Genomic DNA, 235054 nt, shown 5'->3' on the forward strand with positions numbered 1-235054 from the left:
AATCGCGCTGTTAAGACACGGATGCCCTTTGCAACCATGTACCTATGTGAGACTGGATTCTTGGCTCTCACTAGCATGAAAACTAAATACAGGCACAGACTGTGTGGAAAATGATTTAAGACGGAGACTCTCTCCAATACAACCCAACATTGCAGAGTTATGTGCATCCTTTCAAGCACACCCTTCTCACTAACCTGTGGTGAGTTATTTATGAGCAAATAAGGTTTAATATTTAAGATGGTTAAATAAAGAACAAAATTATTGATTATTATGATAGTATTATTTGTGCCCTGGTCCTATAAGAGCTCTTTCTCACTTCGCACGAGCCGGGTTGTGACAAAAACTCACACTCATTCTTATATTTAATAAATGTATCGTATAGTGTGTGTGTGTGGCACAATGATGGCTAAAAACAACATTTGAGAGTGTGCTGACCCTGGTGCTAGAGGGGGTACGTAGCTGGAGGATGAATGATTGAAGGGGTACGGGCCTATGAAAAGTTTGGGAACCACTGCTTTAGCCAATATGGTGACAGCGATGTAGGCTGTGTGTAGTGGTATTGATATGGTTTGGCTTGGAAAGGTTTTTTCAGATGATTTGTTGTGCATTGAAGTCCACAAACAAAGGGAAAAGGTGAGAGGAGAAGAGTGCATAGATGTGAGAAGGAAAACAACGTGGCTGCTACGAAAGTGAACTGTGTTTACGCTTGATCAGGGGTGTATTCATTCCGCCGATTCTGTTAAAAAAAGTTTCTTAAACGGAAGCAAACGGAATGGAACTGAGATAAACATACCTGAATTTGTCCTATAGAAACTCTCGTTTGCAACTGTTGGACTAACGATTAACCCTAGATCACCAAGATGCAGGCAAGAGTGTGCAAGGCGATATTGAATGTGTCACTGTCTGTCCATGTGTCACGTCAAATTTTTCTCTCGACCTTTGTGCACCTACGTTGTAAACTTTCATTCATAGGCTATGTTGTAGCAACCTCATGATGGGCATAGGGAAAATTCGAATATCATGTAGTAGCCTAAACCTATCGATGTTACACTGAACTGGGTGAATGGAATATGAATGACAGTTATCCAATATGCTGTAATAGAAATAAGGCCATGCTCATGAAAAGAAAACTGACTCCCTCATCATGAAAGGCCCCGACCGCCATTGTACTGTATACAATGTTTGTAACGGTTGTCGTCGGTGGAAGGAGAGGACCAAAGCGCAGCGTGGTTAGTGTTCATCTTATTTAATAAATCCAAAACTGAACACTTCAAATACAAAACAACAAAGTGAAAACCGAAACAGTTCTGTCTGGTGCAGACACACAAAGACTGAAAATAACCACCCACAAAACCCAACAGAAAACAGGCTACCTAAATATGGTTCCCAATCAGGGACAACGATTGACAGCTGCCTCTGATTGAGAACCATATCAGGCCAAACACAGAAAACCAACACAGAAATAGAAAACATAGATTACCCACCCAACTCATGCCCTGACCACACTAAAACAAAGAAAATACAAAAGAACTATGGTCAGAACGTGACAATGTTACAATTACGCAAGCTTTTGGCGGGTTTTCCCCTTAGAATGATCAGCATTTATACATTGCTTATATGCAAATAAAAGTGAAGGAAAATACATTTTTTAGGTACAGTGACACAAAGATATGAGCATTTCTGTCATTTAATATATAATAATCAGCTATGCATACAAAAAAAGACAATTGTTCCCTTTCCCCTCTATGTTGCGATAGGTGGAGGAAAAGAAAAACCTAAAGATAATGAGACCCCCCCAACTCCTCCCTCCCAGGGTTGTACTACCCCCGCCCACCCCCCACCCCCTCTCCATCCCTAGAAGGTGCTTCCTCCCTATCTTCCCTATCTCCCTCCTGGATCTAACTACTGTACCAGTGCCCATCTAGTGACCTCCAGGTGTGATAAAACATTATAATATGATGACCTGTGTCACATTCATATCAAATTGTTAATCTAACTCTATGCTGTTTGGTTGTAATGCCACATAGCACACCTTTTTAACACAAATGTAAACAACCTTGCAGACAACAGTGTGTGTAGGGGTGATGGGAGAGAGATGTAGAGAAGATGTTAAAGTATCTACATTTGGAGGCCAGTCCATAGCCTACTTTGTTTCTTATTCAGAGGAAAGGGAACGGTGCATTGAATGAATGAATAAATGAAACAACTAATGAATGAATAACTGAAGGTCACCAAGCAATCAGTCGTCGTGTTAACAGTGAGTAGCCAGCCACAGATATTTTGAGCCACACAGCTATAGTTTAGAGGTTAGTGAATGTGTGATGGAGATTGTCTATACTGAAACTGCATTGAGGTTGTGTGTAGTCTACAGATAGTAATTGAATTTATAGAAGCCATGCAAGTAGCCTATGAAGTCTATTGGAGACTTTATGTTGAGTGAATGATAGGCTGCTAGCGGTGTGATAACTAGTCTAATGTAGGCTACGGATTAAGCTAGATAGTTGATATGTCTGTTTCATGCAGCTTCCCACGTGCAGATTTTGTAGTTTTTTGCAAAAGTGTGGCATAGAAATGGTATATTATTGGTCCATGGTACCCATATGTTTTTTTTCATGGGAAATGGCAAGGATCTTGGTTGGGAAATCTCGGGATACCGGCTACGGTATTGTGGAATAAAGTACAATATATAAAGTTGAGGCTAGGGTTAGGGTTGAGCTAGGATGTGGACAGGAAGCTACGGTTTCAGCTGTAAGTGTAATGTATTACCAATCTATGGTTAGGGTATTAAGGTATGGGTTAGGGCAGGGGTGTCAAATTTATTCCACGGAGGGCCAAGGGTCTGCAGATTTTAGTTTTTTCCTTTCCGACCTAGACAACCAGGTGAGGGGAGTTCGTTACTGATAAGGGAATTTATATGTTTAAAGTAATAATAAGAGAATCTGAATGACTTTAAGAGTAATGACTAAAGTATTTCACACTAATAGTTACAGAAGCTTAGACAATGTGTTTAGACATAATACTAGAATATTGTGAGACAGTGGGAACATTGTGTTTGTGTGTGATAAAGAGGAACTGACAACAGACATGTTTTGGTACTGTGAGACCAAGGACAGGAGATAAAGTTCCTCCACCCAGGGAGGAGCAGATGCGCTTGTAGACTTGTAGGTGCTTGTAGGAGTTATAGAAAAGGCTATGCGCATTATATGACTTTTAGAGCTCTCATGAATAAACTACGAACCTTTTGCAGAATCTGAGTCTTTGCCTAATTCTTATTAACCCTAGCTTTACAACCTAGGCGGAATTGGTCAAAGCTATAGTGATTGTTATCATCATTGGAATTGAAAATTCTCATGACAGTTACTAATCAATGACCTTAATTCATCAATCAAATACAAGGGAGGAGTGAAAACCCACAGACACTCGGCTCTCCGTGGAATGAGATTGACACGTGGATTAGGGTTAGGATTAGGGTTTCCTCTGTAAATGCAATGTATTACCAATCTAGGGTTAGGGTTAGGTTTAGGATTGAGCTGGGATATGGACATAAAGCTAGGGTTAGGTTTGAGGTTAAACCCTAAACCTGGACATGAGACATTTCCAGTTAGGTAAGATCCCAGACTGGTTAGCCTGAGCCCCTCTCACCATTAGGCCTATGCTTACCACTTTTGACAGAATCATAAATAGCATCAGGCAGTGTTATTTCAAAAGCCCAACAAATGAGTTCGTCAATGGCTCAACATAGGCTGTAAATCTCCTGGTAGGCTTGCCGACCTACCAACAGTGGTCCTCACACTCTCCATTAGTGGTCACACAGAGGATGACAACTTCTACCACCGTCTTAATGTGAGGAAATGGAATGTGAATGTGTGACCACAGGGAAGCACTGGTGTTCAGTGAACTTGTGCACATCGCTTCATTAGAGCTATGTTTACAGATGTGTTACATCAGAGAATCACAGGACCAGCATGTCACCTAACAGAATGTACTGTGGTCTCATGTGGTTATGACGTGTTAAATCTCAAAGGACTACTTCGATTTTGAGTATGATATTTGGCCATGCCAAAGGGTCATAGGCTGGGATGGGCCACATTCTTTTCAACCACTGTTCAAACTCATGAAAAGTAAAATGTAATCAGCATACTAGCCATCACTGTCTTGAGATTTTGTCAGTTAAGAAATAAAGTCTACTGACATTTTGAGACACAGAGATTTTTAAAGACATCTTAAGAATTTAGGAGATATATTTTCCCAGACCTGTCTTAAGTTGTCTCAAGATGTATTCACAAATATGTCTTAAGACGCATCAAAGCATATTCTATATCTGCTTTGTTGTTTTATATAAAAGTGCTCAGAGGAAAATCAAGTGTCTTGAGAAAAGTTTGCTGATAAAGTGCCTACCAAGAGGAAAACATTTTCTGTCAAAGCAATGGAGCGTTCCTGTGCTATGGACTGCAGAAATTGCTTTTTTAATATATTCCCGAGTGAGTCTTTTTGTCAGCCAGTGTTTGTGTCCTGAAGGCCTCCTGAGTTCATCTAGCCTGTCAGATCTCCTGCCCCTCACCTGCCCCTCAACCCCAACCACCATGCACTCTGTCTGTTTGCCTCTCTTCACCTACAGAACACCAACACAAGCACACACGCACACCCACACACACACACACACACACACACACACACACACACACACACACACACACACACACACACACACACACACACACACACACACACACACACACACATTCTCTCTCTCTCTCTCTCTCTCTCTCTCTCTCTCTCTCTCTCTCTCTTTGTCGCACACACATTCAGCATGTCCTATATTAAATAAAATGTTCTAGGCAGTCTTTTAGCACGTTTCTCTCCCCCCACCTTTTTTAATTGTCAGTCTCTTTGAAACATTTGTCATTGGTGCCACTTTTACTCTCCTCCAACTCCCCCCCATCCATCTATTTTTCTGACCCCTTATCCAAGTGCAGGAGGTTCTCCATACTGTTAGTAATGAATGGCCCATAGCTTTTCAAAGCACGGGGCAGCCTTGCCTTTGATGCTTAGAGCAGAGGAGTGAATGGCAGAGCAGGACAATGGTGAGGAAGCCTGAGAGAACAGAGCATGTATGGCCACCTGAGAGGCCTTGGTTTGCCCTGCTGGCTGCCGCCCACTCTGCACAGACCCCATGTGTCTGCCAAAATTAAAGTGATTGACAGCAGGTTGAAGGGAGAGTCCCCTCTGGGCCTGTTCTGAGTCCAGTAGAGTCATGCAGACCTAGGATACCCAAGCCTGACTCAGGTCAGTCCAGGCCTCCCCAGGTCATTCACCAGCACAGAAGAGGACATCAGAGCAGCGTTGCATGAGGGATTTTCTGCATTAGCATTCTGGACTGTGGGCTATATGGACAGGTGTATTGGAATGAGTTGAGGATTGGAATTTGATGCATTTTCTGAAGAGCAATGAAGGTTGTCATGGATTCAGGGCATCATTGTGTATGTTTAAAAGTAGGCTACTTATTCTTAGTACTAGCTTTTATTTTCATCATCCCAATTCAAGAGTTTCTCTATACCACTTCTGACCATTGTGAAATACTATTTATTATATGTACAAAATATTTGCTAAAAAGAGATATGGAAAATACAATGTGTCTATCGAGGGGTTAAATCCTAACAACAGTGGAATTGGCAGCCCCAGTTCCTGATTGTGATACTGTTGATCCCCATATGGGCTTACTGTATGATCAGACTGCAAGAACATCTCTCTCTAATACACTGCCCTGATGTCTTGACTGAACATTGTGTGAGATTGCTTTAAACTGTAAGCTACTCTTTTCATGGAAAAAAGATCTAAAATTAATCAGTTGGGTTGTTTTCCCTCCTTAAGGCTGAGATAAGAAGGTTGTGGAGGGGCAGGAAAACATAAGAGGCTTTGGCAGGGCCTTTATTAAACGGCTCTGACATCTACCTGCTCTGTTAAATAACAGGCAATTCCAACACTTCTGACACTCAAAACAACAAACAAAAATAGGCCCACCCCCCCTAAAAATACAAGCTGTTCTAAACAAACATTTGATTGCAGCAGACTAGAAAACATATTTTTGTAGGAATATATAACACATTGCTTGCTTAAAATATAGTGGGAAGATCAATTGATTTGTTAGTCCAATGTTTTTATTAAGGTTGCTATCCTTCTCAAATGTCAATGTTCTGGTTGTTATTATCCTGTGATGTCGTGTCTGAGGGAGCCTGCTGGCTTTGATAGGGGCGCCTCAATAGTCATCCCTATCCCTGTTATTGGAGGACACCCCACTGCATGTGCTCCAGTGTTGAGACTTGGGCCAGTTCTTGCTGTGATGGTCAATTGCGAATCTTTCATTTGGTTACCGTTATCATTTCAATATCCTAACCTGATTGAAGCTTAAAAACCAAAGCAGCTCAGATCGTGCCGGCATAAATCTCCAGGCCTATTAATACGTCTGGGTGTCCTCTCCCTCGCAAAATTGTTGCATCGCGGCTGGATTTATACTGATTTGTACTGATTAAATTTATAATATCCCGAGGGTCCTCACGTGTTAGATTGGATGCTGAGTTACAACGTTTTGGCCTTTGCTGTCGGTTATTCCTATATCAGGGAGCGGACGTGGTGGGCCTCTAAAGAAACAAAGCCTACGCTCTCACAATTAGGTCAGAAACGCAGTCTCAGGAAGAACATTACCACGTAGGGCCTCTCTCGTTTGTCTGACTGTGCCCTACACACCCTGACAAGAATGATCTGGAGAAATAGTGTTTTGAGTTTAACCACAGTGTATGCAAGGATGAGAAGTCTTTCATTTGCTCAATGCCGCAGCTCTTCATTCCTCAAATTATCCCCAAGCACTTGATATGAAAAGGAATCAGAGTGGACCATTCCGACCCGAGTTAAGCGCGCGTAAATGGAACGTAATTCCCATTTTATGCACTTTTCTCTCTACGCTTATTCTGACCTTGAATTTAAGCATGAGAAAAGCATGCTATTCGCCCACACTATTCGTCGAGGGTGGAGATCAAAGCAATTGACGCGGTGGTAGATTTGTGTCTAAAGATACACTGTATTCGGACCTTGACTTAATTCCCATATATTGTAATTCCACCATCTTTACGCGTGCGGAAACCATAAATAAGGTCGAGTGAACCTGCCGATTCCAAGTGGGAAAAGCATCTGCTTTATTTTATCCGATAGAAATAACAGCATTCTCCATGCACTGTCATTTATAAATGGATAAAAACTATTGATAAGAGCTAGGTAAATTAGTCATCCGTTTTGGAGAAGGTGATTGTAAATACACATAGCAATTGTTTTAGGTGATTGTTCCTTATGATCCATGGAGACTTATGTTGAACCAGTCATATGGAAGCAAACTGAAGCATATCAGCATTTCACTTTTTCCACAGAGAAGATTATGAAAAGCTGGCCTTATAATTTGGGATGAAATGTGGAGACCCGGGCTATAGCCTGTAGCCATGCGCAAATGACAGTATAGCAACAAACCTACCAAGTTGATTTATGATTTCTACAATGTTTTAATTATATGCACGGACTTTTCACTGTATTTTTTATTTTACAATTTGCATCATGTTAAATATTAGCCACGTCTGTAACCCCTGACAGTTATACCCACATATATTTGTCACTGACATTAGTGCTAGTTTCCTTACATTTTGCACCATTCCATTCCATCCTTAGTTGACCTTTTTTTCGTCTATCACCTTTGTGTGGTTGTTCCTCAGGATCGCTAGCAATAGTTGATCTTATTAGACTAATATTACAAGTTGTGCAATCATTTTGGATATGTAGCCTATTGTACACTGCTGATTGATTGAACAATTGATTGAACAATGGAATATGGCAACTTTCAGGATGAATCAAACCACTTTATTTTTGATTCATCAATATATTTTGTGCATAAAGGCTCTCTAAAGCTGCTTTTTTGAAAATATATAAGATCAGAGTATTTTTAAATCAACCAATTGGTGCTGAAAAGGAGATGAATATGCTGTAATGACATGCTTTCTGTAATTGATCCCTAATATTCAGGGACAGAATTCCCAAAAGCATCTTAAAGGAAAACTCCACCCCAAAACTATATTTTGTTATTTGTTTGATTAGTCCATTGTTGAGATATCAATCAAGTTTTCAAGATATATAACTTTCAAAATACAGAAATACACCTGGTATTATGCATTTAGTATTGAATGAAAACTCCACAAGAACATTTGTTGGCCAGGAAGTGGGAGGTTTTCAGCAGTTGAATTAAATGTATTCAGTGCGCGCAAGGGAATCAGCCTGCAAAGCTCTTTATGCACCTGCATAAGGTAAGTCTGAATACCAACTACTAAGAAGTGTGTAGGAAAAGCGTGCGTAGGAAAGGCCGACATTTCCTAAGCCTGAATCAAGCCCATGGACTTTATAATTGTTAATTCACATGCTGGATGAATCTCAGAATATGTTTGTGTAAGCCTATGGCTAAAATGAAACTGTACACATGGCTTATTACAGTATAAGGATTAGCTACATGAGCTACCTTTCATGATAAGTCATAGGCCTACATAGCAGCAGTGGCGGACTTACCATTAGGCAACTCAGGCAATTGCCTTGGGCCTCACATCATCAGGGGTCTCGCATAATTGAATTTAATAATACATAATTTCTCTCTTATCTTGCCCTTCTCCTCCACTCAAGGCCCTCCTCCGCTGGTGAGTAACCTCCGATGTGCACTATTTAGCGGTTGTGACCGTATTCAGTTGTGACAAACAGAGCGGTTTCTGTTTTCTTCATCTGAATTTGGCTCTAGCTTTTGAACGGTTCTAGCGATTATAAAGCTGAGGGCTGGATTCATTGAAGTTCAGCGTTATAGTGTTGAAATTTAAAGGCAATGACCATCTCCAAAATCTGGCTTACCTACTACTTACTTAAACTGCACACTGTGTAGTAATTGTAGGCTCATCTTACTGAGAATGCATCATCTAATGTGCAATTGTGTTGATTCCAGCCATTCGTTAATTTGGGTACAGCACGTCCCCTCAGCTGATTATCAGCTGTTGTCAGTGTCCTAATCCCAAATGGACCCCTAGACCAGTTGTGTAAAGTACTTAAGTAAAAATACTTTAAAGTACTACACAATTAGTTTTTTGTGGGTATCTATACTTTACTTTACTATTAATATTTTTGAGTACTTTTTAAAATAATGTACTTCTTACTCCATTCATTTTCTTTGACACCCAAAAGTACTCGTTACATTTTGAATGCTTAGCAGGTCAGGAAAATAGTCCAATTCACGCACTTATCAACCAAACATCCCTGGTCATCCCTACTGTCTCTGATCTGGTAGACACACTAAACACACATGCTTCGTTTGTAAATTATGTCTGAGTGTTGGCTTTCTGTAAATTTTAAAAACAAGAAATGGTGCCATCTGGTTTGCTTAACATAAGGAATTTGAAATTATTCATATTTTTTATTTGACTTTTGATACTTAAGTATATTTTAAACCAAATACGTTTAGACTTTTTTACTGGGTGACTTTTATTTTTACTTTAATCATTTCTATTAAGTATGACAGTTGGGTATTTTTTCCACCACTGCCCTAGACCCGACGCCCTATGCACTTGTGGAGAGCTGTTAATAATTAATATGGTAAATAGCTCCATCTTGCCCTTTGATTAGGTGAGTTTTTGCCATATTACTTATACCAATCAAATTCTCTCAGATCTCCACAAGTGCATAGGTTGTAGGGTTTAGTGGTCCATTTTGTATTGGGCCAGACACACCTAGGCCTCGAAATACGATTATTTTTCTCAATAGTGTGCAGCGAATTCTACTAGTTGAAAAGCCGAAATGAGTATGACATCCTAGCATTTAAAGCATGCTATATTTTAGAAATTTCACACACTACAGTACATTCAGAAAGTATTCACACCCCTTGACTTTTTCCACATTTTGTTGTGTTACAGCCTGAATTTAAAATGGATTAAATTTAGATTTTGTGTCTCTGGCCTAAACACAATACCCCATAACGTCCAAGTGGAATTATGTTTTTAGAATTTTTTAGAAATTAATAAAAAAACGAAAAGCTTAAATGTCTTGAGTCAATAAGTATTCAAAGCCTTTGTTATGGCAAGCCTAAATGAGTTCAGGAGTAAAAATGTGCTTAACAAGTCACATAAGTTGCATGGACTTACTCTGTGTAAAATAATAGTGTTTAACATAATTTTTTAATGACTACCTCATCTTTGTACCCCACACATACAATTATCTGTAAGGTCCTTCAGTCGAGCTATGAATTTTAAACACTGGTTCAACCACAAAGACCAGGTAGGTTTTCCAATGCCTCGCAAAGAATCGCACCTGTTGTTAGATGGGGAAAAAATAAAAGCAGACATTGAATATCCCTTTGAGCATGATGAAGTTATTAATTACACTTTAGATGGTGTTTTAATACATCCAGTCCATACAAAGATACAGGCTTCCTTCCTAACTCAGTTGCTGGAGAGGAAGGAACCGCTCAGGGATTTCACCATGAGGCCAATGGTGACTTTAAAACAGTTACAGAGTTTAGTGGTTGTGATAGGAGAAAATTGAGGATGGATAATCAACATTGTAGTTACTCCACAATAATAAACAAAATTATAGAGTGAAAAGAAGGAAGCTTGGTACAGAATAAAAATATTCCAAAATATGCATCCTGTTTGCAATAAAACTGCAAAAGAATGTGGCAAAGAAATGAACTTGATGTCCCAAATATAAAGCATAATGTTTGGGGCAAACCCAACCCAACACATCACTGAGTACCACTATTCATATTTTCAAGCATGGTGGAGGCTGCATCATTTTATGAACATGCTTGTCATCAGCAAGGACTAGGGAGTAATTTTTAGGAGAAAAAGAAACAGAATAGAGCTAAGCATAGGCAAAGTCCTAGGGGGAAACCTGTTTCAGTGTGCTTTCCATCAGACACTGGGACACAAATTGACCTTTCAGTAGGACAACAACCTAAAACACAAGGTCAAATATGCAATGGAGTTGCTTACCAAGCAAAAGCTGTCATTACGGCAAAGGGTAGTTACTTTGAAGAATATAAAATATAAAAAATATTTTTATGCGTTTCACACTTTTTTGGTTACTACGTACATGATTCCATATGTATCATTTCATAGTTTTGATGTCCCCCGACCCACCCCTGTCTCAGTCTCCAATATCTATGCTGCAATAGTCTATGTGCCAGGGTGCTAGGGTCAGTCTGTTATATCTGGTGTAATTCTCCTGTAATTCTCCTCCTTTATCTGGTGTCCTGTGTGAATTTAAGTATGCTCACTCTAATTCTCTCTCCCTCTCCCTCCCCTCCCGGGGACCTGAGCCCTGGGACCATGCCTCAGGACTACCTGGCCTGATGACTCCTGGCTGTCCCCAGTCAACCTGGTTGTGCTACTGCTCCAGTTTCAACTGTTCTGCCTGTGGCTAGGGAACCCTGACCTGTTCACCGGAGGTGCTACCTTGTCCCGGACCTGCTGTATTTGACTCTCTCTCTCTCTCTACCACACTTGCTGTCTCAACCTCTGAATGCTCGGCTATAAAAAGGCAACGGACATTTACTCCTGAGGTACTGACCTGTTGCACCATCTACAACCACTGATTATTATTTGATTTATTTATTTTACATTTGATTGATTGAACGATGAGCGTGCTAGGACGGGCGTAGTACATCTAACTATTTGTTCAGACAGAATTCAGAACATGGGCCGTTCTTACAGTATTCTCCCTGTACACCAAATCAGAACCGTAGGATAAATAAAAGGGGCATAAGAAGACAATGAAAGCTCTTACAATATTCAATGATTACATTTATCTAAAACAGGCTAGAGGCAACATGTGCTCCATCAAGTCAGAACAGTAGGCTAAGTTATGACGGTGAAAGGGACCAAATTATTAGGGTGAGACACATGAGCTACTAACAGCTTACTGGACACTTAGTATTACACTTAGTATTACTTTCTTAGCTACAATATACATATCTTCCTGGCATATTACATAATTTATGCAGCAGCATACAATACATTTTTGGATTCACCTTGTTGTGCTGTGCTTACTTGAACAGGAAGGTGGCGCAGCGGTCCTTGTGGGCAAATTTTGTGTGATTTGGGTGGGCATTCTATGTTTTCTATTTCTTTGCTTTTGGCCTAGTGTGGTTCCCAATCATAGGCAGCTGTCTATCGTTGTCTAAAAAGACAACATGAGGGGGGATGAAAAGGAAAATAATTAGGAAGAGAGAAGATATTTTTTGATATTTTTTGATGTTTTTTTTTCAACTCTTAATGATCGGCTATGAAAAGCCAACAGATTTATTCCTGATTATTATTTGACCATGCTTGTCATTTATGAACATTTTGAAAATCTTGGCTCTCTCTAATTTTCTCCTTCTCTCTTTCTTTCTCTTGGAGGACCTGAGCCCTGGGACCATACGTCGGGACTGCCGGGCGTGGTGGCTCCTTGCTGTCCCCAGTCTGCCTGGCCTTGCTGCTGTTCCGGTTTCAGCTGTTCTGCCTGCGGTTATGGAACCGCCACCTGTCCCAGACCTGTTGTTTTTCAACTCTTAATGATCGGCTATGAAAAGCCAACTGAAAATTATCCATAATTATTATTTGACCATGCTTGTCACTTATGAGCATTTTTGAACATCTTGTCATAGTTCTGTTATAATCACCACCCGGCACAGCCAGAAGAGGACTGGCCACCCCTCATAGCCTGGTTCCTCTCTAGGTTTCTTCCTAGGTTTTGGCCTTTCTAGGGAGTTTTTCCTAGCCACCGTGCTTCTTCACCTGCATTCTAGCTGTTTGGGGTTTTAGGCCGGGTCTCTGTACAGCACTTCGAGATATTAGCTGATGTACGAAGGGCTATATAAAATAAACTTGATGGTTGTCTCTGATTGGGAATCATACTTAGGCAGCCTTTTTCCCACATAATGTTGTGGGTAATTATTTATTTTCTGTGTGTGGTTGTGTGCGCCACGGTTGCGTCACGTTTGTTTCTGTTTACCTGTTCTTTTTGTGAAGGTTTCACTACAATTAAAAGAAATGTGGAATTACATGCACGCTGCGCCTTGGCTCATCTATGACAGGGAGTTTGAAGACAGTGAACGTGACACATTCACTGGATTTATGGTGCTTTCAAGACAACTGAGAACTCTGAAAAAAACAAGGTCGAATGATGACGTCAGTGATCTTCAGCTCAGAGCTCTAGAAAGAGGCCTGAGTTCCCGACTTGGAATTCCAAGTTGGATGACCGTTCAAAACGTATTTTCGGAGTTGGACCTGTCTTGAACTCAATAAAGTCTGAGATTTCCCAGTTCCGAGTTTCCAGTTGTTTTGAATGCCGCTGAAGTCATGCTGGATTGACAGCATGGCCAATGTATTCAACCTTTTCTGGCCCATGGTGTTGAATGTTTATACTTTTAAGTTTGGAAAACAAAACCTTAAACCCAGACTTGGACCACAACTTGTGTCCAATGGCCGATGAGCAACGATACATTTTATCTAGAACTTCTCTTCATATGACTTCATATAACGTGATTTGACGTAATTTTATCTGTGGCCAATAACCTTGAATCTTCTTGGATGGGCACTCCTAATGTAACTCTAATGTCAGCACCCGAGCTCAGCACCCGAGATTTTGCGGTGACGTTGTGTCCCCATGAGTGACAGAACACTGATCCAATCGTGGCACAACTAGAGAACATTACCAACCCCTACAGTACGCTCCGTATTTTCCGCTGCCTGCCCCACAACTACAGAAAGCACTGAGCTAGGCTGAAACACCTGCATTTTGGAGCTGCCTTACTCAAAAAAGCAAAAAATAGACCATGTTTGTATGCAGCTTTACTAACTCAATGATTTTTTGTTTTACATTGTTTGCAAACTGAAATGGGACACGTATTAATGCCAAAACAACATGCCCTGAATGACGGGTTGCCACTGGTCTGCTCAATCGGAAATAACCTTTTACATTTTGATTGTGCAAAAGACTCCAAGGAACACGTACATGTCTTCTTTTCCCCCCTACGATGGTCACAAGTTGCGCAGGACACATTAGAAGGGACTGTGACAAGACTAAATGTCACATTAGTCACATTGTCACATTAAAAACAGTGCATCTCTTTTTTTCTACACATACAATTATTAAATGATGATTTTCCCTGATAATACGCCTTTCCCATATTCAGTTATTTGACATATTTTGTACAACTAATTTCTACTCTCAATTCCCTGCAATGACAAAATATGTTTTCACCCTTTCATCCAGACCAAAAGCTTGTTCTTGAGTAAGACACATGACTTGCTTGTTTTTTGTTTTGAATCACCTCATTCCCACAACACTGGGTCTAAATCTTGTTTTTGTCAATTTTCTAAGAAGGATTTGTTGTTTGCCCTTCTTCTCTGAAATAATTAAAAATATCTATCTTCTTTTAATTTGTGGCTTTATTAAATTTAATCCCCTTGACTTTACTGATATCTGTCATCTTGGCCCTGATTACTTTTTTTTTTGCAGAATAATTTTAATCTGGTGGAGATCTGGCAAAGTCCATATCATCTTTGGCCATTCTTCCAATCTTCTTCTGGGCTGTAATATAAACTCTGAAGATGAGTGATGCTTTAATCCAACACACTAATCTCAGACTCTTTTCTTGGGACATTACTGTGACAGGAAGGGGGGTAGACAAGGGGTTACAAGGGCAGGGTTTTTAAAATATGTTTTTTAATATGTATTGTGCATTCAGGTTCAGGGAATCTGTTAACCTCATCAGTTTGAATATGTTTTTCTTTACATAACTCTCCACATAACTCTTTACATTAACTCTTTACATTCATTTGTATGGGCAGATTAGTTACATTTCCTATATGTAATGTTACTATTGAAGTGTCACTGCAATTTCCAGGACTTCACAAGATAACAACAATAACAACAAAGACACATGAAAAAGCAGTATGTTTGTACAGACAGTTGTATTTTTATTTTGTTGGCCCCAGTTCTGTAGCCTGGGTGCCAGTCTGTTTCTGCTCTCTTGTCAACTGCTTAGGAAATTGGTTTGACAATGACAATGGAGAAGGCAAAAGCACAAACAGATCTGGGACCAGGCTACTAGTTTTGTAGCCTCCCATAAGGCAGAAGCACAATGATTCCAGCAGTAACTTTACACAGAGAACAAAAACACTTTTTGTGAGGATACCTGGGACATACAGTAACTGCACACGGGGCAATGTACAGTGTGTGTATATAGAAAACAACATCAGCGGCAGAGAAAAGACTGGCATACATCATCTCTCACAATCCAGATAAAAAAGTGTGGAAACATCTCCTGGAATGGCTGAAGTATAGGGGACACAGAAGAAAGTCTCTTTTCCCTTTGTGATTTCATATTTTTGTGCTGATTGCTATTATACCGTGAGCTCTAAAGTATTGGGACAAATGTGTGGTTGTTTTGGCTCTGTACTCCAGCGCTTTGGATTTGAAATGATACAATTACTTGTAAATAAGAATATAGTATGTTTCTTAACACTTCTACATTAATGTGGATGCTACCATGATTACGGCTAATCCTGAATTAATCGTGAATAATGATGAGTGGGAAAGTTACACACAAATATCATATCCCCCCAAAATGCTAACCTCCCCTGTTAGTCTAATGGTGAGAGGATAGCATGTCTTGGGGTATTATGTGTGTCTAACTTTCTCACTCATCATTATTCACGATTCATTCAGGATTATCCATAATCATGATAGCAGCCACATTAATGTAGAAGTGTTTAGAAACATATTCTATTCTTGTTTACAATAAAATACAATTCATGATTTACCATTAATTTCTATTGGGAATGCAATGATCTGAAATACAACCAAAACCAACAACAACTGCATCCAATACATTTGTAGTCAAAAGCTTGATGTAGTCATTGCGTGCTATGAATATGGGACCAAATATTTTTTACTACTTTAATACACATACATAGTCCCCCCATTTCTTTTGTATGTGTATTAAAGTAGTAAAAAATACAAAAAGTACTGTAATTTCTAAACGGTTCACACGATATGGAGGAAAATACCCTCAAATGAAAGCTGACAGTCTGCACTTTGACCTCCCTGTCATTGGATAGTTCCAAAGTTCTGGAGTACAGAGCCAAAACATCAAAACATTTGTCACTGTCCAAATACTTTTGGAGCTCACTGTTACTAAAATATATATATTTTTTAATTGTTATTATTTTTTAAACATACAATGATCAATAAATACATCCACAAGATATAACAACGAAACAATGAAAATATTGCATTTAAAAAAAACAACGACATTGTTTAAAAAGGGGGCTAAATGTTTTACCAGTGAGGGAACATTTTTGTAGTAGTACTGAATTCAGTCGACAAAAGTCAATTCTACATTGATGTTGTTAAGAGAGGATGGATGGCTACGTTTTATAATGTATTGTAACCTAGATACAAACAGGTAGTCTGTCTGACTGTGGTTTGGTTCCCTTTAGGCAGTAGACATTCACTCTGAGAGGAATAAGAACAATAGGAGGTCCTACTCTCCTCCTCACAATGATGTAGCATTACTGTTTTCACAGTACGTTAACAAAGCGCCTCAACAGGTTTGCATTCAACACACCAAGCATTACCCCTAATCATTCAACACACCAAGCATTACCCCTAATCATTCAACACACCAAGCATTACCCCTAATCATTCAACACACCAAGCATTACCCCTAATCATTCAACACACCAAGCATTACCCCTAATCATTCAACACACCAAGCATTACCCCTAATCATTCAACACACCAAACATTACCCCTAATCATTCAACACACCAAGCATTACCCCTAATCATTCAACACACCAAGCATTACCCCTAATCATTCAACACACCAAGCATTACCCCTAATCATTGTACTCAACACCACATACACATGGTTCTCCATATTGCTTAGAAACATTCAGGAGTGAATTTAGGAGAATGAGCCAGAAATCTCAGCTAACTTTTTTCATAAAACACCTACACTTTAGTTAAACAATTAAATATATTTCATAATTATAATGACTAATATCATTTTAATTTCTGTATTCAGTTATTAATTTGTATTTTTGTTCCTTTGTGGGTATTTCTATCTGACAGAGAAAAATAACACAGTTGGTAGGTACAGTACATGCATTGATTCACAGGTTAAGACGGATGCGAATGGCTCCTTCATCCCGTGATGTTGCTCTAGACATCATCATCGTCTTCATCACTGTCCTTCATGGATATACCCGCCATCCCTCCTTCCCTCACCGATGCTGTGGCCTCTTCCAGGGTCAGTCTGTTCCTCACCGTGTCATACATCTTACTGTTCAGCGTGGAGTCCAGGACGCCCTGCAGCCGGAAGTCACGGTACTTTTTCTGGAAGAACAAACCCCCAAGATAATAAAAACACTGGTCAGGGTTGGGACTAGCACACAGAGGAAGCATTCTCGTCAGTTGCTAAGGCAAGAGAGGACATGAAGCCAGGAATGCACTGCAGTGTTTGGGTACATCTCAATTGTCTAGGGTGGCCTCCTTTCCTCATCTCCTTTCCTCCATCTGAATCATTAAAGAATTAGACAGGTGACAGCAGACAGGTGTTACAATGCATTCACCTAACCTGTGTTTTCATATCAGTAAAAATGCAGCGGACACAATGAGAAGAGGACACTTAATTGTTCACAATATTTTAGACCTTTAGCAAATTACCCATGAGTAGCATTTTCCCAAAAGACACGTGTACTAAATCATCAATACAGAAGGCACTAAAAACTATATGTTGCATGTCAGGTCAGATCCCATGCATGCATGTACTGATCAGCCCTCGCCAGTCACTACTGCATGTATAGGTAGAAAGTCTCTCAGAGAACAGAAATAAATGTGTGACGTGATGTTATGCTGGTAGGACTTGTTACTGCTCACACTGAAATATTAATACAGGGCAGAGAACCAATTGTTGTCAGTACTAGGCTTTATATATCAACCCAAGAGAAGGTAGCTCACAACTCATTTAATAAGGGTCACAGATTAAAATGAGAAATGTTGGAATTCTACACTACTTGATTGTAATATCTATCGATCTACAGTATATATATTACTTTGAATTCATGACAAATTGGTTTGGGAGGCCCTGGTTGCTGAGCCTGTCTTACCTTGGCTACTCTGATTAGGATCTTGAGCTGGTAGACATGGAGCTGCAGGTCCATCCGGTCAGTTAGCCACGTACCCAGGAGGTTCATGGTGCTGGTGTACCATTGCTGCAACACAAAAACACAGCATTCTCCAGCAAAAAACACACACACACACACACACGTGCACACACAGACAACCAGAATACAGAAAAAGAGCAGAACCAGCATTTCATCGGAATTTACACGCTCACTCCTTCAGGCCCTCTGTCTTTCTCCTCTCATGCTCTCTCCATCTCAACAACTCCCTCTCTGTCTCTTTCACTCACTCATTCCCCTCTGACTGACTCCCTCTCGCTGTCTCCCTCTCTCAGCTGAGGGGAGAGTAAACTGGAAGAACTTCTTCTATAACCGGAGCAGCAGCTAGTCGGAGAAGCTAGCCGAGAGGCTCCAGATGTTTGTGGGCTGAGGGCTGAGTCCTGTTTGAAGTCTAATTGATTGGTAATGATCAGAGCAGGCTGATGCTAATCAGAGTGGACCAGTGCTCAACAGTCAGAGAGAAGCGAGGAGGAGGGGGACATATCTGGGGTGACTGAGTTTGTGTTGCTGAAATTCACTCTGTCAACGAAAGGCCTTCTGCACTGTCCTTTTTACACATGTACAAAAAAAAATGAGAATTTTTTTTCAGTCCACACGGAAAATGTTCTATCAGGGCGCTCAATAGAAAGTAGGTATCAGTAGCTACTTAACATTTCAAGTGAACATACCCCAGTAGTGACAACAGTATACACATCTTCAGTTCCCGCTCCACGAGGTGACGATGTAGCTACTCCTTGGAGTTGTGCTAGGGTAAGTAAGAGTACAACATAAAGGCCTGAATCACTGTGGTGACCTGCTGTGTGTGTATCACTGTGGTGACCTGCTGTGTGTGTATCACTGTGGTGACCTGCTGCGTGTGTATCACTGTGGTGACCTGCTGCGTGTGTATCACTGTGGCAGCTTCCTCTCTGCCGCTCTGTGCCTGTGAAGGTATCGCCATGGCAGCAGGGCTGTGATCTCGGCCCAAGCACGATCCCCCATCTAGAGGCCAGGCCTGGAGTGACTGCTCTCTCTCTCTCTCTCCCTCCCTCACTCTCATCTTTTCCCTCTGCCGGTCTTCCATCTCTCCCTGTCAGCCTTAGCCTCCACATGCTCTCCTCTCTTTATCTTTGCTCAACTCTCTCACTCACTTTCATAACCTCTGAATAGGGTTATTTCATCACTCCCCCCACCCATTATTACTTGAACCCATTATTTCACTCTTCTGTCACATTCTCCTTCCCAGTCTCAGTTCTGATAACCTTCAGTCATCTTCTAGAGAACACTGGTCATTTATGATCAAATATGACATTTCATATCAAACAGAAGCGTCTAAGAGTTTCTCTTAAGTTGACCACATTCCACAGTGAAGCAGCAATGAGGAGTAGTGTGATATATATGTGTGGGTGTGTGTGCTCAAGGGAAACTTGGAGACAGACGGACTCTGATGCCAGGCTTGTGAAATGAACAGTGATGGCACTCTTGCTTTGTTCAACTATGAACAGACTAACAAACCCTAACCAATTTCTCAGAGCAGATGAACACACCCAGGCACTCACTTTTTTTAGGCTCGATTGGGATCAGCAGGAGGCTAGCAATAGCTGACAGCCAAAACACATGTAATATGGCTCTGAATAAATAATGTCAAAACCCAACAGGGACAAAATCTGTGACATTCTAACGAGTTCTGATATTAGGGATTGGATAATGGAGGTTTTGGGGGGTTGTGCGTCTTTGTGTGTGTTTGTGTGTGTGTTCGTGTGCGTACGGGTAGGAGTTCCACCGCTTCATCACACACATACATACATGAACATCTGCAGGACCCATCCCCCTTGGAGTGACGAGCTGGGAGGCAGTGAGACCTCCTGCCCCCTGCAACACCAACCTCCTCCCCATGCCCCTTCACCACCACCACCACACACAACACCCGGCCTTGAACCTGGTGTTCACACTCATATCTGACATGTTACAGGAAGCCATAACGCCTGGCAGGGGGGCAACCAACAGAATTCAGTGCAAATCTGCACACCCCTCCCCTTGTATTCCAATGCATACACACATACACCCGTCCCACAAATACACACACATGAATACATTCACATACGTGCGCATACACACATGCATATACAAACACCCTCCCTTTGCTTTCACACACCTCATGGGTCCTCACCCCTCCTTTGCGAGGCTGGGACAGAGGACTGGTAAGAGGTCGGCTTAGGCCTTTGTGCTGGGCCCCCAAAAATCACAAAAAAGCAGGAATGCTGGAGGAGAGGCAGGGCCCTCCATGGGGGGTACAGGGGGATTACAAGCAACCTGCGACTCTGCCTCTTTCTGCCCTTGCTGGTGGTAATGTGTGTGTGTGTGTGTGTGTGTGTGTGTGTGTGTCAGTGCTACATACCAGATTGGATCTGGTCTGAATGGGCTGGGACCTTGTACTAGGAGTGAGTGTACTGTATGTGTGTGTGTCAGTGCTCCACAGATTGGGCCTGGTTGGTGCGAGGCTGGGGTGTGTGGTAGGTGTCCTGCTGGAACCCAGCTGTGTCTGCAATTAGCGGGAGGCATGGAATGATGATTGTTGCTGCGACAATGCTAATGCAAAGCGACAGGCTTAGTTCTAAAGGAGAGGGGAGGTCGCTGTGTTTCAGAGAGACATAATGCACCAATACTTTTTCCTTCTTCCTCACACACACACACACACACACACACACACACACACACACACACACACACACACACACACACACACACACACACACACACACACACACACACACACACACACACACACACACACACACACACACACACACACACACACACACCTCAAAATGAAAACCAAACATTCTTAAAAAATCCATTAAAGCGTGGTAGGGCCGATCGAAGGCACAACCTTTCTCCAGCACTCCTGGCCAGGATGTCTAGTGCAGGGCTTTGTTAGTGGTTAAAAAGAGCTGTCCACACTGGTCTAGCTGGCAGCTCGGGCCGCTAAATTAGGCCCCCCAGCGGGCGGCTGAGGGGAGGACCCGTGGGTTGAGAAGTCTTTAAATCTGACTACAAGACATTATGCACTTACGACAAAGGGGCAGAGTAATCCTACCTGCTTGCTTTTCACCGCTGCTGCCTGCCTGTTATTGTCTGCTTTATAGCTCATGAGAGGAGGCCCATTGATGACGGAACTCAATTACCATAGTAACCCACACCGGTGACCCCCAGGTCCCCTCGCGCCCCCCCCCATTAGGGCTAAGCTGACCCCAGGGGTAGTCAGTCCTTTCACAGGAAGCTGACGGCCCTAACCATGCCCCTCCACGCTGGGAGAGCACCGCCACTGCTGTAGCCCTCAGATCCTGCCAGCGCCCTGCGCTCTGCTCTAACCGCTCTCCTTTCTACTCCTCTAAACCTCGGGGAGCACAGTGCTCTGAATGGCAGAATTGAAATAAAGTTTCAGGCTCAGCAAGCTTATGGGCTTCAAACTGTTCTGATTGTGCCGCCTATACAAAGGAGAGCCCAGCCAACAATTCATACGCTTCAGCGCAACCTTAAGTGGAACAAAAATCCTCTGTGTGTGCCCAACCACTACTAGATCGCTATGATAATCAGTCTTTCTTTAAAATAAAATTGAAATAAATCAGGTTAACAATAAATGTTCTTTGCATATCTAACACAAGGCTAACATAAATGTTTATATCAAATGAAAGCAAGCGAGAGGGACTCAATCGTTTCTGAACTGTTTTCTGTTGAAATCTGAGTCTCTCACAAAAGCACCAGTCACATCACACTAGTGAGTGTCAGTTGAACTGATTACAGTGTCCAAATAAGAGAGTAATTTACAAAAACATGGTTCAAAAAAGAGAGAAAGAGCTTGTTGTGAGGAACGAAACGGTTGGAATTATGGACTACGCAGCGTCATTGAGTAAACACACAATAAAGGACAGAAAAGCTCAGTGGAGAAAAAACAGAGCCACGGTCTGAGCAAAGTGAGCCATTCTCCTCACAAAAGGCCGCTTAGAGGCGGATTGAGGGGCTCAGAATGACGGGTAAAACACTTGTGGGCTTCAGACTCTATAGGGGGAGCGAAATGGAATAAGCCAGCAAGCACTTGAGGATCCCGCCGAGCACCTGAATGGGAAGGAGGGACGGGGGGTCGGAGAGGGGGTGCAGAAGGTGAATGGCCTGCCTTTCGGGACCAATTTGTCTCTTTTCACCATTTTCCCCTGCCTCTCCGCTGACAGATGTACAAAGAGGGACCCGCACTGAGCCTCTCATCCACACGCACCCGCAAGCAGCTGTCACTTTTGTCAGACAAGTTAATCAAACAAATGCCACCATACCTCCCTTTAGATAAAGAGGGAGAAAGAGAGGGAAACAAAGAAAGAAAGACACAGAGAGAGAGAGAGAGAAAGAAAGAAAGAAAGAAAGAGAAAATGGTGTGTGTATGTAATGTATGTGTGATCAACCAACCCGTTCACCCCCCTTCACCGAACAGTGGGACTTGTCCCACTCAACATAAAAGACAGCTTCATTTAACTTCCATTTCCCTCATCTTATGTTATTCATCCATTCCTGCCCTCATTTGGATTTGACCACTGACATGGACCTCTGGCCCTCTGGGGTAAGTCAGAAGGGATTTATGCCAGAGTCTGAGATCACAGTGAGGGTAGATGGATGGAAACAAAATGCTCCCTCAGTAATTATAAAGAGTCTAAGCTGCTTACAGGCTTCATTAAAGGGAAGCGAAACCTTTTGACATATTTTCAACAGTCACAGTGAATCAATATACTACCTGTTTGTTATCCTTAGTCTTTTTTTATTCTACCCTACCATTGTTCAGATTCATCATCCATTCTAGAGACTCTTTTCACTATTGGTGTATATAAACATAATGAGATCATAGGTTTACATGGGAAAAACACATCATTGTGGTCCTCTGTGGCTGAGTTGGTAGAGCACGGCACTTGCAATGACAAGATTGCAGGTTCAATTCCCGCTGGGAACAGCCAATATTAAAACGTATGCACGTGAATAAAAGCGCCTGCTAAATAGCAGATATTATTATATTATTACATATCTGTTTTTTATATCTTAAGAATAGCCTGCGTTATGTTAACATGCCCTCATCCCCCTAAGCCATAAACACATTTCTTCAACCATATTTGTGACAATGTAGAGTTTCCAAGAGTAAATTTTGCTTTTGTTTTAATTGTAAACATGTTTGCTTCTCTTTTTGTTGATGTAATTTGATATGAAGTTAATCCAACTGATAAAGATCAACAGCACTAAACAAAACATTTCAATAGATAAAATATAGCATGTCATGAATATAGTATAGTATTCAATAAGGCCAACACAGTATTTCATTTGTAAAAGTGAAAAAACAAATTCTCCAACATTAAACACTGGATGGTGAACAACAACAGCAGATAAATCATGGTAGCTCTTTATAATAAATCCACCTAATAAAGTATTTATAAGGGATTAGTAAATAGTTTATTCATAATTTATAATTCATTACTCTATTCATAAGATGTTTAATATAATGCTTTTTTGTCTGAGAGTTACCTTTTTCGTAGAGTTCGCAAACCGGAACTCCCATTTCTAACAAGAACTCAAATGTTAAATAGTTGAATAGTTCTGGGTTGACCGAGATTAGACTACTCTAAAGAAGGACTGCAATCCACACTTTGGTTTTGGTAGAAAAGTCACTGCCATGAAATGCTTATGTTAGCATTTTCAGACTAAAAACTTTATTTTATTGCAACAGTGTGACTGCTTTGGAATAAAATTTTCAATATATTTTCTTAAGCATCCAATGTATTGTGACTTTATTGTTTAACCATTGATGTGTTTTAGGGGCCATTTTGAGACCTTAAATAGCATCAGGTACTGCTGGAATGTCTATCAATGGCATGTCAATCTTCTGTGAGAAATTACATTTGTCATTGAAAACATTTATAAAGTATTTATAAAGTATACAGTGCATTCGGAAAGTATTCAGACCCCTTGACTTTTTCCACATTTTGTTACGTTACAACCTTATTCAACCGTTTTCTCAATCTACACATTACCCAATAATGACAAAGCAAAACAGGTTTGGAAAATTTTGTCAATTTAAAAAAAAAATTAAACGGAAATATTACATTTACATAAGTATTCAGACCCTTTACTCAGTACTTTGTTAAAGCACCTTTGGTAGTGATCACAGCCATGGGTCTTCTTGGGTATTATAAGGTAAGACCCAATTGCAGACTGTGTGAAGTAACAATGTTTATTGTAACAATGGGGCAAGCAGACGACAGGTCAAGGCAGGCAGCGGTCAGTAATCCAGAGTAGAGGCCAAGGTACAGGAAGGCAGGCAGGCTCAGGGTCAGGGACAGGCAGAGTCGTCAGGAGGTGGGTGTGGGGGGGGGGGGGGGGGGGTACAGGGTCAGGCAGAGTCGTCAGGTGGGTGGGTGGGGTACAGGGTCAGGCAGAGTCGTCAGGTGGGTGGGTGGGGGGGGGGTACAGGGTCAGGGACAGGCAGAGTCGTCAGGTGGGGGGGAGGGGGGGTACTGGGTCAGGACAGGCAGAGTCATCAGGTGGGGGGGAGGGGGGGGGGTACAGGGTCAGGGACAGGCAGAGTCGTCAGGTGGGGGGGGGGGGGGGGTGTACAGGGTCAGGGACAGGCAGAGTCGTCAGGTGGGGGGGGGGGGGGGGGGTACAGGGTCAGGGACAGGCAGAGTCGTCAGGTGGGGGGGGGGGGGGGGTACTGGGTCAGGACAGGCAGAGTCGTCAGGTGGGGGGGAGGGGGGGGGTACAGGGTCAGGGACAGGCAGAGTCGTCAGGTGGGGGGGGGGGGGGGGTGTACAGGGTCAGGGACAGGCAGAGTCGTCAGGTGGGGGGGGGGGGGGTACAGGGTCAGGGACAGGCAGAGTCGTCAGGTGGGGGGGGGGGGGGGGGGTACTGGGTCAGGACAGGCAGAGTCGTCAGGTGGGGGGGAGGGGGGGGGTACAGGGTCAGGGACAGGCAGAGTCGTCAGGTGGGGGGGGGGGGGGGTGTACAGGGTCAGGACAGGCAAGGGTCAAAAACCAGGAGGACGAGAAAAAGAGAGACTAGGGAAAACCGGAGCTGAGACAAAATGCGGGAAGGCTTGAACAAACAAGACCAGCTGGCACAGACAGACAGAAAAAACAGGTATACATACCCAGAGGATAAGTGGGGAAGATGGCCGACACCTGGAGGGGGTGGAGACAAGCACAAGGACAGGTGAAACACATCAGGGCGTGACAGGTATGACACTACAAGCTTGGCACACCTGTATTTGGGGAGTTTCTCCCATTCCTCTCTGCAGATCCTCTCAAGCTCTGTCAGGTTGGATGAGGAGCATTGCTGCACAGCTATTTTCAGGTCTCTCCAGAGATGTTCGATCAGGTTCAAGTCCGGGCTCTGACTGGGCCACTCAAGGACATTCAGAATTGTCCCGAAGCCTCTCCTGCGTAGTCTTGGCTGTGTGCTTAGAGTCATTGTCCTGTTGGAAGGTGAACCTTCACCCAATCTGAGGTCCTGAGCATTCTGGAGCAGGTTTTCATCAAGGATCTCTCTGTACTTTGCTCAGTTCATCTTTCCCTCGATCCTGACCCGTCTCCAAGTCCCTGCCGCTGAAGAACATCCACACAGCACTGTAGGGATGGTGCCAGGTTTCCTCCAGATGTGACACATGGCATTCAGGCCGAAGAGTTCAATGTTGGTTTCATCAGACCAGAGAATCTTGTTTCTCATGGTATGAGTGTCCTTTAGGTGGCTTTTGGCAAACTCCAAGCAGGCTGTCATGTGCCTTTTACTGAGGAGTGACTTCCGTCTGGCCACTCTACCATAAAGGCTTGATTGGTGGAGTGCTGCAGAGATGGTTGTCCTTCTGGAAGGTTCTCCCATCTCCTCAGAGGAACTCTGGAGCTCAGTCAGAGTGACCATCGGGTTCTTCGTTACCTCCCTGACAAAGGTCCTTCTCCCCCAATTGCTCAGTTTGGCCGGGGGGCAGCTCAAGAAAATGTCTTGTTGGTTCCAAACTTCTTCCATTTAAGAATGATGGAGGCCACTCTGTTCTTGGGGACCTTTAATCCTGCAGAAAAGTTTTGGTACCCTTCCCTAGATCCTTGCCTCGACACAATCCTATCTCGGAGCTCTAAGGACAATTCCTTCAACCTCAAGGCTTAGTTTTTGCTCTGACATGCACTGTCAACTGTGGGACCTTATAGCAAATCAAATAACATTTTATTGGTCACATACACATGGTTAGCAGATGTTAATGCGAGGGTAGCGAAATGCTTGTGCTTCTAGTTCCAACGGTGCAGTAATATCTAACAAGTAATCTAACAATTCCCCACCAACTACCTAATACACACAAATCTAAAGGGGTGAATGAAAATATATACATATACATATATGGATGAGCGATGGCCAAACGACATAGGCAAGGTGCAATAGATGGTATAAAATACAGTATATACATGTGATATGAGTAAAGTAAGATATGTAAACATTATTAAAGTGGCATTATTTAAAGTGGCATTGTTTAAAGTGACTAGTGATACATTTATTAAAGTGTCCAGTGATTGGGTCTCAGTGTAGGCAGCAGCCTCTCTGAGTTAGTGATGGCTATTTAACAGTCTGATGGCCTTGAGCTAGAAGCGTTTTTTTCAATCTCACAGTCCCAGCTTTGATGCACCTGTACTGACCTCTACTTCTGGATGATGGTGGTGTGAACAGGCAGTGGCTCGGGTGGTTGTTGTCCTTGATGATCTTTTTGGCCTTCCTGTGACAACGGGTGTTGCAGGTGTCATGGAGGGCAGGTAGTTTTCCCCCGGGAATGCGTTGTGCAGACCGTACCAACCTCTGGAGAGCCTTGCGGTTGAGGGTGGTGCAGTTGCCGTACCAGGCGGTGATACAGCCCGACAGGATGCTCTTGATTGTGCACCTGTAAAAATTAGTCAGGGTTTTGGGTGACAGGCCAGATTTCTTCAGCCTCCTGAGGTTGAAGAGGCGCTGTTGTGCCTTCTTCACTACACTGTCTGTGTGGGTGAACCATTTCAGTTTGTCTGTGACGTGTACGCCCAGGAACTTAAAAATTTCCATCCTCTCCACTGCTGTCCCTTCGATGTGGATAGGGGGGTGCTCCCTCTGCTGTTTCCTGAAGTCCACGATCATCTCCTTTGTTTTTTGTTGACGTTGAGTGAGAGGTTGTTTTCCTGACACCACACTCCGAGTGCCCTCACCTCCTCCCTGTAGGCTGTCTCGTCGTTGTTGGTTATCAAGTCCAACTGTTGTGTCGTCTTCAAACTTGATGATTGAGTTGGAGGCGTGCGTGGCCACGCAGTTGTGGGTGAACAGGGAGTACAGGAGAGAGCTGAGCACACTAATAATTAATTACTTAAAAATCATACAATACAGTGATTTTCTGGATTTTTGTTTTAGATTCCGTCTCTCACAGTTGAAGTGTAACCATGATAAAAATTACAGACCTCTACATGCTTTGTAAGTAGGAAAACCTGCAAAATCGGCAGTGTATCAAATTTTTGTTCTCCCCACTGTAGGTATTATTTTTGTCCAGATGGGATAGGGCAGTGTGCAGTGTGATGGCGATTGCGTCATCTGTGGACCTGTTGGGGCGGTATGCAAACTGAAGTGGGTCAGGGTGGCCGGTAAGGTGGCGGTGATATGATCCTTGACTAGCCTCTCAAAGCATTTCAGGATGACAGAAGTGAGTGCTATGGGGCGGTAGTCATTTAGTTCAGTTGTCTTTGCCTTCTTGGGTACAGGAACAATGGTAGCCATCTTGAAGCATGTGGGGACAACAGACTGGGATAGGGAGCGATTAAATATGTCTGTAAACACACCAGCCAGCTGGTCTGCGCATGCTCTGAGTACACAGCTAGGGATGCCTTCTGGGCCAGCAGCCTTGCGAGGGTTAACATGTTTAAATGTTTTACTCACATCAGCCACTGAGAAGGAGAGGGGGGACCGCAGACTTTGTTAGTGAGCCGAAACAGTGGCACTGTATTATCCTCAAAGCGGGTAAAAAATGTAGTTTGTCTGGAAGCGTGACGTCGGTATCCGTGAGGTGGCTGTTTTTGTAGTCTGTGATTTCCTGGAGACCCTGCCACATACGTCTAGTGTCTGAGGCGTTGAATTGCGACTCCACCTTGTCCCTGTACCGGCATTTCTCTTGTTTGATTGCCTTGGGGTGGGAATAACTACACTGTTTATATTCAGCCATATCTCCAGACCTCTTTCCATGGTTAAATGCGGTGGATCGCGCTTTCAGTTTTACGCGAATGCCGCCATCCATGCACGGTTTCTGGTTAGGGTAGGTTTTAAATGGTTACAGTGGCTACGACGTATCCAATGCACTTATTTATAAACGCACTCACCGAGTCAGCATATAGATCAATATTGTCCTCTGAGGCTGATTGTAACATATTCCTGTCCGCGTAATCAAAACAATCTTGAAGTGTGGCTTCCGATTCATCAGACCAGCGTTGAATGGTTCTCATCACTGGTACATCCTGTTTGAGTTTCTGCCTAGCAGTGGTCAAGATAATTAGCCATACGTGTCGTGCAATCAATATGCTGACAAAATTTAGGTAGCATTGTTCTCAAATTTGCTTTGTTAAAATCCCCAGCTACAATAAATGCAGCCTCCGGATACAGTTTCCAGTTTACATAGAGTGCAGTAAAGTTCCTTGAGGGCCGTCTTGGTGTTCGCTTGAGGGGGGTTGTACACAGCTGTGACTATAACTGACAAGAATTCTCTTGGTAGGTAGAATGGCCGACATTTGATTGTAAGGAATTCTAGGTTGGGTGAACAGAAGGACTTGAGTTCCTGTATGTTGCTATGATTACACCAAGAGTTGTTAATCATAAAGCATACACCCCCGCCCTTCCTCTTCCCAGAGAGGTGTTTATCTCTGTCGGCGCGATGCATGGAGAAGCCCGGTGGATCAACCGATTCCGACAACATATCCCGAGAGTGCCATGTTTCCGTGAAACAGAAAATGTTACAATCTCTGATGTTTCTCTGGAAGGCAACCCTTGTCTCGAATTTCGTCTACCTTGTTGTCAAGAGACTGGACATTGGTGAGTAGTATACTCGGGAGCGGTAAGCGATGTGCCCGTTTATGAAGCCTGACCAGAAGACCGCTCCGTCTGCTCATTCTCCATCAACGTTGTTTGCGGTCAGCTGCTGGGATTAGATCCATTGTCCTGGGTGGTCCGAAGAGAGGATCTGCTTCGGGAAAGTTGTATTCCTGGTCGTAATGTTGTTAAGTTGACGTTGCTCTTATATCCAATAGTTCTTCCCAGCTGTATGTAATAAGACTTAAGATTTCCTGGGGTAACAATGTAAGAAATAATACATATAAAAACTAAATACTGCATAGTTTCCTAAGAACGCGAAGTGAAGCAACCAGCGAGGCGACCATCTCCGTCGGCGCCATTAAACAGGTGTATGCTTTTCCAAATCATCTCGATTCAACTGAATTTACCACAGGCGGACTCCAATAAAGTTGAAGAAACATCTCAACGTTGATCAATAGAAACAGGATGCATCGGAGCTCAATTTCGAGTCTCATAGCAAATGGTCTGAATACTTATGTACATAAGGTATCTGTTTTTATTTTTAATCAATTTGCAAACATTTCTAAAAACCTGTTTTGCTTTGTCATTATGGGGTATTGTGTTTAGATTGATGAGGAACAAAAATTTATTTAATCAATTTTAGAATAAGGCTGTAACAAAATGTGTAAAAAGTCAGTGGTCTGAATACTTTCAGAATACACTGTAAATAGTCGACACTTTAAATGGGGCCACGCAAAAAGACTTAACTAATGATTAATAATTGGTTTATAAGGAACTATATTAAACATCTTATGAATGATCTTATGAATAATTATGAAATACTTTAATAGGTGTTAATAACTGTACAAATGTAAAAGTAATGATAAAACAATTATGAATCGACTATTTACTAATCCATTATAAATGCTTTATTACGTGGAGTTATTATAAAGTGCTACCAAGTGTACTTTCTTTTCACACTTCATGTCTAAATATACAAACAGGCATGTCTGTCCGAGAAATTATATTTTACAACTTTACATTAATAGTAAAAATAAATACATAAATAAGACATTGTATAGCTAACGTTGAAATTAAGTAATCTCTCCAACATTGAAACAACTCACGGTTCTCACCCTAGGTCTCATTAAAACCTTCCTTCCTTCCTTCTTTCCCTCCATTCAGCTATCCTTTATCTGGCCCTGGCTCTCCTCTCTGTCTGCCTGACCCACCCTGCCACAGTTTACTTTGCATGCTGCACAAGAAGCTCAAGTTGATTAAACTGTTCACTTGGCTCTGCTCTGCGCTTGGCCAGAGCCTGTAAAGTGGTCAAGTGTTCGGGACAGTGAAGTGGTATTGCATCAGGTCTGTCAGTTATCCTTACCATCATCATCATCATCATTATCTTCACAAGCACAAACCAGCAGCAACAGAAACAGTAGGAAGCAGCAGCGCAATCCTCAATCCCAATCTCAATCTAACCCCTCCCGCCCTCCCCTCCGCTGCCCCCGCCAGCCATAAACTAGTTTGCTGCGTGGCGATTAAAGCGTTTTAACTTAGTCATAAAGTGCAATCTCGCAGATCTGATAACTACCAAGGTCAACGGAAATACTTCAAATCAATCAATGAGCTGGGCCCTAATCTCCAGGAGGCAGATTAAGTGTATAATTGACCTGTGTAATCTGTGTAGCTGTGGTTGGCCAGTGAACAGCTAGACATAGCGCCCACCACAGGCAGCTCTCTCTCTGTTCCCTGGTGCTGGAGGCTGGAGGCCCACACCAGGCAGCTAGTGTATCAGTGCAGCGCTGGATTTGGCCCCGGCTAAAGAGATGTATTTTTTAATCAATGATCTCTGCATTAAGTCGATGAGCCCTTACGTTAAGCACAGCTGTTTTAATCTTCATCTCTTCAGCTGTTCTTTCAAGATCTACCAGAAAGAGTAGTAGTAGGAGGAGGAAAACAAACTCGCTCTCATCCCGCTCCATCTCTCCCTCTCCCCCTTCCCCTCCCCATTTCCCTGCCCCTGAATTGAACAAATTTAGCCATCTGACTGCGAGTTTCATCTCTTTATCGCTGCATACAATTTGGTGCTGCTAAGGCAGCTTGGAAAAATCTGTCCTCTGTAAAACCTACAGCACATCACAAAAGCCATCTGTACTTTGGGAACAGTTCTGCAAGATTAATCATTACTGTTGAATAATACCCGCATCACTCTCCCCACACACAAAAACCAACTCACATAGACACACACACACACGTGAGGACGCACAAACACACACACACACACACACACACACACACACACACACACACGTGTCCAAGCCTCAATTTTCACAAACTAAATTGTATTATTAAAGCAATCACAGAAAGATTGGATTGGGGTACGCAAAAATGTCATGAATCAAATAGTATTTTTCTCACTGAATGCAATAACAATGAACCCTCTTGGCATTTTTACATTGCGCTATAGAGCTGTGCCTAGACAGCAATCTTTACTGACAGAGAAGAGGTCAAATCCTCAAATAATGTTATGTTTTACAAACCCCCTGTCTGCTCTCCAATCTATGTCACAACATAGGCATTATTCACTTTCTAATATGTCTCCTATCCTAATTCATTTCTTGGGCGTTGTTGTTTTCTTAACACACTAATGTATACCCATATGGTCAGTCTGATGTCAAACGGCACCCTGGGCTAAAGGCAGTGCTGCTGACACATATTTCAATAAAGTGAATCATATCCATGTAATCTCCTTAGGCTGCATTTACACAGGCAGCCAAATTCTGATATTTTTTCTAGTAATTGGTCTTTTGACCAATCAGATCAGCTCTGAAAAAGATCTGATGTGAAAAGATTTGATGTGATTGGTCAAAAGACCAATTAGTGGAAAAAAATATCAGAACTGGGCTGCCTGTCTAAACACAACCTTATTGTGGCGGATATGACATCTAATGATGTCTTGGAGAAATCCATGTCTCCACTCTAATTAACTCTGAGGCGACATAAGGTATGCCTTCCGATCAACTGGCCCCCGCGTGCGCACGCACGCACTCACGCACACAAACACACCTAAACCCTTGACTAAATGTCATCAAGACCCAAGGGATTAGGGTAGGGGGAACAATTGAAAACAGAAATTTTCCCAGAGGAACGTTTTATGGAGTTACTCCTCAGCCATTGCTCAGGTCTAAGGCTGAGGGTGGGTATTAGGATGGATCCTTAGGAAGGGCCCTAGTCACACCCCTCACACTAAAATCTGACACTAACCGGGTACTCAACTCAACTAATATTTGGCCACACAAATTTCCTAGATGGCAAAGGTTCGAATGGGTATTGTCATTTATTGGCATAGTAACAAACCCCCACCTTGCAATCTATGCAACCCCAAACTGTTCACACTGTTCACACCCATCTTGTTGGTGGAGATTTTTGTTGTTGTTTTGTTTTTAAGGTCATTTCCCGCAATTCTCCACATTTTGCCATGAAGCTGAGAGGGAACACCAGTGGCCTGGGCACATAACTACAAAATGTTGTTAGCCTATCTTACCTATCTAGCTAAAATGGGCTAGTAGTTAATCAACTAGCCATTTCTGACAGGTTATAAATAGCTCTCTAAGGTCTGTCAGTGAATGACATAAGAGGAAAACTGCCCATGTACTACAACATTTTGAAATTGCAACTTGTGCATTCTACAATTACAACTCTCAACAGCATTAAGTTGAAAGCCAGACTGAGTCCCCCTCCCCCAAAAATATTGTTTTAATTTATTTTAATTGTATTTTTAAGTTGGGACCCATGGTTCGTATTGACCCCGTTCTGGGTCCGGATCAGTATGGCTTTCCCCCTGTTGAGTATGGTTGCTCTATAGGGCTAAGACATGCCCACCACGCATCTGATTGGTCTGTTGGCTCCTTCTAAAGGAGCTATTCTAATGGATACCAATCCTACTAACAAAACGTGGGGACACAAATCATTACCGGTCAAAGGAAGATCAAAAGACAGAAGAGAGAATTTAGAATTTGGTTTTGGTCTGCATGTGTGAAATGTACATAATGGATATTCATTTGCAGGCATTGTGTGATTTCAAAAGTAATCCCCTTATGATCAGCAGTACACAGAGTAATGATAATGTTCAGGCCAAAAGGTCAACATCCTCATCTATTAAATTGCTTCTATTATGATCAAATAGAATTCAAATCTTGTCTCCTGATAATCTTCACAGCCATCTATTATGGGATGCCATCAAAACACCTCAAATGAAACTCAATTTCATATGAAAATGGATATCCTAGATGGGCAGGGGGGAAAAAAAGAGTTGATTTCTTGAAGGGAAAAAAATATCCCAGTAAAAAAGTATTTAGCCAACATAAAGGCATTTTGTTTACACTTAACTTTACAGTTGGCTGTTCACTTGTTTTTTTGTTTTTTTTCTGATAAATAACATTGCAAAATGGTAATAACTTCATGATTACCTTAACATTTTTAATAATTCATCACAACAAGAACCACTACATAGTGGGCAGGGGTGTAAGTGGGTCGCGGGATGGGAAATACATTTTCGGGATATAACAATTATTTCAGCGTAAACTTAAATGACTAAAACCAAATAGAAAGTATGTAGAAAAGATCATGGATTTATACATTTTTCAATAATCCTCCATTTATTTTTTTTATAATGTTTGCACATAAGAACACATTAGCTTAAAAAAGGCTAAATGTTATCTCAGCTCCATGGCAAAATGTATAAAATTGCACCATTTTCTTTCAGCTCCATGGCAGGATGTGTGGAATTACACCATTTTCTTTCAGCTCCATGGCAGGATGTGTGGAATTACACCATTTTCTTTCAGCTCCATGGCAGGATGTGTGGAATTACACCATTTTCTTTCAGCTCCATGGCAGGATGTGTGGAATTACACAAGATTAGCTTTGAAACTACATCATTTCGCTCAGCTGACAAGATTATATTTTTTACTTATTATTTGGTCTGTATGTTTTTTTCCCGCTTAACTCTTATGGTGGGTCGAGACTCAAAAGACACCTGAATTAGTGGGTCACAAAGCAAAAAAGTTTGGGAACCCCTGACATAGCATTTGGCATCAGTCAGAATTATTTGAAGTAAGCACCAGAAAGTAGTAATGTTACCCTATGAAATATTTAAAAGAAATAGCATCTGAAGCAAGACTAACGTAAAGCATTACGATTCTGTCTGACAGGATCCAAATGTAGTTTACAGACAACAGTGCATGCTACTGTGTCATTTGTAATAGAATAAATGATTATCCCTGGAATTAAAAGAACAAAACAAATAAACAATCAAGTCTAAGTGGTATGATCCCCATGTGCTTTGGATCCTTCTATACAGTGTGATCGGGGGTGTCGGTGAAGGTAGATTTTTTTTGTCTAAGAAGCAGTACGTTTTTAAGTGATCTGATCCTAGTTTGAGGGAGCCTCACCCTTTGACCCTCGTTTTGACAGCTTAAGAATGTGGAGATGTTGCAAAACCTGACTGTAATACTCACAATATTAAACTATTCCAAGTGCTATGTAGAGTAATTCAAACAATAGTCTCTGTTTTGGCAGCATCCCTTCATTTGAGTGCTGTCAAAATATGTCCTTCAGTGTTGTTTGCATGCCAAGGAGGTTGTTGAGGGAGGGGTGCTTGAATCCTGGAGAGAGCTGAGTGCATGATTGTATTTTAAAATGTTTAAATTTGATTTAAACTTTATTTAACTTGGCAAGTCAGTTGAGAACAAATTCTCATTTACAATGACGGCCTACCCCGGCCAAACCCTAACCCGGATGACGCTGGGACGCTTGTGCGCCGCTCTATGGGACTCACAATCACGGCCGGATGTGACACAGTCTGGAATCGAAACAGGGTCTGTAGTGACGCCATTAGCACTGAGATGCAGTGCCTTAGACCGCCGACCCACTTGGGAGCATGTATGTACTGTATGTACAGTGCATTCGGAAAATATTCAGATCCCTTGACTTTTTTCACATTTTGTTACATTACAGCCTTATTATAAAATGTATGAAATAGTCTTTCCCCTTAATCAATCTACACAAAATAATCCATAATGACAAAGAAAAAACAGCTTTTTATACATTTTAACAAATTTATAAAAAATGTAAAACTGATATGACATTTACATAAGTATTCATAACTTTTACTCAGTACTTTGTTGAAGCACCTTTGGCAACGATCACAGCTTCAAATCTTCTTGGGTATGACACTACAAGCTTGGCACACCTGTATTTGGGGAGTTTTTTTCATTCCTCTCTGCAGATCCTCTCAAGCTCTGTCAGGTTGGATGAGGAGTGTTGCTGCACAGATATTTTCAGGTCTCTCCAGAGATGTTCAATCGGATTCAAGTCCGAGCTCTGAGTGGGCCACTCAAGGACATTCAGAGACTTGTTCCGAAGCCACTCCTGCATTGTCTTGGCTGGTGCTTAGTGTCGTTGCCTTTTGGAAGGTGAATCTTCTCCCCAGTTTGAGGTCCTGAGCACTCTGGAGCAGGATCATTAAGGATCTCTCTGTGCTTTGCTCTGTTCATCTTTGCCTCGATCCTGACTAGTCTCGCAGTCCCTGCCGCTGAAAAACATCCACACAGCATGATGCTGCCACCACCATGCTTCACTGTAGGAATGGTGCCAGGTTTCCTCCAGATGTGACGCTAGGCATTCAGGCCAAAGAGTTCAATCTTGATTTCATCAGACCAGAGAATCTTGTTTCTCATGGTCTGAGAGTCTTTGGGTGGCTTTTGGCAGACTCCAAGTGGGCTGCCATGTGCCTTTTACAGACAGGTGTGTGCCTTTCCAAATCATGTCCAATCAATTGAATTTACCACAGGTGGACTCCAATCAAGTTGTAGAAACATCTCAAGGATGATCAATGGAAACAGGATGCACCTGAGCTCAATTTTGATTCTCATAGCAAAGGGTTTGAATACTTATGTAAATAAGGTATCTGTTCTTTACTTTTAATACAGGTAAAAATGTCTAAAAACCTGTTTTCGCTTTGTCATTATGGGGTATTGTGTGTAGATTGCTGAGGGGGAAAAAGTATTTAAACCATTGTTGAATAAGGCTGTAACGTAACAAAACATGTAAAAAGTCAAGGGGTCTGAAAACTTTATGAATGCACTGTATGTATGTATGTATGTATGTATGTATGTATGTATGTATGTATGTATGTATGTATGTATGTATGTATGTACATATGTATGTACAGTATGTATGTATAGTATGTATGTATGTGTGTATCTGGTGAATTTACAGGGAGATGGGCCATGTTAGTAGATGTACACAGGAAGATTATTTGACTCTGAATCATGCCACTGGGCATAATGTGTTGAAACAAATTTGACATGAGAGATAAGTTTCATTTCAAAATATATAGCTAAGCGAGAATGGGGGGGAAACAGAAACAGAAGAAAATGTGTTTGGAAAGGTTTAGAAAGTCAAGCTGAAATAAATGTTGAAAGGCATTGTGGTTCAAGTGAGAAAAAGAAAGAGTTGGAAGGAAAAGGAAAATACACAGAAAAACCAAGGGCGTTTTTATGCTTTTTTTTTTATCACTGAGCCTAAACACACAGAAACAGCAGCAGAGAAGTATCACGCCTTGGTCATGTTGAGCGGAGCGACAAGAAAAGGACAACAGCAATGGAGTCCTGCAGTGCAGCAGGACACCTTCATACGCCACAGTACTGCCAGAGGGAGAACAGATAGAGAGTGACATACAGAGAGAGAGAGAGATTGAGGCTTCTGCTATAATCAGAGAAGAAATGCTCTTCTGAGAGAAGAGGATACAAGGCAAACAGCAGGTCAAAGCAGCAAGAGAAACAAACATGGCGAAGAGACACGTTCACTCAGAGAAGACAGATAAGAGAGAAGCCAGGTCATGCCAGAAGGCCTTCAGGGAAGCAACACACGCACACATGCACACACAGGTGCAATCTGAGGTGCTCCCTTGAAAAGAGCAGTGGACAAATTGGTCAACATGCATCACAAAGGATTATTTAGATAAGAAATAGCTTGGAACATCATCTAGGTTAAGACAGTGTTCTCTTTTCTCATTTCTCCCTCAACTTAATTCACTCTCTAATACTCACACATATTTCTCTCTGTCCCTTTCTTTCGTTACTTCATTCTTTCTATTTCTCCCTCAACTTAATTCACTCTCTAATACTCACACATATTTCTCTCTGTTCCTTTCTTTCATTATTTAATTCTTTCTATCTTCTCTCATTACAATAAGACCAGGGTCAGAGGCCCTCCTTCCTGGTTGTCTCTACTATGAGGAAGAATATTTATTGGACACAGTTTCAAATGTCTTGCATACAGTCCAACGTAGGGAACTGATCAGCAGTGATGGGGAACTGGTCAGCATAACCCGACCTACGAACCCTAACCTTTTGATCTGATTATTAATGTTCCTACAAATCAATTAGTGGAGGAACACAATGTATTCTAACGGCTGAAGACAGAATCTAGACAGGGGGATGTAAAGACGGTATTAAGTCATCTTATAGAAAGGCATTGTATTGTGGGGTCTTTAATTGATTAACTCTTGTTTGCTGACTCACAGAGAGAGAGAGAACACTGCTTAAAATAATCCTCCTCAAGGTGTTGCATGTCTCAAACAAACAGACATGAAAAGACGCAGAACACTACAGTAGAATAGACACAGGGTAGAGCATAGTCTATTCAGACTGGAGGGAAGGTTTGGAAGTAAAGGAAGGAGGATATATAGATAGATAGATACATAGAGAGAGATAGAGAGAGATAGAGATAGAGAGAGCTACTTGTACAGCTGTGGAAGAGAAGGCAGAAAGCTGTTCAAAATGTGACTTATCCCTCAGAGCAGACTGTTTAATCACATTTTGGAGAGCCTCCCCCTGTAAGGGAGGAGAAGGCATTGGTTACTTACATCAAATAACCTTTCTATGTAAACCTCCTCATTGACCTTATCCCGCAGCATGTCCTGAGAATGGCGCACAAAGGTCACGTAACCGTCGGCAACATCCATCCCAGGCTTCTGCAGGACACCACATAGAGACAGAGAGAGGGAGATGAGAAAAAGAGAGGGAAAAGGAGTAATTAGCCAAAGAAAAACAGATACATTGTCTCACCAAGGCACTGAACTCTGTTGACTCCATAATAAACAGGGTGACCAGCAAAGTGACATAAGTTATTATCAACTGTTATGTCATGTCAAGCTTCAAGACATGCATATGAAAAACAGACAGGTATTAAAATAAACATTACACTAAAGTGTTATCAAATTGTCCTTTTCATCTCAGAGAAACCAGAGTTCATGGTTGACATTTCTGGAGGTGTTTCATTTGCAGTGCGTATAGACCCAGAGATATGGGATATTGTCACTGAACTTCCTATTAGAGATGTGTACTTGGCCCAGAATCATCCGTAACAGTCTGGGAATGTGCAAAGTGAACAGAGGAGCCAGGAACACATGGTCAGGCTGCTGAACAGATTGTTAGGAGGGCTGCCATTTCTCATACCAGCTCAAATATTCACACAGGACAATGAGTTTGCAAATAAGACACTCAATTTGTGTGTGTGTTTATGTGTGTGCGTGTGTTTATGTGTGTGTGTGTTAACGTATGTGCGTGTTTATGTGTGTGTGTGTGTGTGCCTTTCCCACTCCCGCATCTTCTCCGGTATATGAAACGCATCCTCCCATGCCAGTGGACGAGGTAATATGAATTTGTAATTATCAGCCACTGTAACCTGAATTGAGTTTGTTAACACATCCCTGAGTGGTTCCAAAGGGTGCAAATTAGTATGTTTCGCCACTGTAATTGTATTTTGTGCATTAAACAAACCATTACCATGCAGAAGCTAGGGCTTTGGGCCCGCGGACATAAGAGGCCTAATCACAGATTCACCCACAAGGCATTTATTTAAAAAGTGCCTTGTTGACATGTGGATCGATTGGCAGTGAAGTGATACTCCTCTGAGGTGCTGTTTAAAGCAGAACACAGCTAGCGTTCTGCCCCAGAGGCAGAATCCTGGTGTGCTTTTGTTACACAACACAACAGAGACTCACAATGTGTGCCACATGGCAGGCCTAGCCAGCTGATTCTGCCCATAACCATATGAATGGAAACCAAACAAATAAACAAGACAACCATCTGGACATGTCCTGAGACTCTATGGAAAACCACGGCAAGATACGTGTGCATGCACATAAATAAATAGAAGAATGACTCACATGCACGCACACACACACTTGGACAGGGATAAGAGAAACACAATAACTGATAACAACACTATTTTCACTTACAGGTACATCCACATACTTTGAGGCAGCTTTCACCTTGAAATGAGACAGAGAGAGATTAGGTGAAACGGAAAGACTTGAGAGTCCAACTGTGCAACTTCCTTTCATTACAAAAGCTGTTTCATGTGAGTGTAGCTTCAGTGTGTGACTGCAGTATGCTCATTAAGTCAGTCATGCCAGGAAATGTAGTTGCAAAGTGTACTCAGAAGTTAATTAGACTTCTATAACAATGTTCAGGAAACCTACGAAAACCTGTTCCTGCAGTGGGAGTGTTATCATGAGAAAACGGAGGGAAAAGCTGTACATTATTTGAACAAGACTATTCCTACCCTATGATGAATAAAATAATTACAATATCAGGGTCCAGTTATATATGCAGTGTACACTGAGAAAGAGGGGAACGAGAGAAGGAGTGCATTCTTACTGTGAAAGAGAGGAAGGAGGAGAAGAGAGTGCCCTCGTCGTATCTGGACAGTTTGGCTAGGACACTATCTAGAATGACCACAAACTGACAGACAGGGAGTTGTGTTACTGGCAAGTCCAACACATTGAAAACAACATTCATGTCATATCACTTTCAGATATGAGTAAGACAGTAACAGCACCTTGGCTACCAGTAAGGTGATCATCTCCTTCACAGTCTCCTCTATGAGAGCGTCAATTTGGGAATGGTACTGTCTCTGTAAGGAAAGAGACATGTTAGTGACAATGTCAAGTCCAGCACCCCTACCTTCCCTCCCCTTCTGTTTGTTGCTACCAGGTCTCACAGTAGGCCAATATGCTAAATCAGTAGTGTGACAGCATTCTTATGTCTCCACGTGAGCCATGTAAAAGACCTCCGACTAATTCATTCTGCTCTGGTAATTGGTACCTGTCACAAGATTGTGCGGATATGAAAACTCTCACATCTACCCCATGTATATTCAGTAGCATCTACACATATGTTAATGAAATGAAAACAAAAAGTGTTGGAAGACTGGAATGACGGCTAATTATACACTACTCAAAAAAATAAAGGGAACACTTAAACAACACAATGTAACTCCAAGTCAATCACACTTCTGTGAAATCAAACTGTCCACTTAGGAAGCAACACTGATTGACAATAAATTTCACATGCTGTTGTTCAAATGGAATAGACAAAAGGTGGAAATTATAGGCAATTAGCAAGACACCCCCCAAAACAGGAGTGATTCTGCAGGTGGTGACCACAGACCACTTCTCAGTTCCTATGCTTCCTGGCTGATGTTTTGGTCACTTTTGAATGCTGGCGGTGCTCTCACTCTAGTGGTAGCACGAGACGGAGTCTACAACCCACACAAGTGGCTCAGGTAGTGCAGTTCATCCAGGATGGCACATCAATGCGAACTGTGGCAAAAAGGTTTGCTGTGTCTGTCAGCGTAGTGTCCAGAGCATGCAGGCGCTACCAGGAGATAGGCCAGTACATCAGGAGACGTGGAGGAGACCGTAGGAGGGCAACAACCCAGCAGCATGACCGCTACCTCCGCCTTTGTACAAGGAGGTGCACTGCCAGAGCCCTGCAAAATGACCTCCAGCAGGCCACAAATGTGCATGTGTCTGCTCAAACGGTCAGAAACAGACTCCACGAGGGTGGTATGAGGGCCCGACGTCCACAGGTGGGGGTTGTGCTTACAGCCCAACACAGTGCAGGACGTTTGGCATTTGCCAGAGAACACCAAGATTGGCAAATTCGCCACTGGCGCCCTGTGCTCTTCACAGATGAAAGCAGGTTCACACTGAGCACATGAGCACATGTGACAGACGTGACAGAGTCTGGAGACGCCGTGGAGAACGTTCTGCTGCCTGCAACATCCTCCAGCATGACCGGTTTGGCGATGGGTCAGTCATGGTGTGGGGTGGCATTTCTTTGTGGGGCCGCACAGCCCTACATGTGCTCGCCGGAGGTAGCCTGACTGCCATTAGGTACCGAGATGAGATCCTCAGACCCCTTGTGAGACCATATGCTGACACATGCACATTTGTGGCCTGTTGGAGGTCATTTTGCAGGGCTCTGGCAGTGCACCTCCTTGCACTAAGGCGGAGGTAGCGGTCCTGCTGCTGGGTTGTTGCCCTCCTACGGCCTTCTCCACGTCTCCTGATGTACTGGCCTGTCTCCTGGTAGCGCCTGCATGCTCTGGACACTACGCTGACAGACACAACAAACCTTTTTGCCACAGTTCGCATTGATGTGCCATCCTGGATGAACTGCACTACCTGAGCCACTTGTGTGGGTTGTAGACTCCGTCTCATGCTACCACTAGAGTGAGAACACCGCCAGCATTCAAAAGTGACCAAAACATCAGCCAGGAAGCATAGGAACTGAGAAGTGGTCTGTGGTCACCACCTGCAGAATCACTCCTGTTTTGGGGGGTGTCTTGCTAATTGCCTATAATTTCCACCTTTTGTCTATTCCATTTGCACAACAGCATGTGAAATTTATTGTCAATCAGTGTTGCTTCCTAAGTGGACAGTTTGATTTCACAGAAGTGTGATTGACTTGGAGTTACATTGTGTTGTTTAAGTGTTCCCTTTATTTTTTTGAGCAGTGTACATTTGGGAACCAGGGGTGAGATTTCAATTGAATTATTAGCCACGTTTAACCAATCTCTAACAAACTTTCACAGGATAGAGAAAATACATGAAAAATAGGAGACAAATCAATCGCAGTAAGTGCCATTGAAACTATTGCAAGTGAAAACCTTGACAGAAATGCTTATACAGTAGGTACTACAACATGTATTGTATAAGCACACCATTACATAATATCTGCATATAGAAAGAAATAGCAACATAGAAATGTTGATCCTAAGTGAGCTGGAGCTCCTGAATCCATGCAATTAAGAGAATACACATCTAGCAAACAGTTGGTGAGCACAAAAGGATTTTCCCAAAGTGCCTTGGTACTGATCCGCGGTAGATAACTGATCTGTATATCCAGTTCCGCATGCTCTGTGATATATCAGAGAAATCACTATTTGACATCAATAGAATCATAAACATTATATTCCCTCTGGAATATAATAGGTGAAAACTTTACACTGATTCAAACACTGTGTAAATATGCATGTTGGTGTGAGGCTGTGGAGGTGGACTGATATAAGATGGTATTGTATGTCTGATAGAAGACCAGTTAAAGAAGTAGGTAGGGGCCTACTGTACCTCCTGTCCCAGCTCCATGGCACACAGCTTGGCTGACTGGGCCTTTGCATCCACCATCACGTTGAACATGGTGCAGATGGACTGAGGCACCCGGAAGTCTGTGGTCCGACTGCTCTTCTGAAGCTTGGCTTCAAAGGCCACCCGCGTCCTGGAGACAAGGAGAAAGGTTGCAAAACTATACACATACCCACAATGTGTGTGTGTAATTGTGTGTAAGCAAGTGTCTCATTCAGGTCCATCCCCTCACCGTTTGATGCAGGACTCGATCATATCGCTGGACATGAGTTTCAGCCTGCTCTCCAGGTGTTTACCAAACTCCTCCTCAGGCCAGTGCAGGTCTCTGATGAAGGTCTGTAGAGCGTCCAGCTTCCAGAACAGGTCCTCTGACGTCCCCGAGCCGTTACTGGACAGGAATCACAGGGCAAAGGTTATAGCACTGGTACCTAACAGGGGTACACATGGGGGGTAAAAGACTACATCAAGGGTCAAAGAGGATGGGGCAAATCCAGGTCTCAGAATTCCATTTCTTTGGGTTATTTTTAACATTTACTTATGGGTTAAAAAACTTTGAATGAAAAACACTTTATTGTCGACCTGTTCCCGGCCAATGTGGTTCTATGAATTGCGTTCTCCAAGGTACCAATCAGTGTATGGTAAAAAAATAAACAGACATGAATATGTATTTGACCAATCAATAATCACAGTGAGTTGAGTGGTTATTAGAACAAGGGAAAGAGTAGGGGTCCATGCACACTGTAGGTTGGTCAGTTAGTTAGTGGACTCTGGAAAAACACTATGAAGGGTGGGGTTGCTTTCCGATGCTGTGCAAGAGACTGTGTCCCACTCCCTGTCCCCTTCCCCTAAACCGTTTAAATACAGAGAACAGCTCTCTCCAGCCACACAGGGGCCTCATCACAGCTAGTACCCATAGGTAAAAGCTCCAACACAGGGTAAACAGGGATCTGTCCTCCCTTCCACAGACTGGAGGTCAGAGGGATATGATGGAAAGAAACACACAACACTTTTAAACGCTGGCTTTGGTCTGACCTCTTAATAATGGTGTATCATTTTGCATGATTCCATTCTGTTGTTTTTTAATCAGCTTAAAAATGTATTTGTGTCTTTCCACCATTCAGTTCAAACACATGCCGTAGGAGAAAAATTAAAAGCCGTTGATGGTTCTCCATTTCGAAACACTGCCTACTTTAACCACACTCCCCATGCTAGGGCCTTGGCATGAAAATGGCTACCGGTAGAACAACAATACTGGGGAAACTGGGGCCCTGGCAACATAACATCAGATCACTGGGACAACTGGGGCCCTGGCAACATAACATCAGATCACTGGGACAACTGGGGCCCTGGCAACATAACATCAGATCACTGGGACAACTGGGGCCCTGGCAACATAACATCAGATCACTGGGACAACTGGGGCCCTGGCAACATAACATCAGATCACTGGGACAACTGGGGCCCTGGCAACAGAACATCAGATCACTGGGACAACTGGGGCCCTGGCAACATAACATCAGATCACTGGGACACCTGGGGCCCTGGCAACATAACATCAGATCACTGGGACAACTGGGGCCCTGGCAACAGAACATCAGATCACTGGGACAACTAGGGCCCTGGCAACATAACATCAGATCACTGGGACAACTGGGGCCCTGGCAACAGAACATCAGATCACTGGGACAACTGGGGCCCTGGCAACATAACATCAGATCACTGGGACAACTGGGGCCCTGGCAACATAACATCAGATCACTGGGACAACTAGGGCCCTGGCAACAGAACATCAGATCACTGGGACAACTGGGGCGCTGGCAACAGAACATCAGATCACTGGGACAACTGGGGCCCTGGCAACAGAACATCAGATCACTGGGACAACTGGGGCCCTGGAAACATAACATCAGATCACTGGGACAACTAGGGCCCTGGCAACAGAACATCAGATCACTGGGACAACTGGGGCCCTGGCAACATAACAACAGATTACTGGGACAACTGGGGCCCTGGCAACATAACATCAGATCACTGGGACAACTGGGGCCCTGGCAACATAACATCAGATCACTGGGACAACTAGGGCCCTGGCAACAGAACATCAGATCACTGGGACAACTGGGGCCCTGGCAACAGAACATCAGATCACTGGGACAACTAGGGCCCTGGCAACATAACATCAGATCACTGGGACAACTGGGGCCCTGGCAACATAACAACAGATCACTAGGACAACTGGGGCCCTGGCAACAGAACATCAGATCACTGGGACAACTGGGGCCCTGGCAACAGAACATCAGATCACTGGGACAACTGGGGCCCTGGCAACAGAACATCAGATCACTGGGACAACTGGGGCCCTGGCAACAGAACATCAGATCACTGGCAGTGTTTAACTACATATTTTAGAATTGGCTAAGCCTGTTTTTTCCTAATTATCAACCATGTGCTTGTGTAAATGTGGTATTTGAGAGTTTTCCTTTGAGGTGAGTTTGATCTTTCTGGCTTATTTACAGGATAGTAAACCTGCGTCTAGATTAGGACTATCTTTGACAGAAAATATATTCCTTTAATAACGATGGAGGTGAAAGGTGGTTGCGATTAGTTTTACTTCAGAGGCAACTTTTACTTTAGGACGAGACTTCCGCTTCATCTCATTCATGCTCATTTACAAGGTATCAAACCGGGTACTTGGAATCCAAAACTTGACGACAGCCAGGGTCTCAGTCTGTTCTCACACACACACACACACGAACACACAGACTTTTAGTAGTAGGTGCTGAAGATGTTTCACTCTGGTTTGGGAAGTGGGATAGATAATGTATCAGGTGTAGCTCAAGTTGCAGGATAAGTGCTTTTAATCATCATATCTAAACATGCTGTAGATTTGCAATTATCTTTACGCTTTCTCCCACCAGGTCCACCTGGAGGAGCGCTCAGAGCTAACAGGTAGACATGGAGTTTTACAACTGACAGAATCACTAATGAAATGGGAAATGTCATATTCCATCGATAACAAAGGGGGATCATTATCATGTGGTGAATGAGTTAAGATGCTCTGTATTAGAGTAGGAGTGTATCTGAGAGGCTCATGCCTCAGTAAAGACACACCCCAGGAGACCAAGGGCTGATCAAAGCTCTCCAACTTCTGCAAGTTAGGCATGTTTGGTTTTATAAACTATTGTATGAATAAAATGCGATATATTAAATTTGATTAATTGACTACAATGTTTACCACAGTCAAATTGTATTGTAACCTATAGTGGAGTAGCTGCCATGAGATAACTACAGTGGGGCAAAAAAGTATTTAGTCAGCCACCAATTGTGCAAGTTCTCAATACTTATTTTCCACCATAATTTGCAAATAAATTCATTAAAAATCCTAGAATGTGATTTTCTGGATTTTTTTTCTCATTTTGTCTGTCATAGTTGAAGTGTACCTGTGATGAAAATTACAGGCCTCTCTCATCTTTTTAAGTGGGAGAACTTTCACAATTGGTGGCTGACTAAATACTTTTTTGCCCCACTGTATACTGAACAAAAATAAAAAATGCAACATGTAAAGTGTTGGTCCCATATGAGTTGAAATAAAATATTGCAGAAATGTTCCGTACGCAAATGTTCCGTACGGGACAATAAAAGGCAACTCTAAAATGTGCAGTTTGTCACACAACTCAATGCCACAGATGTTAAGTTTTGAGGGAGCGTGCAATTGGCATGCTGACTGCAGCAATGCCCACCAGAGCTGTTGCCAGAGAATTACATGTTAATTTCTCTACCATAAGCCGTCTCCAACGTCGTTTTAGGGAATTTGGCAGCACGTCCAACCGGCCTCACAACCGCAGACCACATGTATGGTGTTGTTTGGGCGAGTTCTTAGCTGCTGTCAACATTGTGAACCGAGTGCCCCATGGTGGGGGTGGGGTTATGGTATGGACAGTCATAAGCTACGGATAACGAACACAATTGCATTTTATAGATGGCAATTTGAATGCACAAAAATACCATGACGAGAACCTGAGGCCCATTGTGAGACCCATTTTCTTTTAAGGTATCTGTGATCAAAAGATGCATATCTGTATTCCCTGTCATGTGAAATCCATAGATTAGTGCCTAAGGAATATATTCAAATGACTGATTTCCTCATATGAACTGTAACTCGCTAAAATCAATGAAATTGTTGCAAAATCCCTTAGGCCAGAGCTGACCCCATCGAAATGAAGACTGTTGGATATTGCTGTCCATCTTCAGAAGTTCAGCCAGACAGCCAGCGTCCCAGAGGACATGTGATATGTTCATGCCAAGAACATATCATGTGCATGTTTCATGTTTCAGGCTCCAACAGAGACTCAATACACACTGAGTCACATGTGGTTGCAATCCAGTTGGGTGTAGAAAAGCTAGGCATTGTTGGGAAGCTAACTGGCGGTAGATTTGTTAGTTTGGGCATTTGGAGGTTGACATTTGGTGATTCAAATCAGGCAGATTACTTGTTAGGCTCTTGTGTAGCAACAAACAGAACAGAAAAAAATGTCCTGTAACAGTGGTAATGTGGATGTGTTTTAAAAGGGAAAGTGAAACAAACTAGATAAAAGCAATGCCAAGGAAAACAAATCAAATTGGTGAGGAAATTAGCACAAAAAAAAGCAAATTAGCACTAAAATATCTGTTATTGAAATTAAATAAGTAAGGGTATCTTTCCATTGAATTGAAGAGGCAAATCTAATGGTGACAAATAATGTGTAAAGTGTGTCCTATCACCATTGAAGAGACTAATGACAAAAGATAGTTGACTTTTGACAACTCAACATATGGTGACAACAAACAGCAATGTCATTCATACAAGGGGTACCATATGAACACTCCAGGGCAGGGTTTTTCACTATCAATTAAGACCTAGACAACCAGGTGAGGGGAGTTCTTTACTAATTAGTGACCTTAATTCATCAATCAAGTACAAGGGAGGAGCGAAGACACGCAGACTGTCGGGCCTTCATGGAATGAGTTTGGCACATGCTCTAGGGAAAAACTCAAGAAACATGTTTCCAACAATATCTTCAGATGCTCTTACCTGCAATGTGGACAAATAGAAATAGATAGTAAATAATTGTGTTAATACTTATTAATATATTTTTACACAATTGCCCACAAGTAGACATACTTCATGTGTGGATATCAACATATTTCATGTACAAATATATGGTACACATGATTACCAAATCATTAGCAGAATATTTATGTTAACATGAACAGGAAAGCTTGAAAACATTGACAGTAATTCAAGTTTGAAAACTGAAGATATTAGCATCTACCTATACAGTATGTCTATACTGCATTATGACTAGCCTGGGTATCAGTCGATTTCTACTATAGCCAACTTGAATGCAGAAACAGTAGCATCCGGGCTATGTAACCATTTCAATGGGGTGTTGATATTAGGGGTGTCCTTACTTGACAGGCTCCCAGGACTCTCTCTCAAAGCCCCTGTGGATGGACTGGGCGATTGATGACTCCATGAGGTCCACATATCGCACCACCAGTGGGGCATATAGGTCCTGCAGGTGTTTGTGGAACTGCCCATTGCACAGGTTATCTGAGACAGGACAGAGCATATAGGTCAGATGAAGTCATTCATTCAAATGTAACACCATTGGAACAGTCACCTCCAAAGCGATAGGCACCCTTGATAATAATGAGCAAAAAATACTTGTCTAAAATAAATAATACAAATACTGAGTTATCTTGTATGCAATTTATTTTATTTATAATTAGATTATTTTATACTACTAAAATTGGTTCAAGTCTGGAAACTGAAATGGCCATTACAAAATGTTGATTTTGTGGTCAATAATACATTTTTGGGGGGGATTTTGATGTGAGCTTGGGGTCATTGTCTTGCTGGAAGATCCACTTGCGGCCATGTGTCAGCCTCCTGGCAGAGGCAACCAGTGTTACGACTAAAATGTCCAGGTACTTGGAAGAGTTCATGACGCCGTTGACCTTAACAAGGGCCCCAGAAGCAGTGGAAGCAAAACAGCAAAGATCCACCACCATATTTTACAGTAGGCATGAGGTTCTTTTCTGCATATGCTTCCTACTTTCTATGCCAAACCCACCACTTGTGTGGTCGGCTAAAGAGCTCTATTTTCGTGTCATCTGACCATAGCACCCGGTTCCAATCCAAGTGCCAATTCTGTTTAGCAAACTCCAGGTGTTTACATTTATTGGTTGCTCTCAATAAAGGCTTTTTTGATGACATCCCTTCCAAATAGCCTATTGGCATGGAGGTGGCATCTAATTGTAGTTTTGGTGACCCCAAGATTCGACCAAGTTCTGTAATTCTCCAACTGTAGCCCTTGGACTTTTCTTTGAATCCTGAACCATATTTCTCATTGTGTGTGGGGACAAGATACTCTTGGGTCCTCTACTAAGCAAGTTGACCACTGTTCCAGTGATGTTAAACTTCTTAAATGCTGCTTGAATAGTGGTGTAAGTGGTATATTTTGTTTTTCAGTAGTTTTTATACCATTGCCTTATCTATGAAAGTCAACCATTTGTCTATTCATTTGTGAGTTCTTTGCCTTTCCCCATGATGGTTGACATATGGATTTTATATGTGTGTTACCTAATTGTTACCTAACTGTTATACCCCAGTGAAACAGAAAGCCATTACAGGCCACAATTTTGTTCGATTTTATTTAGAAGAATCATTAGATGTGCCAATAATTTTGACACATCTCTTTCTCCAAGCAATTTTATTAGCACAAAACAATATAATTGTCCTTATTTTTTAAAATAAAATATAGCTTAGTATTTGTAATTTATTTTAAACAGTCTTTTTTGCTCAACTTTATCAAGGGTACCAATCATTTTGGAGGTGACTGTAACAGCTCTGGGAGAATGAATTGAAAATGCATCTCTCCTTCCTGTCTTCCTTGGAGTGATTGCTGATCTGAAATGACTGGCCAGATGAAAGCTATGAGATAGAACCCTGGATTTTACCTTTTGAATCCTATCAGAAGGAAGCTAACTCTTCGCTATAAGCTACCATACCAGATTTTCTCTCTTTTATATATCTGATGGCTATATATATATATATATATTAGACCAGGCAAGTTTCCTCTAGATTCAACTGGTAAAAAGGCAACGCTAACATAGACCAAGGGAGATAAAATGGAGGCCAGTGTGTGTTTTCCTCTTTATCCCTTTGAGCGCTCACTCTCCCTCTGTGTGTGTGTGTGTGTGCGCGCGCGTGTATAGAAGTCAAGGTCGATGATACACAGTAGGTGCAATGTTTATTTTGTTCCCTGATTGTCGCTCTCCAATTAGCCACTTGAGTGGCTGCTGTACACTTCGATGTATTTGTCCAGGAGTGAGGATGCAGGGCTCGCCCTACTCCCAGCCACCACTGTTTTAGACCTCATTAACTGCTTGAATGGCGTCCGACTTTGGCGCCTATCTGGTGCTAAGGCTATTTCATGACACATAAGCTAGCTGCTTCAGGGAGACAAAACAAATGACCTTCCATGTAACATTCCCCTGTGGTATGGTTTGGTAGTATTGGGATGCTGCTCTGTGTGTGTACTGTGTTATTGTGCTCCTGTAAACCACTGGAGAAGCCTAAGGGAGATGGATGGTTGATATCATGGTGGCAGGTTTACATTTCCAACTATACTGTCAAAGTCATGGAAATCAGAATTACTAGTATTACATGGGATTAGTCCATCTGTGTATGCTACAGTACATCAACCATACTGTATGCAAAGTGTACACTATGAAATCTAATATATCATGACGTGTTGATGTGCAGGAAACACTTTGAAGTTTGTGGAAATGAATTCAGGAGAATATAACATATTAGATCTGGTAAAAGATAATACAAAGAAAAACATGCATTTTTTTGTACCATATTTAAAATGCAAGAGAAAGGCCATAATGTATTATTCCAGCCCAGGTGCAATTTAGATTTTGGCCACTAGATGGAAGCAGTGTATGTGCAAAGTTTTTGACTGATCCAATGAACCACTGCATATCTATTCAACATGTTGTATCAAGTCTGCCCAAATGTACCTAATTGGTTTATTAATACATTCTCAAGTTCAGAATTGTGCACTCTCCTCAAACAATAGCATGGTACACTTTCGCTGTAATAGCTACTGTAAATTGGACAGTGCAGTTAGATTAACAAGAATTTAAGCTTTTTGCCCATATCAGATATGTCTATGTCCTGGGATTTTATTTTGTTACTTACAATCGCATGCTAATCACATTAGCCTACGTTAGCTCAACCGTCCCGCGGGGGGGGGGACACTGATCCCGTAGAGGATAAATGTCAATTTATCATTCATCAAAATACCATTAATTTCACCCTTCTTTTTGGCTTGTCTCCAGATTTTCTTGTTGCTTTGATCATTGCAATGTAAATAACCAATCAGCTGTTTCAAAAAAATGTCCAACTATGAATGTGGCCAATTGTGCAGCAGTAACAAGTGAGCATAACAAGCTGTTCCAGTCCAAGTCCATTAAGCCACTGCAGGTGAACAACAGACTACATTACATTCTTCCAGAGTCCTGGCTGACAAACTAGAATGAGACATTCCCTTGGGACAATTAGCCCAGTGCAGGTTCACTTCACAAAGGCAGTGGTAAGTGTTTCTCTTCTGACTCATGCTTCCAGAACCCTGGACAGCGCTCCTACGGCAACTGCAGTTCATTAATTTTATTTGTCACATGCACCAAATAATTACAGGGCCCACAGCAACCATTTCAATGTTAGTTTCAGCTCTTAGTAAGAAGCTCCCACAGTGCTGCATTGTCCTCGCAATTACCTTCATCCGTTTCATTATACTGGAGTTAAATGCAGAAAGGATCATGCAGTGTGAAAGTAACATTAGATCGTAACATATTCTCCTCAATTTGGATCTCAACACTAGGTTTTAGTTTCTCCAGTTCGCCAAAATCAACCACATTGAATATTCAATAAAAACCCAGTACTATGTGTCATGAATGCTCCAGACTGTGTGCTGCATGTGCTGCCTTATGCTGTATGTGCTGTATGTGCTGTATGGTTCTGGAGTGCTAAACGCTGTGTGTGTTTGTTCATAATGTAGCCCTGGTTCAGGGCCTGGGCCGGGGTTGGAGGCACTCACAGTCGGTCCTCAGGAAGTCATTGAGCAACTGGAAGAGAGGGAAGCTGTCCCAGCTGTCAGGGGGCTGAACCTCCAGTGCCGCATCCATGTCCACTGCATAAAGAGACAAGAAGGTCTCTGCATGTTCCACCATCAGGTCTGACCACCACGCAAATGCCTAGAGAGAGAGGAGTGAAGGAGAGAGCGAGAGAGAGAAAACAGAGAGATGGAGAGAGAGAGTGTAGAATGAAAGAGGAGAGAGGAATACATAGAAAAAGAGAAAGGAGAGAAGGGGGTATGAAAGAGATACACGGAAGAGAGAAGGAGAGGAATGTGTAGATAAAGTTTGATGAAAAACACATAGAGGGTGAAAGAGGGGAAAAGGGAGGCAGGTGGAGAAATAGACAAAGATAGAGAGACAAACAAATGGAGGATAAGAGTATGCAACTATAATACAAGCCTCAAAGTGTCATTCTCTAGAGAGGAAAGGAAGATAATGTTACTCCACCGACCTATATAAGGGCTCTTTTCTTCTCTCATTTTCACAATAAGAGTCAAGTTGTCACCTCTGAGGCATCACACAGAGATCTCTGGGGGACACTTTACAGCTTTGAGCACAGTGTTTCAGTTCTGCACTCGAGCACGGCTAAACGTGCGCTGTTCTGTTGGCCCACAGAGCGAAACACAGAGAACTGCATAGATACGGCTCCTTGACTAAGTCATTCATACAGAGCTGCTCTGAGCCTCCCCATAGGATAGACAGAATCAGTGGAGTGACAGAGTCTGGAACAGGCTGGTCTCATGCAGGTTAACACTCATCCTCCCATGCTCCCCCTCTCCCTGCCCGTTGTCCTCTGGGCCAGTGGAGGACTTGGCCATCAGCCATTCACATCGTCACACCTCTGTGATGTGAATGCTCCCATGGGCGTCATGCACTCTGGCATGGGACGGTTGCCATGACAGCGCCAGCAGCAACCAGCAACAGACTCAGGGTCAAAATGGAGAGGCTTATAACAATAAATAAAACTGTCATTACAGGCCTCAAGCAGTGGGAGGATTCATCTACTGATTCTTCACATTGGCTGCTGAATTGGGTAACGGTTAGGGTTCGGTTTAATTTCCATACGTCAATTTATGAACTGTATTCGCCATGGCCTACACTATACACAGAAACGTTACTAGATTTGCCAAATTACTTGAATAATAATGTAATTGACTCAAACTGACTGGTACATGGATGAGGTGACTGAGGGTACTGGGTTGAGAAGAAGTGGAAGATGTCTATTTCTGGTTATGCTGGTCTACTGACAGTGTTGGTGTTAATTTCCGATGGGAAAATTTACACAACAATGCATTTTGAGAAATGCAAGAGGGGACAGACGGGTCGGGTCACATTACCTAAGACAAATGGCATGCTTTTTCCATTGAGAGTAATCAGGTCTACAATGGAGGAGGATCAGCTTGTTGGGTGGAGGTGACTGGATCACCTCTCTTACCTGTCACAGCTTTCCCCAAACACACAGCACCACAGAGCAGGCCTTTCACTGACAGGATGGGACCAGAGTTGGCTGTGGCAGTTGGGGTGGACAGATAAAACTGCACCAGACCGGGAGGGGTGGGGGCGATGTGATGTGGTCGGGGGGGATTTCAGTGGGAGGGATTGAGTATGATAGACAGGGACACTGCCACAGTGCTTGTTGAGGTTTGCTTTATCACCAAATGCAACCCTTTGGGCTGCACAAGCACAACTCTCCAGGATAGGCTGAAAACAATTATAAGGGAAGAAGTTGGGGTACAAGGCTATTACTAGGAAGAGAGATGGGAACAGTTAAGATCATCCCTGGGCATTTGGCATCTTCAGTACATCACATAATATGGGAGGTGGAGAGTGGCAGGGGTTAGGCGTCATGGCAGGTGGGGGGTGACTGGGGTTAGGCGTCATGGCAGGTGAGGGGGGGGCAGGGGTTAGGGGTCATGTTATCAGGATTTGAGGATCCATCACATACCTCTTTGCCCTGTCCGAACATTCCCCGCAAACAAAACAAACAATAAGAGAACAGGAAGGGCTTTTAAGTCAGGTATACTTCTGCAGAGTTCACATCCCTGTGCTTACTCTTTCCATCGAATGCTTAGTTGGCAGGACATATGTGATGATGACAGTGAAAGAAAGACATGATCCAAACCAATGGAGAAAAAACAAATGGTAGTTTAATTGACAAACTATACTCAAGAGCTAAAGGTCTGTTAAGAAATATGTCAACATTCTCTTTGTGAGTAAACATAATATGCATGAGGAAGACCATGCACTTGACCTAGCCTTCACATAATCAATAGACACATTTGGTGTTTAAAAATGGGTCACTGAGGTCTGTAAATTCTCTTCATGTTTCCAGAAAGAGTACAAATGCAGTGTGAACAACAGGATGATAGTCTGAATCATCATCACAACCAACCTACACTACACTGCTCTACACAACACTACACTACACTACTCTACACAACACTACACTGCTCTACACTACACTACACTGCTCTACACTGCTCTACCAGTACCATGCAACTTCTGTTGGGGACACCCTTTACAGGAAGAACAACTTGTGACATCACCACAAAAACCTTTATAGCACCTAGGCTAGGATATGATTCAATAGGGTTAATTAAAGCCCTGTTGGGTATTCTCTTCTAGGAGGCTTGTACAGGAAACATAGTGACCAAATCAGAAGTCCCCCGGTCAAACTGTGCATTGCTCATCGTTGTCATCCCAAACGATGCCCGGTGCACATGAAATGGAGGAGTGAGAAGTGATACAACCTTTTTGACCTTTAAACCCACACCTTGACCCCTTACCGTGCAGGCCATTGCAGTCTGGCTAGCATGCACTAGTGAGATATGGAGGTAAAAAAAACTGATGTAAATACTGTACCGACTGTGACTGTAGCCTGTTAAACAGAGTCAGAGACAGAATAAATGCCCCATGGTTCACTGTAGTTCTTAACTCTCTGTTCTGATAATAACTGACCTTGGATTTATGTATGTGGGCTGTACTCACCTCTGCGTGATGCTCCTCATTCTGTTGGAGGACCTCGATGACCAGCTCGGCCAGACGTATGGTGTCCTCCAGCTTTTTGGCAGGGGTGACTAAGCGCCCTACATTCTCTGAAGCACAAAGGTCACAGGTCAATATGGAGGGAGATACATGGCTGTTAAACTTCCCCTCAACATCTGATCAACCTCATGCTAAAGTTGTGCTGTTGTGTAAGTCTCCTAGGGCAACACTGTAATACAACCATCTCTAGAACAATGCAGGTATAATGAGACAAATGAAAACAGGGAAAACAACAGACATGTTCCACAGTTATCATGCAAAATGTGCAGAACGTTGGGCATTCAACGGTTCGGTATGTGCTGACAGTTCGATATGTGCTGACATATACACTTTGAATGTTTCTTATGTGAGACGCTCAAGTTTAACATGTGATATGCAAAACGACACTCCCTGAAGTCTGGTAATTTCCCCCTGCTAAGTAGGATAGCTGTGACAACCAGGATAAATATAACCACTAAGAAAGTGTAGAGTGCAAGTATTGGCAGGTTTTTACATCAACTCCATTTTGAAGAACAAAATACACAATGAAAGTCTGCTGTTCACATTAGAGGTCTTCACAGATCCACCTGTACCCGGATACCAGAGACACGAGTGGGTCCTGTTCCAGAATTTAAATAATGTCACGGGTCTGAGTGTCACAGGTCTCAGATGTGTGTAATCTTAACTGACTTGTCCGGAAGGGCCTGTACAAATCCGAATGCGACTGCTGCAGTAGAGAGAGAGAAAGAGAGAGAGAGACATTTTATCATGTATGCCGCTGCTCTTACTTTTCACGAGAGTGTATCGATGAGCTTGTTGTTGGCCAATCATAAGTCATCAAAGCGGCAATAGGCTACAGTCATAGAGCCTCCGTGTGGGGCAAAAGTTAGGAGATACTGTATCTAAATCAATGGAAGCTGGAATTAAAATGACGTAATTAAAAGTTAAAGGACAAGGATAGGCTACAACGACCAAGAGCCAACAGGTAGGCTGCTACTTAATATTCTGAATGGAGTTGTTATTTGTAACTGTAGGATGAGAAAGCACATGCACTGAAGCTTTAATTAACCTAGTTAGCTAATGTTAGCTAGCTTAACTAGCTTCTCCCAGTTTGATGCAGTCAAGACAGGTACTACGTAATCATATTTGATGATAAATAACCTAGCTATGGCAGTTATTAGTCCACTATCGACTTGGTTGGTTGCGGTCTCGTCTCTCCCGCCCTCATCCCTGTGTTACTCTCTCACAGTACGGCCCCTCCCCCGCCTGCGAGAGCAACACCTCTCTCTCCCTCTCACGCTTTATCAGCTCCGGTTAATAAAATAGCTTAAAAAAAATAAATTTTCTGCTGCTTCCCTCACTCTGATCCGACTGGGTCTGGATCCGACCAGGTCTATACGAAACATATCTACCGGTAGTTGTCTTTGGCTCGATTCGGGTCTCTCCTCTAAAATACATTTATTTATGCATATCAGGCCCGGGTGGGAAAGCCCCCAGGTCCAAATATTGGACCCGTGAAGACCTCTAGTTCACATACTTTACTCAATTGATACTAATTCAGTCTACAGCGATCATGTTACGAAACACAACGAAGGGACAAATCACAACCATCTCAACTGACCAATGAGGTTGTGATGAAGCTACACATAAATGTATGCTTTTGAAATAAAGAAAAGAATAATGAATATGGTGAAGAGATGGTATTTGTGAGAGAGAGAGAGTCAGCATAGGTAACTGGAGAACTGCGTAGGAGCCTATACAATAACATATTGGGTGCTCGTTCAGACTTCAGGGCATCTGAGGGTCAAACATCTTTACATATGCCTGATCTCTTCTTAATGAATCAGTCTGACAGACTTTTCACAACAACACTGACTTACTTGACTTATTTTCCATTTCTCTGTCCCTCTTTACAGTCCCAGTAAAATGGAGAGATTAATGTGACAATGTGGACTTCTACACTTGAAGAAATGAGGCAAAGACCATGTCCTCTCCTCGCTGCTTCTGCTCTTTGTCCAGCACACACATCTGTCATTGTGCTAGTCAGGCTCTGTAGTAGCAGGGGTTTAATTGGCAGTGTACAGAAGTACAGCTCTGTGACGCACACACACTGGCAGAGCACTTTAAGCCCAGTGGTGTCTGTGGACTGGACTGTGGCCAGAGGATTGCCTCTGACTGTGTTGAAATTATGGTCTGGTCACCAGTATGGATGGAGGGTTTAAAAGAATGCCCGCAAACACAAAGGGCATTTCTTCCATTGGTCAATGAAGGGGCATGGGTGCTGGAGTGATACAGGTGAGGTGAGGGGCAAGGCCAAACATCTAGATCTTCTATAACAGAAACTCAGTATTGCCACATTCTACAGTATAAGGGATGTCCGCTTCTTTTTTAGTCAGTGACTGATTTAGACCCGGGAAACCAGGTGTAAGTGCTGTCTAATCAGTGACATTTAATGATCAATTACATCTCACACAGTGACACCAGCAAAACTGTGAACCTGAAACAGTTAATAATGACGATGACTATGTGCTATCATGATCTATGATATCATCTTGCTTCACTTATTTCCAATATATCAAAATTGCCATTGATATAACATTATGGTCATATGGGAAATATCAGCCAGAATATCCAAACCATTTCATCCGTCATATATTGTAACCAAACTTTGATATGAGGTTTTTCTTCAAAACGATTGCATTTTAGTACATTGGAGATGTTCATGCACTTTCTGCAGAGGATGTGATACTTTCATTGCACAACTTATGAATTCAAATACATGAATTCAAACACATAATAACTGCTATCTTACATGTATTGAAGCTTGCCATAACGTTGTGCTACCTCTGCAGGTTTCAAGAGAGTGAGTGAGATACTCAATGGCAATGGTCTGAATGGTCTTAAAATTGATCTCTCCGTTCATTTGTTTGCTAATTCTCTCCATCTTCCCTTTTCCTCCCTTCCTCACTCCCTCACTTCTTTTCTTCCCCTCCTTGACATAATACATTTTTTTAGGAAAGAGGAAACATCATTGCAGGAAAGAGGAAGCATTTTAAGAGAATTCAGAGGAGGCCCATTGGTGGAGCTACTACACAGATGAGTGGTCTTAACAGGAGGGCTAGAGAGGGGACTTGATAGTTTTTATTTATTTTTTTTATTTTTTTATTTTACCGTTATTTTACCAGGTAAGTTGACTGAGAACACGTTCTCATTTGCAGCAACGACCTGGGGAATAGTTACAGGGGAGAGGAGGGGGATGAATGAGCCAATTGTAAACTGGGGATTATTAGGTGACCATGATGGTTTGAAGGCCAGATTGGGAATTTAGCCAGGACACCGGGGTTAACACCCCTACTCTTACGATAAGTGCCATGGGATCTTTAATGACCTCAGAGAGTCAGGACACCCGTTTAACGTCCCATCCGAAAGACGGCACCCTACACAGGGCAGTGTCCCCAATCACTGCCCTGGGGCATTGGGATATTTTTTAGACCAGAGGAAAGAGTGCCTCCTACTGGCCCTCCAACACCACTTCCAGCAGCATCTGGTCTCCCATCCAGGGCCTGACCAGGACCAACCCTGCTTAGCTTCAGAAGCAAGCCAGTAGTGGTATGCAGGGTGGTTTGCTGCTGGGTTGCTGCTGCTGTTAGGGTTACCAGGGTTACCAGGGTTACCACAGTCACCCACTGGGGACGGCTGCATCTCCATCACTGGAATGCAGTGCAGGTACAGGGGAAAATACAGGACAGGGGTGTGGAGACATAACTCTATCACAACATTCCTGTAACCTTCCCAGGCCGTGCATCAGGAAGGCTGTGAGATGTTATGTTGCTATGGCTCTAACTGGGTTAGGATATGCTCATATATAGGATGGTGTCACCTGGATCCTGATCCTTCTTATCTTTCTGAGTTTTCTCCGCTAGGAGAGAGCAGGAGATAGGGAGAGCAGAGAAGAAGAGAGAGGGAAGGTGGGAGGGAGAGAAAGAGCGAGAGAGGAGTGGATAGTCAGTAATGAAAGCATAAGAGCAGGATAGAGTGGAAGTCTGGAAAACAAGTGGTTGAGCAACACCTTTCACCCAAGGGATCTCCTCTCCAGATCTGATGTTAACCAGTAGTCAGACATAGACACACATATAGCTTCAAACAGTAAAACATATACAGACAGTGGTCCAAACGACCCCCCCCCCACACACACCAAAAAACATAAACACTCCAGGACATACAGCAATATATGACAACATACATTATTAATGCTTCAGTTGGAACACATGCAGAGACTAAAATGTAGACATATTACATCCTGTCTACCTTACGATTGCCACTTCCTGTTCCTGTTGTCTTACCACTCTGGTCCCCAGTGTGAAATGATACAAACAGGGAAAGTCATGACAATGTTCCCTATAGTACAGTAGCTGTATGGTGTACCTGTATCATGTACTGTACCAGTGAGACATGGTTCAACAGGACTGAGGGGGGTTTACACAGAAGCAAAGTAAAAATGCATTCAATTCGCAGACAGGCATGGTAACAGAATAAAAAGCTGACAGATACAGTAGATAAGATCTCTCATGATTGTCACAGACCGTTGGAGTCTTGGTCCTGGCTTGACCTGCTAGGACCTAACAGACAGGCACAGACCATGGGACTGGATCTCTCACGGGTGGCTTTCACAGACAGAAGCAACAGATCAAAAGGAAAAGTACTAAAGAGAAGCAAGAGCGAGAGCGTGAGAGAGATAGTTTAAGAGGGCAGCAAGGAATGGTGATAAGAGGGGATTGGGAAGTGTGAACGGAGAGATGTTGAAAATAGAAAAACATGGTTGAGGAAAGGGGGAGGAGGAGGAACGGGTCGAGGAGGGTGGAGCAGGATGAAGAAGGTACTCACGAATGGTTAAATCCATCACTTGAGACGCCAAGCAGAAGACAGGATGCTCATACATTTCTCTCTTTTTCCCTACAAGAGAGGATCGGGGCATGCAAGAGGCTGGGGTCAGAGGAGGAGAGGTCAGAGCTCTAAGGGTAGCTGAATGTGGGGGTTAGGGGTACCCACAGGTTCCTCTGTGGAGATGGTGGTGGTGGAGGGCGGGGTTTGGTGGCTGGGGAGAAGGTTTGGGATGGGCCCGAAGTGCCGAATGTGGAGGAGAGGGGTGGGTGGACAAAGGGTGTGTGGGCTGGCGGTCGCCTTTGGACACACTTTTGTTTAACCATTCGTCATGCCAAATGGTATTAAGGTGGGAGACATTTCTATCAAGTTTGAGTTTTTCCCGATCAAGGCAACAAACAAGCAAATGTTTATGAGAAACAGGATTTTTCTGCAGTATTTCCACTCCAAGATACTAAGGGGCATCTCCTTCAGTATCTTCGGCACCCTCAGGTATTTCTTTATAGAAACTGACCTTAATAGAGAAGAGCTGAATTTGAGACTAGATATTTCCAGTAAAATAGTATCGGTGAGGGTAGTCAAAGCTACACACACATAGAAATATATTCCAACACATCATTTAGTTTGTAAGCCAGTTCTGTATGCCTAGTAAAGAAATCCTGGGACATGCAACAGACAGATACTGGGTTGCTGCAGAGGGCAATCCCAGCATGCCTTGTGTATTGGCCTTCCTGACTTGTGTTCACACTACAAGGGGCTTGGAGTGAAGCAGCAAAGCCAATAGACAAGGAGGAGGAAAGCAGAGGGGGGAAGATGAACAGAAGATGATGGTTATTTCAGAACAAAGGAGAGGAAACAAGGAAAGGAGAAATTGTTGCTTCAGAGCATCACCCCACCTTGAAGCCGCAACGGTGTGCAAGAGGAGCGGGCCAGTGGGTTGACTGGCCCAGAGAGAAGCTGAGACACACAGGAGTCAGCATAAAGATGGCAGATTCACGGGGAGTTGAATGCATTTTTACTTACTATACACATCTCTACTGTGCAAGTTTATTTAGGGAGCTATATCAATGTAAATTACACCTGTAAATGAAAAGAGAGTTAAAACTTTAAAAGCCACTGCGCCACCAGAGTCTCTGGGTTCGCCCCCAGGCTCTGTCGCAGCCGGCCGCGACCGGGAGGTCCGTGGGGCGACGCACAATTGGGCTAGCATCGTCCGGGTTAGGGAGGGTTTGGCCGGCAGGGATTTCCTTGTCTCATCGCGCTCCAGCGACTCCTGTGGCGGGCTGGGCGCAGTGCGCGCTAACCAAGGGGGCCAGGTGCACGGTGTTTCCTCCGACACATTGGTGCGGCTGGCTTCCGGGTTGGAGGCGCGCTGTGTTAAAGAAGCAGTGCGGCTTGGTTGGGTTGTGCCTCGGAGGACGCATGGCTTTCGACCTTCGTCTCTCCCGAGCCCGTACGGGAGTTGTAGCGATGAGACAAGATAGTAATTACTAGCGATTGGATACCACGAAAATTGGGGAGAAAAGGGGATAAAAAAATAAAATTAAAAAAAAATTTTTTTTTTTTTTAAAAGCCCATCTAAAAGTAATAGCAGCCACATTAGGGGAAGATGGAGTATTTTTTTTTGCTGTTTACTGCAGCTGGGGACAGAACAGTTATATTAATTCAAAGGCGCCAATATTACTTATCACATTGTGAAAATGATGTATGAAATCTCTGCTTCGAGTTATCTACTGTATTTTTAATACAATATAAATACAACATCTTATTTCCATTATTTGATTGTATTTCAATGTTTGACTTTCCTCTTAAAATGTCCCTGAGATCAGCTCTAAATGGAGAGTTCTCCCAAAACACAAAAAATATATTTAACCATTGCCTTCCAATTTCTAGTGCCAGTGCTAAAGAGGATCTTTATATTTTTTGGAAATCCAAACTGTTGTCAGATGCCCTTCAATCTCACTTTATACACAGAAGATAAACCAAAAAAATCAGGCTGTTTATCGGTCTTTCTGTGACCGCAGATAACTTTGGAACGAAGTTGACTACAAATACACAGTGCCGTAGCCTTCGCAATTGGACAAGCAAATGATAAAAAGGATGCTTCAAATGAAAACTGAGATGACTGCATTAAAAAATACAGTAGGCCTGTTGGCTACATAGGCCTATATACAATATTTAAATCATATTGAAATCAATTTCATGTTCAGTCAATTGAGTTCAATTTGTAGGCTACACTGTCCAATTTTTGCCTCAAAATTTGTGTAACAACATGTGCGCAATGATGTGACAAATGAATCTGTAATTTAGTGCATTATTATAGGTAAGCATTAGAATAAGCTGCCTCAATATTTGCAGCCATAATGTGACAATATCTCTCAGCTAGGAGCGGATCCGTCGTCAGTATTGTGGAATAATTATAATGTTAAGGTAAGATTTGAATGGAGAAAGCTGATCAGAGAACAGTGCTGGCTTTCTTTTGATCCTATCAGTATCGACACATGCTCCAACATTGTACTTAGCGATGCGTGGTATTTTGGGAAACTCATATTACATCAGGAATGATGCATCATTAAAATACTTGTAAGCCTAAATCCCATTGCTATCGGGAAAGTCCTGATGTTTAAGAAGTCATGTCGTTTGTGTGCAACAGATGACCTGCAGGGGGCAATGTGGTAAAGCACTAGAGGGCATGATGTCTGTAGTATCTCACAACTGCTGTCTGATTGTGTCTTTTCCCGACGTACTGTAGGCCACTGTGCAACAACAACGTGTGTTAATCCCTATAGATATCAACGCTATTGTGGTAACAATGCTAGAAGGGAGACAAAAATGTTGACAGATCATAAATAGTACGGTACAGCACTGTGTGTGAAAGAGTGTAAGACACGGTGTGATGCTGCATTGTGTGTGTGTGTGTGGAGGGGTGTCAGTGTGTAAGTGGTCATCTACCTTCTACTTTGGCGTATTCTGAGAGGCGCTGGTAGTTGATCAAGGCTGCCTGCTCCAGACATTTACGGATGACTGTCTTCACCTCCTCCTGGGGCACAGGGGTGACGATATCCTTCATCAGCACCTGGGACAGAACAGAAGACATTGTAGAAGAGAAAAATGTCACCTTTTTTTACCACCTTTTTCTCCCCAATTTCGTGGTATCCAATTGTTAGTAGTTACTGTCTTGTCTCATCGCTGCAACTCCCGTACGGACTCGGGAGAGGCAAAGGTCGAGAGCCATGCGTCCTCCGAAACACAACCCAACCAAGCCGCACTGCTTCTTAACACAGCGCGCATCCAACCCGGAAGCCAGCCGCACCAATGTGTCGGAGGAAGCACCATACACCTAGCGACCTGGTCAGCGTGCACTGCGCCCGGCCCGCCACACGAGTCACTAGTGCGCGATGAGACAAGGATATCCCTGCCGGTCAAACCCTCCCTAACCCGGACAAAGCTAGGCCAATTGTGCGCTGCCCCATGGGCCTCCCGGTCGCGACAGAGCCTGGGCTCGAACCCAGGCTCTGCGATGCAGTGCCTTAGAGCACTGCGCCACCCGGGAGGCCCGAAAAAACACATTTTTGTGGCTGTACCACCAGGGCCAGCTCCAGGCATAAGCGATTGCCAGTGGTGGAAAAAAGTACTCAATTGTCATACTTGAGTAGAAGTAAAGAGACCTTAACAGAAATTGAAAAAAGGGAAAGTTACGCAGTAAAATACTACCCAGTAAAATACTACTTGAGTAAAAGTCTAAAAGTATCTGGTTTTAAATGTACTTTTAAGTACAGTGGTAGAAAAAGTACTCAATTGTCATACTTGGGTAAAAGTACAAAGTAAAAGTAATGCTATACATCAAATTCCTTATATTAAGCAAACCAGACGGCACGATTTTCAGATTTTTAATTATGAACAGACAGGGGCACACTCCAACACTCAGACATCATTAACAAACACAATATTTGTGTTTCGTGAGTCCGCCAGATCAGAGGCAGTAGGGATGACAAAGTGTTATATTGATAGGTAATTCTGTCCTGCTTGAGCATTCTAAATGTAAAAAGTACATATTTTCTTTAGGAATGTAGTGGAGTAAAAGTAAAAGTTGTCAAAAATATAAATAGTAAAGTAAATTTCAGATACCCCCCAAAACTACTTAGCATTATTACTTATGTACTTTACACCACTGCCTATCGCTTAGGGCCCCAGGCCACTAGGGGGCCACCAACCCAATTTTTGGGGGATTTTGTTAGCCACTCTCACTCAGATATCATTAACATGGCTTAAGTCATGCAAAATGAATAGAATTGCATGAAAAATGTTATACAATTGCAACATTTTCTCTCCGCCCCATGGCAAAATGTGTAGAATGGCAGAAAACTTGCTGTAAAAGTGCAACATAAAACATTTTGGAACAGTCATGGTCTCAATTTATTGTTCAGAGTTAGGATTGTAGAATCAAATCAAATTTTATTTGTCACATGAGCCGAATACGAAAGGTGTAGACCTTACCGTGAAATTATTTCTTAGGAGCCCTTAACCAACAATGCAGTTCAAGAAATAGAGTTAAGAAAATGAAAAAATCTAATCAAATCAAAAAGTAAAATGTAATTACAATAACGAGGCTATATACAGCGGGTACCGGTACCGAGTCAGGGGTACGGGTTAGTCGAGGTAATTTGTAAAGTGACAATGCATAGATAATAAACAGCGTGTAGCAGCAGTGTAAAAACAAGGGGGGGTCAATATAAATAGACGGGTGTACATTTGATTAATTGTTCAGCAGTCTTACGGCTTGGGGGCAGAAGCTGTTCAGGATACTTTTGTTTCTAGACTTCGCACTCCGGTACCGCTTGCCGTGCAGTAGCAGAGAGAACAGTCTATGACTTGGGTAACTGGAGTCTTTGACACTATTTTGGGACTAGTATATATGTCCTGAATGTCAGAAAGCTTGGCTCCAGTGATGTACTGGGTTGTACGCACTACCCTCTGTAGCGCCTTACGGTCAGAGGCCGAGCAGTTGCCATACCAGGCGGTGATGCAACTGGTCAGGATGCTCTCGATGGTGCAGCTGTAGAACCTTTTGAGGATCTGGGGAACCATGCCAAATCTTTTCAGTCTCCTGAGGGGGAAAAGGTGTTGTCGTGCCCTCTTCACCACTGTCTTGGTGTGTTTAGACCATGATAGTTCGTTGGGGATGTGGACACAGGAAAAGGAGGACAGAGCAGGCTCCCATTCTCATCGACGGGGCTGTAGTGGAGCAGGTTGAAAGCAAGTTCCTTGGTGTAGACATAACCAAAAAACTATCATGGTCCAAGCACACCATGACAGTGGTGAAGAGGGCACGACAAAGCCTATTCCCCCTCAGGAGACTGAAAAGATTTGGCATGGGTCCTCAGATCCTCAAAAAGTTGTACAGCTGCACCATCGAGAGCATGCTGACTGGTTGCATCACTGCCTGGTATGGCAACTGCTCGGTCTCCGACCACAATGCACTACAGAGGGTAGTGCACACTGTCCAGTACATCACTGGGGCCAAGCTTCCTGCCATCCAGCACCTCTCTACCAGGCGGTGTCAGAGGAAGGCCCTAAAAATTGTCAAAGACTCCAGCCACCCTAGTCATAGACTGTTCTCTTTGCTACCTCATGGCAAGCGGTACCGGAGAGCCAAGTCTAGGTCCAAAATACTTCTTAACAGGCTCTACCCCAAAGCCATAATACTCCTGAACAGCTAATCAAATGGCCACCCAGACTATTCACATTGCCCCCACACTTTAACGCTGCTGCTACTTTCTGTGTATTATCTATGCATCGTCACTTTAACTCTGCCTAAATGTACATATTACCTCAATTACCTTGACTAACCGGTAACCCCTGTATATAGCCTCGCTATTGTTATTTTACTGCTTCTTTAATTATTTGTTACTGTTATTATTGTTTATCTATTTTTTACTTAATTCTTATTTTTTCTTAAAACTGCATTGTTGGTTAAGGGTTGTAAGTTAGATTTTCACTGTAAGGTCTACATTTGGCAAGACAGCTGTGCACGGCTAGATCTCACTGTAGTAGGCTGTACCTATGTTTTGGTTATTTGAATCTCCATTCGCCATTTGTTTACTGTTAATGTAACTAGCCTGAATATACATTGTGTCATGTCTTTATCGATCTGATATTTTGTTTACTAGGCTTACTACTTGGTACCGCTGTTTTGTTCTGTTCCATTCGTTCGCATTCACAGTTGTGTCCGTATTCTTAGCCGAACTGCTATTCAGTATTTTTGTTTGCATGTATGAATAACTAGGCCACTACTTTCAGCATTTAGTTTGCATTATTTTGGAAAGACAGCTGTGTCCAGCTGCATTCACATAGGCTGTTTATAATAGGTGAATTGTCCTATCTATCTTGTAGCCTATATTCATTACCAAAACGGCCTAGCTGTAGGGCGCTGTGCATTGTGCTGCAAAGAGGCTACAGATTTCAAAAGCACTCAATGAGTCTCGGCATTTTAACTTTATGTTTATTGTGGTATAGCGTGATTATATAAACTGAATTCAATATAATTCCAAAGCAAGAACCTCCCAAAAATGTGTCCCCTCGCCGATTTCAACTGTCCCCTTAGTCACTTCATCCTGGCGTCAGGTCTGGGAGGAGGGGGTCGGGGCTCAACCAAATCTCACTTAGGCCCCACAAAAGACTAGAACTGGCCCTACAGTATGTACCACAAACGGGAAAAAGATGGGAGTGCGCTTGTTGACCCTTCACTTCTAGAGAACAGGAGACAAACATCTGTTTAACCAAGTAGCCTATATTATAAACAACATAATATAGAAATCAAATAGACAACTATCCATACAATCTGGCCAATTTGGATGGAACATTTGAAATATTATTCCGTTTTTTTGTCCCATAGCCTAAAGTATGTGTCCATGGTTAATAGAACATAAGGTAAGGCTAAAAAAGGATGCATAATAACATACCCTCTCAAGCAGGGACAAAGTGGCTTTCAGGGCCCCCTCCGGTCGACCAAATGGAAAACAGTACCTGTGAAAGAAATCCAGTTTTATTTATGTAGGGTTTCTATGAAGGTACAGTGCATTCGGAAAGTATTCAGACCCCTTCAGTTTTTCCATTTCTTTTTACGTTAGAGCCCTGTTCTAAAATGGATTAAAACATCCCCCCCCCCCCCCCCCCCCCCCCCCCTCAGTACTTTGTTGAAGCACCTTTGGCAGCGATTACAGCCTCAAGTCTACTTGGGTATGACGCTACAAGCTTGGCACACCTGTATTTGGGGAGTTTCTCCCATTTTTCTCTGCAGATCCTCTCAAGCTCTGTCAAGTTGGATGGGAAGTGTTGATGCACAGCTATTTTCAGATCTCTCCAGAGATGTTCAAGTCCGGGCTCTGGCTGGGCCACTCAAGGACATTCAGAGACTTGTCCCGAAGCCAGCCTTCCGTTGTCTTGGCTGTGTGCTTACGGTTGTTGTCCTGTTGAAAGGTGAACCTTCACCTCCAGTTTAAAGTCCTGAGCACTCTGGAGCAGGTTTCCATCAAGGATCTCAGTACTATGCTCCATTCATCTTTCCCTTGATCCTGACTAGTCTCCTAGTCCCTACCGCTGAAAAACATACCCACAGCATGATGCTGCCACCACCATGTTTCACTGTAGGGATGGTATTGGCCAGGTGATGAGCGGTGCCTGGTTTCCTCCAGACGTGATGCTTGGCATTCAGGCCAAAGAGTTCAATCTTGGTTTCATTAGACCAGATAATCTTGTTTCTCATAGTCAGAGTGCTTTGGGTGCCTTTTGGCAAACTCCAAGTGGGCTGTCATGTGCTTTTACTGAGGAGTGGCATCCGTCTGGCCACTCTACCATAAAGGGCAAATTGGTGGAGTGCTGCAGAGATTGCCGTCCTTCTGGAAGGTTCTCCCATCTCCACAGAGGAACTCTGGAGCTCTGTCAGAGTGACCATCGGGTTCTTGGTCACCTCCCTGACCAATGCCTTCCTCCCCTGATTGCTCAGTTTGGCCGGTCGGCCAGCTCTAGGAAGAGTCTTGGTGGTTCCAAACTTCTTCCATTTAAGAATGATGGAGGCCACTGTGTTTTTGGGGACCTTCAATGCTGCAGAAATGTTTTGGTACGGACAATTCCTTCGACCTACTGGCTTGGTCGACCTAATGCACTGTCAACTGTGGGACCTTATATAGACAGGTGTTTGCCTTTCCAAATCATGTCCAATCAATTGAATTTACCACAGGTGGACTCCAAGTTGTAGAAACATCAAGGATGATCAATGGAAACAGGATGCACCTGAGCTCAATTTCGAATCTCATAGAAAAGGGTCTGAATACTTATGTAAATACTTTATATATATATATATTTGCAAGAATTTAAATAACCTGCTTTTGCTTTGTCATTATAGGGTTTTGTGTTTAGATTGATGAGTATTTTTAAACATGTTATCAATTTTAGAACAAGGCTGTAAATAGTGAAGGGGTCTGAATACTTTCTGAATGCACTGTATTCCTTCATCATAAGACCATTATTTATCCTCAAGGAGTTCTATAATTTATAAATGACTAGCTTGTTCTTGAGATCATAATGTAAGTAACATATAGCAGAGCACAGTGATTGGCATATGTCATGATCTATAATCTGTGATCTGATGAGTCCCATAGGCATGTCTGTGCCAGGGTCAGTTACAGACTTGGCAGTGAGTACAGTACACACCTGAAGTGTGTGATCTGGTTCTCCAGCAGAACACGCAGCCTCTCCTTGATATCCTCAAAGCGCTCCTTCTCCTCCACAGTCACCGTCCCTATCCCGTCAGGCCTGAGGGATATACAGTACCATAGAGTTTATATGGTTGGAGCATGGGGCAGGAAACACCAAGGTTGTGGGTTTCATTCCCACATCGTCCACATATTGTACAATGTATATACATTATGTATTAATTGGAAGGTCCCTTTGGACAATTTTTTGGGCTAAATGTTATTTTAGAATTATCATAATATCCCAAATCAGAGTAGACAGGATTGCCACCACTGACATGTAACCACAGGGGTCACACACAAGGGTCAAATGGTCACTGGAGGTCTAACTGAGAATTTCACCTAACATACAGTACTACACATGTAGTATGTAGTTATATGTCCACAGCAGAGACTACAGTACAAATCCAGCGTATGTGTGGTGTATTCTACAGGTAAGAGCCAGCCAGCTATCTGGGAGAGTGGGGCCACTGATATGAGAGGATGGTTACAGAGAGGGGTGGGGGGGCATCCCCCTGTCCCCCACAAACCCCCATGCCAAGCTGTGCCCCCCCATCGTGTCTGACAGGAGGAGTATCCCTCCCCACCTCCCTCCTCCTTTCTCACTGTCCTTCACTGAGATGACATCCTGGGCCCGGTGACAACAAGCATGTCACGTCTCCTGCTCCTCAAGCCGCTGTCACAGCGACCAGTGCCTCCTCTGTCACATGCACTCACGTTCCCCTGTGCTCACGTTCCCCCATCCTCAGCCGTGTCACTAACTATAAGGAGATAGGCCCCTCACCCATGCTCCCTCTATGTGTGTGTGTTTCAGGCTATGATTGTCAGTGTGTGTTTTTGTGTGTGTCTTCATCTGAGGCATGTCATAAGCAATAAAAAGCCCAAGCTTTTAATAACATGGTATGTGATGTGAAAACTCAGAAAACAAATTTGATAATTTCACACTAATTATGCTTCGCCTTATTTTGTTCTCCTACATGGCATTCATAATGTTTTCATAACCTCTATTGTCATGCCTACATGGAAATGAGTCGTCATTTGTCACAGAGCGATCAGAGAAACTAATAATATCAGAGGAACACCACATCAGAGGTCTCTGCTTATTTCAAAAGTACGTGACTGGAGCTGAATTACAGCCAAATCACAAATTGACTCGTACATCCAATTTAAAAAGATAAAGGCCATATTTAACTGGTATTTTAACATTCAAACACCACATTTCCAAAGCATTACCTAAACTAACTGGAGGGGGAATTAAATCAACTCCAACCCTTAAAAATACTATTTACTCTTAATTTACTCCCAGGCTACTGTACTCCCTATAATATTCAGTTCATGCCCTGTGGCTATAAGGCTATTAGGTTGTGGGTGGGTGAGGGGAGTATGGGGGGGTCAGGGTAGTGAAGGGGGTCTTGGCCAGAGAGGGGTTTCTCTCGCGGGCAGCACAGGGCTGTCATGGTCATGGGGACTGGAGGCGGGCTGGCTGTGGCCTGGGCTCGGACAGTGGCAGGAGACACTCGCCCGTCACCCATGATGACCTGTCATCCTGTCATCCCTGACCTTCAGGCATGCCGGCTGGAGAGCTCCCACTACAGTACACTACACCCCCCTCCTTCCCTTTTTTCTCTCTCTCATCCTTCTTTACCTCTCCCTCTATTCCTGAACCTCTCTCTCTTTTCCTCTCATTTTCCTCACTCGCTCTCCACCCCCATCCCCATCCTCCTGTCTTGGAGCTACTCCCGTCTCCCTGTCTAGCCTGATCATAACAGGACTCAAACAGACAGCCCACCTCAGCTCGATCACTGTCTGTTACAGGATGGGGGGAGGGGTGGAGGGAGGGGTAGATTGGGTAGGAGGAGTGTCAGATTGGGGCAGACTAGTAGACTGACAGACAGCTGCCCATGACCTTCGCACCTCAACACTGTAGTGACACTCGCTTGTTCATGTTGACTAGAGATCTAGCCATTGTTACGACATACAAAAGTCTGGGCAGATGTACACAAACACACACGTACAAACAAACTTACATATGTATGCAAGTACACATGCAAACACAGACATTATATTATTTAAAAAACACTTGCAATACTCATTAATTATTTCAATATTTCAACTACAGTATTTAATCTTGTTAAAAACAAACACTCATGTCACAAAGGTCGAATGGGAGTCACAGTGGCTCTATAAGTGAGGAGGAATACACATTCACATGTTCGTCAGAACTTCCTATTTTCTAGTTGTGATGTCAGAAAAACAACTTTGTTTAATTCAAAACTGGATTTGTTGTCATCTTTTGGTTGAAAAGGTCAAAGTCAGTGGTGAAACGTCACAATTTCAACTTGACGGGTCATTCAAGTAAACTTTCTAGACGGAACTAGGAATTTCTGATAACTCCAATAGCATGTGAAAGTGGGAGAAGCACCACAGACTCGTACCTTCTGGGCCAAGAGGCAGCCTGGGACTTGGAGTACTTTTTTCCCCTAAACTCCATGATTTTGAGTTCCCTCTTGGAGGGGGTGGGGGTCTCTGGGGTGGGGGGGTAAAGGTAGCTTTGAAGCTCTGCCTCGGTTACGGGCCAGTTTAGCAACTCAGACCATCTCTGACTACAGGTTACATGAGGGAGAGGCAGGGGTGATGTTATGAGAGCAAGCAAGGAAAAACAGAGAAGAGAAAAGTAATGGCAAACAAAAATAATAGACAATGAGAAACAATTCATTGACAACAGAAGAACAGACAACTAAGAAAGAAGAACAATTTAATAATATACACAAATCCCAACTGAACATGAGAGACTTAAAATCATAAGTGACTGAAAAAAGTGATTGAAAAAAAGAATATTAGAGAAAGTAAGCTTTGACTGATGCAACAAACATGGGATGTTGGGTGGAATACACACTGGGTTAGTCTTCTCTGAATAAAATTGATTCTTTATAGAAGGTTAGTGGTAGAGTGGCTTCTCTGAACAGGGATTCTTGGTTTGCTTTCATACGCATAACATGACATAACATTCATACGAATAACATTTATGACACACACAAAGACAGAGAGAGACAGAGAGAAAGAAAGAAAAGAGGGGAGATAGCATAGAAGGAGAGCTGTACGTCAGTTTTCTGTACCTGTTGCCGTGGACGTGTGAGGCACAGAAAGCAAAGCTGTAGTGTAGCAGGGTGGGGTCAATCATAGCCCCGTTCTCTGCCCGCTCCAGCAGGTCGCCCAGGTAACACAGGTGTCTGTGACACCCCCGCACACCATTACGAGCACAGTACTCATCCATGACAAACACCTGGCCTGGACTGAGCCAGCCCTGCAAAATTGACAAAGGAGGGGATGTTCAATGATAGAATGACTTACATGGGATCACATCCCAAAGCAAAAGAATGAGCGAACCACTAGACTTAACTTTCCTCACCAAACAGGAGTAGGAGTCATTGAGCCTGTGGTCCAAGGTGAGACACTGCACCATCTCAAATAGGGAAGAGTGGTCGAAACTACAAGGGTTGGCTGAGATGAACTCATCCATGCCGTGTTTCTGTGCCCGGTCCGCGTCTGTGTCCGTCCACCCCAGAGAGAGAGAGAGAGACAGCCAGCACACATGGAGGGAGAAATAGGATCCAGAGAGGAGTTAGATATATCAGAGGATGTGAATTGAGAAGTAGTGAGAGGGTGAGAGAGTGCCACTAAAGCAGTGGGAGGGCCCTATTCTATCAAAACCGTTAAGCAGATTTACATGAGACACAAATACTGTATATACACAGTACCAGTCAAAAGTTTAGACACACCTACTCATTCAAAGGTTTTTCTTTATTTTTACTATTTTCTGCATTGTAGAATTATAGTGAAGACATCAAAACTAAGACATAACACATATGGATTAAAAGTGTGAAACAAATCAAAATATATTTTACATTTGAGATTCTTCAAACTAGCCACCCTTTGCCTTGATGACAGCTTTGCACACTCTTGGCATTCTCTCAACCAGTTTCATGAGGAATGCTTTTCCAACAGTCTTGAAGGAGTTCCCACATATGCTGAGGACTTGTTGGCTGCTTTTCCTTCACTCTGCGGTCAAACACATCCCAAACCATCTCAATTGGGTTGAGGTTGGGTGATTATGGAAGCCAAGTCATCTGATGCAGCACTCCATCACTTTCCTTGGTCAAATAGCCATTACACAGTCTGGAGGTATGTTTTGGGTCATTGTCTTGATGAAAAACAAATGATAGTCCCACTAAGCCCAAACCAGATGGGATGATGTATCGCTGCAAAATGCTGTTGTAGCCATGCTGCTTAAGTGTGCCTTGAATTCTAAATAAATCACAGACAGTGTCAACAGCAAAGCACCCCCACACCATCACATGTCCTCCTCCATGCGTCACAGTGAGAACCACACATGTTGTGATCATCCGTTCACCTGCTCTGTGCCTCACAAAGACAGGGCAGTTGGAACCAAAAATCTCACAATCTCACAAAAATCTACACTCCTTGAAAGCGGCAGCTCTAGCGTTTAGCTCTGTGCGGATGCTGCCTGTAATCCATGATTTCTGAAACTGAAAAACATGACTACAAACTGAAAAACATGACTAGAAAAATAATCTAATGGTGACACCTAGTTGCTCATTTACAAAAGGGTATGTACGGCCACTGTGGGGACGACGTCATCGATGCACTTATTGATGAAGCCAATGACAGATGTGGTGTACTCCTCAATGCCATTGGAGGAATCCCGGAACATATTCCACTGTGCTAGTAAAACAGTCCTGTAGCTTAGCATCTGCTTCATCTGATCACTTTTTTATTGATACAGTCACGGGTGCTTCCTGGTTTAATTTTTGCTTGTAAGCAGGAATCAGGAGGCTAGAATTATGGTCAGATTTACCAAATGGAGGGTGAGGGAGAGCTTTGTATGCATGTCTGCGTGTGGAGTATAGAGGTGGTCCAGAGTTCTTTTCCCTCTGGTTGCACATTTAACATGTTGAAAGAAATGAGGTAAAATGGATTTAAGTTTCCCTGCAATAAAGTCCCCGGCTACTAGGAGCGCCGCCTCTGGGTGAGTGTTTTCTTATTTGCTTATGGCGGAATACAGCTCATTAAATGCTATCTTAGTGCCAGCCTCTGACTGTGGTGGTATGTAAACTGATACAAAGGATATAGATGCGAACTCTCCCGGTAGGTAATGTGGTCTGCAGCTTATCATGAGAAACTCAACCTCAGGTGAGCAATAGCTCGAGACTTTCTTAGATATCGTGCACCAGCTGTTTACAAAACTACATAGACCGCCGCCCTTGTCTTACCAAACTCCGCTGTTCTATCCTGCCGGTACATTGTATAACCAGCCAGCTGTATGTTGATATTGTCGTCGTTCAGACAATACTCTGTGAAGCATAAGATGCTACAGTTTTTAATGTCTGGTTGCTAGTTTAATCTTCCCAATAACTCGTCCATTTTATTGTCCAAAGATTGCATGTTTGCGAGCAGAATTGAGCGGAGTGGGGGTTTATTCGATCGCCTCCTACTCGTCAGAAGGCAGCCCACCCTCCGGCCTTTTTCTCAGCCTCCTCTTCACGCAGATCACTGGGGTCGGGGCCTGTTCCCGAGGGAGCCCTATATCCTCCGCCTCGGGCTTGTCAGAGTCGTGAAAGAAGAAAAAGGATTATGCTAGTCCGTGGTGAGTAATCGCAGTCCTGATGTCTAGAAGTTATTTTCGGTCATAAGAGACGGTAGCGGAAACATTATGTACAAAAATAAGTCACAAACAAAGCAGATAAACAAGCAAAAAAACACAATAGGTTGGTGGACTGTCATTTCTCTTTTCTCATTTGAGCTGTTCTTGCCATAACATAGACTTGGTCTTTTACCAAATAGGGCTATCTTCTGTATACCACCCTACCTTGTCACAACCCAACTGATTGGCTCAAACGTATTAAGAAGGAAAGAAATTCCACACATTTTTAACAAGGCACACCTGTTATTTGAAATGCATTCCAGGTGACCACCTCATTGAGCTGGTTGAGAGAATGCCAAAAGTGTGCAAAGCTGTCATCAAGTCAAAGGGTGGCAACTTTGAAGAATCTCAAACACAAAATATATTTTGATTTGTTTAGCACTTTTTGGGTTATTACATGATTCCATATGTGTTATTTCATAGTTTTATTCTCCAATGTAGAAAATAGTAAAAATAAATAAAAAACCTTGAATGAGTAGGTGTGTCCAAACTGTTGACTGGTACTGTATATATATATGTATTTATTTAATTCTTTACTGTACACATCAATGGCTTATGGGTGAAACTATACAGATACTCACAGGCCAATAATAATGTTGAATTTGTTATTAGCCTGCACACCTGGTTAGCAGTTTAGATTGAATAGGGCTCTTGTACAGTACGCTTCTTCTGGGGTGGGTAGATGTGAGTAGGAATAGATGCAAGTTGCAGCATAACCAATGCAGACGGATCATTCCTGTGGTCATGCATGACTGGTTCTGTTCTGTCTCAGGGTTTCTTCTGCATAGAAGACTCGTGGGCGGGCTACCTAAGTTTTTATTCGGCCACCTATGTCCAAACATTTGGAAAAACGTTTGCAGTGCAAACTTAAACGACTAAAACCAAAATATAATGTACGTAGAAAAGATAAATGGACTTATATATATCTTTATAAGAACATCTTTGAAAACCAACAATCACCTAAATAAAAGCTAGATAGTCAGGGAGAATAAAAAATGTTTTAAAATGATGCAGGAGTATTTTTGTCATGGCAAAGTGCCCGCATTGATTTTGTTATGTTTGAATCACTCAGATAGCATAAGCCATGGAAAAATGTGTAGAATTGCAAAAAATATGCTTGAAAACTGCACATTCTTTCTCAACCTCATTGCAAAATGTGTACAATTGCAGGAAATTAGCTTTAAAACAGCAACATTCTGTCACTGCAGCCTCTATGATTTTGGCCACGCAATTGGCCATGCCCTCACCACATACACCAACTAAATCCCATTTTGATCCAGAAAAAACCCTTCTGTCAATCTCACTATTACAACGTTGGTCCAGTTTCCCTTGATAAAGGCTAAAGTTAATGTCTGTGGGGTCTCTCTCTCTCTACATAACAGTGTATGTTCTCCCCGCAAATCTCAGGTCCCCTATGTGATCCTTCAACCTGAGCATATATAAACTCTCTGAAAGCAGCCTTTCTGATTGCATTCTCACATGATTGAGTGCAACCTCAGAGGAGCGCTAGCTAGACCCATCTCCTTTCCCCTCCCTTCCTCCCCCTCCTCTGCTCAGCTTGTGGGCACATGAACCCTGGGGTCTCCCTAATTAAATGCCCCCCAGTGCCAGTAAAACAGGACCTGGGACAGAGGAACCCCCTGCCCAAGCACCCCTTTGTTCAGAGAGGGGGCTAAATACATTTGACAACACATTTTCACTTTACTTCCCAGTGAGTGGGTTGAGGCATTACATCAGGGTCTGGCTAGAATTGGAAGGCTGCCTGTTAATCCTTGCTCCGGCCATCTACCTCTATTTTTATTCTAATGGCCCATTTTAGCCAGGGCTTAGGGACTGCTCTGAAGGCCACAGGTCCGCAGGTCACAGCTATTCTAAGCAGCAGTCTAGATAAATAGCCTATGCAGCTGCCCCTCCCGAGACAAGGCTTTACATGTCAAGAGACAACACCACTTATTGAGCATTAACAACAGTTTGAACATAGTGAAACAAATTAGTTTTTGCCGCAACGTGGATACACACACAATCTTATTTTGACACTTAAAATGTGTTCAGACACACTGATATACAAAAATATATAAAATGTTTTGGGATCATTTTCTGAAATTCTAAATCACAAAGAAGCTGAATGTGACATACACATAAAATCATGAAGAATAAATTACTTTGACTATAGAATTAAAAAAATTAAATATCAAACACAGAGAATATAATAACACAGTATTACTTTTGTTTTCTCCCATTGACCTCAACCTCACTGTTGAGTGAAACCCAATGTGGCGCCCTTCCAGCTGTCAATCACCCAGGGAACAAAGCCTGTGCTGCTATGATGCTTATGATCCCCAACTCCCAAATCCAAAAGGTGACTTTGTGTCCTTCTCTGTGACTGGTGGCCTGTCACGTCTATTTGACATTCCAGCGGTGGAGTGGACATGGGGGCACTGGACAGTAACAGACAATGACACTAGTCACTCCCGTCTGTCTAGGCAGGGGAAGGACAGACATGACAATGATTGATGGATGCTACTCATTTATAGATCCCTGCACTCACTAGGAGAGTTGAGAGCAGAACATTTGGGGCTATTTAGTACATTACTTCTTTTTTTGAAGGATTTGACCCCCCCCCCCCCCCCCCCCACAACATGGACATCCACAGTCCAGCCCTCACTGAGAGCAGAGTGAAGGGTACATGGTGATAACTGGATCTGGTTTAGGGCTGACCTGGACCTGAAGACACTAACCAACACTTTGGTTCTCCCTTTCTCAATCAGTCTATCCATCCTAAACATTTCAGTTCAATGAACAGTGATGGTTGAAGATCTTATTACGCTCATCTAGTTTTTCTATACAGGTTCATGTTTTTACACATTCGTAAGTTGACAATACTTTATATTCCCATGCACTGTATGATTCATAGAGCACTTCTTAGAGCATACCAATATTAGTGTGTTGAAGGAGAGGAGTAGTACATTCCTGGGGAAAATCTCAATACCCAACAACACTACGATCTGTCTCAGTCTTAACAATAGGGTACAGAAAACAGTCTGTTTTCACCAATAATTGGGATAACTTCACCCTGGTAAATGTTCTTGTCAGGCATCCAAAGAAAGAAAAGGCAAACAGATATGATAGTAGTGTTAGAGCAAGTTTTAATCCAAGGTCCGTCTGTAAGTAGTGGAGAAGACTGGAGTAGCATATGACAGAGGGAATTGCATGACATCATGAACTACTTGTTAGCATTCAGAATACTCCAGGTACATATTTACCAGCTCATATTTAGCAACAAGAAAAAAAAAAAAAAAGAAAGGCAGAAATTGAGCTCTCTTCAGAAAAGCATGGATATTCCACTGTAAATAACACCTGTGAACAGATTTTGACTTTTTACGCAATTTGGAACAAACATATCAAACTGTATAATGTCTATCAAGTGTGTAACCCAATTGCATTGGTTTTGAATATCTTTTAAATTAAATATTGTGATGCTGTTGTGCAAATGGAATAGACAACAGGTGGAAATTATAGGCAATTAGCAAGACACCCCCAATAAAGGAGTGGTTCTGCAGGTGGTGACCACAGACCACTTCTCAGTTCCTATGCTTCCTGGCTGATGTTTTGGTCACTTTTGAATGCTGGCGGTGCTTTCACTCTAGTGGTAGCATGAGACGGAGTCTACAACCCACACAAGTGGCTCAGGTAGTGCAGCTCATCCAGGATGGCACATCAATGCGAGCTGTGGCAAGAAGGTTTGCTGTGTCTGTCAGCGTAGTGTCCAGAGCATGGAGGCGCTACCAGGAGACAGGCCAGTACATCAGGAGACGTGGAGGAGGCCGTAGGAGGGCAACAACCCAGCAGCAGGACCGCTACCTCCGCCTTTGTGCAAGGAGGATTAGGAGGAGCACTGCCAGAGGCCTGCAAAATGACCTCCAGCAGGCACAAATGTGCATATGTCTGCTCAAACGGTCAGAAACAGACTCCATGAGGGTGCTATGAGGGCCCGACGTCCACAGGTGGGGGTTGTGCTTACAGCCCAACACCGTGCAGGACGTTTGGCATTTGCCAGAGAACACCAAGATTGGCAAATTCGCCACTGGCGCCCTGTGCTCTTCACAGATGAAAGCAGGTTCACACGCACATGTGACAGACGTGACAGAGTCTGGAGACGCCGTGGAGAACGTTCTGCTGCCTGCAACATCCTCCAGCATGACCGGTTTGGCGGTGGGCCAGTCATGGTGTGGGGTGGCATTTCTTTGGTAGCCTGACTGCCATTAGGTACCGAGATGAGATCCTCAGACCCCTTGTGAGACCATATGCTGGTGCGGTTGGCCCTGGGTTCTTTCTAATGCAAGACAATGCTAGCCCTCATGTGGCTGGAGTGTGTCAGCAGTTCCTGCAAGAGGAAGGCATTGATGCTATGGACTGGCCCGCCCGTTCCCCAGACCTGAATCCAATTGAGCACATCTGGGACATGTCTCGCTCCATCCACCAACGCCACGTTGCACCACAGACTGTCCAGGCGTTGGCGGATGCTTTAGTCCAGGTCTGGGAGGAGATCCCTCAGGAGACCATCCGCCACCTCATCAGGAGCATGCCCAGGCGTTGTAGGGAGGTCATACAGGCACGTGGAGGCCACACACACTACTGAGCCTCATTTTGACTTGTTTTAAGGACATTACATCAAAGTTGGATCAGCCTGTAGTGTGGTTTTCCACTTTAATTTTGAGTGTGACTCCAAATCCAGACCTCCATGGGTTGATAAATTTGATTTCCATTGATAAATATTTGTGTGATTTTGTAGTAAGCACATTCAATTATGTAAAGAAAAAAGTATTTAATAAGAATGTTTCATTCATTCAGATCTAGGATGTGTTATTTTAGTGTTCCCTTTATTTTTTTGAGCAGTGTATATATATATATATATATATATATATATATATATATATATATATATATATATATATATACATATACACACACACACACACGGCAAAAAAAATTTTCTCCCTTTTTCAGGACCCTGTCTTCAAAGATAATTTGTAAAAATCCAAATAACTTCACAGATCTTCATTGTAAAGGGTTTAAACACTCTTTCCCATGCTTGTTCAATGAACCATAAACAATTAATGAACATGCACCTGTGGAACGGTCGTTAAGACACTAAAAGCTTACAGACGGAAGGCAATTAAGGTCACAGTTATGAAAACTTAGGACACTAAGAGGTCTTTCTACTGACTCTGAACACCACCAAAAGAAAGATGCCCAGGGTCCCTGCTCATCTGTGTGAATGTGCCTTAGCCATGCTGCAAGGAGGCATGAGGACTGCAGATGTGGCCAGGGCAATAAATTGCAATGTCCGTACTGTGAGACGCCTAAGACAGCGCTACAGGGAGACAGGACGAACAGCTGATCGTCCTCGCAGTGGCAGACCACGTGTAACAACACCTGCATAGGATTGGTACATCAGAACATCACACCTGCGGGACAGATACAGGATGGCAACAACAACTGCCTGAGTTACACCAGGAACGCACTATCCCTCCATCAGTGCTCAGACTATCCGCAATAGGCTGACAGAGGCTGCACTGAGGGCTTGTGGGCCTATTGTAAGGCAGGTCCTCACCAGACATCACCGGCAACAACCGCGCCTATGGGCACAAACCCACCGTGGCTGGACCAAACAGGACTGGCAAAAAGTGCTCTTCACTGACAAGTTGCAGTTTTGTCTCACCAGGGGTGATGGTTGGATTTGCGTTAATCGTTGAAGGAAAGAGCGTTACACTGAGGCCTATACTCTGGAGCGGGATCGATTTGGAGGTGGAGGGTCCGTCATGGTCTGGGGCGGTGTGTCACAGCATCATCGGACTGAGCTTGTTGTCATTGGAGGCAATCTCAACGCTGTGCGTTACAGGGAAGACATCCTCCTCCCTCATTTGGAACCCTTCCTGCAGGGTCATCCTGACATGACCCTCCAGCATGGCAATGCCACCAGCCATACTGCTCGTTCTGTGCGTGATTTCCTGCAAGACAGCAATGTCAGTGTTCTGCCATAGCCAGCGAAGAGAACGGATCTCAATCCCATTGAGCACGTCTGGGAGCTGTTGGATCGGAGGGTGAGGGCTAGGGCCATTCCCCCCAGAAATGTCCGGGAACTTGCAGGTGGCTTGGTGGAAGAGTGGGGTAACATCTCACAGCATGAATTGGCAAATCTGGTGCAGTCCATGAGGAGGAGATGCACTGCAGTACTTAATGCAGCTGGTGGCCACACCAGATACTGACTGTTACTTTTGATTTGGGCCCCCCCTTTGTTCAAGGACACATTATTCCATTTCTGTTAGTCATATGTCTGTGGAACTTATTCAGTTTATGTCTCAGTTGTTGAATCTTGTTATGTTCATACAAATATTTACACGTTAAGTTTGCTGAAAATAAACGCAGTTGACAGTAAGAGGACGTTTCCTTTTTTGCTGAGTTGATACACACACACACACACACACACACACACACACACACACACACACACACACACACACACACACACACACACACACACACACACACACACACACACTTACTATTTTCTACATTGAAGAATAATAGTGAAGACATCAAAACTATGAAATAACACATATGGAATCAAGTAATAACCAAAAAAGTGTAAAACAAATCATAATATATTTTATATTTAAGATTCTTCAAATAGCCACCCTTTGCTTTAATGACAGCTTTGCACACTGTTGGCAAGTTCAACCAGCTTCACCTGGAATGCTTTCCCAACAGTCTTGAAGGAGTTCTCACATATGCTGAGTGCTTTTCCTTCACTCTGCGGTCCGACTCATCCCAAACATCTACATTTGGTTGAGGACAGGCGATTGTGGAGACCAGGCCATCTGATGCAGCACTCCATCACTCTACTAAATTACTACATGATTCCATGTGTTATTTCATAGTTTTGATGTCTTCACTATTATTCTACAATGTATAAAATAATACAAATAAAAACCCTTGAATCAGTAGGTGTTCTAAAACTTTTGACCAGTAGTGTGTCTATATGTATGTATATACACACTACTGTTCAAAAGTTTGGGGTCACTTTTTCTGCCCATTAAAATAACATTAAATTGATCAGAAATACAGTGTAGACACTTAATGTTGTAAATGACTATTGTAGCTGGAAACGGCAGATTTTTTAAATGGAACATCTACATAGCGTACAGAGGCCCATTATCAGCAACCATCACTCCTGTGTTCCAATGGCACGTTGTGTTAGCTAATTCAAGTTTATAATTTTAAAAAGGCTAATTGATCATTAGAAAACCCTTTTGCAATTGTTAGCACAGCTGAAAACAGTTGTCCCGATTAAAGAAGCAATACAACTGGCCATCTTTAGACTAGTTGAGTATCTGGAGCATCAGCATTTGTGGGTTCGATTACAGGCTCAAAATGGCCAGAAACAAAGACCTTTCTTCTGAAACTCGTCGGTCTATTCTTGTTCTGAGAAATGAAGGCTATTCCATGTGAGAAATTGCCAAGAAACTAAAGATCTCGTACAATGCTGTGTACTATTCACAGAACAGAACAGCGCAAACTGGCTCTAACCAAAGTTAAAAAATCCCTGAAGCTGGAGTCTCATACCTAGTTTTGAGCACCGGCTGTCAGAGCAGCTCACAGATCACTGCACCTGTACATAGCCCATCTGTAAATAGCCCATCCAACTACCTCATCCCCATACTGTAATTCTTTTGATTTATTTTGCTCCTTTGCACCCCAGTATCTCTACTTGCACACTCATCTTCTGCATATTTATCACTCCAGTGTTTAATTGCTATATTGTAATTATTTAGACACTATGGCCTTTTCATTGCCTTACCTCCCTTATCCTACCTCATTTGCACACACTGCATATAGACTTTTTCTATTCTATTATTGACTGTATGTTTGTTTATTCCATGTGTAACTCTGTGTTGTTTGTGTCGCACTGCTTTGCTTCATCTTGGCCAGGTCGCAGTTGTAAATGAGAACTTGTTCTCAACTAGCCTACCTGGTTAAATAAAGGTGAAATATATATATATATATATATTTTAATCGTGCCATTGGAACACAGGAGTGATGGTTGCTGATAATGGGCCTCTGTACACCTATGTCGATATTCCATTTTACAAAACAATCTACCGTTTCCAGCTACAAGTTTCCACCAAACTTGAACGGTAGTGTGTGTGTGTGTGTGTGTGTGTGTGTGTGTGGGTGTGTGTGCGTGCGTGCATGCATGTGTATATATATATATATATATATATATATATATATATATATATAAAAATATATATATATATACACATATATATAAATAACTTTATTTAGCATACCAATAATATTATCTTCATTTGAAACCCAAAAACATATAGTAAGTGTTTAAAAAAAAATTGACCTTGGTTTTTCTCCCAAGAGTTAGCCTATGTGGTGTTACACTATACAGTGAACATATGCAGGTGTGAACTAGCAAGTAGTTATTTGGTAACATTTCACTGATTGCTTCCCAAAATAATTGTGCATAGACCACACTGTTTAATTCATGACATGGCACTTTTAACATGGTAATTACCAGCGGCTGAGAGACACAGAGGCCTCCAGTAGTTGTCAAAAACAACCACTTCACTGAATTCACTTATGTCCTCAATTCTACTGCAATTATGTGAAACATCACTATCGATAAACCATTGTAGTTTATGTTGTGGGTTTTAGCCTTGTTTCTGCCTAAACCCTTTGTCACTATATTGGTAATTAAAACTGTTGGAAAATATGATTTGATGTTGGCAGTGATATTTAGTATTATTGGTATTTGAAATATAGAGTATGATTTGAAAATACAAGTTGGTGTTTGGAAATTGACCTTTTTCTAAGAGGGGCGTTAATGTTCAGTGAAGTTGCTGAGAGAGAGAGATAAGAAAAGAGAAGAGAAGAGAGAGAGAGGCAAATATGCAGATTGTTTATCCAAAGCAAACCAAACAAAATCAGAGTTACATGCATCCTAGTCTGGTAAGGATGAATGTGAATCCTAAAAGAATCAAACAGAATCAAAATAAATGCTTTCTAGAGTGGTCTAGGACAGAGATAAGATAAAGACTTGAATAGAGGGAGAGACTGAACAAAATAAGAGGAGGAAGACAGGGAGGAGAGTACATTGCTTTGGTCAGATAATCAGTGTGGATTATCTGAGCTGCGCCAGCAACAGGGAAGCACTTACCCTTGATTCCAGCTACGAGATAGCGGGGTAAGAAGGACCAACCCAGAGAGACTTAAAGATAGAGAGCAGACACAGAGATCTGACCTACAGCAGCTGGGCTAGGGACCAGGGACACACACAAAGCGAGAGAGAGGCAGAGACAGAGACCAAGACAGAGAGAAAGAAAGTGAGGGAAATAGCTCATTACACTGGTAAACAACTGATATAACGGGACACAGGGGAAGAGAAACAGTAATAAAAAAAGACGAAAGGCTCAACTAAAGAGATTAATATAGATATATAGTGAAACTAATAGATACAGATAGAGAAGAGAGCTCATGTGATAACAAATATGGAATAGGAGACAGAGAGTGCTGATGAAAAAGAACATTTAGTGAAAAATGAAAAAAAAGTTAGGGAGAAGTGTTCTCTCTCCTCCATATTGATGTAGACACTGCGCTGTGGTTGCTTCGGGTTACATGAAATACATTGTTACACACACACACACATCCATATGTAGAATAAGTACTCACCATAATGGCGCGTATCATCTATTTAAGTTATAATGCCCTCGACTTTGTCTCGGGCCTAACAACAACCATGCCAATATATCCTCCAAACACTGGCTTCGAGGGCATTATCACTTTTATACAACGGATTACCAACATATTCAAATAATGATAGACAATTATAATAATTTTTTACTATATTTTGATTAATTTATTCATACTATTTCATTCTCCCACGAGATACAGCCCGGACACAAATTTAAGGTTGCTACACAAGTGACTGGTCATTCATTCGGTTCGGTTGCCAGAAACGCGACCCAGTCATTAAGTCTTTTTGTTATGTATCTATGGACGTGACCCAGTCATTCATTCGAAATGTTCCATTGCCATACTGGCTGGCAACGTTCTTATCACTTATTTGCTAGTTAGACAACTACGGCTAACTTACAGTCACGTCAAACAGTGCAGCCTGAATAACAGCAAAGTAGCTGCATTTGCGTTCGTTTAAGCTGTTCTCTAGTGACATTTATTTGGATACATCCATAACAATGAGCTAACAATTTCGCCTGGCATAGAAAATGTGCTCTCTATTCAGGACACTGCTGTTCAGAGGAGCTAGCCAACAACACAGCTAACACAATCACTTTATACTGAAGCTGAAAAAGACTGCAAACTAGCTGCATTTCATTTCATTTGACCTGTTTTCTATTGGCATTTCTTTGTATATATCCATAAAAATTATGCCAGCTTATTCATGATTTCGACTGGCAGAGAAATGCCGTCTGCCTGTCTGTCTTGTCCCGACTGCTGACACGTTCATTACTATGGGACAGCTGGAGATCGAATTTCAATATTGAAACAATGTTGCAAATATCGGAGAGACAGACAGCAATGTTTGTATAAATTATCCGCTGTTGGAAACCAAATTCTAGTGAGACAGTGGATTGTGCAGTGAGATAGAATAGAGTAAATAGGCACTTCAACATCATAGCTTTAGCCGGTGGTAACTTGTGGAATAGACACCGGCTGGAATGCGATTTTAACCAATTGGCATCCAGGATAAAACCCACCCATTGTAGAATTTAAAATACACACTTGTGTCATGTGAAGAGAAAAAATTACAACAAAACAGGTCACCCCAAAAAGAAGCCCAATGAAATCTGTATCTCGATAGATATAGAGTTAGGTTAGACATAACAGCAGTGTATATTGGGGTAGCAGTTTTCTGGGTACTGTAGTTCTTCGTGAAGCTGAAACAGTGAGAGCTACCGTGAGTGTGGTGGGCCTCGTGGGCACAACAGGGGCCGACACTTACAGAACTGGGAGATGGGTGCGTCTAGCTGGGGTGCAGAGCCGGCTCTGTTGTTGAGTTTCTGGACCTGGGTGGGGGGGATGGGCTTGTGGGACTGGCCCGTGGCCCGGTACATGGCCTGGACCCACAGGATACGGTCCTGCTCGTCATCACTGGCAAAGATCACAGTGTCGCCCTCCTTCACTGCGTTGAAGAAGGTCCTCCCACCTTCCAGACCTAAGGAATAAATCACTGTTAGTGTTTGTAGGGCTAGTGCTACTGGTACATACCAGTGACATATATTTAGGACCTGGTAGTCATTTACATTTTAGTCATTTAGCATACGGTTTTATCTAAAGTGACTTACACTATGTGCCTTCATCTTAAGATAGGTAGGTGAGACAACCACAGTAGCACAAGTACTATTGTAACAAGTAGTGATTCGTGGCAGAAAAGGTATCTGACTTATATTTGCACATTCTAAATTCCCAAGAGAACAAATGGTTGGTGGTTATTAATGTAGGACACAAATACTTTATTTGCACTGTAAAGCTAGATTGTGATTATCTTACCTGCCTGAGGGTCATGTGCATGTTTTGTGTGTAGGGCTGTCAGAGTTAATCTGTCACACCCAGATCTGCTTCACCTGTTTTTGTGCTTGTCTCCACCCCCACCAAGTGTCTCCCATCTCCCCTCATTATCCCCTATGTATATATAACTGCATTTTCTCTTTGTCTGTTGCCAGTTCGTCTTGTCTCGTCAAGTCCTACGAGCGTGTTCCCGTGTTTCCTGTGCTATAGTTTTGTTTTTCCTAAGATGGCGCTGACGGAGATGGCAGCATCACGACTAGATCTTAGAAAACTTTGCAGTATTTTGTTTTTTTATGTTTTATTTTTTACATTATTAGCTCAGGAAATGTTTTGTGCCATTACTGTACAGCCGGGAAGAACTATTGGATATTAGAGCGGCGGTAACTCACCAGAACTATCAGTATTACAATCAGGAATATGACTTCCCTGGAGCAGATCCTTTGTTCACTCTTCCCAGACAAAATGAACTTATTCCAGAGGCCGACCCAAAACATTGTAGGCGGAGGAGAGGCACTCGAGGCGGCCTGCTGGTTCGACTTAGGAAGCGCGCACACCGCCCACCGCTTCTGAGTATATTACTCACTAATGTTCAGTCTTTGGATAATAAAGTTGATGAGCTTAGAGCAAGGATTTCTTTCCAGAGAGACATCAGGGCCTGTAACATACTTTGTTTCACGGAAACATGTCTCTGTCGGAGTCAGTAAAGCCAGTAGGATTCTCAGTACATTGCGCAGACAGGAATAAATATCTCTGGGAAGCAGAAGGGTGGGGGGGTGTATTTCATGATTAGCGACTCATGGTGTAATTCTAGGAACATAGAGGAACTCAAGTCATTTTGTCCACCCGACCTAGAATATCTCACAATTGTGTTGGCCTAAAGGTGAAAATTACCCACTACTATGTTTAACAGCAGAGAAAACCCACTAAATTATATTTTTTCAACTTGAAATTAGATTACTTTCCCAAGAGTGACCCCAACATTAGAAAAAGCGAAACATCGCCTTTCTTCATATTTCCATGAAAGCTGTACACCACCAGGGTACAAAGATTGTCTTAGGGTCATTTTTGACCAGACAGTTATAAAATCATTTACACACACACACACCCTCTTTGTTCAAGGACACATTATTCAATTTCTGTTAGTCATATGTCTGTGGAACTTATTCAGTTTGTCTCAGTTGTTGAATCTTGTTATGTTCATACAAATATTTACACGTTACGTTTGCTGAAAATAAATGCAGTTGACAGTGAAAGGACGTTTCTTTGTTTGTTGAGTTCACACACACACACACAGAGAGAGAGAGAGAGAAAATAATTAGATCATGTGTGCTACTGATTGAACTCAGCCAGCAGCTCCTGAAGAGGAAGATCACCATGGTTGGCACAGTTAGAAAGAACAAGCCTGAGCTCCCCCTGCCCTCCTTGCAACAAGAGGGAGAGAGGCCTTCTCATCAAAGTTTACCTTCACCACCACCACTCTAGTTTCTTACCTCACAAAGAGGAAGAAGAATGTGGTCCTCCTGAGCACACTGTACAAAACGGCTGAGATCAGTGATTGTGAGGATAGGAAGCCAGCCATCTTCCTGGACTACAACCACAACAAAGGAGGTGTGGACAACCTGGACAAGGTGATTGGAACTTACATCTGCAGGAGGAAGACTGCCGGCTGGCCCCCGGTCATCTTTCATAACATCATTGATGTGTCCTCTTACAATGCCTTTGTGATATGGAACAAGATCAACCCTACCTGGATGCCTGACAAGCGGAACAAGAGGAGGGTGTTCCAGGCGCAGCTGGGAAAGGCACTTGTAACCCCACACATTCAAAGAAGGGATCGCCTCCCCCGCACAGCAGCCTATGCAGCGCTTGTGAAAGCTGTTCAGGGGGCTGAATCTTGCCCTGATCCACCTGAGGCTGAAGCTAGGGCAGGCAAGAGGAGGAGATGCCAATTCTTCCCCCCAAAGGACTGTAAAACAAATACTATGTGCTGCACATGTGAGAAATACATCTGAAAAGTCCATTCACACACACTTGCATACTGTCCTACATGTGCAATTTAGAGTTGATTGATTTATGTTCTTCACGTTTTTGTTTTGTATCTATTATCTTATTTTATTCTTATATATTGTTGTTTTTTATATACCTTGTTAGTGGGTGCAATGGTTAAAAAAATGGGAGAAGACTAGTATTTTGTAGTTGAATTCCTCATTGTACAGTATATAAGAATATATCACTATGTTGCCAAAAAAGTTAAAGACTTATTGTTTCCCTTCATTAAAATGCATTCAAAACTACTTTCTACACATTTCTGCTACTTTCTTGGCTATCTATACAAGTGCTATCTCTTGCTACAAAATGTATGTTTACACCTATGCAGTACCTTTAGCAATAATAATAATAATAAACCTCAACTTTAGCAAAGAAAACAATTATGACAGGTGTGTTGTAATAAAAACAACTAGTGTCCACTGATTAAATGCAGTCTTTCTGTATTGTGAAGAGGGAAAACCCAGATATTCACAAAGTTTCTGATGAATGACAGGTTGTTTCTTCATGCAAAATAGATTTGGGGTTTAAAATTCAATTAAGCTGTTTTATTTTAGGGGTTTAGTGAAGGCGGGTATTTTGTCCCCTCACACCAAACGCGATCACGACACGCAGGTTAAAATATCAAAACAAACTCTGAACCAATTATATTAATTTGGGACAGGTCGAAAAGCATTAAACATTTATGGCAATTTAGATAGCTGGCTTGCACTTGCTAGCTAATTTGTCCTATTTAGCTAGCTTGCTGTTGATAGCTAATTTGTCCTGGGATATAAACATTGAGTTGTTATTTTACCTGAAATGCACAAGGTCCTCTACTCCACCAAATAATCCACACATAAAACGGTCAACCGAATCGTTTCTAGTCATTGCTCATCCTTCCAGGCTCTTTCTTCTCTTAACTTTATATTGTGATTGGCAACTTTCATAAATTAGGTGCATTACCGCCACTGACCTCGTTCATCTTCAGTCACCCACGTGGGTATAACCAATGAAGAGATGGCACCTGCTACTATAAACCAATGAGGAGATGGGAGAGGCAGAACTTGCAGCGCGATCTGCGTCAGAAAGAGAACTGACTTATATTTTAGCCCTTGGCAACGCAGACACTCGTTGGTGCGCGCTAGCAGTGTGGGTGCAACAATTGATTAATATATATTTCAAAATTTATTTTGCAACGCTTGCGCACGCGACGCGAGCGGTGTAGTCAGCCTGTTAGGACATGGGGAATATACAGAATGTTATGACTACACAAGGGTATTATATTATCTCCAAGAGAATTCTCCTCCGTCATCGCCACGGCCGTTTACATCCCACTTCCAGCCAAAACCTCGACGGCCCTCAACGAACTTCACTGTACTTTATGCAAACTGGAAACCACATATCCTTAAGCTGAATTTATTGTAGCTGGGGATTTTAAGAAAGCAAATCTGAGGACTAGGCTGCCGAAATTCTATCAACATATTGACTGTCCTACTCGCACTACTAAGACTCTTGACCATTGCTATTCAAACTTCTGGGATGCTACAAGGCCCTCTCCCTGCCCACCCTTCGGCAGATCAGATCACGACGCCATCTTGCTCCTGCCATCCTATAGGCAGAAACTCAAACAGGAAGTGCCTGTGCTTTGTACTATTCAATGCAGGTCTGACCAATCAAAATCCACTCTTCAGGATTGTTTTGATCACGTGGACTGGGATATGTTCCGGATAGCTTGCGAAAATAATCTAGACACATACACGGAAATGGTGACTGAGTTCATAAGGGAGTGTATAGGAGATGTAGTACCCACTGTGACTATTAAAACCTACCCTAACCAGAAACCATGGATAGATGGTAGCATTCGTGTGAAACTGAAAGCGCGAACCACTGCATTTAACAATGGCAAGGCGACTGGTAATATGGCAGAATATAAACGGTGTAGTTATTCACTCCACAAGGCAATCAAATAAGCTAAACGTCAGTATAGAGATAAAGTGGAGTAGCAATTCAACGGCTCAGACACGAGACGTATGTGTTAGGGACTACAGACAATCATGGACTACTAAAGGAAAATCAGCCACGTCGCCGAGACCACATCTTGCTTCCGGACAGGCTAAACACATTCTTCTCACGCTTTGAGAATAACACAGTGCCACTGACGCGGCCCGCTACCAAGGACTGTGGGCTCTCCTTCTCCGTGGCCGATGTGAGTAAAACATTTAAACGTGTTAACCCTGCAAGGTTGCCCGTCCAGACAACATCCCTAGCTGCGTCCTCACAGCATGTGCAGACCAGCTGGCTGGTGTGTTTTCGGGCATATTCAATCTCTTCCTATCCCAGTCTGCTGTCCCCACATGCTTCAGGATGGCTACCATTGCACCTGTACCCAATAAGGAAAAGGTAACAGAACTTAGTGACTATAGCCCCATAGCACTCCCCTCTGTCATCATGAAGTGCTTTGCGAGACTAGTCAAGGATCATATCACCTCTACCTTACCTGCCACCCTAGACCCACTTCAATTTGCTTACCGCGCCAATAGATCCACAGACGATGCAATCATCATCACTCTGTACACTGACCTATCCTATCTGGACAGGAGGAATACCTATGTAAGAATTTTATTTATTGACTATAGTTCAGCATTCAACACCATAGTACCCTCCAAGCTCATCATTACGCTCGAGGCCCTGGGTCTTAACCTTGCCCTGTGCAACTGGGTCCTGGACTTCCTGATGGGCCTCCCCCAGGTTGTGAAGGTAGGAAACATCACCTCCACTCCGCTGATCCTCAACAATGGGTCACCACAAGTGTGTGTGCTGAGCCCCCTCCCGTACTCCCTGTTCACCCATGACTGCGTGGCCAAGCACGCCTCCAACTCAATCATCAAGTTTGCAGACGACAAAACAGTAGTAGGCTTGATTACCAACAGCGACGAGACAGCCTACAGGGAGGAGGTGAGGGCTCTGGGAGTGTCGTGCCTGGATTTTTATTTATTTATTTATTTTATTTCACCTTTATTTAACCAGGTAGGCTAGTTGAGAACAAGTTCTCATTGGCAACTGCGACCTGGCCAAGATAAAGCATAGCAGTGTGAACAGACAACAACACAGAGTTACACATGGAGTAAACAATAAACAAGTCAATAACATGGTAGAAAAAAAAGAGAATCTATATACAATGTGTGCAAAAGGCATGAGGTAGGCAATAAATCGAATAATTACAATTTAGCAGATTAACACTGGAGTGATAAATCATCAGATGATCATGTGCAAGAAGAGATACTGGTGTGCAAAAGAGCAGAAAAGTAAATAAATAAAAGCAGTATGGGGGTGAGGTAGGTAAATTGGGTGGGTAGTTTACAGATGGACTATGTACAGCTGCAGCGATCGGTTAGCTGCTCGGATAGCAGATTTTTAAAGTTGTTGAGGGAGATAAAAGTCTCCAACTTCAGAGATTTTTGCAATTCGTTCCAGTCGCAGGCAGCAGAGAACTGGAAGGAAAGGCGTCCAAATGAGGTTTTGGCTTTAGGGATGATCAGTGAGATACACCTGCTGGAGCGCGTGCTACGGGTGGGTGTAGCCATCGTGACCAGTGAACTGAGATAAGGCGGCACTTTACCTAGCATAGCCTTGTAGATGACCTGGAGCCAGTGGGTCTGACGACGAACATGTAGCGAGGGCCAGCCGACTAGGGCATACAGGTCGCAGTGGTGGGTCGTATAAGGTGCTTTAGTAACAAAACGGATGGCACTGTGATAAACTGCATCCAGTTTGCTGAGTAGAGTATTGGAAGCTATTTTGTAGATGACATCGCCGAAGTCGAGGATCGGTAGGATAGTCAGTTTTACTAGGGTAAGTTTGGCGGCGTGAGTGAAGGAGGCTTTGTTCCGGAATAGAAAGCCGACTCTAGATTTGATTTTGGATTGGAGATGTTTGATATGAGTCTGGAAGGAGAGTTTGCAGTCTAGCCAGACACCTAGGTACTTATAGATGTCCACATATTCTAGGTCGGAACCGTCCAGGGTGGTGATGCTAGTCGGGCGTGCGGGTGAAGGCAGCGAACGGTTGAAAAGCATGCATTTGGTTTTACTAGCGTTTAAGAGCAGTTGGAGGCCACGGAAGGAGTGTTGTATGGCATTGAAGCTCGTTTGGAGGTTAGATAGCACAGTGTCCAGGGAAGGGCCGGAAGTATACAGAATGGTGTCGTCTGCGTAGAGGTGGATCAGGGAATCGCCCGCAGCAAGAGCAACATCATTGATGTATACAGAGAAAAGAGTCGGCCCGAGAATTGAACCCTGTGGTACCCCCATAGAGACTGCCAGAGGACCGGACAACATGCCCTCCGATTTGACACACTGAACTCTGTCTGCAAAGTAGTTGGTGAACCAGGCAAGGCAGTCATTAGAAAAACCGAGGCTATTGAGTCTGCCGATAAGAATATGGTGATTGACAGAGTCGAAAGCCTTGGCCAGGTCGATGAAGACGGCTGCACAGTAATGTCTTTTATCGATGGCGGTTATGATATTGTTTAGTACCTTGAGCGTGGCTGAGGTGCACCCGTGACCGGCTCGGAAACCGGATTGCACAGCGGAGAAGGTACGGTGGGATTCGAGATGGTCAGTGATCTGTTTGTTGACTTGGCTTTCGAAGACCTTAGCTAGGCAGGGCAGGATGGATATAGGTCTGTAACAGTTTGGGTCCAGGGTGTCTCCCCCTTTGAAGAGGGGGATGACAGCGGCAGCTTTCCAATCCTTGGGGATCTCAGATGATACGAAGGAGAGGTTGAACAGGCTGGTAATAGGGGGTGCGACAATGGCGGCGGACAGTTTCAGAAATAGGGGGTCCAGATTGTCAAGCCCAGCTGATTTGTATGGGTCCAGGTTTTCCAGCTCTTTCAGAACATCTGCTATCTGGATATGGGTAAAGGAGAAGCTGGGGAGGCTTGGGCGAGTAGCAGCGGGGGTGGCGGGGCTGTTGGCCAAGGTTGGAGTCGCCAGGTGGAAGGCATGGCCAGCCATTGAGAAATGTTTGTTGAAGTTTTCGATTATCACGGACTTATCAGTGGTGACCGTGTTATCTAGCCTCAGTGCAGTGGGCAGCTGGGAGGAGGTGCTCTTGTTTTCCATGGACTTTACAGTATCCCAGAACTTTTTGGAGTTAGAGCTACAGGATGCAAATTTCTGCTTGAAAAAGCTGGCCTTTGCGTTCCTGACTGACTGCGTGTATTGGTTCCTGACTTCCCTGAACAGTTGCATATCGCGGGGGCTCTTCGATGCTATTGCAGTTCGCCACAGGATGTTTTTGTGCTGGTCGAGGGCAGTCAGGTCTGGAGTGAACCAAGGGCTATATCTGTTCTTGGTTCTGCATTTTTTGAACGGAGCATGCTTGTCTAATATGGTGAGGAAGTAACTTTTAAAGAATGACCAGGCATCCTCGACTGACGGGATGAGGTCAATATCCTTCCAGGGTACCCGGGCCAGGTCGATTAGAAAGGCCTGCTCGCAGGAGTGTTTTAGGGAGCGTTTGACAGTGATGAGGGGTGGTCGTTTGACCGTGGACCCATGGCGGATACAGGCAATGAGGCAGTGATCGCTGAGATCTTGATTGAAGACAGCAGAGGTGTATTTGGAGGGCAAGTTGGTCAGGATAATGTCTATTAGGGCGCCCATGCTTACGGATTTAGGGTTCTACCTGGTGGGTTCCTTGATGATTTGTGTGAGATTGAGGGCATCAAGCTTAGATTGTAGGACTGCCGGGGTGTTAACCTCTACCGAGTACCTACCCCGGATTCGGGAGCACCCCCCACCCCCCCCCCCCCCCCACACTGATTAGCATAGCTAGCATAGCGTCACAATTAAATAGTAGCATCTAAATATCATTAAATCACAAGTCCAAGACACCAGATGAAAGATACAGATCTTGTGAATAAAGCCACCATTTCAGATTTTTAAAATGTTTTACAGGGAAGACAAAATATGTAAATCTATTAGCTAACCACGTTAGCAAAAGACACAATTTTTTTACTCCAACAGTTTTTTCCTGCGTCAGTAGCTATCACTAATTCGACTAAATAAAAATATATATAGCCACTAACAGAGGAACAACTTCATAAGATGACAGTCTGATAACAAATTTATGGTATATCTTCTTATGGCTGCAGGGTGAATATTGAAAAAACTGGAAAATATGCGCACATTTTCAAACGGCCTCTTAAGAAATTTTTGATCTTCCAATATGCATATATTTACTATTATTGGATAGAAAACAGTCTATAGTTTCTAAAAACGTTTGAATTATTTCTCTAAGTTGAACAGAACTATTTTTACAGCCCATTTCCTATCCAGAATTGAGATTTCTAAAATGCTATGTCTCTCTTTAAGACCTTGTCTATACAAGGTCATGTCACTTAGGACCGTAGAAACACGTCACACGCCTTCATCTGGGTGTAATGCGGAAGTGAGAGAAGAAAGGAGTCGAATATCTCTTTCAGGGGCTGAACACCACAACTTCTTGTGAGACCTACGCAGTTTAATTTTTTTTCCGGGCGCGAGGCAGAACCTGGACTCGGCTCCTGGAATACGCTCGTTAAAGGTGAATATGACCTCTGCCTACGATATTATTTGATACATGTCACAAAATCATCCTAAAGTATGTTTTTTCAATATACTTTAATTATATTATTGCAATTTATTCTGGACTTTAGATGTGATGCGACGGAAGAATTTTTTGAAGAAAGACAGATTAGCGCCGCACGGCCATTGTGCTTGCTAACCAAAGAGGGAAATATTTCGTTCTGGAACCCAACTAAAGACTGTACTGGACAATGGACCCTGTTACAACATTCTGATGGAATATCAACAAAGATAAGGACCCAATTTGGGATGCTTTTTCATATATCTGTCGAACTGTGCTATGCTAGCGCTTGACTAGAATCAATGCTGCCGTATGCTAGCTAATGTTGTAAGCTAATATAACGATATATTGTGTTTTCGCTGTAAAACACTTCAAAAATCGGAAATATTGGCTCTATTCACACGATATTTGTCTTTCATTAGCTATCCACCATATGTTTTTCTGAAATGTTTTATGAAATGTTTTATGAGGTGTAATTAGTAGTTGACGTTGGTGTCTGTATTTTCTCTGGCTACTCCCGTGTGATTTCAGACTGTAGCTATGCTGTAGCAATGATGGGAGCAGTAATGTAAAACTGATTTATAGCTAAAATATGCACATTTTATGAACAAAACATAGATTTATTGTGTAACATGTTATAGGACTGTCATCTGAGGTAGTTTTTTCTATGTTCTTTAGGTTGGTTCTAGGTTATTTAGGTTGGCTTGTGCATGCTACTTGAATCATAATTCATACATCATAATCATAATCATACGTGTCTGTCCACTTTTTTATTTGGTGGTGAGCTAACATAAATATATGTGGTGTTTTCTCTGTAAAACATTTTAAAAAATCGGACATGTTGGCTGGATTGACAAGATGTTTATCTTTCAAATGCTGTATTGGACTTGTTAATGTGTGAAAGTTAAATATTTAAAAAAAAAATAGATTTTGAATTTCGCGCCCTGCAGCTGTTGTCATATTTGTACCGACGTCGGGCTTGCAGCCCAAACAGGATAACATAGTTTTTTTTTTTTTTAAATGTGCATTTTTCAGGTATAAATCACAGTTCTACATTGCAGCTGCAATCTGAAATAGTGCCGACTCAGCCAGAACAATTACAGAGACCAACGTCATATAACTAATTACTTGTCTTAAAACATTTCAGAAAACCAGCTGGGCGCACCCGACCAGTTCACATGCACGACAGATATATGAAATAACATCGTAAATTGGGTCTTACTATTGCTGATCTTTCATCAGAATGTTAATCAAGGTGTCCTTAGTCCTGATGAGTCGTTCAATCCATTCATAATGGCAACTTTCCCTCTTCATTTGGCATAGGTACTGGTCGACTGGCACGGTTCTGTCCAAAGTAAATAACTCACAGAACGGAACACGGCAAAACTCCCGAAAAAATTCAAATAATCTGATTAAACTATATTGAAAAAACATACATTAAGATGATATGGTCACATGTATCAAACAAACTTCGAGACCGAGATAGTTTTCATCCGTAACGGCAGCAAAACTGTAGACAATCGCACTTCCAAAACGCGCGATTCAGAGAACCGGAAGTTGTCGGTCACGCCAAAGAAATAGGTCTTATTTCACGTCAGTACAAGATAAACAAAAAATTTCTCCTCTGACGTCCTCTTGACACCCAGAGGAAGACGAATGAAGTGTGTTTCGGGTCATAGGTGGCGTGACCATATATAGGCAGAGCGTTGAAGCGAGCATACACATCTTGCATTCTTCTTTTTGGTCAGGGAAAGTGCTGTCAAATGACTACTGTTTCACTCAGAGACAAAATTGAAACGGTTTTAGAAACTATAGATTGTTTTCTATCCAATGGTATTAATTATATGCATATAGTAAGAGCAATAATTGAATAAGAGGCAGTTTAATCTGTAGAGGAAATGATGCTAATGCGAAAACAGCACCCCCTGTATTCTCAAGAAGTTAAGCATATCCCAGTTTAGGTCACCTAACAGAACAAACTCTGAAGCTAGATGGGGAGCGATCAATTCACAGATGGTGTCCAGGGCACAGCTGGGAGCTGAGGGGGGTCGGTAGCAGGCGGCAACAGTGAGAGACTTTTTTCTGGAGAGATTAATTTTTAAAATTAGAAGTTCGAACTGTTTGGGCATAGACTTGGAAAGTATGACAGAACTTTGCAGGCTATCTCTGCAGTAGATTGCAACTCCTCCCCCTTTGGCAGTTCTATCTTGACGGAAAGTGTTATAGTTGGGTATGGAAATCTCAGAGTTTTTGGTGGCCTTCCTAAGCCAGGATTCAGACACGGCAAGGACATCAGGGTTGGCAGAGTGTGCTAAAGCGGTGAGTAAGGCAAACTTAGGGAGGAGGCTTCTGATGTTGACATGCATGAGGCCAAGGCTTTTTGGATCACAGAAGTCAACAAATGAGGGTGACTGGGGACATATAATTATATTTGATTAGTCCTCCCAGTTCTGACCTTTCTGCCTGTCCTGACCCTGATCTTGCCTGCCATCCTGTACCTGCCTGAATCTGATTTGGATTACGACTCTTTACCTGCCTTGATTTACCATTTGCCAGTCCTTTGTACTATAATAAACTCTGAGACTCATACTGTCTGCCTTCTGTGTCTGCATTTGGGTCTTAGCCTGAGCCTTGATATAATCAGTTAACTCAAGCTAACGTTTTGTAATTTTAGTACACCATTTTTTGGTTATCGTGATTAATCGCATTGTCTGAAAGCGGTCAAAATAGACTAAAAACATCCAAAATACATAATCAAAAACAACAGTGACATCAAAACAATTTGACATTGAGGTTAAATAAAGTGTCCTTTGTCAAATTAAATGATTTTGCTAACTGTTACTTGGGACAAAATCAATCAATATTCTTGTAATGTGTGTTGTCTAAAAAAAATCTTATATTACAGCTCAAATTCAGCAAATTCTGAATTAGCGATTCATTGTGATTAATCACAACAATCCATTGGTTAACCCGATTGCATTAAAAAAAATAGTTTGACAGGCCCAGTTGTGTGTTACCTGGCTGAGGGTCGGTGTAGTCTACAGTGTAGCCGTCCAGTGTGAGCAGCTCCACAGGCTCTGCCTTCTTCTCTCTGTAGCTGCACATGGCAAAGGTGTACTGGCTCACCTGCACCACAAAGAGAGGGGACAGATGGCTACTATTAGTTACTGTACATTTTGTTCATAGTACTACTCCAGCTGCCATTTACCTGGTACTTCTCACAATAATGCATAATACCAATGAGTACAGGGACCCCAGAAATGTTATAGAATTGGTAAACTGCTTAGTAATTACTATGTAAATACAATTGTAGTATACCAGGTAAATAACGAAGAGAGCATAATATCTTATCAGTTGTCCTTAACCCCATTGTGCTTCAACTCTCACAGATGACACATTTTCACTAACCCAGGCATTGGACCACTTGTTCGTGATAACCAACCGGGATAAATGGGTTAATGAGCCAATCACCAGGCATAAATGGTGACCAGATGCTGGTCAAGATAGGCATATGGGAAAACAATCTGTGTATGTGTGTGTATATGCATTAGTGAACGTGTGTGTGAGAGGGAGTATGGGAGGGGTAAGTGACAGCTGTGTTGCCCACTCTTGAACCTCTTGTCAGTAATGTGTGTGAGTGTGAGTGGGTATACAAGGATAATCACATTATAATTAGATGAATGAAGTGGCCAAGCCAGGGGAAGAGGGGCTGGTTCAAGCTTGGTTCATGGCTGGTGGAGAGACTGTGACAATGTACAGTGCCTTCAGAAAGTATTCATACCCCCTTGACTTATTCCATATTTTGTTGTGTTAGACGGAATTCTAAATGGATTTTTAAAAAACATCTCACCCATCTACATACAATACCCGATAATGACAAAGTAAAAACATGTTTTAGAAATGTTAGCAAATTTATTGAAAATGAAATACAGAAACATCTCATTTACATACAAGTAAGTATTCACACCCCTGAGTGAGTATATGTTAGATTCACCTTTGTCAATGATTACAAATGTGAGTCTTCTGGGTAAGTCTCTAAGAGCTTTGCACACTCGGATTGTACAATATTTTCCCAATATTATTTTCTAAATTCTTCAAGCTCTGTCAAATTGGTTGTTGAACATTGCTAGACAGCCATTTTTAGGTCTTGCCATAGATTTTCAAGTAGATTTAAGTCAAAACTGTAACTGGGCCACTCAGGAACATTCACTGTCTTCTTGGTAAGCAACTCCAGTGTCGATTTGGCCTTGTGTTTTAGGTTATTGTCCTGCTGAAAGGTGAATTCCTCTCCCAGTGTCTGTTGGAAAGCAGACTGAGACAGGCTTTCCTCTAGGATGTTGCCTGTGCTTAGCTCCATTCTGTTTCTTTTTTATCCTGAAAAACTACCCAGTCCTTAACAATTCCAAGCATACCCATAACATGATGCAGCCACCACTATGTTTTTGCCCCAAACATAACACTTTGTATTCAGGATCTTGACTATGTATAGTTGCCCGTGAGCACTATAGTAGCTTCGCGTTTCGTTTTGCGATTTATTGTTTTCTTTGAGTCTCACTACCTAATAAAGAGGATGGAACCATACCACACTGCATCTTGGTCCACTCATTATAACGATCGTGACATCCATCTTCAGTTTTCTCCTATCACAGCCATTAAACTCTGCAACTGGCCTCATGGTGATACACCATCCAAAGTAATACATTTTTTTATATATAATTTTTTACATTTAACCTTTATTTAACTAGGCAAGTCAATTAATAACAAATTCTTACTTACAATGACGGCCTACCCCAACGTGTAAGTAATAACGTTACCATTCTTGAAAGGATATTCAATACCTGCTTTTTAAAAATGTTACCCATCTACCAATAGGTGCCCTTCTATGTGAGGCATTGGAAAACCTCCCTGGTATTTACGGTTGAATCTGTGTTTGAAATTCACTGCTCGACTGAGGGACCTTACAGATAATTGTATGTGTGGCGTACATAGATGAGGTAGTCATTTAAAAATAATGTTAAACACTATTATTGCACACAGAGTGAGTACTTGCAACTTATGTGACTTGTTAAGCAAATTTTTACTCCTAAACTTATTTAGGCTTGCCATAACAAAGGGATTGAATACTTATTGACTCAATACATTTCAGCTTTTCATTTATTAGTTAATTTGTAAACATTTCTCAAAACATAATTCCACTTTGATATTATGTGGTATTGTGTGTAGGCCAGTGACAAACAAATCTAAATTTAATAAAGGTTTAATTCAGGCTGTAACACAACAAAATGTGGAAAAAGTCGAGGGGTGTGAATACTTTCTGAAGGCACTGTATGTTTCCATGAACAGCAACATGGTGCGAGTGTGCATGTGTGCTTTAAAAGTAACTCACAACGATGAGAGAGAGAAGAGAGTGAGTGTTTATGTTCTTGTGAGTGTACAGTATGCATCTATCCAGCGCTGATTCAGTGATATTCTGGATTATTATGTTATTCTGCTACAGACAGGGAGAGAGAGAGAGGTGGAGAGAGGGGATCAGAGAGTAAGGAGGTGGGTGGTCAGGGTGCTGTTGCTGGGGCCGTTGCCAGGGCGGGGTTATGGCCCTGACTCTGTCACTCAGCGTGGACAGACGAGTGACACCCTGTCACAAGAGATGGGAGCCTGACTGCTAGGTGCCAGTCATGCCACGGCAACCCGCGGATCCCGGCCAATCCTGCGCCATTGTCACCTCTGCTGCAAGTGGCAGCTCTCACTGGCTGCAGCCTGCCTCTGTATGACAACAGAGATTCACTGTCAGGGCACTGATGAGGCCCTGGGTGGAGCTCGCTGGGCCGCTGGGACACTACCCAGCTTCACGGTGCCCACTTGCCTTCGGGACGTCACTGGGGCACATCAGAACTCCCCCTCTCCTTCCTACCCCCTCGCCTGTCTCTCTCTCTCTCCTACCACTTCCCTGTTACATCCCCTTGCCTGTTAAAGTTTGGGCCTGTCTAGGCCAGGCGAGATAGATACAGGGATAGACACAGAGATAGACACAGGGATAGACACAGAGATAGACACAGAGATAGACACAGAGACCGACAGACACAGAGCAGGAGGCAGAGAGAGACTATTGGCTCAGAGTTTGGCTGACCTGCTGTCGAACTGACCGTTAAATTATTCTAAAAGACTTGGTTCCCTGATTACCCTACATACTTTGCTCTTATAACTGTGTTATTGTTGAGAGTCTATAAATTGGATTGTTTGATGGGTGGGGCTGGAGGGCAGACCAGAGATGTGATCAATGTGGTTGTTTGTCAGGGAGGGGATCACTGGCTATGAAAGTTGTCATAATCAACTGCCTAATAACTTTACTCCAGAGCTAGTGCACAGCAGCAGAGAGAGAGAGAGAGGGAGAGAAAAGAGCACAAGAGAGAGGGTAAGTGAACAGAGAGGTGAAAAAGAAAAGAGAGAGTGAAAGAAGGAGGGAGGGAGAAATACTAAGAGTGCAGAGGGGAGCTGAGTGAGAGAGTGGCTGCTGCCAGCTGTGTTGGAGGGCAGCCTCCAGACTGCTGAATAATTACACTTCACTTTGCATTAAAAAAAATTGGTTTATGGCTCCAATCTGTTCTGTTGAGCAGGGACATGGCAGGGCATTCAACTATCCAGCTAGCACTACAGGCAGGATTAACTCTGTCTGACCAGGGTGAGGGTAGGAGGAGGGAGTGGCAAGAGTTGGGGTTGGGGAGGAAGCCAATAAGTGTGATCCTTCGACTTTCACAGGTTTAGTGGCATTTTTGCTTCTCGTGATGGGATGGTTCAGCGGAGCGACGGCTTTGATAGCGATGCTTTCCACTTTCACTGGGTATGAAAGATGAGAGATGGGACTTATCACATAGGAATGGGGGTTACATGGCATGAACCATCATGACAGCCACCTGGTGGGATGTTCAACCCTGACTCGTTCTTGTTTTCTGGCACATCTAGCGTGTTTACATAGTGTCTTAGTTATGACAGATGCACACCTGTAGAACACTGTTGATGACTTGTTGTTGGCGTGTTGCTGCCATGTTTCATGGGTGATGCCAGCGTCCATCACCCAGTCCTGTAAATTATCTACTCACGCCATGTAATTAACAACTCATGAATAATTCAACAGGAAACTAATCTCTGAAATAAATACCCCCCAGTGTAAGCTGTGCTATTTATGAGTATCATGGAAAATGTCAATCAAACGGCATTTAGCATGCGTGTGTGTGTGTGTGTGTGTACCAGACCTGGGTTCAATTGCTAATTACTTTCACATGCATTTCGAAGTAAGTATTCAGAATCATTTTTTTAATGAAAAGACAAGTAGTTGGAAACTCATGGAAAGTATTGGCATGTATTTGAAAATACTAAAATACCCTGACTCAAATACACTCCCATGCATTTAACCCAGGTATTTGAAAATAGTATTTGAAAATACTGTCAAATAGTAGGCTATTTATATAAAAAATTTAGAAAATACTTTCAAATACTTCCAATAAAAGTAGTTGATTCGGGCCACTCAAACACAGAATATAATAATCAAATACACATCTGGTGTGCACACCACATTTGGCATGCAGCTGATGTGAACTTGCTGTTCATGAAGTTATTTCACAGGAGGAGGGTTGAACCTCACAGAGTGCTGATTGGGAATCTCATCCACAGTAATTAACACAGCTAACTCATAACAAACACAAACATTTTGTTTCTCACTTCAATTATTAATTTATATTTCATATGCAGTACCAGTCAAATGTTTGGACACACCTCCTTATTTAAGGGTTTTTCTTTATTTTTTACTATTTTCTACATTGTAGAATAATAGTGAAGACATCAAACTATGAAATAACACATATTTCATCACAACATCAATCTCCAAACATACAAATACATTTGAGTCCAACATAACACCAATAGATTATTGAATACTTACACGCGACTTAACATAATAAACAAAAGCAAGAAAATGTTTTACAAATCAAATTATACACAAACATAGGACATGCATGATGTCTATCTCTCTATGACACATACTGACACACAACAGTCACACAAAAACACACACTTCATCTCACTGTCATGAACAAACAAGCATCCTTTCTCTCCAAGAAACACACCCACACACACAGTGGCAGTCTATTGACCAGTATTTGTCACATGCTGTATGTATAGCTGGGAGCAAGTGAGAGGAGCATTCCGTGGGCCCTTTTAGCTGCGAGTGCTAGGCCAGCCAGCGTACACTCTGGTTTGTCAATCGCCTGTCAACTCCTCGCCCTGAGACATATCCTCCCGAACACAGAGGAGACTGCATAATGCTCCAAATGATGCCCCAAAAATGGCTGCTACAGCTACAAAGCTTCTGACAAGAAGCTGAAGACACATACTACAGCTTGACAGTTAAAACACATAACATATCACTTATTGGGCTAGTGCTGACCATGGTTATTTAGTTGTAAGTATTTTGTTCTTACCTGCACCAAGACATAGAATCTCTTCTTCCATCTCTTCCACACATTTTTACCAATAGCCCACAGGTACCTAAGTAAACAAAAGCAATGGTTTAACAACTGTCCTTTCTACAGAGGCTGCTTTACAATATTCCATTTTGTGTTGCATCATTTTGTCCTGGAGAAGTGGCATGCTAAAAAAGCATTTGTTTGTGTTACAATTAAGCAATAAGGCCCGGGGGGGGGGGGGGGTTACAGTATATGGCCAATATACAGTGGGGTGAACAAGCATTTGACACAATGCCGATTTTGCAGGTTTTCCTACTTACAAAGCATGTAGAGGTCTATATTTTTTTTATCATAGGTACAATTCAACTGTGTGAGATGGAATCTAAAACAACAATCCAAAAAATCACATTGTATGATTTAAGTAATTCATTTGCATTTGCATGACATAAGTATTTGATACATCAGAAAAGCAGAACTTAATATTTGGTACAGAAACCTTACCTTACATTACAGAGATCATACGTTTCCTGTAGTTCTTGACCAGGTTTGCACACACTGCAGCAGGTATTTTGGCCCACTCCTCCATAAAGACCTTCTCCAGAGCCTTCAGCTTTCGGGGCTGTCGCTGGGCAATACGGACTTTCAGCTCCCTCCAAAGATTTTCTATTGGGTTCAGGTCTGGAGACTGGCTAGGCCACTCCAGGACCTTGAAATGCTTCTTACGGAGCCACTCCTTAGTTGCCCAGGCTGTGTGTTTTGGGTCGTTGTCATGCTGGAAGACCCAGCCACGACCCATCTTAAATGCTCTTACTGAGGGAAGGAGTTTGTTGGCCAAGATCTCACGATACATGGCCCCATTCATCCTCCCCTCAATACGGTGCAGTCGTCCTGTCTTCTTTGCAGAAAAGCATCCCCTAAGAATGATGTTTCCACCTCCATGCTTCACGGTTGGGATGGTGTTCTTGGGGTTGTACTCATCCTTCTTCTTCCTCCAAACACGGCGAGTGGAGTTTAGACCAAAAAGATCTATTTTTGTCTCATCAGACCACATGACCTTCTCTGGATCATCCAGATGGTCATTGGCAAACTTCAGACGGGCCTGGACATGTGCTGGCTTGAGCAGGGGGACCTTGCGTGCGCTGCAGGATTTTAATCCATGACGGCGTAGTGTGTATCTAATGGTTTTCTTTGAGACTGTGGTCCCAGCTCTCTTCAGGTCATTGACCAGGTCCTGCCGTGTAGTTCTGGGCTGATCCCTCACCTTCCTCATGATCATTGATGCCCCACGAGGTGAGATCTTGCATGGAGCCCCAGACCGAGGGTGATTGACCGTCATCTTGAACTTCTTCCATTTTCTAATAATTGCGCCAACAGCTGTTGCCTTCTCACCAAGCTGCTTGCCTATTGTCCTGTAGCCCATCCCAGCCTTGTGCAGGTCTACAATTTTATCCCTGATTTCCTTACACAGCTCTCTGGTCTTGGCCATTGTGGAGAGGTTGGCGTCTGTTTGATTGAGTGTGTGGACAGGTGTCTTTTATTCAGGTAACGAGTTCAAACAGGTGCAGTTAATATAGGTAATGAGTGGAGAACAGGAGGGCTTCTTAAAGAAAAACGAACAGGTCTGTGAGAGCCGGAATTCTTACTGGTTGGTAGGTTATCAAATACTTATGTCATGCAATAAAATGCAAATTAATTACTTAAAAATCATACAATGTGATTTTCTGGATTTTTGTTTTAGATTCCGTCTCTCACAGTTGAAGTGTACCTATGATAAAAATTACAGACCTCTACATGCTTTGTAAGTAGGAAAACCTGCAAAATCGTCAGTGTATCAAATACTTGTTCTCCCCACTGTACCATGGCTAAGGACTGTTCTTATGCACGACGCAACGCGGAGTGCCTTGATACAGACCTTAGCCATAGTATATTGGCAATATGCCACAAATACCCGAGGTGCCTTATTGCTATTATAAACTGGTTACCAACGTAATTAGAGCAGTAAAAATAAATGTTGTCATACTCATGGTACATGGTCTGATATAGCATGGCTGTCAGCCAATCAGCATTCAGGGCTTGAACCATCCAGTTTATGATGATAAATATACAAAACATTATGAACACCTGTTCTTTCCATGACATAGACTGACCAGGTGAATCCAGGTAAAATCTACGATCCCTTATTGATGTCACTTGTTTAATCCACTTCAATCAGTGTACAGTCCTGGCCAAAAGTTTTGAGAATGGCACAAATATACATTTTCACAAAGTCTGCTGCCTCAGTTTGTATGATGGCAATTTGCATATACTCAAGAATGTTATGAAGAGTGATCAGATGAATTGCAATTAATTGCAAAGTCCCTCTTTGCCATGCAAATTAACTGAATCCCCCAAAAAACATGTCCACTGCATTTCAGCCCTGCCACAAAAGTACAAGCTGACATCATGTCAGTGACTCTCTCATTAACACAGGTGTGAGTGTTGACGAGGACAAGGCTGGAGATCACTCTGTCATGCTGATTGAGTTTGAATAACAGACTGGAAGCTTCAAAAAGGAGGGTGGTGCTTTGTTCTCATTGTTCTTCCTCTGTCAAATATGGTTACCTGCAAGGAAACACGTGCTGTCATTATTGCTTTGCACAAAAAGAGTTTCACAGGCAAGGATATTGCTGCCAGTAAGATTGCACCTAAATCAACCATTTATCGGATCATCAAGAACTTCAAGGAGAGCAGGTTAATTGTTGTGAAGAAGGCTTCAGGGCGCCCAAGAAAGTCCAGCAAGCGCCAGGACCGTCTCCTAAAGTTGATTCAGCTGCGGGATCGGGGCACCACCAGTACAGAGCTTGCTCAGGAATGGCAGCAGGCAGGTGTGAGTGCATCTGCACGCACAGTGAGGCGAAGACTTTTGAAGGATGGCCTGGTGTCAAGAAGGGCAGCAAAGAAGCCACTTCTCACCAGGAAAAATATCAGGGACAGACTGATATTCTGCAAAAGGTACAGGGATTGGACTGCTGAGGACTGGGGTAAAGTCATTTTCTCTGATGAATCCCCTTTATGGTTGTTTGGGGCATCCGGAAAAAAGCTTGTCTGGAGAAGACAATGTGAGCGCTACCATCAGTCCTGTGTCATGCCAACAGTAAAGCATCCTGAGACCATTCATGTGTGGGGTTGCTTTTCAGCCAAGGGAGTGGGCTCGCTCACAATTTTGCCTAAGAACACAGCCATGAATAAAGAATGGTACCAACACATCCTATGAGAGCAACTTCTCCCAACCATCCAGGAACAGTTTGGTGACGAACAATGCCTTTTCCAGCATGATGGAGCACCTTGCCATAAGGCAAAGTTGATAACTAAGTGGCTCGGGGAACAAAACATTGATATTTTGGGTCCATGGCCAGGAAACTCCCCAGACCTTAATCCCATTGAGAACTTGTGGTCAATCATCAAGAGGCGGGTGGACAAACAAAAACCCACAAGACAAAAACCCACAAATTCTGACAAACTCCAAGCATTGATTATGCAAGAATGGGCTGCCATCAATCAGGATGTGGCCCAGAAGTTAATTGACAGCATGCCAGGGTGGATTGCAGAGGTCTTGAAAAAGAAGGGTCAACACTGCAAGTATTGACTCTTTGCATCAACTTCATGCAATTGTCAATAAAAGCCTTTGACACTTATGGTATGCTTGTAATTATACTTCAGTATTCCATAGTAACACCTGACAAAATATCTAATGACACTGAGGCAGCAGACTTTGTGAAAATGTATATTTGTGTCATTCTCAAAACTTTTGGCCACGACTGTAGATGAAGGGGAGGAGACAGGTTAAAGACATTTTTTTAAGCCTTGAGACAATTGAGACATGGATTGTGTATGTGTGCCATGCTGGGTTTTTCACGCTCAACAGTTTCCTGTGTGTATCAAGAATGATCCATCACCCAAAGGACCTCCAGCCAACTGGACACAACTGTGGGAAGCATTGTAGTCAACATGGGCCAGCATCCCTGTGGAACGCTTCGACACCTTCATATGAAACATAAACCTTCATATGAAACACCAATGGTATTCACCAAGTGTGTGGTTTATATATAGGATAATGTTTAACAGCTCTGCCATTCAATTATTTTATTTAAAAATCTTATTTCATTAATTGTACATGTGGTAAGGTCACACGGAGGGCCAGAGATGATTACAGACACCTGTGATAATCTGAAATACCCAAAAGGGCCACTAGATGTCTTGTAATAGATTACATAAAATTCTTGAAAGATACCAAAATTCTGGTAGTTTGCTGGTAAACTTTGAAAGTTTCCAGTAATATACCCTCCCTTTGCTACCCTACTTGTGCTATGGTAAAATGTCTCTACTGACCTCTAATGGTTAAAAGTTGTTACTGCTACCTTTTAATATGGCAAGGGTTTTAGCGCTAGAGCTACCTTGTTGGTTCATGGTTTTAAAGTGGGAAAATAACTGTTTTCTGATATTTACTTAATTCAGAGAAGAACATGGTTTGTGGATGGGAGTGCCATAAATTCTCCTGACACATCCAGAACTCCAGCCAGTATGAGCCAGTGGACGTCCCTACATGTGGGTATGATCACTGCACTCTGGTTTGTTGAGTGCTATCAGTCTTGAGTTTGCGGAAGTCCAGAATGAGTTGTGTTGTTTCTTGTTGTGTTATGAAGAGATCAGAGCATGAAGGAGGAGGGCTTTGGAAAAGAACATCTGAGGGTGAGGACCCCAGTTCTGCCTGCATCTGCCCGCTCTTCCCCCTGGTCGGGCTAGGGGTGCCCTGGCTCGCCTTCCTCTGCCTGTGTACCCTCCTGTTTAGTTTAGGGGCGTCAGTGCTTGTCGCTCTGAATAAACTAGTGCCCAAGGAGCAGCGGGCAAGGGGGCTGCCAGCAGCCTGCCAGGCAGAGGCTGGTACAGGGAGGTAAGGGCCCCAATGCAGGCTACTGTAGGGCCACCCCAAGAGCAGATCAGGCCCCACAGGCCCTGTACAGGAAGCATATGGAGGAGTGAGTGAGGGAGACAGGCGGAGCGCCTCAAAGCCCAGACACTGGGTAGCACTTAGGCTTCCCCATAGAGCAGGACGTGCACACGTACAAACACAGACACACATACACACATACACACACAATGGAGGAGACCGGAGGAGGGAGGAAGGGAGGAATGTGACGTTAACATGTCCTTATGTCTGTGAGTTGGTGCTGTCGCATCACTTCTATCACTAGCCATCAAGCTAATCACAATCATTATTTGCTATTTGATCTGGGATGAGGAGGGTGCCAAGACATTTGACTTGATATCCATTCATGACAGTCAGAGTTCTTACTCTTTTTCAATGTTCTCTAACTCAATCAATACCAGCAGGCAACATTTGAGTGGTTCTGACCTGGTTTTAAACCACTCCTGAATTGTGTGTTTGGCCTACAGACTTCCTTTGCTATGAATCCGCCCATAGCAGCCATGCACCTGTGCAGTCTACAGAGGATGTGATATTGAGGAGTTTGTGAGACAAGACACAATACCGAAAACGGTTCTTCTCATGAAAATGTCTCTAAAGTCTGAACAGTTTAAGCTATAAACTATTATGAAAAGCTGAGACTCTATCCTGAAAAGCATAGACCGTCACGAACGTGCACGTGTTGTCTGTTTTGCTCTACGAGGCTCACACGCCGCACAGGATACTGTATTCTCGACATAGCTCATCCTTGTGACATTAGTCTATAAAACTCATGAATGTAACTTATGTCAAATTGTTTTTCATTTTACTTGTAGCAGGGAAAAGAAAATGGTAAAACACTTCACTGTGAGGCAAAATATGATGGCTGGACAAACGGATACATCAAATTTGTGACAAAACCAGGCCGATTTGAACTGATTGGGCTTTAACATGGTAATGTCTTACATGTTTGTAGACACTTTGTTTATGCAGTGTTCCCCCTATATTGCTACCGCTGCAAGAGATATGATTTCCTAGAGGAAACACTGTAATGCCGAGCCCAGGCAATGGAACCTGTACAGAGATGTTTCCATTTCACTCAAAATGAATGACGACTGTTTTAAATTGCTGGGGTGAAAGCAGTGAATTACTGAAAGAGAGTACTTTATTATGTAGGCTTGATAAATGCAGTAGCACAATATTTGAAAAAATCTAAAATTGTCAGATGTCAAAGTGCCAATTACACAGTAAAGTTCAATGTATGTTGAAGATAATAGTTTAAAGGTCAAGATAAAGTAAAGGTTGCCTGTTTTGGTCAGTCGATCGTCTCTGTTCTGGAAGTGTGTTATGCAGTAATGATCAGCACCACTAGATGGCAGCAAACCATTGTTTGATCTAGAGTTTCAGTGCAAAGTAACTTACCCACAGTGCTTCATGTTTTGTGGCTTGTCCATGCGGATGGCCAGTTTGATCTTCAGGTCACTGTCAGGACAGCCTTTGGACACGGACATCTTGTGCAGTTCTGACTGTTTGGGACTGTTGGGGGTCGGATGGAGCACAACCTGGAAGCACAATGGCACATCCAGTATACCTATTATACAAGTCAAGTCAAGTCATAGATAAACCACACAGTCATGTAAGGTTGTATCAATGTATATGTCTATGTATATGTATGATAGTATCAATGTATACACCATATTCATGTCAAAGTAGCAACTGTTTGGAAAAACGAGTTTGCTGCCAACTATGCCTATCTCTGGCTCCAGTCGTGTAGGCTCTTACCCTGCCCAGCTCTTTGTCCTCCAGGGCCAGTACTCCTGTGCTCTCAGTAAACAGCTTCACCTTTACGGCTGGCAGGGGGTGTGTGGTGGTGAAGTCCCCCTGGGTCCCCCAGCTGGAACACACACAAGACCATGGGGAGAGACAAGGGTTAAATAGTGACATGATATGTTTGACATGGAAAATGGTGTCTTGCTGCTCTGTTACAGATCATTTATTAATCACACATTTAATCTTTTCACAGAAGAGGGAGAAGAGAATTTAAATGTTTAAATCAACTTTATTGGATCAAGACCCTACACTACAGTAGTGAGGAGAGAGCAAGAGCAAGCGAGAGAGTGAGTGTGTGTGTGTGTATGACAAACCCGGTGTATTCAGAAGACACATTCTGAGGAAGAGATAGCACAGGGAAACCTTGACAGCACATGCACTATTACATAATTCCTAGATCACTCAGCATGCCTTTGGGATGCATCACAACCATCTGTGAACTAGCTCCAAGCTGTGAGGTGTTTCTGTGCGTGTCATTTCGCACTGATGGGCTGTATCTCCTTTCTATGTGGTCTTACAGTATATCTGTGAAGAATATCCCAAATTTTACACTTAAGTCCTGTACTTACGGCAGTTACCATCTATGAAGCATTTCCCTGATGTGATGGATCCACAGTGTGAGTATTCCTTTGTAACGTTTAACTACTATACAAGAGAATAAGTCTGTAAGCGGTATATACAGTAAGTGGTATCTCTGGCACACCCAAATGAAGCAGGAGATGCAGGGTGTTTGAAAGGGGATGCTATTATAGAATGTTGTGAAAACAGTTGATTATATGATTCAAGTGCATTGTGCCACAGGGCTATTGTTGGTAGAGAGCATATACTGTACCTATGTAACCAGCAATAACGTTATCTAACGTCATTAGCTAAGTTACACCAGAGAGGTTATTATATTCCAGTATCTCTGGATATACTCACCAACATCAGTCGTTGCACACCAAGCTAGCATTACTGTTGCAGCCTTAGGGACCAACGAACTCCAACCACCTATTCCGCATACCAGGGTCCTTCGGCAGGGCATGCAAACCATAGAAACTTTGACAGTGCAGGCATTGTCAATCTGTATAAAGGGTTTTCAGTCTGCCGTCCTTTGAACACGTTGGGGCGATGAAACAACGGAGCCACATTAAAATGAAGGTAATTGAAGTGGACAGAGGGGCGTGGAGCAAAAGGGGGCCTGATTTATTGACATAACTGTAATCCAAACCCAACCTTCATTTACTCGTTTTGAAGCACTGAGGTTCCAAAATTATTTTAGTCAAGACTGACTTTAATACCAAAATTATGCTATTTACACTTTGTAGACAATTTTGACACTAGAATAAATGTTTGACGCATATCGATGCCACATAGGCCGTTTCCAAAGAGATTAGTTGCTTTTTAGGGGCAGTCACTCTTTAAATGACCAAGGATAAGCAACCTAAGGGTGGGTTGCACCAACATGGATTAACTCTTAAACAGAGTTAAATCAAGGTGTGTCTAATAATCTTGTTCCACCAAATTTTAAACCGAGTTTAAATTAATCCTAGTTAAATTAAATCCTTCCTCTAATCGAAGTTTAGTTTTCACTTTAAACCTAGATTATTTTGAAACCTGTTGCTCAATAAAAAGAAAATATATAAATTTAGATTGGAGATTCATTCTAAACTGCCACTTGAGGGGGTTGAACTGATAAAATGGCAGCATATCTACTGTGGAGAGACCAAAATGACAGAGTTTCTCAGAGAATAATTAGAGACAGGTTAAATCCTGTTGAATTTTATGATAATGCTGAATTTTTCAAGAAGATACCGCTTCTCCAAGGACTCTTATGCAACTGGAACAAAGGTTGGACCAACCATTAAGCATGGGAGTGATAGGAACGCGGCTGTACCCCCACTACTTCAGCTCCTGGTGGCCCTACGGTTCTACGCAACTGGATATTTTCCAGATGGTATATGGGGACATTTTTGAACTACACAAATCAGCCATATGCAGGATTGTAGTCAATGTCCTGTGCTATTACCAGTCTGAAGAATCAGTACATAAGGTTCAATCCTACAGAGAAAACAACAGCTGGGTTTTATAGGAGAGCTAGATTCCCAGGTGTGCAAGGGTCAGTAAAGAGCTATTGTCACGCCCTGACCAGAGTTTGCTTTGTATGTTTTATGTTTTGGTTGGTCAGGGTGTGATCTGTGTGGGCATTCTATGTTGTTTGTCTGGTTTGTCTATTTCTGTGTTTGGCCTGATATGGTTCTCAATCAGAGACAGGTGTTTTGCGTTGTCTCTGATTGGGAACCATATTTAGGTAGCCTGTTTTGTATTGTGAGTTGTGGGTTATTGTCTATGTCATTACGTTGGTTGCTTGTGTCTGCACTTTCGTTTTATAGCGTCACGTTCGTTTTGTTGTTTTGTAAGTTTGTTTAGTTGTTTTTGTCTTCGTTAAATAAATCAAGTATGTATTCATTGGTCCGATCCTTACTCCTCCTCAGACAAGGAGGATTACGATGTTCGTGACAGCAATTCCGTAATCGGAAAGGTTACTGCTCCATCAACATGCAGGCTGTCTGATGACAAAGGTCAGTTCACCAACATCGTAGCTAGATAGCCAGGATCCACCCTTGACAGCAGAATCTTTGACAATAGTCATCTGTGTGCAATTCTGGAAAGGGGGGCATATGAAGGCCACCTACTAGGTGACGTGGGTACCTTAGCACTCCCATTTTTGGAGTGTGGAGTGTGGAAAAGAGATTCCCGTGCCTACAGAGCCACTCAGGAAACCACCGCACACGATAAACAATTCAAGCTTCTGCAAAGGACCACAGAAAACACACCTCTTTTAACAGGGACACCATCATGAAATAATAAGACACATCTGAGTCCAATAAAAGTTTTTAGGGCGGTCTCTGCCCACCCCCTACAACCACCACATAGTTGTTTGAAGTCTCTAACAAGACCCGGATCCAGGATGTCCCGGGCAGGCATCCACGCCCACTCCTCGGGACCATAGCCCTCCCAGTCCACCAGGTACTGCAGGGTCCCTCGGACCCGACGAGCCTCAAACAGACGCCGGACCGTGTAGGCCGGGCGGCCATACACAAGTCGAAGGGACGGAGGAGCAGGTGTGGGGGAGAGAATGGACTGGTCCTTACCAGCTTGAGACGGGCGACATGAAAGGACGGACAGACCCTCATGGACCTGGGAAGCTGGAGACGATAGGTGACCAAGTCGATGCGACTCAGGATATTGAATGGTCCTATGTAGCGAGGAGCAAGCTTCCGCGAGTCCACCTTTAAGGGAAGATCACGTGTGGACAGCCACAACCATTGACCCGGTTTGAGGAGCCGAAGAGGTCTCCGGTGCCGGTTTGCCTAATGTTTGTGTCTGGCAGAGGAGGATCACGCTCTGATCCAGGTGCGGCGACATCGTCGAATAAATGCCTTGGCTGATGGCACCCCCCCGTTCAGGAAACAGGGAGGGAGGAACTTCTCCAGCTCATGGTTGGGCCGCTCAGTTTGCCCATTCGACTGAGGTTGGAACCCAAGGAGAGACTCACCGATGCCCCCAAGAGGGAACAGAGGCCTTCCAATACTGTGTGACAAACTGGGGCCCACGATCTGAGACAATGTCCTGGGGAAGTCTGTGTAGTCGAAAGACATGGATAATCATGAGATCAGCGGTCTCCTTCGCTGAAGGCAACTTGGAGAACCGATCGACGATAACCAGGATAGTGGTAAGCCCTTGAGATGGAGGTAACCCTGTGATAAAGTCTACAGACAGATGAGACCAGGGCCGGCTGGGGATGGGCAGAAGTGGGAACAACCCGGCCGGTCGCTGACGTGAATACTTGCTTTGGGCACAGATGGAACAGGCCCGCAACAAAGGATCTCACATCCTCCATCATGTTGGGCCACCAGAAATTCCGCCTCAGAAACTCCAGTGTCAAATTAACCCCTGGATGCCCAGTTAATTTAGAGGAGTGTCCCCATTGTAGTACTCGGGACCAGGCTGATCGCGGAACGTAAAGTCTGTTAGTGGGTCCCCTGCCGGGGTCAGGTTCTCGGGTCTGGGCTTGTCGGACCATGGTCTCAATACTGCATATCACAGAGGCCACAAAGCTGGGGATGATGGACTCTGGGTCCCTCTCCTCGTTAGAGACATCATGTTGGCGTGACAGGGCGTCTGCCTTCTGATTCTTCTGGATCCCGGGTGAAAGACTAGTGTGAAAACGAACCTGTTAAAAAACAGAGCCGACCTAGCCTGGCGAGCATTCAACCTCTTGGCTTTTGGAAAGGAGACCACCCGTTCTTATGGTCTGTCCAGATCACAAAAGGATGAGGTGCCCTGTCCAACCTGTGTCTCCACCCCTCAAGAGCCCACTTAACTGCCAAGAGCTCCCGGTTGCCTACATCGTAGTTGCGTTCCGCTGGCAAGAACCGCTTGGAGAGAAAGGCTTATGGATGCAGTTTTGTCCTTCTCGTTCCGCTGTGAAAGGGCCTCCACTGCTCTGAGGCATGCACCTCCACCACAAAGAGATGAGTCGGATCAGGATGAACGAGGATGGTCCAGAGAAGAAAAGTCCCTTCAGCTACCATGAATGCCCTGTCAGCCTCGTGGGTACAGCAAAATTAGGTCTGGGACTTGCGGGTTAGGACTATGAGAGGCGCTGCGACCGCACAAAGGTTGACTATAAAACACTTAAATTTGCAAACCCAAGGAACTGCTGGTCCTGCTTGAGTGCGGTTGGACGGGGCCAGTCAGCAACCGACTCAATCTTTACGTGGTCCATTTGGATGCCTGCCTTCTTGTGACCCAGGAAGGAAACCTGGGATACGTGGAACTCATACTTCTCTATCTTGACATATAGTTGACTCTGCAGGAAGCGTCTCAGGACTTGGCAGACATGCAGTATGTGTTCCGGAAGGGTTTTGGAGAAGATCAAGATGTCGTCGAGTGAAACAAAGACAAACCAATTCAACATATTCCTCGGGTGTCAGTGATCAATGCTTGAAAGTGCCGGTGAGTTCGATAATCCGAAGGGCATAACTAAATACTCAGTGGCCACTCGGGGTGTTAATAGCAGTATTCCACTCATCTCCTTCCCTGATTCTCACCAGATTGGAAGCAATGCGGAGGTCCTGTCTGGTGAAGAATTGGGCCCCTAGGAGCAACTCCAATGTGGAGAACATCAGGGGTAGGGGGGTAACGATTCTTGATCGTTCAGGATCAGCCCTCTGTAGTTGATGCAGGAACACAGCCCCCCATCCTTCTTACCCATGAATAAGAAATCTGCACCAGCAAAGGATGTAGAGGGGCAAATGAAACCTGCCTCCAGTGACTCCCGGATGTAATTGTCCATGACCGCTGCTTCAGATAGAGTACAGACGATCCTGGGGAGGTGTGGTGCCGGGTAGGAGTTCTATGGCACAGTCGTAAAGATGATGAGGGGGAAGGGTGGCAGCCTGCCTCTTACTGAAGGCCTCTCGGAGGTCGAAATAATCGGGAGGGAAAGCGGAAAAGTCTTGATCTTCAAGGAATGTAGGAGGACACAGCGAGGCTCTTGGTGGGGGTCTTAGACATTTTGTCTGGCAGTCCTTACCCCAGTCTAGTAGGTATCCTGTGTACCAGGAAACTAGTGGGTTATGTGGCGCTAGTCAGGGGTACCCTAGGATAAGGTGGTTCTCGGGAGCAGGGATCAGCAGAAAACAGAGTCTCAGAGTGGTTCACCCCCACCTGACCGGAGCCAATGGGGCGTCCATCGAGAGCTTGAATCTGCAGAGGGATGGGACATTTCACGCAGGGGATCTGTAACTCTGGCAAAGTCTTGATCAATGAAATTATCCACGGCCCCAGAGTCCACAAAGGCTTGAATCTGGTGCTGATGTTTGTCCCAGTGGAGAGTTGCGGATAGTAACAGACGGTGACTGGGTAGCTGGGAGGTAACTGCACAGCTTGTCAGGGTCTCCCCCAGGCCTGGCGAGCCCTGACGTTTCCCGTCAGCTCTGGGCAAGTAGCACGGAGATGGCCGAGACCTACGCCGTAGAGGCAGCAGCCTTCGTGCATTCGCCTGTCACACTCCTGTGGCATGAGATGTGTGCAACCCAGCTACATGGGATCCTTCATGCTATGCTCGGTGGGCTTCGAGTGCTCAGGAAACCAGAATGCTGGAGTGGTGTCAAGAGGGCGCTGTCACACCCGTTTCCGGATACCTTTGTTGCCAGCGTTATCAGGGACCCAGTTCCCGAGCGGCCAGTTCATCTTTGATGGAGTTAGACAGACCCTGGTGGAAAGCGGTAACCAGTGCCTCTGTATTCCGCCCACTCTCGGCGGCGAGGGTGCGGAAGACTTGTCGCAGCTCGGCAGTGAAGGCTACTATGGATCTCAAAGATGGTGGCTGCTGTTCCAACACCACTGTTGCCCACGCCAGGGCCTTGCCCGAGAAAAGAGAGATAATGTAAGCGGTCATAGCCCAATCGGTGTGGAACGAGGAGGACTGTAGCTCGAACATCAGAGAACACTGAATGAGTAAGCCCTTGCATCCTCCTGGGTGGCCGTCATACCGCTCGGGGGCTGGGATCTTGGGTTCCCGGAGGAACCACGACAATGTCTGTAGCACTGAGCGATGAGACCTGGACATTGGTTCCTTCTGGGTTGGGGGCGTGCTGTGGTGGGAGGAACTCAGCAAGTGCCCGAAGGGTCCCGGAGATTTGGGAGAGCTGTTCTTGCTGCCGTCCTAACAGTGCTCCTTGTTGGGCTACCACATTACGGATCTGGGTGATCTCTGCTGGGTCCATGTTGTGGCAGAAGCTTACTGTGACATGGTAAGGTTGGACCCAGGTGCAGAGAAGAGACCAGATGAGGAATCAGTGGTTAAGGATAAACATAATACTTTACTGAGATACGGTAGCCGCAAGACCACAGTACACTTGAAAAAAACAACAAACATGAAGTCTCGAAAACTCACTCAGGAAACGAATGCACAGGGTAAGCAATTCAAGCTTCCCCAAAGGACCACAGAAAACACACCTCTTAACAGGGACACAATAAAGTCCAATAAAAGTATCTGGTGCCAGGAGGAACCATGACAACAGGTAGGGCTCCGCACGAAGATGGACACTACACTGACAATCATTATTGCAGTGGCAGTTTTGTATAACTTTGGCAGGAGACTGAGGAGGACCTACCTGAGGAGAATGAAGAAGATACCCAGGTGCAACATGCTGCCAATGCAAATGGGAATTCTGTGAGGAGAACCTTGATTGAGAACCATTTTGCAGCCTAAAGTGTGTATAATCTAACATTGGTAACATGTAAAAAGCAATATTATATAGATAGACATGTACAATTCCTAATTAGGAACCTTCCTAATCTGTATTAAATTCTATTACTGAAATGTTGTTATTCTCAATATCATACAGGGTGTTACTGGAAGCACCAGAACACAAGTGTTGGGACAAGACTGGAGGACACCAAATTGCTTGTTTTAATAAAAAATTGCTTAAATAAACAAAAATATCTGCATTCTTTACACAGTGGGCATTTGTTTCCCTGAAGGAGTTTGTTTCTGAATTTTCTGTAACCTTTTGTAAATTCATGACCTCAATCTGCAGTACTGTAGATTTTTCTCTCTCTCCAGCTCCAAAACATCAATATGAACTTGGTTCATGTCAGTTCTGCGGCGTTTGCTTGGCCTGTCTGGTGTTTTTGCTGCTGGCGCAAGATCCAGGCACTGCCGTTTCTCCACGGCACAGTGGTTTATAAACCAGCTAGCTACATTAGCTAACTTTAGCTAACAAATTCGTTTTCTGTCAAGTACTGGCAAATTACAGATGTTATTTACTTTAAGCAGAGCAGCTCATAGATCACTGCACCTGTACATAGCCCAACTGTATTTAGCCCATCCAACTACCTCATCCCCATACTGTTATCTATTTAATTTATTTTGCTCCTTTGCACCCCAGTATCTCTACTTGTACACTCATCTTCTGCACATCTATCACTCCAGTCTCTAATTGTTACATTGTAATTATTTCTCCACTATGGCCTATTTATTTCCTTACCTCCGTTATCCTACCTCATTTGCACACACTGTATATATACTTTTTCTATTGTATTATTGTTTGTTTATCCCATGTGTAACTATGTTGTTGTTTGTGTCGCACTGCTTTGCTCCATCTTGGCCAGGTCGCAGTTGTAAATGAGAACTTGTTCTCAACTAGCCTACCTGATTAAATAAAGGTGAAATAAAAATAAATAAATTCAAATCAGCCAACCCATGAGAACCTTTCACAAGGGAGTTGCAGTAGTTCTACCATTACATTGTTATTATTTTATCAAGGAACAGCAACTTCGTGGCCTAAATTGTCAAGTAGGCTAGATACAGTTGAAGTCGGAATTAGGTTAGGTTGGAGTCATTAAAACTAGTTTTTCAACCACTCCACAAATGTATTGTTAACAAACTATAGTTTTGGCAAGTCGATTAGGACATCTACTTTGTGCATGACAAGTCATTTTTCCAATAATTGCTTACAGACAGATTATTTCACTTATAATTCACTGTATCACATTCCAGTGGGTCAGAAGTTTACATACACTAAGTTGACAGCGCCTTTAAACAGCTTCCAGAAAATGTCATGGCTTTAGAAACTTCTGATAGGCGAATTAACATAATCTGAGTCGATTGGAGGTGTACTTGTGGGTGTATTTCCAGGCCTACCTTCAAACTCAGTGCCTCTTTTCTTGACATCATGGGAAAATCAAAAGAAAACAGCCAAGACCTCAGAAAAAAAATTGGCGACCACGAGTCTGGTTCATCCTTGGGAGCAATTTCCAAATGCCTGAAGGTACCACGTTCATCTGTACAAACAATAGTACGCAAGTATAAACACCATGGGACCACACAGCCGTCATACCGCTCAGGAAGGAGACGCGTTCTGTCTCCTAGAGATGAACGTACTTTGGTGCAAAAAGTGCAAATCAATCCCATAACAACAGCAAAGGACCTTGTGAAGATGCTGGAGGAAACAGGTACAAAAGTATCTATATCCACAGTAAAACAAGTCCTTTATCGACATAATCTGAAAGGCTGCTCAGCAAGGAAGAAGACACTGCTACAAAACCGCAATACAAAAGCCGACTACTGTTTGCAACTGACCATGGGGACAAAGATTGTACTTTTTGGAGAAATGTCCTCTGGTCTCATGAAGCAAAAATATAATTGTTTGGCCATAATGACCATCTTTATGTTTGGAGGAAAAAGGGGGAGGCTTGGAAGCCGAAGAATACCATCCCAACCGTGAAGCACGGTGGTGGCGGGATCATTTTGTAGGGGTGCTTTGCTGCAAGAGGGACTGGTGCACTTCACAAATTAGATTGCATCATGAGAAAGAAAAATTATGTGGATATATTGAAGCAACATCTCAAGACATCAGTCAGGAAGTTAAAGCTTGGTCGCAAATGGGTCTTACAAATGGACAATATTTTATTTACCTTTATTTAACTAGGCAAGTCAGTTAAGAACAAATTCTTATTTTCAATGACGGCCTAGGAACAGTGGGTTAACTGCCTGTTCAGGGGCAGAACGACAGATTTGTACCTTGTCAGCTCGGGGATTTGAACTTGCAACCTTTCGGTTACTAGTCCAACGCTCTAACCACTAGGCTACCCTGCCGCCCCAATAACCCCAAGCATACTTCCAAAGTTGTGGCAAAATGGCTTAAGGACAACAAAGTCAAGGTATTGGAGTGGCTATCACAAAGCCCTGACCTCAATCCTATAGAAAATGTGTGGACAGAACTGAAAAAGCGTGTGCGAGCAAGGAGGCCTACAAACCTGACTCAGTTACACCAGCTCTGTCAGGAGGAATGGGTCTAAATTCACCCAATTTATTGTGGGAAGCTTGTGGAAGGCTACCCGAAAAGTTTGACCCAAGTTAAACAATTTCAAGGCAATGCTACCAAATACGAATTGAGTGTGTCAACTTCTGACCCACTGGGAATGTTGAAATAAAACCTTCTCTCTACTATTATTCTGAAATGTCACATTCTTAAAATAAAGTGGTGATCCTAACTGACCTAAGACAGGGATTTTTTACTAGGAATATATGTCAGGAATTGTGAAAAACTGAGTTTACATGTATTTGGCTAAGGTGTATGTAAACTTCCGACTTCAACTCTACTTCATTTCAACTCACGAAATGCTTCATATATTGGTGTAACATGTCACAAATCATAGTTTAAAACCGCTAATCATAGATTTACTGATAAAGACTTAAAATTATGTGGTGCAACACATTCCTGATGAATTATAAACCTAGTTTCACAAAACCTAGATCAGCTTTAATCCTAGGTTATTTTAAACCATGTTGGTGCAACCCACCCTTTGACTCTGGATGGTTCAGCTGAGATGGAAAATGACAATCATTGAACAGAGTTGGTGTCCAATTAATCATACTTCATTCCACCATACCACATACTAAAACAATTAAACACACAAAGTCGGTCACCATTCAAGCAATTAATGAAGTCTAAAACATTGGTGGCTGGGAGAGAGGTGAGCCCTGCACCCTCACTCCTGGACAAATACATTAACGTGTACAGCTGCGGCTCAAGTGGCTAATTAGAGAGCGGCAATCAGGGAAGAATAAATAAACATTGCACCTACTGTGTATCATTGACCTTGACTTCTATAAAGACACACACATACCCTTGTAAAAACAGTAGACTTGTCTTTAGAAGGTTGTTGACTTTTCCTCTGTAATCTAGTTGGGTTTTCCTCTAATCGAGTTGGGTTGTTCTCTGTAATCTAGTTGGGTTTTCCTCTAATCGAGTTGGGTTGTTCTCTGTAATCTAGTTGGGTTTTCCTCTAATCGAGTTGGGTTGTTCTCTGTAATCTAGTTGGGCTTTCCTCTAATCGAGTTGGGTTGTTCTCTGTAATCTAGTTGGGTTTTTCTCTAATCGAGTTGGGTTGTTCTCTGTAATCTAGTTGGGTTTTCCTCTAATCGAGTTGGGTTGTTCTCTGTAATCTAGTTGGGTTTTCCTCTAATCGAGTTGGGTTGTTCTCTGTAATCTAGTTGGGTTTTCCTCTAATCGAGTTGGGTTGTTCTCTGTAATCTAGTTGGGTTTTCCTCTAATCGAGTTGGGTTGTTCTCTGTAATCTAGTTGGGCTTTCCTCTAATCGAGTTGGGTTGTGCTCTGTAATCTATACTGAACAAAAATATAAACGCAACATGCAACAATTTCACAGAAAATCTATAAATTTAAATAAATTCATTAGGCCATAATCTATGGATTTCACATGACTGGGCAGGGGCGCGGCGATGGGTGGGCCTTGGAGGGCATAGACCCACCCACTTGGGAGCCAGGCCCAGCCAATCAGAATGAGTTTTTCCCCACAAACAGGCTTTATTACAGACAGAAATACTCCTCAGTTTCATCAGCCGTCCGGGTGGCTGGTCTCAGACGATCCCGCAGGTGAAGAAGCAGGATGTGGAGGTCCTGGTCTGGCGTGGTTACACGTGGCCTACGGTTGTGAGGCCGGTTGGACGTACTACCAAATTCTCTAAAACGACGTTGGAGGCAGTTTATGGTCGAGAAATTAACATTCAATTCTCTGGCAACAGCTCTGGTGGACATTCCTGCAGTCAGCATGCCAATTGCACGCCTACTCAAACTTAAGGCATCTGTGCCATTGTGTTTGTTTGACAAAACTGCACATTTTAGAGTGGCCTTTTAGTGTCCCCAGTACAAGGTGCACCTGTGTAATTATCATGCTGTTTAATCAGCTTCTTGATATGCCACACCTGTCCGGTGTATGGATTATTTTGGCAAAGGAGAAATGCTCACTAACAGGGATGTAAACAAATTTGTGCACAAAATTTGAGAGAAATACGGATCTTATATTTCAGATCATGAAACATAGGACCAACACTTTATGTTGCGTTTATATTTTTGTTCATTATAGTTGGGTTGTTCTCTGTAATCTAGTTGGGCAGTTCACAGCTCCACGCACACATCGTGAGTTGCAGCTAATGAAGAATCATGCTCCTGGCTCGTCCTATGGGCAGACTCAGAATTCTCACTATTCTCTTAGGGTGTCTTCACACTTGTTCACTTCCAGTAAAAATGTTTTAACTCAGTGCGGTTCGCTTACATTTTTTGTTCAGTGTGAACTCCAAAGGAACTCAGACACCTCAAAAGAGCCCCAAAAGTGAATCGAACTGAGACCACCTCGAGAGGTGTTCTGAGTTCGGTTCGCTTGAATGCCGCGGACCGGTTACCTTTTTTTGGACAATGTTAACGCAAAGCTCCCCAGGTTCGCAAGTCATTATTCCAGCATCACACACTATACTACTGCAACACTGTTTCCCCTGCCATAAACCTTCACATTGGTGCCACAAAAGAGAGAAGATGCAGGTTCGCAGAAAAAAATGTGTGCCGTTTTTGGATATTGATTAGCGATTGTCACGGACGCACAGAAATTCCAAAATGTGTGGTGTTTTTGGATATTGATTAGCGATTGTCACGGACGCACAGAAATTCCAAAATGTGTGGTGTTTTTAGTTCAGATTATTTGTTTGCAATATGTGATCTATAGGCTAAGAGAGCTTAATAAACTGTTTATTGATTGTAGGGTTTCAGTAGTGTGAGAAGACAAATTTGGTGAGAATCACAACATAGGTTACAAAATCTATTCTAGCTCTTAAAGGGACAGTAGCCTACCTTGGGTGTACAATTTTCAATGACAGCATTATTTATTCTGCAGTTATTCTATTGCTATTCATTCTGTTTCTAATAAAATGTACATGTTAATAGTATCTTCTGAATACAATTATTATGTCTCATATTTTAACTAAATGCAATGTATTCGCTTCCAATGTCTTAGCTTCTAGCTGTCTAACGCATTCTGATTGAATTGCTTGTCCTGCACTTTGTAAAAACCCAGAGTGCATGTTGGAAAAAGATATTGACTCCTTTCTAAACATAGCAATGTGAATGCAAAGAGGACTTGGTCCACAAAATAGTTGACGTGAACTGTCAAAAGAGTTGAGACGTCATTCAAAGTCAAGGGCAGTGTGAATACAAAGAGAACAGTTCTTATGCTTCTTTTTTACCCCAGAGTTCACTTTAAAGAGGACTGAGATCAGTTCTTTTAAAGAGGACTATATGTGAAAACACCCTTAGTTAAATTCTAGAAGCATGTGAGCCAGAGTGGGCAGAGTGACATACAGTAAGCATGGAATAGAGAGAGACCTTGAATGCTTGTGGCCACTCGTGTAGAGTTAATATAGCCAGGAGTGACTTCACACTAAAGTTCTCTCTGAGTGCGGTGGGGGAGCACTGATACGGCATAATGAAGAGTAGTCTGGCCATCTCTCTCTTTCACCCTCTCCATTTCCCTGGGGTTTGTGTTCTGTTTGCCTTGTCAGAGCAGAGTGCACTGGTGATGTAGTGTTGACTCTGCGATATTGACACAAATTTAGAGGGAAAGGAGAATCTATTATAATAGATTACAGAGCAGCATATTGCATGGATTAATGCAAACATAAATGTAATATTCTCAAGATGGTTTAAATTGTGTAGTATTTATGAATGCCTGACTGTAAATATGAATGTCTGACCATGTCTGACTGTAAATGTGTTTTCAGCAAACTACTGTGGCTGCCCATCCCTGATTATTCCCACATACTGTTCCACCTGTAGATGGCAGTGTAACAGCTTGCGTCACTGAAGTCTGGATAAGATTCATGAGGTTAGAAAATGTCATTACAGAATGTATGAGTTGCTTTCAGAGAAAATTACAGAGATAAATTGAATTGTCAGGATCACAGCATGTATTCCTCGTTGTAACGTGCCAGAGATGAGCAGAGGTCTGAGAATGGGTCTATTTCTCCGGAGCGGCTAAGCTGTGCGCATGTCTAGTATGGCAGGTATCTCTCATCATGCAGAATGCTGGAGATGTGAATATGTCTAGGTATTGAGTGTATTTCTCAGCCTGGCCCATGGCTCAGATGTGAGGCCTGGTGTTGGTTTGAGCCCGAGTGGCCACGAGCACAGCCCATGGGAATTTATTTAGAATTAGAATTTATTTAACTCTTAGCCACACGTGTGGAGCAGCACAAGATAGTACAGCACAATGTTGGAGCCACACACACAACGTTCCTTCTGCCTGACTGCAGCTCGCATCCAGCCAGCCAGGTTGTATCCTATGTGCAAAAGCCCTCTGGTCACAGGTGTGAGTGAGTCCATCCTTTCACACACCTCTCCACCCCCAATCACGGTGTGACCTGACCTGGTAACGCAGACACAAGCTACTCTCAGACACAAGCTACTGTACAAAACACCTACCACTGCAGTCTGCAGACAGGGAGGGAGAGACAGCAGGAAGAGGAAGAGGGGGGAGTGAGGTAGAGAAGTAAAGATGAGATAGATGGGGAGATGGAGAGGGGGGAGAGAGAGGAAAGTGATCAGCTGGTCCACACCACAGGACAGATAACTGAAATCACAATAGATAACATTCATACACTACATGACCAAAAGTATGTGGACAACTGTTCGTCAAACATCTCATTCCAAATTCATGGACATTAATATGGAGTTGGTCCCCCCTTGCTGCTATAACAGCCTCCACTCTTCTGGGAAGGCTTTCCACTAAATGTTGGAACATTGCGGCGGGGACTTGCTTCCATTCAGCCACAAGAGCATTAGTGAGTTCGGGCACTGATGTTGGGAGATTAGGCTTGGCTCGCAGTCGGCGTTACAATTCATCCCAAAGGTGTTCGATGGGATTCAGGTCAGGGCTCTGTGCATGCCAGTCAAGTTCTTCCACACCAATCTCGACAAACCATTTCTGTATGGACCTAGCTTTATGCATGGGGGCATTGTCATGCTGAAAAAGGAAAGGGCCTTCCCCAAACTGTTGCCACAAAGTTGGAAGCACAGAATCGTCTAGAATGTCACTGTATACTATAGCGTTAAGATTTCCCTTCACTGGAACTAAGGGGCCTAACCCGAACCATGAAAAACAGCCCCAGACCATTATTCCTCCTCCATTAAACTTTACTATGTGTTGAGGAAGGTAGCATTCTCCTGGCATCTGCCAAACCCAGATTCGTCCGTCGGACTGCCAGATGGTGAAGCGTTTTTCATCACTCCAAAGAACGCATTTCCACTGCTCGAGTCCAATGGCAAATAGCTTTACACTACTCCAGCCGACGCTTGGCATTACAGATGGTGATCTTAGGCTTGTGTGCGGCTGCCTGGCCATGGAAACCCATTTCACAAAGCTTCCAACGATCAGTTATTGTGCTGCCAATGCTTCTAGAAACAGTTTGGAACTGGGTAGTGAGTGTTGCAACCAAGGTCAGACGGTTTTTACACATTAGGAACTTCAGCACTCAGCAGCTCTGTTCTATGTGCTTGTGTTGCCTACCACTTCGTGGCTGAGCCGCTGTTGCTCCTAGACGTTTCCACTTCACAATATCAGCACTTACAGTTGACAGGGGCAGCTCTAGCAGGACAGAAATGTGACAAATTGACTTGTTGGAAAGGTGGCATCCTATGACAGTGCCACGTTGAAAGTTACTGAGCTCTTCAGTAAGGTCCTTCTATTACCAATTTTTGTCTATGGAAATTGCATGGCTGTGTGTTCAATTGTATACACTGTCAACAACAGGCTTGGCTGAAATAGCCAAATCCACTCATTTTAATGGTTGTCCACATACTATTGTCCATGTATTGTATTTCCTATTCCAAGTTCAACAGGACTTTGCATCTGTGCATCATGGAAGAGAAGGAATGGATCCCTTTAGATGTGCACATCAGGGTTTGACTGAGATACTGTATCTAGCAACAATAGCCCCATACTCTGTTGAACTAAAGTTTCCACTGATCCACTCATAGCACAGCTCCCACCTGAGCCTTCCACCGTGAGGAAGCAGGGTCTAAAATAGCCCCTTCTCTCTCTCCCTCGCACTTATCTGATGCACACATTGACACACAGTTTGACGTCACAGACGGGCACAGCTGCCTCCCTGGCCAAAGTCTAGACTCTAGACAATGTCTACTCTCTATCTCTGTGCACTCAGGGCATAGAGACTGATATAACTCTGACAATGTCAGACAACAAAGATCCATTGCACCATATATTTCACACTAGAGTGTGTTACAGTAACTGTGTGAAGCTAAAACTATAATTAACCAGTAACATCTGTCATCTCAGAAACAGAAGGCTCTCGCCAAAATTAACATTTCTGAATGAGTTGATGGTACTACTAAAAAAACAAAGGGTACAGGGTTACTGTTACAAACTGTTTTAGCTACTACAGTTCTAGCAGCAAGTCTGGAACATAAGCGGGGAGACAGGGGTGATGAGCCTTGCATTAGAGTATGAGGAAAATCATTCCCTTTCCTTACAATGAGGAGTTCAAGAAGAGGTATGGATTATGAATTACTCTTCTCTGTCAGTCTCCTTCACCCCCCCCCCACCCAACAGAAAAAAAAGTAAAATGAACACAGATCCTGTACAAATAAAATAACATGTTATTTGTCACATGCTTTGTAAACAACAGGTGTAGACTAAAAGTGACATGTTTATTTACGGGTCCTTTTACAATAATGCAGAGTTAAACATGAAAAAGTGACATGAGGAATAATGAATAAATAATGAACAACAATAACATGGCTATATACAGGGAGTACACGTAACAGTACCAATTCTAAATAACATTTAGAATTAGAAGCTAGCTAGTAGCACAGAATAATTGCGTTAGTACTAATTAGAAAAGATACTGATAACTAACTAGCTAGCTAGCGCAACTAACTAGCTGATAGGCTACTAGCTAGCGTTACTTACTAGCTAGTGCTACAAGCTAGCCTTTACCTACCTAGTGCTACTGCTAGCCGCTAGCTAGCAGGTGACAGCTAAAGCACAAGCAACAGTGTTTGTTTGGTAGTAGTGATTTTTGAAATAAACATTCTATCAAAAAAAATTAAGAAAACTAAATTCATCCTGAACACATCGATAGCTAGCCAACTCTCCCAACTTTGACCATTACGATAGTAACACACTAACATAATGTAACGACCCTGGGTTTATAAGCGCGGAAATCGACTCTGCCGCTCGAGCATGCTTTTGCGGCACAGTCGATAGCGCGCCGGACCTCGGGCTAGGAGGTCGAGGGTTCGAGACCTGCTCCCTGCTGTTTCATTACATTGGTGTCGGAAGTGATCGGACCTCGCATCCACGACAGTGCGTGTGCTTGGCCGGTGAGCGCGTTCCTGTAAGACGTAAAGTCGCAAGCTAGCGCGAGGACGCGCTCTTTGAAAGGAGGGAGTAGTGTAACGACCCTGGGTTTATAAGCGCGGAAATCGACTCTGCCGCTGGAGCATGCTTTTGCGGCACAGTCGATAGCGCGCCGGACCTCGGGCTAGGAGGTCGAGGGTTCGAGACCTGCTCCCTGCTGTTTCATTACAATAACACCCAGAACTAGTGCGCCGACTGGTTTGTGCTTAACACACTGGAACACGTACCCCTACCAAATGAGACGCAAAAATACAATTTGAGACGAATGCGCTTTGCGTTTCGCAGACCAGGCGGCAACTGGATGCTTCTCGAATTGATATAGATGAGTAAAAAAGACTGTATAAAATAAATAATACAAATACTGAGCTATATAGCATTCTCACAAAATGTAGGAAGTATATTATTTTACATTCATCTAATTGCTCAAAGAAAAATATTTTTAAAGTTTAAAAAAAGTAATCAAAACTAATTTTAAAACGATAGGAATCAAAATGACTGGATTCCCTGTTTTCAATATTCCAACACACTCCCATTGCGAGGATAAGGACACTGAGCCTTTTTATAAACTGTTTTATGAGATTGGAGAACATATTGTTAGGGATCTTAGACCATTCCTCCATACAGAATATTTACAAATCCTTGATATCCTCCGTCTGTGTTTATAGATTGCCCTCTTCAATTCAAACCACTGGTTTTCAATAGGGTTCAAGTCCGGAGACTGAGATGGCCATTGCAAAATGTTGATTTTGTGGTCAAATAACCATTTCTTTGTGGATTTTGATGTGTGCTTTGAGTTATTGTCTTCCTGGAAGATCCATTTGTGGCCAAGTTTCAGCCTCCTAGCAGAGGCTGGTACTTGTCATTTTTTAGCATACAATATAGCTCAGTATTTGTATAATTTATTTTGCTCATCTTTTATCATGGGTGCCAATAATTTTGGACCTAAATGTACATGTGTGAGTGTCCTTTAATTAAAGCATAGCACATTTCTCAACACAACCAGTGGAGGAAGGTGCATGTTGAGTAATCAGTCTGGCTCAGCGTCTACAACACCTGATCATACTCACACAGGCAATATCATTACCACACCATGGAGTGCAGCTATGGACAAAAAATGAATCCACCCCATGGCCCACTTAACGAGGACTCCGGACTTACTGATCATATTAACACAAACTGGATCAGGTGCTACTCAGAGTGGGACTGAGTAAAGAGCAGCAGTCAGGGGCTTGGGGTTTTTATGTCATAGGAAGTACACATGATGTGGCCATGTATATATAAACAGGAAGTAGTGTGAGAGTGAGTTAGGAGCAGATTCAATCGCACCACCAGGTCATGTTTAACGTCACCGAGGCCTTGCACATGACTGACTGTAATGAATCTAAGTAAACAACCTGTGACTGGACATTAAATGCAGTTATATACTTCCTAACATGCTTAGCAAACATGAGTTTGTTTACATATATATAAAATATAACGAACTGAACTTACTACCCAGTAACTAGGTATTTACTCTTAAAGAGGTAAACAGCAGCTGTTACATCCATTCTTGGACTTATATAAATTAATTATATGTACCTGTTGATTCTTGAAGAATATAAATTATAAAATGCCTCATGACCTTAGTTCAACTGTCGTACCCCATCAGATCCCAAAATACAAGCTGGTTTTACACCAATGTTTTTAAACAAAGTAAATGTAAACAAACCCTTTATAGCCTAAAAACATGGTTAAAACTATAATTGTGATATCATGGATGGTCAGTCCTTGCATTCATAGCTCTGTCTATGAATTTGAAAGTGTTTACATTTCTCCAGTCCCATCCCTCAGCTTTTTACCAAACCAGGCACGGGGAGATCTCTTTGTTATTGTTTCTACTGCTGATTGCCACTTTAAATAAGGCTGTTATGATCTAATTTGTGTGCACAGCATACCTGCGTGTGTATGGGTGTGCGTGTGTGTGTGTCACACTCACGTTGGTTTGGAGGCCTCGGCCTGGTCAGTCTGGAGCTTATGCCCCCCCTCCACTTCCATGGTGCAGTAGACGACGCGATTGGGCGCCAGCGACTTTAACCCCTGAACCTCCACAATCACCACCTGACAGAGAGAATACTGCCAGTCAAACGCCTATACATGTTATTTATTTCCAACATGCATCTGCTGCTAGAAACTAGTTTCAGACACAAAAAATAATAATTTTATCAGTTAGAGCTAGAGCACTGTTACAGACACTGATAATACTATAAAGAAACATCTGACTTATTTTTTTACAAACATGGCCCCCCCGGATAAGCTCAGCCTCTCTGAACGACAGCCATGTCCCCTGAGAGCAGCAGAATAGGAAGTTTAAAACATTAAGACTGTATTGAATGGCTGCTGCTATAAACATGTCTGAGGTATATGAGAGCCTATCTACAGTGCCTGTATTCATCCCCCTTGGCGTTTTGACTATTTTGTTACATTACAACCTGTAATTTAAATAGATTTTTATTTAGATTGCATGTAATGGACATACTCAAAATAGTCCAAATTGGTGAAGTGAAATGAAAAAAATTACTTGTTTCAAAAAATATTTATTAAAAAAAAAGTATAATTAAAGTGGTGCGTGCATATGTATTCACCCCTTTGCTATGAAGCCCCTAAATAAGATCTGGTCAAACCAATTACCTTCAGAAGTCACACAATTAGTTAAATAAAGTCCACCTGTGTGCAATCTAAATGCCACATGATCTCAGTATATATACACACACACACCTGTTCTGAATGGCCCCAGAGTCTGCAACACCACAAAGCAAGGAGCTCTCCAAACAGGTCAGGGATAAAGTCGTGGAGAAGTACTGATCAGGGTTATGACAAAAATATCTGAAACTTTGAACATCCCACGGAGCACCATTAAATCCATTATTACATTTTTTTAAATAATTTGGCACCACAACAAACCTGGCAAGAGAGGGCCGCCCACCAAAACTCATGGACCAGGCAAGGAGGGCATTAATCAGAGGCAACAAAGACACCAAAGATAACCCTGAAGGAGCTGCAAAGCTCCACAGCGAAGATTGGAGTATCTGTCCATAGGACCACTTTAAGCCGTACACTCCACAGAGCTGGGCTTTACGGAAGAGTGGCAAGAAAAAAGCCATTTCTTATGGAAAAAATAAGCAAACACATTTGGTGTTCGCCAAAAGGCATGTGGGAGACTCCCCAAACATATGGAAGAAGGTACTCTGGTCAGATGAGACAAAAATGTAGCTTTCTGGCCATCAAGGAAAATGCTATATCTGGCGCAAACCCAACATCTTTCATCACCCCGAGAAAACCATTCCCAACAGTGAAACATGGTGGTGGCAGCATCATGCTGTGGGGATGTTTTTCACCGGCAGGGACTGGGAAACTGGTCAGAATTGAAGGACTGATGGATGGCGCTAAATACAGGGACATTTTTGATGGAAACCTGTTTCAGTCTTCCAGAGATTTGAGACTGGGACAGAGGTTCACCTTCCAGCAGGACAATGACCCTAAGCATACTGCTAAAGCAACACTCGAGTGGTTTAAGGGGTACCATTTAAATGTCTTGGAATGGCCTAGTCAAAACCAGACCTCAATCCAATTGAGAATCTGTGGTATGACTTAAAGATTGCTGTATACCAGCGGAACCCCATCCAACTTGTAGGAGCTGGAGCAGTTTTGCCTTGAAGAATGGGCACAAATCCCAGGGGCTAGATATGCCAAGCTTATAGAGACATACCCCAGGAGACTTGCAGCTGTAAAAGGAGGCTCTACAAAGTATTGACTTTGGGGGAGTGAATAGTTATAGTCAAGTTCAGTTTTTGTATTTTTTTCTTGTTTCACAATAGAAAATATTTAGCATCTTCAAAGTGGTAGGCATATTGTGTTAATCAAATGATACATTTTAATTCCAAGTTGTAAGGCAACAAAATAGGAAAAATGCCAAGGTGAGTGAATACTTTCGCAAACCACTGTTTCTCCCTCTTTCTCTGGCTCGCTCTCTCTCTCGCTTTCTCACCTCTTTCATTCAGTCTACATCTCTCTCTTACTTTCCCTCTCAGTGTCTTTGTCTGTCTCTAAAGTAAGAAGAGCCTTGAATGTTCTTTTGTATGTAGCCTGACAGATGAAATAGTCAGGATTACTTCAATAGCACACTGCATATGACCACTGGAGGCAGTCTCTCTGGCAGGCTGTGTTTGAGCTGCAGTGTTAACCAACCATACCTCCAGAGTGAAGGAGAGCACCACATCAGACTTGGACAGTGTGTTCTCGTCCTCCTGGCCCATGTCTATGATGGAGCTGTTGTGTCCTCGTTTGAGCTTCTGCAGTTTGAACTCTCCTCCCTTGGACACAGGCATGCTCTCCAGGTTAGCCATAAGCAGGTTCACTGAGGATCTCAGCTCCTCTATGAACATGGCCTCCATCTCTTTGGAAACAAACTTGGGAAACCTACCGCCCTGTTATGGCACAGAAACATACACACACAGGCATACACACAGGCACGCACGTACACACACACACACACATCACACAAAGGCACGCAAGCACACATAAGTCACACACACGTCGATAGTGTAGTCTACAACCATAAAGGGTATTTTTTTAAATTTTTATTATTATTATTATTTTATTTTTTTATCCCATTTTCTCCCCAATTTTCGTGGTATCCAATCGCTAGTAATTACTACCTTGTCTCATCGCTACAACTCCCGTACGGGCACGGGAGAGACGAAGGTCGAAAGCCATGCGTCCTCCAAAGCACAACCCAACCAGCCGTACTGCTTCTTAACACAGCGCGCCTCCAACCCGGAAGCCAGCCGCACCAATGTGTCGGAGGAAACACCGTGTACCTGGCCCCCTTGGTTGGCGCGCACTGCGCCCGGCCCGCCACAGGAGTCGCTGGAGCACGATGAGACAAGGATATCCCTACCGGCCAAACCCTCCCTACCCCGGACGACGCTATGCCAATTGTGCGTCGCCCCACGGACCTCCCGGTCGCGGCCGGCTGCGACAGAGCCTGGGCGCGAACCCAGAGACTGGTGGCGCAGTGGTCTAGGGCACTGCATCGCAGTGCTAACTGCGCCACCAGAGTCTCTGGGTTCGCGCCCAGGCTCTGTCGCAGCCGGCCGCGACCGGGAGGTCCGTGGGGCGACGCACAATTGGCATAGCGTCGTCCGGGGTAGGGTAGACCACTGCGCCACCCGGGAGGCCCCATAAAGGGGATTTTTAAAGAGGATCTTTATTTATGGGTACTCCTGCCCTGAGTCTACCTTTGCTCTTACATTATTTTGGCAGTTTTCTGATGTAAAGATGTGCCTTATGCTCGCGGGCCTAGGGTTCAGAACACACAGATACTGTAGTATCACTACTACTTAGTTTATAGACCTTGAGCTACCATCTTCTACTGTATCAACAATAGCTCTGGTGAGGTGATTTAAGAGTGGTGGGTTGGTGTCTAATTCTCTACTTTACTTTGAGGTGGTTGTGTCTTACCCTGGCGATCTGATCAGCCATTTGCAGTCGTCCATCCAGCTCTCTCCTGATCTGAGCAGCCTGCTCGTCAGGGTTATCAAGCTGGAAACAAACACAACGACAAGAAACGTTATCATGACATAAGCCTGACATTCAGCATTTATTATCACCTGGTGGCATAATGCAGGGCCTTACATACAACCTCCATTACAAGCCTTGATATTGACATAGTATTACCTTTAGTTCGTATGTCCTAATAATCATCCTTGGAAATTGTTTGTAGTAATGTATGAATGTATCAAGATGTAATAACTTGGAGCGTACATGTACAGATAACGGAGCTTAATTTGATCACCCTGTTGTTGCAGGGAATGTCCTGCACAGCAGGAAATGCAAACTTGTGGTGTATTTGAGGTTTAAAGAAAGGCTTCTACAGTTTGTAATTTCCACTTAAAAATGTATCGAACCCTGGAAAAATGGTCATTAATTATAATCCACACAATAATTAACATTTCTTGTTGCTGCAAGATTATTTTCCTGCTGTGAGAAACTGGTCAAATTAAGATCCCACACCTGTACACCCCACCAATACGATGAGCTGTAGGCTAACCAATTTAATTTCCATTTGAATCCCATGACTTCCACTCCCCTGGAAATGGTGATCAATATTCAACCACTGTCAAATTATTGTGTTCGTCGTGAATTAGACATTGGAAGTAAATTCTCTGTTTAAGGATGCTTGTTTACAGCCCTGGTTCAGATCTATTACTTTGTCACTTGACTATACTATAAATCAGAGTTGTCTTCATCAGATGTATGTGCAGTATAGACTCTTTCTCCAGATTGCAGAGCAGAGGTGGGTATTCTGAGAAAAGGGTTAGTCATTAGTGGTCAGGGAGCCTGCAGTACGATAGTAGACACAAACATCTGCCACAGCCACTCCTTCAGCCCTTGAGGATGGAGAAGCAAACGACTACAGATATGGTTTCTATCAGTGCGTTTACTGGCAGGAATACACATACTGAAGTACACTAACATATACCACACACATATCCATATACACAGACAACACACGAGCATGACCATACACACAGCCACAGATATGCAACAAGATCTCTAGAGTCTATGCTAATCGAATCCCCCAGTCTGTTCGGAGGCATCGTTAGGGCTCTTAAAGCAGGATGGGTAGGGCACACACACACAATGAACAGCACTACATCAGAGTCACTGTCTATGTGTCTCCTGACCAGACCAGCCTAGTCCTGCGGCCATGAAATAATACAGTAAGAATAAAAAACAGGCATGTAACTCTGGCAGAGAGTTTTACGCCCTGTGACAAACAAGTCCAGTAGAGTCTCTCTACCCATGCTACATAACCCTCTGCCAGGGCACTGAGGCATTGTTCACAACAACATTGAGAGAGAGATGGGAAACAAGGGAGAGGGTAGATGAAAAGAGAACTAGAAATTCTGGCAGAACACACAGACTCGCCTACTGAGAGTCTTTGCTGCATTACACCAGAGCAGTAAAGAGAGAGAGATATCCCTGTCATAATATAATCAGATCTGATGTAAGCAAGGCCAACCATAATTAGATGAATTAAATCTGCCTAATCTCCACCGGCCAAAGCTGTGCAACTGATTGCCACACCATGCATCTGACTGTGTCTGTTTATCAATGTGTGTCTGAGAGAATTGTGTTATTATGATTGTGTCCGTGTGTGTGTCTAGATTAAACAGATGCTGAAATCATGCAGCCTTTCCATGACTACTGTCAGCATGCACTCAGAGGCCCATCCATGTCAACAGTCTCCCTGTCTAGAATACAACTCTTCAACATGACTTCTCCTTCCCTCCCTCTGTAGACCTCCAGGGGACAGGGAACCCAGAGGGCAGAGGGCAAGGGGGGGGTTGTTTGATATGAGTGAATTATAAGATGATGGTCTCACTCTTCATTCACCCCATCCTCTCCCTCACTTCATCCATCCCTCTATAGATTTCTGTCTCGGATTCTCTGAAAATGTCCTGTTCTCTCTCTCTCTCTCTGCCCACGCTACATACACCCTCTCCACCCTCCACCCTCTGCCAGGGCACTGAGGCATTCTTCACAACAATAATAAGAGAGAGGGATAGGAAACAAGGGAGAGGGTGGATGAAAATAGGACTAGAAATGCTGTCAGAACACACAGAGTCTTTGCTGAAATGGTTTGTCGAGATCGGTGTGGAAGAACTTGACTGGCCTGCACAAAGCCCTGACCTCAACCCCATCGAACACCTTTGAGATGAATTGGAAGGCCGACTGCGAGCCAGACCTAATCGCCCAACATCAGTGCCTGACCTCACTAATGCTCGTGGCTGAATGGAAGCAAGTCCCTGCAGCAATGTTCCAACATCTAGTGGAAAGCCTTCCCATAAGAGTGGAGGCTGTTATTGCAGCAAAGGGGGGGACCAACTCCATATTAATACCCATGAATTTGGAATGAGATGTTTGACGAGCAGGTGTCCCCATACTTTTGGTCATGTACTGTATGAATGTTATCAGAGAATTGACCACTTCCTCCAACAATATACACAGTTTGCAGGAAAGGCATTTCCTTGTACTTGAGCTTTAAAAATTGAAACTTAAACAGTCTGCCTGTTGGGATTGCAGTTCTGTGGTGTGGACAGCTGATCACTTTCTTTCTTTCTTTCTTCTCTCTCCATCTCGCATCTTTACCTCTCTCCCCTCTCTTCCTGTAGTCACTCCCTCCCTGTCTGCAGACTACAGTGGGAAGGGGGTTTTGTACAGTAACACAGTAGCTTGTGTCTGGGAGTGTGTGTTACCAGGTCGCACCGTGATGGGGTGGGGAATTGTGTGAAAGGACGGACTCACTCACACCTGTGATCCGAGGGCTTATAGTGTAATTCTCGCTCTCCACACCCACACACTTTGTATTGGCAGCCCTCCCCCAGTGTGTATGGGATATATGTGGGGCCACTGTGTACTCTTTACATTAATCCCATCGCAGTCCTACCTAACACAGAGCTCAGCCCCTGATGCAAAGAGCCGATTCTACTTAGAAGTCCCTTCTACCTAAAACGTACATTTCCTCAGACAGAGGAGCACTGCCTGTCTCTTAATGGTACTGTATATCATGTTCCCTGCCCGCTTAATTGAGTAGATCCCACATCCCACTGGGTTAGGCTCTGAAGTCTGTCAGTCAGTCAGTCAGTCTATATGTCTGTGATCTGTAGTATCCATCTTAGCATCATGTTGTTTTAACTGTAGTAGCCGTATTATTGTAATGGGTGGCAATCGATAGTGTATTCTGTCCACTGGGAGAGTAGCATGCTGGACTATCTATCTTTTTCACTCACTCACTAGAGCGTGGAGCCTCTGTGTCTGAAGGCCTGCTCACTCCATCATTAGGCACTCCTGGCAGCAGATAACGCATCCTTAAGTGAAAACATCCATGGGTGTGAACAGCTATAGTGTAACCCACAGGTAGAGGGAGGCAGAGCGGGGAGAATTGTGGATAAGGGTTATGTAGACTTTCCCTCTCACACTTGTCCATATTCAGGTTGATTGTGTTTAGATCCCAGTTCAGGACCCTTGGCTTGATTGAGTTGAGTCAAGTATGGTATCAAATCAAATCAATTGTTTTTCTTCAAATCGAATCAATTTATATAGCCCTTCGTACATCAGCTAATATCTCAAAGTGCTGTACAGAAACTCAGCCTAAAACCCCAAACAGCAAGCAATGCAGGTGTAGAAGCACGATGGCTAGGAAAAACTCCCTAGAAAGGCCAAAACCTAGGAAGAAACCTAGAGAGGAACCAGGCTATGAGGGGTGGCCAGTCCTCTTCTGGCTGTGCCGGGTGGAGATTATAACAGAACATGGCCAAGATGTTCAAATGTTCATAAATGACCAGCATGGTCAAATAATAATAATCACAGTAGTTATCGAGGGTGTAGCAAGTCAGCACCTCAGGAGTAAATGTCAGTTGGCTTTTCATTGCCGATCATTAAGAGTATCTCTACCGCTCCTGCGGTCTCTAGAGAGTTGAAAACAGCAGGTCTGGGACAGGTAGCATGTCTGGTGGACAGGTCAGGGTTCCATAGCCGCAGGCAGAACAGTTGAAACTGGAACAGCAGCAAGGCCAGGTGGACTGGGGACAGCAAGGAGTCATCATGCCCGGTAGTCCTGATAATTATTCTTATTTTTTATTTTTTTTCATATGTTTAAAAAATAAACTGTTTTAGTGTGGGGAAAACAACCAGGTTCTATTTGTCTGTTACCATTGTCATGGCTACAGTCTTCCTAATCTGCTTGTTCTCTTGTTTTCCACTTTTCAAAGATAAACACAGACACACACACGCACGCACACAGCTCTGCCAGCGTAAATATTTCAGAGTGCATGAGTGTCTGTTCAATTGTTAATTCTATGTGCAGAGAACTTGTTGCACACCGATGCTGTGATACTACCCTGTTTTCCTGGGTGAGGACACAGAGAATTCATATTCTTGTAAATCAACTCTGTATGAAGGAGTTGGAATTTCATAACATACAGGTGTTCAGATATTGTTTCAAGTTTTATTAGTCATATTTACGCATACACATGGTATACATCGTCCAACGAAATGCTTACCTGCAGGTTTATTCTCATCAATGGAACAACAATAAGAAATAATACAAGATAAGAATACAAACAAAGTAAATGGCTTAGTAGAATATATATATATATATCACATACAATACTGTTCAAAAGTATGGGGTCACTTAGAAATGTCCTTGTTATAAAGACAATTTAAAAGAATTGTCCAATAAAATAACATCAAAATGATCAGAAATACAGTGTAGACATTTTCTTTTTATTGGCCAGTCTGAGATATGGCTTTTTCCGGAGTCGCCTCTTCACTGTTGACATTGAGACTGGTGAACCCACAAATGCTGATGCTCCAGATACTCAACTAGTCTAAAGAAAGCCAGTTTTATTGCTTCTTTAATCAGAACAACAGTTTTCAGCTGTGCTAACATAGTTGCAAAAGGGTTTTCTAATGATCAATTAGCCTTTTAAAATGATAAAAACTTGGTTTAGCTAACACAACGTGCCATTGGAACATAGGAGTGATGGTTGCTGACAATGGGCCTCTGTACGCCTATGTAGATATTCAATTTTTAAAATTCAGCTGTTTCCAGCTACAATAGTCATTTACAACATTAACAATGTCTACACTGTATTTCTGATCGATGTGATGTTATTTTAATGGACAAAAAAAAGAAGCTTTTCTTTAAAAAACATGGACATTTCTAAGTGACCCCAAACTTTTGAACGGTAGTGTATATATTTGCATAAGTATAATACAGGAATGCACAATTTATAGTCTAATATTTACATGTGTTTTGGGGAAGGGGTGATTGGGGGGCAAGTGTTTGATTGTGCAGTATTTAGCAATCATTATAAGAGTCTGGTAGCAGCAGTTGTGATGTGTGAGGGGGAACCAATCTGGTCTGTCTGGTTTAATATAGGCAGGGTGACAACAGCTGACAAGGGAGGGAGGGAAAGAGAGGTGGCCATGTTTACTGTCGCCATGGGAGCCATGAATGAGCAGACAAAGGACATGGTGTGTGTGTGAGACTGACAGCAGAAAGGTTTCACAAACAAAGACAAACACACACACACACAGCATAACAAAATACAGCACCACACAGTCTGGACCAAAACAAAAGTCCAGCATCGAGATCTACTTCAAATCTTTCAGACAGATCTCTAGTATGATAACAGCAAGGTCTTTGATGAAAATGGAGGATATATTACTTCCCCATCTCTCCCATTCTGTAATTCACAGCAAATGTATGCATAGAATGGAGGGCTTTCAAATTGTTGTGTTCATAGCCTTGTTTATGATTCTAAAATCTAGACTATACATATTAACTGAGGTGTACAGTAAGTGACTTGAGTTACTTATACATCGAACAGAAACATCTAAAGGCTCACTCTGATGACGGCTGTTGTTTTGCTGTACCACCTCAAGTGGAAAATAACTGATAAAAGTGACTTCTGCCAGAAATTGTCTGTGTCCTGGGGTAGGCAAAATGTTTTTGTCAAACAAACAACTGTTTGCGTTGATGTTTTATATTGTTTTATAGTTAACCTATTCCACAGGCTTTATGGACAGTATTTATATGGGGCTTACGTTTCCTTGAAGTTAGAGAGGCAGACCAGTGGCCAGAAGGTTACCAGAGAAATGAAAGAGGGAGATGAACTGGCAACCGGAAGGTGTGTGTTCGTGTTGTGTGAGCAGAGCTGAAGGCAAATTATCTGCCTCACCAGAGCTGGATTAATAAAGATACTATTTATTTATCATGCTGATCTAACGTTGGATTTGTGTTTCCATAGGAGTCCCTGGGCAGAAAGCAGTGTAGTCACCTCAGCCATGTTGTGCTGTTGCCTGTCCATTCTGACCAATTACAGGCTTTCATTAAAACAGCGCCAGGCGGTCGGCACGACCACATCCATAACACCAAACCCCATCTGATAATAAGGAACAACACCCACACTGTTACACCCACACTCAGGGCACACACCGGCCACACAGGACTGAAAATCAATTCATGAATTTATTCAATTTATTCCTTAACTGAAGTCATCATTACAGGCTAAAACACATTCTTCAGAAGACAAAGAGTCTCTGCCTACTATCATAGGTTACACACAGTGGTGAGACGACCTCTCATTTTAATTTAGTCAGTCACTGAGGTTGTTTCTACACAGAAAGGTTTACAAAGTCATGAATTGCACTACTGGCCTTCAGTTTGCTGAGAGAGAGTTTCACACACACACACACACACACACACACACACACACACACACACACACACACACACACACACACACACACACACAATGTGATGCGAGGGAACCATCTGTCTCTCAATCTCCTTCAAAAGCATTCAACACACAACCCGAAGGTACATGATGACAGGTACCTGAGTAAGGACACAGATGACAGCTGTTCTGTCCCTCATTTCAGAAGCCAGCAATTTGGGCAGCAAGCGTGGCAATAGGCCTAGCTGATAATTGAGTTGCGGCTGTCAATTAAAATAATTAAAATATGTGTGAAAATAATGTCATCAGTAGTAAATGTCCCATTAATCCCTGTCATTTGGTTACATACATTTCTGTTAATGCATGTATTAATTAAAGTAATTTACCATCATTCTCAGAGTGGAAATGTTGTTTGCAGAGTTCACAACCTGCTACACTTGTAAGAATCAAGTTTTGGTTTATTTAATAACCATCATTTACGAGATTTGTCAATTTTTTTATTGTCTTTTGTTTGGAATGCTCCATGTGAGCAATGACCATGTGTCTGTTTTCTCTTTCCTGATAATGTTGAGGGAGCAACAATCTCCCCTCGATAAGCACCCATCCTCGGTGTGAAAAAACAATGGAAGTTATAGGTCTACTGCTTCATTGGCCTATAGGCTATGCACTCATTTCTTTAGCCGTCAATGGATGACGGTGAATCAATCTGCCCATATGGCAGAGGCTGGTGATCTCTCATTAGTTGACTTTTACCTTAGATTTTATTCATTTTAATTCAGATTTTTACGATTAACCACCTGACAATGATTTTGAGAAACAAAAACTATATTCTAATTATTTATTTGTTAATGCGCATATGAAAATCAGAACTGGCACGAAGAATGGTAGAAATGGTAGGATAAATTGCTTCCCCAAGCTTCCCCAAACTTGAAACTATGAAGTCTTTATAAAATAATTGCCTCCACTTTTCCAGGGTCGGATTTTACCTTGCTTCAAAAGCTACTTTGAGGCAAGGTAAGACATGCCTTGTGAAGAAATATTTTATGTAGGTGCTTTTCTGTTAACCAATTCGACTTGATTCATGCAAGTGATTGATTGATCATTCCTGCGAGGAATCTTCACTATCAGTATAAGCAATTTGGCAGTATGCCCAGAACATTGCTTTGAGAACCGAAAGGGGTATCTCAATTTCAAGGTATCAGCTTGGAGAGAAAAAGCCTTGTTAGGTATTGGTCGGTCAAATGCATGAACCAAACGCTAATAATGTATAATGAATAATGTAAATCATGCAAATATAACTTGTCTGTGTAAGCAGTATATAAGAGAAATAACGGGACTGCACCGGCAGAGCTCCCAACCGATGTGTACTATGGTTCATTAAGTTTATTGGAACCTCTCCAGCTTGCTGATAATAAAGAATGATTCATTTAGTATTGACATCAGGTGTCCCTGGTGGTAATTTCCATGACAGCCTCATAGTATGAAATAAAACATTCAGATTTCAAACAATTAAGTATGATTTCAAAATGCATACTGCCTCTACCTCACATTGTAAAGTGGTGGGTGATGCGCTGATATCCTGGTGCCTACACTTGAATGGTGAATGGGAGGTGCACTTCAATGACTAGTTGAGAAATAAAAATAGTTATTTTTAAATCGTGCACCAAAACCGTTAGCATTTAGAATAGTTATGCAATGAATGGGTTTATAAAAGCACATGTTTTACTCCAGCAGCAACCAGCTGAGGAGCTGCAGGAGAAATCTGTGCGCGTGTGATAGTTGTGTTGGATAAGAAACATACATGATGACTAATGAAAATACACACAGGCCAATTTAATTCCACTAAATTATGCAAATTACTTATAGACTGATAAGCATGACGGTCAAATGTATTTACATCAACTGGTATTCAATGAATAAAAAGTGTTATTGTTTTTACAGGTCATTTTGGCAGGCAATAGTTTTATTTATCAACCTTTTGGGTTTTTTATCGGCCAAAAACCGGCTATTGACGTCTAATGGAAACCCTGGTGTGTGTGCGCGTGTGTGCCAGAGATTGAATGTGTAGTGGGTGTTGATATTGACAGTAAATGTGTCTTTAAACTATGGCAGAAGAAAACTAAATCATATTCTTGAAAAGAGGGCAAAGAAAAGAGTAGGGGGTAATAGGTAGGCAATTCCATTCGCAACAAAATTGCACAATGTCAGAACTAATTCCATGTAACACACAGCAGGTCTGTGCAGATTTATCGTTAGCACATCCTACTATGTCTCTGCCAAAGGATGAGTCACTAGCAGTGCTAATGTTCATGGGCTGGCTCTGCCCTTCCACTGGAACCTGGGCGTGGACCGGGCACATTACTGAATGAAGCAGTGGCAGAAAAGTAATTTCAATCTTGGCCTGGACTGCAATGATACACAGGTCTTAATAATAGAATGGCTAGGCCTACACACATACTGTATGGCCAGCATCGTGTGTGTGTGTGTGTGGCACCTGAATGGTTAATCCCGGACAGACAAAAGGCTTGATGATGACTTGAGATATGCTAAAGGGCTCACTACACCTTCCATTGAACCCAGTATGACTGGTATGTGGACCCCCTCTTTAAAAGCCACCATCACCTTATTATTCTGGCGGCCTTCTCAGCCACCCTCTCCATTCAACAACGATCAATAGCTATCCATTCCATTCGCTATGATTACAATATGATTGCAGTTAGCAGGTGTATTGAGTCACTTCCAGCCATCACTCACTTTCCTTGTGAGACAGTACCTTGGTACTCACACTCATCTATTGTTCTACTTCCATAGCGCCCTGCACACCACCCACTCTCTCTCTCCATCTCACAATTGTCATATTTCCTTTGCAGTATTCATTCCTCTTTCCTGCTTGGATCGAAGGTTAAAGGTCCAAAAGAGTATTAAATTCCACACTGGAAGCTGTGCTTTCCTGTGACAGGTGACAATTCATCTAATAACCCTGAAAGGCTTTCACGGCACACTTTTACCATTTCAACCCATTGGAACTTAACGAGAAGCAAGCCTGAAGTTAAAGTATTAAAGGGTTGAAAGAGTGACACTGCAGCTCAAGTCAACTATCAGGCCGGGAGAAAGGAGTGAAACTGACAAATCACCACCAGGTAAAGTGTTAGTGTTTTAAGACAAATGTCTAGTAAAGGACATGACATGAAGCTCTTATCTCACCTGGCAGGCGTTGTAGAGGAGCTGGTGCTCAAACTTCTTGATGCCCAGGATGGACTGGAACATCTCGTAGAGCTGGTCCTTACTGAGGATGAGCTCTGAGGCTGCGCTGGCAGTCATCCGTTGCTGGTGCTTCCTGGGGTCCTCCTCTCCACGGTAGATGGTGTCAAACTTGGCCATCCAGGAGCTGAGCACCGTCTCTTTACTCAGACCGTCGATCTCGGGCAGGCTGCGGACACGCTTCTCAATGTGCTTCTTGAAGACCTCCCGCGAGTCACTGGCCGAGCAGCCTCCGCTCTGGACCATCCGGCACACACGGTCACTTTTCAAAAATATCTGTTGTCACGGTCGAGAGCAGAAAGGGGGCGTTAAGCATGTGGATTAAACATTACAGGGCAGGAGGAACATACAGGAGGACGAGCATACAGCGTGGTTGAGAGGTTAGGATAAATTCGATTTTAACTCAATTCCTGAATGGGAAATTATCCATTTTTTCTATGAGACATTCTCCCATGCAGCTGTGTACAGTAGCCCTGGTAGCAGGCTGACACGTCTTTGCTTCTGGAGGGACATGAAATGAAGACGCAGCTGCAAAAGAGGGTTTCTGAAGTACTGCTTCTCTCTTTGAGGCTTTGCTGCAGCTTCATGACAAAGGTGCAGAGGGAAATAAATGATTGTAGTTTCAATTCAATCTGACATTGTATTGCTTCTCTGTTTAATTCCATCTGCACATATATAAGTTTTCACAATCCCCACAAAGCAATTATCCATGCCAAGGGTTGTGGGTTAGAGAAAGAGAGAGACAGAGAGAGAGAAGGACCCAAATGACTGCCTGACTCAGATGTTGGCCCTCTCTCTATGTTGCAACCTCCTTATGGCTCACAGTGACAGACTCTCTGTTCCCAATCAGTGCCTAACACAGGGCCAAGACAGAAGGCCACAGCTCTGAGCCTGGATGGACACACAGATACACAGACATTTATCACTCTGTCTGGAGCCAACTTTGGACACTTGACTTGTTCTGCAACAACAGCAGTGCTCTTAGTGGGCCAAAAAGAAGGGAACATTGCACAAATGGGAGTGTTAAATATAGAAACTGCTGATATAGAAAATAGAATTGAAATGTTGTCTACACATTGTCACTTTCACGTACAGTAGCATTACCCTGAGTTCTGCCAACAAAGAGCACCCTAGGTGTCTCTACTCCAGTCTCCAGAGCAGGTGGGGATGAGGGGAGTGTATAAGAATCCAGAACTCAGACAGTAATACCATTATGCTTTAATTAAATTGGAACACTGGCTTTAGCTTGTTCAATTCACACATTTGGGTTTATTAAAGTGCCACATTGATTAATTCTACTGGCAGAGTAAATCCTCTTTTCGCTCAATACATTTTCTTGTCTCCTTTTCTCTAACTTTTAGGAAGGTTTGCAAGTTTGTTCTGAACCTCATCCTTCTATGATTTCAGAGTGAAGGTGGGCTGATTGGATGGGATGGATAGTCAGACTCAAAGCTAAGGGCACATAAATTCAGGTTAGCACCTCACATAGCTGCTGTCTGGACTGAATATTTCAGAGGCCTATTTTGGGAAGTCCAATTCATTTGAATCTGTCAGATGCAGGATGAGAACATTAATAAGACTGCCTGGAGGAAGCAGCCTGTCTGTGAGTTCCACATCACTTACCAGACCAAAGGTGAGTCATCTCCTCAAATATCCAGATTGACTGGTCCGTCCGCGGAGGACCATTTAAAACAACAGGATAATCATTACGGAATAAAAATCAACATAAAAGACAACATACACTTACACATACTCCCATACAGACCTAAAATAAAATACAAACACACAGAGTTGGGCCTCACGTCATAGTAGCTTTGGACTGCATTGATAAAGGCCTCGTCTGCCACTATCTGGGTGTCACCACTTAGGAAGGCCTGGAAACGCTCCTTCACTGTCTGTAGCTGCTGCTTACTGATCTGAGAGAGGAGACAGACAGGAGAAAGTCAATATAGAGAGAAACAGAACAGAGTGATAGGAATCATCTTAACATCAACTTCTCATATTATATTACTTCATACAATTATATTGTCACAGTCCCCTTAGAAAATAAACAACTTTATATAAATGTTGAACAGAAAAGTACTTCTAAGTGTCTCTCTTCCCTTACACAAAATCTTCTTCAAAATTCAAAAGGCATTTGCACATCTGAGCTATCTTTGTTACGGGTGCATGGTAACAATTTAAAAAGTTGTTAGAAAATTATAAACCCTCACACTGCTCTTGCTAGTATCACTGCTCTTTATTAAGCTTTATGTATCATCCTCAAGGCCTTCGTCAGAGCTTTTGTGAGGGTTTATAATTTGCACCCTTATGTAGACATTGCTCCACCCACATCCGTTCAATGCATTAAATGGGGTTGGAGTCGAGAGAAAATAAGCAAGTGTTACTAAATATAACAATGTGCATTTCATAAGTATTAAAATAAAGTGTGTACATAAAACGTATTAAACACGTCTGTAAAACCACAATCAGGACATTGACGTATTAAGTAAGCTTTCATAAATCCTTGGGTACAGTGGAAGAAAACTGTCATATTTCAGTGCTAAACTGAAACATTGATTGGTTTAAACCCAGTGTTCTCCTCTAACATCCTCAGCATACAAATCATTTAAATGCCTTATGCAGCCCCTGTCCCAACACTCATATCTAAGTTCTCACATTACCAATTATAGATTTCATGATTCGATCTCATGCCCTTTTTAACATACACATCTCTATTTCCATACTTCACCGAGCGTTTAAGGCAAAAAATGGCCATCTTAGTTGTGAATTACAGCCCTCGCCGAAGTTTTAAAAACTGGGGTCAGCTGACAATAACAACAGGGATGTTTTTTTGCATTAAAATGAATTAGTGGTGCAATCGCTGTATGGCAAAAAGGCATTATCTCTGATAATGGTACAAACAGATGCACAGTGTTACACTCGCCAACAGGACTGATAGGTTATAAATAAATGATGGGGTAATAAAGATGTTCAAAGATAGATAGGAAATTAGTTTGGGCTGATGTTGCCACAGTAATACTGCACTGGGCACTTGTGTAAATGTATATTGACCTTCTCGAGCTAAATACACAGGCTGGTAGGAGCAGATAGATAAGAGAGCAGGTCTAACTGGGAGGATAGAGAAAGGCAGCATTTACACTGGCAGTCCTATTCTGATCTTTGCCCAATTATTGGCAAAAGAGCTGATCTGATTGGTCGAAATCAGTGGAAAAGACCAGAATTGGGCTGTCTGTATAAGTGATGTGGCAGAGACGAGATGACACGAGTCAGTATAGTCATAATGAAACTTTTATGCAGACCAAGGTCTTATCTTTGATGTAGGCGAGTGACTATAACCCAATGACGTCTGATAAATGAAGCACTTGTTTTACAATAACACACTGGTCCATCAAATCAGTAATTTATCAAAGTCTTTATCACACACTCACAACATGTTGAGGGGAGGGTAGCCAACCATTCTGCCATCATTTTGCCAAGGAACACGATACTGTTCTTAATTCAAATGTATTATCAATGCTCCCTTAATGTGGTCTCTCTCCTTTGTCCTCTACACATTTTCTTTCAGCCTTTGATATCTGAGAGAAGTGAAACACTAATGTCTAAAGACACGCCTACCAACCCACCCCTGGACCTCCTCCCCATCTGTCCCAAGTTACTGTTACCATGGTCACCAAGTCACAGACAACTCCACAAAGCCCTGTAGTAATTACCCTGAATAGGGTCAAGGTTCAAAGTTCAACATGACCTTTCCATTACCAGCCTCTCTGTCGAGGACTAAGCTGAAACCCTGATATTATCAGTGGTCAGGGTAATGATTATAGCTATGGAAGTGACATTTATCCTTATTTATCAACCATCCAATATATAGAGAAACTCAAAAAATTTCTGAGATCTAGTGAGCTCCACTCAACCATCATCAGCTGTGGATCTTCACCCTACCCAGCCCCATTCACCTCTCTGCCAAGTACTGATAAATAACCCATGTTTGGGTGAGAGGGATGTCTCAGCAGACCAGCTGGGCCACAGGGTATGATGAAGACTGAACGCTAGCCAAACCTCTCACCTCCAGATGCCTACCACAATCAGACCCATGTGATTAATCAACAGTGGAGCAGATGGAGTGGGCATCGTGTCTGGGGTGAACTACAGTACCACAGACTCTCAGAGATGTGACCTAAGTAGCACAGCAGAGAACTTCACAATACCTCAAGTCATCCATCCATCCTGGAACACTCTCTCTTCCTCTCACACCTAACTGGTCTCCATCTCTCCCTTTAAACACTCTACTCAATCCATCCACTTACACGCTGGTGTGAGTGTATGGAGGAAGATCAGCCAGCCCTTAGTTTTATAGACCCTGTATGAGGCCACAACACAGACCAGATTCTGATATTACTGCCGCAGTTGATCTGGTTGTTGGGCAGCTGTCCTTCAGCCTCATTCTCTCCCTATATGCACCGGACTGTGGGTTAAACCGTCTGTAGGACCAGTAATTCCCAAAAAATGCTTCATCCACTCTAGCTTTGCTGTGAGCACACCAAGGAGAGCAGTTGGAGGTCAGCCTACCTTCTGGGAGGTCAGCCTACCTTCTGAGAGGTCAGCCTACCTTCTGAGAGGTCAGCCTACCTTCTGAGAGGTCAGCCTACCTTCTGAGAGGTCAGCCTACCTTCTGAGAGGTCAGCCTACCTCCTGAGAGGTCAGCCTACCTCCTGGGAGGTCAGCCTACCTCCTGGGAGGTCAGCCTACCTCCTGGGAGGTCAGCCTACCTCCTGGGAGGTCAGCCTACCTCCTGGGAGGTCAGCCTACCTCCTGGGAGGTCAGCCTACCTCCTGGGAGGTCAGCCTACCTCCTGAGGAGGTCAGCCTACCTCCTGAGGTCAGCCTACCTTCTGAGGAGGTCAGCCTACCTTCTGAGGAGGTCAGCCTACCTTCTGAGGAGGTCAGCCTACCTTCTGAGGAGGTCAGCCTACCTTCTGAGGAGGTCAGCCTATCTTCTGAGGAGGTCAGCCTATCTTCTGAGGAGGTCAGCCTATCTTCTGAGGAGGTCAGCCTATCTTCTGAGGAGGTCAGCCTACCTTCTGAGGAGGTCAGCCTACCTTCTGAGGAGGTCAGCCTACCTTCTGAGGAGGTCAGCCTACCTTCTGAGGAGGTCAGCCTACCTTCTGAGGAGGTCAGCCTACCTTCTGAGGAGGTCAGCCTACCTCCTGGGAGGTCAGCCTACCTCCTGGGAGGTCAGCCTACCTCCTGGGAGGTCAGCCTACCTTCTGAGGAGGTCAGCCTACCTTCGGAGGAGGTCAGCCTACCTTCGGAGGAGGTCAGCCTACCTTCTGAGGAGGTCAGCCTACCTTCTGAGGAGGTCAGCCTACCTTCTGAGGAGATCAGCCTACCTTCTGAGGAGATCAGCCTACCTTCTGAGGAGATCAGCCTACCTTCTGAGGAGATCAGCCTACCTTCTGAGGAGATCAGCCTACCTTCTGAGGAGGTCAGCCTATCTTCTGAGGAGGTCAGCCTATCTTCTGAGGAGGTCAGCCTACCTTCTGAGGAGGTCAGCCTACCTTCTGAGGAGGTCAGCCTACCTTCTGAGGAGGTCAGCCTACCTTCTGAGGAGGTCAGCCTCCCTTCTGAGGAGGTCAGCCTCCCTTCTGAGGAGGTCAGCCTCCCTTCTGGGAGGCCAAGCATCTTTCTATTTATTTATTTGGCCAGGATAGTCCTGTGGGAATTCACTCTACGAAGGACAAAACTGGCCTCCCGGGTGGCGCAATGGTCTAGGGCACTGCATCGCAGCGCTAGCTGTGCCACCAGACTCTGGGTTCGCACCCAGGCTCTGTCGCAGCCGGTCGCGACCGGGAGGTCCGTGGGGCGACGCACAATTGGCCTAGCATATTCCGGGTTAGGGAGGGTTTGGCCGGTAGGGATATCCTTGTCTCATCGCGCACCAGCGACTCCTGTGGCGGGCTGGGCGCAGTGCGCGCTAACCAAGGTCGCCAGGTGCACGGTGTTTCCTCCGACACATTGGTGCGGCTGGCTTCCAGGTTGTGTTAAGAAGCAGTGCGGCTGGTTGGGTTGTGTTTCGGAGGACGCATGGCTTTCGACCTTCGTCTCTCCCGAGCCCGTACGGGAGTTGTAGCGATGAGACAAGATATTAACTACTAACAATTGGATACCACGAAATTGGGGAGAAAAAAAGGACAGTACTGTATGGAAACTGTATATACAGACCATTATAGTGCCTAGTCTCACCCGGCCTTGGTACGAGTGAGAAAGTGAGATTTTTCTGAGAGTAGACAATGTCATGGTATCTCTATATACTTGAACAGGGAGTGTCAGAATTGCCTATGTTCCAAATACACACAATTGCCCCACTGACAATACAATAAGCATGTTCGACATCTATACCCCAAAAAAAGCACCGCCCTGTATGCCTATGTGTAAACATGGTGTGAGGCAGTAAACAATAGGGATTTATTACTTCCACATTACAATTAAGGAAAAGGAAGATACACATCCACAGAATTAACATGACTGCTGCTAGGCATAGTCTGTAGTCAAGCCACTTTTTTTGTCATTTAGCAGACGCTCCTATCCAGAGCAACTTACAGTAGTGAGTGCATACATTTTCATAATTTTTTTCTGTACCGGTCCTCGTGGGAATAGTCCAATACATTGACAGTAATCAGGGGAAATCTGTACTGCCAGGGCTGGGGGTTGGGGTAGAGGGATAGGGTAGCTGGCGTGGGGAGGGGCAGATGTGCATGCAGCTTTAGGAAATGACGTGAGATAGTTGCTACAGTATGTCCAAACACACTTTAATAAATCCCTGTCCTCGACTCCTGACTCCAAATCCCACCGATTTGAGAGGACTGGATTTGGCAGAATCTGAGAGCAAGTATTTTCTTCATATGGCCTTCATCTATCTAGTGCTTTCAGATCTGGGTTTACTATGGGAATTGTCAGTGTATTTGGAACATAGGCAATTATGACACTCCCTGTTCAAGTCTATAGAGATACCATGTCATTGTCTACTCTCAGATAAATCTCACTTACTCACTCGTACCAATGCCGGGTGAGACTAGACGCTATAATGGTCTGTGTATACAGTTTCCATACAGTACTGTCCTTTTCAGAATTAATTCCCACATGACTCTTATGTGCCTAACGAAGCATTGAATTGTATTTGTTTACATTAGAATCCATCAAACATGGGCCTAGATTTACTAAGCGCGTGCACCTGTGCCATGTTCACTAGCCCCATTTTTTATTGCATCTTTATTACTTTGAGTCTGTCCTTAAATTAAATGACCTGCTATGTCTGTACAAGAAACAAGGCACATGCCTGTGTGTAATTATTTATAATATGTTTAAGATTGTCAGAGTGCCAATGTTAGGATTGATTGCTTTTTACATCCCAGATGCAAAATAAAATATAATGATAGAGATATTGTGGATAGACTACGTACATAAATGTGTGTGTCTGTGTAATATGATATCCTCATCCGAAGACAGAGAGGAAAAGCCTTTAGGGTTCTCTATAGATGCCTGTCTGACATAGGCAGGCCAGCCATGGCAGCACTCCAGAAACTACACACACCAACACACTAATACAGTAATACCAGGGAATTACTAAGGAGAAGGTCAGTGTTCTGACTGGGGTTTGGCACACTGAGTCAGTAGTTACACTTGCCTTTTCTGCCAGTGTTTTAGTGATGAACAGACACAAAGCAAACAGGCACACTCCAAACATTGGAGGACCAGGAAGAGAACACTCCATATTCCAATCACTTTGGTACAGCATAATGTATGTGTATGAGATCATGTTGCTATGACATTTTACTCTGTGTCCTTCCATTAGATTAACAGCAGCCTACCTTCTGAGGAGGTCAGCCTACCTTCTGAGGAGGTCAGCCTACCTTCTGAGGAGGTCAGCCTACCTTCTGAGGAGGTCAGCCTACCTTCTGAGGAGGTCAGCCTACCTCCTGGGAGGTCAGCCTACCTCCTGAGGAGGTCAGCCTACCTCCTGAGGAGGTCAGCCTACCTCCTGAGGAGGTCAGCCTACCTTCTGAGGAGGTCAGCCTACCTTCTGAGGAGGTCAGCCTACCTTCTGAGGAGGTCAGCCTACCTTCTGAGGAGGTCAGCCTACCTCCTGGGAGGTCAGCCTACCTTCTGAGGAGGTCAGCCTACCTTCTGAGGAGGTCAGCCTCCCTTCTGAGGAGGTCAGCCTCCCTTCTGAGGAGGTCAGCCTACCTTCTGAGGAGGTCAGCCTCCCTTCTGAGGAGGTCAGCCTCCCTTCTGAGGAGGTCAGCCTACCTTCTGAGGAGGTCAGCCTATCTTCTGAGGAGGTCAGCCTCCCTTCTGGGAGGCCAAGCATCTTTCTATGTATTTATTTGGCCAGGATAGTCCTGTGGGAATTCACTCTACGAAGGACAGTACTGGCACACAATAATTCTAGAAATCTTTTACATTAAAATATATATTCTTAAGTAATTTAGTCATGTTTTCCCAGCTCAAGCAGCTCAGACTGTGTTTCACTTACAGATAGACACCAGTGGTTCAACAAGGTAACTTAGTCTCTATTCTACTCATTGACTCAAGTCCTCTCCCGTGTTTTACTGCGTCCACTCCACTTAATTCATAGCGCAGTACCGGCCCTAAGCCCCCGAGCTAGCAAACATCAGGCTGGGGGTTTATGTAATGCAACACTTTAATGGCATGAATCTAATCATCTCTGGCACAGGATGGAATATTCCCTCGAAATATTGTTTTACTGAGCCAGCTGGCCACAAACAGTGCTGACTCCTGAAAAGGCATGCTCTTTACATGGCCATGGAGCAATACATTGTGTGTATAGTAGGAGACTGTGTTATGAATGTTTTGTACAAACATGTACTGTATGTTGCACATACTTCAATGCAGATTAAGTCATGCGTTTTTTCAGTGTGCATGTTCACACACCACGTGTATGTGTGTGTTTCTTTGTTTCATTCATTATGTTTGTAAGAGTGTAAGCATGGTCTGTATGCCTGTGCCTGGCACGTGCCTTGTATCTCGTAAGTGAGCGTGTCCTGTGTATGCATTAGTGTTCATCTAACGATACAGTAGCTACATTTCCTACCATGATTAGTACCCTGAGCGTGACCAGAAGACGGGAGACAGTGCTCACATACCCAGAAGCCCACTGTGCGTGGGTTGTGACGTGTGGGTAGTGACGGACGGACCCCCAGTGATACAGAGTCCCCGTTAGTGGTGTGTGTGCGTGTGTTTGCATATGAGGGCATGTGTGTGTGCGAATGTGTGTGTATGCATGCATACGAGCATATTGTGTGTGTGTCTGAGGTAAAGTCCTCTTTTCATGTCCCCCGGGGCGCCGTGCTGTGTTTACCCCCACACAGGGAGCTCTATGTGGGGGTGGACACATCACAAAGATCCCTGGTCCTCCAGGAAACTGGACCTCTGCTGATAATTCCCTCGACTGTCATCTTAGACATGAATCTCTATTCCTCTCCTTATAGTATCACAGCTTTTCACAGCTCTATTACTCTGTTCTCTGCAATGATCATTGCCACAGCTTAATGTCTCTGTTGCCTATAGAACTACCTTTGGCACTCAGAGCTTACAATCTTTAAGACACATGCATTTTCTCACAAACAAGAACATACACTCTACGGCAGTGGTCACCAACCGGTCGATTGCATTCCTAGTCGAACATTTCTGTAAAAAACAATGAGCCTTGCGTTCCTGCTTTTTTAATTTGTCTTGCGGTTTTGGCGGCAGGTGCACCCGATTCAGCTGCCTTGCGTGCCGGGCTGGCGACGTGTTCCCATTTTGAACCATTTCATATGTCTGACGTTGAGAGGCGGACCCTCAGTCTGCTGCTCTCTCCCTCTGCTGAGACTGACCATCAGATGCAGGCTGCGTCAGCCCAGTAAAAAAAAAAAAGCTAATGACTTTAATTTATGCTCACTCAGCTGTGCCTCACAAGTAATACAACAACTGATCTATGACTGGTGTGATCATATAAGCTTACCTCAAATGTTGAATTATAATTTTAAATGGTCTGAGAAGAACAACAATGCATTGGCAGGGCAATTCAAGCAAAGCCAATATGCAGTGATAATGTATTGGGCCTATAGCATACTGCACAAACCTCATTACTACAGTACTGTTTTTAATAGGTTAAATGTTGCATAGGCTTTTAAGTAATGTAACAAATAAAATAAAAAAACGGAACGGTAGATCTCGGCTTGCATTCTGACTCTGAAAGTGATTTTGACTCAAAAAAGGTTGGTGACTACTCTACGGGGTGCAATTCCTTATAATACCAAGTATTGTAGCTACCTCTTTACCAAATCTCCCTCTCTCCTTGATATTCATTGTACTACAGTGGTGCCAGGCCTTCTGTACGGAATGGCATCTGTTGTAATGAATCTCGGTTGGCGCTGACACCCTGGGTTAACTAGATGTGTGAGCGAGAGAGACACAGAGTGAGGAACAGGGTGAAAGAGGGAGAGAGGGGAAAGCAGTGGACGTGTCAGCTTAGTGTCAGTGGAGGCCATCTTTATGTGTTTGCAACTCACACATGGCAGGCATAACTCAGTCACGTGTGTTCACACTGCAACATACTTCCCCTATTATACAGTATAGGATGCTGTTTCTGCAGCCACTATGGCTACCCACTGGGAGAACAGGGAAGGGGAAAGGGGGGAGATGATGTAGCCACTGTGTTTCTGTGTTCAGTTTTTCTGTCAAAGCAGATGCCACATCTGTTGATGAATTCTCTCTCTCTCATTAATTAGTGTTTTGGCAGTTGATGAGGTCTGAAATAGCTCTGGATCATTCACAAGGGGGTCTACCATCACAAGTCAAGGAATATATCTCCCTAATCACCATCACGTGAAAAGCAATCACCATTCAGCTTCCAAAGAGGTGTCTTTAATGTGTGACTACTGGAAAACAGTCCCAGAGAAGAGAGATGGCAGCAGAAGGAGGGAGGGCAATCTATCTTCCCCTCCCGCTCCCTCCTCCTATCTCTCTCACAAACACAAATACACCACTCTATCGTACGTAAACACACATCACACTCTCCTCTTATAGAGGTCATGGCACAAAGATAGGCTCTCCCTGGCAGTTACATAATGGCCGTAACACATCAAATAGATTGTGTAATCCCAGATTATTGACAGCCCACACAGGACAGCTAACGTGCTCATCTGTGCGCCTGCTAACACACACACACACACGCACGCGGGGGAACGTGAATGCTCAGCTGCAACATGGCATTGTGTTGCTTTAAGGGACATGCACTCACACAAGCACAAAAGAAGGGAAGACACACAGACATGTCTCCTCCCCCACTCTCGTTTACTTGCCTTTTTGCAAGGAAGTTGCTTTTTTTTAAAGAAACCTTTGTCACAAATGTTTGTTTTTGACAAAGAAACTAAAAAAGAAAAGACAGACCAACAAGCTACTGTACAAAAGATGTGCAAGGGATTATTCAACCACATCTCTGAAATAAAATGATAGCTGAAGAAAGAGTTTTGAATTGTAGATATTATAGGTCTGGAGCTAACATGCCAGTCACTTGCCAGTGCCACTGCTGTAGGGCAATGCTTCCGGCATTTCCATCTGAAAGGACCGATGAGCACCAACATGTGAAGTCTACAGTAGCATGTCAAATTGGGTATCAAATGAAAGCTACGAGTATATGTTTGAGAAATTAAGGCATTAGGAATAAGCAAAGGCTTTGATTTTGGTCAAACAGATGGAAAAGGGGTCTTAGAAAACATCTAGCAGAAAAAGTCTTAAAAAGGTATTAGAAAAACATCAAAACACAATACTGTTGAAGTAAAGACCCTGCCAACTAATATCAACACTTACAGAAGGCAAATCATTTGTCAGACTAAATGTAAGTTTAAAAAACATTTCCTTGTGCCTTGTAATTCCGTTACCAAAAACACAAAAACATATATCTTTCAGATAGTTTATAATTTCTCTCCCTCCTGAGGGAGGATAATTAAAGTTCACAGATGTAACAAGTAAAGGTAGACCTACCAATTATTTAATGTGTTTACTAATATCAAGATTGTTTATGAATGAATAAGTGATTAAAACTCATGAATTACAGAAAAAGCTGGAACGGATTTACTGCAATGGGAAATCATAGCAGTCACAAACCACAGTTGGGTCACCTGCTACTGTCCTCCCTTCCACTGGCATACTGTTATGTTCAGCTGATAACATTTTTCTCTCATCTGGTGGTCAAAGCAAGAGTGTGAAATCAGTCTGGAAAACCTGTGCGTGTGTGTGTGTGTCTCTCTCTCCCGCTCTCTCTTCCCCGGCTCTTACTGACACCTATCACTAACCCTCTTTCCATTTACTTTAACAAGCATCCTAACCCACTGAGCACCGACCAACACCAGACGTTGAAGAGTAGCTGAACTTTGGTCAGTCCGCCCTGGCCAGACAAAATCTGAACCAATCATAGACATCTTTGTTTCACAAGTTTGCAAAGCACATTAGAGTTCAGTACAGTAGCGTACAGTAAAGAAAGGTAGAGAACAGTACTGTACTGTGCTGTACTGTCCAAACTTGTGAAACATAGGCATCTATGATTGTTTCAGATTTGGTCTGGTTCGGACAAAACAAATGTGGATTTGTTTGGGGGCGGAGCTCTTTACAATAATAGCCAGCCTGTAGAATAATACCCAAATGTGCAAAAGATGGATATTGCATATTTCTACCTTTGTGTACCTATTCAGGATACATCACCATGAAGAGAATGGTATTCATATCCATAATGATGCATTTCTGTATAGTACAGATTAGGGGCCCATGATGTAATTCTATTACCATAACTACGTTACCAGATGTAAATCCACTTCACCTACTGTAGTTCAATATCCAAAATATTATTTTTTTAACTCAAGATGCAATGTCATAGCTGACACCCATTCTTTCTGTAGACATCGTTGAATCTTCATTTGGAGCAGATACTGTACAGTTTTTGAAAAAGTGGTTGCATAAAAACTGAGGCAGATTTGACCATAATTCTGTTACCAAACTTCGCATCTTCCAGTAAATGTGTTTGTGACTTTTTGTGTGTAAATTGCTCAAAGTAGTCCTTGTGCATACAATTGTATGGTTTGTTAAACTTTGAAATCAATGGTTTTTGTTTGGCATATATTTTAAAGTGAAAAATCTGAGTCAATGGTGGAGGTGTTGCTATTCAGGTTATCAGTCAACCTATCAAGTAATTCACAAACAGCACAGGAATTAAATCACCCACATGTATTGATCACATCTTTCTTTACTAATGCTGCAGAAATCTGCTCTAAAGAAGTATCCAAATCCATCGGATGTACTGATCATAATATTTTTGAGAATTACACAAATATTAATTTTCACAAAGTCTGCTGCCAATTTGCATATACTCCAGAATGTTATGAAGAGTGATCAGATGAATTGCAATTAATTGCAAAGTTCCTCTTTGCCATGCAAATGAACTGAATCCCCAAGAAACATCTCTACTGCCACAAAAAGGACCAGCTGACATCATGTCAGGGATTCTCTCGTTAACACAGGTGTGAGTGTTGACGAGGACAAGGCTGTAGATCACTCTGTCATGCTGATTGAGTTCGATTAACAGACTGGAAGCTTCAAAAGGAGGGTGGTGCTTGGAATCATTGTTCTTCCTCTGTCATCCATGGTTACCTGCAAGGAAACACGTGCCGTCATCATTGCTTTGCACAAAAAGGGTTTCACAGGCAAGGATATTGCTGCCAGTAAGATTGCACCTAAATCAACCATTTATCAGATCATCAAGAACTTCAAGGAAAGTGGTTCAATTGTTGTGAAGAAGGCTTCAGAGCGCCCAAGAAAGTCCAGCAAGCGCCGGGACCGTCTCCTAACGTTGATTCAGCTGCGGGATCGGGGCACCACCAGTACAGAGCTTATTCAGGAATGGCAGCAAGCAGGTGAGAGTGCATCTGCATGCACAGTGAGGCGAAGACTTTTGGAGGATGGCCTGGTGTCAAGAAGGGCAGCAAAGAAGCCACTTCTCTCCAGGAAAACATCAGGGACAGACTGATATTCAGCGTTACCATCAGTCCTGTGTCATGCCAACAGTAAAGCATCCTGAGACCATTCATGTGTGGGGTTGCTTTTCAGCCAAGGGAGTGGGCTCACTCGCAATTTTGCCTAAGAACACAGCCATGAATAAAGAATGGTACCAACACATCCTCCGAGAGCAACTTCTCCCAACCATCCAGGAACAGTTTGGTGACGAACAATGCCTTTCCAGCATGATGGAGCATCTTGCCATAAGGCAAAAGTGATAACTAAGTGGCTCGGGGAACAAAACATCAATATTTTGGGTCCATGGCCAGGAAACTTCCCATACCTTAATCACATTGAGAACTTGTGGTCAATCATCAAGAGGCAGGTGGACAAACAAAAACCCACAAATTCTGACAAACTCCAAGCATTGATTATACAAGAATGGGCTGCCATCAGTCAGGATGTGGCCCAGAAGTTAATTGACAGCATGCCAGGGCGGATTGCAGAGGTCTTGAAAAAGAAGGGTCAACACTGCAAATATTGACTTTTTGCATCAACTTCATGTAATTGTCAATAAAAGCCTTTGACACTTATGAAATGCTTGTAATTATACTTCAGTATTCCATAGTTAACATCTGACAAAAATATCTAAAGACACTGAGGCAGCAGACTTTGTGAAAATTAATATTTGTGTCATTCTCAAAACTTTTGGCCACGACTGTAGTAGCCATATCTAGGAAAAGTTCCAAAGGCTGGGCATAATATAGTGTATAAGAGGTCATACAATACGTTTTGTAGTGATTCCTATGTTGAAGATATTGTGGTGAAGAATATTGTGGTGTGTAATGAGGAGCAACCAGATGCTGCACTTGACATGTTTATGAAATTGCTTATTCCAGGTACTAACTGCACTATAAAACAAAGATAAATTATATGAAGAAAGATAGATAAAAGTTTTGGAGTACCTTAAATTGCATTTCTGGCAAAATGGTGAACTCGGCTCTATCATTGGCAAGATTAGCTAATTTAGGCATGACATGCCAACAACACATTCTGAACGTATATACATCCATGCATAACTGACCAAATGATGAAAGACTATTGTAATTTTGAATTCCATAAAAATATATATTGTTGTCCAGCAACAATGACAAGCCACGTGGGTCTGACAACTTGGATGGAAATGACTGAGGATGATAGCGCATGATATTGCCACTCCTATTTGCCATATCTTTAATCTAAGCCTACAGGAAAGTGTGTGTCCTCAGGCCTGGAGGGAAGCCAAAGTCATTCCACTACCCAAGAAGAGCTCAAACAGCCGACCAATCAGCCTGTTACCAACCCTTAGTAAACTTTTGGAAAAACATTGACTAGATACAATGCTATTTCACAGTAAACAAATGAACAATAGATTTTCAGTACGCTTGTATGGAAGGGCATTCAACTTGAACAGCACTTACACAAATGACTGATGACTGGCTGAGAGAAATTAATAAAAAGATTGCGGGAGCTGCATTTTTAGAATTCAGTTCAGCTTTTGACATTATCGATCATAATCTGCTGCTGGAAAAACGTATGTGTTATGGCTTCACATCCCCTGCTACATTGTGGAGAGCGTTAGCCTCTCCAACATAATCCAGGGAGAGTCAGGCATTCCCCAGGGCAGCGGTCTAGGCCCCTTACTTTTTTCAAGCTTTACTAATGAGTAAAGCATGTGTGTCTATGTTTGCTGATTACTCAACACTATACAAGTCAGCTACCACAGCAAGTGAAATCACTGCAACACTTAAAGAGCTGCAGTCAGTTTCAGAATGGGTGGTAATAAATAAGTTAGTACTAAATATTTAAAAAACTAAAAGCATTGCATTTGGGACAAATCATTCACTAACCCTGAATCTCAACTAAATATTGTAATGAATAATGTGGAAATTGAGCAAGTTGAGGAGACTAAATTGCTTGGAGTAACCGTGGATTGTAAACTGTCATGGTCAAAACATACTGTACTAATACAACAGTAGCTAAGATGGGGAGAAGTCTGTCCATAAAAAGCGCTGCTCTGCCTTCTTAACAACACTATCGTCAAGGCAGGTCCTACAGGCTCTAGTTTTGTCGCACCTGGATACTGCCACATAGAGGGACTTAGGAAAATTACAATTGGCCAAGAACAGGGCAGCATTGCTTGCCCTTAAATGTAGAGGAGAGATTGACTTCATCAATACTTGTATTTGTAAAAAGTATTGACATATTGAATGCACCGAGTAGTCTGTTTAAACTACTCGCACACAGCTCAGACATTCATACCCCACAAGACATGCCACCAGAGGTCTCTTCACAGTCCAGAACACACTTTTTGAGGGCCGCACAGTACTACCTAGAGCCATGACTACATGGAAATCTATTCCACATCAAGTAACTCATACAAGCAGTTAAATCAGATTTAAAACGGATAAAAATACACCTTCTGGAACAGTGGGGACTGTGAAGAGACGCACACACATGCAGACACATGCACACACGATAACGTACGCACTATAAACACAGGTACAGTTGGATTTTGTGTTGTAGATATGTGGTAGTAGAGTTGTGGCTTGAGGCACACAATGTGTTGTGAACTCTGTTGTGAAATGTAATGCCCAGATGGCCTCCCTAGCCGCGTCCTAAGAGCATGCGAAGACCAGCTCGCTGGTGTATTTACGGGTATATTCAATCTCTCCCTCTCCCAGTCTGCTGTCCCCACATGCTTCAAGATGGCCACCATTGTTCCTGTACCCAAGAAGGCAAAGGTAACTGAACTTAATGACTATCGCCCCGTAGCACTCCCCTCTGTCATCATGTAGTGCTTTGCGAGACTAGTCAAGGATCATATCACCTCTACCTTACCTGCCACCCTAGACCCACTTGGATTTGCTTACCGCCCCAATAGATCCACAGACAATGCAATTGCAATCACTCTGCACACTGCCCTATCCCATCTGGACAAGAGGAATACCTATGTAAGAATGCTGTATATTGACTATAGCTCAACATTCAACACTATACTACCCTCCAAGCTCATCATTAAGCTTGAGGCCCTGGGTCTGAACCCCACCCTGTGCAACTGGGTCCTGGACTTCCTGACGGGATACCCCCAGGTGGTGAAGGTAGAAAACATGACCTCCACTCCTTTGATCCTCAACACTGGGGCTCCACAAGGGTGCGTGCTCAGCCCCCTCCTATACTCCCTGTTCACCCATGGTTGTGTGGCCAAGCACGCCTCCAACTCAATCATCAACTTTGCAGATGAGACAACAGTAGTAGGCTTAATTACCAATGATGACGAGACAGCCTACAGGGAGGAGGTAGGAGCTCTGGGAGTGCGGTGCCTGGAAAATAACCGCTCACTCAACGTCAATAAAACAAAAGGAGATGATCATGGACTTCAGGAAACAGCAGAGGGTGCATCCCCCTATCTACATCGATGGGATAGCAGTGGAGAAGGTGGAAAGCTTCAGGTTCCTTGGCATACACATCACTGACTAACTGAAATAGACCACCCACACAGACAGTGTGGTGAAGAAGGCTTAACAGAGCCTCTTAAACCTCAGGAGGCTAAAAAAATTTGGCTTGTCACCTAAAACCCTCACAAACTTTTACAGATGCACAATTGAAAGCATCCTGTCAGGCTGTATCACTTCCCACAACCGCAAGGCTCTGCAGAGGGTGGTGCGGTCTGCCCAACGCATTACCGGGGACAAACTACCCGCCCTCCAGGACACCTACAGCACCCGATGTCACAGGAAGGTCAAAAAGATCATCAAGGATAACAACCACCTGAGCCACTGCCTGTTTACCCCGCTATCATCCAGAAGGCAAGGTCAGTACAGGTGCATCAAAGCTGGGACCGAGAGACTGAAAAACAGCTTCTATCTCAAGGCCATCAGACTGTTAAACACCCATCACTAGCACATTAGAGGCTGCTGCTTATAAGCATAGACTAGAAATCACTGGCCACTTTAAGGAATGGAACACTAGTCACTTTAATAATGTTTACATATCTGGCATTACTCATCTCATATGTATATACTGTTTTCTATACTATTCTACGGTATCTCTTTCACTTAATAATGTGTATATATTTTGCATTACTCATCTCATATGTATGTACTGTATTCTATACTATTCTACTGTATCTTAATCCAGTCCTCTCTAAAATAAAATAAAATAAAAAATTGCTCGGTCATACGTATATAGTCTTAATTCATTCCTACTTAGATGTGTGTATATGTTGTGTAATTTGTTAGATATTACTGCACTGTCGGCGCTAGAAGCACAAGCATTTCGCTACACCCGCAATAACATCTGCTAATCACGTGTATGTGACTAATATAATTTGATTTGATTTAATGTAATATGGCTGCTGCCTTGGCTAATAGGGATCCATAATAAATACAAATACAAATTCCATTACCTTGGAATTGCCCTTCCACAATGAGAGCAAATTGCTGCTGAATCGAACAATCATAAAGACTGGGTTGTGGCTAGGAACATTAGATTGGTTTATTCTAGCCAAGCCCTCTGTAGAGGGAACACTTGTAAACATCATTCTAGCTTCTTCCCTTCCTTGAAGTGATCACTGATCTAATGAGATAGGAGTAATCAACGGTTCCACATCATAGCTTTAACCAATCCAGTCTGATCAATGATTACTTTGAGGTAAGGACTGGGAGGCAGGAAGGATGCATTGTAAGTAGTATTGCAACGGGCAACCAGAATACCCACAGCGCCACTCTGTTCACAGCTCTCTTTCTCCAGAATGCTTTGGGCCAGTGGGGCGTCAATCTATGGTCCATTACCAGTGAGCCATTGCCTCACCCCCAGGTCCAACCCTGCTCTCTCTTGACCATTAGGCGTGGTCTAACACAATAGTCCCCTACTATCCTCAGGTGCTGGTTCTGGGAATGTCCCAAAAATAGCGGTGTTGGAGTGAGTCTCCAAACTATGAGAGACAGTGAAAACGGAACAGATTGCCTACATTAAACAGCTCAAGCCACCTCCACTACCGTAATCCATCTATACAGCGTGACATTGAAGTGTGTAAACACAAGAAACGCCTTCGCAGATAAATCAAGCACCACCAACAGAAAACACATCCTTTGAAAATGGCATTCAAGAATACAAACAACATACAGCATGGAATAGCACGGCACATAGTGTAACATTTTAGAATAATAAAACACAGCTATAAGTCTGCAACATCTGAGCTCGTGGCGGGGGGTTAGGCTAATAACGTGCGCCTTTGGTCTTGACATACCCGTTCTGTGGGTGTCCACCATTACAGCAATAATTGATCAGGCTTTGTGTTCGCGTGTTCACAGTGACTGACTGCACTGATTACTCTTACTACCATGTGTCTGTATAAGTGTATGTGTCCAAGACAGGAAGTGTAGTGCGTGTGTAGTATGTGTGGGTGCACTGTACGTGTGCGTTGTGTACGTGTGTGTGCATGCGTTAAATGTGTGTACAGACCCTGGCGAGGATACAGTACTCACGGACTGGCTGCACAGTAGGAAACCTGACATGGCATCATTAGGTGCTTACACCATGTCATCATGAATTAAGCAGGGAACTATTGAACCAGTTTTGCAACACAAAGCTGTTAGAGAGCAAGGAGAACGTGAGCGCCGTGACACTTCCATCGCACGCACACAAAACCATACGCTGGATTTCCATATCACACAAGAGAATGGCCCTGGACTGTGTGTTTACTCACTAAAACATGCTTGGTCTGCCTTTTATGACATAACGCAAAGATGCTGTTCCATTATTGCCTGGTGTATTGTATGCACAATGTACATCAATGAGATATTCTCATATTTTCATGTCAAATACAAGTATAGATTTGATACATTTCTGAAACTCTCATGTACTCTACACCACTCACTCGTGGTATCTAAGAAAGCCATAAAAGCCATTATTTCTCTCCAAAAGGATACATTTCATTGCCAATTTTGAAGCAGGACTACTAAATCTGTCCTCTGTATCACTCTTCCATCATTGCACCTCTCTTTCCCTCCATCAGTACAGGGAGTAACTGAGCATATTTGCATCACAGTTAGCTGTCAATGTAGTGGCGCATGTGGTAATACTGAATGAGAAAGACCCACCCTTCAGCCCTCGTCTCTGTAGTTTTATTGGTCTAGCTTTGGATGGTGAAGAGATAATAGAACTCATACTGCTGTTTAACAGTCTTTTGTTTCTTGCACGCTGCGTTCCTCTGAACTCAAACAAATACCGATGTCGGTAAAGTGAAGACTGTTTATTTTATCAAATCAATTCTCTGTAATTATTATTACGTGATTAAATTAATCACATAAATGTAATTAACTAGGAAGTTGGGGCACCAAGGAAAATCTTCAGATTACAAAATTTTCCTAATATAACTCTTCAGATATTTTAATATCTGATCAATTAGTCTTCTAATTAATGAATTATTCTTTACCTCACGTTAGTCCCATTACAAACGTCGGAAATCTGCAGGAACCCAGCCTTTACTATGAATCATTCATACATCAATTGTCTTAATAATTTATTTACTAACTAACTAAATAAATCACTGGGGAGGTTCCCTAGTGGGCTAAGCGGATATGACGGCTTGGTGGACAAAGGGAAGTGCGTGTGGACTGAAAAGGGCAGGAAAGATAAAAGGAGTCACTACACAGTTGATAATTATATTAATTGAAATGCTAATCCTTTGCACATGAACGCTCACTCATTCGGGAATAATATCAATCAATATATATTTATGCCCAGTGTGTCGTTGTGATCTCTGTTGGAATCGTCAGTTCTTCTGTTGGAGAGTTCATCTGAGTCTCTCTCTCTCTGTTTCCCTGAAGAGCAAAGTCTTTCATGGTTAGAATGGATACTTCAGAGTACCATTCAGAAATGTTCTCATAGAATAGATGTTTCGGCGGTTGTTGGTCTTCGCATCCCAGTTTGACATAATTTCTAGCTGCAGACTAGTAATTATTATCTGGTATGGTTAGGAATTCAACAACCATTGCACCCTTAGCTTACGCTGAGGTTTTTGTGGTCTGAAGAGGATTTCCTCAGGTTTTATTCATAACAGTAGAAAAGGGCTGTGCCACGACGCCAGATCATGTCTGTGCTCATGGGGACGGGCCAATGACTTCGTTAAAAACTTTAATGTGAAACACTTGTAATCCCTTTAAAGGTTTAACATCATATTACATCATTTCACAAATAGTTTCATCTTTACTCATTCATTTTATACAATAATTAGACGCAAACCCCATAATTGAGAAATGTACATATTCAGAGATAAAGTTATGCGATTTTCCTATTTCCAAATGAAAACACACTTGTCATATCCATCCCTTAAGTGTCCACGGACCATTCCCGCCTTTTGTGTCAAATCCCCATTTTGGGGATTTAGGAGTTTGCCACGTGAGAGATTGAGAGAGTGAGAGAGTGAGAGAGTGAGAGAGTGAGAGAGTGAGAGAGTGAGAGAGTGAGAGAGTGAGAGAGTGAGTGAGTGAGTGAGAGAGTGAGTGAGTGAGTGCGAGAGAGAGCGAGAGAGAGCGAGAGAGAGCGAGAGAGAGAGCGAGAGAGCGAGAGAGAGAGCGAGAGAGAGAGCGAGAGAGAGAGCGAGAGAGAGTGCGAGAGAGAGAGCGAGAGAGAGAGCGAGAGAGAGCGAGAGAGAGCGAGAGCGAGAGAGAGCGCGAGCGAGAGCGCGAGCGAGAGAGAGAGAGATGCCACGATCTATACCCAGAAAGGGCCACGTCATGACACCGAGTAGAGCAACGCAGCAGACTTTCTCTTCACCAAGGCAGTATCCCACTTAACACGAGAGGAGTGGAGATTGTAACTCTGTCCCGTTACCTGTCTCATACGCCTCAGAGTAGGTGGCTGAGCGGAGACAAAGACATATTACTTGTTAAAGCAGACAGAGTAAGTATCCATGGACAAAGGTGTCGGCTCATCAGAGGTGAAAATATTAAAAGGGAGTCCTTGTTGTGGAGCCCTTGTGTATCTGCTACTCTGACAGATTTGTATCCAAAGCCCTGCCACTCTGGAGGCTCCTGAAGAGAGAATGGAGATGAGGAATATAATTAGGGGAAAGGAGCAACAGAGAGATGGAAGAGGAAAGTGGATGAGAGAAGCAGGGGTGATGAGCGGTGAAGATAAGCAGAACAAATGGATGGGGGAGATACGCAGAACGCAAGGAAGAGGAGAAGCAGAGGAGAAAAGCAAGTAGAAAAGTGGGGGAATGGTAGAGGAGAAGTAGAGAAGAGTAAAGGAGAGATGGAGTGAAGGAATGGTAGAGGAGGGGAGGAGAGGAGCAGAGGAGAAAAGCAGGGTTGCGGTGCGGTGGTGTTGGACATCCAGGCCTATGGGGTTGAAAATAGGACAGATGGCCTGATTGTGCTACTGTACCGCCTCAGCCTCACCTTTGTGTAATAATCTTAGAATGGGGAATAAATAAAAGACAGTAGGGAGCAGGAGGTTGTTACCATACTGCAGCGCCTTCTGCGTTCAACTGTTGTTTGTGTTTTCAACAATTGGTATGGCATACAATATTTGAGAAGTGGTTGAAAAAGGCCAAGATGTTTGTTTTGCCCAAGTAATATAGCCCCCACTAACACAACAGCTGCTAATTTTCTAATTTTAATAAGTCCACATTTTCACTGTGGTATTTGAGGGAAAGTGAGAAAACCAGTCATATGGACAAGCATCCAGCCGAAACATTGAGTAAAGAACTTGATGACGGATACAATCACTGTCACAGAGGCCGTTGAGGTAGATCGACTGCTGGGAGGAAATTAGCTCCAATTCCAGGCTGAAGGCTCACTGAAAGACAGAGAGAGAGCGGGCGAGAGGAAGAGATAGGAAAAGAGAGAGACAGGAAAGGAGAAGGGTGGGCCTGAGACAGAGAATAGGAGGAAGGGAGGCGATACAATCCGACAGAAAGGAGAGAAGAATACAGGGAATATGAGATCTACATCCATGTGAGAGAATTATGAGAGTGAGAAGACATTGTAATGATAAAGATACACTTTTCTCAGTCTGAGCTAGTCAATCAGGTTCAAGTGATAGTAAAAGCTAAGCCCAAACTCACAATGAGGGAGTCTTCTCTACTGTTGCAATAACATCCACTTATCATCCTGTTACTGAGTGTGTGTGGCCTTAACACAGAGGGACCAATCAAACACACATACTGTTTCAAACTGAGAACCACAGCAAGGCTTACATTCACAGACTATCTCAAGTTAGGTCCCCTGAGAACCCTAAAGAGAGAAGGCAAATCAACTGTCTTGTTTCTAGCTCAGATTCCATTCAATCTGCTCAGGGTGGGACTTGAGAGCAGACAATAGCAATCACATATACTGACGTGACGTAACTGTCTGTGTACACAATAACAGTAAACGATGAGAGAGAAAGGTGAGCCTACATTCCCCCCATAATGGTCTAATGGAGCAAACCCCAAAGACTACATGAAAACAAACCAGATAAAGAAGCAAATTAGTCTAGGAGAAATAACGTTTTTCTGAGACCGATCCAACAAAGACTTTAGATGTGCCTTCAGCTCTGTTTTTCAGAATGCAAGAGAGGGTATTGTGAGATTAATTTTAAAGGGATAATTTGTGATTTTGGCAATGAGGTCCTTTATCTACAGTGTGTTCAGAAAGTATTCATACCCTTTGACTTATTCCACATGTTGTTGTGTTACAGCTTGAATTCAAAATTGATTAAATATTTTTTTCTCACCCATCTACACACAATACTCCATAATGACAAAGTTAAAATATGTTTTGAGAAATGATTGCAAATTTATTGACAATTAAATACAGAAACATCTCATTTACATAAGTATTCACAGCCCTGAGTCAATACATGTTAGATTCCCCTTTGTCAGTGATTACAGATGTGAGTCTTTCTGGGTAAGTCTCAGAAACATTAATGTTGTCTAGGTAAGCAACTCCAGTGTATATTTGGCCTTGTGTTTCAGGTTATTGTCCTGCTGAAAGGTGAATTCATCTCCCAGTGTGTCACGTTCTGACCCTAGTTCTTTTGTTATTTCTTTGTTTAGTATGGTCAGGGCGTGAGTTGGGTGGGTTATCTATGTTCCTTTTTCTATGTTGGTTTTTTTCGTTTGGCCTGGTATGATTCTCAGAGGCACGTGTCGTTAGTTGTCTCTGATTGAGAATCATACTTAGGTAGCCTTTTTTCACCTGGGTTTCGTGGGTGGTTGTCTTCCGTGTCTGTGTGTTCCACACGGAACTGTTTCGGTTTTAGTTCGTTCACTTTTGTTTTGTATCTCAGTGTTCAGTTTTGTTCCATTAAATATTCATCATGAACACTTTGGTCCTCCTCTCTTTCTCCCAACGAAGATCATTATACAGTGTCTGGTGGAAAGCAGACTGAACTAGGTTTTCCTCTAGGATTTTGTCTGTGCTTAGTGTTAACTCGAAATGACACAACGACAAGGTTCCAGTTTAACAAAGTTTACTCTACTATATGAACACACTACAAGGTAGCCATTACACTCAAGGCTAGGTCCAACAACCAACTCTTTTCATGCACAGGCGCACTCTTGACTCAGTGATAGCCCCGTAATAACAGAAGTATAGGGATACTTAAAACATGAACTTAACAATCTCCCCCTTTTCTTTAAAGACAAATAAAACATCAACAACATAATTAAAGGTCCAGGTATTATTCAAGATCCCCATTACAAATGGGTTGTATGACAGTTTTTTTTTTGTATTACTCAAGCTGCCACTTTCCATTACTGAGAGCTGTAGGAGCAAGAGACTGGATGCTCCTTTTTTAGTCAGACAGTCAGCAAGCTGTTCCTTTGTGGTCGACCACAGAATCCGCTGGATTCTCTGTGCTTGAATAAGTTCCTTGATGCTGCTAATCTCAAGACGAAGTCTTTTCTCTGTGACAGACTTGGTTGACTTCACAGCATCAACTAATGAGTAGTTGTCAGTGACACAAACTACAGGTAGAATGTGCCGTTTTGTCTCACCAGTGGTAAGCTCTGAGAACAGAGTTGCAAGAAAGATCGCATTGTCAATTCCATCCGCAAGAGCAAGTGTTTCTCCAGCAAGTGTGCTTCAGACAACCCTTCTGATCCTTTTTGACTGCCAACAGATAGGTGAGAATCTTCCTCCTTCACCCATTAACACGATTAGATGTCCACCTTGTGTGCCTCCATCTGTAAGGTTCCCTAGCGAAGCATCACTGAAGACAACTAGTTTCAAAGAGTCATCTTTTCCAACATGCTGAAACTTTAAAGTCACTTGTTGTGATTTCAGTTTACAAACAACTTTATTTGCCTCATGAATGGTTTGTACAGTGGCGTGTTTTGTGTTAGATGCCAAGTTGCAAACACCAAACATCACATCAGGTCTACTCTGTCTAGCAACCCATAGAATTTGACCTATCTTCGACCTCAATTGATCAGCTTCAATTCCACATAGAGGGGAATTCCTTTGTACGGCTCTTGAAGAATCCATGTGGATGGGTTGAAGATTCTTGATATAGCTTTCCTGTTGCATCAGTATTGTTCCATCAACTGTAATAAACTCTATGCCAACATAACAAAAATTATCATGCTCTTCACGGCTGACCTGGAAAACAGCTTTGAGGTTTGGAATCACAGTTGTAGCAAAGGTCTGTGAGCCACCCCAGATAAAGTCATCAACATGACAGGCAAGTACTCCAGTCACATTGCAGTCTTGATCAAGCCAATAGAAGACTGCAGGGTCCACTTGTGACATTTTTCCATCTGTATTCAGCATTGTTGCCTTGACTTTGTTGTACCAGTAGAGTGATGCATCTGCCAGTCCATACACACACTTTTTTAGTTTCCACAGTGTTCCTTCGCTTTTAGCTTCGGGCGGAGGTCGGATGTGAATGTCCCTTGACAGCTCTGTTCCCTGCAAAAATGCAGATTTGATGTCTATGGAATTAAGTTTCCATTTTTTCTGGCAGATCACTGACATCAGCAATCTGAGTGACTCTGAGGCGCATGTCGGTGAGTCTTTTGGGAGTTCTTTAGCAGCCAGCTCCTCAAAACCTCTAGCCACTAGACGTGCTTTAGGCACTATTCCAGTTAAGGATTCTTTAAGGGTACACACCCACCTTGTTGAGACACATTTTTGACCAATGTCTTTGACTTCTTCAAACACTCAATTTTTTCTCCAATTACTGAGCTCATCTAGCTTAGCTGAGTCAAATGACACGTCCTTTGTTTCAAGTACATCATCATTTTGAATGTCATTCTGTTTTTCTCGATTTTCCATTGGTTCAATTCTGAGATTATCTACAAGTGACAGGTCAGCTGACCCTGTTGTACCAGAAAGTGTAGCTGGTTCAGAGTACTGCAAGTTGTACCAGTTCTGGTGTTTTCCTTTGGCTTTTCCTGCTCGTCCAATGACGGTTGCTGTGTGTGGAATACCACTTTCTCTGTCCATGTATTTAACAGTTTGTCCAGTTTTCAGATTGGAACAACCATGTTCTCTTAACACATGTGCCTGTTGTTGAATGTTTTCCTCATTTGAACCCTCAACAGTATTACCTGTGGCATGGTTGAAGGTCTCTGCTCCATTTCCTGTGTCAGTTTCAGTGTCCATATCATTGGATGCGACATCTGGTAGGTTTCTGTCTGTTACTGTGTCCTTTTTGTCATTTTCCTTAGGAGACTGATTCTCAGCAACAGCCCCTCTATCTTGTTGATCATTTACTTTCCGCAATCTTGAGTGATGCACCCTGACAAAGATGCCTCCGTGTCTCACAAATATCACCACACCATCGTGGCCAATGACTACTCCCGGTCCTTTCCACTCTTGACAGTCAACTCGTTTGTAGTACACTCTGTTTCCAGTCTCGTACTTCTCATCGGTGGGTCGAAGCTGTTTCCGCAGAGCCCTGCGAATTCTTTCTGAGCACTCTGCTTCAGTGAATGCTTTTCTCGCTGCATGTAGTGCTGAAAGGTGCTGTCCCACCCATGCACTCACACTGGTCCCTTCTAGTGCTGGTGGCTTGTCAACCAGTACTGTGGGAAGATTAGGGTTCTGCCCGAACACTAGTTGATATGGGCTGTAACCATGAACATTGTGCATTGAGTTTTTTGCCATCAAAGCCCAATCTAGGGCTGTGTTCCAGTCACATCCATTGTCTTGCTTCACTTTCAGCATGATCTCTGTTTGTGTCTCTCCAGAAGTCCATTGCTCCATGGACTGTATGCAGCAGTTGTCTTTACTTCCATGTTGAAGTTCTCTGCCATTTCTCTTATTTCATTATTATTGAATTCTCCTCCATTGTCACTGTACAATTTCTGTGGCGGGCCATGCACACATATCCAGGAATGAATGAAGTGCTTGACGATTTCACTGAGTTTCTTTGTATTCACAATGCTTCCAGCACTAAAGCGTGTGAAGTGGTTGATTATGTGAAGGTACCACACACTTGGTCCTAACTCATGTACATCTACAGCCACTGTTTCATTGTACATGGAAGCCAGTGGCAAACCAACAGCTGGTCTGGGCTTAGGTTTGCTGTATTTTTGACATGTCTCACAATTCTTAACTATCTGCTGTAGAATGGAAATACTCTCATCATCATTATTCCCTGCACTCCTGAGTAACTTCTGAAGTCTGTCAACTGTATCATGTCCAAACTGTTTGTGAAGCTTTAACAATACTTCGTGTTTTTCTTTTGTGTTCATGTTCTCTGTGACTGTCAGAATCTCCGTGTGCTTCGTGTCAGTCAGAATCTCATTTTTGCATGGACTCTGTATGATGTCTTTGTCCAAAATGTTTATACAATAGTGGCCTGAGGTAGTAAGTTCAAGAGTCACTGGTTGTTTAAACATCACTGCCTTGTCATTTTTTTTATGTCTAGTACAGCCCCTGCCTTCTTGAGTGAAGCTTTGATTAATAGTAAGGGGATATCTGTAGGGACCACCTCTGTTTCCATGTGACACTTAGTCTGACCAATTTTTGCTGGTATCTTAACTCTCTTGGTAGAATGGACAATTCTCCCATCTCCAAATTTGAAAGCTCTGTTGCTTGGTGTGTCAATCATATTTTGTACTTCCTTCATATTTAGTTCACTGACATAGCTATCAAGCCATTTTTCACCACACACTGTCCGTGTGCATGCAGTATCAATCACAGCAGATCCTAAGGATTCAACTATAAAAATCTCAGTATCAGATTCATTTGAAAACAGTGTAATGTTACACTGCTCTACCTCTGTGTTTACATTTTCCTCTGTTAGTTTAACTTGTTAATTTTTATGAGGACAGTCTTTAACCCAATGGTAAGTGCTTTGACAAATAGCACATTTCGATCTCCTTCCATATTTGTCCAGTGGATTTGTGCTGGGAAATGGCGCCCTCTTCTGGTTATCTTGAGAATGTGACTTTTTGGCACCTTTTCTGTGCTGCTTGGTGTAATATGCTGCGTCACTCACTTGCATTCCATCTGTTATTGGCGCGACAGACGTCTTTTCACCAAATATTATTTTGAGTGCCGACTTCATATTTGCAAAAGTCAGCACAGTACAAGCAGTCAAAGCCAACTGTTTCTCCCTACCATCTAGACGCCAGTATCAAGTAACTTGAACCCTAACACTGCATCTGGGAGAACCATGTCGTACTTGCGCATCCTATTGTACCTCTGTTCGAAATCAATGATGTAGTCCGTCATTGCAACCCGAAATCTCTCGTAACACTGTCAAAGTTTGAATATGCCTAGTAGGCACGGTCTTTCTCTTCTTTAAGAAATACAGAATCCAGTGCTGTGATCAAAGTTCCCATACCATCATCCTTGTTCAAATCCTCAACGGATATTTCCAGTGCTGTATCTCTCGCTCTTCCCTCGAGCGATAATACCACCGCAAGTGCTTGCTTTTTCGCGTCCAGATTAGTAACGCGTGTCCAGATTCCCAGTTCATTTTCCCAACTTTCGTACCACCTCTTTTCGTCGAAGTGAGGTGGCACATTGTAGTTAGAAGCCATCCTCTGCTACCAATGTTAACTCGAAATGACACAACGACAAGGTTCCAGTTTAACAAAGTTTACTCTACTATATGAACACACTACAAGGTAGCCATTACACTCCAGGCCAGGTCCAACAACCAACTCTTTTCATGCGCAGGCGCACTCTTGACTCAGCGATAGCCCCGTAATAACAGAAGTATAGGGATACTTAAAACATGAACTTAACACTTAGCTCCATTCCTCTTATTTTTTATCCTGAAAAACTCCCGTCCTTAACGATTACACGCACACCCATAACATTATGCAGCTTGAAGCTTTAAAATATGGAGAGTGGTACTCAGTAATGTGTTGTATTTGCCCCAAACATAACACTTTCATTTCAGGACAAAAAGTAAATTGCTTTGCCAATTTTATGCAGTATTACTTTAGTGCCTTGTTGCAAACAGGATGCATGTTTTGGAATATTTTTTATTATGTACGTGCTTCTTTCTTTTCATTCTCTCAATTATGTTAGTATTGTGGAGTAACTATAATGTTGTTGATCCATTCTCAGTTTTCTCCGATCACAGCCATTAAACTCTGTAACTGTTTTAAAGTCACCATTGGCCTTGTGGTGAAATTCCTGAGCGGTATCTTTCCACTCCAGCAACTAAGTTCAGAAGGACGCCTGTATCTTTGTAGTGACTGGGTGTATTGATACACCATCCAAAGTGTAATTAATAACTTCACCATGCTCAAAGGGATATTCAATGTCAGCTTTTTTATTTTTACCCATCCATCAATAGGTTCCCTGCTTTGGAAGGCACTGAAAGACCTCCTTGGACTTTGTGGTTGAATCTGTATTAGAAATTCACTGTTCGACTGAGGGACCGCACAGATAATTGTGTGTGGGGTACAGAGATGAGGTAGTCATTCAAAAATCACGTTAAACACTATTATTGCACACAGAGTGAGTCCATGCAATTTATTATGTGACTTTTTAAGCAAATGTTTACTTCTGAACTGATTTAGGCTTGCCATAACAAAGGGGATGAATACTAATTGACTCAAGACATTTCAGCTTTTATTTGTAATGAATTTGTAAAATGTTGTAAAAACATAATTCCACTTTGACATTATGGGGTATTGTGTGTAGGCCAGTGACACAAAATCTCAATTGAATTAATTTAAATGCAGGCTGTAACAATCAAATGTGGAAATAGTCAAGGAGTGTGAAAACTTTGAGGGCACTGTACTTCCCCAGAGTAAGATGAACTTGTGGATACCATGTTTGTCTCTGTGTCCAGTGTGAAGGAAGAGAGGAAGTTTCACGAGCCAATGCCAACTACCATTAGTGCAAAAACTGGAAGTCTATGGCTATCTCCTACAGTAGCATTTAAGAGATCAGCTCAGCATGATTTTAATGGGTCAGACAGGACAAGGTCACACCCCAGATACTGTACAATCGCCAGCTCATCAAGTAAAGGATCAAGAGCAGTAATTAAGTACCCTCTATTTTATGGTGGGCCACTGTTTGACATGGGCCACCAGGCATCCATTCACTCAACATTAGTCGTTATTGTAATGTGACAAAGATAGTTTCTAAATGGAGCAAGACTAACCAGTCTGACAACTTATCCCAGGAGAGTGAACCCTCGCCACTCATCTCCAAAAAATGCCTGCTAACAAGAACCACCCATCAGACTGCATAGTGTATGTTTCATGAGACTCACTAAAGAATGCCAAATTGTCTGGTGTATTTCATCATGCGAGAAAGGGATCATAACATGTTGTCACCATGAGAAATCAGCACCTGCAAAGCCTTCCTTGGAGTATTGCGGATGGACAACAGTAATCTCAGGAGCCCCAGGATCTGCTGGTTTTCTCTACCCCCTGTCATGGAAATCTCATAATGGCCAGTTTGAAGGTAGTAACAAAAACCAGCAGACACTCCACCATCCAAGCACCGGAGTTGCCCATTCCTAATATACTGACACAAGATTCCCTTACGACAACGATAATAAATAGGCCTACTCATACTTGTCATCATTAACCATCAGTGTAAGCCAAGTCCATTAATTGTGGAAGCCTAGTATAGGCTAGGAGGAATACTGTAATTCTATTCCATGAAGAACAAAAAGGAAACACCTTCATATTAAGGGGATCAGATAACAGGTCACTCCGAGGTAAAGAAACCTCAGAAGATCTTCCTGTAATAGTCTGTAGCAAGATGGAGAAGCAAGATGGCGCCGACAGAGAGGGTTGCCTTGCTTCTAGTCCTTTGGAAACTATGCAGTATTTCGTTTTTTTATGTATTATTTCTTACATTGTTAGCCCAGAAAATCTTAAGTATTATTACATACAGCCGGGAATAACTATTGGATATCAGAGCGAAGTCAAGTTACCAACATTATGACCATGAATACGCATTTCCCGAAGCGAATCCTTTGTTCGCACCACCACCCAGGGCATTTCATCTGATCCCAGAGGCCGACCCAAAACAAAGTCGCCGCAGAAGAGGTAGATGGAGCAGCCTCCTGGTCAGACTTCGGAGGCGTGCACACCACTAACCGCTTCCGAGTATATTACTCGCCAAAGTACAGTCTCTAGATATTAAGGTAGACAAAATTAGGGCAAGGGTTACCTTTCAGAGAGCAATCAGGTATTGTAACATACTACATTTCACGGAAACATGGCTCTCTCAGGATATGTTGTCGGAGTTGGTACAGCAACCGGGATTATTTATGCGTCGCGCAGACAGAAATAAACATGTTTCTGGGAAGAGGAAGGGTGGGAGCGTATGCTTCATGATTAACAACTCATGGTGTAATCATAACAACATCCATCAACTCAAGTCCCTTTGTTCACCTGACCTATAATTCCTCACAATAAAATGCTGACCATATTATCTCCCAAGAGAATTCTTATCGATTGTTGTCACAGATGTGTATATCCCCCCTCAAGCCGATACCACGGCGGCCCTCAAGGAAATTCACTGGGCTCTATGCAAACTGGAAACCATATATCCGGAGGCTGCATTTATTGTAGCTGGGGATTTAAAAAAGCAAATTTGAGAACAAGGCTAGCTAAATTCTATCAGCATAATGATTGTAGCACTCGTGCGGGCAATACACTGGATCACTACTACTCTAACTTCCATGATGCATACAAGGCCCTCCCACACCCGCCCTTCGGTAAATCTGACCATGACTCCATTTATCTCCTCCTTCCTATAGGCAGAAACTCAAACCGGATGTACCCGTGACAAGAACTATTCAACGCTGGTCAGACCAATTGGAATCCAAGCTTCAAGATTGTTTTGATCACGCGGACTGGGAAATGTTCCGGGCAGCTTCAGAGAATAATATTGATTTATACGCTGATTCAGTGAGTGAATTTATAAGGAAGTGCATTGGAGATGTTGTACCCACTGACTATTAAAACCTAAACTAACCAGAAACGGTGGATAGATGGCGGCATTTGCGCAAAACTGAAAGTGCGACGACCGGATTTAACCATGGAAAGATGACTGGGAATATGGCCGAATACAAACAGTGTAGTTATTCCCCCCGCAAGGCAATCAAACAAGCGAAATGTCGGTATAGGGACAAAGTGGAGTCGCAATTCAACGGCTCAGACACGAGACGTATGTGGCAGGGTCTACAGGCAATCATGGACTACAAAAAGAAAACCAGCCACGTCACGGACACCTACATCTTGCTTCCAGACAAACCAAACACCTTCTTTACCCGCTTTGAGAATAACACAGTGCCACCGACGCGGCCCGCTACCAAGGACGGCGGGCACTCCCTCTCCTTCTCCGTAGCCGACGTGAGTAAGACATTTAAACGTGTTAACCCTCGCAGGGCTTCCGGCCAAGACAGCATCCCTAGACGCGTCCTCAGAGCATGCGTAGACCAGCTGGCTGGTGTGGTTATGGACATATTCAATCTCTCACTATCCCAATCTGCTGTCCCCACGTGCTTCAAGATGGCTACCATTGTTCCTTTAACCAAGAAGGCAAAGGTAACTGAACTAAATGATTATCGCCCCGTGGCACTCACTTCTGTCATCATGAAGTGCTTTGAGAAACTAGTCAAGGATCATATCACCTCCACCTTACCTGCCACCCTAGACCCACTTCAATTAGTACACCGCCCCAATAGGTCCACAGAAGATGCAATCGCCATCACACTGTCCTATCCCATCTGGACAAGAGAAATACCTATGTAAGAATGCTCTTCATTGACTACAGCTCAGCATTCAACACCAGAGTACCCTCCAAGCCCATCATTAAGCTTGAGGCCCTGGGTCTCAACCCCGCACTGTGCAATTGGGTCCTGGACTTCCTGACAGGCCGCACCCAGGTGGTGAAGGTAGGAAACAACATCTAAACACTGGGGCCCCGCAAAGGTGCGTGCTCAGCCCCCTCCTGTACTCCCTGTTCACCCATGACTGCGTGGCCATGCACGCCTCCAACTCAATCATCAGGTTTGAACACGACACAACAGTAGTAGGCCACAACAGTGGTAGGCTTGATTACCAACAACGACGAGACAGCCTACAGGGAGGAGGTGAGGGCACTCGGAGTGTGGTGTCAGGAAAATAACCTCGCATTCAATGTCAACAAAACAAAGGAGATGATCGTAGACTTCAGGAAACAGCAGAGGGAGCACCCCCATGTCCACATTGACGGGACAGCAGTGGAGAAGGTAGAAAGTTAAGTTCCTCGGCGTACACATTACGGAAAAACTGAAATGGTCCACCAACACAGACAGTGTGGTGAAGAAGGCGCAACAGCAAGAAATGTGGCTTGTCACCTAAAACCCTCACAAACCTTTACAGATGCTTAATTGAAAGCATCCTGTAGGGCTATATCACCGCCCACAACTGCAAGGCTCTGCAGAAGGTGGTGCGGTCTGCACAACGCATCATCGGGGGCAAACTACCGACCCTCCAGGACACCTACTGCACACAATGTCAAGGACAACAACCACCCGAGCCACTGCCTGTTCACCCTGCTGCCATCCAGTAGGCGAGGACAGTACAGGTGCATCAAAGGTGGGACCTAGAGACTGAAAAACAGCATCTATCTCAAGGCCATCAGACTGTTTAACAGCCATCAATAACACAGAGAGACTGCTACCTACATACAGACTTGAAATCATTGGCTACTAAATGGATCATTAGTCACTTTAAAAATGTTTACATATCTTGCATTACTCATCTCATATGTAAACTCAGCAAAAAAAGAAACGTCCTCTCACTGTCAACTGTGTTTATTTTCAGCAAACTTAACATATGCAAATATTTGTATGAACATAACAAGATTCATCAACTGAGACATAAAGTGAACAAGTTCCACAGACATGGAATAATGTGTCCCTGAACAAAGGCAGGGGTCAAAGTCAAAAGTAACAGTCAGTATCTGGTGTGGCCACCAGCTGCATTAAGTACTGCAGTGCAGCTCATCCTCATGGACTGCATCAGATTTGCCAGTTCTTACTGTGAGATGTTACTCCACTCTTCCACCAAGGCACCTGCAAGTTCCCGGACATTTCTGGGGGGGAATGGCCCTAGCCCTCACACTCCGATCCAACAGGGCCCAGACGTGCTAAATGGGATTGAGATCCGGGCTCTTCGCTGGCCATGGCAGAACACTGACATTACTGTCTTGCAGGAAATCACGCACAGAACGAGCAGTATGGCTGGTGGCATTGTCATGCTGGAGGGTCATGTCAGGATGAGCCTGCAGGAAGGGTTCCAAATGAGGGAGGAGGATGTCTTCCCTGTAACGCACAACGTTGAGATCGCCTGCAATGACAACAAGCTCAGTCCGATGATGCTGTGACACACCGCCCCAGACCATGACGGACCCTCCACCTTCAAATCGATCCAGCTCCAGAGTACAGGCCTCAGTGTAACGCTCTTTCCTTCGACGATTAACGCAAATTCGACCATCACCCCTGGTGAGACAAAACTGCAACTTGTCAGTGAAGAACACTTTTTGCAAGTCCTGTCTGGTCCAGCGACAGTGGGTTTGTGCCCATAGGCGACGTTGTTGCCGATGATGTCTGGTGAGGACCTGCCTTACAACAGGCCTACAAGCCCTCAGTCCAGCCTCTCTCAGCCTATTGCGGACAGTCTAAGCACTGATGGAGGGATTGTGCATTCCTGGTGTTGTTACACGTGGTCTGCCACTGCGAGGATGATCAGCTTTCCGTCCTGTCTCCCTGTAGCGCTGTCTTAGGCGTCTCACAGTACGGACATTCCAATTTATTGCCCTGGCCACATCTGCAGTCCTCATGCCTCCTTGCAGCATGCCTAAGGCACGTTCACACAGATGAGCAGGGACCCTGGGCATCTTTCTTTTGGTGTTTTTCAGAGTCAGTAGAAAGGCCTCTTTAGTGTCCTAAGTTTTCATAACCGTGACCTTAATTGCCTACCGTCTGTAAGCTGTTAGTGTCTTAACGACCATTCCACAGGTGCATGCTCATTAATTGTTTATGTTTCATTGAACAAGCATGGGAAACAGTGTTTAAACCCTTTACAATGAAGATCTGAAGTTATTTGGATTTTTACGAATTATCTTAGGGTCCTGAAAAAGGGACGTTTCTTTTTTTGCTGAGTTTATATACTGTATTTTATGCCATCTATTGCATCTTGCCTATGCCACTCAGTCATCGCTCATCCATATATTTATATGAATATATTTTTATTACATCCCTTTACTTAGATTGGTGTGTATTAGATAGTTGTTGTATAATTGCTAGATTACTGTGTGATATTACTGCACCGTCGGAACTAGAAGTACAAGCATTTCGCTACACTTGCAATGACATCTGCTAACCATGTGTGTGACCAATAAAATGTTATTTGATTAGATTTATTTAGTCTATCTCTGACTTCACCATTAAAAAAAAATATATGATGGAGATATCCAGATGGATGTCATCACTGCAATGACCTTTTGCTGTCACCACAATTGCCGCTGCATAAAAAGAAAATCTGATTCAATCTGCATGTATTAAAAATGGCCTCATATGCTGCCCACTGGCTGGGATTTTAGATGGACATGTTACTCATTTTAAGTTTAAGGGCTTTGAGAGGAGGAAACAATGTTACTTTTAGCAAAAACATATACTTGAATTAAGCCAGTCTATACATTTTAATTATTTGGGAGATGGACAATGTTATTCATGCTGAAAAATGCTAAGCTAATACAGTATGTAAATGAGGCTGATGTGATTGTAATATCTCCTGGAGCTGGGCACATTACTATTCAGGTAGCTTAGATCAAAGCTCTACATGACCAAAAGGTTTCCACTAGCAGGTGTGTGTGTGAATTTTTTTGACCATGACTAGGCTACATTTTATAATGTAGTGGATGCAGTGGAAAATTAATCTGTCAGATGAAATATAGGCATACAGCACATTTCCTGTAGACAACAATACAAATGCTACTCTGTGAAATAAGCAATTAATCTGGTGTTAGAGGTCGTCCGTGCAAAAGCCGTACAAGCTTTACTTGATTCATGTAGGAACAGAAGGATGATTATCCTCCCTGGAGGCTAGACTTATGGAAGTGCTACTACAATGGGCAGTACACCAGAGCAGAGTGACTGACAGGCAGTGGGTGAGATGAAGGTGGCACTTTAAATTACCCACAAACACAAAGCCCACTATATTTACAGCTATATGGCACTTCCTTGTGATTGAATTAGACTACATTTCAACAGGAGATGCACTTTAAGGAAACTATGTGACTCTGCAACTGGTAGACATGTCACTGATGTAGTTTTGCTGCTATTGAAATATGCCTTTACTGGACCTGCTTCTTTCCAACACCAGTATCAGAAGAGTGGGGGCTGCACTCAAATTCCACCCCATCATTAATGCTCTATTAGTTAACATTATGCAAGGGTGGTTCCCTTCTAATAATGACTACCCTACCATTAATCCCATGCCAGAAGACTAGTTTCATGATATACTACAGTATAGGATATATTTTAATTACTTTTTTTTAAAGTATGTAGTCACTGTTGTGTGTTTATTATTTACAGTGGTCTTACCTTCTGCTGTCGTCTGGCCATGTCGGTGGGTTGCTTGGCATTAAAAGGGTAGGCAATGCAGCGCATTACAAAGACATAGAGCTGGAGCCTCTTCTTTCGCTCTTCCTCCTCCCTCTGCATCTTTTCCAGATCATCTTTCTCCTTATCGCTGGCCACCGAGGGGCTGGGGCTGGATGGGCGAGCACTGCTTCCCCGGCTCGAGGGCTGGAGCCCACCAGAACTCTCGGTGGTCCGGCTGGGTGACACCCGTGCGCCCCCGGTACTTGGTGCCAACACCTCTTTGCGTTCTTCTTCTACCATCTCATCCGCTTCCTCCTCACTGGAAGATGGGTCCAACATGTTGGTGGTCTTGGATGGAGACTACCTAGACAGAGTGAGAAAGCGGAGATCAAAAAGACTCTCAGTGCCACAGGTTTTTCAAGAACGACAGTTTTCAGAGACAGCTGCTATCTGTTTCGCATTGGCAACGCTAGAGGGGGAGGGGGTGATGAGTAGAAAAAAATACTGATAAACTCGATGTAAACCATGAAATCTCAGTTGAGAGGAATTATGAAAGCCCAAGACTGATGTAGAAAGAGAGTAGGCCTAGGCTGGTCAAACTCTGCACAAAAAGCTATAGAATTCGAACAAAATAAATGTGTAGTTGCTTACCCTACGAGTTTTCAGCGTTTAACTCTCCAGTCACCGCCGGGGATTTGCTAGGATGCTATGAGAAGGGGTGGGGTCGGATGAAAGACGATAAAGAACGCTTTTCAGTAGCCTGCTAAGCAACGCGCGGATGGGGAAGGTACCGGGAACTGAACATGGTTCTGAATATAAAGGCGAATTATAGCGGGCGGTGGGAGCGCAGTTGACGCGACAACCTATTTACTACATCCACCTGATGATCTGAAACATCTCCAATGGAGATTCTCACCAATTACGCCTTTTCCCATATCATTATTTATTTATTCTCCATATTCACTATTATATCCGCCAAACTCCACTTGTTGCCCTATTCTGAATTTGATGCGTGGAATAGTCAATAGTCAGACTTGAAGTGCATGATTTAATCGACTATTAATTCCTATATTTTTGTATATTATAGTGCCTATGTTGCATTGTAAGCCTAATATTGCCTATATCCTATGTATCAGAATTGAGCTGCAAAATTAAATCAGTATGGTAATGACATATGTGCGTTATAGAAAACACATTTAGCCTACACATCTCCACGGTTGTCATCAATCTTCAATGCTGACAGCATGATACCTGGCCCTGGAGTAATTGTCAACGTTTTGTGAAAAATACAATAGATTTAAAAAAAATAAATCAACATAAACTGCTGTTTTAAGGATGAAATTTCAACCACAGGAGTGTGTCATCATGGTAATCAATTTTCAACATACACAAACCACAAGATCTACAACATTATATCCTCTATCAGAAATAAAACAGTCTGGACAGACAGCACCTCTTACTGGAGGGCTGATTTATCTACAGCTATACTTCTGATCTCCCATCCAGGGTTTTAACAAAGCCCAGCCCTGCTTCGCTTTGATATTTGTCACGGACTACTACCAATGTGCTATTATGTGAATTGATCAGTTTTAATAACGAAATAGATGCACTCTTGCTATCGAAGTCATTCCAACTGATAGGTAAGTCATATATAATCAATGATACTTTTTAGTCCTCTTTAGTATTTGCGAAGTCATCAACAGCTATTGTTTCAATTCAACCCAGGGTACAACTAAAACTAGACAATACATATAGGCCTAGGGTTTCAAGCTTTGGGTGATTTCCAATGTAATCTTCAAGATAATAATTAATGTGTTGGATTCACGTCTCCATCTCAATCAAAAAGCAATTTTAAAGAATAGCACTAAATCAAACTTCATTTAAAGTGCATTTGAAGTTTGATTTTATTTAGTCACTTTAACTTTGGTTGAGATGGAGACTTGAATCCAACATATCAATTTTTAATTTGTAGACAAACTGGAATTAAAGCCAGACTAAGTCAGTGACACAAAAGATCTCCTTTAAATGTTGATATTTGGTTGCATTGACAACCAAACACAATATCACTTTAGCAATACAATAAATAACCTATTAACTTGTGGACAAGTTAACAAATGATATGTTGGATTCACGTCTCCAAGTAAACCACAAATAAAAATTAGAGAATAGGATTAAGCCAGTGGCTCAGATGAAACTATCCAAGCATTAGCATCTCCTTTAAATGTTGATAGTTGCTTGCATTGTCAACCAAACACATTTCAATATGACTTTTGTAATACGTGAACTAGCCTAAAGTTAAGGCTAATTAATGTAACAGTATTTAATGAAGTTTCAAATTAGTAACACATCCATTGCCACATTGAGGTTACTGTAACTAAAATTGATGAAAATGTGGATGAAAATACATGATCTTTTAGGCATGTCATTTTGACCGAAAACGGAGAAGTCCAAATTGACATAAGATACTTTTAGCATTCAAATGTATGAATGACTTTTTTTTCATGATCAAATAAAAATGTATTGGTTACATACACAGTTATGCAAATGTTATCGCAGGTTCAGCAAAATGCTTATGTTTCCAGCTCTAACATCCTACACCGGGTCTGACACTCTGTCAGACCCGGTGTAGGATGTGGCAGGGTTTGTAGACTATTACGGAGCACAAAGGGAAAACCAGCAGTGATTTTCCCAGTAATGCAAATCTCCCAGATGAGCTGAATGACTTCAATGCTCGCAACCAACACTGAGCCAGGCATGAGAGCCCCTACTGTTTCGTGGTATCCAATTGGTAGTTACAGTCTTGTCTCATCGCTGCAACTCCCGTATGGACTCGGGAAAGGCGAAGGTCGGGAGCCGTGCGTCCTCCGAAACAAAATCCAGCCAAGCGGCACTGCTTTTTGACACAATGCCGCTTAACCCGGAAGCCAGTTGCAATGTGTCGGAGGAAACACTGTACACCTGGCAACCGTGTCAGCGTGCATTGTACCCAGCCCGCATTGTACCCAGCCCGCCACAGGAGTCGCTAGAGTGCGATGGGACAAGAACATCCCTGCCGGCCAAACCCTCCCCTAACCCGGACGACGCTGGGCCAATTGTGCGCCGCCCCATGGGTCTCCCAGTTGCGGCCGGCTGTGACAGAGCCTGGACTCGAACCAAGATCTCTAGTGGCACAGCTAGCACTGCGATGCAATGCCTTAGACCACTGCACCACTCGGGAGGCCCGATGTAAGACTTTTAAATAGGTTAACACTCACAAGGCCGCTGGGCCAGACGGAATACCAGGGCGCATTCTCAGAGCATGAACAGACCAGCTGGCAAGTGACTTCACAGACATTTTCAATATGTCCTTGTCCCAGTCTGTAATCCTAACACGTTTCAAGCAGACCACCATTGTCCCTGTTCCTAAGAACCAGTGGTGGAAAAAGTACTCAATTGTCATACCTTAATAGAAAATGACTCAAGTAATAGTGAAAGTCATCCAGTGAAATACTACTTATGTAAAAGTCTAAAAGTTCTTGGTTTTCAATATACATACGTATCAACAGTAAATGTAATTGCTAAAATATATTTAGGTATCAAAAGTAAAAATAATAAATTCCTAATATTAAGAAAACCAGACGGCATGATTTTCAGTTTATTTATTTACGGAAAGCCAGGGGCACACTCCAACATCATTTACAAACAAAGCATTTGTGTTTAGGGAGTCCGCCAGGGATGTCCCTTGATAAGTGCATGAATTGGACCCTTTTCCTGTCCTGCTAAACATTCCGTAACAGCATCCTCAGATCCTCAAAAGGTTCTACAGCTGCACCATCGAGAGCATCCTGACTGGTTGCATCACTGCCTAGTATGGCAATTGCTCGGCCTCCGACCGCAAGGCACTACAGAGGGTAGTAAACCACTGGGGCCAAGCTTCCTGCCATCCAGGACATCTATACAAGGCGGTGTCAGGGGAAGGCCCTAAAAATTACCGCATGGCAAGCGGTACCGGAGGGCCAAGTCTAGGTCCAAAGGCTTCTAAACAGCTTCTACCCCCAAACCATAAGACTCCTGAACACCAAATCAAATGGCTACCCAGACTATTTGCATTGCCCTCCTCTTTTAAACCGCTGCCACTCTGTTGTTATCATCTATGCATAGTCACTTTAATAACTGTACCTACAGTTGAAGTCTGAAGTCTTGAAGAACGTGAAATGTCAGAATAATAGTAGAGAGAATGATTTATTTCAGCTTTTATTTCTTTCATCACATTCCCAGTGGGTCAGAAGTTTACATACACTCAATTAGTATTTGGTAGCATTGCCTTTAAATTGTTTAACTTGGGTCAAACTTTTCGGGTAGCCTTCCACAAGCTTCCCACAATAAATTGGGTGAATTTTGGCCAATTTCCTCCTGACAGAGCTGGTGTAACTGAGTCAGGTTTGGAGGCCTCCATGCTCGCATAGTCACTTTTTCAGTTCTGCCCACAAATATTCTATAGGATTGAGGTCAGGGCTTTGTGATGGCTACTCCAATGCCTTGGCTTTGTTGTTCTTAAGCCATTTTGCCACAACTTTGGAAATATGATTGGGGTCATTGTCCATTTGGACGACCCATTTGCGACCAAGCTTTAACTTCCTGACTGATGTCTTGAGATGTTGCTTCAATATATCCACATCATTTTTCTTCCTCATGATGCCATCTATTTTGTGAGGTCACAAGCCCCTCCTGCAGCAAAGCACCCCCACAACATGATGCTGCCACTCCTGTGCTTCACGGTTGGGATGGTGTTCTTCGGCTTGCAAGCTTCCCCTTTTTCCTCCAAACATGACAATGGTCATTATGGCCAAACAGTTATATTTTTGTTTCATCAGACCAGAGGACATTTTCCCAAACAGTACAATCTTTGTCCCCATGTGCAGTTGCAAACCGTAGTCTGGCTTTTTTATGGCGGTTTTGGAGCAGTGGCTTCTTCCTTGCTGAGCGGCCTTTCAGGTTATGTCGATATAGGACTCGTTTTACTGTAGATAGATACTTTTGTACCTGTTTCCTCCAGCATTTTCACAAGGTCCTTTTCTGTTGTTCTGGGGTTGATTTGCACTTTTTGCACCAAAGTACATTAATCTCTAGGAGACAGAACATGTCTCCTTCCTGAGCGGTATGATGGCTGCATGGTCCCATGGTGTTTATACATGCGTACTATTGTTTTTACAGATGAACGTGGTACCTTCAGGCATTTGGAAATTGCTCCCAAGGATGAACCAGACTTGTGGAGGTCTACAATTTTTTTTCTGAGGTCTTGGCTAATTTCTTTTCATTTTCCCATGATGTCAAGCAAAGAGGCACTGAGTTTTAAGGTCAGCCTTGAAATACAGCCACAGGTACACCTCCAATTGATTCAAATTATGTCAATTAGCCTATCAGAAGCTTCTAAAGCCATGACATCATTTTCTGGAATGTTCCAAGCCGTTTAAAGGCACAGTCAACTTAGTGTATGTAAACTTATGACCCACTGGAATTACGATACAGTGAGTTATAAGTGAAATAATCTGTCTGTAAACAATTGTTGGAAAAATTACTTGTGCCATGCACAAAGTAGATGTCCTAACCGACTTGCCAAAACTATAGTTTGTTAACAAGAAATTTGTGGAGTGGTTGAAAAACGAGTTTTAATGACTCCAACCTAAGTGTATGTAAACTGTACATGTACATATCATCTCAATTACCTCGACACCGGTGCCCCTGCACATTGACTCTGTACCGGTAGCCCCTGTATATAGCTTCGCTATTGTTATTTACTGCTGCTCTTTACTGCTGCTCTTTACTTTTTTTTCTTACTTTTTTTGGCTATTTTCTTTAAAATGCATTATTGGTCAAGGGCTTATAAGTAAGAATTTCACTGTAAGGTGAAAACACTTGTTGTATTCGGCGCATGTGACAAATTCAATGTTATTTTATTTTATTTAACCTGTCTAAACGATTATCGTCCCGTAGCACTCACATCTGTAACCATGAAATGCTTTGAAAGGCTGGTCATGGCACACATCAACACCATCATCTCAGACACTCTGGACCCAATCCAATTCGCATACCACCCCAACAGATCACACAATCTCTATTGCACTCCACACTGCTCTCTCCCACCTGGACAAGAAGAAAACTTATGTGAGAATGCCGTTCATTGACTACAGCACAGTAGTAGTCGGCTGTACCTGCACCAAAACGCCAGTATTTTTCATTCATACTGTAGCTTGTTCTAATCTTTTTAAATAGGTAGCCAATTTGTTTTCAGCAGTTTTCTTTCCATGACTGATCAAAACTCATTTTCTCATGACTCTCTCTTGTTCCTCTGCAGCAGCCAATTGTAAGATCTCACGATCTTCATAATATTATATCGTGAGGTCCCTGGAAATTCCCAGCACTAGTAACAACACATCTGCCTAACTGACCCTCAACACAGGGACCCCTCAGGGGTGTGTGCTTTGTCCACTCCTATACTCCCTGTTCACCTATGACTGTGTGGCCACACGTCTCCAACGCCATCATCAAGTTTGCTGATGACACGACGGTGGTAAGCCTGAGCACCGACAACGATGAGACAGCCTACAGGGAGGAGGTCAGAGACCTGGCAGCATGGTGCCAGAACAACAGCAACCTCTCCCTCAACGTCAGAAAGACAAAACGGAGCTGATCGTGGACTACAGGAAGCAGAGGGATGAGCACGCTCCATAACAGATTGACAATGCTGTAGTGAAGTGGGTCGAGAGCTTTAAGTTCCACATCACTAAGGACTTAACATGGTCCTCTCACAGCAGCACTGTCATGAAGAAGGCTCAACAGTGCCTCTACCCCCTTAGGTTGAAAAGATTTGGCATGGCCCCTCAGATCCTCGAAAGGTTCTACAGCTGCACCATCGAGAGCATCTTGACTTGCTGCATCACCACTTGGTATAGCAACTGCACAGCGCTCTATCGCAAGGCGCTACAGAGGGTGGTGTGGATGGCCCAGTACATCACTGGGGCCAAACTCCCTGCCATCCAGGACCTCTATACCAGGCGGTGTCAGAGGAAGGCCTGGAAAATTGTATAAGACCCCAGCCACCCCGGCCATAGAATGTTCAATCTGCTACCACACGGCATACGGTACCAGAGCGCCAAGTTCGGGACCAAAAGGCACCCATAACAGCTTCTACCCATAAGACATTAGACTGCTGAACAGTTAATCAAATGGCTACCTGGACTATTGCATTGATGCTTTTTTTTTCACTCACTCTCTTGCATGGACTCTACCCACATGCTCACACATACTTACACTGACACTCCAACACACTTTCACACACACTGCTGCTACTCTATCCAGAGTGCCTAGTCACTTTTACCCCGACCTACATGTACATATTACCTCAACTACCTTGTACCCCTGCGCATTGACTTGTTACCGGTATTCCTTGTATATAGTCTCATTATTATGTTACTCTTTTCTATTTGCACATTTTCTTACTTTTTAACTCTGCATTGTTGGGAAACAACTCGTAAGTAAAAATCAAATCAAATTGTATTGGTCACATACACATGGTTAGCATATGTTAATGCTAGTAATGCGAAATACTTGTGGTTCTAGTTCCGACCATGCAGTAAAATCTAACAAGTAATCTAACAATTTCTCAACTACCTTATACCTCACACAAGTATAAAGTAATGAATAAGAATATGTATATATAAATATATGGATAAGTGATGGCCGAACTGCATAGGCAAGATGCAGTAGATGGTATAGAGTACAGTATATACATATGAGATGAGTAATGTAGGGTATGTAAACATTATATAAAGTGGCATTGTTTAAAGTGACTAGTGATACATTTACAACATCCAATTTTTAATTATTAAAGTGGCTTGAGATTTGAGTCAGTATGTTGGCAGCAGCCACTCAATGTTCATGATGGCTGTTTAACAGTCTGATGGTCTTGAGATAGATGTCGGTTTTCAGTCTCTCGGTCCCAGCTTTGATGCACCTGTACTGACCTCGCCTTCTGGATGATAGCGGGGTGAACAGGCAGTGGCTCGGGTGGTTGTTGTCCTTGATGATCTTTTTGGCCTTCCAGGACATCGGGTGGTGTAGGTGTCCTGGAGGGCAGGTAGTTTGCCCCCGGGGATGCGTTGTGCAGACCTCACTACCCTCTGGAGAGCCTTACGGTTGTGGGTGGAGCAGTTGCCGTACTAGGCGGTGATACATCCCGACAGGATGCTCTCGATTGTGCATCTGTAAATTTTGTGAGTGTTTTTGGTGACGAGCCAAATTTCTTCAGCCTCCTGAGGTTGAAGAGGCTCTGTTGAAATGGGTGGACCATTTCAGTTTGTCCGTGATGTGTACGCCGAGGAACTTAAAACTTTCCACCTTCTCCACTACTGTCCCGTCGATGTGGATAGGGGGGTGCTTCCTCTGCTGTTTCCCGAAGTCCACGATCATCTCCTTTGTTTTGTTGATGTTGAATGAGAGGTTATATTCCTGACACCACACTCCGAGGGCCCTCACCTCCTCCCTGTAGGCTGTCTCGTCGTTGTTGGTAATCAAGCCTACCACTGTAGTGTCGTCTGTAAACTTGATGATTGAGTTGGAGGCGTGCATGGCCACGCAGTCATGGATGAACAAGGAGTACAGGAGAGGGCTGAAAACGCACCCTTGGGGTGCCCCAGTGTTGAGGATTAGCGGGGTGGAGATGTTGTTTCCTACCCTCACCACCTGGGGGCATCCCGTGAGAAAGTCCAGGACCCAATTGCACAGGGCGGGGTCGAGACCCAGGGTCTCGAGCTTAATGACGAGTTGAGGGTACTATGGTGTTAAATGCTGAGCTGTAGTCGAACATCATTTTTACAAAGGTATTCCTCTTGTCCAGATGGGTTAGGGCAGTGTGCAGTGTGATTACGTCGTCTGTGGACCTATTGGGGCGGTAAGCAAATTGGAGTGGGTCTAGGATGTCAGGTAGGGTGGAGGTGATATGATCCTTGACTAGTCTCTCAAAGCACTTCATGATGACAGAAGTGAGTGCTACGGGGTGATAGTCATTTAGATCAGTTACCTTAGCTTTCTCTAATTGTTTCACGGTAAAAGTCTACAACTGTTGTATTCAGCACGTGAAAAATACAATTTAATTTGATTTGACAACGCAATATGTATACTGAACAAAAATATAAACCGCAACATGTAAAGCATTGGTCCCATGTTTCATGAGATGAAATTTTAAAAATCCATACGCACAAAAAGCTTATTTCTCTCAAATGTTGTGCACAAATTTGTTTACATCCCTGTTACTGAGCATTTCTCCATTGCCAAGATAATCCATCCACCTGACAGAAGTAGCATATCAAAAAAGCTGATTAAACAGCTTTCATTACACAGGTGCACCTTGTGCTGGGGACAATAAAAGGCCACTAAAATGTGACGTTTTGACACAACAATGCCACACAGCTGTTGCCAGAGAATTTTATGTTCTGAAAAAAAAGCTGAAAATGTCCCAGTACTTCCATGGGCTGCATACTCACCATACGTCATCCAATGATGCTCTGGATTGACCTATACGACAGCGTATTCCAGTTCCCGCCAATATCCAGCAACTTCTCACAGTCATTGAAGAGGAGTGGGACAACATTCCACAGGCCACAGTCAACAGCCTGATCAACTCTATGTGAAAGAGATGTGTCATGCTGCATGAGGCAAATGGTGACACCAGATACTGACTGGTTTTCTGATCCGCACCACTTACTTTTTTTTTAAGGTACAGTATATGTGACCAACAGATGTATATCTGTATTCCCAATCATGTGAAATCCATAGATTAGGACCTAATTTATTTATTTAAATTCAATGATTTCCTTATAGGAACTGTAACTCAGTAAAATCTTTGAAATTGTTGCATGTTGCATTTATATTTTTATTCAGTATACATATGCATGTGAATGGTGTGTCTAGACAACATTGCCAGTACAGTGCTTACAGAAATTATTTACATCCCTTGAATTTTTTGATATTTTGTTGCGTTGCAGGAAGTGAATTAAAATGAATTAAATTTACAAATTTGTGTCACTGGCATAGACACAATTACCCCATAATGTCAAAGTGGAATTGTGTTTTTTGAAATGTTTTAAAAATGAAAATCTGAAATGTCTTGAGTCAATACGTATTCAACCCCTTTGTTATGACAGGCCTAAATAAGTTCAGGAGTAATGATGTGCTCAACAAGTTGCATGGACTCACTGTGTGCAATAATAGTGTTTAACATGATTTTTGAGTGACTACCTCATCTCTGTAGCCCACACATACAGTTAATTGTATAGTCCCTCAGTTGAGCAGTGAATTTCAAACACAGGTTCAACCACAAAGACCAGGGAGGTTTTCCAATGCCTCGCAAAGAAGGGCACCTATCGGCAGATGGGTAAAAAAAATACAGACATTGAATATCCCTTTGACCATGGTGAAGTTAATTAATTACACTTTGGATGGTGTATCAATATATCCAGTCATTACAACGATGCAGGTGTCCTTTCTAACTCAGTTGCCAGAGAAGAAGGAACCCCACCCCCCAAAAGAAACTTGGGGAGGGTAGAATTATTTGGGGGTATGATATTTGTCACTCGTCATTATTCACGATTCATTCAGGATGATCCGTAATCATGGTGGCATCCATATTAATGTAGAAGTGTTTTCGAAACCTTCTATTCTTATTTACAGTAAAAGTGACTCCAAAAAGCGAATGCTACAGGGCAATAGTCATTTAGTTCAGTTACCTTCGCTTTCTTGGGTACAGGTGCAACGGTGGACATCTTGATGCAAGTGGGGACAACAAACTGGGATAGGGAGAGATTGAATATAAGTAAACACTCCAGCCAGCTGGTCTGCACATGCTCAGAGGATGCCGCTTGGTATGCCATCTGGGCCAGCAGGCCTACAAGGATTAACAAGCTTGAATATCTTACTTACGTTGACCACAGAGATCGGGAGCACAGAGTCCTCGTGAGCGGCAGGAGCCCACGTCGGCAGCTCGGTGTTGTTTTGTTCAAAGCAGGGGAAGGTGTTTAGCTTGCTTTCCCTTTATAATCCATGATTGTCTGGATTCCCTCCCACATGCGTCTCGTGTCTGAGCCATTGAATTGAGAATCCACTTTGTCCTTGTACTGTCATTTTGCCTCTTTGATTGCCTTACGGAGGTCATAGCTGGGTTGTTTGTACAGAACCATATTCCCAGTCACCTGGCCGTGGTTAAATGCATTGGTCAGACCAATGTTGAACAGTCCTTACTACGGTTGCTTCCTGCTAAAACGTTTCTCCCTATAGGCGGGGAGGAGCAGAACGAAGGGAGAGTAACAATGGTAAAGCGGATTCTCTCCGAGTGTAGTACAGGAGATGTGTTGATAGAATTTCTGGAATGTTTCCTTTATCAAAGTCCCCAGCTACAATAAAATCGGCCTCAGGATATGCGGTTTCCAGTTTGCACAAAGTCCAGTGTAGTTCCTTGAGAGCCGTCGCGGTGTCGGCTTGGGGGGGTATATACATGGCAGGGACAATGACCAAAGAAAATGATCATACCCCTCCATCTCTGTTTTTCCCAGGGAGTTCTTTCTTCCTGTCCCCGCAATGAACTTAGTTTTACTGGGAAACTTGATGTAAAGAAGTTACATTTTATATCATTATGTCTAAATACCATATAAAATGCACTATATGACCAAAAGTATTTGGACACCTGCTCGTCGAACATCTCATTCCATGGGCATTAATATGGAGTTGGTCCCCCTTTTCTGTTATAACAGCCTCCACTCTTTTGGGAAGGCTTTCCACTGGAACATTGCTGCGGGGACTTGCTTCCATTCAGTCACAAGTGCATTAGTGAGGTCGGGCGATTAGGCCTGGCTTGCAGTTGGCATTCCAATTCATCCCAAAGGTGTTCGATGGTGTTGTATGGACCTCACTTTGTGCACAGAGGCATTGTCATGCTGAAAAAGGAAAGGGCTTTTCCTCAAACTGTTGCCACAAAGTTGGAAGCACAGAATCGTCTAGAATGTCATTGTATACTGTAGCGTTAAGATTTCCCGTCACTAGAATTAAGGGGCCTAGCCCGAACCATGAAAAACAGCCCCAGACCATTATTTCTCCTCCACCTAACTTTACAGTTTACACTATGCATTGGGGCAGTTAGCGTTCCACTGGCATCCGCCAAACCCAGATTAATTTGTCAGACTGCCAGATGGTTAAGTGTGATTCATCACTCCAGAAAACGCATTTCCACTGCTCCAGAGTCCAATGGTGGCAAGCTTTACACCACTCCAGCCAATGCTTGGCATTACTCATGGTGATCTTAGGCTTGTGTGCAGCTGCTCGACCATGGAAACCCATTCCACGAAGCTCCTGATGAACAGGTATTGTGCTGACGTTGCTTCTAGAGGCAGTTTGGAACTCTATAGTGAGTGTTGGAACCAAGGACAGGTGATTTTTATACGCTACAGCACTCGGCGGTCCTGTTTTGTGAGCTTGTGTGGCATACCACCTCGTGGCTGATCAGTTGTTGCTTCTAGACGTTTCCACTTCACAATAACAGAACTTGCAGTTGACCGGGGCAGCTCTAGCAGGGCAGAAATGTTGACTGACTTGTTGGAAAAGTGGCATCCTGTGACGGTGGGCTTTCTATTGCCAATGTTTGTATGGAGATTGCATGGCTGTGTACACGACTTCAAACATGTGTCAGCAACGGGTGTGGCTGAAATAGCCTAATCCACTAATTTGAAGGGGTGTCCACATAGTTTTGCATATATAGTGTAGTTCTTACAGTTCTTACCAAGCTCACCTTGGAACTATGGAATTCTGGCCATGTTTTTATGTCTTCTGATAATAAATGGACAAAAGTTCCAACAAAAGATAGCTTACCTTTGGAGGGACAGACTATAAGGTCACACTGACTAGCCAAAACCTAGCCTTAACCTCATTTTAATACATTCTTAAATTAAATAGGTTTGGGCATCAGGCGTGTCCTTATAGCCTTTTCTAGGTTTGGAAAGCAGTTTGTTTGGCATTCGTTTATGAACATTTGCAATCCCATCTGTACTAGTGGCAATATCAGAACTTTTGACTAGGTAGCCACTCACTAGGCCAGTCGTTCCCAACCTTTTTCGGTTACCTTACCTCCAACTGAATTTTGCTCTGACCAGAGTACCCTTAAAAGTATTCCCTCATATGTATTTTACCATGTAAGCATATAGACTCATGATTCTTCTTATGTTCCCCCGGTTGGAAACCACTGCACTCGGGCCTATAATCAGAAACTTAGCACCATTCCCTTAAATCAATGCTTTCCGGGAAAGTGAAACTTCCAGGCAAGCGATAATCAGCACAGTGCTGAAATGAAACTTATAAGACAGAGTGACCACGCCTCTTCCGTGCGTAAGAATATCATAGGAGGAGCATTGTCTACGTGCTTTCTGACATGCATGTTTTCAAATCCGCCCTCTCAACCCAACCCCAGAATTCTCCTTCTCTGGGCGGTCAGTTTCAGGGACGGTTTAATTTCACTACTAGAAAGACGTAACACAGGAACAACAGAGGAATAACAAAGTACGGTTGTGTAGCTGCTATCTCCGCCCTAGTCAGCTTTCGATTTTGATAAATAGCGACGAAGTAGAGCACAGTCGCATTCATCTCGTTCAATCACAACCATGGCAGCCCAGGATTTTAATATTTTGCTGGCGACAGATTCATACAAGGTGAGTGTCATGATCGCACCTAACTAGTAGTTACTTACTTTAAGCAGTAGTATTATCATGTTACCGATACGTGTCGCAAGCTGAAGCTGGCAACATTTTAGCATTTGCATCAGTTATATTTTTCCGTCCCAGAAATGGTTGACGAAATGTTGTGGAAGTGCGCCTGACTAAGCTTCTGCCACAATGTAGCTGACATTCACTCGAGGGGACCTTATTTCAAGAACTAGTATTAAGAAACTAACGTTACATTATATACAGAAAATGCCACGAACCTAGCACATAAAACAAAACCGAAATAATGCAAAGTAACTAGCAAAATTATTCAGACCATGTGTGCCACCCTCAATCGTTATTTCTAATTTAAACAACTCTCATACTGAGTAGCCTAGCAATTTGACGCCTGACAAATACATTACCAATAGAGGTCAAAACGTAGCCTGGCTAGCTAGCTACCTATGTGGAATCAACAACAATAGCTGACAGCTAATGCTAAATAAAGGTTAAATGCTAACTAGTTTATATGGTGTTTTGCTAGCCCTAGCTTAATACTAGCCCCATTTGCTAAAAGCTAGTTTGGTACTAATTGTCCACAGATTATATATATTTTTGGGCATACTTACATGTATACAACTTTTTCTCAAGCCTAGCTAGGTAACGTTAACTACCTCTGAGTGCACACGGCCAAACTTTATCGGAGGGAAATAGCCCGGCTCACTAAATGTCACTACCAAATGGCAAGGGTCCGCGTGATGACTTCAAGTTTGTAGCGACCCCCAACTAATCAGTCAGTAAAAGTGTCAGTCTTAATCCTTTAGACCTGTGTTTCCCTGTCCTCGAGTATCCCCAACAGTACATATTTTTGTTGTTGCACCTGACAAGAACACCAGATTATACTTGCCAACTAATAATCAAGCCCTTGACAAGTAAGCATTGCACTGTAAGGTCTACACCTGTTGTATTCTGCGGCATGTGACAAATAACATTTGATTAGAAGTTGAATCCGATGTTTCTGTCCAGGGCTACAACAAAAATGTGTGCTGTTGAGGGGGTACTTAAGGACTGGATTTGGGAAACACTGTTATAGACCATTAATTTCAATCTCTAGCCTAAGGATCAGTCACAGTTTTGCCACTAGATAAGCCTATTGTCTTATTGATTTGATACTGATCAGAACAGTGTTGTAATTTCTACCAAATGTAGATATGTTGTCAAATGAATGGAGGAAGACAATTCAGAATCCGCAAGCATCACCCACTTCAGTGTTGTTGGCAGTGTCATTGACAGAAATGCCTGTCTTTACAAGTTCCCTTGGTAGTGCCAATAGGCATAATAACTGTTGCATACTGAATGAGCAGTGTTTGAACCTGAAGTAGGTTCCGGTACTGTATTATATTTAGGTGCAGGAGTTCCATAATACTTTGAACTAATATTTTATAAAAGGAACAGGAGCTCAAGCAGTTGAAAATGTGAGGTTCCGGTACTCTGCTACGGTGAGCTCTTGCCAAAGTCCAGCACTGTGCATGGCACCCTTTTTTCTCCAGTTACATCCCAGTTGTCTCCAGGGCCTGGTTTGCTTCGCACATTGCCTAGTCATGGCATGTATACCTACATTATGTAATTCGTAGGCTCATGATAGAAATTATCCCTCTTACATAAGTGGAGTTCCACAGTTGGGTGGATGGTGATGCCAGTCAGACAAAGTCACAAGGTATGCATATGAATGGTATGTGTTTTGTGTTCCTCTGAAACCCTTATTAGGTTTGTTATGTATACCTATCTGGCATATTGCCGTGTGATATCCTTCAGTACAGCACCTGGAAAGGTAGTCAGTAGTCACACATTTATATTTATTGATTAAATGTGGTCAAGGGGACGATCTTACTGTATGTAGGCATAGCCTTTGTATAATCCCTTCTGAGAATCCTGTATCTGTGCATCATGAGACTGTCAAGGTTAATATAATACGCTAATTATCCTTTATGGATATCCCCCAAATCTGAACAATGGTTACAGATACAACAACCTTCCATAACAGCATGGCCATACAATCCTGGTTAGCCATCCTCTTTCTGTCCTCTCCCATCAATAGCTCTCTCTGTTGTTGCATAATCATGTTTATGCTATAGCTTACTTTTGGTAGACTTTGTGGTCCTCCTTTTGTATGAAGATTGAGGGCCCAGATTGACTTATGTTTTCACTGTGAAAACTAACATCACCTGTTAACCTTTCCAAAACACCATCTCACCCATTATGGGAAGATGAAGGCAACAGCGCAAAATATGGGCATCTCAAGTTTTTTTTTTCTCTATTTGTCCCTGGTTGCGATGACTCCCATTCCTCCAGACCTGACACTCCCAGAATTCCAGTCATGTGACACGTAATAACGTCTGATGCACTGGCACTCACTACAGCATCAGCTGGAATGTTTGCAAAACATCTGATTTGCTATTGCTAAGATCATGAGCCAAAACCTTATGACTTCAAGATCAGCATCAAGGGGAAAGGAGATTCTGAGAGGTAGGGAGAGTGAGACGTAGACGGAGAGAAAGTGTGGGAAAGGGCAGCTTGGAAAAAGATGGTGCTGATATTGCTCACACCTGCCTGTTTGCGCAAATTGTACATTTCCAAGTGAAGGGTAGTTGCTCTCAATTATTGAATTTGTGACCCTGGGCTCACAAAGGCCGACCTGTGTTTTGAACTGGAATGAGGAAAGCACCCCCACCCACTGGAGCTCATGTTTGGCAGTGAGAGACGTGGTACTGTACAAAGCATCACGTTGCACACTAAGCTCTTCACTTAGCCTAACTTAAGGGCTTTTTTTGCATTGGCTCCACTTTCCCTCTTGGCACATTCAGGGGCGAATCCTTTGAAAACAAAACTCAGAAATAATGCTGTTTTTGTGTGCACTAATCAGTTGAAATGATGTAAACGATACAAAACAGGTTATTCTCTAAATGTATAAGAGAAGTGCTTAGAACATCTTCCAGTGTATTAAGGTTCATTCTTAAGCTCTGAAACAAATAGCTTTGACATTAGTCACTGTTTGATCTTATTTTGCAGGACTAAGCTCTCGTAGGAACATGAAATGTACCTTTCTCATCATGGACCTACACCTCATCTCTTCACTGACCTGGCTTATTATGTCGTTAATAACACGACCTCTAGATTCCAGTTAGTTTGTCTTTTCCCTTGACTCCCTTATGTTTCCTTTGTTGTAGCCTATTTTAACTGAAATTTTTCTCTTCCACAGATTACACACTACAAGCAGTACCCTCCCAATGTCAGCAAGGTCTACTCCTACTTTGAGTGCCGCCGCAAAAAGGGGGGCGCCCAGTTCAATGAGATTGTGTTTTTTGGCCTTCAGTACCTCCTGAAGAAGTATCTTTCAGGTATGCCCATTTTGTCTGTACTAGAGATTGACCGATTATGATTTTTCAACGCCAATACCGATTATTGGAGGACCCAAAAAAAGCAGATTTATTATTATATTTTTTTTATATAAAGATATTTGTAGTAATGACAATTACAACAATGCTGAATGAACAATGAACACTTTTATTTTTACTTTAATATAATGCATCAATAAAATCTATTTAGTCTCAAATAAATAATGAAACATGTTCAATTTGGTTTAAATAATGTAAAAACAAAGTGTTGGAGAAGAAAGTAAAGTGCAATATGTGTTTAACGTTTAAGTTCCATGCTCAGAACATATGAAATCTGGTGGTTCCTTTTAACATGAGTCTTCAATATTCCCAGTTAAGAAGTTTTAGGTTGTAGTTATTATAGGACTATTTCTCTCTCTACCATTTGTATTTCATATACCTTTGAATATTGGATGTTCTAATAGCTACTTTAATATTGCCAGCCTTATCTCGGGAGTTGATAGGCTTGAAGTCATAAACAGCGCAATGCTTGAAGCATCGAAGAGCTGCTGGCAAACGCAGGAAAGTGCAGTTTGAATGAATGCTTTCCAGCCTGCTGCTGCCTACCACCGCTCAGTCAGACTGCTCTATCAAATCATAGACTTAATTATAATATAATAACACACAGAAATACGAGCCTTAGGTCATTATTATGGTAAAATCTGTAAACTATCATCTCGAAAACAAAAAGTTTATTCTTTCAGTGAAATACGGAAGGAACCGTTCTGTATTTTATCTAACGGATGGCATCCATAAGTCCTAATATTCCTGTTAAATTGCACAACCTTCAATGTTATGTCATAATTATGTAAAATTCTGGCAAATTAGTTTGCAACGAGCCAGGCGGCCCAAACTGTTGCATATACCCTGACTCTGTGTGCAATGAACGCAAGAGAAGTGACACATGTTCCCTAGGTAATATTGCCTGCTAACATGAATTTCTTTCAACTAAGTATGCAGGTTTAAAATAATTTACCTCTGTTTATTGGTTTTAAGAAAGGCATTGATGTTTATGGTTAGGTTCATTCGTGCAACGATTGTGCTTTTTCTCGCCAATACGCTTTTGTTAAATCATCCCCCATTTGGCGAAGTTGTCTTTGTTAGGTAGAAATGGTCTTCACAGTTTGCAACGAGCCAGGCGGCCCAAACTGCCACATATACCTTAACCCTGTTGGACAGAACGCAAAAGAAGTGACACAATTTCCCTAGTTTAAAGAAATTCATGTTAGCAGTCAATATTAACTAAATATGCAGGTAAAAAAATATATACTTGTGTATTGATTTTAAGAAAGGCGTTGATGTTTATGGTTAGGTACACATTGGTGCAACGACAGTGCTTTTTTCGCGAATGTGCTTGTTAAATCTTCGCCCGTTTGGCGAAGTAGGCTGTGAATCAATGATAAATTAACAGGCACCGCATCGATTATATGCAACGCAGGACAAGCTAGATAAACTAGTAATATCATCAACCATGTGTATTTAACTAGTGATTATGTTAAGATTGATTGATTGTTTTTTTATAAGATACGTTTAATGCTAGCTAGCACCTTACCGTTTCTCCTTGCTGCACTCGCATAACAGGTAATCAGCTTGCCACGCAGTCTCCTCATGGAGTGCAATGTAATCGGCCATAAATGGTGTCCAAAAATGCCGATTACCGATTGTTATGAAAACTTGAAATCGGCCCTGATTAATCGGTCGACCTTTAATCTGTACTATAGACTTGTAAGGAAATTCCACTTGCTTCTTTCATCTCCATTCTTTTAGAGTTCCATTCTTGAGTTTCTTCTTTCTCATTGTAGTCTGTTCTAGGCTAGTCAGTGTTCAGAGGTCACCTCAGCCCACACTGTGTGATGTGACTCCGTGGTACGTCACACAGTCATATGTTCTATTTACCACCAGTACTGTCCTTTGTCACATGATGTGCATGTATGACCCACTAAGTCACTTGGTGAAGGTTATGGAAAAACTTCCAAAACAAACCACAGATTACAGAAGATTTCATACACACAACCCCAATGGAACATTTGCAATTCAATCAAATTGCCACATCCATGCAACTATGACAGCCTAGATAAAGTTTGTTTAAAAATAAATAAAAAGGACCAACTTCAATTCATCTAATTTTAGGGTCTTCAGACATGGCAGTCAGCAGTGTTTGTATCTGGTCCCATATGCAGTCATGTGTGGAATGTGTGAACAGTGACCCATCACCCCTGAGAGGACCACTGAGGTTTTTTCCCCTGACTGCTGAGGTCCTCCTCCAGGCTAGGGTTTCACTCCTCTATCCAATCAGAGTCTCTTCCAGCCATACTAATCAACCATGCTCCACCACTGACTGTGTCTCTCTGTGGCACACCCACTGACACTCAATTTTGACTGAATGAAAGGGAATTGCAGTAAGTGGGGGTGGGACAGATCTATTTTTACACTGATAGCTCAAATGTTGCTTGACAAAATGTGGGCTAGTGAGTTTTTGGTTTGTTTGTTTCTGTCTGTGTTCATTTAGATTCATGAATTACTTTTTTCCATTGTCTCCCCTAATCAGGACAAGTCATCACTGAGGAGAAGATTCAGGAAGCCAAAGTCTTTTACCAGATGCACTTTAGACAGACTGTGTTTGATGAGGAAGGCTGGAGGAAAGTGCTGGAGGTAAGTGGGATGTCTCAATCAGAGACTAGACACACTCTTATTTTAGCTTTTCAATGAAGACTATTTTACTGATGCAGTCTCAACTGTTAGGCTACTCCCTGTAAGATGTTCATATGAACACACACACGCACACCGAGGTTGATTGTAGATTTTGATGCTGTTCCATCAGAAGTATGATGGCCGTCTCCCAATTCGAATCAAAGCGGTTCCTGAGGGGAAGATCATTCCCAGAGGGAACGTCCTCTTCACAGTGGAAAACACAGACCCAGATTTCTTCTGGCTCACCAACTATATTGAGGTAATTCTCTTCATATCCCCCTTAGTATCCCTTTCATTGTCATTTTGTTGTACTTCCTTTCTCTAATACAGCATATGTTTCTTAAACCCTGTGAGTGTACACACACACACACACACACACACACACACACACACACACACACACACACACACACACACACACACAACTCACCAGGTGGATTGTATCAGATACTGGTCAGACAGAACAGAACTGTGACCATGTTGGGCAGTAGTCCAGGGTTTGTCCCTGCTCTCAACAGACAGGCAGATGATCCAATCTTTATCGCACTCCACACTGCCCTCTCCCACCTGGACAAGAGGAACACTTACGTGAGAATGCTGTCCATTGACTATAGCTCAGCGTTCAACACCATGGTGCCCTCCACTAAGCTCAGGACCCTGGGACTGAACACCTACTTCTGCAACTGGATCCTGGAATTCCTGACGGGCCGCTGATAGTGGACTACAGGAAACAAAGGGCAAAGCACACACCCATCCACATCAACGTGGCTGTAGTGGAGTGGGTCGAGATCTTCAAGTTCCTATGTCCACATTATTAAGGAATTATCATAGTCTACACACCCCAACCCAGTCGTGAAGAAGGCAATACAATGCCTCTTCCCCCTCAGGGGGCTGGAAATATTAGGCAGGGGCCCGCCGATCATCAAAGTTCTACAGCTGCCCCATTGAGAGCATCTTGACTGTTTGCATCACCGCTTGGTATGGCAACTGCTTGGCATCCGACCGCAAGGCGCTACAGAGTGTAGTGCGTGTGGCCCAGTAAATCATCGGGGCTGCACTCCCTGCTATCCAGGACCTCTATACCAGGCGGTGTCAAAGGAAGACCCTAAAAAATGGTCCAAGACTCCAGCCACCCAAGTTATAGACTGTTCTCTCTGCTACTGCATGGAAAGCAGTACCTATGCCCCAAGTCTGGAACCAACAGGACCCTAAACAGCTTTTACTTCCCAAGGCGTAAGACTGCTAAATAGTTAGTCCGGGTGGCTATTGGTTAACTATTTAACGATCTACATTGACCCTCTGCTGCTGCTACTGTTTATGATCTATCCTGTTGCCTAGTCACTTACAGTGCCTTCAGAAAGTATTCATACCACATGACTTGTTCCACATTTTGTTGTGTTACAGCCTGAATTCAAAATGGATTAAATGTATTTTTCTCTCTCACCCATCTACACACAATACCCCATAATCACAAAGTAAAAACATGTATTTTTGTAAATTTAGCTAATTTATTGAAAATTAAATATAGAATTATTGATTTTACGTAAGTATTCACACCCCTGAGTCAATACATTGTAGAAACACCTTTGGCAGCGATTACAGCTGAGTCTTTCTGGGTAAGTAAGAGCTTTCCACACCTAGATTTAAAAGAATAAAAAAAAAAAAAAACGATATATTTTTATTCTACTTGAAAATTGGTTCTTGATCATTGCTAGACACCCATTTTCGGTTCTTGCAATAGAATTTCAAGTAGATTTAAGTCAAAACTGTAACTCGGCCACTCGGGACTGTTTTCTTGGTAAGCCACGCCAATGTAGATTTGGCCTTGTGTTTTAGGTTATAGTCCTGTTGAAAGATGAATTCATCTCCAAGGGTCTGGTGGAAAGCAGACTGAACCAGGGTTTCCTCTAGGATTTTGTCTGTGCTTAGCTCCATAATGTTTATTTTTTTATCCTGGAAAAACTCCCCAGTCCTTAATGATTACAAGCATACCCATAACATGATGCAGCCACGACTATGGTTGAAAATATGGAGATTGGTACTCCTTAATGTGTTGTATTGGATTTGCCCAAAACATAGCACCTTGTGTTCAGGACAAAAAACGAATGTCTTTGCCAGTTTTTTTGTAGTATTACTTTAGTGCCTTGTTGGAAACAGGATGCATGTTTTGGAATATTTTTTGAAATTCTGTACAGTAGGGCTGGGCAGTATACCGTATTTTACTATATACCGGTATTTATGCACGGACCAGTTTGGGGTTTTACTTTACCTTCTATAACGGTATTTGAATGTTTGGTTTGTTAAATGTGATACGCCGTGTGTAACGTTAATTTTTATAGTTTTCTCCGCTACTTGAGTCATCCCTCTCCTCTCTCTCCCCATGCCGCTTTCCACACAGACCAAGTCCCACCCCCTGTCACTCAAGGAGCGCATTTGTTGTTGCTTGACCACGAGACACTTTTGTTCAGTCTGCATGGTCAATGCAGCACATGCAACAATGTTGATGACAGTTATGTTTCCACTTTGATCTTAATATAAATCCATAAGTGTTCTAGTTTTTCTTACATCTGCAAACAGCTAGTTTGTATTTTCTTAGCAAGTTAAGCTAAATCGTGTTAGCCACTAATGCTAATCGCTAGCTAACTAGCTAATACAAGTACTGATTCAGAGCAAACGTAGCTAGCTAATACAGCCTGATAACAGTAAGGGTGGAGGCTTAAATCAGCATGTTTGTGCAACAGTATCTTCTAAATCAAAGAGGAATAGGCGAAGCATGAATATGTTGGCTATATGAATAAAGATTTAATGTATCCAAAGATTATAGGGTCCCCTAGGAACACTGAACATCACTTTTGTTCCTACCCTGTCACAATAACTCGTCCATGGCATTTCATTTGTTGGCATGTCAAACAACACTGTATTCAAAGTGCCCACTATTATTTATATTCTAACTATAGATTTTACAAACATTCTATTTCCGTGATTCCAAAATGCAGGAAATTATTTTAGGTTGAAGTTGAATTGAACACTATAAAACAATCCAAATGGAGAAAGACCCATTGAAATCATTTAGAATATATGTGTTGCCACCCTAGAGTCACGCACAACTCATTAAGCAAATGTAGAACTTTTTTATTAAGAGAATGGATCAACAATATTGTACAGGCTTTGTTTTGCCTCCCGGGTGGCGCCTCCCGGGTGGCGCAGTGGTCTAGGGCACTGCATCACAGTGCTAGCTGCGCCACCAGAGTCTCTGGGTTCACGCCCAGGCTCTGTCACAGCCGGCCGCAACCGGGAGGTCCTTGGGGCGACGCACAATTGGCATAGCGTCGTCCGGGTTAGGGAGGGTTTGGCCGGTAGGGATATCCTTGTCTCAGTATATAAAATGTATGCACTCTACTGTAAGTCGCACTGGATAAGAGCGTCTGCTAAATGACTAAAATGTAAATGTAAAATGTTTTCACTCTGTCACTTAGGTTAGTATTGTGGAGTAACTACAATATTGTTGATCCATTCTCAGTTTTCTCCTATCACAGCCATTTAACTCTAACTGTTTTAAAGTCGCCATTGGCCTCATTGTGAAGTCCCTGAGCGGTTTCTTTCCTCTCCGGCAACTGAGTTCGGAAGGACACCTGTATCTTTGTAGTGACTGGGTGTATTGATACACTATCCAAAGTGTAATCAATAACTTCACCATGCTCAAAGGAAATTCAATGTCTGCTGTTTATTTTATTTTTGCCCATCTACCAATAGGTGCCCTTTGCGGGGCAGTGGAAAACCTCCATGGTATTTGTTTGAATGTGTGTTTAAAATTCACTGCTCGACTGAGGGATCTTACAATTATTTGTACGTGTGGGGAACAGAGATGACATACTCATTAAAAAATGTTAGACTCACCCCGTGTGCAATAAGTGTTTATGTGACTTCTTAAGCACATTTTTACTCTTGAACTTATTTAGACTTGCCATAACAAAGTAGGTGAATACTTATTAACTCATGACATTTCAGCTTTTCATTATGAATTCATATGTAAAAATGTCTTAAAGCATAATTCCACTTTGACATTATGGGCATTTTTGTGTAGGCCAGTGACAAACAAAATCCAAATTCAATCGATTTTAAATTCAGTCTAACACAACCAAATTAAAGTCAAGGGGTGTGAATACTTTCTAAAGGCACTGTACGTTACATTACATTACTGTAGCATACATTTATTCCCCCCTTCCCTTTTTTTACATTTTGTTACGTTACAACCTTATTCTAAAATTTCTAAAATATTTTTTCCCCCTCATCAATCTACACACAATACCTCATTATGACAAAGTGAAAACAGGTTTTTAGAAATGTTTGCAAATTTATTACAAATAAAAAAACAGAAATACCTTATTTACATAAGTGTTCCGACCCTTTTCTATGAGACTCGAAATTGAGCTCCGGTGCATCCTGTTTCCATTGATCATACTTGATGTTTCTACAACTTTTATTGGAGTCCACCTGTGGTAAATTCAATTGATTGGACATGATTTGGAAAGGCACACGCCTGTCTATATAAGGTCCCACAGTTGACAGTGCATGTCAGAGCAAAAACCAAGCCATGAGGTCAAAGGAATTGTCCATAGAGCTCCGAGACAGGATTGTGTCGGGGCAAGGATCTGGGGAAGAGTTGAATGTCCACAAGAACACAGTGGCCTCCATCATTCTTAAATGGAAGAAGTTTGGAACCCCCAGACTCTTCCTAGAGCTGGCCTCCCAGCCATACTGAGCAATCAGGAGAGAAGAGCCTTGGTCGGGGAGGTGACCAAGAACCCAATGGTCACTCTGACAGAGTTCCTATGTAGAGATGGGAGAACCTTCCAGAAGGACAACCATCTCTGCAGCACTCCGCAAATCAGGCCTTTATGGTAGAGTGGCCAGACAGAAGCTTCTCCTCAGTAAAAGGCACATGACAGCCCGTTTGGAGTTTGCCAAAAGGCACCTAAAGACTCTTAGACCTTGAGAAACAAGATTGTCTGTTCTGAGGAAACCAAGATTGAACTCTTTGGCCTAAATGCCAAACGCCACATCTGGAGAACCTGGCACCATCCCTACGGTGGAGCATGGTGGTGGCAGCGGACAGTCTGAGCACTGATGGAGGGATTGTGCGTTCCTGTTGTAACTCGGGCAATTGTTGTTGCCATCCTGTACCTGTCCCGCAGGTGTGATGTTCGGATGTACCGATCCTGTGCAGGTGTTGTTACACGTGGTCTGCCACTGCGAGAACGATCAGCTGTCTGTCCTGTCTCCCTGTAGCGCTGTCTTAGGCATCTCACAGTACGGACACTGCAATTTATTTCCCTGGCCACATCTGCAGTCCTCATGCCTCCTTGCAGCATGCCTAAGGCACGTTCACGCAGGGACCCTGGGCATCTTTCTTTTGGTGTTTTTCAGAGTCAATAGAAAGACCTCTTTAGTGTCCTAAGTTTTCATAACCGTGACCTTAGTTGCCTACCGTCTGTAAGCTGTTAGTGTCTTAACGACTGTTCCACAGGTGCATGTTCATTTAATTGTTTATGGTTCATTGAACGAACAAGCATGGGAAACAGTGTTTAAACTCTTTACAATGAAGATCTGAAGTTATTTGAATTTTTACGAATTATCTTTGAAAGACAGGGTCCTGAAAAAGGGACGTTTCTTTTTTTGCTCAGTTTATATATCAGGTGTGTGGTAGGAAGGCCTGGAGAATCGTTCAAGACTCCAACCACCCAAGCCATAGACTATTCTCTCTGCTTCCGCACGACAAGCAGTACCGGTGCATCAAGTCTGGCACCAACAGGCACTTGAACAGCTTCTATCACCCAAGCAATATGACTGATTAAATAGCTACATGGACTATCTTGAGTTAACCTTGTATCCTCATTGATTGTTTTGGTCTATTCACACTCATACGACCCTACACACATTCTCACTCATTCATCTAATCACTCACACATACTGTAACATGCACATTTATACTGACTACACTCACACATACCCACTCACATACAAGCTGATGCTACACTGTTTATTGTATATTCTGATGCCTAGTCACCTTACCCCTATACATTTCTACTTCCATCACTCCAGTATCCCTGCATATATGGTATTGAAACTGACCCTGTATATAGTATGCTTAAAGTTACTTACTTTTTGTGTTCTTCTTATTTCTCGTGTTTTTCGTTTTCTTCTAGTATTACATTATTGATTATTACATTGTTGGGTTTTGAGTTTGCAAGAAAGGCATTCCACTGTACTTGTGCATTTGACATTAAATCTTAACTTTATTCTTTGTTGTTTTTCTATTTCAAATTTTTTTTTCTCTGTTTTGTTGGGGACACCGTCATGGAGTCAAAGAAACCATTGCAATTCGCCTAATCAGGTCAATGAGGATGATTCCACCCAGTCACTCGGGCCTTTTTTCTGTTCAGGGGATAGCTTAGCCTGCCGGCACTGAGCCCAACACCAGCCACAGCTTTTGCTATCCAGCCCCCACCCATTTCTACTTCCCTTCCAGCACCAATGGCACAGCCACGTCCCATTGTAAAGGTTTTAGAAGTCGTCTCTGAACAAAATCAACTTCTTCTCAAATCAAATGGTGTTTTAACGATCTCTGTCTGTGTTTCTCCTTTTCTCTCACAGACCATGCTGGTCCAGATGTGGTATCCCATCAGTGTGGCGACTATCTCCCGGGAGTTTAAGAAGATCCTGGCCAAGCACCTGAAGGCCACGTCAGGCAGTCTGGAGGGCCTGGACTTCAAACTGCATGATTTTGGCTACAGAGGGGTCTCCTCACAGGAGGTAAGACCCATGGCAAGCCCAGCCAGAAGGGAACTGGTCACAACTCTGAGCCTGGTTTCTTTCTAGGTTCCTGCCTTCTTGGGAGTTTTGGGCTGGGTATCTGTAAAGCACTTTGACAATTTCTGATGTAAGACAAAAAAGGCTTTATAAAATAGATTTTATGAAGAGTAACAGTCTAGCATAAGATATGCATATACAATGAAAAAAATATATAAATGCAACAATTTCAAAAATGTTACTGAGTTACAGTTCATATAAGGAAATCATTAATTAGGGTCTAATCTATGGATTTCACATGACTGGGAATACAGATATGCATCTGTTGGTCACAGATACCTTTAAAAAAAGGTAGGAACGTGGATCAGAAAAGCAGTCAGTATCTGGGGTGACCACCATTTGCCTCATGCAGCGCAACACATCTCCTTTTCTTAGTTGATTGTGGCCTGTGGAATGTTGTCCCACTCCTCTTCAATAGCTGGTGCTAAGTTGTTGGATATTGGCGGGAACTGTAACACGCAGTTGTACACGTCGATCCAGAACATCCCAAACGTGCTCAATGGGTGACATGTCTGGTGAGTGGAAGAACTGGGACATTTTCAGCTTACAGTAATTGTGTACAGATCCTTGCGACATGGCCGTGCATTATCATGCTGAAACTTGAGGTGATGGCGGCGGATGATTCACATGACAATGGGCCTCAGAATCTCGTCATGGTATCTCTGTGCATTCAAATTGCCATCCCTAAAACGTAATTGTGTTCATTGTTTGTAGTTTATGCCTGCCCATACATGTGGTCTGCGGTTGTGAGGGCGGTTGGACATACTGCAAAATTCTCTAAAACGATGTTAGAGACGGCTTACGGTCGAGAAATTAACATTCAATTCTCTGGCACTGCAGTCAGCATGTCAATTGCACGCTCCCTCAACTTGAGACATTTGCGGCATTGTGTTGTGAGACAACTGTACATTTTAGTGGCCTTTTATTGTCCTCTGCACAAGGTGCACCTGTGTAATGATCATGCTGTTTAATCAGCTTCTTGATATGCCACACCTGTCAGGTGGATGGATTATATTGGCAAAGGAGAAATGCATATGGGAAATTTCTGGGATCTTTTTTTTCAGCTCATGAAACATGGAACTTTACATGTTGCATTTTATATTTTTGTTCAGTGTAGTTGTTACCATTTACAAAATTTTAACCAGTTTCTGTTCATTCTGGTTATAGTAATGTTCCAATGAGACCTAAAGGCTCTGTCTCTCCTTTGAATACTACTGAACATAGTCAGCAATAATCTTCTACAAGAAATATCTTCATAGTGGGAGGGACATCTCAAACTATACTGAACAAAAATATAATCACAATGCAACAATTTCAATGATTTTACTGAGTTACAGTTCACATAAGGAAAATCAGTCCATGGAAATAAATAAATTAGGCCCTAATCGATGGATTTTGCATGACTGGGCAGGGGCGCAGCCATGGGTGGGCATAGGTGTTTATATTTTTGTTCAGTATAGTTTGAGATGTCCCTCCCACTATGAAGATATTTCTTGTAGCAGATTATTTCTGACTATGTTCCTTAGTATTCAAAGGAGAGACAGAGCCTTTAGGTATCATTGGAGCATTACTGTGACTATACCCAGAATGAACAGAAACTGGTCAAAATGCTGGGGTTTTGGAGCAGACTTTTTCTTTCAATTGCACACTTCTGTCTGTGACAATTTGAAACTAATGATTTTCCCTCCTTCTTTATCCCTATCAGTCTGCGGCGTTAGGCGGGGCAGCCCACCTGGTGAATTTCTGCAGTACAGACACTGTAGCAGGGCTACTGATGGCCCAGCGATACTACGGCTGCCCCATGGCAGGCTTCTCTATGCCTGCAGCAGAGCATAGGTAAGACTCATGCTCACAAACAAGGCAATCAAACAATTTAAGTGCCAGTATAGAGACAAAGTAGAGTCGCAATTCAACAGCTCAGACACAAGCGGTATGTGGCAGCGTCTACAGTCAATCACGGATTACAAAAAGAAAACCAGCTCCGTTGCGGACCAGGATGTCTTGCTCCCAGACAGACTAAATTACTTTTTTGCTGGCTTTGAGGACAATATAGTGCCACTGACACGGCCCGCTACCAAAACCTGCGGGCTCTCCTTCACTGCAGCCGAGGTGAGTAAAACATTTAAACGTGTTAACCCTCGCAAGGCTGCAGGGCCAGACGGCATTCCCAGCCGCGTCCTCAGAGCATGCGCAGACCAGCTGGCTGGTGTGTTTACGGACATATTCAATCAATCCTTATCCCAGTCTGCTGTTCCCACATGCTTCAAGAGGGCCACCATTGTTCCTGTTTCCAAGAAAGCTAAGGTAACTGAGCTAAACGACTACCGCCCCGTAGCACTCACTTCCGTCATCATGAAGTGCTTTGAGAGACTAGTCAAGGACCATATCACCTCCACCCTACCTGACACCCTAGACCCACTCCAATTTGCTTACCGACCCAATAGGTCCACAGACGACGCAATCGCAACCACACTGCACACTGCCCTAACCCATCTGGACAAGAGGAATACCTATGTGAGAATGCTGTTCATCGACTACAGCTCAGCATTTAACACCATAGTACCCTCCAAACTCGTCATCAAGCTCGAGACCCTGGCTCTCGACCCCGCCCTGTGCAACTGGGTACTGGACTTCCTGACGGGCCGCCCCCAGGTGGTGAGGGTAGGTAACAACATCTCCACCCCGCTGATCCTCAACACTGGGGCCCCACAAGGGTGCGTACTTAGCGCTCTCTTGTACTCCCTGTTCACCCACGACTGCATGGCCATGCACGCCTCCAACTCAATCATCAAGTTTGCGGACGACACTACAGTGGTAGGCTTGATTACCAACAACGACGAGACGTCCTACAGGGAGGAGGTGAGGGCCCTCGGAGTGTGGTGTCAGGAAAATAACCTCGCACTCAACGTCAACAAAACAAAGGAGATGATTGTGGACTTCAGGACAGCAGAGGGAGCACCCCCCTATCCACATCGACGGGACAGTAGTGGAGAGGGTAGTAAGTTTTAAGTTCCTCGGTGTACACATCACGGACAAACTGAATTGGTCCACCCACACAGACAGCGTTGTGAAGAAGGCGCAGCAGCGCCTCTTCAACCTCAGGAGGCTGAAGAAATTCGGCTTGTCACCAAAAGCACTCACAAACTTCTACAGATGCACAATCGAGAGCATCCTGTCGGGCTGTATCACCGCCTGTTACGGCAACTGCTCCGCCCACAACCGTAAGGCTCTCCAGAGGGTAGTGAGGTCTGCACAACGCATCACCGGGGGCAAACTACCTGCCCTCCAGGGCACCTACACCACCCGATGTCACAGGAAGGCCATAAAGATCATACAGGACAACAACCACCCGAGCCACTGCCTGTTCACCCCGCTATCATCCAGAAGGCGAGGTCAGTACAGGTGCATCAAAGCAGGGACCGAGAGACTGAAAAACAGCTTCTATCTCAAGGCCATCAGACTGTTAAACAGCCACCACTAACATTTAGTGGCTGCTGCCAACATACTGACTCAACTCCAGCCTCTTTAATAATGGGAATTGATGGAAATTTATGTAAAAATGTATCACTAGCCACTTTCAACAATGCCACTTAATACACTGCTCAAAAAAATAATTGGGACACTAAAATAACACATCCTAGATCTGAATGAATGAAATATTCTTATTAAATACTTTTTTCTTTACATAGTTGAATGTGCTGACAACAAAATCACACAAAAATGATCATGGGAAATCAAATTTATCAACCCATGGAGGTCTGGATTTGGAGTCACACTCAAAATTAAAGTGGAAAACCACACTACAGGCTGATTTCAACTTTGATGTAATGTCCTTAAAACAAGTCAAAATGAGGCTCAGTAGTGTGTGTGGCCTCCACGTGCCTGTATGACCTCCCTACAACGCCTGGGCATGCTCTTGATGAGGTGGCGGATGGTCTCCTGAGGGATCTCCTCCCAGACCTGGACTAAAGCATCCGCCAACTCCTGGACAGTCTTTGGTGCAACGTGGCGTTGGTGGATGAAGCAAGACATGATGTCCCAGATGTGCTCAATTGGATTCAGGCCTGGGGAACGGGCGGGCCAGTCCATAGCATCAATGCCTTCCTCTTGCAGGAACTGCTGACACACTCCAGCCACATGAGGTCTAGCATTGTCTTGCATTAGGAGGAACCCAGGGCCAACCGCACCAGCATATGGTCTCACAAGGGGTCTGAGGATCTCATCTCGGTACCTAATAGCAGTCAGGCTACCTCTGGCGAGCACATGGAGGGCTGTCCGGCCCCCGAAAGAAATGACACCTCACACCATGACTGACCCACCTCCGAACCGGTCATGCTGGAGGATGTTGCAGGCAGCAGAACGTTCTCCACGGCGTCTCCAGACTCTGTCACGTCTGTCACATGTGCTCATGTGCTCAGTGTGAACCTGCTTTCATCTGTGAAGAGCACAGGGCGCCAGTGGCGAATTTGCCAATCTTGGTGTTCTCTGGCAAATGCCAAACGTCCTGCACGGTGTTGGGCTGTAAGCACAACCCCCAACTGTGGATGTCGGGCCCTCATAGCACCCTCATGGAGTCTGTTTCTGACCGTTTGAGCAGACACATGCACATTGTGGCCTGCTGGAGGTCATTTTGCAGGGCTCTGGCAGTGCTCCTCCTGCTGCTGGGTTGTTGCCCTCCTACGGCCTCCTCCACGTCTCCTGATGTACTGGCCTGTCTCCTGGTAGCGCCTCCATGCTCTGGACACTACGCTGACAGACACAGCAAACCTTCTTACCACAGCACGCATTGATGTGCCATCCTGGATGAGCTGCACTACCTGAGCCACTTGTGTGGGTTGTAGACTCCGTCTCATGCTACCACTAGAGTGAAAGCACCGCCAGCATTCAAAAGTGACCAAAACATCAGCCAGCAAGCATAGGAACTGAGAAGTGGTCTGTGGTCACCTGCAGAACCACTCCTTTATTGGGGGTGTCTTGCTAATTGCCTATAATTTCTACCTGTTGTCTATTCCATTTGCACAACAGCATGTGAAATGTATTGTCAATCAGTGTTGCTTCCTAAATGGACAGTTTGATTTCACAAAAGTGTGATTGACTTGGAGTTACATTGTGTTGTTTAAGTGTTCCCTTTCATTTTTTTGAGCAGTGTATAATGTTTACATACCCTACATTACTCATCTCATATGTATATGTATATACTGTACTCTATATCATCTACTGCATCTTGCCATCGTTATGTAATACATGTATCACTAGCCACTTTAAACTATGCCACTTTATGTTTACATACACTACATTACTCATCTCATATGTATATGTATATACTGTACTCTACCATCTACTGCATCTTGCCTATGCTGTTCTGTACCATCACTCATTCATATATCTTAATGTACATATTCTTTATCCCTTTACACTTGTGTGTGTATAAGGTAGTAGTTGTGGAATTGTTAAGTTAGATTACGCGTTGGTTATTACTGCATTGTCGGAACTAGAAGCACAAGCATTTCGCTACACTCGCGTTAACATCTGCTAACCATCTGTATGTGACAAATAAAATTTGATTTGATTTGAAACACATACACACTCACGCTTTAACACACTCACTCACATATTCCCTTTCACGTGTAGCATCACACATTTTGCTTTGTGGTTTTTGACTTGAACAGCAAACATGCAGCCCTAGGTGTAGGGATAAGAGGTTTTCAGTCCAGCAAGTCTACTGAAAATCTGTTTCTTAAAACCAATTTCATCTTCTCCCTGTAGTACGATCATCTCGTGGGGGCGGAGCAGGGAGAAGGAGGCCTTTGAGAGCATGCTGGACCAGTTCCCGACAGGGCCGGTGTCAGTGGTCAGTGACAGCTACGACATCTTCAAGGCTTGTAGACACATCTGGGGGGACAAGCTGAAGGAGCGCGTGATAGAGCGGAGCGAAGACTCCTGCTTGATCATCCGGCCTGACTCAGGAGACCCCGCAGAGACCCTCATCGAGGTGGGGGAACACACACCTACCTTCCTTTTGGGATCCCTCATAGTCAAGTATGATCTCGCTCCAAGTGTTACAGGTCTGGGTTGTGGTGTGGGTCTGGCTGGCCATACACACACACACACGGTACATACAGTTGAAGTCGGAGGTTTACGTACACCTTAGCCAAATACATTTAAACTCAGTTTTTCACAATTCCTGACATTTCATTCTAGTAAAAATTCCCTGTCTTAGTTCAGTTAGGATCACCACTTTATTTTAAGAATGAGAAATGTCAAAATAATAGTAGAAAGAATGATTTATTTCAGCTTTTATTTATTTCATCACATTCCCACTGGGTAAGAAGTTTACATGCACTCAATTAGTATTTGGTAGCATTGCCTTTAAATTGTTTAACTTGGGTCAAACATTTCAGGTAGCCTCCTACACGCTTCCCACAATAAGTTGGGTGAATTTTGGCCCATTCCTCCTGACAGAGCTGGTGTAACTGAATCAGGTTTGTAGGCCTCCTTGCTTGCACACGCTTTTTCAGTTCTGCCCACACATTTTCTATGGGATTGAGGTCAGGGCTTTGTGGTGGCCACTCCAATACCTTGACTTTGTTGTCCTTAAGCCATTTTGCCACAACTTTGGAAGTATGCTTGGGGTCATTGTCCATTTGGAAGACCCATCTACTAGGATTCATCTTTTGCATTGTTCAACAAAGTGCCTGAAAGAAATAACATGACGTTTGTTCACTTGAAGTGATTTACCTGAGAAAGTGGAACATGGGTTCCAAGCTTTAACTTCATGACTGATGTCTTGATGTTGCTTCAATATATCCACATAATGTTCCTTCCTCATGAGGCCATCTATTTTGTGAAGTGCACCAGTCCCTCCTGCAGCAAAGCACCCCCACAACATGATGCTGCCACCCCTGTGCTTCACGGTTGGGATGGTGTTCTTCGGCTGCCAAGCATCCCCCTTTTTACTCCAAACATAATGATGGTCGTTATGGCCAAACAGTTCTATTTTTGTTTCATCAGATCAGAGAACATTTCTACAAAAAGTACGATCTCTGTCCCCATGTGCTGTTTCAAACCATAGTCTGGCTTTTTTATGGCGGTTTGGAGCAGTGGCTTCCTTGCTGAGCGGCCTTTCAGGTTATGTCTATATAGGACTCGTTTTACTGTGGATATAGATACTTTTGGACCCGTTTCCTCCAGCATCTTCACAAGGTCCTTTGTTGTTGTTCTATGATTGATTTGCACTTTTCGCACCAAAGTACGTTCATCTCTAGGAGAAGGAACGCGTCTTCTTCCTGAGCGGTATGACGGCTGCGTGGTCCCATGGTGTTTATACTTGCGTACTATTGTTTGTACAGATGAACGTGGTACCTTCAGGCGTTTGGAAATTGCTCCCAAGGATGAACCAGACTTGTGGAGGTCTACAAATCTTTTTCTGAGGTCTTGGCTGATTTCTTTTGATTTTCCCATGACGTCAAGCAAAGAGGCACTGATTTCGAAGGTAGGCTTTGAAATACATCCACAGGTAGACGTCAAATTATGTCAATTAGCCTATCAGAAGCTTCTAAAGCCATGATATAATTTTCTGGAATTTCCCAAGCTGTTTAAAGGCACAGTCAACTTAGTGTATGTAAACTTCTGACCCACTAGAATTGTGATACAGTGAAATAATCCGTCTGTAAACAATTGTTTGAAAAATGACGTGTGTCATGCACAAAGTAGATGTCCTAACCGACTTGCCAAAACTATAGTTTAACAAGAAATTTGTGGAATGTTTGAAAAACTAGTTTTAATGACTCCAACCTAAGTGTATGTAAACTTCTGACTTCAACTGTAGTTAATTTCCAGTTTCCATCCAAGTTCATCCAAGGTCTACTTCTCTTGACAATGGGTTTACTGCAAGGGATGTTTTTTGAAAAGAGCAGTTAGTTAAAAGTTGCTCTTGGCTGTTCTTTTATGTTTTATTGTTTCTAAGACAAACTTGCGTTCTTGTTCAGATTGGATTTCAGGTTACATAGTGTCACCCTTGGGACCTACATGCTTGGTGTGCTCTACACTTAGCTCTTATTGATTACCTTTGCAATGTCACTCGTCTGTGTGGGGGTTTCAGTTGCCTATTATTGTCTCTTCGATTCAAGTTTCAAAGTTTGGATGCAGTACTTGACTACCTATTCCCTCCCCAGGTGATAAAGATTTTGGAGGAGTGCTTCGGTTGCTCTCTGAACTCTCAAGGCTTCAAGGTGCTGCCATCTTACCTGCGTATCATCCAGGGCGACGGCATTGATCTCAACTCAGTGGATGAGGTAAGAAAATAATTTAAACACACCACCCACAAACACCCCTCTGGAAATACCCTTATTGCATGTACCACATTGTTTAACTGCTATCTCTCCCTGTAGATCCTGGAGAAGTTGAGTGACGAAGGCTGGAGTGCTGAGAACGTGTTCTTTGGCTGTGGGAGCGCCCTCCTTCAGAAGCTCAACAGAGACACACTCAACTGTGCCTTCAAATGCAGCTATGTGGAGACCAATGGGAAGGGGGTACGTTACTCACTTATTTACTTTCATACAGTGCCTTCAGAAAGTATTCATAACCCTTGACTTATTCTACATCTTGTTGTTACAGCCTGAATTTGCACATTATTCTTTAAAAAATTCTTCAAGCTCTGTCAAGTTTGTTGTTGATCATTGCTAGACAGACATTTTCAAGTCTTGCCATACAGTTTAACCTGTCTAGGACTGGCGGAACCCCTCGCCAACAGCCAATGAAATTGCAGGGCGCCAAATTCAATCAACAGAAATCTCATAATTCAATTTTCTCAAACATACAAGTATTAGACACCATTTTAAAGATATAATTCTCGTTAATCCAACCACAGTATCCGATTTCAAAAAAGCTTTTCGGTGAAAGCAGAACATATCATTATGTTAGGTCAGCAACTAGTCACAGAAAGCATACAGCGATTTTCCACCCAAAGAGAGGAGTCACAAAAAGCAGAAATATTGATAAAATGAATCACTAACCTTTGATATTCTTCATCAGATGACACTCCCGGGACAACATGTTACACAATACATGTATGTTTTGTTCGATCAAGTTCATATTTATATCCAAAAACCTCAGTTTACATTTGGCTTTGCCTCCAAAACATCCCGTGAATTTGCACAGAGCCACATCAAATCACAGAAATACTCATAATAAACATTGATAAAAGATACAAGTGTTATTCACAGATTTAAAGATATACTTCTCCTTAATCCAACCGCTGTGTCAGATTTCAAAAAAACTTTACAGAAAAAGCAAACCATGCAATAATCTGAGTACGGCGCTCAGAGACCAACACAACCCAAGAAGATATCCACCATGTTGGAGTCAACATAAGTCAGAAATAGCATTATAAATATTCACTTACCTTTGATGATCTTCATCAGAATGCACTCCCAGGAATCCCAGTTCCACAATAAATGTTTGATTTGTTCCATAAAGTCCATCATTTATGTCCAAATTACTCCTTTTGGTTCGCGCGTTCAGTACACAATCTAAACTCACGACGCGCGGGCAGGTTCAGGCAAAAGCTCAGAAAAAGTCCTATTACAGTCCGTAGAAACATGACAAACGAAGTATAGAATCAATCTTTAGGATGTTTTTAAAGCCAATTTAAGTCAAAACTGTAACTAGTCCACTCAGGAATGTCATCTTGGTAAGCAACTCTAGTGCATATTTGGCCTTGTGTTTTAGGTTATTGTCCTGCTGAAAGGTGAATTGTCTCCCAATGTCTGTTGGAAAGCAGACGGAACCAGGTTTTCCTCTAGCATTTTGCCTGTGTTCCATTTTTATCCAAAAAAATTCCTTAGTCCTTGCCGATGACAAGCTTACATTTAACATGATGCAGCCACCATACTTGAAAATATGAAGAGTGGTACTCAGTGATGTGTTGTGTTGGATTTGCTTTGTATTCAGGACAAAGCTCATTTATATAGTGCAGTTTTACTTTTGTGTCTTATTGCATGTTTTGAAATATTTTTAATCTGTGCAGGCTTCCTCCTTTTTTTGCCATATTAGCACTGGCATGAAATCAGTCAAAACACCCCAAAACAACACATAGTATCAAGAACAAGGTGAAACGAGCTGAAACAAGACACTTATGATTCCCCACATGGTGGTTTCTTGTCATTGTTGCTAGCAATCTGGCCATCCAGAATCACAACACGCTGACTTCTGCCCCATGGAAGCGTGCACATTGTTTTAGTGACATTGTCAGCTAACCCATCTATTAGATACACCATCCAAAGTGTAATTAATAACTTCACCATGCTCAAAGGGATATTCAAGGTCTGTGTTTTTTATTTTTACCCATCTACCAATAAGTACCCTGCTTTGGAAAACTTCCCCAGTAGCAGTGCGTGGGTAGAATCACTGAGCAAGTGAAGCCAGTAAAACATCCATATTACAACCTATGCTGTGAAAATTGCATTGTTTGCTCTATAAACCTATTTGTTCATATTCCACTGTGATATACAATAAGGCCGTGACCACAAAGACAACAGTCACACAGTGGCAAAATAAATTCCACTACACGTACGTTTGTTTCATCACAAAACCGGAGAGCAACATCTGTCCACAAAGCAAATATTGCATGTAACAAACACTTATATGACCTGCAACATGGTCAAGCAAGTTAATGTTTTGGACAGTTTACTAAACAACTACTGATTTTAGAACCACGGCGTTACCTCAGGTCAGCACAAAGACCACAGGAGCACTGCCTCCTCTATTTCGACACCATTCCAACTTAAACATTTAAAAATTGTCACATTAACAAGGCTATATATGCTTAGTTTAATACACTGAAAACTAACTTCAAGATAGCAAAAACAATTTAGTCCTAACAATGTTGCTAAATATCGTGTTGCGAGCGAAACATATCTTCTTTTTTTTTACTCATCCTACTTGTAGACTTGTTGAACGCTGCACCAGGTCAACCCACAGTTGAGCTCAATGCTAATTATTTTAATTGTTTTATCAAGGGAGGCCAAATGCTTGTTGGCATCAATCAATCAAATGCTACGGCCACAACATGTCATACTCTTTTAGTCCAGACTGCATAAGATACATGGGCTACACATACTGAGACAGAGGTTTTTCCTCGCTCTGAATTTCTTCGGTGAGATTCAGCTACTTCCGAATTGACTGAAAATTATGAGAGAAAAAAAAAGTCATTCAAATAAGCCTGGCTTCCCTTGGCGTCCATGAATACACGCGACTGAACCTTTGCGGTTGAATCGGTGTTTAAAATTCACTCCTCTACTGAGAGACCTTACAATTATATGTATGTGTGGGGTACAGAGATGAGGTAGTCATTTTGAAAAATCTTGTTTAACACTATTATTGCACACAGTGTGAGTCCATGCAACTTATGTGACTTGTTAAGCACATTTTTTACTCCTGAACTTTAGGCTTGTCATAACAACAGGGTTGAACTATTTATTGACTGAAGACATTTCAGGATTGTATTAATTTGTAAACATTTCTAAAATCTACTTTGACATTATGGGGTATTGTGTGTAGGTCAGCAATGCAAAATCTCAATTTAATCAATTTTAATTTCGGGCTGTAACACAACAAAATGTGGAAAAGGTCAAGGGGTGTGAACACTGAAGTCACTAAGTGCTTAAATGAAGATGAAAAGCAGACATTTTTACCGACTAAGCCTTTCATTTGATCTAATAACGAGGGCATTGAGACATCTTTTGGGAATCTAAAATGGCAAAATCTTTAATGGGTTATGAGGAATACCTCATATTTTGTAGTGATTGTGGAATGCTCAAAGGAAACCTGTCCTGGGAATCAGTCCTTTTTTGAGAATGAGCTGTCACAATTGATTTTCTGTGTTTACAAACAACTCACACGAATCAAAGAATTTAAGCCTTCAAAGGTGATTTTAACATGTTTCTGTCTGGTGTGTTTGTGTTTTGTCTAGATGGATGTGTACAAGCAGCCTGTGACCGACCCGTCCAAGGGGTCAAAGAGAGGTCTTCTGTCGCTTAGGAGAAACTCTGATGGCTTCATTGAGACTGTGGAGCGAGGGATGGGCAAGCCAGAGGAGGTGAGGCCTTAAAAAGGGGAAGATGTTTCACCTTGGAGGAATAGAGCACACATGCTCACCTCTGTGTGATTACTGTGTCAACAGTTGTTTAAGTCTACATTTTCTAACACACATGTCTTTTTCGTAGTCTCATGTTTCACTGACTCTCTGGTGTGTCTTTCTCAGGACATGCTGGTGATTGTGTTTGAGAATGGCTCCATCGTGCAGGAGTACACTTTGGAGGAGATCCGGAAGAATGCTCGGCTCCAAGAAGACGATATCACCCCTTCCCAACACAACCAGGACGATCCCAAGAGCCTGGAGCTGCACCAGAAACACATCATGAACGGGGTGCATTAAGCAACCAATACACCCACCTGTAAGGCAATGCACTGACTGTCCGTAAACTGGAGGCATAACATATAATGAACTGGGTTTCCTCATTGCCAGAAGGCCTACTACAGTTCACCATTAGAGTGCTCTGATTGTCAGGGAACATAAGAATGGTCTTATTGGAGCTGCACCATAAGCAAACTTTTTTTTTAAATTTGGGATGCAGTAATCTTCAGCACTAGAGTCACATAATGGACTACTGATCATCAACCTAAATGTAATTCCTTGTTCAACACTTCAGCCCATTGGACCAATGACTGACCTGCTGTCTCGTGGTTTAGACCATGAGTCTTTATGTTGTACTTCTATGTTTGTCTGAAGAGCACATAATATGCATCACTATGTGTTATCAGGCAGCATATGATATCGGGCATTTCATGGCAACACCTGTAGAGTGGAAGGATTCATCTGATTAAGCTCTTTAGCAGGCTTTGAAGAGCTGTTATTACTGTTCTATTTCACTAGATGGAAAGTTAGTTTTAGAATTGACTGATCCTTGTTTTTAGTCTGTTAAGCAGAATTTTTGTAGTACATTAACTGATTCTGTTTGACATTTTTTAGCCATCATAGCAATGCTGCACTTTGCAGAATCCTAACTTAATTTTGAACTCCGACTTTTGTGTTGATGTCACTAGGACTGGTGTGCATGTGTTGTATACATGCAAATGTAGTTATGCACGTGGGTCTCAAATTGGGATTCTGTAAGAGAAATGTAATGGATTTTGTTCTAATTGATTGATATACCAGTGAGCTATTTATGTTGACCACAAGCTTCCTAAGACTACATCAAAGACTATTGAAATGTATGGGCTCCAGACTTGTCTGACCTCATACTTTTGTTCTCCTGCCTTTGGAACCATTGCCATTCGAATCAGTCATCTGGGTTTTTATTTTCCTTTCCATTTGAATCCCCATTCTCTGTACAAATTCAGCGTAAAATTAAGTTCTTTCTTTTGTGAATCGATTTGCTTCGGATGCCTTTAATTGTCTGTGATGTACATTAAATGCTGGTCTGTGTGCCTGGTGCTGTCCCAGACTGCTCTTCAGTCTGGTGGAGACCCAAGTTAATTAAGACAATGCTGTAGTTTAGATCTTTTAGCCCTTTTCAGCACCATATTATCTAAAGCAAAAATAATTTTAGTGTTCTGATTAATTGGGCAAGAAGCAGTTGACCCTACCTCTTTTTCTATATAAATTATATTGTTACTGTACATGAAGATTGATACTAATGGTATATTATTATTATTATTATTATTGTGTAAATACCTTAAGAAAAGTGTGTTCTGCTTTTAGTTAATTAAATGTGACAGCATTAGTTTGTTTTTGAGTTTTACAAAATCTATATTGTATGACAAAAAATAAATATGCTCTTGACTGAAAATGATTTAGTATTTTCTTCTGCCCTATGATATTGATCTTAAATAACACCAACCAAGTATTTCTCCAGTTTACTGATGTTTGTTCCTTAAGGTTTCCAAGACATGAATACTGGTAAATCATGTACAGTAATTACCTAACTGTAGTTATTTATTATTAGGAATGGTGCAGTAGTGGGCTGGATTCAAACCTACGCCAACACAGTGTAATGCCTCATGTCCACCAGATGCATTAAACTGTTTGCGTTCCAGCGGAAGTCATTCAATTTCACTGGCGAGGCCCGTAACGCCTCGTTGGGGGTGCCGCACTAGGCTGCTGTGCATTCTGTGTACGGCATGCGTTCAATTTTTTAAACTCATGCGTTGCTTTACTGTGCGGTGGTACAAACGAGAGTACAGGTCCATAACTGTAAGTGGTCTTCATTTAACACATGTGAACAAATCTGGTGTTCGATGGTAAGTGGTCCAAAATTTAATATGAGTGCTACTTGCTTAGCTATCAACTCTTGTTTGGATATAAATAGAGGGGTGCCCTTTTGGTTAGCCCTATGACACTGCACAGCTGTCGTAACAGGGGTCTCTAGAGAACTGGAGCCTAAAAAAAGCCTCTTCAGGAAAGGAGTGTGCAAGCTCACCAGGGAGCATTTTTCACCCCGAATAATGAAGCTATTTCTGTTACGTGAACTCCGTTTTGAAAGGGCATACAAGCTGTAATATCCAACCAATCATGATTATATAATTTGACTGTTGATCAAAGTAAATTGGTTTAATATGTTGATGCATGTGATGTGATGGTTAGGGAAAATGCCTCTGGTTTCCCAGCATTCAAAGCATTGTAACATCAATCATTAGAGAGTAGCTCTGGGAGTACCAGCATGTCTCCAATTTCAGCCAAAGGTTTTTAAGGAGTGTTTGTCATGCCTATGCCAGATTACTAAAGGTTGAACTGAAATAGAACATGACTGTGTGTTCAAAAGAGAGCCACTTGACTTGAATATGTATTAGAACAACTGGTGCCAACTTCAATTTTGCCCTTGCTAGACTTGTAGTTTCGTTTACTGCTTTCTCTCACAGTGATCAGGGGAAAGGGAACACACTGGATTTGGCCAAAGCCAACTTGACCTCAGTCCAGAGAAGTCCTACTTTTTATATTTGAGCTGACAACAGCCATGTTTACTGAGCGCGAGACCAAGCTTTCTTAAACCCCCAGAACAAACTGTACCACCTGCGGAGATCAATCCATTTGTATACACGATTTGATGACAATGTAAGGATATGAACCCTGTCAGTCATTCTATTTGGACATACCAAGCATTCATCATAGTTGCTTATGATTGATGCACTTTCATGCATTGGTTTTCCCATCAAAACACATTTGTAGAGTGATCGATCAAAATGTGAATGCATAAAAAAATTGTACTGCAAAACAAATTCCCACACAACAGCCTTTGCTTTAAGGGAATGGTTGAGGTAATAACTGCCTCACTTTCAGTAGATGCCAGCATGTTGTGTGTGTGTGTGTGTGTTTACGTTGTGTGAATGAGCTCGCTGGAGAAGAACAGGTCAGGAGGAGGTCCATTGGTAGTTTTGTACAGATCCTTTCAGAGAGAGAATCCCAGAGCCTGTATTCAGCACACTGTCATTACAGTAAATATGAGTTACATCATATCCACAGGGAGATACTCATAGCGCTGGACCTGTGTGCTCTGTAGTGGCGAGAGAACCGCATCAAACCCATCCCCTGGTTTGTTCCACCAGCACAGACAGACCTTAAAGAAGAAGAATTTCCCATTTATTAAAACCATGTAGGCCTGTGTGTTTAAAGAAGTGTTGGTTCCCGGGAAAGACTACCTTTTTTTCACACAAAATTGTCCCATTTTAGCAATCGTTGCCAATGATAGACTTCAATCAGCATGCTCAATTCAGGTTACAGTAAGATTCCAGCTCAGCACGGTGAAACACTGTCTCTGCAGAATGGTGTGCAATACTATGACGAAGCCCATGGGGGTAGGACAGGCACATATTTGAGTTGACTTAAGAGGGACTTTGAGAAAAAATACATTATTGTCATGGAATCCTTTTCTACTGTTGGATAGTAGCTACTACACAACTTCTATGGTAGGTAATCAAAATTACACTCCCTATTCCTTATCCTTCTATTCTGTCAGAAATGTCCATACACATTTAATTATTTAATATTTGCCATATTTATAAGCACATTTTTGTCATTAAATAATTAATATTAAATGTACTCAAGTAAACCTATCCACCGTTGTGAAATGAAATGTACAGTAAGTGAGTGAGTGACATTGGACTACTTCTCTAGCTACCATCTTTATGTTTGAGGGATGAATTGAATTGATGATACCATAGCTCGCAATACCACCCAAATCTCCCTCTGTGATTCTCCTCAGTCAGTTATTTAACACAGTCTCTGTTACCAGACTGAATAAGCAGTGTGTTGATGTGCATCCAGCTAACAGAACTGGCTATGTGAGGAGAAGATAGGGAGTACAGCTGATGAGAAAAATCACCCTTTAATTTGACTGGATGTGTTTGGCAGCCTGTCTCCAGGTTATCAGTGCTCTGGAGTCACAGGGTAGGCTCTATCTGGCCTCCCATCTCCTCATACCTGCAGAGTAGATAAAGGGTCTGGTCGTTGTATGTTTCCCAGCGCTAATTCCGATGGAGATTTACTGCAGCAGATAACCACATCAAAAATATATATAATAAAAATCATTGGAGTTAGGAAGGACGAGCCTCTCTGGCATCTGCAGTTGATCACTGGAAAACATCTAGTTGATTTATTTCTGAAGATTTAGTGATGTTTTTTACCCAATGATGTGGTTGAACAATGCATTAAGGTATACATAAAACGATGTGATAGCTGACATGCAGTTGTACACTGGCAGTAGGGTTCACCCAGGTGGCTTCATACCCCGTTTGGCATTGAGCCTACAAATGCATCTTGTCATGTGCAAAGCCATTTCCACATCATGGGTCCTACAGGGTGCAGACCAGTGGTGGAAAAAGTACTCAACTGTCATACTTTAGTAAAAGTAAAGATACCTAAATAGAAAATGATGCAAGTAAAATTGAAAGTTACCCTTAAAATACTCCACGAGTTAATAAAAAAATGTACAGACAGACAGAGGCACACTCCCACACTCAGACATAATTTACAAATGCTGTATTTATGTTTAGTGATTCTGCCAGATCAGAGGCAGTAGGGATGACAATGTGTTATATTGATAGGTCTGTGAATTGGACCATATTGCTGTCCTGCCCAAGCATTCGAAATGTAGCGGGTACTTTTTGGGTGTTATGGAAAATGTATGGGAGTAACACGTACATAAGGAATGTAGTGGAGTAAAAGTTGCGAAAATTATAAATATTAAAGTACAGATACCCAAATATAGTACTTCAAAGTGTTTTACTTAAGTACTTTATGCCATTGGTGCACCATGGCTGGATGACAACTATATAGCCAGTTCAGTCCAGACATTAGCCTTGTACATTCCAAAATAGAAATTTGACATCAAAACAATTAAGAGGGCAGCAGAGAGTTTCCATGGTCATTTATAACTAAGGATTCAGAAGATTCTGCTCCTCCATTTGATGTCACACAAACAAAGCAAACAATCACTCAGCATCAAAACCCAGTGATCATTTCCCACTATAGAGCTTACATCTCTCCGACTCTGATGTAGACCCTGATGGAGGATGAAGAAATTCTCCCTGTCCCCGAGGGCCATCACAGTGTTATACAGGAGCACCATCGAGAGCATACTGTCGGGCTGCATCACAGCCTGGTACATCAACTTCACCACCACTGACCACAAGGCTCTACAGTGGGTGCTACGCTCAGCCGAACACACCATTGGGTGCACACTGGTGTCATAGGAAAGAAGATTGATCATCAAGAAGCCCAAGAAGATTGATCATCAAGGACCTCAAGTCACCTGAGCCACAGCCTGTTCTCCCCACTTCCATCACTCAGACGGGGGCAGTATAGGCGCATCATGCCAAAAACTGACAGACTGGCCATTAGATTCTACCCCCAGACCATCAGGCTGCTGAATAGCCACCAACAAGCTACATGCTCCCCCACCCCCAACCCCCCAATGGACATTTATCATTGCTACAGTTGTAAATATGTATTTATTATCATTTTTATTATTGTTTCATTCACTTCTCTTTTTTTACCTGCACTATTGGAGCTCTGAGTTTAAGAATTGCACTGTACCCTGCAATTACATCTGCGACCCTGTGCATGTAACTAATAAACTAATCTAATCTCATTTTTAGAATTTGAAAGTGAACATAGTCATGGCCCGAAGCTGAAAGCACATAATCAAATATTCTGTGACATGAAAAAGTTCATATTTGTCAGGTAAAGAATAGTGTTAGGATAAATGCATTTTGTTAAATTACAAACAGTGCACCGGAAAACGTCTTCAAAGAGATAAGCATCCGATAATTGTCCGTCATTGTCACAACAATAGACCCATTCCGTCCCCACTGGATTAGTTGCTTAGCAACATGTGGGCTAAACCTATTTTTCATAGAGTCGACTTCTCCTCGTGCCCTCAGAAGCATTCTACTGACAGATGTGGGAACAGCTCTGTCTATCAGAGGCACCTGGGTAAGCGATTCAGATTTTTTTACCTGACTGTTTTCACTGTATTTCAATCTGTGGCAAGAGCTCAAATGATGTGTGTAGGTCTACTCAGAGCCATATGGAAATGGCTGTGGGTCTACTGTAATATGTGTGTATGTGTTTGTGGCTGAATGCACATGTTTGTTTATGAGTATTTCATACATGTGTTACTGCATATCACCAATCTTAGTTTGAGGCCATCATCATAGACTGTGCTACAGCTCCCCCTCCTCTCCCTCTCTCTCGTTCTCTGTCTGTCAGTGTTTTCCCTATCGTGCTAATGTTAATCCTGATTATGTACGCTGTTTTACTGGTGCAGAATAAGACCAGGGTTAATGCCATTTAACCAGACATATTTTCAAATGCCCGGCTTTTGTATCAGTGTCTAATCGTGTTTCATTTCTTTGTGTTTTTGCAGGCGCATGATGGTAGGTTTGACAACTAATTATGAAAAATGTGATGATGTCCAAAATGACTGAGCCATGATATTTCACTGCAGAAAATAAGCTGAATCGCGTCAAGCCTGTCATAGGCCAAATACTGTATCTCCCATTCTTCCGATGAAGAAAAATGTAGTGAGACTGTTAAACAGCAAAGCACACACAGGTGTTCAGATACTGGTCCATCAAACACTACTATGTAGACCATGAACGCCTCAAGGCAATGCACAGAACTTTCTGAATACCTATGAAAAGAGAAGAGGAAAAACTATGGTTTCACACAGTAGAGAGGAGATGAAGGACATAGACAAGCAGAGAGACAATCAAATACATGCTCCTCTGATCTTCATCAAAATATACTATTGACCCCAAAGCTCACCATTGGAAACGATAGACAGACTATGCAATATTGTAAACATTGGACGTGCTCTGGAACACCTGCCAGTTGTACAGTTGCTGCTCTGAGAGTTCCATTGGTGTTTTCCTACAGTAGGAGGTGGATAAGTGACTGACCTACTCTCTGCTATAATTCCTCCAATAAGTGCGATAGGAAAGAGGCTTAAACAGAGGAGTAGAACAGTAATTGTTCCCAGTGTCACTGTGCTTTCCATCCACACCCAGAGAGCGCAACACTGCTCTGTGCTCCACCAGCTTAACTCAGCCTGCTCTGGAACTGTCTTTCATTACATCACTCACCCACACAGAGAGAGATCTGAAAAAATGTCATGACAAAGGCACACTTTCCCTTTTAAATTAACACTTTCTCCATTGGTCATTCGGGGTGTCTCTTGAAGAATTACAATGATAGCTAGGTAAGATATGATGACCTGCTTTAAAAATGTGAAGCATTGCATTCCTGAAAAAACGGTGGCATCAGTGTTGGTAGGTCTGCCATTTAAAGGTCCAATGCAGCCATTTTTATCTCAATATCTGGGTAACAATAAAGTACCATACGATGATTGTTTTAAATTAAAATGGTCAAAAAGAAACACAAATTTTGCCAGGACTGTCTGGGAGTGGTCTGAAGGGGAGGGGAAAACCCGAAAACTAGCTGTTATTAGCAGAAAGGTTTGGAACTCTCTTTCTTATTGGTCTGTTATCTAATTTACCACCTGGTGATGTCACCAGGCAGGCCAAAACTCCATCCCACCAAAACAGACTGAAATTTCAGGTTTCAAACAGCCCTTACACTAAAAAGGCATTATCATAATTTTCACAATTTCACAGTATTATTTTAACCTCATAGCGTGGAAATATATATAAAACACCAATGTGTTGATTGCGGTGGGCAATGTTTGATTGCGGTGGACCTTTAAAAGTAGGCTACAGTTAATGACGAACTCCTAGTGTATGAGACGCTGTGTTGTATGGATCATGCTTCCACACCTTTGTTTTACTTAGGGAAAAACGTATGTTAACGGTTACTTTTCATGGGGAAAATGACCGTGGAACGTAAGGCCTTCTGCAGGGGTCTATAAAGGTAAGCAGCCCTGAATTTAGCACACCGTACAGTAAAACTGCCATCTAGTGTCTAGGAAACTCAACAGCAAGAGATCCTAATTCAGGGTCGAGGGAGATATCATTGACTGTTTCCTGTATATGATTTATATCATGCAGTTGTCTGAAGTAAGAAATATATAAAATAAGGACTTTCCACTATATGATGATGATGGAAGAGCAAAATCGAAGTACTCATCTCTTGTGGGCAGATTCTGCGAAGTTGACCAAATTACACAAGATTTTACTTCTGGGTTAACCGAGATTAGCACCCTACAGTTGTTCTTTTTGTGTTTTTTTGCCTGTATGATGAACATAACAGTACTCCACAGTAGAGACTCAATGAATATGAATATAATACCTTTTGTCAGATCTCTAGATTATGGTTAAATCAATGAAAAATAATGGTTTCATGTCCCTGATGATACATGTGTTGCTGTATCAGGTGTGGTTATGGGGGCAGGACTGATTTGTTTTTCTCCAGTAGGCTACACGTGTTAAGGTACGCAGGTGTGAGTGCTGTGCTGTGGCTGGTCAGCACATGTGCTAAAACACACTTCTGGTCTATTGCCCTAGAGGAAGATGAGACTAAACTGAAGAGGATGTGACAAAACTGAACTAATGGATACCGTGTATTTTCTTATAATACTGCCTGCCCAAAACCAGAGAGGAACACACAACATAATCCTTCACTCTTAATACATTTACTTGACATAACTCCCTTTTAGGGATATTTTTGCTTTGCCATCGTCATCCCAGGATTATAACTGTACGTTTACAGACTCTTTCTTAGGCTGAAGAAAACAATTTTAAGTCTGTATAATACCCAGCTATTCAACTAAAGCCTCTGATATTTTTCCACCTTTTTTTGTGTGACCAGCAGGGGGCGTTATGACTGTAATGTCTTCTTGACAGTGGGTTAATTGAGACACTAACTATGGTTACAAAGACACCTCACACTGCCACTGGTCAAAGCTTTATATGATCAATTAGTTTAGCTTTTATGTTATTAACACTTTAATTGGAGATCTAATGCACTGGCTGCGTAGGCAAATGTTGATTAGAGACACAGAAGTGTAGATCCTTGTGGCTGGTTAATGTCTAATTTAACCTTAATGTGTTTGTTGATGCTCTTACTGTGTAGTTTTAATTGCCCCACCCTTATGGTGAGGAGTTGACAAACAATGTTTCCAGTCATTTTGACTACTGTAGTAGAAGTTAGTTGCCAGTTGTTTTCAAGTCAGCATTAATATTAAGATGGTTATAACAATCCCACCAGTATCTGAATTATCAAATTTCACTCTCCCTCTGTCTCTCTTATCACCCACCCACCCACCCACCCACACACAGCTCATCTGTCACTCTCTGGTCCCCCAGGTACTGAACCCAGGTATGCTCGTTTCTGCCTCTGCAGCACATTTGCAGTTTGTCAAGGTATGTGTGATGTGTTTGGACACCTGCCAGTGTGTGTGACAGATTCTCCTTGATACTCCCATCCAGGGGAACCGAAAGGATGCTCTTCCAGCACCAAGGAGTCTCCCCTAAAACCCCAAGAGGATTTTGATAGGGATAAGACAACTCCCCATAAGTAGACAGAAGGTGGACATCACTTTAACATGACAGTTATCATGTCACAGAATCATCCATATTCACTATTCCCTATTCCCTATTCACCTATTCACCTATTCACCCTATTCACCAGAATCTTAAAGTGCAGGAAGAGAGCGAGTGTGAGTGAGCGGACACAGCTGCGATCCCTGCAAAAAATTCCTTCAGTTGCTTTGCATCTATTTGCAGCCTTTTCCCAGCATTCTCTGAGGGGTGGTGGCACTATGTGCTGGTAGAGCGATGCGAGTTGACCTTGGAACGGTCACACGCAGCCTCCTTCAAATGAACAGTGGCTCTTCCTGAGGGGGGCAAAACATCCATTTGCACATTTGGGGGGAAAAAGACCCTCTGAATCTTCAGGTGGTGACATGACCACTCTGGAGACTGTGGTATGGTCTGGTAATGATCTAAAAAATATATATATATATTTTACCAGGTAAGTCAGTTAAGAACAAATTCTTATTTTCAATGTTGGCCTAGGAACAGTGGGTTAACTGCCTTGATCAGGGGCAGAATGACAGATTTTTACCTTGTCAGCTCAGGGATTCAATCTTGTAACCTTTCGCTTACTAGTCCAATGCTCTAACCACTAGGCTACCTGCCGCCCCAAATGAGTATAGAGGTGTTTGCTTGAGTATACTTAATTAATATTCAAACAAAATGTACTTACTTGGCTGAAGGATATCTATCATTAACATGAAAAGAAACATACACACACAAACACAGACAGGTGACATGTTTTATTAGATATGCTGAGACGGCACCTGTGCTCTGTGGATAAGAGATGATCTAAATCAAAATCAGTCAACATCAATATCGCCCTATGGTCAATCATTGTATTGGCCATTGTTTTACTGACCCTGGCAAGCTTGTAATATTTTCAACATCTAAAAACATATGGCAGGCATCCCTTTCAGAAACAGCTGCCTGTGACTTGGCTCATGAAAAAAATCACATCCAACTAAATGGATAAAGTATGCATGAGATCCTCTATTCTTCCTGCTGACTTCTTTTAGATTTTCTGTGGTGCGAAGATTAGCCAATCAGATCTAACAGTTTCCTAATCGCTAGGACAGCACTTCAGGCAGGGTGAGAGAGAGAGGTAGAGAGTGTGAGAGAGTGAGTGAGAGAGGGAGAAAAGGAGATGAGAAGAGAGGGATGTGTGTGAGCAGGAGAGTAAAACAAGGGGAGAAGGAGGGATGGAATGAGAGAAGAGATGTTGTAAAATTAGCCACGCTGTCAGCCTGGTTTTCACTCGTCTCTATTGGAATTGGAATCTCTGTGGCAGAATCAGGAATCCTCGCTCACCATCATCTTGCCTGCAGGTAGTTTACAGTCCAGCTCTCTTCTCTCTGCCTCGGCTGGCTAATTAGAAGACAAATTGCTCAACCTCCAGCGGGCTGGCTAGGAATGGCTATCACATAGAAAGGTATGATCATATCAACAGAAAAAGACAAGGAAAAACAGGGTTCTGTTTCATCACAATAGTCACACAGAGAATACTTTTTTTTTTAATGTCAGGCAAAATATATTTCACCCATGCATTTAAATATGACTGTACACTGTGACTTAACAGGAGTACAACTCAGTCTTGGAAACAGTCCCTGCTCCATATTACATAACATTATGGCTTTAGCGAGTCTGAGTCACGTTCCTATTGGCCCTTGGACTGTGTTAAACCGACAGCCATGCTGACTGTTTGCCTGGGCTTCACACAGGGGATCCTTCAGTACCACAGAATACTCAGAACCATGCATGTACAATTGAAATATAGAGAATCACATCTAGTCCATTTCTATCTGCAATACTCTCTGAATGTTTTGTTCTGGGCAATTTTGGTTTATTTGTCAAACTCTATAAGAATCCACATAATTTCTGTAGCGTACAAGTAATAAAAGTTGTCTAAATATAATGTGAAAAACCCAGCAGATTTGCAGTTTTTGACACAAACTGTTGCGCCTGGCACATACAACCCTGTTCAAAGGCACGTTGTCACAGTCGTGTGTATAGGTGGCAGAGAAGTCAGGCGCAGGAGAATCAAAACTTGATTGAATGGAGTAGTTTAATAACTTAATTTCTTAGGTATAGGGGGCAACATTTTCACTTTTGGATGAATTTGTTCCCAAATTAAACGGCCTCGTACTCTGTCCAAAATCATATGATATGCATATTATTAATACTATTGGATAGAAAACACTCTGAAGTTTCTAAAACTGTTTGAATTATATCTGTGAGTAAAACAGAACTCATATGGCAGGCAAACTTCCAAACAGGAAGTGAAAATTCTGAAATGGGTTGCTGTGAAAGCCCTATTCAATTGCCTTATATTTATGGATCTGTATGCACTTCATACGCGTTCCACTAGATGTCAACAGGCAGTAGAACATGGAATAAAGCATATAGCTTGATGTGGGACCGGATGAGAGCCAATGCAGTGACTGGTCAGGCAGATTGCCAGTTCTTGGCCACGCAGACTACGCATGTGATCTCCTTGTCTGCAATGCGTTAGATAGACATGAAGAAATGCTCCGTTTGGGACGTTATTGGATATATATTAGAAAAACATCCTGAAGATTGATTCTCAACTGAGTTTGACCAGTTTATTCGACTTGTAATATCAGTTTTTGAAGTTTTCGTTCGACGTTTTCGTTCAATTGCGCAAGTGTTTGGACACGTGTACTACACATGCTAGCCAAAGTTGCTAATTCGACAGAAGTAATGGACATTATAAAACAAAACAACGATTTATTGTGGAACTAGGATTCCTGGCACTGCATTCTGCTGAAAGATCATCAAAGGTAAGGGAATATTTATGTTGTAATTTCGTATTTCTGTTGACTCCAACATGGCGGAGAATGGCTGAGCGCTGTCTCAGATTATTGCATGCTGTGCTTTTTACTAAAGTTATTTTTTAAATCTAACACAGCGGTTGCATTAAGAACCAGTGTATCTTTAATTATATGTTAAACATGTATCTTTCATCAAAGTTTATAATGAGTATTTCTGTATTTCACGTTGCTATCTGTAAGTACTTTCGCTATTTTGGAGCCATTTCTGAACATGGGGCCAATGTAAAACCACGTTTTGTGGCCATAAATATGCACATAACCGAACAAAACATAAATGTATTATATAACATGATGTCATGTGACTGTCATCTGATGAAGTTGTTCAAAGGTTAGTGATTCATTTTATCTCTATTTGTGGGTTTTGTGAAAGCTATCTTTTCTGTGAAAAAATGGCGGTGTGTTTTTGGATATTGTGGTGAGCTAACATAAATATATGTTGTGTTTTCGCTGTAAAACATTTTAAAAGTTGGACATGTTGGCTGGATTCACAAGATGTTTATCTTTCATTTGCTGTATTGGACTTGTAATTTCATGAAATTATATTATATTATATCCCTGTGGCTCTAGGCTAGGCTATGCTAGTCAGCGTTTCTGATGACAGTTATCCCGGATCTGGGATGGGTGGTCCAAAACACAATACTCCAAAACCATGAAATATAACGAAACAAAGTGGGTACGAGGACCCGTCGCGCACCAAATATAAAACACGAATGCTGAACATAAAACAATCTCTGACAAAGACATGAGGGGAAACAGAGGGTTAAATACACAACAGGTAATGAATGGGGTTGAAACCAGGTGTGTAGGAAGACAAGGCAAAACCAATGGAAAATGAAAAATGGAACAATGATGGCTAGAAGTCCGGTGACGTCGACCGCCGAGCACCGTCCGAACAAGGAGAGGCTTCGACTTCGGCAGAAGTCGTGACACAGGAAAATATTTTGTTTTGCCCATTCACCCTCTGAATAGCACACATACACAATCCAAGTCTCAATTGTCTCAAGGCTTAAAAATCATTTTTTAACCTGTCTCCTCCCTTTCATCTACACTGATTGAAGTATATTTAACAAGTGACATCAATAAGGGGTCATAGCTTTCACCTGGTCAGTATGACATGGATAGAGCAGGTGCTCTTAATGTTTTGTATACTAAGTGTATATATAGTCACTTTGATGCTTTTAGAGCCATGGTGATTTGGGTGTTATTATTCTTCACAAAGCACAGCCATTTGAGATGGGCAGAAGACGACAGGCTCATCTTGAATGGGCTAGAGTGATGGTCACAAGGGTTAATGGCACTTCACAGGATTTTTCATTGTCGGGTCTTTCTTTATTTTTTGTATTTTCTACATTGTAGAATAATAGTGAAGACATCAAAACTATGAAATAACACATATGGAATCAAGTAGTAAACAAAAAAGTGTTGAACAAATCAAAATATATGATGTATTTTAGATTCTTCAAAGTAGCCACCCTTGGCCTTGATGACAGCTTTGTATTCTTTCAACCAGCTTCATGAGGTAGTCACCTGGAATGCTTTTTCAACAGTCTTGAAGGAGTTTCCACATATGCTGAACACTTGTTGGCTGCTTTTCCTTCACTCTGCGGTCAGACTCATCCCAAACCATCTCAATTTGTTTGAGGTCGGGATTGTGGAGGCCAGGTCATCTGATGCAGCACTCATCACTCTCCTTCTTGGTGAAATAGCCCTTACACAGCCCGGAGGTGTGATTTGGGTCATTGTCCTGTTGAAAACAAATGATAGTCCCACTAAGCCCAATCCAGATGGGATGGCGTATTGCTATGGTAGCCATGCTGGTTACGTGTACATTGAATTCTAAATAAATCAGACAGTGTCACCAGCAAAGCACCCCCACACCATAACGCCTCCTCCTCCATGCTTTACGGTGGGAAGTACACATGCTGAGATCATCCGTTTACCCACACCACGTCTCACAATGACAGGACAGTTCGAACCAAAAATCTTCAATTTGGACTCCAGACTAAAGGACAGATTCCCACCGGTCTAATGTCCATTGATCGTGTTTTTAGGCCCAAGCAAGTCTCTTCTTCTTGATGGTGTCCTTTAGAAGTGGTTTCTTTGCAGCAATTTGACCATGAAGGCCTGGTTCACAAAGTCTCCTCTGAACAGTTGATGTTGAGATGTGTCTGTTACTTGAACTCTGTGAAGCATTTATTTGGGCTGCAATTTCTGAGGCTGGTAACTGTAGTGAACTTATCATCTGCAGCAGAGGTAACTCCGGGTCTTCCATTCCTGTGGCGGTCCTCATGAGAGCCAGTTTCATCATAGCGCTTAATGGTTTTTGTGACTGCACTTGAAGAAACTTTCAAAGTTCTTGAAATGTTCCATATTGACTGACCTTCATGTCTTAAAGTGATGATGGACTGTTTGTTTTAGCTTATTTGAGCTGTTTTTGCCATAAAATGGACTTGGTCTTTTACCAAATAGGGCTATCTTCTGTATACCCCCCTGCCGTGTCACAACACAACTGATTGTCTCAAACGCATTAACCTCTAACGCCTACCAAACCCGGATCCGGGAGCACCCCCATCACAAAAGCTGACTAGCATAGCCTAGCCTAAAGCCACAGGGATATCATATAATAAAATGTTCATGAAATCACAAGTCCAAGACACTAAATGAAAGATACACATCTTGTGAATAAAGCCATCATTTCTGATTTTTAAAATGTTTTACAGGGAAGACAAAATATGTAAATCTATTAGCTAACCACGTTAGCAAAAGACACCACTTCCATGCTCCACCATTTTTTACTCCATCAGCAGCTATCACAAATTCGACCAAATAAAGATATAAATAGCCACTAACCAAGAAACAACCTCATCAGATGACAGTCTGATAACATATTTATTGTAAAGCATAGGTTTTGTTAGAAAAATGTGCATATTTCAGGTATAAATCATAGTTTACCATTGCAGCCCCCATCACAACTCTCACTAAAACGACTAGAATAACTACAGAGACCATCGTGTATTAGCTAATTACTCATCATAAAACATTTCTTAAAAATACACAGCGTACAGCAGATGAAAGACACAGATCGTGTGAATCCAGACAATATTTCAGATTTTCTAAGTGTCTTACAGCGAAAACACAATATAGCGTTATATTAGTTTACCACATGTGCAAACATCACCCCAGCATTGATTCAAGGCAAAAAGAGCGATAACGTGTAAACCACCAAAATATATTAATTTTTTCACTAACCTTCTCAGAATTCTTCAGATGACAGTCCTGTAACATCATATTACACAATGCATATAGAGTTTGTTCGAAAATGTGCATATTTAGCGGCACAAATTGTGCTTATACAATGAGAAAAGTAGCCAAAAGCTCAAGCAATCTGTCCGGCGCCATCTTGGAAAGCCACCTATTCTTATCGAAAACTATTCATAAACTTGACTAAAAAAATACAGGTTGGACAGCAATTGAAAGACAAATTAGTTCTTAATGCAATCGCTGAATTACATTTTTAAAATTAACCTTACTGCGCAATACAGGCTGCGATAACACAATGCTACACTGCAAG

General features: G+C 42.8%; 2 protein-coding genes across 8 annotated transcripts; one reads left to right on the forward strand and one right to left on the reverse strand.

Annotated features, from left to right (window-relative positions):
• Nucleotides 1–15001: 15001 nt before the first annotated feature.
• On the reverse strand, nucleotides 15002–180807 carry LOC129851017 (calcium-dependent secretion activator 1-like). Of its 7 annotated transcripts, none has more exons than XM_055917169.1 (29): nucleotides 180523–180795; nucleotides 179872–180231; nucleotides 144547–144675; nucleotides 142703–143035; nucleotides 132711–132791; nucleotides 131441–131674; nucleotides 129187–129308; nucleotides 109881–109992; nucleotides 109521–109660; nucleotides 103172–103238; nucleotides 97715–97823; nucleotides 85471–85683; nucleotides 72123–72259; nucleotides 71830–72017; nucleotides 68673–68774; nucleotides 66923–66986; nucleotides 62913–63036; nucleotides 59964–60032; nucleotides 55044–55150; nucleotides 52016–52172; nucleotides 48318–48459; nucleotides 43099–43254; nucleotides 42852–42999; nucleotides 40277–40351; nucleotides 40096–40179; nucleotides 39675–39707; nucleotides 38298–38405; nucleotides 18224–18328; nucleotides 15002–17450 (listed from the first exon to the last, which is right to left on the reverse strand). In XM_055917169.1, exons 2-29 carry the CDS (start codon nucleotides 180208–180210, stop codon nucleotides 17277–17279), a joined length of 3852 nt encoding a protein of 1283 aa, XP_055773144.1. In that variant the 5' UTR covers nucleotides 180211–180231; nucleotides 180523–180795; the 3' UTR covers nucleotides 15002–17276. The 7 variants fall into 7 exon arrangements, with proteins under 7 accessions (XP_055773144.1, XP_055773146.1, XP_055773143.1 ...); XM_055917171.1 differs by lacking the exon at nucleotides 59964–60032 and adding an exon at nucleotides 58960–58998 and having other exon boundaries at nucleotides 179872–180235; XM_055917168.1 differs by having other exon boundaries at nucleotides 179872–180235.
• Nucleotides 180808–193318: 12511 nt separating this feature from the next.
• On the forward strand, nucleotides 193319–220434 carry nampt2 (nicotinamide phosphoribosyltransferase 2). Its single transcript, XM_055917175.1, has 11 exons — nucleotides 193319–193598; nucleotides 196849–196987; nucleotides 199572–199675; nucleotides 199845–199973; nucleotides 206369–206527; nucleotides 208290–208420; nucleotides 212351–212576; nucleotides 214759–214878; nucleotides 214975–215115; nucleotides 218556–218681; nucleotides 218847–220434. Exons 1-11 carry the CDS (start codon nucleotides 193551–193553, stop codon nucleotides 219018–219020), a joined length of 1497 nt encoding a protein of 498 aa, XP_055773150.1. The 5' UTR covers nucleotides 193319–193550; the 3' UTR covers nucleotides 219021–220434.
• Nucleotides 220435–235054: the final 14620 nt, after the last annotated feature.

This window comes from Salvelinus fontinalis, chromosome 3 (assembly GCF_029448725.1).
Source record: "Salvelinus fontinalis isolate EN_2023a chromosome 3, ASM2944872v1, whole genome shotgun sequence".
Lineage (NCBI taxonomy): Eukaryota > Metazoa > Chordata > Actinopteri > Salmoniformes > Salmonidae > Salvelinus > Salvelinus fontinalis.

Excerpts from the sequence above, each read along its gene's own strand:
- nampt2 (XM_055917175.1), top strand. The coding sequence starts at position 193,551 with ATGGCAGCCCAGGATTTTAATATTTTGCTGGCGACAGATTCATACAAG. Across the intron at positions 199,974-206,368 it reads GGCTCACCAACTATATTGAG|ACCATGCTGGTCCAGATGTG; the intron begins GTAATTCTCTTC and ends TTTCTCTCACAG. Across the intron at positions 206,528-208,289 it reads GAGGGGTCTCCTCACAGGAG|TCTGCGGCGTTAGGCGGGGC; the intron begins GTAAGACCCATG and ends TATCCCTATCAG.
- LOC129851017 (XM_055917169.1), bottom strand. The coding sequence starts at position 180,210 with ATGTTGGACCCATCTTCCAGTGAGGAGGAAGCGGATGAGATGGTAGAA. Across the intron at positions 109,993-129,186 it reads GCCGAGGCCTCCAAACCAAC|CTGGGGGACCCAGGGGGACT; the intron begins GTGAGTGTGACA and ends TGTGTGTTCCAG. Across the intron at positions 52,173-55,043 it reads ATGAGGAGCATCACGCAGAG|GCATTTGCGTGGTGGTCAGA; the intron begins GTGAGTACAGCC and ends CTCTCTCTCTAG.